Genomic DNA, 277,684 nt, shown 5'->3' with positions numbered 1-277,684 from the left:
AGCCTCATGGCAAAATGTGTAGAATAGCAGGAAATTAGCTCTGGGATTTTGAGGCAATTCTTGTCCATTAGGGAAACTTTAGAATAGATTCATAAATTAGTTTTGTTTGCATTATTTCAGCTTAAAATGTACATTTAGGAGAATTTTATAAGGGAGATATTTGTTTTTTGAATACTTTCAATATGCCTGGAAATGCTTTTGTCCAGAGCAAAGGATGCCAATTTCAAACTCTCCAAAAAAGTGTTTAAATATTTAAAAAATAAACTGGTAATAATGGATATATTCACTCATGCTGCCAAACATACCCTTGTAAAACTGACCATCCTACCGATCCTCGACTTCGGCGATGTCATTTACAAAATAGCCTCCAATACCCTACTCAATAAATTGGATGCAGTCTATCACAGTGCCATCCGTTTTGTCACCAAAGCCCCATATACTACCCACCACTGCGACCTTTACGCTCTCGTTGGCTGGCCCTCGCTTCATACTCGTCGCCAAACCCACTGGCTCCAGGTCATCTACAAGACCCTGCTAGGTAAAGTCCCCCCTTATCTCAGCTCGCTGGTCACCATAGCAGCACCCACCTGTAGCACGCGCTCCAGCAGGTATATCTCTCTGGTCACCCCCAAAACCAATTCTTCCTTTGGCCACCTCTCCTTCCAGTTCTCTGCTGCCAATGACTGGAATGAACTACAAAAATCTCTGAAACTGGAAACACTTATCTCCCTCACTAGCTTTAAGCACCAGCTGTCAGAGCAGCTCACAGATTACTGCACCTGTACGTAGCCCATCTATAATTTAGCCCAAACAACTACCTCTCCCCCTACTGTATTTATTTATTTATTTATTTTGCTCCTTTGCACCCCATTATTTATATCTTTACTTTGCACATTCTTCCACTGCAAATCTACCATTCCAGTGTTTTACTTGGTATATTGTATTTACTTTGCCACCATGGCCTTTTTTGCCTTTACCTCCCTTATCTCACCTCATTTGCTCACATTGTATATACTTATTTTTTTCTACTGTATTATTGACTGTATGTTTGTTTTACTCCATGTGTAACTCTGTGTTGTTGTATGTGTCGAACTGCTTTGCTTTATCTTGGCCAGGTCGCAATTGTAAATGAGAACTTGTTCTCAACTTGCCTACCTGGTTAAATAAAGGTGAAATAAAATAAATAATAAATAAAATATGAACAGAAAAATTATCTTATGTAGTTTCTTGCAATAGCCTTCTGTGACTTTCAATTTTTCATTCAAAACTGATTCCTAAAAAATGTCTGGAGATTTTGGTAAACTCTTTCAGATTTGTCCCCTTATTCATGTCCTCATTACATGTAGTGCAACAAGACCACTCATGATTAAGATAGAATGTACATTTTGTTTCAAACATGTTACATTTAATTAGGCTTTAGAGTCACAAAGCAACTGAAGAAAAACCAAATTGCTACTGTGTATATACCATGTACAAAATAAATGTAAACTCTGTAAAAAACTCCATCAAATTTCTGTCTAACGTCAACTCTGTCAGAGTGCCGAAAGATCTTATAGAATGGTTGTTTTTGTTTGGAATTGTCAATTTAATTATGTGCTATATTTAAAAAAAAATTGTATTCAACATTTATATGTAGAGGTAGTATATGTAAGTATTGAGTATCTGTCAACTCTGTCAGTGGCTTGTCAACTTTGTTGGGGGGGGCTTGCTCGGACCTTGCAGGCAGCCCCGCGAAACTGCACTTCGCCACTGGTTCTTAAGTCATGACACTGATTTATAAATGACATTGCAATTATTATAATTTTTTTGCTGACTTTTTTCATTTATCTCTGCTATAACAATATAACTGACCTATGTTAATTAAATTATCTTCACAATGATGAGGATCATTACATAGGCATGGAGTAGTTTTAGTATATCTAGCTAGGTCTTACTGTTTGTCGGACTGGACAACAGCGTCTGCTAAATGAAAGATGTAATATAGTATTGTACTAGAATTGCACAATATTCACTTAAAAGTAATTTGCCTTTATATGTTTAACCATGGTAATTATAGTATTATTTAGTATTACAGCATTACTAAAAATACTTTTCTTAAATTTGTTGCTTCCTCATACACTGGTAATGTTATTACAATGTTACCTCACTTTTACATATTAGTTTAAATTCAATAAAAAAGACTGCATCTGTCAATGAGCCTTTAACTCTTCAGGATGATTCAATTGATTTAGCCCAGTGGGTCGGGATACAGGCACTAGGCAGATATTTTTTCAGTAGAGAAAGAGGTCATACGTGGTCTTGTCTGTTTGACCGGCTGGGGTCAATAAGTTCAGCCAATGTGGTTAGAAACTGCGGGGTGAAGTTGCCCCTATACAGATCAGGGAAAAGCTTCCCCTCCCCCAATCCTAACCTTGACCATTAGTGTGGAAAATGCAATACTGACCCAAGATCAGAGTCTAAGGGGCAACTTCATCCTACTCCTGGTTGGAAAATTTGCATTATTCGACTATATAGATTTCCATGACAATTTGAAATCTCCTGTATTCTCCCCTGCCCTGTTCATTGTTATAAATTATTTTTAAAGTGCGACTGCACTTCCTGATTTGTCCTCGTTTTAGATTTGGTGAATTAAGAAATGCTAGCAGCCGTGGCTGAATTCAAATTACAGTTGGTTTAGGGGTGTGGTTTGATGTGTGTGTGTGTGTGTGTGTGTGTGTGTGTGTGTGTGTGTGTGTGTTCGTAGGTGGGAAGAGTTAAACAAATTTGTTCGCCAATTAGCTTCAGCCTACTGGTGTGTGACCAAAGCAAAATTGGTTTGACTTTGGATAGCCGGGGCTAGTTAGGGACTGTCAATAAATTACACAATGGAAATGAATTTGGAGCTATTGGAATTTTAACATATTGTCCCAGGTACATTGTGTAATTTACTGATGATCCTTAAATAGCCTCATAGGGATATCCAAAGTGAAACCAAATTTACCCCGGGCATTATGATCAGATCTCATGCAGTTGCACTCTGAATTTATGATTACGTGTGTGCTGCCTGGTGTGGGCAGGATTGAAATAAACCCAACCTTAATTTACGTTGTGACATACTCGGGTACAAAACTCTGTTTTTGGAAAAGACTGACGTTATGACCAAAATTATCCTATTTACATTTTGTAGTACATTTTGACAGTAGAATATATGTTTCCGATTCATATTGATGGCTGTTTTCTAAATTGATAGGCTGTTTTCTAAATGATAAGTTGTTTTTTAGGAGCAGTTGCTGCTCTTTAAATGTCCAAAGTCCACTGGTACTGTAATTATTTTCTTTTTACAGCATGAGCATGTGTGGTCAATTATAAACTTTCAGTACTCCTTGGTCTTTTTGGCTCTTGATTTCAGATCAAGGAACGTGTACTAATATAATTATTCAAACAACTAAAGTACAATGAATCAAAGAAAGACGTATTTCTTCATGTAAGTCTGAGCGATATGCTGTATTGTAGTAGGTTTCCATAGAGCGATAGACCAAGTGCCAAAGAAAGCACAGACATCCACTTGCTCCAACTAACTTTATTTTCGTTCAAGTTATATTTCATACAAGTTCTAGTTGAAGTTATTTTGTGTGGCTGTCTCTCAATCAAATCCAGTGGTCTGCTGCTAGAATTTTGACATTATAGCTATTTCAATGGACGCAACAAATCTTACACTATGTAATCGTATTTTCCCCCATGACAACCCATGACAATTTCCCCCTGCCCATTTCAAAGATACTTTTTCTTTGCGTTGTTTTATTTTGGGCTTGTGAAGCGCTCTATTGTTTGGATATAGTGCTGTCTTTTTATTTTTTGTCCTAGAGCTCATTAGTTCCTGGAAAGGGTCGAATGGAATGCTTTTGTAAAGTACTTCAAAAAGTTGTAGCCTCACTCAGACATCCACTCAGGCATTAAAATCAGACTGACAAAAAAAAGAAATGTAGGCTACTAAATGGTAAATGTTTATCAATGCATTTATTGCACATAGACTATGCTGAGACCTAGATAACATGTGGCACTCTTCCAATTTCCTCTGCCAGCTTTGATAAAAGTAGATGTGGAAGGAATGTGAATAGACTTATCTGGGGTCAGCGTTTGCTGGAGTCAATGCCAGTTAAATCATAATCTCAAGGCTATTTGTAACCCAGACTGGATTCCTTACTGGAACACCCCTGGTGGTATAACCCAAATGTGTGTCAGCAGGTCCCCGATTCAAAACCTCAATAGAGTCAATGTAACTGTTTATGGGCTTTTGGACACAGGAATGACAGGTTTACAATGTATCCAATGATCACCACTGCTAAGTATAGCGGGAAAACATAACTGGAATGTTCTGTCATAGTAACGGATGGATAGGGTGCATTGCTAAAACTTTATAACTCATGAATAATCCATTATAGATGGTTATAAATGTTTACAAATTATCATAAATGTTCTACATGCTAATGAATTGTAATTCTTACAATGTTACAATAACTAGTCATTAAAAAAGCGTAGTTTTCTGATACGTATAAATGTTTATGCATGTTTAAATGTTAAAACATGTTTATAAATAATGAAATACTTATTTATGAATATATTTTTTTATTGTTTTTCATGAATGTGTTACTGGTGCATTTGCGGTAACTGCTGCCAAACTCAAGTAGGTAAGAGATTGTTTAGGACAGGTAAGGCAAGTAATTAGGACAGCTAAAGCAAGGTTCAAAAAGCAGCAACCTGACAACTCACAATGAGTTGACAATATGGGAAGGCAATGTGGGTGACAATTCGGGATGGTGTGTTCTTTTTTACTTTGACAGTAAAGGTCATGCTACAATATAACTCATAGTCACTGGTAGTTGAATAATTTTGCATTTTTCAAACACCTGAAACAGCTTTCTCCTGTAATCTAGAGCCATAATCATTATGCCTAATTCAATGTCAGAAATATGGCATACCTCTTTACCTGGTCAATTGTAATTTAAACCAATTATTTTTATGCATATCTAAGTATACCTATTGAGCTGTCTGTATCCCCCTGACTGGTGTTTTTCTATTTTTAAGAAACTTTTAAGAAAATGCTCCTCTGCTAAAATCTGAGTAAAAGATTGGAAGTAATGTGAGTCTTATTCAGTATATTTACTAATTGATACCTAGTTATTAGGTTGGGAGACTGGGTAACCTATCTAGCTGGCTAGCTAAAGCCAACTTCATAAAATTGCTAGGTGGCTAGTATTACAGAGAAGTAATAAAACATTGTTTTATTTAATCATCAAGAAGGAATCAATAGACTACATAGCTTAAATGAAGTTGAGTAATTAATGAAATTATTGAAGAAGTAAAAAACTGGATGAATCTGAGCGGGCATGTGCCTTTGTGCCCCTTATGGGCATGAAGCCACTGTGACATGCATACTCTTAAGAATTTTCATCCAAAAACAAATTGTTTCAATGGCTAAAGAATTGAACAGTGCACCAGCGGTACTTGCTTCTGTGATTCCTGAAATGCTAAGCCTGTTGGAGTATTTTTTGAATCCACAATTCTACTTTTGTTACATTGTTTGCCAGCTCAGCTGGTTCGCTAGCTCTGTCTTATTGACCAACCAATGTTGCTAACACTAGCTAGCTAGCCAGTTAATATAACTAGTTTTTTTCTAAATGTATATTAGCTAGCTAAGTTAGCCATGTTATGAATAAAATCATCATCTGCTGTCGACATCAGGATACGATTTGAGAGCACTAGTTTTCTCCAAAAGTGGTTAGTAACTTTGGCTGCATGCTCATTGACAGTGGGCAGTGCATTGAGCCATCCAGTGGCTTCCCACACTACAACCTTAATCCTACCAGGTTCCTGTGAAGCAATTGTAATGACAGTCCACCACAATATACCAGAGAGTCTCCTGATTAGCAAGGGTTTGTGTTTAATTTCATTGTGTATTAATTGTGTATTAAAAACATTGTGTATTCATTGTGTATTAAAAAATGGTGTATTAAAAACACAATTTGAGATCACTGTGAGGAGATTTTGCCAGTGGTTTGTATGGGGAAATGTATGGAAGGCCATTCCTGCTACCCCAAAAAATTGGTTCTCGAAATTACGAGATAGGAGAACATACATATATTGTATGTTTCTTATTTGTAGCATTATGTGTGCGATTTCCATCTATCCACTTTGCAGAAATCAGCACAGCCAGCAAACGTGTGGCAAGCTGGCATTTCCATTTGTCCCAACACTTTTGATTTGGTTTAATAAAAAATATTGACAAAAAAAGCATTGAAATAGGGACAGAGCACTGTTGTTTAGACTGATTTGCCTCATGACTTGTGAAGACGTGCACAATTAATCTGTGCTTCAGTCTGATCAACTAGCCTACTGATAACCACAGCTCTAGGTAGCCTAGAGAAGTCTATGTGCTCTCGTCCCTTCTGGCCAGGGGAAACATCATGTATTTATAGCCTAAGAAGCTATGTATTTGTAGCCTAAAATACACCTATTTATTCGTGTGAAGAGAAAATGTGAATGTGATCAAATTTGGTTTATATTCAAACTTCGGGTGGCTAGGCTACCTAGACCTTATCAATCCAAAATGTTTGACTGGAATTAATCAACAATAGTGATGAAATACTGTGTTAGTAACTTTTTCATTACAGATGCAAAGGCCTACACAGTGCAACCCTGCATAAAGCAAGCTCACCCCTGTTAGTTCTATTGTTCAATCACAGTTGGTTAGTTTTTTTTTCAACCATATGACCTGATTAGAAAAAATATGGTCCCATCATAGCCCGTATAAAACAGTTTTACAGCTGATTTTATTAATATGTCATACCCTACAACTAGGGTCCAGAGTTGTACCTGGTTATGTTAGCCCAGTGGTTCTCAAACCTCTCCTCAGGGATCCGCAGACGTTTCACAATTTTGGCCCTGAACTAGTTCACCTGATTCACCTACTCATGGGCTTGATGATTCATTGACAAGCTGAATCAGGTGTGCTAGTTCTGGAATACATCAAATACAATAACCGACTGAGGGTGCCCGAGGAGAGAGTTGAGAACCAAGCAGGTTTGAGGAGTTAGCGAGGTAACTTTGGTCAACTCTGAATGAAATGACTGAGGACCAATGACATCAGATCATCTTGCAAAGATTGTGTCATCATCCCCTTCATTTGAGGAAGACGTCGGATTTAATAGATGACTGATTTCTGTGTGTTAAAACATAGTAATGTTAAAATATATCACATTACACATTATTATGACAGAATGCATTTTAAACGCCATCCAATGTAAAACTTTCGTATGACTTAATAAATTTGATAGGAGTGGGAAAAAGGTGCTTGTCCATTGATAAGCACACCAAAGACTGCATTACGATTACGATAAGTAATAAAATAAAGACGGCACTTCTAAAATCCTATTCACACCATAGCCTGCTGAATTTGCAAGAAAACTTGTGACACTGAATCGCCCATAGATTGATGTTTTAGCATTGTCTCAATGAAGAATTTGATGTTCTGTTAGCCATGTGGGACATGCACACTCAATTACAAGCCTGCTACAGTTAGCGGCAGGCAATATATCACCGTAGTATGGATGAAGCCTGAGCTGGAATGCTGTCATGCCCTGGCCATAGAGAGGCTTTTATTCTCTATTTTGGTTAGGCCAGGGTGTGACTATGGTGGGCATTCTAGTTTCTATATTTCTATGTTTTCTATTTCTTTGTGTTTGGCCGGGTGTGGTTCTCAATCAGAGGCAGCTGTCTATCGTTGTCTCTGATTGAGAATCATACTTAGGTAGCCTTTTTCCCACCTGGGTTTGTGGGTAGTTGTTTTCTGTTTAGTTTAGTTACCTTACAGAACTGTTCGTTTGTCTCTTTGTTATTTTTTGTTCAAGTGTTCTAATTTATTAAAATATTATGAACACGTACCACGCTGCTCTTTGGTCCACTCCTTCGTCAGACGAGCGTGACAAATGCGAAGCTAACTAAAGCTGGTTATCTTGAGAAAAAAAGTAGATCTAACTTGCTTTACAGGATATCCCTCTGGTTGACAAATTCTGTGGCCAAATTCTGTGGCCAAGTAGAATGCCATGATGATGCACACAAAGTTGTATGTAGGCCTAGGTAGGGCTTTGGCAATCATGACATTTTGTCAGCCAGTAACTGTCATGCAAATGACTGAGAAAGTTAGACCCCCACATTTTTTGTAATTATGAGAGGTTAGAATGTCTTGGGGGGTATGACATTTGTGCGTCTGTAACTTTCTCACTCATCATTATTCACAATTCATTCAGGATTATCCGTAATCATGGTATCATTCACATTAAAGTGTTTAGAAACATATTAGATTCTTATTTACAATCAAAGGGACTCCAAAATGACACAATACATTACCATTCATTTCTATTGGGCACAAAATAATCTGAAACTCAACCAAAGCAAACAGCAAATGCATCCAACAAAACTATACTCACAAGCTTAATGTAGTCATTGTGTGCTATGAATATGAGATCAAATACTTAACTTTTTACTACTTGAATAAATATATAAGTGAATTTATCCCAATACTTTCGGTCCCCTAAAATGGGAGGACTATATACAAAAAGTGCTGTCATTTCTAAATGGTTCGATATAGATTAAAATACCCTCAAATTAAAGCTGACAGTCTGCACTTTAACCTCATAGTCATTGTTTGATTTTAAGCCAAAATAAGAAAAAATGCTTCCCTGTCCCAATAATTACAGGGGGCATTGTATTTGGAAACTTCATTTGTGAATGATACAAACCTTAGAATGTCTTAGAAATCAAAACATAAATGGGTTGCGTGATGCAACTATATTGATGATTTGAAAAAGTTGCAAAAAAAGCGTATGCTTTGATCCTTGCCACATGCTGCACATGCTGTTCTCTCATCAAGTTGATAATAGTCTTACCCATCAGACTATTCTCAATGTAGTCTTGTCTTTACTAATATGTGAAATTAGTTTAGATTTAGAATGTACCATTATCAAATGGCTTTCCAAATGAAGCACTGGGTAGCTCCTGGAACAGGGTTGGAGAGCCCATGGCATGCAGAGTTTTGACGGAATATCACCTGTCGCCCAGCGAGAGGCTGCTCCTCAAACAGTGTGTGGAGTGAAATAAGTGTTGTTATGCGCCCAGACATTTCTATATATAATCCCGTATGAAAGCAGCGTTTTGATGGTTGCCACTACTATATTTATCTCTCAGCTGCTACAATTCAGCACATTGCTCCGCTGTAAAACCGGAGTAGCCTACCCAGCATAATTGAAAAACGAACCGTGAAAAGCACAGCCTCCATTCGTTATTCAAGTGCATATGGATGACGTTTTTTCCCCTGCCCCCTCTTCCTGCCCAAGTGAAATCTGTTCGGGAACATCAATACTATCAATTTCACATTAATTCCTAACATTGCATGGAGAAAATCCAACAAATTGCATTTAATAGATCTGATATGGTTTTAGAATGCTTAGCTGGCCAACCAGTGTCAAACTCATTACATGGAGGGACGAGTGTCTGCTGTTTTTCTCTCCTCCCTTGTACTTGATTGATCAATTAAGGCCACTAATTAGTTAGGAAATCCCCTCACCTGGTTGTCTAGGTCTTAATTGGACACAAATTGAAAGGAAATTACAAAAAAACAGAAGACACGGTCCTACATGGAATGATACTGACACCTGTGATTTATGGTATTAAGAATTAACAATCATTCAGGGGAGAGGACCAGACTTGAATGCAACCACAAATTGAAAGGAAATTACAAAAACCAGAAGACACGGTCCTACATGGAATGAGACTGACACCTGTGATTTATGGTATTAAGAATAAACAATCATTCAGGTGAGTGAACCAGACTTGAATGCAACCACTAAAGCCTCTTTGGGCTAGGGGGCAGTATTTTCACGTCCGGATGAAAAGCATGCCCAAAGTAAACTGCCTGTTACTCAGGCCCAGAAGCTAGGATATGCATATGCATGGTAGCATTGGATAGAAAACACTCTAAAGTTTCTAAAACTGTTAAAATAATGTCTGAGTATAACAGAACTGATTTGGCAGGCAAAACCCCGAGCACAATCCATCCAGGGAAAATGTTTTTTTGAGGTCATTGTGTTTTCCAATGCTTTTTTTTTTTTTTTTTTTATCCCCTTTTCTCCCCAATTTTTGTGGTATCCAATCGCTAGTAATTACTATCTTGTCTCATCGCTACAACTCCCGTACGGGCTCGGGAGAGACGAAGGTCAAAAGCCATGCGTCCTCCGAAGCACAACCCAACCAAGCCGCACTGCTTCTTTAACACAGCGCGCCTCCAACCCGGAAGGCAGCCGCACCAATGTGTCGGAGGAAACACCGTGCACCCGCCCCCCTCGGTTAGCGCGCACTGCGCCCGGCCCGCCACAGGAGTCGCTGGAGCGCGATGAGACAAGGATATCCCTACCGGCCAAACCCTCCCTAACCCGGACGACGCTGTGCCAATTGTGCGTCGCCCCACGGACCTCCCGGTCGCGGCCGGCTGCGACAGAGCCTGGGCGCGAACCCAGAGACTCTGGTGGCGCAGTTAGCACTGCGATGCAGTGCCCTAGACCACTGCGCCACCCGGGAGGCCCTTCCAATGCTTTTCTATGGGAAACCTGATTTATTAGGGCCCAGATTGCAGTTCCTATGGCTTCCACTAGATGTCAACAGTCTTTAGAAATTGTTCGATGTTTTCCTTTTGAAAAATGAACAAGTAGTCCTATTCTTTCCATGTGTCACTCAGATGGACTCAAGTCTTTTGGTGCGCGTGAACAGGAGCGCGCTCCTCGTTATTTTTCTCCGGTATTGGAAACATTTTATTCCGTCTTTAAATTTTATCGATTATTTACCTTTTAGGGTACCTGAGGTTGGATTAGAAACGTTTACAGGTAACTTATTAGATACTTTGTAGTCATGTTGGGCAAGTTGGAACCGGTGTATTTCTGAATCAAACGCGCCAAATAAATGGACATTTTGGGGATATAAAGAAGGAATTTATCGAACAAAATTACCATTCATTGTGTCACCGAGACATTTGGGATTGCAAAAAGATGAAGATCTTCAAAGGTAAGGCATTTATTATATCGCTATTTCTGACTTTCGTGTCGCACCTGCCTGATTGAAAAATGGTTTTCATGTTTTTGTATGTGGGGGCTGTCCTCAGATAATTGCATGGTGTGCTTTCCCGGTAAAGCCTTTTTGAAATCTGACACAGCACCTGGATTAACAAGAAGTTAAGCTTTATTTTAATGTATTACACTTGTATTTATATGAATGTTAAATATTTATATTTCTGTAGTTTGAATTTGGCGCTCTGCAATTTCACCGGATGTTGTCAAATCTATCCCGGTAACGGGATTCGAGCGTTAAGGGATCCCTAAGAGGTTTTAACTAGTTGCCTTGAAAACAGCTCTCTAGCTTCTTAACAAGCACCAGCTGCTACTAACTGCCAATCAGCCTCCACTTCTGTTTGCAACACTTTAAATAATTTCCTTGAACACAACTCCTCAACAAGCATCAGCTGCAACTCATTGCTAATCAGCCTACTCACCTGTCCTCACTCTCCTTAATCACCACTGCCACCGTACTTAATAAACCTGACCAAACTAACGTTCCTCGTTTTTTGTTCTGCAGTGCATGTTGCGGTGCATGTTGCGGTGCATGTTGCGGTGCATGACACGGTGCAATACTAGCCTTATCATAGTTTACATCCTTCCTCCACCTTCTTTCTATACTGAACAAAAATATAAACACAGCATGAAAAGTGTTGGTCCCATGTTTCATGAGCTGAAATAAATGATCACAGAAATGTTCCATATGCACAAAAACATTATTTCACTCAAATTTTGTGCGCAAATTTGTTTACATCCCTGTTAGTGAGCATTTGATCCTTTGTCAATATAATCCATCCACCTGACAGGTGTGGCATTTCAAAAAGCTGATTAAACGGCCACTCTAAAATGTGCCGTTTTGTCACGCAACACAATGGCACCGATGTTTTAAGTTTTGAGGGAGCGTGCAATTGGCATACCAGAGCTGTTTTTAGACAATTGTATGTCAATTTCTCTACCATAAGCTGCCTTCAACCTCGTTTTAGAGAATTTGGCAGTATGTCCAACCGGCCTCACAACCGCAGACCATAGCTGTGTTCGAATACTCATATTAACCATACTATTTGTGATTGAGAAATTGAGAATGTAGTATGCTTATTGGTCATAGTATGGATATAGTATGCCAAACGTTCCCGGATGTTGTACTACATACAGTACATTCGCCAAAATATTGAAGTATACAAGCAGTGGACACTATTTCCATGCTTTTAGGGCCCATAATGCAATTCTTCAGAAAAATGGGCGTGGCTTCACAATGTTTTCAGATTTGAAGAAGATGGCGGAAAATATGCAGCCAAAGTCCGATGAGAGTGGATACAAATTCATTGCTTTAACTAATTATGGCAAATATTAAGAAAAATATTGAGCAATGTAATAAAGTAATGACTTTAAGTTAGTTAAGTTACACGTTATGTTGGCTGACAATTTGCTAGCTATGCTCGCCTTATGAACCGCATAGCATATAATTACTGCAGTTGCTTGCATTTTACCAGTATTTTAGCTAGCTACCTAACGTTAGTTGGCTACTAATACATTGAACTTGCCAGTATTTTAACTATATGCTATCTAACTAACTACCCAACGTTTATTGACTTGATTATTCACATGCTTCTTAGCTAAGTGGTATAGTTGTTGTGCGTTTGTAACAGGGTTATATTGGTGATTCCCCTTGCCACTTTATTGTTAAACCAATGGGTTTTTGGTTTTATTTTTGTCTTGCCTTCATCTACTCAACATGGCATCTTATTGGCTGGTTTGCGTAGCTTGCTTACGAGGGAGGATGTTTCAGTTAGAATCGTCCCAGTGAACAAGCACCAAACCAGCGGTAAGTTGTTGGTTCCAAAGCACTGTACGTCAAAAGTGATTTTTATACTCCCAAGTGATGATTTAAATGTACAATTTATATCATAAGATGTAGTGTTTTTTGGTGCATATTTGTTGTGCATTTTGTTGTCGAGAATTCCAGATAATACTAGCTAGCAACTTACTGTGTCTGGTGGGGGGGTTCGTATATTTTGTACAGTGCGTGAGTGCAGAGTTGGATGGTGAGCCGTGCATTGCATGACGTGCTGTTTCTATCAGGTACATTGTTCAAAATATTATATTGTATATTGTAATTGTTGTATTATTTTGGTAACTAGAATCGGCCCAGTGAACAAGCACCAAACCAGCATGCGTGAGTGCAGAGTTGGATGGTGAGCCGTGCATTGCATGACGTGCAATTTTGTGCTGTTTCTATCAGAATAAATCTCCATGACTGGTGCTACAAGTTGGAGTTCGTGTCGATGATTGATTGTACACAACGCATGAAAAGTACTGTTACAGTGGTGCCGTGACCGTTCTTCTGGATTGGATCGTCCTTCGCTGGATTTCCATCTCAGAACTTCGCCGTGGTTGCCGTTGGAGAATCAGATAAGACGTTGCTGGTGCAGTTTATGGCAATATCGCATTTCGCCACAGGAGGGCGCTACTGCAACGTTTTATTTTCGAAATTTGTGATTTCTCTGATTGAGACTTTTTATATTGATTGGGACTTTCTCTTCACGGATAAACGATAACTTTTGTGTTACTTGTTTATTTGCAATTATAATGTATCTGATGTAACTAGGGTGAGTTTTACCAGTGTACTAGATATATGTTAGATTTTGACATGAGGTTAAAATATATATATATATTTTTTTTTTGCTATTTGCATTTTGATTTTAGTGTGTTGATTTCCCATTATTAAGATGGAAGGTTTTGGGAGAGGTAGGGGTTTCCTGACTTTTAATCTGTCACCATCTGTTGGTAGGGGTTCAGCCAACATTTAAGTTGCTTCTACATCTATACCTAAACTGGAGGGTTTTGGGAGTTTTGATGATAGTTTACCCATGGAAACGCCCAAGGATGTGAATGAAAGAGGTTTGCCAAATACAGGGAGTGGGGAGGTTTCCATGGATTTCATAGCAGACATAGTACAGCAGATTGGCCATTCCATTGGGGAGAACATTGCCTCCTGTCTGGAGTCAAAGGCAATTGTTGGACATGTTGGGGACAATGTTATGGGGAATGCATGCAGCTCTAGGGGTATGGATGTGTCAGGCCTGAACCTGGTATTAAAGTCTGATATCAGGGAGCCGGTGTACTTTCGGGGGGATGGCTCTGAAAAGTGCACAATGCATGAGTCGGAGGATATGGTCATGGTTTACATGCGTAAGAGGGGCGTATCTGTGATGGACCAAGCAGATGAGGTTATGGGTAGGCTTATGGGAAGGGCCCGCGATGTTGTTAAAGTGGGCATACACAGCAATCCCGCTGTTGATTTATCTAAAGGCCCAAGTCCCATCTTTGACATACTGAAACAACATTTTAGTGACACTGCTTTTTCAAGCATGCCCCTCGCTGACTTTTATGCCACATTACCTCTGACTGATGAACAACCATTCAACTATTGGCTCAGACTAAACAGGGCTATGGAGGTTGCTGAAGATTGTCTAAAGAGACAGAAAAAAAGTGTTGAAGTCCTCTCTTTCTCTCTCTCTCTTTCTCTCTCTCTCTGTCATGTTCATCAGACATTGCCCTAACGATGAACTGTCGCTTATGTTTAAGTGCAAGCCATTACAGCAGTGGATCGCTGTAGATGTTCATGAGAGGTTGTATGAATATAGGAGGGAGCGAAGGTACTCTCACTTATCTAAGGTGATCCCCAGCCATCGCAACAATGAAGCAGGAAGTTGGTGCTGTCATGCCACTCGCCATGCCAGCTGTGAGGCCCCACATGGAAGTACCTAATGCGTTGCCTTCCCCAGCCCAGACTATTCAGGGCTCAGCTGAGCCGATGGAATGTATCCTTGCAATGCTGGAGCGTGTGCTGGAGCAGAGGCCACAACAGTCTGACCATCAGTTCCATAAAGGGAATAGGAGCAAATTGAAGTCTAATGTGAAATGTGCGGGGAGGCTGGACATGATACTTACTTTCACTGCAGGGCCAATCACCTCTGCTTTCTTTGTCATGTAGCTGGCCACGCACGCTCTCAGTGCCCCAAGGCCGTAGCTCTGAGCACAGCTGGTGGAGTCCCTACAGTAATCACTGCTCAGCTCCCAGAAAACTAGTAGGCCTGCATGTAGAAGGGGAGAGTGTTGGGCCTTTTGTAGAGTCCCCATCAGTGAGAGCTGTTGATTTGGAGTCTGTATATAAAAGTGTTTGTGACAAAATGGAGACTGAGAAGGGTATCATAATGCAGAACACACAGAGACTTTCCCCATATGATGATTTATTCTATACCAAGGTGTTAATAGGAGGAGAAGTGGATGTGAGAGCTATGCTTGACAGTGAGTCCATGGCTTGTACCTTGAGCTCTAGGGTCTTACGTGTTGCATGCAGGAGTGTTGTAAAGTCCATCATTGAGTCCTACAGAGGTAGTCTTGGTTGGTTGTGGTGGGTTGAAGACGAGACCTTTGGGAGTATGTGAGCTGGAGATGGAGGTGTACGGCTGTAGAGTTGCCGTGCCTACACTGGTGGTTGAGGGCCAGAGTGATGACCTAATCTTGGGCAGCAATCTCCTAAAGCACTTAATTCGCCACCTGAAGACTAATGGAGATCTCTGGAAGAGGGGTTTATACTCCTCTGTGTGACGGGGGTGAGGAGAGCAAGCTAATCAACATGATGGCTAATGTGGAGAGATGGAGAGACAGTGGAGTACCTGACAAAGTTGGAACTGTGAGACTTAAAGGGGCTGTGACTCTAGAGCCTATGCAGGAGCACTTAGTTTGAGGCAGACTACGAAACACTTAGAATCTATCAGCGGGTAGTGCTGTTCTCATTGAGCCCAGCAGTTCAAGGTCAACACCAAGGTCAATCCTGGTAGGGAGGACAGTAGCTCTATTGCGGGGGGATGGGTGGCTCCCTGTTAGAGTGATAAACCCTTCTCAGAAGACAGTGACATTGAGACGAAACGCCACTCTAGCCGATGTCTTTCCTTGCATGGCTCTAGAGGACTTTGACTGTTCATGTGTGAATGATGATTCATCAGCATCTTTACAGCAGCAAGTGCAGAGAACGGCTGAGATACTCACTGACTGCCAAGATGACTTGACTCCGACTGATGACGGTTCCAGCCAACTTAATGATACTGACGGACCTGACAGTTCAAGCAGTCCTGGGGTCTTACGTGACTTAGGTGTGACTGATATTGACATCGACTCCTGTCAAGTGTCTCCTGCTGGTAAGAAGAAACTCATCCAGCTCATAGCTGAGTACCAGTCCATTTTTTCCAGGCACAAGTTGGATTGTGGAAAAGCTTCCGGATATCTTCATCGCATTCAACTGAGTGATGAGAAACCCTTTCGGATGCCCTACCGACGCCTTTCACCAAATCATTATGAAATCATTATGCCTTTTTCTCGACAGTGGACCTTACCTTTGGCTACTACAATGTGGAAGTGCATGAGGATGACCGGAGATTCCCAGCTTTTACGTCGCCATTTGGATTGTACGAATACAATCGTATGCCACAGGGGTTATGTAATAGTCCTGCAACCTTTATGAGGATGATGCTAAACATCTTTGGGGATCCGAACTTTCTTAGCCTGCTGTGTTACCTTGATGATGTCTTGGTCTATGCACCCACTGAAGATCTGGCTATACAGCGCCTGGAAATGGTTTTTGAGCGTCTTAAGGCTCACAACCTGAAGTTGGCGCCAAAAAAAGTGTAACTTTCTGCAGAGGTCTGTGAAGTTTCTGGGGCATATCATTAGTGCAGATGGTGTAGCTACAGACCCTGAGAAGGTGAGGGCCCTTACAAGAGTAACAGAAGCTGTTCTGATGGAAGATGGCACTGACATTCCATCTCAGAAGAAATTGAGGTCATTCCTTGGGATGGTGGTGTATTACCAACAGTTCATTGAAGGTTGCTTGACCATCGCAAAGCCTCTCTTTGGATTGACTACTGGACACAAGGCTCCACGCTGGGGAAAAAAGCGACGCTCACCTGTCAGGAAGTTGACAGCTGCCGACTGGACAACAGAATGCAGACAGGCCTTATTCCAGCTAAAGCAAGCCTTACTGGACCAGGTTTTGTTGGCCCACCCCAACTTCGACAAACCCTTTCTACTCTCGGTGGACGCGTCCAGCAACGGCTTAGGTGCTGTGCTGTTCCAGGTGCAGGAACAGGGAGCTACAGGAAGACCTATAGCCTTCACGAGCAAGTCCCTCAGTGACAAGTTCCACCACTGGCTACGGGGACAGCAGTTCACGGAATGGACGGATAATAATCCCTTGACATACATTCTGACCAAAGCAAAGCTTGATGCTTGGTAACAGAGATGGGTCGCCAAGCTGGCACCGTACGAGTTTGACATCAAGTACATCCCTGGAGAAATAAATGTTGTTGCAGATGCTTTGAGCAGAGAGCCCTTCGTACGACCCAGTGCACTCCATCGCCTGACAAGGGTCCCGTACGAGACCTTACTAGCTGAAGCTAACGCTGTGCGCACAGAGTGCAAGATGTGTTTCACTGGTCCAACCACCCCTTTGACAAAGCCTCTGACTCCAACGAAGTGGTCATTAGCTGTCAGACTACTGTTGACCCCCCCATCTGGTGCTTTATCAAGACATGAAGTTGCAGCTGTTCTTCGTTCACACAGGTGCTGGGTGGGTGAAGTGGGCTCACATGCACTGCTGTTGACACAGCTTGCACAGGCTGTTATGCCATCAGAGCAGACCGATGTTGATGTTCTGCCACACGACCTATTGATGAGTAAGCAGCGTGATGACAACGTGATCAGCAGAGTGATCTTCTTTGTGGAGAGGGGGAGAAGACCATCACGGAGAGAGCGTGCCCATGAGAGTGTTGAGGTTTTGTGTCTTCTCAGAAGTTGGGACAAGTTGAACATGAAGATGTGTACTGTATCGGGTTTCGAAGAATATGGTTACAAAGAGGAAAACGTACCTGTATGTGGTTCCAGCCTCTACGAAAGCAATGGCGTTGAAAGGTGTCCATGATGAAGCTGGCCACCAGGGCCAACAGAGAACAGTCTACCTGACAAGACAGGTTCTTCTGGCATGGCCTGGAGAGGGAGGTAAAAGCATATGTGAAGTGCTGCAGGAGATGCGTCGTGAGCAAGACTCCTGATCCGGAAGCAAGAGCTCCTCTTGAGAGCATAATAACAATTGAGCCTCTTGAACTAGCGTGCATAGACTTTTGGTCTGCAGAAGATTGTTCAAACAAGTCCCTGGATGTGCTCGTTGTTACTGACCACGTTACCAAATTGGCTCATGCCTTCTTGTGTCCGAACCAGTCTGCTAAGTCAGTAGCTCATCAGTTGTGGAACAACTATTTCTGTTTCTATGGGATGCGTCACCGTATACACTCAGATCAGGGAGCCAACTTTGAAAGCGCTTTAATAGCCGAACTGTTGAGTGTTGCAGGTGTACAGAAGTCTCACACCACGCCGTACCATCCGATGGGGAACGGGTCCTGCAAAAGGATGAATATGACGTTGGGAAACATGATCCGGGCCCCGTCGACGAGAGCAAAGCACAGATGGCCTCAGGCGCTGAAGTCCCTCACGTTTGCGTACAATTGTACAATCCACGAGACCACAGGCTATGCCCCTTTCCTGCTAATGTTTGGGAGGACGCCAAGACTGCCTGTTGACATAGTCTTTGGCTCTGTCCTAGAGAACCAAGAAGTTGTTGACTATAACTAGTTTGTTCAGTCTTTGAGGAGAGATCTGAAAGAAGCCATGAATACAGCACAGGCATCTGCAGCGAAGCAGTTGAAGAGGCATGCTGACCTGTATGACAGAAGAGTCAGAGGAGCACCAGTGGAGATTGGTGATCGAGTGTTGCTGGCTAACAAGGGGGAGCGCGGAAAGCGGAAGCTCATCTGACGGTTGGGAGGATACTGTCTACCTTGTCACTGGATTGCATGCTGACAGTCACACTTTTAAGATTCAGAACAGCTCCATTGGACAGGAGAAGACAGTACATCGCAACCTGATAATGCCAGTCAACTTTCTTCCTCTTCCCCATGCTGCCGTTGATGATGGAACAGACATGTCTGGATTAACAGAGTCTGAGGACATGAATGACGGCCTTGTGGTCTCAGCTGCCATGGACACTGCAGTGGATGATGATGCTGAGTACAGAACAAGAGCGTGGGTGTCGGAGGGTGCCTGGAGGGTGATGTGCGATCCTTGGATGCTCAGGATATTCCACCTTTGGATTCTGTGGAAGATATACTGTGGCTGGAAGGTCTGCCTCAATCAGAGAGTCTTCAAAAATCTTACCAAGACCGTAACATCTTGCCATCTTGATGTAATTAAATGTATCACTAGCCACTTTAAACAATGCCACTTTATATAATGTTCTCATACCCTACATTACTCATCTCATATGTATATACTGTACTCTATACCATCTACTGCATCTTGCCTATGCCGTTCGGCCATCACTCATTTATATATTTTTATGTACATATTCGTATTCATTCCTTTACACTTGTGTGTATAAGGTAGTTGTTGTGGAATTGTTAGGTTATATTACTTGTTAGATATTACTGCATGGTCGGAACTAGAAGCACAAGCATTTCGCTACACTTGCATTAACATCTGCTAACCATGTGTATGTGACAAATACATTTGATTAGATTTTGATTTGATAACAGTGTAGTGAGTGAGCTAATTGACCAGTCTGCTTACAATATCTATACTGACCTACCAAACTCGGACCATTCCTTACCTGATCAGTTACACACTGACTGTATTGACAGACCCACTATTGCAACAGTACACAACACTGTCACTCCTTACGCAGTTGAAGGTACTCTGGGTCGTATTAGGTCAAGGGCAGGAAGACTATTTAAACCAGTTTCAAGACTGATTGAGATTATGAACCAGCAGAAAGTTAGCTCTTGAAGGTTAATATGTGAATAGAGAGTGTCAATGGTATTGATATTTGTTTTGTTTTTACATCATTGTGACCATGATTAGAGGTTGCAGGATGTTAATGTGACAGATATGATAATGTCTCTAATGGTAGTTTATTTTATTACTTGGATGATTTAAAGTCGCTGAGTGTACTTAACATGTAACAGGCATGTTTACCTATGAGGGCTAAGGGGATTGATCAACCACTTTTCACTCTAATTCTCATGGAGAATAGTCTAATGACTGGAATATTTAGTGACTGTTTTAAAGCAGAGTCTGCATCCTCGATATACACAGCTTTACCTCTGCATCCTCGATATACACGATATACACAGCTTCTTTATTAGGTAGTATAAAAATACACTGCTCAAAAAAATAAAGGGAACACTAAAATAACACATCCTAGATCTGAATGAATGAAACATTCTTATTAAATACTTTTTTCTTTACATAGTTGAATGTGCTGACTACAAAATCACACAAAAATTATCAATGGAAATCAAATTTATCAACCCATGGAGGTCTGGATTTGGAGTCACACTCAAAATTAAAGTGGAAAACCACACTACAGGCTGATCCAACTTTGATGTAATGTCCTTAAAACAAGTCAAAATGAGGCTCAGTAGTGTGTGTGTGGCCACGTGCCTGTACGACCTCCCTACAACGCCTGGGCATGCTCCTGATGAGGTGGCGGATGGTCTCCTGAGGGATCTCCTCCCAGACCTGGACTAAAGCATCCGCCAACTCCTGGACAGTCTGTGGTGCAACGTGGCGTTGGTGGATGGAGCGAGACATGTTGTCCCAGATGTGCTCAATTGGATTCAGGTCTGGGGAACGGGCGGGCCAGTCCATAGCATCAATGCCTTCCTCTTGCAGGAACTGCTGACACACTCCAGCCACATGAGGTCTAGCATTGTCTTGCATTAGAAAGAACCCAGGGCCAACCGCACCAGCATATGGTCTCACAAGGGGTCTGAGGATCTCATCTCGGTACCTAATGGCAGTCAGGCTACCTCTGGCGAGCACATGGAGGGCTGTGCGGCCCCCCAAAGAAATGCCACCCCACACCATGACTGACCCACCGCCAAACCGGTCATGCTGGAGGATGTTGCAGGCAGCAGAACGTTCTCCACGGCGTCTCCAGACTCTGTCACGTCTGTCACATGTGCGTGTGAACCTGCTTTCATCTGTGAAGAGCACAGGGCGCCAGTGGCGAATTTGCCAATCTTGGTGTTCTCTGGCAAATGCCAAACGTCCTGCACGGTGTTGGGCTGTAAGCACAACCCCCACCTGTGGACGTCGGGCCCTCATACCACCCTCATGGAGTCTGTTTCTGACCGTTTGAGCAGACACATGCACATTTGTGGCCTGCTGGAGGTCATTTTGCAGGGCTCTGGCTGTGCTCCTCCTAATCCTCCTTGCACAAAGGCGGAGGTAGCGGTCCTGCTGCTGGGTTGTTGCCCTCCTACGGCCTCCTCCACGTCTCCTGATGTACTGGCCTGTCTCCTGGTAGCGCCTCCATGCTCTGGACACTACGCTGACAGACACAGCAAACCTTCTTGCCACAGCTCGCATTGATGTGCCATCCTGGATGAGCTGCACTACCTGAGCCACTTGTGTGGGTTGTAGACTCCGTCTCATGCTACCACTAGAGTGAGAGCACCGCCAGCATTCAAAAGTGACCAAAACATCAGCCAGGAAGCATAGGAACTGAGAAGCGGTCTGTGGTCACCACCTGCAGAACCACTCCTTTATTGGGGGTGTCTTGCTAATTGCCTATAATTTCCACCTTTTGTCTATTCCATTTGCACAACAGCATGTGAAATGTATTGTCAGTCAGTGTTGCTTCCTAAGTGGACAGTTTGATTTCACAGAAGTGTGATTGACTTGGAGTTACATTGTGTTGTTTAAGTGTTCCTTTTATTTTTTTGAGCAGTGTATATACTTTTTTTCTCTCTGGATTATTCTGTACATATGTTGTGTCTCTGTACCTGGTATGTTTGCACAGTGCAGTTTTGTATTTTTGTTTGCAAGTGGAATTCAGTAGGGGAGAGTGTAACAGCCAACATAACGTGTAACTTAACTAACTTAAAGTCATTACTTTATTACATTGCTCAACATTTTCTTAATATTTGCCATAATTAGTTATAGCAATGAATTTGTATCCACTCTCATCGGACTTTGGCTGCATATTTTCCGGCATCTTCTTCAAATCTGAAAACGTTGTGAAGCCACGCCCATTTTTCTGAAGAATTGCATTATGGGCCCTAAAAGCATGGAAAAGCATGTAAATAGTGTCCACTGCTTGTATACTTCAATATTTTGGCTAATGTACTGTATGTAGTACAACATCCGGGAACTTTTGGCATACTATATCCATACTATGACCAATAAGCATACTATATAGTATGGTAGTATGGTTAATAGGTGGACCTGGCTCCCAAGTGGGTGGGCCTATGCCTATGCCTTGCCAGGCCCACCCATGGCTGCACCCCTGCCCAGTCATGTGAAATCCATAGATTAGGGCCTAGTGAATTCATTTATATTGACTGATTTCCTTATATGAACTTTAACTCAACAAAAATTACTGCATGTTGCGTTTATATTTTTGTTCAGTATAGTATTTCTTAGAAGAACCTAAGGATCGACGTCACCACAGCAGCTTTCCTACTGTCGTGGAAATTCTTACACAGGGACACTCAAAGTCAATCTTAAATTAATCATAGTTTATTTGTCAGCACGCTGGAGAGGTTCGAACCAACTCATTGCACCATAGCCATTTCTGTCAGAAAACTCTGTCGGGGCGGTCCCAACAGTTGTCTTATATACGGCTATACACAGACAAGTTATATTTGCATGATTTAGCACAATTAATTAATCATTACCGGTTTGGTCTATTCATGTGACCGACCAATACTGTTTCATAACATGTGACAGCCCAACACCCCACAAGGCTTCTTTCTAAGCTGAGACCTTGAAACTGAGATATCTTTCATTTGTTCTCAAAACACGGTCATTCGTTCTCAAAACAACGTCTGGGCGTACTGCCAAATTGCAGCTACTGATAGGTGTGATTTGTACAGTCAACCACTTGCATGAACACAGAAATTGGTTTATAGAACAGCACATGAATAGAACACAGAAATTAGTTATAAGAATAGCACAAACATTAAAATGTCCCTTACACTACCACGGCCTGACGATGATGTCTACCTGAGACTCTAAGCCAAACTCTAGAGTCCAACCCCTGGATCCTTCATCTGCAACCCTCTGCTTCTTCCGGTCCATTCTCATTCCCCTCCTGAATCCTCATTTCTTTTCAAATATGTTTCCAAACGGCTACGGTCTATTATCTGGTTCATTACAATTGCTTTGTAGAAAAATACATTCACAGTTCTCATTATCAATAGAAAAATAGCTACATAAATATACATTCTGATACTTTCATATACAATGTTCAGTCTCTAACAGCAGTTGCAGTGCAAGGGCTGCTACTCGCTGTTTATTATCTATGCATAGTCACTTTACCCCTACTACATGTACCAATTACCTTGACTAACCTGTACTCTGACATAGACTCGGTAACCCCTGTATATAGCCTCGTTATTGTTATTTTGTGTTATTTAAAAATAATAATAATAATAATTCTTAACTCTATTTTCGGCGGCAGGTAACCTAGTGGTTAGAGCATTGGGCCAGTAACCGAAAGGTTGCTAGATCGAATCCCTGAGCTGACAAGGAAAAAATCTGTCATTCTGCCCCTGAACAAGGCAGTTAACTCACTGTTCCTAGGCTGTCATTGTAAATAAGAATTTGTTCTAAACTGACTTGCCTAGTTAAATGAAGGTTTTAAAAAAGTGTTAACCAACAATGCAGTTGTAATAATTTTTTTAAGGGCTTTTCACGGTAAGGTCTACCTGATATTTTCTGCGCATGTGACTAATACGATTTGATTTCATGGGTAAGATCACCGGGAAGCCAAGCCAGGGGGAAAAAATGCATATTACAACCTATGTGTTGTGATAATTGCTTTGTTTGCTCTATAACCTGTTAGTTCATATGCCTTGACACCGTGATATATAGGCCTAAGGCCACAACAATTAGAAGACACAGTGGCAGAATACATTCAATTACACCTTTGTTTCATCACAAAACTGGAGAGCAACATCTGTCCTGTGAAGTCCACAAAACATATTGCAGTTACATGATCTACAGCATGTTCAAGAAAGTCAATGTTTTTAACATTTTGGAACTAAACAACTATTGATTTAGAACCACGGAGAGTTACCGCTAGTCGTAAAGAAAACAGGCGCTGCCTCCACTACAGTACCAGTCAAAAGTCTGGACACACCTACTCATTCAAGGGTTTTTCTGTAGAATATTAGTGAAGACATCAAAAGTATGAAATAACACATATGGAATCATGTAGTTACCAAAAAAGTGTAAAACAATTAAAAATATATTTGAGATTTTTCAAAGTAGCCACACTTTGCCTTGATGACAGCTTTGCACACTCTTGTCATTGGTCCCACCTGCCTAGAACCTGCCCTCACCGTAACGTTAACATAACTGCAGGAAAGCAGTGTTCGGGAGGCGGGCACGAAGTACACTGTCTACCGGTGTACTACTGTGCTACCGGTGTCGCCCCCACCTCCATAACATTACCGGAGTACTAGCTAGTACTCAGTGTTGCCAACTCCTCAGTAAGGAAAATAGGTATTGGCTGTCCTAAAAGTCGCTAGAAGTCGCTAAATGACGTCATCGCCTAATTTGCATAATCGGCCATGTGCATGTAATTGTGATGGACGCTGTAGGAGAGAGGAATAACGCCGTGGGAGAGACAAAAAATGAGTAAAACCCTAAATATGTTTAGAACTACAAATGAACAAGCTGCAGAGAGTGGCACACACAGCGAATAAGAACCAGATATTTGAGGCCATACTCCTCCTTCAGCACTTTATGGACACCATTGTTAATCCCTGTCATAAGAGGCATTGTCAGTCCCTGTCCCCAGGGGTTTCTCTTTTTTAAGACAACACTCCTCGAGGAAAGCCACAACAGCACGGGCTATAGATTTGGCATCTCTTCCCTCCAACTCAACAAGCCCCAGAAATGTTGATACAATTGTCTGCTTGGTGTCACTAAAGTACCTTATCACAACCCCCAGGTACTTAGAAACACTTACATCCGTGGACTCATCGAGGAGGAGGCTGAAACGCTGGTCACCCACATCTGCGACCAACTTTTTCAGAAAGTATGGTGCTAGAACACCATTAATCATTTCTGCGCACTTTGTCCTGTGCATTTTGAAGTGGGTAGCAGCAGTAGAGTTTGAGAAAGCAGCTCTACATGCTTCTCCAATGTGATCACATGCCAGCATGGAACAGTGTTCAGCGATAGCTATGGTGGCCTCAGCCTTTTTTGCAGAGTCAATTTTTTAAACCATAAATGGCAGCTTGTTTTGGGTGGAACTGCTATAAGGCTTTGCCTTTTGAGTATGTTTTTGAGTTGTCATGTGTTTTTTTAGATCACTAAGTTTGGCGTAAGAAATCAGCCTTAAAATACAGGCAGCATGCCCGTGTATCATCTCCAATAAACGGCTTCAACCAGCCTTTGAATTCAGAGTTTGATTACCACTCCTTTCTGTATTTTTGAGTGTACAGTTTAGACTGAGACATGATGAGCTAGCCAGCTAGATGTTTAGCTTATGTCACAGAGAGGCACACAGACAGTGGACAAGGTGAGTAAGTGACTGAGGCTGTGTGTGTCAAATGCAGTGATTTATTTTTGTGTAGTGATTTATTTAGACAAAGAACATTTTACATTTACATCCCGACGTTAGTAAGGTGTTTGTGTAATGTCAGTCAGACGTGCAATGATAGGCAACAGCCACACGGTGGTACTGTTGCCTAGGCTTATATATGTCTCTTATCACCCCCCATAGGACACTGCCTAGTCGTGTCTACCAGTGTCCTAGATAGCGGCCCTCGCCGCCCACCTGTGTTATTGGGGCATTACCGCCACCTACTGTGCTGGAGTACTCCCGCCTGTGTACCTGAGTCCTAGCTTAAAAATGTACCAATAGAAGTATAAAGAGCGGTTCCTGCAGATGCAAGAATGCCTACATTTATGTGATTTTTTTAATCCTTTTTTTATCCAGGTTAGTCTCGTTGAGATAAAATATTTTTTTAAAGAGAGACCTGGTTCAACCAAGAAAGCAGCAGGGGAAACAATGTTTCAGTCATAGACACATCATAAACAACATTTAAACGTAGACACGCATACATTACAATTACAGAAACATAGAAGCGTTTTAGAAACTTGTTGACTATATAAAAGTATTTGGAATGATTATGACAAGAAACACTCGCAAACAAACAAAGTGCACAAGACACACAGGGCTCGTTCGACATTGCAGTTGAGTTTAAAGGCAATTCGAAACTGACTGATCTACAAATCACCTTGCATCCTAAAAACTACTCAATATTATTTGTAGGTCAGTCACAATTTACCCATGACTCATCCCGGTGTTGATGCCCTCGAACACAGCCATGGGTTCAGCTACCTTCAATGGTGAGAGTTGCCGCGTTCACGTGCTAGTCAGAACTAGTAAACTCAAACATTTCCGACATGCTAACTGGTTGTAGTTATACACGTGCCGCGTTCAACAAATCAGCAAGTCGGAAATTTCAGAGTTTTCTAGTTCCAACTAGGATGTGAACGCGACAAGTGGCCTCTGTATGGGTGTGAACGCATGCAGGAAGGCATGCGAATTGCGGGCCCCGAATTGTGGGTAGCAATCACACCGTTCTCCATTTGAGACCATTCCATTTGTCCTTGAGGGAAATCTCCATCCACCCTCGGGACCAGACCATTCAAAACAAACTTGCCCAGTTGCTTGCATGATGTTCAGTGCTATCTGTGATCCTTGGGACGTCCATACCCTAACCTCTAGCATTTAAGATGTAAACTTCAATGGGGTAGGGACGTCCCAAGGATCCCAGATAGCGCGGATTGCATCATCAAGGAGAAAGCCTATAGTCATTTCAAGCGTCATCTCCAGTTGACCATGACGAGAGAGGCAAGTTGAAGTGGCCAGAGTCAGAGTTGTGCAGAAAGTGTTGTATGTTGAGGCAGTGAAAAAAGTAGAGGAGGATGGGTCAAGGGTGAGGGATCCTGAGAGAATCTCAGTGAGTAGATTTTTACCAGCACAGAGGGATAGGACAATGAGTGATTTATGTTTGAATAAGGTTGGCTTCTTAGCCTTCGTAGCAATGGTTATCAACTGTACTGCAGAAATGGAATGTAAAATCGCAGAAAATATATGTTGTGGTGGAAGCTGCATAGAAGTATTTGGGTATACGAGATTTGAATTCAGAAGAATTACAGGGTGTGTTGAGGGATCCCGTCATCCCAGTATGTTGACATGGTGCAGGAGCAGATAGGGTCAAAGTAGTGGAATGGGGGAGTGGGTTTTTAATGAGTATAGATGGCAGTTGAAGAGAAGTACCTGGGTATACAAGATTTGAATGCAAAAGAGTTAATGATTTACATTTTTGATGAAATTGTGATATAAAGGTGTAGGGTTAATTGGTGGAATTATTATTTTTATTTAGGAACCGGAATAAGAATTTAATTTAATGTAGGTAGGCCGTGACTGGTCTCACACTTCAGTACAGTAGGTGGCGGTGTATGCACTTTAAAGTTGGATGCGATCCACCAACCCAATCCCAAAGACGAAGAAGAAGGTGACCATGAGTGGCTGGTGAACACAACGCAAATAGGAATTATAAAATTAGTTCATGCTCTTCTTCCATCGCGGGTTACCGTAACATTGCAGCATTTTACACATGTCGGTGAAAGAGTCACATAACGAGAATTTGAGGCATATCTTTAGAGATTGCAGTCGGTTGAACCTGCCTGGGGAAGGAATCGAAGGTTTTCAACAAGGGTAGGCGTTTGATAACTAGCAACGTTTAAGGGATATCAGCGGTAGCCTTGTCTTCATAGCTATCGGTAAGTGGAAACATTGTAGTCAATATTTCAACATTTTCGTTCACCTTATTTGGCCCATTTAACTTTTCTCCGACGTCTTCTAGGCTGTTCCTGATGTGTCTGTTGGTAAATAGCGAATTTGACGTGGTTTCAATGTGCCGGTTGCCGATGGAAACCGTAGACAGGAACCCAGCATTGAAGTAGAAATCTAAATCATTTAAACAAGGCTATCAGTCTAGACATTTTGCGTTGGATTCAGGTTGTGTGTGTGTGTGTGTAACTTTAATCTATCGATAATTAGGCTACAGTCCAGTTAGAAGGGTGCGTCGGCTGCAGTCAGATGGTCCACTACTAGACTACAATCGGGCTGTTTGCGGGTACTGTGCACGTCTCGCGTAGCGCATGGACGGAAATTATTGGCTACAATATAGGACCCATGATTCATTCGAACCTAGCGAGCTAATTTGGCAAGCATTTTCAGCTAGCATGGCGAATATTGACATGTATTCGATTTATGTTAACATGGCACATTATTTATAACCATAGCGCATTGAGTCGTAAGCAGTTATATCATAACCTCATGTGGTGGTCTGGCAGGATTACATCATTTGGTACAGTGAAACAGGCCGGCAGATGGCGGGATTGAGTCGTTTTCATTTTACCGTCCAAAGGGACTCTGTTTATGCAAGGCAAACCCGTTTTTGTGATTTCTGGTATCATCAAAATAAATAAATCACAGCACGTTTTTGGACTCATTCAGCAGTTTTTACCTGAATAAGTACAATTGCATTTGGAATGAATATTGGAAGTTTAATTTATTCCTTTATCTTAAATTGAAAAGGATGTTATCGGTTCTTCCTGTAGACAAGACATTCATGAAGTTTCTATCAAACATGACTTATTAAAGCACCCAAATAATAGCCTGCAGTTACACACGGCATTGTTCTGTGTAATTGCGTGCTATTCTTTGGGTGCTGAAATCAGTCGTTTTTGATCAAATTAAGTTGTCGTCAGAGCTCCAGTCTGCCCACACTAACGTTAGTTGAGTTTAATTAGCGAATTGATAAATAGCTCAATGTAAAAACACAGTTTTAAAGTGTCCAAATCAATAACCAATATGCAGAAACAGTTCATGATATTAAAAACATAAACCAAAAATGTACTATCCACACATACATGTGCAACAATAGTAGTCATATTACTTGTATTTTTTTAAACTAACAACTTATAAACCGCACACGCCCCCAAAAATAATTTGTCTAGTGGCAATATATCATTCATCAATTGGGAGGGGGGTGATATGCACTGTTTAAACTAACACTATTCATGGAAACACAGAATAACCTATACATAGTTGGTTAGATGAGAATTTGTATAAGGCTTCTATCTATTATTTTGCAATGGCCAATGTTGATTTCGGGAGGCTGCCATCACGGGGAAAGAGGAATAATTCACTTTCTGTTAACTTCAGCGATTCACGACCCGCCATAGGATATCAACAGTCACAACGGTTGGCTGCTATTTAAGTGATAGTTTGACTTTCAAATCTGTGTATTGATGTGTTCCCAGCGACTTTTATACAGAGACCACCCTGAATTATATTGAATTCTGTGCCATTTGAGAAAGAAAATGATAGATGCGTTCTAAGATGAAATCAACAGTACAAAACCAATGAGCGTGTATGATGAAATCAACTGTAAAAAAACATATGTTTTAAGCAATTGTTCTTGTCATCATGACTATGAACTTTTATACTAGCATCACCAGTCTGAGGTAAAAAATTAATAAAGTGTAAGTCCCCTCAATTCTGTGGTCTTTAGTTGAGACGTTTACAGGAGAGGTGCAGTTTGACAAATTAAGTTATTAGTTGTACCATTTCAGACAAGTAAGCCTTCGCCCCCAGGATGACCTACCTAGACAAAATATGTAGCTGTAACGACTGCAAATTTATGCAAGCTTTGATCACTGACGTGTCAGTCACAGACAAGTAGAGACTGACACGTACAGAAAGGCAGGCAGATAGAGACAACTGAGGACAATGTAGTTCTTTGGGATGAATACAAGAAAAAAACATTTGAAATGTCAATATGTTGTGGTCTGACAAAATACGGTTTTAACAAGGACATCTTAACCTAGATCTTGGGTGGGCTAATATCTCACTTTAATCCTGTCCAGCTGTTCTATATAAGCCTATAAACAAACAATATGGGTTAAAGTATTTAAATAATATTGCACTGACTGTCACTAGAAAAGGTAAGGAACATCTGCTTGTAACAGTCAAATCTTAGTCAGTCCACATAGTTTCCTTTGCATTGTGAGTCCAGCTCAGCGGGATTGAGATGACATAAAAGCTTCTTGCTGCGCTATCGCTTTAAACTTTCTGCCGAGTCACGCTTACAAGCAAAGTGAGTTGTATAACCACTCTGCTCGCTGTAAGCCTCTGCAAGGATCCAGTAGGGTTCCCAGAGCTTTCTGGTATGACACGTCTCTTCCCCCCCCCCATTACTCACTTCACTACTGTACTACTTCTCCCCTTACATGTTTAAAGCTGTCCTCGCCCCCTTCCTGGCTAAATTAGATCACTATTGGACCCTTCCCAGCCATTTAAGTGCTCTCCCTCAACTATTTGAGTTGTGTTTTAGCTGCAGTTTCCGTTCCACATTTAACTTCTCTTATCTGTACACGTTCACCTTGGCTTGAGGACACGGAGGCTGGTCTCGCCCAGATGGAAGTGTTTTGTTTCTTTTATGTGCAGTTATGGAAACCAACTTGGCAATGGTGTCGGACAGGGATGTGTCATTGGTGGACTGTGGAAATGTACTGAAGTAGAAGACCAGGGCAGGAATTTAAAGGCTAATGGTTAACGTCCCTTTTTTTCTCTCCTTGCAGATAAAAGCATACAGTGGCCATGGACCTGCAAAATAAAGATATCCTTCCCAGAGAGATTCTGCCAGTTGTTGTCATCGGTAAGACTGGGGTTACTGTACACATTCAGCTCTGAAAGACTTGGCTATAAAACCAGATTTGGTTACAAGTTATTTCTACACACAGTAGGGAATTTGGTCAAAGATCTTCTCAGGGACTAGACTATGAAACTGCTACCGGTATTATAGGGAAGGAAGTAACACTTTGCACAACAGTGTTTTTCTTCTGAGGCAATTTCCAAATTGCATACGGTGGGTGAAAGGATGCATTGTCACCAATGTCAAGTGCCCTAGATCCTAGTAGACTCACAAGGCTCGTTCCAAGATATGACACCCACCATCTCAGATTGTTCTAAAATTGTTTCTGTAGTTAGAAACAGTTAAGATTAGTATTTCTACACCATTATTTTTGTTGAAAGATAATTGGATCTCTGAGAAATTAAAATAATTGATTGCAGAACATGGTATTTTCAGGATGTAGAATGGGACATAAAACTAACAACTTCAATTTTATAATTTCTATGAACAGGGAGGGGGGGAAACACCACATTCACTGAGAATACATTGCATAGGATGAAAAACAAAACAGCTACATAAGATTCATAGATAACTGATACTGTATACTCATTGTTGGGTTGGGAATGAGGTGGGTGGCTTTTTACCTTTTCTTTGGATTCCTACTCATAGTTAGAAACATTTGGATGTTAAGTACTATATGTATTGAAAATTATATGAATCCTATAAATTAAAATGGTCAATTTGGATGCAATCAATTACCTTCATATCTCAGAGACAAGATTATATTTCAACAAAATAATGTTGCAGGAATGCTAATGTTATATTTCTTACAACAAACAATGTCGGAACAATCTGAGATGGTGGGTGTCAATCCTCTTTCTTGTGCTTTTTGAGGTGGAACGACCCCATAAGAACCTAGTTTGTTAGAATGATGGCACAATGTGCTCCCCTTATAAGAAGAACACTTATCTCAAATGACTTTTTTAGGCTATTCTTAAGCGAGGCATTCTTAAAAGCCAAGTATATTTTTATACAAATACTTTTTTGACTGCTATTCATGGTTTATTCTCATATCAGATTTTTACATTCCTGATGTGGTGAACATATTACCACCACACCAGAAGTCACGAGCCATTACTACAGTAAACTTTGACATCACGGTAATCTCTTATGCACTCCGGACATGCTTGGTGGTACCCAACTCACTAATGACCATCAGGGTGCAAATGGCCTGGTACTCATGGACCTGTTGTCCCTAACCACACTGACATAAATGCAAATGCAATCGAAAATCGCATCAAACACTTATCAAAACAGTATCATGCTTTTAAAACTCACCTCACTGTGATTGATCAATTTGAAGAAAGAAGTTCAACAACAGGTTTCAAAGCCTAACATAACAAAATGGACATCGCTTTCTAAGGTTGTGAATAATTCAAAACATCCATACGCATATTAGAGATAATACATAGGCCTATAAATGAGCCCAAAAAAAGAAGGGAAAAAACAGAATTAAAATAATGACTGTGCCGTTATACAATGTTGTACAATACATAGCCGATAAATACATACAAATATTTAACGTGTCTTTGGTAAATAATACGTATAGCCTATACTCCAAAATTAAAACAATTATTGTAATCATCTTTGAGTGTGGACTGTGTTATTATGCATACTGGATGGACTGGTTACCTTATGCAACGTGCCAAACTTTCTATTCATTAGTCTGGGAGAGAACGCCTAGGTGATGACGTTGGTTCATTGATTGTTCAGGTTGTCTTACAGAGTTAGCCTACAATTTGTATTTGATTTTGAATAGCCTAGTAATAGGGCATTTTTTAAAACATTTTCGTAATTTATCGACTGACACATTACCTTATAGTTACAGAATCTCACCACCGTGTTTCAATCTCCTCCCCTCTCTCCTTCAATCCTCTCTTGAGTGTGCAGAGAGAGGGGCTGTCAACAGTTTAATGCAATATTTTTAGTTGTGAAAACATGTTACTTTTGATGCTCCCAAACAAATTTCACTTGGTTTCCCAATTTAAGCACTGGCTAGCTGCAGGAACAGGGTTGGAGGGCCCATGGCATACAGCGTTTGGGCGGAATATCACCTGTCCTGCAGCGAGAAGCTGCATGCTCTTCAAACAGTGGTTGATTCATGGAGTGAAATAACCAGAGTAGCCTACCCAGGCTGATTTTGAAAATTGAACCAGCAGGAAAGCGGCCTCCAGCCACTATTTGAGTGCATATGGATGACGCCTTTTTCCCCCTGGCCATTTTATAATGGGCCGTTCTTTAATCAAAATTAATTTGACCTATTAGTAAAGACAAAATTGAGAGTAGTCTGATGGGGAAAATATAATCACTTGATGTTAGGCTGCACAGGCTATTCTGAGGCAAGGAACAGAGCGCAAGCTTTTTTGCTTAAAATGAATAATGGATTTATTGTGATGATGGATATTAAATTGATTTCGACTTTCTTAAATGTAGACGTTCCAAAGACGTGCATCAGTGGCTTGTATGCGTTTAGGCCTGGAGATACTAAACGTGTTTATGTTAATTGACTGTCTATTATCGTGAGACCAGCAGTCTTTTGCCTGGCAATAACCGGCTGACAAAGTTTCATGACAGCCAAAGCCTGTATGAGCCCCTAAATAATGTTAATATATTGCCTTACATAATATTAAGGCACTACATTATTATTATTATAATAATTGTTTTAACCTTTATTTAACTAGGCAAGTCAGTTAAGAACAAATTCTTATTTTCAATGACGGCCTAGGAACAGTGGGTTAACTGCCTTGTTCAGGGGCAGAACGACAGATTTTTACCTTGTCAGCTCGGGGATTCGATCTTGCAACCTTTCGGTTACAAGTCCAACGCTCCAACCACTAGGCTACCTGCCGCCCCAGGTAGCCTAGTAGCCTAGCCTACATAAACAAACATAAGCTGTAGTGGTTAAACTAATTTATTCAACTTGTCTGAACTTGCACCTCTTTCTCTCCTAGGTAACGGCCCCTCGGGCATCTGCCTGTCATATCTGTTGTCAGGTTACACCCCCTACCTGTCTCCAGAGGGCACTCACCCTAACCCCCTACTGCAAGGCAAGCTGGATCAACAGCCTCACCTGTCACTGATGGAGCTGGTAAGAATGACACCTCGTCTGTCTTCACAATGTCTCTGTGACAACTCGCATTTTAAACCTAGCTTGGTGGGTGTTGGTTTACAGTTGCCCGGACTGGTTGTAGGTGCTAGTTAAAATGTTCTGTAAAATGCTGTCTGTTTGTGTTTACCACTAAGATTTATGGTTTGTTGGTAGTTATGCAACTATTACTACCTGGATGTATGCTCAGTAGAAATATTTGTGTGGCTGTAAGTAAGGTCTGTATGTAGGCTACAGGAGGTTTTGTAAATAAAGTTGTGTCCATGTTATAAGCTTAGTAAAAAGCTTTATTAGTGTCCTTGATAAAGGGTGGCATTTTGTTTTTCAATGAGCTAGACCCTAAAACTAATTATATAATAGGTAGGTAGGGCTACATACCACAGTCTTTGTACTAAGTTGTTTACGTGTTTGTTTCTGTGTGCAGGACCTGGAGTACCTGTGTGAGGGACTAGAGGGCCGCTCCTCCAACCCTGTGGCTGTGCTGTTTGACTCCCTGCTCCTGCCCGACAGTGACTTTGGGCTGGACCATGCCTCACCCCTGCTTTGGCGCTATGAACCGGAGCGGGCCACCCCACACCTGGTGCTTGGCAAAGGACCCCCAGGAGGAGCCTGGCATGTAAGTGCCCAGTCCATAATAATTGCCCAATACCATGTTGACCCCCTGGTCCCCACTTTGTTCAGATCTAAAAAGGATTGGTTAGTCCAAGAATTCCAACTTGTCCTTGTGATGTTGCTCACAACAATCCAATCATTTTCAGATACACACAAGGTGCTTTATGGAAGGGGCCAGGTGGTGATTTGCAATTTGGTAAAAAAATTGGGTCATAAACGTATTCTTTGCTAACATTCAGAATTGGTCTGTCACCGCCTTAAATCTCTGAAGTCTGTTTTTGTCAAGTGGAAAATGGCCTTGGGTATTTTGTATTTTATTAAAATCCCCATTAGCTGTTGCTGAAGCAGCAGCTACTCTTCCTGGGGTCTATACAAAACATAAAACATAACATAATACAGAACATCAATAGACAAGAACAGCGAAAGGACTGAACTACACAAATTTAAAATCAGAACAATAGAACCAAAAAAGGTCCTACGGGTTGCACGCATACATAAACTGAGCACACACAAAAAACGTCCTCTCACTGTCAACTGCGTTTATTTTCAGCAAACTTAACACGTGTAAATATTTGTATGAACATAACAAGATTCAACAACTGAGACATAAACTGAACAAGTTCCACAGACATGTGACTAACAGAAATTGAATAATGTGTGCCTGAATAAAGGGGGGTCAAAATCAAAAGTAAGTCAGTACCTGGTGTTGCCACCAGCTGCATTAAGTACTGCAGTGCATCTCCTCATGGACTGCACATCAGCTGTCCGTCCTGTCTCCCTGTAGCGCTGTCTTAGGCGTCTCACAGTACGGACATTGCAATTCATTGCTTTGGCCACATCTGCAGTCCTCATGCCTCCTTAACAGCATGCCTAATGCACGTTCACGCAGATGAGCAGGGACCCTGGGCATCTTTCGTTTTGGTGTTTTTCAGAGTCAGTCGAAATGCCTCTAGTGTCCTAAGTTTTCATAACCGTGACCTTAGTTGCCTACCGTCTCTAAGCTGTTAGTGTCTTAATGACCGTTCCACAGGTGCATGTATATTCATTGTTTATGGTTCGTTGAACAAGCATGGGAAACCGTGTTTAAACCCTTTACAATGAAGATCTGTGAAGTTATTTGGATTTTTACTAATTATCTTTGAAAGACAGGGTCCTGAAAAAGGGACATTGCTTATTGCTTTTTTTTGCAGAGTTTACATTAGTACAGTGGTTCCAAACCTTTTTCGGTTACTGTACCATCAGGTACATTTTGCTTTGCCCAAAGTACCCTTGAAGTACCCCCTCGTGTATTTTCCCTGTAAGCCTATGGTTTTATGAGTCCTCTGAAGTACCCAGTGTGGATAGGAACACAGTACCCCTGGTTGCCTACGAGTTAATTAGGTCAGATTGGGGAGAGACGTTGTGCTGTGAGGTGTTGTTTTATTTGTTAAAGCAAATTGAGTCATTCAAGATGGAAGGGAGAGATGTGATCATGGCTCTATATAATATTGTGATTTGCCTTGAATTCATTCTGGATTTGGGGACTGTGAAGAGACCCCTGGTGGCATATCTGGTGGGTAAGTATGTCTGTCTGTCTAAGTTGATTGTACAGACAATTTTGAATTTTCAACACTAATATTTCTCAGAAAAACAAGAATTGATGCAATAATAATAATAATTCTTGGTCCCTTTCTGAAAATGTGTCTTGCATCTCAAAAAACCGCAGAAAGCATCACCCCAAGTGCATAAATAATACAGCCGACAACACGGTTTACAGATGGATATAGTTTGCAACTCAGTTCGTAAGTTCTGGGGGGGTGCAGTTACTGTATTTATTCAATTGACTTATACTGGTGGAGATGAATGATTTCTTGTAAAGGTGGACTCTGTATAGGCGGCACTCCTGGTTGAGTGGGTGTGTCAGGTCGGTGGCAATTCTCACTTCTGCCCTTGACACTCTCTCCAAGAACAGCACTTCCATTTTCTTGAGATGAACTACACTGATTTTGCTTGACAGCTTTACTATTTTGTGTAATAGTTTTTTTGTTTGAGATGGATAGTTATAGTCAATCTCTTGGTAAATTCCTTACATAGTATCCTTAGTGAAAAATGTTGTTTATATGTCATGGCTAACTAATGGCATGTAGCTAGTAAAACCACCTGTAGTTTGCATACCTGCAGATACATTGGCATGTAAAACAGCAAGGGACAATGGCAGACCGTTGCTTTCTGGGAAAAAGGTGGGTGGGTGAAATATGCATCTGATGACCATTGACCAGAACACATTGGGCCCTGGCCAACAGTAACGCCATTCATAGGAAATAGGATGCCATTTGGGACACGAAAGTTTGCATATGTGGCTTTCAGCCTTGTGGTTAATGGTGCTGGTGTTTGTGTGTTTGTCTCCTTAGGCGATGGAAGGCTCCATGCTCACTCTCAGCCTGGCTAACTGGATGGAACTGCCCGGCCTGAAGCTTAAGGAGTGGATGAGAGAAAAGCGCAGGTGGGTCCTCCTAACAAGCTACAGCACCATTAAGGGAAAAATTGACAAAATTAACTTTTTCTTTTGATATTTTTTTCATTAATCCACAGAATCAAAGATTTACTTGCCACATCATGATGATGATGCGTTTTGTGGCAGGTGACACTCCTTTTTTTTAGTCCAATATCTTGAATGCTGACATGCTAAACATTTTGGGACTGTATTACACTGAACAAAAATCAAACCATTTCAAAGATTTTACTGTGTTACAATTCAAATAAGGAAATCATTTAATTGAAGTGAATTCATTATGCCCTAATCTATGAATTTCACATGACGGATACAGATATATCTGTTGGTCACAGATACCTTAAGGTAGGGGCGTGGATCAGAACCAGTCAGTATCTGGTGTGACCACCATTTGCCTCATGCAGCGTGTCATCTCCTTTCCATAGAGTTGATCAGGCTGTTGATTGTAGCCTGTGAATTGTTGTCCCCACTCTTCTTCAATAGCTGTGCGAAGGAATCTTGTACAGATCCTTGTGCCATGGGGCCGTGCATTATCATGCTGAAACATGAGTTGATGGCAGCGGATGAATAGCACGACAATGGGCCTCAGGATCTTGTCACGGTATCTCTGTGCATTTAAATTGCCATCAATAAAATGCAGTTTTGTTCGTTGTTCGTAGCTTATGCCTGCCCATATCATAACTGCACCGCCACCATGGAGCACTCTGTTCACAACAGCAAACCACTCGTACACACAACGCTATACACGCTGTCTGCCATCTGCCTGGTACAGTTCAAACCGGGATTCATCTGTGAACAGCACACATCTCCAGCGTGCCAGTGGCCATCGAAGGTGAGCATTTGCCCAATGAAGTCGGTTACGACGCAGAACTGCAGTCAGATCAAGACCCTGGTGAGGAGAACGCAGATGAGCTTTCCTGAGACCGTTACTGACAGTTTGTGCAGAAATTCTTAGGTTGTGCAAATCCACAGTTTCATCAGTTATCTGGATGGCTGGTCTCAAGACGATCCCGCAGTGTGAAGAAACCGGATGTGGAGGTCCTGGGCTGGCATGGTTACACATGGTCTGCAGTTGTCAGGCCAGTTGGACGTACTACCAAATTTTCTAAAACGAAGTTGAAGGCAGCTTATGATAGAAATTAACATTCAATTATCTGGCAACAGCTCCGGTGGACATTCCTCCAGTCAGCATTCCAATTGCACGCTCCCTCAACTTGAGACATCTGTGACAAAACTGCACATTTTAGTGGCCTTTTATTGTCCCCAGCACAAGGTGAACCTATGTAATGATCATGATGTTTAATTAGCTTCTTGATATGCCACACCTGTCAGATGGATGGATTGTTTTAGCAAAGGAGAAATGCTCACTAATAGGGATGTGAACAAATTTCTGCACAAAATTTGAGCGAAATTAGCTTTTTGTGCATTTGAAAAATGTCTGGGATCTTTTATTTCGGCTCATGAAACATGGGACCAACACTTTACATGTTGCGTTTTATATTGTTGTTCAGAGTAACAGTGTACTAATAAAAAATAACTTAGTTTTTGGTGTGAATTTTTCCTTTAAGTGGCCACAGTCGAATCAGCCATTCCAGATTGACCTTATCATTCTTACTGAATAGGAGTGTTCACTTAAGGGAAATATTCTTGTTTGCATGTAGTTTTTTCTGTGTTGAGCCGTTTAGGAACTAGGATTAGCTACCAGTATTAATGCCTTAGGTTTAGTGAAAATAGAGGCAAAACAAATGTGGTTTTGTGTCAAAGACAAATGGCTGGTGAATGAGGCTGTTTTTTTGTTTTCATTCAGGTTTTGGCCCCAAGGACCTTTTTTGTGTGTATTTTAAACACCGGTGTCTGACCCTCATACTTAAATCTTTGTTTCAGGAACGTCCGTAACGACAGGGCCACCCCCGCCGAGATCGCCTCCTACTACCAGCACTATGTCAACCAGATGGGCCTGGAGGACAGCTTCGCCTGCGGCACCACCGTCACCTCCATACAGAGGGTGAACTGCGAGGGGGCCAGCGGCCGTCCCTTTTGGAAAGTCCAGGGGACCCAGAAGAGGGAGGCTGACGAGCTGGGGGAAGGAAGTCTGTCAGAGGTCCCCTTTACAGTGTGCGCAGACTACGTGGTTCTGGCCACGGGCACCCATGACATCCCGGCCCGTCTGGGTGTGGAAGGCGAGGGTCTCCCCTTCGTGTGCCACAGCTTCTGGGAGCTGGAGGCAGCAATCTCCAGAGGCCAGCTGGACCACACCTCAGACCCGGTACTGGTGGTGGGAGCCGGGCTGACAGCGGCCGACGCTGTCCTGGCAGCTCACCACCTTAACACGCCTGTGTACCACGCCTTCCGGCGCTCGGTCACCGACCCAGGCCTCATCTTCAACCAGCTTCCCAAGCTCCTCTACCCTGAGTACCACAAGGTGCACCAGATGATGACCCAGCAGCAGCAGCATGGCCAAGACATCCCCAACTCTGGGGGAACGGGCACCCCGGTGGACCAACAGGAAAACAACACCGCCTCCATGTCTACTGGCTCCTACCCAGGCTACGTCAGCCTGCCCAAACACCGGGTGGTGGCCTTCAAGCCTGACAGGAAGTGCGTGCTGGAGGGGGAGGACGGATGTCGCACCGTGCTGCAGGTCTCCATGGCCCTGGTGCTGATTGGCGCCCACCCCAACCTGTCCTTCCTCCCTGAGAACGGACGGCCCCTCGGCCTCAACCCCCAGGAGCCAATCACGTGCCGGCGGAACCCCCTGGAAGTTGACCCCTACACGTACGAGTCGGTGTCAGAGGGGGGGCTGTACGCCATGGGGCCTCTAGTTGGGGAGAACTTTGTCCGCTTCCTCAAGGGGGGTGCTTTAGCCATCGCTAGCGACCTCGCCAAGAAGCAGCGGGCCAAGGAGGAGAATCGCACCACCCTGCGTGTGTCCTAGACTCTTAGGGGTTAAGGGTCGCGACAGGAGTAAACTGCTCCTAAGGCCTGTATTATTATTATGTAGGCTGGGCTGGTCAGCTCAGGCTAAAAGACTGAAGCGCAATCTGTGACAATACGACCTGCACTAGTCCCAATACTCCTCAAAGGATATTGCCACTTTCTCTGGCTCCGCTGAGAGATTAATTAAATATTTTTACCAGGGCAGGAGAGTAGGTCAGGTTGATGTGTAGCTAATCATATGGTGCAAGGGTAGAATCAATGTCCTTATAGAGTACCACAGTATGAGTCATTATACCCATAGAACATGGCGGTCAAACAGGCGAATGGCTCCAATAGTTTGTACACCGTTCATTTATCCCATAGATGGATTTTAGAAATACTTAAAATAAGGGCTGTGTTTCCTGTAGGCTTACCCTGACGTAATGTTTTGATAACCGTGTAAATCTCTCAGACAAGGTGACTTTTATTAACATATTCGCCTATATTTACCAGGCAAACTGAAATGTTAATTAGCTCCTAATGTGGCTATCATAAAGAACTACAAATGCCATTATTATCTGGATGAGACTGCAGACTCGAGGCAAAGGTAAGAATATCTGGATGAACTATCTGTTAGCTAAATGTAGTAATTAAGAAATTGGCCAAATGTATTTAAGTGGACAATTCTGTGAACTGACTTGTAATTTTAAATTGACACAATACCTTTTAGCAAAGGTGTCAGCTAGAGATTTGTAGTTTTGCAGGGATTTGTAGTTTTGCGTGATGTCTGCTTTGATGCGAATTAGCATTTTCGAATCAGTAAATAGGACCTAATATATTGATAAAAGTCACCTTGTCCTAGAGAGATTTACATGGTTATCCAAGCGTCACGCCAGGGAAAGCCTACACGAAACACAGCACTTATTTTAAGTGTTTCTAAAATCCCCTATGGGGAAAAATGTATGGTGGGAAAACAATTGGAGCCATTTCCCTGTTTGACCACTAGATTTTATGGGTATTATAACACCTCCACTGTGGGGCGCTATTTGGTTCCTCATCAAGTATGCTAGCCCTATACTACAAATGTAGTTTGAGTTAGCAAGGTAACTGAGTTCAACTTGGGATACCTTGAAAGTGACTCACCTTGTTGCCAGGTAAATGTTCTAGGACCACGAATCCTTCAGAACTAACCTGCTCCAGGGCAGGTTAACTCGGGTCTAACTACATTTATCCTGAATTAAGTGTCTTAGCCACGAGTTTAGGACCAATAAAATCAGATTCCCTCACTCTCGCCAAGATTGCGTCATCATCCACTTAATTTGAGGAAGACGACTGATTTTAAATATTTATTAATAAATTGTTTTTGTTAAAAAATAGTAATTTTAAAATACCTATCACATTACACATTAAGTAATGACAAATGCATTTGAAACGTCACGTACAGTAAAACCTTTTTTGACTTAATTCAATTATTTTATTGATGGGAGTGTGTAATAAAGGTGCTCGTGCATTGATAACCACAGCAAAGTAATAAAATAAAGACTGCACTCCTAAAAGTCTATTTCACACAACAGCCTGCTGAATTTGCTTATCTTTTCGGCACAAATTAAAATGGCACTGACTTGCCCATGGATTGATGTTTCTGCATTGTCCCAATGAGGAGTTCAGCGTTCAACTAGCCACGAGCGACATGCACTTATAAGCCTGCTAGAGTTCGCGGCAGGCGGAACAGCAATATCCACCGTCGTAGTACGGATGAAGCCTGAGCTGAAATGGGAAAACCCTGTGTAGCTATAGGTTGCTTTGTAGTATAACCCTCTTGTTAATGTTTGAAAACTCAAACGCCAACGTAACTTCTCAGCTAAATCTTTGAGATGAGCTCTTTTGTTGCATTGGTTTTCCATTGTAAATCCTTTTTGAAAGTGTAGAAACACATTACATTTACCATACCATGACGTTTGATGGATTCTCTGAAATGAGAATGGTATTGTGTTAATTTAATTTTTACGGACCTGTATGTTTGCCTTTCTTCAATATCCAATGAAAAATTAAGAATCTGTACGATAATTATCCCTATGTCAGCAACTGTGTCTATATTAGCATCTTTCACAAACAAGATAACTCAAGCTTGCCAAGCTGAGTTTTTTGTTGTATCATTCCTGGTAGTTTTTCAATCTGTTAGACCTTAAATGTAGCTGTTTATTCAATTTTTTTAACCAGATTATAAGTTTAAGGGGGGGGGGGGGGCTATTCCCTTGATTTATTTGCAGTAAAAACTTAAATGTAATATGTTTCAATTAAGAATTACACAGTGTCAGTTTATCCCCATGATCAGGCTCAATTTGAGACTAGGCTAATTAGAAAATCTATGTTTAAGACCCACATGCATTCTCACCAATCTGGGGTGACTTTCCTGAAAGCTTTGTAGCCAATGTTGTATTTTAATTATCTTGACAACCCAGACACCACTCTAAATTCGTTCACATACAGATTGACTACTAAATGTTGCTACTTTCTCACTGATATGGGTCTGGGTGGTGGAGACGGTGTACTGTCAGCTATTAAGCTTCAGGGAAAAACACCTATTTTTATCATCCAGCGAGAATTGTCATTTTGTGCTATCTGTTTTCTCTTGTACATGTTTGTCCAGATGGTGCCTTGGTCAATTGCATACTCTGAGCTTGTGTTACGACCCCAGCAGCATTTGATCTCGAGCCAGTGCCTTAAGACACATTGCCATTACCAAACTGGAAATGTATAAACGTATCATACAACCACTAGGTGGCCACATCAAATATTATATTATTCCACAGGTGTACAAAAAGTGTATTGAAGGCCTATTATGTTCTTGTAAAGTTGTGGGGCCATGTATTAAGACATCCTGAAGAGACAATATTCATATGTCAACCAGAAACAGTTTAAACATGTCTAATTGAATCTAGTTGAGAAACTAGACTTACAAATATTCAAAGCAGCGCACTATTGACACTCTTTAAAAGGCAGCCCTATGAGTGTCACGAAAAAATACAATATAGTTGGTTTCATATGGCTCCTTAGCACTTGCTACACAAGGCAGTAAGACCAATGACCCACTGGTCTTTTCCATGCCAGATGTTTGTGCAATCTTACATTTTAAACCATTACACAATGTTAAGTACTTCTTAAAAATAAATGTAAAATATATATTTTTTTGTCATTCATTCATGATCTCAGACAATCATTTTGAAATCCGCAGAACCCTGACCGATCAATAGAAAAGAGACCAGATGCTATATTTTCAGAGAATCTAATATTGTTTTTGTCCACATTTCCTATAAATTGTTCTTCACCACTGTAACCAAATTCTGAGAGTTGTGGATCATTGGTTATGTTTATTTTTGGAAAATGTCCATTCATAAAGTTTGATAGGTGACTATCATGATTTCACTTGAGTGTTCTTTTCCATGTTGATATACATGCACTACAAATGCAGGATTTTCTATGGATCCTTTGTATTAAATATACTATTTTCAACAAACTTTTTTCCCCTGGTTACTATGCCACTGAATGCATTATTTTTATTGGACAGATATTAAATACTTAAAGTTGCCTCATTCATTGAGTACGACTATGCATACATGCATTGAGGATTAAGAGCACAAAGTCTGCTGAATTATTTTCATGTTCCATGTCCTTGTTATCATGTATGTAGTGAGAATGGACAGCTTGGGCAAGACTGGCTTTGTATTTTGCACTTCAAAGGCACTTCACATTACACTCAGTGTAAGAAATGGCTTTTCCCTCACTTGATCCACCAGATGGCAGGCTATTCTAACCATTCAGTTAGCACTAACCCTATCTGGGTTCATGGGAAGTCCATATCCTAACCATAACCCTTACCACAACCTTTTTAAATGTCTACTTCAATGGGAGGATGTCCCAAGGATTCCATTTATACTTTGCCATTCAGTTAGCAGCAGGTTTGCATACCATGTGGAATGCAGTCCTATTGATGATACTTATGTAATATAATGTGAACTGCTTAGAGGCTATTTTCCTTTTCATACCCCAGAAACCCAGCTGTTGAAGGTAGACTCAGCGATATGACATAGATGCAGAAAGTAAACGGTATAGTGGGTAGTTTTCTGCAACAACTAAGAACGTTGGAGTGCAACGCTCAACTTTGCTGTTGTTTTGGTTCCCTGGCTACCAGCGTGAAGCAAAGTCGTGCACATGCATAGATACTGTGTGAGAGAAAAGTCTTGCATCTCAGTTATCTCTATCTGCGGTGCTGCTTGTTGCAACTTAATTTCGCTGAGTCTACCTTTAAAAGATGCACTACAGGATCTTAAGCACAACAATCTTAAGCACAATGAATTGGATTCGTAACCTATCATACGAATTGCATCAGAAAATATATACAGTGGGCTCCAAAATTACTGGCACCCCTGACTGGCAATGCACAAACAATACCTAAACAAATATAAACAATATAATTATAGAGACAAACTCAAAATACCAACATGTGAAAAATACTGTACTTTATTAATGTTTCAATGGAACCCAACAAAATAATTTATTGATTTAATTAAAAATCAAGGTTTTCCAAATCAAGGTTTCACAATTAATGGCACCCTTAAATATTATTGTAAATAACATCTACCAAAATTAAACCAGGAATTAAGTTCCACTTATTTAAGTTTATCTAAGTGTTAAGGAACTGTTTTGAGCCATTATATCACTTCCTTTTTCACTAGGGTATAAAAATGAGGTAACACGCATGCAATATCCTTTTGTCATCCAACACCATGAAGAAAACAAAAGAACTGGCAGTTCAAAAGAGACAGATGGTCGTATACCATAAATCTGGTAATGGCTACAAGAAGATCCACAAATGATTGAATATACCACTGAGCACTGTCAGGGCAATTATTCAAAAGATATGGAACAGTTGAAAACCTCACGGGTAGAAGACGCAAATGCATTTTGCCCCCCCAGGATAGGGAGGAGGATCGTGACAGAAGCATCAAAAACCCCAGAATCACTGTGAAAGAATTGCAGGCCTTGGTGGCGTCTTGGGGTCACCAGGTTTAAAAAAGCACCATCAGACGCCACCTCTACAACCACAGGCTCTTTGGAAGGGTTGCCAGAAGAATGCCCTTAATGACCCCAAGACACAGACGCAAGCGCTTGGAGTTTGCCAAACGTCATTTAAATTATGATTGGAAGAAGGTGCTCTGGTCAGATGAGACCAAAATGTAACGTTTTGGTCAGATTCGGCATGTTTGGCATCGAAACAGAGATGCATACAAGGAGAGGCACCTCATACTCACGGTGAAATATGGTGGTGGGTCAGTGATGTTTTGGGGCTGTTTTAATTCAAGAGGTCCAGAGGCACTGGTTAAGATTGATGGCATAATGAAGTACACCAAGTACCAGGCAATTTTGGCTGACAATCTGGTTGCCTCTGCCAGAAGGCTGGGACTTGGCCATATGTGGACTTTCCAACAAGACAATGACCCAAAACATACCTCAAGATCCACACAGAAATGGTTCTGTAACAACAAAATCAATGTTCTGCCATGGCCATCTCAGTCGCTGGACCTCAATCCAATCAAAAACCTGTGGGCTGAGTTGAAGAGTGCAGTTGATATACATGCAAACCCAAGAATGTGAAGGATCTGCAAAGAGGAATGGTCCAAAATCCCTCCAAATGTGTTCCTTAACCTTGTCAAACATTACAGGAAAAGACTCCATGCTGTTATCCTTGCCAGAGATGGTTGCACTAAGTACTAAATGAGGAGTGCCAATAATTATGAAACCTTGATTTTGGTGAAATGTATTTTGTATTAAATAATTGTATGATTTTGGTGGGTTCCATTGGAACATAAATAAAGTACAGTATTTCTCACATGTTGGTATTTTGAGTTTATCTCTATAATTATATTGTTTGTGCATTGCCAGTCAGGGGTGCCAGTAATTTTGGAGCCCACTCTATATACAGTACCAGTTAAATGTTTGGACACACCTACTCATTCCTTACACAGCCTGGAGGTGTGTAAGGTGTGTAAAACAAATGATAGTCCCACTAAGCGCAAACCAGATGGAATGGTGTATCGCTGCAGAATGCTGTGGTAGCCATGCTGGTTAAGTGTACCTTGAATTCTAAATAAATCACAGTGTCACCAATTAAGTACCATCACACCTCATCCTCCATGCTTCACGGTGGGAACCACACATATGGAGATCAGCGGTTGGAACCAAAAATCTCAAATTTGGACTCATCAGACCAAAGGACAGATTTCCACCAGTCTAATGTCATTTGCTCGTGTTTCTTGGCCCAAGCAAGTCTCTTCTTCTTATTGGTGTCCTTTAGAAGTAGTACTTTCTTTGCAAAAATTCGACCATCAAGGCCTGATTCACACAGTCTCCTCTGAACAGTTGATGTTGAGATGTGTCTGTTACTTGAACTCTGTGAAGCATTTATTTGGGCTGCAATTTCTGAGACTGGTAACTCTAGTGAACTTATCCTCTGCAGCAGAGGTAACTCTGGGTCTTCCTTTCCTGTGGCGGTCCTCATGAGAGCCAGTTTCATCGTAGCTTTTGATGGTTTTTGCCTCTGCACTTGAAGAAACATTCAAAGTTCTTTAAGTTTTCCGCTTTGACTGACCTTCATGTCTTGAAGTAACGATGTACTGTCGTTTCTCTTTGCGTATTTGAGCTGTTCTTGCCATAATAGGGACTTCGCCAAATACTTTTGCCAAATAGGCCTATCTTCTGTATACCACCCTACCTTGCCACAACACAACCGATTGGCTCAAACGCATTAAGAAGGAAAGAAATTTCACAAATTAACTTTTAATAATGCACACCTGTTAATTGAAATGCATTCCAGGTGACTACCTCATGAAGTTGGTTGAGAGAATGCCAATAGTGTGCAAAGCTGTCATCAAGGCAAAGGGTGGCTACTTGGAAGAATCTCAAATATAAAATATATATACTTTTTTGGTTACTACACGATTCCATATGTGTTATTTCATAGTTTTGATGTCTTCACTATTATTCTACAATGTAGAAAATAGTCAAAATAAAGAAAAACCCTTGAGTAGGTGTCCAAACTTTTGAATGGTACTATACTTTTTTGCAGGACGTAACATATACGAAATGGATGACGTAGTACACAATTTGATGAACTAGTACACAAGAAACAAGGAAAATGTTGGGCTCGTGAGCACCACTTTCAAAACTACTGACTGAAATTATACAAAAGCTTGAGAGTGCATCTTTAACGTTTCTGGGTAGTGCAGTTCAGTTCATCTTTATTCAACACAATGCTAATGTTGCCCAGTGATTCAGCAAGGCGACGCATCAAATACTCACACATTTCCCTCACAACCACTAGGGGACTATATGCTGCCCATGAATTGCATCTGAATTTGCTGTGGTTATTGTTTTTATTTTTTATTTTTACAGTTGCTATGAGACAGCAGATTTGAGGGATCGCTCTTTGATTATCTGTCTTCTTTGAGTATTTACAGAGCCCCCTGCTCTTCTATAGCCTGGGAAGACAATCTCTGCAAGAGTAACCTAAGTATATTTCTGTCTTTCAATAAGTGTTGTTGTTGGTATAGTCTGGCTAGGGCAATTCAAAGTAAGTGCTGCCCCTACCTAGTAGCCTACTTAATCATTGCTTTGAACTGCTGAATGCTCAGCACATTCCTAGCTTCCTTTCCTACTTTCCTTCCCTAGCTTCCTTTCCTATATCAATTTCCTCCTTTCCCAGCTTCCTTTCCTTACTCCCTTTCCTTCCCTAGTTTCCTTTCCTCCTTTCCCAGCTTCCTTTCCTCCTACTACAGTAGTGACTTTGGGCATTCTACACTACTACTACCGCTACTATTACAGTCAATATAACAGTAGCAGCAAATCAGTTGCCCTGTGGTAGTGTCCACCCTGAGATTGGAAGGGTGGGGGTTCGATCCCTGGTTGAGTCTTACCAACCAAAGACTTGACCTGAAGCGTCACTGCTTGGCACCCAGCATTAAGAAGATGGATTGGGGTAAGGTCTTAAAACAGATGGGCGTCCTGTCCAGGATGTGTACTTGTAAATGAAGCTGCCTCACCCTGCAGAATCATTAGATGGGCTCCTGCCCCTATGGGTCGTTCTGGATCAGACAAGGCTTACTTTTCCAAGGCAAACGTTGGTGTCTCCGTGTATCCTACCATTAGTTGGCAAATGGGCCGATGCCATTTTGTCTGGCAGTACAATGTGGGCGATCCAATGGCTTGCCAACCATTTCAAATCTGGCAGCTGTTTGCTATGCTCACACCTCCAATGAATTCACAGCTGATGGGATTTTGGCTTATACAACTACTAATTACCACCATCAACATTTTTATTTAAAGACTTAAAATATACTGTAAATAGCCTATGCAGTCTTCTAAAAGTATAATGGAAGCACAGGGACAGTCTTGAAAACACTTTATTATAACAGTAAGGAAGGAACACTCATCTCTGCCACATTCATATGAAAACAAAGTCATATAAAATATATAAACAAAGCTGTTGGAAACATGTAAAATGTACAAACCATGAATTTTAGGAGAACATAGAATTTGAGTTCAATAGCTGCATAATACCGTTTTTTACAGACTAAAATAAATCAAATCTGCAAATGATAATGCAAAAATGCAAAGATTGTGTGATTGTGCCATGTCTGAAATTATTGTGGTTTTCTCCAAGTCCCACTAATTTATTCCAGCACCTGTCAAATGACAGACAAAATAAAAATATATTTTTTGTGTAAATTGACTTACAGCAGGGGAGGCCAACCCTCCTCCTTAGATCCACTGGGTGGTTCAGGCATTTGTTCTAGCCCTGCTCTAACAGACCTGATCTTACTCATCAACTGAGGTGGCCATCCCTACAGTATGGTGATTATAGTTGTAAAACAACCCCACCCCACACCCCCTACTTTAAAACTTTTCATCTTTGACTATAAAAAGCCATCTGACATTAAAATATTGAAGTGTTACACCCTCTATAGCCATCAGGGTTATTATGTGTTGTTTATAACTCAGTTTTGGGAGGAAAGCTTCAGGCAACACATCTAATCCACAGCAGGAACTTCCATGTATGGCCTTGTTGTCAGTATTGGAAAGCTGCCAGATCAGGAACTCCTTATATGGGCACGGCCTTTTCATATTGGGATGTGGCCCGGAGCAGGAACTCCATACATGGGCACCGGCATTCATATTGTAACGCAGGAACTCCATATATGGTCCCAAACACACATTTTGGAACAAAGCCTATTAGTAAGGAACTCCATAAATAGACATAGAGCTGTGACCATGCCAACTTGCATCCAATCTTCATTAGCCACAAGCCCACCCCACTCACCTGAATCCCCTTTGCCTAATCAACCACCCTCATAGTATGTTAACAGCATATACCTACATGTCTTTGTACTTCTGCTAAACATGCAAGTTGTACTGCAGGTTTGGGGAGCTCTTTTTGACTCAGGGGGATGCGGTTTCTGTCATGTCTGTCCGTCCCAGAAACGATCAGGTCCCTGCCTGCTAGAGAAGCTGCCTTTGCTGGAGCCCCTGCATTGACCCCCACATCTGCTTGGGGCTGATCTCAGCCTGCCATCCATCCTCAGGCTGCTCCCACCTGTGCCCCCACCGGTGCTGCTCCAGGTTGCCACCCCGATGGGAATGCCTGAGCCCACTTCCCGCCATGCCATTCCAAGTTGGCGCCCTCTGGTATCAAGATTGGACCAGGGCCCAAATGTGTGAAGTCCTGACCAGAAGAGGAGTCCGCCATTCCCCTGCAGACTGCAAGTCCTTCACGTTTGACCTGTATTGCTCAGGGCCTACCTCTCAGGGGTCTTTGCCCGCCTGGGAGAAGACCTGGCCTCGGCTGCCTACTCCTCCTCCAACAATGACTCCGCTCACCTTTTCAGCCACTGTCTGAGTACTGAGGCTGCTGCACGCTCCTTCTCTCTAGCAGCCGGCCCAAGCTCCCGCTTCCACCTCACACCCACCCACCTTGTTGTCTGAGCTGCGCCCTTGCTGAGCCCGGACTGGGCCTCCTGCCCTCACTCACATTCTCTCCTGCAGCCGGGATTAAGCTCCCACCTCCACAGTGCCCCCTGCCTGCACGGTGCACCTCCCACTTCCACAGCCCCCCTCCAGCATTCCCTGCGACCTTCCCACATCGAGCCCTGACCCTGCACCCTCTGTTGCTGGTGTTCAGGCCTTTGTAGCTTGATCCTTTTTGGGGGGGGTCCACCTCCCTAACTGCGACCATCCTATGTCACGTATGCCCACAAACACCTCAGTTCCCTATCAGGACATACCCTTAAGCAGCCTCTAATTCACAAACTTGAAAGTTTAATGTCAATGTCATGTGCACAAGTACAGTGAAATGCCTTTCTTGCGTGTTCTAAACCCAACAACGAAGTAATAGTAAAAATAACATAAGGTAGACCCAAAACACACTAATGAAAATAAATAACACGAGAAGTAGTCAGCTATAGTCAGGGTCGGTTCCAATACTATATTTACAATGTGCAGAGATACTGGCGGGATAGCGGTAGTATCTTCAGAAGGTATTCACACGCCTTGACTTTTTCCACATTTTGTGTTACAAAGTGTGATAAAAAATGTTTTTTGTCAATGATCTACACAACACTAATGTAAAAGTAGAACAATTCTAACATTTGAAAAACATTTTATGTAATGAAGATAGAGGGTTGAACAAAAAGTATAAATCCATGTTAGAATCACCTTTGGTAGTGAGTCTGAGTCTCTAAGAGCTTTGCAAACTTGGATTGTACAATATTTCCACATTATTTCAAAAATTATTCTAGCTCTGTCGAGTTGGTTGTTGGTCATTGCTAGATAGCCATTTTCAAGTCTTGTCATAGACAGTGGCGGTTTTAGCATGTAGATCTTGGTGAGGCAAAAAAAAAGAAATTGGAATGCATGCCAGCAAAGCCACAACACTAAACAATACATTAATTGCGCTATAACTGTGCCCACAAACTGTTAGGGCCTACATAAAGCTGTCCCAACATCTTACACCTGGCTATCAGCGGAGCCTTGTCTGGCAGTGAAAAAGTTAATTCAGCCTCATTTACTGCCCTTTAAAAAAAACATTGCTGATATGGCTGACTTGCTTAAAGAAATGCGGTGTAACGGATGTAACGTTAGTCAATAACTATTTGTTTACAACTTTTGAAATGTACAACAGAATTCAGAACATGGGCCGTTCATACAGTGTTCTCCCTGTACACCAAGTCAGAACCGTAGGATAAATAAAGGGGTCATATAAGCAGACAATGAAAGCTCTTACAATATTCAATGATTATATTCTCTAAAACCGGTTATAGGCTACAGTAGAAGAGTCAGTACAGTAGGTGAAATTAAGAGGGGTAAATAGACCAAATTATTAGGGCACATAGGCTACTTACTACACAACATACACTTAGTATTACTTTCTTAGCTACAGTATACATATCTCCCTGGCATATTACATTTATGAAGCAGCATACAATACATTGTTGGACTCGTGCTGTGCCCACTTGAACAGGAAGGTAGCGCGGCGGTCCTCCGAGTTAACATTTTTGAGCGGGGCACATATCATGCTTTGTTGACAGCATGGCCAATGTTGAATGTTCATCATTTGAAACTTGGAAAAGAGTCCCATAATCCCAGATTTGGGACCACACAGCCACTGTCACTAATTCATTCCAAACGACTCGTTAAATTTGCGATTTCCAACTTGTTGTGTAATGTTTATGTCCAATGGCCGATGAGCACCGATACGTTTTATTTATAATTTCGAATTTTTCTTCATATGACAAGGATTAAAAATGATTAGCCAGTAGATTGTCGATTTCATTCATGATGATGATGATGATGATGACTGCTAGCTAAGATTGTGAAAGTATGATGTTGACATGATCAGTCCAGTCAAAGCTACTGTAGATATGTGATTTGACGTAATTTTATCTGTGGCCAATGACCTTGAGCCTTCTTGGATGGGAACTTCTATGGCAGCAGCCGAAGGGCTAAAAATGTCAAGGTCTCCTCTTATACTTGACAGTGACGTAAAGTCCCCATGAGTGACAGAACACTGAGCCAATCACGGTGCAACGCTCCGTATTTTCTACTGGCTTGCCCCACCACCACAGAAAGCACGGAGCTAGGCTGAAAGACCTGCATTTAGGAGCTGCTTTACTCAAAAAAAAACAAAAAAACGACCATGTCCGTATGCGGCTATATAAACTCAATGATATTTTTTACATTGTTTGCAAACTGATATGTGACACGTATTAATGCCCCACCTGTTCTGAATAATGGGTCGCCACTGGCCATAGATATAAGTAGATTTAAGTCAAAATTGTAACTAGGCCACTCAGGAACATTCGTGTATAGTTGGACTTTTTTTTGTTTAGGTTATCATCCTGCTGAAAGGTGAATTTGTCTCCCAGTGTCTGGTGGAAAGCAGAAAAAACAGGTTTTCCTCTAGGATTTTGCCTGTGCTTAGCTCTTTATTTTTATTTTTATCATTTAAAAAATACTCTAGTTCTTGCCGATGACAAGTATACCCATAACATGATGGAGCCACCACCATGCTTAAAAATTTGAAGAGTGGTACTTAGTGATGTGTTGGATTTATCCCAAACATTGCGCTTTGTATTCAGGACAAAGTTAATTTCTTTGCCACATTTCTTGCAGTTTTACTTTAGTGCCTTATTGCAAACAGGGTGCATGTTTTGGAATATTTATATTCTGTACAGGCTTCCTTCTTTTTTATAGGTTAACTACAATGTTGTTGATCCATCCTCAGTTTTCAATCTCAGCCATTAAACTCTGTTTTAAAGTCACCACTGCCCTCATGGTGAAATCCCTGGGCAGTTTTCTTCCTCTCCGGCAACTGAATTAGGAACGACGCCCTCTATCTTTGTAGTGACTGGGTGTAAAGGTTACACCATCCGACATGTAATTAGTAACTCCACTATGCTCAAAGGGATATTCAATGTCTGCTACCAATAGGTGTCATTGTTTGCGAGGCATTGGGAAAACCTCCCTGGTCTGTGTGGATGAATCTGTTTGAAATTCACTGCTCAACTGAGAGACCTTACAATTATCTGTATATGTGGGGTACAGAGCAGGGGTGTATAGTACTTAAGTAAAAATACTTTAAAGTACTACTTAAGAAGTTTTTTGGGGTATCTGTACATTACTACTTATTTTTGACAACTTTTACTTTTACTTCACTACATTCCTAATGAAAATAATGTACGTTTACTCCTTACATTTTCCCCGACTCCAAAAAGTACTAGTTATATTTTAAATTCTGAACAGGAAAATTGTCTAATTCACACACTTATCAAGAGAACATCCCTGGTCATCCCTACTGCCTTTGATTTGGCAGACTCACAAAACACAAATGCTTCGTTTGTAAATTATGTCTGAGTGTTGAAGTGTGCCTCTGGCTATCCATAAATTGAAAAAGCAAGAAAATCGTGCTGTCTGGTTTGCTTAATATAAGGAATGTTAAATGATTTATACTTGTACTTTTGGTAATTAAGTATATTTTAGCGATTACATTTCTTTTGATACTTAAGTACATTTTAAACCAAATACTTTTAGACTTATACTCAAGTAGTACTTTACTGGGTGACTTTTACTTTTACTTTACTAATTTTCTATGAAGGTATCTTTACTTTTAGTCAAATATGACAGAGTAACAGCAGCGAGTGTGGGAGTGTCAGTGTGTAGAGTCCTGTGAGTGTGCATAGATAAAGTCAAAAAATAAAATACAAGGGCCATTATGTTAGCTATTTAGCAGTCTTATGGCTTGGGGATAGAAGCTTTTCAGGAGCCTGTTGGTCAGACTTAATGCACCGGACCCCTTGCCGTGCAGAAGCAGAGAGAACCGTTTATGGCTTGGGTGGCTGGAGTCCAACGATTTTCTGGGCCTTCCTTCACACTGCTTGATATAGAGGTCCTGGATGGCAGGGAGCTCGGCCCCAGTGGTGTACTAGGCTGTCCGCACCACCCTCTGTACCAAGCAGTGATGCAGCCAATCAAGATGCTCTCAATGGTGCAGCTTTAGAACGTTGAAGATTTGAGGGCTCCTGCCTGCCAAACAATTTCAACCTCCGCTTTCTTCACGACTGTGCCGACCATTTTAAGTCTTGAATGATTTGGACTCCGGAGAACTTTAAGCTCTCGACCTGCGCCACTGCAGCCCTGGCGATGTGTTTTCTGTAGTTCACAATCAGCTCCTTGGTCTTACTGATGTCGAGGGAGAGGTTGTTGTCTCGACACCATACTGCCAGATCACTGAACTCCTCCCTGTAGGCTCTCATCTTCGTCGGTGATCAAGACTACCAACATTGTGTCATCAGCAAACATCTTCATCTTCAACATCCCCTCTCTCATCAGCCAATTGACTCCCTCTCCTCCGACATCCACTACCGCGCCCTTCACTCCTTCCCTTACGAGCATTTGTTTATAACAGACAGAGGCCACCCCGTCACCAGAGGGTTCCAGCCATACCTGAAGACCACCTGAAGATCTCCCATGCCGGTTTCCCTGCACACCTCTACTTCTCCCACTCCTTCTGGATCTGAGCTGGCAGCACATAACAACCTCCCCGCTGCCATCTTCAAGCACCTTGGCCACTGGTCATCCGACACCTACAACAACTATCCGCTCAAACCCATGCACGATACACCTAACAAACCCTCGTAGGGCCCCAGGCATAATAACACCGGGATTCCAATACTTTCCCCCCTGACAAAACTAACCTCCATCACCGGGAGACGGATGCACCAGCAATCCAGCCCCCAGACATCTTCCCGGCCTGAAAGGGCCTCATGCCCGCTTTCGTGCTCATTCAACAAGCAGAAGGCTAAAACCCCTACGTACCCCTCCAGTTGGCTGGATGTTCCATTGGGGGGGGGGGGGGGGGGGCGCTCAAACTCGGGCCACTATCGGGGGCTGTCCCTGGCAGCAGGAGGGCCAGCACAACCTTGGCCTACGGCCAGGGGTTTACCCTGCCAGCCTGCTCAGCACAACCACAGTCCAGCTACCAACCCTGATCCATGACCGGGGGCTGACTTCCCTGACCAGCGTCCACGTCAAAACCCTCATACCAAACTCCATAATCTACTACCCCTTCCAACATGTTCATCAGATGGCGAGAAGCTGAACTTGTGAACTGACCATGCTGGTCATCTATGAAAGTTTGAACGTCTTGAAAAACGTTCTGACCTTAATGGCCACATGTACTTTTAAATCTCTACCTGGTGTAACCAGAAGAGAACTGGCCACCCCATTGGAGTGAGGTTCCTCTCTAGGTTTCTGCCTTCTAGGGAGTTTTTCCTAACTACTGCGCTTCTGACTCTGCATTGCTTGCTCTTTGGGGTTTTAGGCTGGGTATCTTTGTCAAGCACTTTGTGACAACTGCTGATGTAAAAAGGGCTTAATGAAGAAGAACAAATAATTGAATACATAAGTGTTAACCTGGGTTGAAGAGGATGATGGCTCGGAGGCAGCTCAGCTCTGTCTTGTCTATCTAGGGCGCCAGGGGGCCTAGTGGTTAGAGCGTTGGGCCAGTAACGGAAAGGTTGCTGGATCGAATCCCCGAGCTGACAAGGTAAAAATCTGTCGTTCTGCCCCTGAACAAGGCAGTTAACCCACTGTTCTTCAGTAGGCCGCCATTGTAAATAAGAATTTGTTCTTAACTGACTTGCCTCATTAAATAAAGGTTAAATAAATACAAATAAATACATATGTCATTCATCTTAGACACCAGCTCGGTCAGCACCATAGAGGCCACAACACAAGAGACAGTGAGGCAGTGTAACAGGAAAAATCAGAGCCCAATTTTACTGCTGTAAATCTGAATTTCTAGTGTAGGTGACATTTTACTGACTACGTCAGTGGAGGCTACTGAGGGGAGGATGGCTCATAGTAATAGCTGGAACGGCGCAAATGGAATGGCATCAAACATATGGAAACCAACGGTTTGATTCCATTCCCCCGATTCCGCTTCAGTCATTACCACGAGGGGCCACCAACCTCCTGTGGACTATATTAACATGCCCATAAAACCTGCCCACTGATTAAGATAACCAGAGTAAGGTGTTTACATGACGAATGGCATACACAGCCTATAGCCATAATCGGTTTAATATTGAATTACTATAGCGTGCATGTTAACATGCTGACTATGTTTCAAAATGTCAAACGGTAATACTTTTCAAATTCTTTATGAATCTTACATAATGTAATCCATCACCAACGTTGACGTCAATTTCATATGTATAGTCGTGGCCAAAAGTTTTGAGAATGACACAAATATTAATTTCCACAAAGTTTGCTGCTTCAGTGTCTTTAGATATTTTTGTCAGATGTTACTATGGAATACTGGAGTATAATTACAAGCATTTCATAAGTGTCAAAGGCTTTTATTGATAATTACATGAAGTTGATGCAAAGAGTCAATATTTGCAGTGTTGACCCTTCTTTTTCAAGACTTCTGCAATCCGTCCTGGCATGCTGTCAATTAACTTCTGGGCCACATCCTGATTGATGGCAGCCCATTCTTGCATAATCAATGCTTGGAGTTTATCAGAATTTGTGGGGTTTTGTTTGTCCACCCGCCTCTTGAGGATTGACCACAAGTTCTCAATGGGATTAAGGTCTGGGGAGTTTCCTGGCCATGGACCCAAAAGATCGATGTTTTGTTCCCCGAGCGACTTAGTTATCACTTTTGCCTTATGGCAAGGTGCTCCATCATGCTGGAAAAGGCATTGTTCGTCACCAAACTGTTCCTGGATGGTTGGGGGAAGTTGCTCTCTGTGTTCTTAGGCAAAATTGTGAGTGAGCCCACTCCCGTGGCTGAGAAGCAACCCCACACATGAATGGTCTCAGGATGCTTTACTGTTGGCATGACACAGGACTGATGGTAGCGCTCACCTTGTCTTCTCCGGACAAGCTTTTTTCTGGATGCCCCAAACAATCGGAAAGGGGATTCATCAGAGAAAATGACTTTACCACAGTCCTCAGCAGTCCGATCCCTGTACCTTTTGCAGAATATCAGTCTGTCCCTGGTGTTTTTCCTGGAGAGAAGTGGCTTCTTTGCTACCCTTCTTGACACCAGGGCATCCTCCAAAAGTCTTCGCCTCACTGTGCGTGCAGATGCACTCACACCTACCTGCTGCCATTCCCGAGCAAGCTCTGACCTGGTGGTGCCCCGATGCCGCAGCTGAATCAACTTTAGGAGACGGTCCTGGCGCTTGCTGGACTTTCTTGGGCGCCTTGAAGCCTTCTTCACAACAATTGAAGTTTGCTCTCCTTGAAGTTCTTGATGATCCGATAAATGGTTTATTTAGGTGCAATCTTACTGGCAGCAATATCCTTGCCTGTGAAGCCCTTTTTGTGCAAAGCAATGATGACGGCACGTGTTTCCTTGCAGGTAACCATGGATGACAGAGGAAGAACAATGATTCCGAGCACCACCCTACTTTTGAAGCTTCCAGTCTGTTATTCGAACTCAATCAGCATGACAGAGTGATCTCCAGCCTTGTCCTCGTCAACACTCACACCTGTATTAACGAGAGAATCACTGACATGATGTCAGCTGGTCCTTTTGTGGCAGGGCTGAAATGCAGTAGAAATATTTTGGGGGGATTCAGTTCATTTGCATGGCAAAGAGAGACTTTGCAATTAATTGCAATTCATCTGATCACTCTTCATAACATTCTGGAGTTTATGCAAATTGCCATCATACAAACTGAGGCAGCAGACTTTGTGAAAATTAATATTCGTGTCATTCTCAAAACTTTTGGCTACGACTGTAGTTTAAGTGGGACCCTGTTTGTATATGGGCTGACCTCTGACCTGTCAAAGATGGAGCCCACTCCAGTGCTGTGGGCACTGCTTTAGCCAGGAGGATCCCACCTTTCATCGTAACACAGAGGGATGAGAGAACGAGGCAATGAGCAGCTCTTTCCAGCCTAACAGAGGGAGATACAGTGAGAGTTTAGCCTGGTTTGAATACTTTGACTACTTAAAAAAATATATTTTTACTGCTCTATGGATATAATTATTGCTCCAATAACCTTAATTACTATTATGTATGGATTTATTTTTCCCTCTATATGTGGTGCACACTGCAAAGAACAACAGAATAATTATCACAGTGAATTATTGTAATGTTTGTTTATGTGTCAATTAATCCCATAAGAGATGGGTTGCAAACTGCCGATTTGACAAGTAACTCAAATGTAATTCATTCATTCACTCTAATTACCTGGTTATCGAGTGTTGTGTACTGTATATGGGGTTACTGTTTGTGTGCATGTGTACTGTATTTATACAAGTGGTATGATGTGTGTGTGAGCATGCATGAGTATGTGTGCCATGGTGTGTGAGATACCTAATCATGGTAGGATGGTTGTCTAGTGGTAGCTCTAAGAAATGGGGGATCCTCTTGGCCCACTTCACCAGGGGGAATAGCTGCTTGTCTGCTGCCTGGCAGATGTTAGTAACCTGACCCCAATGCATGTCAGACATGCTTTTAAGCACTGGCCTTTTACCTATCCCAAAGCCTAGGACCAAGAGGCACTGAGGCAGCCTTTAGTTATTATGTCCCAAGCCTCTGGAATAGCCTGCCAGACAACCTGAGGGGGCCGAAACTGTGGACATACAGTATTTAAAGGAGATCTTAAAACATATTTTTAGCTTTGCTTTTCCTTAGGGTGCTTTTTAGTTGTTCAGTTTGTGTCGTTCTTTTGTTTTTTTCACATTGTGTTTGTTGTGTAGTAAATATTTCAGCTTTTATTTTCATAGTTTTTTTCTGTAAACCACATTGCGTTGCATTCCATGTCTGAAATGTGCTGTATAAATAAAGCTTGATTTGATTTGAACACAGTGACAGTGCAGACACCCCTGTGTCATAGGGGAGTGACAAATAATATCTGCAGGACATATTTCACTGACATTGAAAGTCTGATAAAGAGAATAAAACTGACAGAGACAGATACGGTAGACAAAGACAAACAGAGGTTTGTTGGACATACTAACAGAGTTAGTTGCCTGTGCTTTCTGGCCTCCATGTAGGCGGCTTCAGTATTGGTGTCAACAGCCAGTTCAGCATCTTCTCGGATGATGTCCTCACTAAAACTATCGGTGGACTCCACCTGTTATCATTCTTCACCTGTCCCTGCTGACAATCCTTCTGCACTGCTGCCAAACACAAATACACAGGACCTAGAGGTCACACCCATAGCTACCTACACACACTCAGTAGTATATATTTTTTTACATTTCTGTATTTTTTTTATTTAACCTTTATTTAACCAGGTAGGCCAGTTGAGAACAAGTTCTCATTACAACTGCAACCTGGCCAAGATAAAGCAAAGCAGTGCGACAAAAACAACAACACAGAGTTACACATAAACAAACGTACAGTCAATAACACAAACTAAAAGAACATTTGAAAAATCTGTGTACAGTGTGTGCAAATGTAGAAGAGTAGGGAGGTAGGCAATAAATAGGCCATAGAGGCGAAAATAATTAAAATGTAGCATTAATTCTGGAGTGATAGATGTGCAGATTATGATGTGCAAGTAGAGATACTGGGGTGCGAAAGAGCAAGAGGGTAAGTAATAATATGGGGATGAAGTAGTTGGGTGTGCTATTTACAGATTGGCTGTGTACAGAGATTGGTAAGCTGCTCTGACAGCTGATGCTTAAAGTTAGAGAGGGAGATATAAGACTCCAGCTTCAGAGATTTATGCAATTCGTTCCAGTCATTGGCAGCAGAGTACTGGAAGGAAAGGTGGCCAAAGGAAGTGTTGGCTTTGGGGATGACCAGTGCAATATACCTGCTGGAGCGCGTGCTACGGGTGGGTGTTAAAATGGTTACCAGTGAGCTGAGATAAGGTGGGGCTTTACCTAGCAAAGTCTTATAGATGACCTGGAGCCTGTGAGTTTGGCGACGGATATGTAGTGAAGGCCAGCCAACGAGAGCATACAGGTCATAGTGGTGGGTAGTATATGCTAGTCGGGCGGGAGGGTGTGGGCAGCAATCGGTTGAAGAGCATGCACTTAGTTTTGCTAGCATTTAAAAGCAGTTGGAGGCCACGGAAGGAGTGTTGTATGGCGTAGAAGCTCATTTGGAGTTGTTAGCACAGTGTCCAAAGAAGGGCCAGATGTATACAGAATGGTGTCGTCTGCGTAGAGGTGGATCAGAGAATCACCAGCAGCAAGAGCGACATCATTGATATATATAGAGAAAAGAATCTTGAACCCTGTGGCACCCCCATAGAGACTGCCAGAGGTCCGGACAACAGGCCCTCCGATTTGGCATATGGAAATCTATGAAGTAGTTGGTGAACCAGGCGAGGCAGTCATTTGAGAAGCCAAGGCTATTGAGTCTGCTGATAAGAATGCGGTGATTGATAGAGTCGAAAGTCTTGGCCAGGTCGATGAAGGCGGCTGCACAGTATTGTCTTTTATCGGTGGCGGTTATGATATCGTTTAGGACCTTGAGCGTGGCTGAGGTACACCCATGACCAGCTCTGAAACCAGATTGCATAGTGGAGAAGGTAGGGTGGGATTTGAAATGGTCGGTGTTCTGTTTATTAACTTGGCTTTCGAAGACCTTAGAAAGGCAGGGCATCTATAACAGTTTGGGTCTAGAGTGTCTCCCCCTTTGATGAGGGGGATGACAGCGGCAGCTTTCCAATCTTTGGGTATCTCAGACGATACGAAAGATAGGTTGAATAGGCTAGTAATAGGGGTTGCAACAATTTAAGCAGATCATTTTAGAAAGAGAGGGTCCAGATTGTCTAGCCCAGCTGATTTGTCGGGATCCAGATTTTGCAGCTCTTTCAGAACATCAGCTGTCTGGAGTTGGGTGAAGGAGGATCAGGGAGGGGGTCTGGGCAAGTTGCTGCAGAGGGTGCTGAGATGTTGGCCGGGGTTGGGGTAGCCTGGTGGAAAGCATGGCCAGACGTGGAAAAATGCTTAATGAAATGATCGATTATCGTAGATTTATCGATGGTGACAGTGTTTCCTATCCTCAGTGCAGTGGGCAGCTGGGAGGAGGTGCTCTTATTCTCCATGGACTTTACAGTGTTCCAAAACTTTTTGGAATTAGTGCTACAGGAAGCAAATTTCTGTTTGAAAAAGCTAGCCTTAGCTTTCTTAACTAACTGAGTATATTGGTTCCTGACTTCCCTGAAAAGTTGCATATCGCGGGGGCTATTCGATGCTAATGCAGCACGCCACAGGATGTTTTTGTGCTGGTCAAGGGCAGTCAAGTCTAGGGTGAACCAAGGGCTATATCTGTTCTTAGTTCTACATTTTTTGAATGGGGCATGCTTATTTAAGATGGAGAGGAAAGCACTTTTGAAGAGCAACCAGGCATCCTCTACTGACGGGATGAGCTCAATATCCTTCCAGGATACCCAGCTCAGGTCGATTAGAAAGGAATTGTTTTAGAGAGTGTTTGACAGTGATGAGGGGTGGTGATTTGACCGCGGACCCATTACACACGCAGGCAATGAGGCAGTGATCGCTGAGATCCTGGTTGAAGACAGCAGAGGTGTATTTAAAGGGAAAGTTGGTCAGGATGATATCAAAGAGGGTGCCCATGTTTACGGATTTAGGGTTGTACCTGGTAGGTTCCTTGATAATTTCTGTGAGATTGAGGGCATCTGTCTTAGATTGTAGGACGGCCGGGGTGTTAAGCATGTCCCAGTTTAGGTCACCTAACAGTACGAACTCTGAAGATAGATGGGGGGCGATCAATTCACATATAGTGTCCAGGGCACAGCTGGGGGCTGAAGGGGGTCTATATCAAGCGACAACGGTGAGAGACTTGTTTCTGGGAGGTGGAGTTTTAAATGTAGAAGCTCGAATTGTTTGGGCACAGATCTGGATAGTATGACAGAACTCTGCGGGCTTTCTCTGCAGTAGATTGCAACTCCGCCCCCTTTGGCAGTTCTATCTTGTCGGAAAATGTTATAGTTAGGGATGGAAATTTCAGGATTTTTGGTGGACTTCCCAGGATTCAGACACGGTTAGCCGAATTTGCTAAAGCAGTGAATAAAACAAACTTAGGGAGGAGGCTTCTAATGTTAACATGCGTGAAACCAATGCTTTTACGGTAACAGAAGTCAACTAATGAGAGCACCTGGGGAATGGGTGTGATGCTAGGGGTTACAGGGCCTGGGATAACCTCAACATCACCAGAGGAACAGAGGAGGAGTCGGATAAGAGTACGGCTAAATGCTAAAAGAACTGGTCGTTTGGTGCGTTCGGAACATAGAGTAAAAGGAGCAGGTTTCTGGGCGCAGAAGAATAAATTCAAGGCATAATGTACAGACAAGGGTATGGTAGGATGTGAGTACAGTGGAGGTAAGCCTAGGCATTGAGTGACGATGAGAGAGGTTTTGTCTCTAGAGGCACCATTTAAGCCAGGTGAAAGCACTTTTTTAACCAAAACAGCAATAGACAAGGCATATTGACGTTAGGGAGAGGCATGTGTAGCCGAGTGATCATAGGGTCCAGTGAGTAACTAGGCGTGCAGGAGGACAAGCGATTCAGACAGCTAGTAGGCCGGGGATAGCAGGCTAGCAGATGGGCCTCAGGGGGACGTTGCAATGGGATAGCCTGTTGAAACCCTCTCGGGCGGTTACGTAGACCAGTCGTGATGGATCGGTGGGGCTCCGTGTTGGCAGCGAAGGGTCCAGGCCAATTGGCAAAAGAGGTAATTGAAGCCCAGGAATTGCTTGATGGATCTTTTCGGCTAGCCGGGAGATGGGCCTAGCTCGAGGCTAGCTCCAGGCTAACTGGTGCTTGCTTCAGGACAGAGACGTTAGCCAGGAGTAGCCACCCGGATAGCAGTAGGAATCCGGAGATGGTGGTAAAGAAAAGCAGTCTGATATGCTCTGGGTTGATATTGCGCTGTGCAGGCTGGCCGGGATGAGGCTGGCAAATGGCTGAGTTAATGGTGATGACCGCTAGCAGTGGCTAACTGACTACTAGCTAGTAGCTAGTTAGCCTGCTAGCTCCTGAAGGGGGTTCCGGTTCTAAAGTATAAAACATAGCAGATCCATACCACATTGGGTGAGGTGGGTTGCAGGAGAGTATGTTCAGTCCGTAGATGGAAATAAAGATTAAAAGTATTAAAAATATATACAAAATATATTTGAAGAAAAACGATATATACAAGGGACGGGACAAGACAATCAAAACAGACATCCCACTGCTACGCCATCTTGGAAGTTTTTGTGCGTGAGTGACATTGTAGTGTTTTACTTACCAGGACAGGAGTGACCAAAGATGGGCTTCCTCATAAAGACTTCTTCCAGGTGGAGATCTACACCAAGTCATGCCTCTTGTGAAGATAAAAATGATAATCTCACTATAATAAATTTTAAGCTGTATGTGAACATTTCTATTGTTATTGCTACTATTTGACTATCGTAGCTAGCCTAGCAGCAAACATTATTCATTGTTCTAAAAATTCATACTGAGGAAGTAAAGCTAGCTAGTTATTTGTTGTCAAAGAAAGAAAGCAATTTGTTTGTCAGCCATGTAATGCAAGTCACAAATGCGTAAAATGCAGGTCACAAAAGTAATATGTGGAGTCACAAATGATCACATTCAGAAAAACATTTTTGACCACTGATGTGTTTTTATGTTTTTTAAAAGTGCTATGTTAACCAGAAACATATGTATTTGCTAATCATTTGTTTTTGTCAATGATGACTCCTATGCTTTTAGATGATGACATATGTTTGTGAAACTATATGGCCAAATTTACAGACAGATTTTTATTTAAAAATTGAATTTTAGATTTGCACAACACATATTTTATTTGTGACTCACTACTTAGATTTCTATCAAAATATTTTAAAAAATATATCTCCATACTTGTGATGGGGGAACCCCAGAGATGTGTATAAACCCTGGATGACAGACAGGGGGCACTGTATTGGAACGAATGTGCAGCCATCTTGGTAATCCTCTATCGTAAAAATAGTTTTTGGAAGCTATAGAAATGCATTTATGAATGTCGACATTTGTTTTTGACACCTTTATTCTATTACAGACAACGTAATGCATTATTTAAAATTATATTGTGTGAGATAAACAAAAAATATATATAAAAACATTTTCTTAAAGTATTCTTTTTTTACAGACTACTAATGTTACTGTCCCCACTACAACAACAAAATACTTAAATTATATTTTGTCCTTGAAATATAATAACAGAAATACCATGGTACTCCATTAATTCCTTTGGAGGACTGCGTCTACTGGGGAGTGTCAATATGGCCGACCGGTGGCTTCAAAGCCACTAAACAGCCAATACATAGCATCAGCAATCCAGGGTTTATATACATCATTGGGGAAAACGAAAGAATCCAAATGGTACTCTCTCTCTCTTCTATATTGTGGTAGGCGGTTTTAGCAACATCTGTGCTGGACTGAGGTCGACATGGATGATAGTTCTGATGGTATGGGTGGGGATGATGAAAGTCATGGACCTGGATGGTGAAAAGCAGGGGCGCAACTTCGGTTTTAGAAGTGGGGGGACAGAGTTATTAATGTTTAAAATTTTATCCAGTCAGATAAACACTCCAAACAGCCTACCCGACTTCTCGGAAGCGTCCACATGGTCCTAAAGCACACTATTGCCTAATTTTGTATCACATTCCAATGATAAAACTGGAGGGGACAAAAATGAAATTTCAGACATGTCCCCCCCGGCCCTTGTGGAAGTTGCGCCACTGATGAAAAGTAAAAGTAAAAAGAATGGCCCTGCTATAAGCGCTGTTGGCAGTAGTGGCACTTCCAGTGTTGAGAACGTGAAGACGGTGGAGAAAAACAGGTGATGTGTCGGAGTGGAAAGTTGTAGTCATGTTTGTTGCGACTACAGGGTCTCATCTACACCCTATTCAATTAACCAATGCCTTTAAGAAAGAGATAGGTGAAGTCACATTAGCCTGGTTCATTGGTAATGGTAGACTGTTAATATTCTGTGCTGACCATGTTCAGCAAGGTAAGATTCTGAAAATGAAATCTCTCAATGGGAAGAAAATCACAAGGCATGTCCCTGAAGCTTTGGCTAAGCTGAGGGGGGTCATTTCTGGAGTTCCATTATCTATGTCCATAGATTCTATCAAATAAAATGTAGAGGGGGGCATAGTAGTTAAAGTCAAAAGGCTGTTCAGTAAGAAAGAGGGGCAGAGAAGTGAAAGCCTGTCAATACCACTCATGTTTGAGAAAGTTTTACCTAAGAACGTACAGATGGACTTCCTGGCTTTCACTGTTAGAGAGTTTGTTCCACCTCCATTAAGGTGTTTTAAATGCCAAAGAATCGGACATGTAGTGGCAAAGTGCAAAGGAAAGAAAAGATGTGCCAAATGTGAAGGGGAACATGATTATGGTGAACGTGGGAACAATGTCAAGGTTAACTGTTGTAATTGTGGGGGGGAACACAGTGCAGCATTTGGTGGATGCCAGGTGCAAAAATAGGCTAGAGAGGCCCAAAGATATAAAATCACTCATAATGTCTCTAATGCAGAGGCTGCAGGGCAGATTGGTGGAACTATTGTGCCTTGATCACACCGACTGCATCATTGCGCAAAATGGTACGCAGCATCATCTGGATATGTGTGCAATAAACGTTCAATATTCACCTTCTGCTACCATTTCTGTCAAGCCATCTATGCATACAGTTTGACGCATACGTTCGATAAATCCAACGTATGCACCACACAGAATGCCCTGCAATTGCCTCTGCAACGTAATGCTGCAAGGCAAACGAAGCGTTCCATTGGAAATGAATGTACTTCTGGTGTACCAAAATGCAATGACACTGTCGGTGTGATCGAGGCATCAGGCAGAATGATGGAGATAATAGGGTTACTCCTGGAATAAGTGGACAAACTGTTGGAAATGTTGCTTATGTTGGTCCAGACATCGATACGAGACCTGTTCAGAAATCTTGCTGTCACAAATGTGTTGTGTCAAAGGACACCTTAAAAGTTAATCATATTGACTTTATAGCCTTCATTTAAAAAGTTATCAACCTGACTGTGTTTGTGGAAAGAAGAACTGTCAAGTTGAAAATCATTGTGGAAGCAGCAACAGAGTTTTTGGAGTAACAGATGTTACTGTCGCCATGATTGTTGATATGTTGACTCCTAATATTACTAATGATGGAATGTCTCAGTATGATGATAATTAATTATGGTTTTTGTTATCCTTCAGCGGAATGCCCGAATCCTTATTGCTAATGGTCAGGAGTTTAAGTAATATTGATTTAGAGATCAAACCTGATGTGATATGTGTTCAAGAAACATGGCTTAGACCAGATCTTGATTTTATTATTCCTGGTTATTGCTCAATCAGATCTGATAGATAAATTGGACAGGGTGGTGTGTGTGCTACGTTCATAAGGGAAGGTCTTGTATATCATAATATACCTGTCCCATCTGAATATGAATATGTGATGGTGAAAATCTACAGCGCAAGTAGTAATATTAAGTTACATCATTTTTACAATCCTTGTCCTCAACTATCTGTAGAGATGTTTGATGAAATATCAGGAGAATTGGGCTCTAGAGAGATATGGTGCGGCGACTTTAATGCACATAATTGTTTATGGGGAAGCACACATACAGATTCTTATGGTACTATTGTGGAAGATATGATGGGAACAAGAGCATTAGTATGTCTTAACGATGGATGTGGTACAAGAGTTGATGTTGTTAGAGGAGTTACATCCTGCCTGGACCTCACTAGCTTCTAAAAGCTATTGCATCTTTGTGTGAATGTAATGTAATTAATGATTCTACTGTTGGAAGTGATCATTTCACAATCTCGTGTACCATGAACTTTGATGTTACTATTCTAGAGAGGGTACCATTCAGAAGATTGTGCTTTCATATAGCAGACTGGGAAAAGTTTGGTGATCATTGTTTAAAGTCTGTTGGAGAGTTGTCTTTAGAGAGGCCAGTTGATGAATGTGCTGCTTCTGTAATCTCTCGGGTTTTTGAGTCCTGCGAAGTGGGTGAGAAAAGGAAGGTGGTTCCTTGGTAGACTGAAGAGAAAGAAATAGGGCTTACAGAGTGTTGCGTAGGAATATGACTCCTAAGAATCGACTTGATTTCCAAAGGAAGAGAGCTTTAGTACGTAGGGTCATTGTCACAATTCCAAAAGTGGTGATGGAGTCAGGCGCAGAGAGCAGGGTAGTGAGAAGCAAGTGGATTTAATATTCCAAAAGAATACAGCGAGACGGCTACGCCACACATACAAGGGCGCGTCAAATAACAGTCCAAAACAAACAGGACAAAATCCACTCGGAACAGACACCACAAGAAAATACGACACCACAAACAGAAAAACAAGCCCGCACAAAAGTCGGTGGGCCAACTGGGTTTAAATAGCCCACAATGAACCTAAACACAAAACAGGTGCAACAAATCAGACAAAACTAAATGAAACAGAAAAGGGGATCGGTGGCAGCTAGTAGGCCGGAGACGACGACCGCCGAGCGCCGCCCGAACAGGAAGAGGCACCATCTTCGGCGGGATTCGTAACAGTCATTAAGTCTGTTAAGAGAAATGCATGGAGACAATTCTGCTCTACAATAGGCAAGGTTACTGAGCTGGGGGATGTATGGTCTATGTTGAAGAAGATGACTGGAAAAAGCAAGTCCACTCAAATTCCAGTTTTGGTTGTGGGTCAAAAAAATGGACGTAACTGATAAAGAAAAAGCTCACTTGTTGGGGAAGACATTTGCTAGGGTACATAGTGGGGTTACTTTGGATGAAGTATATAAGCAACGCAGGTGTGAAATTTTAAATGCTCATGTTAATGTGTATAAGAAAAGGGATACTGTTGATTCTTCTTTGGATGCAGTTTTTACTATTCATGAGATGTGTTCAGCCTTAATAGGCTGTGGATATACAGCCCCAGATCATGATCAGTTGTGCTATGTAATGTTTAAGCATCTACCTGATGAGGTCATACATGTTCTCCTGGGATTATTTTACAAGATTTGAATTGAGGGGGGTTATACCTTCTGGTTGAAAACGTGCAGTTATATTACCTTTTGTAAATCCTGGTAAGGACCCTTTATGACACTAATTGGGTTTTGGCCTTATTTAATCGCTCTTTTCGAGTTGAAATAGGATCCATTTTATCTGATGACTATGGAGTTGACAATGGTATTCCTCAAGGCAGTACTATCTGTCCTATTTTGTTCAACATCTGGGGAAGGCTACCAAAAAAATTCTGCAGCATTGAAGGTCCCCAAGAACACAGTGGCATCCGTCATTCTTAAATGGAAGAAGTTTGGAACCACCAAGACTCTTCCTAGAGCTGGTCGTCTGGCCAAACTGAGCAATCGGGGGAGAAGGGCCTTAGTCAGGGAGGTGACCAAGAACCCGATGGTCACTCTGACAGAGCTCCAAAGTTCCTCTGTGGAGATGAGAGAACCTTCCTGAAAGACAACCATCTCTGCAGCACTCCACCAATCAGGCCTTTATGGTAGAGTGGCCAGACAGAAGCCACTCTTCAGTAAAAAGCACACGACAGCCTGCTTGGAGTTTGCCAAAAGGCATCTAAAGGACTCTTAGACCATGAGAAACAAGATTCTCTGGTCTGATGAAACCAAGATTGAACTCTTTGGCCTGAATGCCAAGTGTCACTCACGTCTGGAGGAAACCTGGCACCATCTCTACGGTGAAGCATGGAGGTGGCAGTATCATGCTGTGGGGAGGTTTTTCAGCAGCAGGGACTGGGGGATTAGTCAGGATCGAGGGAAAGATGAATGGAGCAATGTACAGAGAGATCCTTGATGAAAACCTGCTCCAGAGTGCTCAGGACCTCAGACTGGGGCAAAGGTTCACCTTTCAACAGGACAACGACCAAAAGCACATAGCCAAGACAACGCAGGAGTGGCTTCGAGACAAGTCTCTGAATGTCCTTCAGTGGCCAGGCAGAGCCCGGACTTTATCCCAATCTAACAACTCTGGTGAGACCTGAAAATAGCTGTGCAACAACGCTCCCCATCCAACCTGACAGAGCTTGAGAGGATCTGCAGGGAAGAATGGGAGAAACTCCCCAAATACAGGTGTTCCAAGCTTGTAGCGTCATACCTAAGGAGACTTGAGGCTGTAATCGCTGCCAAAGGTGCATTAACAAAGTACTGGATAAAGGGTCTGAATACTTATGTAGTTTTTATATTTCAGCTTCTTATTTTTTATAAATTTGCATTTTTTTTTCTTCGAAAAACCTGTTTTTGCTTTGTTGTTATGAGGTATTGTGTTTAGATTGATGACGGAAAAAAACAATTTCATCCATTTTAGAATATGGCTGTCACGTAACAAAATGTGGAAAAAGTCAAGGGGTATGAATACTTTCTAACTGCACTATATTAGGAAGAGGGGAAGGAATGTGTCTCATGTAATCAAATCTATTCAACAAGCTATAGTAGATGTTGAAAGATGGTAGATTGACTGGGGTTTTAAATTGTCAGTGGCGAAGTCTTGTTGTATGTAAGAAGAAAGTTGCTGACAATATACAGTTGTTTCTGTATGGACAGCCTATGGGGAGGGTTTCTAAGTACAAATATTTGGGTCTGTGGTTCAATGAGCGATATACGTGGAAAGATCATGTCATAAATATTGAAACAAAATGTAAGACGATGCTGAATCTTATGCGCTCGGCCTCTGGTTATGAATGGGGTGCTGACAGACAATCGTTGATGGATATTTATAAAGCTCTGATCAGGACGACAATTGATTACAGGTGTGTAGTTTATGGAACAGCGGTGAAGACTAGGCTTCAGAGGCTGGACAGAATACAGTATATAGCTTTAAGGATATGTATTGGTGATTTAAGTCAACATCTGTATGCGTCTTACTAGTGGAGGCAGGTGAGATGCCTTTGGATACACAGTATAAAACAAATGCCATTAGCTTATTGGTTTAGGTTGAAAGGCTGTGAGGTTGAGCATCCCCTGCTACTGTTCTAGATGACTGTTGGGAATATACCAGTAGACAAGGCAGTGTTTTTGGTTGGACAGTTGGAAAGCTTGCTGATGAGAGGGGTTTGAGGGAGTTGGAGGTTGGCCCTTCTGTTGTGATAGGGGATGTTCCTCCATGGTTACTCCCAGATTCTGTTGTTGATCTAACCTTGGTAGAGAAAAGGAAAGATCGGTCAGAAGTCAGTGATATAGGGAAACTGGTTGACAATTACATTGGTAGAAGTTTTTATGCTTTATTACTGCTTTTCACAGATGGATCCAAGGACCCAGATAGTGGGCGCACAGGAGCAAGCATTTACGTTCCTGAATTTGATGTGCAGATATGACCCCAGGAAGAGTAGCTGCTGCTTTTGCAACAGCTAATGGGGATCCTAAGAAAATACCAAATACCAAACAGATGAACTGTTGGCTATGGTAGTTGCCTTCCAGTGGATGGAGGATGTACAACCTTTTAGAATTATAGTATGGTGAGATTCTCTGTCTGTATTGAATAGCTTATCATCTGGTAAATCTAATAGGAGTGACCTACTATTGGAGGTATTAATGTTATTATGGATAATTGAGAGGCTGGGTGTAGTAGTGTGATTCTGCAGGGTCCCAGCACATTCGGGTGTGGAAGGGAATTAAATCGTAGACCAGTTAGCCAAAAGAGCTTTGAAACGAGATATAATTGATATTAATGTTCCACTGGGTAGAGGTGAGGCCAAATGTAAGATCAGAGCCATTTTGATAGATGAGTGTGAGAAGAGATGGGACTCTGAGCCCAAGGGTCGGCATTTACTGTGTATGCCCTTCAAAGAAAGGTCGGTGGACCAAGATTCAAAGGTCAGATTAGGAAGGAAGAGGTGGTGTTTGTTCAATTGCACTTAGGCCATTGTACATTAAACTCGTCATTACATCTGGTTGGCATGTATGTGAATGGTTTGTGTCTGGAGTGTATGGTCGATGAAACGGTGGAGCATGTGTTGTTATATTGTTGTAAGGATGTTGAAGAGAGCGAAAGATTGAAGTGTATGGTCATTGAGGTTGGACAGGGTTGGGTGGGTTTGGAAGGGAAATTGGGGATGGGGGAGGGTATATTAGAAGTTAGTATGTGTCTTTTTTATTTTCTAAGAAGTACTGAGTTAGGTAGGAGGATTTAGAAATTTTGTAAACCGTAATTGACCACACACTCCAGCACAGTAGGTGGCGGCTTGCACCTTTATTGTTTGTTTGCGGACCGCCATTATATCATAGAAGAAGAAGAAGAAGAGGAAGGGGAAAAAAGACGAAGAAGAAGAGGCCGATCTTGGGAAAGAGGGAATTTGGAGAGAAACTTGGAGAGGGTGGGGGGGATTCAGGTTCCTTGGGTATACTTTGACACTAGACTGACCTGGGCAGAACACATTGAGAGAGGAAAGTGTAAGAAGGTAAATGTGATGCGCTGTCTGACGGGGAAGGAGTGGGGGGCTGGGCGTTCCTCATTGAGGACCATGCATGTTGCATTGATCCTATCTGTAATAGACTATGGCACTACAGTGTATGGTTCGGCATCCCGGACCTCATTGGAAAGGCTAGATGTCATACAGGGGCAAGGACTCAGAATATGTAGTGGGGCGTTTCGGACGTCCCCAGTGGCTGCACTACAGGTGGAGATGGGGGCTATGCCATTGCAGATTTGGAGACAGCATCTGGCAATTCATTATTAGGTTAATTCACAGGGACATGGCATGTCTCATCCAGCGAACGGGATTTCACAGACATGCTGGGAACATGAGCCGAACAAGACAGAACACAAGCTTTAGGTGTGTCATACCCAGTTGAAGGAGATGGGACTGTATGGAAGGGAGTTTAGTCCAATGGTAGCTATTCCTGTAAATCCACCATGGCTACTCCCACCTCCAGTAGTTGATCTAGAGGTGCTGGAGAGACTTCAGGAAGATCGGGAGGGTACTATGTATCAGCATTTTGTGGCCATTTACACTAATGGTTCAAAAGAGCCAAGGACAGGACATACTGGGTCAGCATTAGTAGTGCAGGAATGTGGGGTGGAAGTCAAGAAACGTATTACAGATCATCTGGCTGTATATACGGCGGTGCTGATGGCCATACTGTTGACCTTGCAGCGGGTGGAGGAAGTCAAGCCAGAAGGAGTAGTTATTTGCTCTGATTCATGTGTAGTGTTAATGAGTCTCCAGTCCTTTAGCTCATGTACAGTTGAAGTCGGAAGTTTACATACACCTTAGCCAAATATATTTCAACTCACTATAACTCAATTCCTGACATTTAATCTGAGTACAAATGCCCTGTTTTAGGTCAGTTAGGATCACCACTTTATTTTAAGAATGTGAAATGTCAGAATAATAGTAGAGAGAATGATTTATTTCAGCTTTTATTTATTTCATCACATTCCCAGTGGGTCAGAAGTTTACATGCACTCAATTAGTATTTGGTAGCATTGACTTTAAATTGTTTAACTTGGGTCAAACGTTTCGGGTAGCCTTCCACAAGCTTCCACAATAAGTTGGGTGAATTTTGGCCCATTCCTCCTGACAGAGCTGGTGTAACTGAGTCAGGTTTGTAGGCCTCCTTGCTCACATATGGTTTTCAGTTCTGCCCACACATTTTCTATGGGATTGAGGTCAGGGCTTTGTGATGGCCACTCTAATATCTTGACTTTGTTGTCCTTAAGCCATTTTGCCACAACTTTGGAAGTATGCTTGTGGTCATTGTCCATTTGGAAGACCCATTTGCGACCAAGCTTTAACTTCCTGACTGATGTCTTGAGATGTTGCTTTAATATATCCACATACACATACACACATACATACACTTCCTCATGATGCCATCTATTTTGTGAAGTGCACCAGTCCCTCCTGCAGCAAAGCACCCCCACAACATGATGCTGCCAGCCCCGTGCTTCACGGTTGGGATTGTGTTCTTCGGCTTGCAAGCCTCCCCCCTCATCTCTAGAAGACAGAACGTGTCTCCTTCCTGAGCGGTATGATGTCTGCGTGGTCCCACGGTGTTTATACTTGCTTACTATTGTTTGTACAGATGAACGTGGTACACTCAGGCATTTGGAAATTGCTCCCAAGGATGAACCAGACTTGTGGAGGTCTACAAATTTTTGACTGATTTCTTTAGATTTTTCCATGATGTCAAGCAAAGAGGCACTGAGTTTGAAGGCCTTGAAATACATCCACAGGTTGAAAAACGAGTTTTAATGACTCCAACCTATGTGTATGTAAACTTCCGACTTCAACTGTAGCAGACAAAACCTGCTTTAAGACGTACTACAAATGCATGGCAGGATTAGGCAGATGGGTATACAGTTAACATTTACTTGGGTACTAGCCCATGTGGGGGTGAAGGGGAACGAGGCAGTTGATGTATTGGCTAAACAAGCAATTAGTCGTGGGGATGTTGGTTTTGTAGTTTCAATGAGCAAGGCAGAGGCAAAAAGCCTGATATGGACAGTGATGGTGCAGATATGGCAGGAGCAGTGGAATAGAGAAAATAAGGGAAGGCATTTATTTAAAGTACAGACGAAAGTCGGGGAGGACTGCAGGAAGGGACAGAAGAGAGGAGGCTATTTTTACAAGATTAACGGTGGGACACAGCCAATTGAATAAGATCTTACATGTGATAGGAAAGATTCCGTGTGATTATTGGCAGGAAACCGAGACAGTGGAGCATGTATTGCTACAGTGTGGGCAGTGTCAAAGTTTCATTTAAAAAAATTTTTTTTAAACATTTAATTGAACCTTTATTTAAATAAGCAAGTCAGTTAAGAACAAATTCTTATTTACAATGACGGCCTACACCGGCCAAACCCAGACGACGCTGGGCCAATTGTGCACCGCCCTATGGGACTCCCAATCACGGCCAGTTGTGATACAGCCTGGATTCAAACCAGGGTGTCTGTAGTGATGCCTCACGCGCTGAGATGCAGTGCCTTAGACCGCTGTGCCACTCAGGGGCCCTGAAAGAGAGAGGCTGAGATCTAGCGTGAGGGAGAAGGGAATACAGGAAATTAGTGTAAAGAGTATATTGAGTAGAACGTCATTAGATATAGTTTCAAATATTGTGTTATCTTTTTTTAAGAGCAACGGGGCTGGCAGGTAGGATTTCGTTTCTCCGTCTCTGGCCCACGCTCCAGTACAGTAGGTGGCGGTAATGCACCATAACGGATGCCAACCGCGGACAAACCCCACTGAAGAAGAAGAAGAAGAGGGAATATTGAGCGTACCGTGGTAGCAACACACACAAGGCAAGCCAACTCAAAACGATACGTGGATTCTCATCGAATATTTGGGTGAAGGGCCATGACACACATGTGCAAACAAGCTGAAAACGCATAGGAATAAGAGAAGTCGTTTTCACCGGACCATGGGAAACTGAAATAAGATTTTTAAATAAATATTATTCGCTGACTAGTAAGTAATTTATCAAGAAATTGCCAGTTACCTGCCCGCGCGTTAGCTAGCAGGTCGCTAGTCAGGTATTGCTAGCCAGCCGCATTGCCTATTTGGCTGTGTGGTAGTTATAGGTTTGGACTTTCCATTCGAGCTACCGGGCGTACTCAACCATGCCATGTTTTCTCGGAGGTGTATCAAGTTGGCTGGCTAGTTAGCTAGCTAGCCTACCACACTGAGTCTGACTGGAACAGTATTGCAAAGACAGTTAACAGACAGTATGTGGTATTACTATGTATTGTGCCCCCCGATTTTTGTTTTACTCTCTAAATAACTAGCGTTAGCTAGTTACTTTGAAATATATTTGTCTCGATCGGGCTCTGTTTTTGTCTCAATTACTTGAACTTTGTACGTCGGGGTTTCCCTCAACATATATTTATAAACGCGTTACTATTAACAACGTATATTTATAAACGCATTTCTTTAACCTTAAAAGCTAGCTACTACTGTTAGTATTTTTTCGACTTGGAAAATGGATTCGGGTATTGAAAAGGAATGCAGCGCTCTGGGAGGGCTCTTCCAGATCATCATGAACGACATGAAGGTAAGAGAAGTTCACATTGGTTAAATAACATTCTTAGTACAGTAGATAGAACTCAAATAGATGTTAAAAGGTTATCTGGTGAGACACTTCAAGTAGTAGTAGTAGTAGTAGCTAGCGAACTAAGTTATTTGCACTTTGCCACGTTTTTACGGCTTGCCTCAGTATTCATTTTGCCAACCCAAAGTGTGACTGAGGTAAAATTGGTTTTGTATTGTAATTTCGGTGGACATTCGGTTTTCACTCGTCAATAGCTATTTACTCAGCATGCCATGACTATGAACATGGTATTTTCTGAATCGGGGTGGATGGTAGAACCCCCTCCCCTTCTATCCTCCCCTGGTTCAGAATATATAATTTTCATAGTCATGTCATGCTTTGGTTAAAGCTGCAGTATGTACATTTTTGGGCGATCTGACTAAATTCACATTGAAATGTAAGTTATAGATCTGTCATTCTAATTGAAAGCAAGTCTAAGAAGCGGTAGATCTGTTCTCTTTCTATGCTTCCTGTTAAGTTTAGATTTAGTGTCTTTGTTTTGTACGCCAACTTCAAACCGCTTGAAAATACAATGTTTTTGGGTAAAAATATATTTCACTGCGGTTAAGATGGTACAATGATTATCTACACTATACATTGCTTGTTTTGTCACAAACTGAAAGTAGGTTTTTACTACCCAGGAAATGGCAACACGATTTCTGCATATTGCACCTATTTAAGAGCTATTGAATATTGAGATCCGGAAGAAACCACTAATAATAAAAAAATTGGTGTGGATGGAGATTCTCCATCCAACCCTGATTCTTAATATACAGTTTTCATAGTCATGGCATGCTTGGTTCAGTAGCTATTGATGGGATAACTGAATATCCAATATATAACACATTTTACCTAGCTAAAACAAATGCAACAGGCTAACTAATGTTAGCCAACTTGCTGGTAGACCAACTCTACTTGCTTTGATGTTAGCTGGCTAGCTAACCCAAGCTGGAGTAGATCAACAGGGTCATCCATTTTACCTGTAGCCTCTGGTCAGATGTTCTTCTAACTAGTGAACGTTAGCAAGCTGAATTTTAAAATCTGTGTAAAATGTATTTGTTGAATTTTATCATGACACACTATTGGATGTTTTCCCAGCTTTTCCCAAAAGTCTTTATCATACAAACTCGTCTTTTATCAAGTAATCTATCGCAACTATTTGCAAGTGTGACTTAACACCAATAGCACTCACTCACTTCTGAAATGTTTCCATTCGATTGTGCACAGGTGAGCAGGAAATTGGTCACTCTTGTCTATGGGAACAATACTATTGGGGGGTTACAGTAGACCTAACTTTTCCCGAAATATCTACTCAAGTATAGCAATAGTGTATAAAAGGGAGACTGTCTTAGATAAGAAGAGCCCAAACGCTGTCTTTTTCTTTGGTCATAAATGGTCATAAAGGCCACGAAGTCATCCAATGTCAGTGACTGTTATCCTGATTGGCAACTGACATTGGCAGGGTTGAGTTGCATGTGGCAGCAGCACCCAGCAAATTACCAGCATGGCATCCCCAACATATGGCCATATATTCCCAAAATATTCATATTTAATTTACTTACAAGCAGCTAGGCCTATATCATTTTATGAAACTTATAGACCTCTACCCTTGGGCATGATACTAGGATTGCAACCAATGCCCTTTTTTATTAACTTCTTGAGGGCAGGGGGCAGCTTTTTCACTTTCGGGAAAAATAGCATGCCAAAATTCAACTGCTTGCTACTCATCTCCAGAATATAAGATATGCATATTATTATTAGATTTGGATAGAAAACACTCTGACGTTTCTAAAACTGTTTGAATCATGTCTGTGAGAATAACAGAACTTATGTAGCAGGCAAAACCCTGAGGACAAACCATTCAGAATTTGTATTTTTTTGATGTCACTGTCTTTTCAATGAGTTTAAGAGACACCAGATTTTTAAAGGACTTGCTTGCAGTTCCTACCGCTTCCACTGGATGTCACCAGTCCTTGGAAATCGGTTGAGGTTATTCCTTTGTGTACTGAAGAAGTAGGGCTGTCGTAAATGAGGGTCACATGAAGTAAATGTTTGGAGAGAGTCATGTTATGAAAAATGTTTCGTCAGTTTGGTTTCGTTTTGTATTGAACACAGATCATCCCGTCTTCAAATTGATCGATTATTAACGTTTAAAAATACCTAACGTTGTATGACAAAAGTAGTGATATTTTGTAGTGACTTGGCGAAAGTTGGAAGCTGTGTTTTTCTGGATGAAACGGTCCAAATAAATTGACATTTTGGATATATATCGATGGAATTAATCGAACAAAAGGACCATTTGTGATGTTTATGGGACATATTGGAGTGCCAACAAAAGAATTTCGTCAAAGGTAAGGCATGATTTATATTTTATTTCTGCGTTTTGTGTCGTGCTTGCAGTGTTGAAATATGCTACTCTGTTTGTTTACTGAGGTGCTGTCATCAGATAATAGCATCTTATGCTTTCGCCAAAAAACTTTTTTGAAATCTGACATGTTGGCTGGATTCACAACGGGTGTAGCTTTAATTTGGTATCTTACATGTGTGATTTAATGAAAGTTTGATTTTTATATCATGTTATTTGAATATGGCTCGCTGTATTTTCCCTGGCTATTGGCCGGTGGGACGTTTGCGTCCCACCTGCCCCAGAGAAGTTAAAGGGTTAGATTAGAGGTAAATTGAGTAGGCTATTTCAGGTTGGGCCTAGGCCTATTTGCCCCACAGCTTCCCCATCTACTGTTTGCTCAATGCCAACACTTAAAGTCCATGGAGAATAAGAGCACCTCCTCCCAGCTGCCCACTGCCTTGAGGTTAGGAAACACTGTCACCACCGATAAATCCATGATAATTGAGAATTTCAATAAGCATTTTTCTACGGCTGGACATCCTTTCCACCTGGCTACCTCTACCCTGGCCAACAGCTCTACACCCTCCACGGCAATTGCCAATGCACCCCCCATGCGTCTCCTTCACCCAAATCCTGATGTTCTGAAAGAGCTGCAAAATCTGGACCCCTACAAATCAGCTGGGCTAGACAACCTGGACGCTCTCTTTGTAAAATGATCCATCGCAATTGTTGCAACCCCTATTACTTGCCTGTTCAACCTCTCGTATTGTCTGAGATCCTTAAAGATTGGAAAGCTGCCGTGGTCATCCCCCTCTCCAAAGGGGGAGACACTCTAGACCCAAACTGTTACAGACCTATATCTACCCTGCCTTCCTAAGGTCTTCGAAAGCCATGTTGACAAACAGATCACCGACCATTTCGAATCCCACCGTACCTTCTGCGCTATGCAATCTGGTTTCCGAGCTGGTCATGTGTGCACCTCAGCCAAGCTCAAGGTCCTAAACGATATCATAACCGCCATCGATAAAAGACAGTACTGTGCAGCCGTCTTCATCGACCTGGCCAAGGCTTTCGATTCTGTCAATCACCACATTCTTATCGGCACACTCAACAGCCTTGGTTTCTCAATTTTGGATGAAAAGCATGCCCAAATTAAACTGCCTGCGTCTCGGACCCAGAAGATATGATATGCATATAACTGGTAGATTTGGATAGAAAACACTCTAAAGTTTCCAAAACTGTTAAAATAGTGTCTGTGAGTATAACAGAACTGATTTGGCAGGTGTAAACCTGAGAAATCCATTCAGGAAGTAGTTTTTTTGTTTTTTTTGGTAGTTTTCTATTCAATGCCATTACAGTATCCATTGACTTAGGACTCAAATTCCTTCCACTAGATGTCAACAGTCTTTAGAAATTGTTTCAGGCTTGTATTCTGAAAAATGAGGAAGAGCAGTCTGAATGACTGGACCCAAAAGTGTCAGAGCTTTTTCATGCACGCGACCCGAGAAAGTGCCTTTCTTGTTTACCTTTTATATTGACGCCGTTATTGTCCGGTTGAAATATTATCAACTATTTAAGCTAAAAACAACCTGAGGATTGAATATAAACATCGTTTGACATGTTTCTATGAACTTTACGGATACAATTTGGATTTTTTGTCTGCCTGTTTTGACTGCGTTTGAACCTGTGGATTACTGAAGAAAACGCGTGAACAATCCGGAGGTTTTTGGATATAAAGAGACTTTATCGAACAAATGGAACATTTATTGAGTAAATGAATGTCTGCTGAGTGCAACCATATGAAGATCATCAAAGGTAAGGGATTAATTTAATCTCTATATCTGACTTGTGTAACTCTTCTACTTGGCTGGTTACTGTTTGTAATGATTTGTCTGCTGGGCTAGGTATGCTTTCGCCGTAAAGCATTTTAAAAATCTGACACCGTGGTTGTCAGATCATGGGGCACTCTGTTGACAACTTTGACATGACCAAACTGACATACACATGGTCTGTGGTTGTGGGGCCGGTTGGATGTACTGCCAAATTCTCTAAAATGACATTGGCAAGCAGCTTCTGGTAGATAAATGAACATTACATTCTCTGGCAAACAGCTCTGGGGGACATTCCTGCGTTCGACATGCCAATTGCACGTTCATTCAAAACTTGAGACGTCTGTGGCGTAATGTGACAACTGAACGGATTAACCTGGCTGTCCCCCCCCCCCCCCCCCCCACCCCCCCACCATGACCCCTTACGGGCTCCATAAAAAAGTGAAGCGGAAGGGCAAAAGAAACTTCTGACAATGTACTTTGGCTGCTAGAAGTGTTTAACTTCTTATGGCTAGGGGTTCCGCTAACAACATCCGCTGAAAAGGCAGAGCGCGAAATTCAAAAATATTTCTTAGAAATATTTAACTTTCATACATTCACAAGTGCAATACACCAAATTAAAGCTTAACTTCTTGTTAATCTACCCATCTTGTCCGATTTCAAAAAGGCTTTTCCGCAAAAGCACACCATATGTTTATGTTAAGTCAGAGCCTAGTCACAAAAAACATACAGCCATTTTCCAGCCAAAGAGAGGAGTCACAAAAAGCAGAAATAGAGATCAAATTAATCACTAACCTTTGATGATCTTCATCAGATGACACTCATAGGACATCATGTTACACAATACATGTATGTTTTGTTCGATAATGTGCATATTTATATCCAAAAATCTCAGTTTACATTGGCGCCATGTTCAGAAATGCCTCCAAAAATATCCGTAGAAATTGCATAGCCACATCAAATAACAGAAATACTCATCATAAACTTTGATGAAAGATACATGTTTTACATAGAATTAAAGATACACTTGTTCTTAATGCAACCGCTGTGTCAGATTTAAAAAAAAAAAACTTTACGGAAAAAGCACACCATGCAATAATCTGAGACGGCGTTCAGATATAAACAACATTTCTCCGCCATGTTGGAGTCAACAGAAATACGAAATTACATCATAAATATTCCAGAAGGTTCTCCCGTCTCTGCAGCACTCCACCAATCAGGCGTTTATGGTGGAGTCCACTCCGAATACTACTTCTCCGCTGGCGACGTCTTGGAGCAGCCTCTGGGTTAAGTTCAATTGCCTTGTAAGGTACGAAGAAAGGATCCAATTCAGGAAAGTTGTGTTCCTGGTTGAAATCCTGGTGATTTACCACCTCTCTATCTAAAAGTTATTTCCGGCTGTATGTAATAAATAATGCAAAGAAAGTTGTGGCTAATAACGTGAGAAATTACATAAAAATAAATAGCCCGGAGTTGCCCGAAAGAAGGCAGCCATGTCTATCGGTGCCATCTCATGTCATTATTGCCACAATGTAAGAAATAAGCATTTTGAAGATTATTTCTTCGACAATTGCTCTTTTTGATAGCAATTTCTGAGTATTCAGTATGGATAAATGACTTTTTCATTTACCTGCTGTTAACGGCTGAAATCCCGTTAATGGGATCAACTTGACAACAGCCAGTGAAACTGCAGGCGCCAAATTCAAAACAACAGAAATCTCAATTAAAATTCCTCAAACATACAAGTATTATACACCATTTTAAAGAAACTTGTTGTTAATCACACCACAGTGTCCGATTTCAAAAAGGCTTTACGACGAAAGCACACCATATGGTTATGTTAGGTCAGTGCCTAGTCACAGAAAAACACAGCCATTTTTCCAGCCAAAGAGAGGAGTCACAAAAAGCAGAAATGGAGAAAATGAATCACTAACCTTTGATCTCAGATGGCACTCATAGGACTTCATGTTACACAATACATATTTATATCCAAAAATCTCAGTTTACATTGGCGTGTTATGTTCAGAAATGCATTGTCTCAAACAAACATCTGGTGATTTTGCAGAGTCACATCAAATTACAGAAATACTCATCATAAATATTGATGACAATGCAAGTGTTATGCATGGAATTAAAGATATACTTTTCCTTAATGCAACTGCTGTGTCAGATTTTGAAAAAGCACACCATGCAATAATCTGAGTACAGCGCTCAGGCACCAAAACAAGCCATACAGATACCCGCCATGTTGTGGAGTCAACAGAAGTCAGAATTAGCATTATAAATATTCACTTACCTTTGATCTTCATCGGAATGCACTCCCAGGAATCCCAGTTCCACAATAAATGTTTGTTTTGTTGGATAAAGTCCATAATTTATGTCCAAATACCTCCTTTTGTTCGTGCGTTTGTTTCACAAAAACAAATTCACGAGGCGCAGGCACTTAGTCCAGACGAAAAGTAAAAAAGTTCCATTACAGTTCGTAGAAACATGTCAAACGATGTATAGAATCAATCTTTAGGATGTTTTTATCATAAATCTTCAATAATGTTTCAACCGGACAATTCTTTAGAAATGAAAAGGAACAGAGCTCGCTCTCACGGCCACGCGCCTGACTTAGCTCATGGCATTCTGCCAGACCTCTTAGTCAAACAGCTCTTATTCTCTCCCCCTTCACAGTAGAAGCCTGAAACAACAAGGCTCTAAAGACTGTTGACATCTAGTGGAAGCATTAGGAAGTGCAATCGGACCCCATTTCCACTGTATCTTGGATAGGCAAAGACAAACCTACAAATCTCAGATTTCCCACTTCCTGGTTGGATTTTTTCTCAGGTTTTTGCCTGCCATATGAGTTATGTTATACTCTCAGCATCATTCAAACAGTTTTAGAAACTTCAGAGTGTTTTCTATCCAAATCTACTAATAATATGCTAATCTTAGCCTGGGTATCAGGCAATTTACTCTGGACACGCTTTCCATCCGAATATGAAAATAGCGCCCCCAGCCATAAGAAGTTAAACAGTATATCGGCAGATATATCGGTGAGTTTTGTTCCCCCAAAAATGGGCATCCACCTTGCAGAAGTCTTATTAATGTACATACAACCTCAATTGGCAGACCAACCAGTGCCCCCCGCACATTGGCTAACCGGGCTATTTGCATTGTGTCCTGCCACCCGCCAACCCCTTTTTTACGCTACTGCTAATCTCTGTTTATCATATATGCATAGTCACTTTAACCATATGTACATACTACCTCAATCAGCCCTACGAACCGGTGCCTGTTTGTAGCCTTGCTACTGTATATAGCCTCGCTACTGTTAATTTTTCACTGTCTTTTTACTGTTTATTTCTTTACTTACCTATTGTTCACCTTTTTTACACTAAGTAAGCATCTCACTAAGGTCTCCACGTTATATTCGGCGCGTGTGACAAATACATTTTAATTTGATTCATTTGGGAGCTGATGTTTGTCTGTATCACCACCTTGATAACATCTACGGGATCGGTGTCTCCGCCTCTTACCCCCCCCCCCACACCACCACAGGTTGGTTGCGCTAACGTAGCCTAATGTGATTAGCATGAGGTTGTAAATAAAAATAACGTTACCCAGGACATGGACATGTCTGATATGGGCAGAAAGCTTAAATTCTTGTTAATATAACTGCACTGTCCAATTTACAGCAGCTATTACAGTGAAAGAATACCATGCTGTTGTTTGAGGAGAGTGCACAATTATGAACTTATATGTATTAATAAACCAATTGGGTACATTTGGGCAGTCTTGATACAACATTTTGAACAGAAATGCAATAGTTTATTGAATCAGTCTAAAACTTTGCACATACACTGCCGTAGTGGCCAAAATCTAAATTGCTCCTAACCTGGATTATTACATTTTGGCCTTTCTCTTGCATTTCAAAGATGATGAAACATGCATTTTTGTTTTTGTTTTTTTTCTTTGTATTATCTTTAACCAGATATGGGTTATTATCCTGCGTTTAATTTCACATTTCCACACACTTCAGTGTTTCCTTTCAAATGGTATCAAGAATATGGATATACTTGGTTGATGTCCTGAGCTACAGGCAGTTAGATTTGGGTATGTCATTCTAGACAAAAATTGAAACGAAATGGGGTGAATCCTTAACACTTCTTGTCAATAGGGGGAGCTGTTAGCACTTTTTTCTTGGTGTTCCCAAATTAAACTGCCTCGTACTCAATTCTTGCTCGTACAATATGCATATTATTATTACTATTGGATAGAAAACACTCTCTAGTTTCTAAAACCGTTTGAATTATGTCTGTAAGTGAAACAGAACTGGACTTAGAGCAATTTCCCTATGTGGAGTTGAGAATGCAGATTTTTCCAAACCGGTTCTCAGACCTGTGTATAACTTTGCCTGTCTTCTATTGGTTGAGATGCGCTGCATACGCCTTCCCCTGGGTGTCAGCGAATAGAGGGCCTTGAAATGGAGTCTCTACGCAGTTCAGAAAGTCTATAAATTGATTGGAATCGAGGTGTCCCTTCTTTTGCTTCTTCGCGCTGACGCACTAAGGACATTGGGATGTCGTTTTAGAAGCTCCCGTTTTAGCTTCTAGTTATATCCGGCTCTGTTTTTATTCGATATAGGCTTTAAAGACATCATAATCTTGTTATTTTAAACCGATTTATATCAGTTTGTCAGTATATTGCGATTTTCGGGCATTTCATTTTCTGCTGTTGTATTGAGTTGGGTATCTCTCTCTCGCATGCCATTGTGTACTGCTAATTGCAACGTGGAAGGAAACATTCTCCAACCCAGCAACGATTCTTTTGGCCAAAGGACACCTTTCCCAAGATTCTGATGGGAGTTCAGCTAATAGTAAGAACTATTTATGCTGATAATTCGTTGTTCTGCTGAAAAAGTAAAATGCATAAGACGCCATTATTTGCCGTCTAGCCTTGCGTTATCGCACCCTGTATTGCACCCTGTATTGCACAGTAACGTTAATTTAAAAAATGTAATTCAGCGATTGCATTAAGAACTAATTTGTCTTTCAATTGCTGTCCAACCTGTATTTTTTTTGTCAAGTTTATGAATAGTTTTCGATAAGAATAGGTGTCTTTCCAAGATGGCGCCGGACAGATTGCTTGAGTATTTGGACACTATTTTCATTGTATAAGCACGATTTGTGCCGCTAAATATGCACATTTTCGAACAAACTCTATATGCATTGTGTAATATGATGTTACAGGACTGTCATCTGAAGAATTCTGAGAAGGTTAGTGAAAATTAATATATTTTGGTGGTGAATACGTTATCGCTATGTTTGGCTGGAATCAATGCTGTTGTGTGGTTTGCTACTGTGCTAAGCTAATATAACGCTATATTGTGTTTTCGCTGTAAAACACTTAGAAAATCTGAAATATTGTCTGGATTCACAAGATCTGTGTCTTTCAATTGCTGTACGCTGTGTATTTTTAAGAAATGTTTTATGATGAGTAATTAGGTAATACACGTTGCTCTCTGTAGTTATTCTAGTCGAGTTTGTAATGGTGGCTGCAATGGTAAACTATGATTTATACCTGAAATATGCACATTTTTCTAACAAAACATATGCTATACAATAAATATGTTATCAGACTGTCATCTGATGAATTTGTTTCTTGGTTAGTGGCTATTTATATCTTTATTTGGTCGAATTTGTGATAGCTACTGATGGAGTAAAAAAAATGGTGTCTTTTGCTAACGTGGTTAGCTAATAGATTTACATATTGTGTCTTCCCTGTAAAACATTTTAAAAATCAGAAATGATGGCTTGATTACCAAGATGTGTATCTTTCATCTGGTGTCTTGGACTTGTGATTTAATGATATTTAGATGCTACTATTTACTTGTGACGCTATGCTAGCCTATGCTAGTCAGCTTTTTTACTGGTGGGGGTGCTCCCGGACCCGGGTTTCTGAGGAAGTAGAGGTTAAATTTAAGAAGCAACCTCCGCTGGTTCACTGGGCCCCAGTAGCCGTGTACCCTGGGCAGAGGGCCACTGAGAACAGTGCCTTAGGGCAAAGCCTCTCGGGTTACCCTGTCCTCCAATTCGCCGGTTCTGGAAACAGCTCCTGAAATCTCCAGTCTAGAACACTGACCTGGTCTATGTATTGTGGTTGTAACAGAGCAAGATGCTTTATTTGCAGGTGCAACTGAGTTGGATCACTTCATTTTAGTATCACACTAAGGGGGAATTTAATTTAACAAGCCAATTGTTTTGTCTTGAGCACCACACTGATTTGCTGGTTTAACTGTAGCACAATTAACATTTCGACACTAAATGTGCATTTTCTTCTATCAATAACATGATCCTATGCTGACTATATATTGAGGAAGATGTTGCTGGCTGATTTTAATCTAGTTGTTGTTGGGTCCCAACCTGCAAACATGCCAGTACTATTCTAATGGTTAAGATATCAAGACGTTATACACTAAAAAATGAAAAGGTTCCTGGAGTATCCTTTAGGGGTTCTTCAAATTGAGACTGTGGGGGAAACCCTAAGTCCTTGGAATAACTTTTTAAAAAAAAAAGGGTTCTTCAAAGAACCCCTTTTAATGGACCCTCAAACCTTTATCAAGAACCTTTTGGGGTTAACTACCCCCCCCCCCCCCCCTCCATATCCATAGCCTGAATGGTTTTGCAGTGCTTGGTGATTGAACAGGTTTCCTCTTATATTGATCAGATGTGTAGGGAGGGTCAAGTCTGTGAATAAAATGTTTAATTATACAGATTAAACAACATGCACACGTCAATATTCATACCTTGGATTTTGTGGTAAATGTTAATGAGAAACTGTTTTGAAGAGGTAAGGGAGGAGGATGGTAAATGTGATCTGCGTAACATACCAATACAAATTTACATACCTTGTGTGTGCCTCGTCTGTATACCTGCAGACACAAAAGTGATCAGTTCAGTAATCTGCACCCAATACAGCTAGCCTACATATTTGTACCTTTTTATTGATAGATATCCATTGAATTGTGTCCATTGTCTGTTTTAGAAAGATTTGCGCAAATATGATAGATGGCATCATTATCAAAAAACGTACATTTAGTTCATTCAAGGGACAAACCTTAACTGAAAAATGTGAAGATCTCAATTTGAGGTAAGTGCCTGCACCTGCCGTCCTTTCAAATCCAAATGTTTCAGTTTGGCAGTTCCTGCAAGAACCCCCACCACCTATGGGCTCTTGGAAGAACCATTTCAGTGCCAATAACCTTAAGGTTCTTCAAAGAACTTTGAAGAGCTGAGAAGAACCCTTGTTGAACCCTTCATTTTTTATGTTACAGCAGCCTACTTGTGCAGTCTGCACTCAAAGCTGGTGTTCTGAACATAAAGATAAATGCTATACTGAACAGTGAGAACTTCAGGAGGATGACTAAAGCTTGAGTCATAGTTTCCTGGTAATAGGGTTTGTGCCAGCACTGTCAAAGGTTGTTGCTATCTGATGCGCCCTCTCGCAGGGCTGTTGACATACGATGAAAGAAGTTTAAGTCAGCGTGTTGACAAGCTACTCAACTGTTATCCGTCCACACCCATCCTCAGACTTTCCCTATGGAGGACATCCCGGAATTGAAGGGATTATTTTTTATGGGCAGAGGTAACACTGTGCTTTCACTTTGACAATTGTTGAGTGTGTTCTTATCCAAGCTTGGAATCTGGGAGCGGCCATGCTAGGGGCTGAGCCCGGGTGATAGAGGAAATTTGCATGTGGAGGATGGTGAGGGTGGCTTTCAGGTCTCCGGTGTTTGCTCAGGATCAATGCAGTACTACAGATCACTGGAATTTAACAGCCCATCAACCCCTGAACAGCCCTGTGGGAAACTGGTGTTGTAGCATCCAAACGCACCCACCCTAGACTGTGTGGTCCACAGGTATTCTCAATCAACAAGTGTCCTTTTAGGTTCCATCTGTCTTTATAAGGACAGTGCTTCGTTCTCCATCCAGTGTGAAAATGTATTTGAGATGTGCAAAAAGTATGCTCAACCTCATTGGTGTATGATTTGTTACTGGGCTATCGGGCTCCACTAGTCTCCAAAGGGCCCTTGTTAGTAGCAGTTTAAGTGTAGAGAGGAGCTGGACCGTCATCTTTTTGTATCAATTATTAATCCAATAAGTGGAGCACGGGAGGCAGGCTGGCTCCACTGTTGGTACAGCTCTAGGCATGAATGAATGACAGCTGAGCTACAGCATGAATGAAGCAAAGTCCGCTACTTTACTGTTCAACAGGATCAATGATCAGTTAGGTTCCAGTGGCATACCCTGATGCTGTTTTTGGAGGCATGGAGATGGCGCAAGAACTAGCCAGTAAGAGTGTAGAAGGTGTATGTTAGTCATTTCGTCTTTCCATAGCAACAGCAAATTGTAATAGAGATTCTCTCTGGGAGTCAACTCCGATACAAAGGCTTTCATGGAGTTTAAAGAGAAACTCGAGGGACTAACTTCAGAAGAGCTGTACTCACTAGGGAGAAAAAATAATCAAGGAAGTGAAACCATGAAAGAAACAGGGAGGGCTCTCCTGGGTGGATCACTTCAAGCTTTTTTTCAGACACAGGAAAGCAGCCTCTTTGGTACAAACCATTGGCACTGGTAGGCTACAAGTGGTGCTTAGATGCTATGCACACAGTTTTTTAGACTGCAAGTAGTCTACAGCTATTTTCCCCTTCATAATTTCATGAAGTTGTAAAATTATTTATTTTTTTGAATTCTGCTACTGAAACCAGTTTGAAAGGTGAGAGACAAGCACAAAACTGCAGGCAATAGGCTATACTCCCCATCCCACACTGCCCAGCCCCTTTGATCCAGAGCATCTGCACTGTTCATATACGGTTTTGCTAGTGCATTCAGGCTGCCGTGTGAATGCATTATTTCCTGTGTTTTCATGGTATTTATTTCGAAATTTAAATCAACCAGTGCCTGTCAAACAGCACCTGCGAACAATTAGTCATTGTGACGGCAATTGATTGATCAGTGGGTCATTACACCTCAAAAAGCGCGAGGATTTTGACACCCACCATCTGTTTCTGTTCATTTATGTAGTTAGAAACATAAGATTAGCATTCCTGTAAAATTATTTTGTTGAAATATAATTTGATCTCTGAGAAATTAAGCTAATTGATGGCACCCAAACTGGCAAGTTTTTATCTATAGTATTCCTATGATATCCCATAAATATAGTACCTAACATCTGATTTGGACCAAGTTTTTCTAACAATGAGTTAGACATGAGGAATCCAAAGAAATGGTCAAAAGCCACCCACTCATGTGTCGGGGATAGTCCTACTCTGAGCCGCAGCGCCATACTACTTGTCAGACATAGAGAACTGATACTGTATAATCGTTGTTGGGGTGGGTTTGTGTGGGGCACCGTGGGTGGGTTTTGACCATTTCATTGGATTCCTCATCTCTCTCAAGGTTTGGACCAAATCAATGTTACGTACTACACTACCGTTCAAAACTTTGGGGTCACTTAGAAATGTCCTTGTTTTTGAAAGAAAAACACTATTTTAAAATAACATCAAATTGTTCAGAAAAAACTGTGTAGACATTGTTAATGTTGTAAATGACTATTGGAGCTGGAAACAGCTAATTTATTTTTTAAATGGAATATCTACATAGGTGTACAGAAGCCCATTATCAGCAAACATGACTCCTGTGCTCACAATGTGCCATTGGTTAGCTAGTCCAAGTTTATAATTTTAAAAGGCTAATTGATCATTAGTAAACTATTTTGCAATTATGTTAGCACAGCTAAAAACTGTTGTCCTGATTTTAAAGAAGCAATAAAACTGGATTCTTTAGACTAGTTGAGTATCTGTAGCATCAGCATTTGTGGGTTCGATTACAGGCTCAAAATGGCCAAACAAAGAACTTTCTTCTGAAGCTCGTCAGTCTATTCTTGTTCTGAGAAATGAAGGCTATCCCATGCGAGAAATTGCCAAGAAACTGAAGATCTCGTACAACGCTGTGTACTACTCCATTCACAGAACAGCGCAAACTGGAACTAACCAGAATAGAAAGGAGTGGGAGGCCCCGGTGCACAACTGAGCAAGAGGACAAGTACATTAGTGTCCCACCTCCCGGGTGGCGCAGTGGTCTAGGGCACTGCATCGCAGTGCTAGCTGCGCCACCAGAGTCTCTGGGTTCGCGCCCAGGCTGGGCTGGGTTCGCGCCCAGGCTCTGTCGCAGCCGGCCGCAACCGCGAGGTCCGTGGGGCGACGCACAATTGGCATAGCGTCGTCCGGGGTAGGGAGGGTTTGGCCGGTAGGGATATCCTTGTCTCAGTATGTAAAAATGTAATAAAATGTATGCACTCTACTGTAAGTCGCTCTGGATAAGAGCGTCTGCTAAATGACTAAAATGTAAATGTAAAATGTAGTTTGAGAAACAGATACCTCACAGGTCCTCAACTGGCAGCTTTATTAAATAGTACCTGCAAAACACCAGTCTCAATGTCAACAGTGAAGAGGCGACTCCGGGATGCTGGCCTTGTGGCAGAGTTCCTCTGTCCATTGTCTGTTTTTATTTGCCAGCTTGAGATATGGGTTTTTCTTTGCAACTCTGCCTAGAAGGCCAGCATCCCGGTGTCGCCTCTTCACTGTTGACGTTGAGACTGGTGTTTTTGCGGGTACGATAGTCATTTAAAGCATAAAAATGTCAACATTGTATTTCTGATATATTTTAAATAAACAAAAAAGTGCTTTTCTTTCAAAAACAAGGACATTTCTAAGTGACCCCAAACTTTTGAACGGTAGTGTATATTTTTTGGATTTTATTTTAAACTTTTATAAATTACAATGGCCAATTTGGGTACAATCAATTAGCTTAATTTCTCCAATTTATATTTCAACAAAATAATGTTGCAGGAATGACAATCTTATGTTTCTAACTACATAAATGATTTTATCTGAGATTTAGATTGTTGGTGTCATATCTTGCTGGAACGGCCCCAATAAAACATTGAGTATTTCCCAACCTTACCCAATTCTATGTAGCCTGAAAGGCAAACAAGGATTTCCTAGTATGTTTGTGCTGGGAAACCGGCTTAGAGTTATGTTATTTGTTTCCTCAGAAATCGCACCATAGTGATCACTATCAGTTTATTTTCTTCCTCTCTAGAATACATTACATTATCTCTGCGAAAAAGCACATCTCCTAAAACTGTAGCCCGTAACAGCTGTATTGCTCTGTTGCCAACAGGGGAAAAAAGCTTTTTTTTTCTCACTGGCCTTGGGGCAGCAATAGGCTCATTATCATGTGACTTATCACGTTTACTCACCGGGCCCTGTATGTGAACTTACATAAGGATTGGTTTGTTGAAGCAGGTCAACGGCAACGGAAAGCAAATGGCATGCAGTGAATGCATTTACTGTCACAATTCGAGGAGAAATTAAGTATTTCATTTGTACATGTCATTGCTTGTTCTGTAGGTAATGTCCTTGTTTCGTAGTGACTTCTTCCAGTAGCTTTCTGGATCAATTGCCCCCTCGGCCAAGGACAAAGGTTGATTTGATTTTTAATTGTTAGTGGATAGAGTCACACACCAATTAGCCCCTTTTGGAGACGGAAGGTACAAAACAACCACCGCCTGTTACATCCCTGTGTGCCTTGGTTCATGACCCAAGCGGCACGGTGGACTTCTACATCCAGAGCCAGGTTGCGTCAGTGACTGCCCACTATGCCTTCGCTGGCCCCTTTTCCAATGGTCACTCGAACAGTGCAGGATTAGGGTTGTCAGATTTGTAGGAATAGCAGGTGACTACAGTCATGGCGTTGTCTGAGCAACAAGAGTGTAGTCATTCTATTTTTAGCTTTTTTCCTATGGAGAAGTTGAGTTTAGTAATGGAAGCTCCATGTCCATATAAAGCAAGTTCTATGAAATGTAGTGGGGCTCCTGAGTGGCACAGCGGTCTAAGGCACTGCATCTGTCCTAGAGGTGTCACTACAGACCCTGGTTTGATTCCAGGCTGTATCACAACCGGCCATGATTGGGAGTCCCATAGGGCGGCACACAATTTGGCCGGGGTAGGCCGTCATTGTAAATAAGAATTTGCTCTTAACTGACTAGCCTAGTTAAATAAATGTAAGCAAATTTAGGTTCAAATGTGACAAAGGGAAAAGAAAGTGACTGACTGGCCTCAGTGGTGGTTCATCTCCCGTGGTCTAATATATTTAATTCAGCCGAGGTGCGTGCTTGCAGTGGGAGCGAACAGCTTGGCTTGGACGATAAGAGGCTAAACGTTTGAGACTTATTGTCTAAGCGGCATTATGCACCCAACATTTTATCAACAGCGGCTTGGGTCCGCCATTACCAGGTGACCAAGTTTTGGCTAGGCCTACCTCTGTTTCTATTTTTACATTGCATCATCTCTATAGAATTTGACTTATTTTTATTGTTGGCTCTGTGATGTTTAGGCTTTCATTTCTACTCATGTTCTGTAGCCAGTGCTATGTTTTTGCCTCACTGAAATATTTGGACTTGACAGACAGCCGCTGCCTAATATTTAATTTCACATACAGAAGAACCCCTTAGTAAACTAGCATTTTAACTGCACTATTAGAGCTCGGAACACAAGCAATTCACTACACGCGCAATAACTTCTGCTAAATGTGTGTGTGACCAATAAAATTGGATTTGAACTGCAACTGGTTCAATGCAGCAGCCCTATTGACTGTTCAAGCCTCCCTGACCCACTCCTTTTCCCAGTAACAGGCAATATTCTTCACATCCAATTAAAAATGACAGCAAATATGATTAAGTTAAATCATCTAAGCGATTGCAGTCTCATAGAATGTTTTAGTAGCCGCTGACATGAAATGTTTACGTCCTATAGATTTAATAATTTACTACTGTTTTTAACATCTAATCCCCGTGTTTTTTTCTTTACAGGCTAGTTATCCAGCCTGGGAGGACTTTGTAACCAAAGGAGTGAAGCTGCAATCCCAGCTAAGGTAAGAACTAACCCTTGCCTCTGCAACCCCTCTCAATCAATATCCATTCATTAGCAAAAAGGATCTGTGTTTGCATGTGCCAAAGATGAACAGTGAAGTAATGACTGAAAACCCATCCCCAATTTTAATTTGAACACTATTAACAAGTGTGTAAACACTAATGACATAACAAAATAACAGCCAGTTCCCTGCAGATTTCTTGGCCAGATACGACTCTGTATAGAGATCTCTTATGAAATGGAAGGTCATGTTTGCAGGGTCAGCATATATTCTGGCCACAGCACTGCCTCGCTGCCCTCAGGGAGAAAACTGAAAATTAGGATAATGACTCCCTGCGGTCCACTTGAGTCGATAATAACATCACTGTGTCCGCTTCACTCATGCCCAATTAGCACTGGCGCTAACCTAGCATACTGCCAGGGCAACTGGAGGGCAGGGCACTGCCTTGCTCAACCACCCTAGGAGTAAGCAGACTGACAAACCGTGCCTTCAGAAAGTATTCATACCCGTTGACTTTTTCCAAATTTTGTTACAGCTTGATTTCAAAATTGATTTAATATTTGTTTACCAATCTACACAACACTACATAAGGACATTGAAAACATGTTTTTATACATATTAGCAAATGTATTGAAAATGAAATACAGATATCTCATTTACAAAGAAATTCACACCCCAGAGTCAATACTTTGTAGAAGCACCTTTGGCAGGGATTTTACAGCTGTGAGTCTTTCTAGGTACGTCTCTAAGAGCTTTCCACACCTGGATTGTGCAACATTTGCGTATGTATTGTTTTCAAAGTTCTAAAAGCTCTGTCAAATCGGTTGTTGATCATTGCTGGACAACCATTTTCAGGTCTTGCAGTAGATTTTCAAGAAGATCTAAGTCAAAACTGTAACTCGGCCACTCAGGAACATTCACTATCTTCTTGGTAAGCAACTCCAGTGTAGATTTGGCCTTGTATTTTAGGTTATTGCCCTGCTGAAAGGTGAATTAATCTCAGTGTCTGGTGGAAAGCAGACTGAACCAGGTCTTCCTCTAGGATTTTTCCTGTGCTAAGCTCCATTCCGTTTTATTTTGTATCCTAAAAACCTCCCCAGTCCTTAAAGATTACAAGCATACCCATAACATGATGCAGCCACCACTGTGCTTGAAAATATGAAGAGTGCTACTCAGTAATTTGTTGTATTGGATTTGCCCCAAACATAACACGTCATATTTAGGACAAAAAGTGAATTGCTTTGCCACATTTTTTGCAGAATTACTTTAGTTCCTTGTTGACACAATGCCCGCTTAACCCAGAAGCCAGCCACACCAATGTGTCGGAGGAAACGTGTCAGCGTGCATGCGCAGACATGGTCGCCAGGTTGATTCCATATGTGTTATTTCATAGTTTTGATGTCTTCACTATTATTCTACAATGTAGGAAATAGTAAAAATAAAGAAAAAGCCTTGATCGAATAGGTGTGTCCAAACATTTGACTGGTACTGTATTTCACCATTTACAGTAGTGAGATACACGTTTCAATTCTATTTATCATAGTATATGTTTGTAAACTTACCATAAAGTACCATAATGAATTGTTCTCTGCTATTCCACCCGCTAAAAGGGCCTCCATTTTAAATGCAGGATGTAGCACAACAAAATGTGGAAAGAGTTGAAGGGTGTGAATACTTTCTGAAGCCACTGTCTCTCTTTGGTACTTTAGGCTAGTCACCCACTTTACTCCTGAATGTTAAAAAATACTCCTAGACCAGGACTCTCCAACCCTATTCCTGGAGAGCTACCCTCCTGTAGGTTTTCGCTACAACCCCAGTTGTAACTAAACTGATTCAGTTCATCAACCAGCTAATTATTAGAATCAAGGGGTGCTAGATTAGGGTTGGAGCGAAAATCTACTGGACGGTAGCTCTACAGAAACATGGTTGGAGAGCCCTGTCCTAGACCCAAAACAATTACTCCTGTATACCTAAGGAGGTTACTGATATAGGTTTTTAGCAATATGGAACTTGTTCCACATTGTCTTTCGATGAGCTTGGTTGAATTTTTCACCATATTGCTTGCTTACACCCCATATCTCTACAGTTCCATTTGCTTAGAGTAAGGAGTAAAGGTTTACTTGGGATTCAGCAGTCGTGTGTCTCTCTGTATTTATTTTGGGTCTGTCGTTTAATAGTGATTGAAGGAAGGAGCTTCACAAGGAACAGTGTTGCCATGCTCTGCCTATTGTCGCCCTGTAACAATGGCATCTCTCTGTTCGTCCCGTCAAACAGTTTCCATTGGCCAAGCTTGCTGACGATTGTCAAGTTGTAGTATTTCCACCCACCTATCTTGGGGTTACGAGTGAGAGCCTCTTTCCCCCAGTACCTCTGATGGTCATTCACAGCCGTAACACCTGATACCCTGGTCCTCATCGGTAATACCACCCAGCACTCACAGTACATTACAGGGCCTCCACAATACAGCCATTGCTGCTCTATGTCTGAGCTACTGTGTCCTCCATAACTCCATACGCTGTCTGGAGCAGGTCTGCCTATGCCTTAAAACCTTTTAGTTCTGAAGGATTCGTTGCCATAGAAATGTACCAGGCTGTGAGCCACTTTCGTATGACCGTTTATCCAGAATTTACCAAAGTTACCTCGCTAACTCTTAAAACCTGCTTCATAGGATACCCCTCAGGCCAGTACAAGAGTGCTGTTTGGGAAAAGTCTAGTCCAGACACGAGTGAGTGAAGCTGTGTCACCTCTGTTTGGAAATGCACAATACTCTACCTGACCTAAACTCACTATGGTGAAAATATTGAAAACCAATTGATTCCCACTTTGGAACATTTACAAAATAATCCATACAAATGACAGATTAGCCTATATTTTTAACAGATCAGTAAACAATCCAATATATAAAGCAATGGCATACTCACTAGGGGAACAATGTCTACATTTAATAATGATTTAAAATCCCAGAAACTGCCATCTAAAGGGCAATAAGAAAATAGGTCTAGGACGTGGTTATGTAGGGGTTTTCCTAACCGTGATTTAGGACTGACATTCCTGTGATCAAGAAATCTGGCTTGCCTAATACTTATTTAAACGGCATACTGTGTACTAATCGTACTACATACTATTTAGCACGTACTGCTTAGTAAAAAAACTATGCAGTATGCCACGCCCTAACGTATTACTCTTGGTGCGTTCAAGACAACTGTGAACTCAAACAAAACAAGCTCAGACTGAAAAATGTCTGGTTGGAGCTCTAGGATGTTGCCTCAGTTTCTGACTTGTAATTCTGAGTTGGATGACCGTTATTTTTTTAAATTTTATTTATCACCACGTTGTGAAACGGCATTCAGCCTGAATGGAATGGTAAAAATGTAACAACACTTACTAAATTACTGTAGGAAGGTTGGCTACCTACAGGCAACGGTACTGGGCTAGCTAACAAATATCCAGCAAGTTTGCTAAGTTGGCAAGGGATACTCGCGCTGTCCCTTTTACTGTGATGTTAGGCACATGAGAACAAGAGTTGGATACAGTACATACTATGGTCAAACTTGGCTGCAGTGCATGGACCACAGACTGGGGTGAAGGTTCACCTTCCAACAGGACAACGACCCTAAGCACACAGTCAAGACAATGCAGGAGTGGCGCCGAACAGGTATAGATAGACCTTACCGTGAAATTCATATTTACAAGCCCTTAACCAACAATGCAGTTCAAGAAATAGTTTAAAGTATTTACTAAATAAACTAAAGTAAAAAAGAGAGAAAATAATCTAAGTAACACAATAAATTACATAACGAGGGTCTTCCAGTACCGAGTCAAAGTGCAGGGGGTACAGGTTAGTCGGTAATTTGTAAAGTGACTACGCATAAATAATAAACAAAGGGGGGGTGTCAATGTAAATAGTCCGGGTGGCCATTTGATTAATTGTTCAGCAGTCTTATGGCTTGGGGGTAGAAGCTGTTAAGGAGCCTTTTGGTACTCTGGTACTGCTTGCTATAGAGAACCTTCTATGACTTGGGTGACTGGAGTCTTTGACAATTTTTTGGGCCTTCCTCTGACACTGCCTAGTATGCAGGTCCTGGATGTCAGGATGCTTGGCACGAGTGATTTACTGGGCCATACGCACTACCCTCTGTAGCGCCTTACGGTCAGATGCTGAGCAGTTGCCATTCCAGGTGGTGATGCAAACGGTCAGGATGCTCTCGATGGCGCAGCTGTATAACTTTTTGAGGATCAGGGGACCCATGCAAAATGTTTTCAGTCTCCTGAGGGAGAATAGGTTTTGTCGTGCCCTCTTCACGACTGTCTTGATGTGTTTGGGCCATGATAGTTTGTTGGTGATGTGGACACCAAGGAACTTGAAGCTCTCCACCTGCTCCACTACAGCCCCGTTGATGTTAATGGGGGTGTGCTCTGCCCTCCTTTTCCTGTAGTCCATTATCAGCTCCTTTGTCTTGCTCACATTGAGGGAAAGGTTGTCCTGGCACCACACTGCCAGGTCTCTGACCTCCCTATAAGCTGTCCCATCGTTGCCTGTGATCAGGCCTACCACTGTTGTCATCAGCAAACTTAATGATGTTTTTGGAGTCGTGCTTGCCCATGCAGTCATGGGTGAACTGGGTGTACATGAGGGGACTAAGCACGCACCCCTGAGGGGCCCCATTTCAGAGGTTTAAAAAGGAACGATATAAACGGGTACTTTTTGGGGGATTCAACTGGTGCCAAACTTTATTTTGAACTTTAACAGCAAAGCTTTGTCTCTGAGGCTGCCACATTGGCCACGCTCCCCCCACCCCCTAGGGGAAACTGCGGTCTATAGTATGACAGCATCAGCAGTTGGCTACCAACAAGTAGCAGACATGTTTACATTTGGTTCGTTTTATCAGTGTTATTTAGATGGATCACGTGAGCTAAATGCACTATAACTAGTTAACGTTGAGGTTCAAGCTCTATGTTTACGCCCATAGTAATATAATGCTCGGTCTCTGCTGCTGGCTGTTTTGAGATGCTTTAGAAGCCACATTGATGGTAGGGACAGCATCCACTTTGAGAAGCAACTTCTTGCTAAAGCCCTCCTTCCAGTGTTGATAGCCGTGGAAGTTGTCATGGATAAAATATGCCCCACAGATTGACGAGTAGACTCCCAATTCGCCCGCCACATTCAGTGTTTTTTGTTGATTGTGTGAAGCTGTTATGGGATTGTTTCTGAAGTTAGAGCTGATTTGGAGAACCTCAAACCCAACTTTTAGAACAGCATAATATTATAATAAGTGATTTAAGAGTTTATTTAGATATATTTTCTTGGGGTACTGTAATTTACTTTTATATGTGTTTTTGGCATTGAGAAATAGGGGTTACACTTTTAAGTACCTTACTGTGATTTAAATTAAAATGGTCAAAAATAAACATATGGCTTCTTAGCAAAGAGACATTTCTCATGCATGAATTTTGATAGGACTGTCAGTGGTCTGAGTGGGGAGGGAAAAACAAGCTGTTTTTGGTTATTAGGAGGCTATTAGTCTAACACATTTTAACATTTTTTACCTGAAATTTACACTAAGGGCATTTTCAAAATTTCACCATATTATTCCAACCTCACTAGTGTGTAATTATGTACACCACTCAGTTAACGAAAATGGTTTGCTCCTACAGACAGTGAGTCATGTGGCGATCGCTTGCTTTATAAAGCAGGCAGACGGGCATCAAGGCATTCAGTGTTCGATTTTAATGTTAGTATAGGCAAAATGAGTGGCCTTAGCCACTTTGAGCGTGGTATGATCGTCGGGGCCAGGCATGCCGGTTTCAGTATCTCGGAAACGTCTGGCCTCCTGGGCTTTTCACGCTCTAGTGTCTAGGGTTTACCAAGAACTGTGTGACAAACAAAAAAACATCCAGTCTGCTGCATCTCGTTGATGAGTATTCAAAGAAGAGTGGTAAGAATCGTGCAAGCTAACAGGTGGGCCGCAAATAACGGCGCAGTACAACAGTTGTGTGCAGAACTGCTTCTCCGGACACACAACTTGTCGGTTCTTGTAATGGATGGGCTATTGCAGTAGACGAGAAACACCGGGTTCCACTCCTATCAGCTAAAAACAAGAAGGAAGTGGCTCAAGTGGGCACGCGATCACCGACACTGGACAATTGAGTGGAAAAACATCTCTTGGTCCGTCGAAACCCCGTTTCTGTTGTATCATGTTGATGTTGGTCAGGATTTGGCGAATGCTGCATTAGTCCATGGCCCCATCCAGCCAGGTCTCAACGGTACAGGCTGGTGGTGTAATGTTGTGGGAATGTTTACCTGGCACACATTAGGTCCCTTGATACCAATTGGGATATGTTTCCATGCCCCAAAGAATTCAGGCTGTTCTGGAAGCAAAGGCCGGTCCGACCCGGTACTAGATGGATGTACCTAATAAACTGACCGCTGAGTGTATTTAAAACACAGGAAAATCAAATGTTTCACTGCAATATGCCTTTTTTTAAAGTGGTTTAATTGTAATGTTTATCATTGTATTTGTTTTTATTTTTTAGGACAACTATCGTCGTCACAGGCTCTTTCCTGGATGCCTTTCAGAAGGTGGCAGATATGGCGACTGGAACAAGAGGTAAAGCCAAAGATATGCATCCGTCTCCATCCCTTATTGATGCCACAATAGATAACGTAGACAATTGTAGTTTGTTGAATGGAAGTCAACTGTGCTGGCTGCATGTGTCCTGAATTGCACTTACACTTTGCAAATATGGTGCATGTAGGTCAGTCTATGATTTTGACTTTTTGCTGTGGTGCTTAATTTTTTAAAATATATATATATATTTCACCTTTATTTAACCAGGTAGGCTAGTTGAGAACAAGTTCTCATTTGCAACTGCGACCTGGCCAAGATAAAGCAAAGCAGTTTGACACATACAACAACAGAGTTGCACATGGAATAAACAAACATACAGTCAATAATACAGTAGAAAAAGTCTAATTTACAGTATGTGCAAATGAGGTAGGATAAGGGGGGTAAGGCAATAAATAGGCCATGGTGGCAAAGTAATTAAAATATAGCAATTAAACACTGGAATGGTAGATGTGCAGAAGATGAACGTGCAAGTAGAGATACCGGGGTGCAAAGGAGCAAGATAAATAAATACAGTATGGGGATGAGGTAGTTGGATGGGCTGTTTACAGATGGGCTATGGGCAGTGATCTGTGAGCTGCTCTGACAGCTGGTGCTTAAAGCTAGTGAGGGAGATATGAGTCTCCAGCTTCAGTGATTTTTGCAGTTCGTTCCAGTCATTGGCAGCAGAGAACTGGAAGGCAGCCAAAGGAAGAATTCGCTTTCTGGGTGACCCGTGAGATATACCCGCTGGAGCGCGTGCTACGGGTGGGTGCTGCTATGGTGACCAGTGAGCTGAGATAAGGCAGGGCTTTACCTAGCAGAGACTTGTAGATGACCTGGAACCAGTGGGTTTGGCGACGAGTATGAAGCAAGGGCCAGCCAACGAGAGCGTACAGATCGCAGTGGTGGGTTGTATATGGGGCTTTGATTACAAAACTGATGACACTGTGATAGACTGCATCCAATTTGTTGAGTAGAGTGTTGGAGGCTATTTTGTAAATTACATCGCCGAGGATCGGTAGGATGGTCAGTTTTACGAGGGTATGTTTGGCAGCATGAGTGAAAGATGCTTTGTTGTGAAATAGGAAGCCGATTCAATTTTGGATTGGAGATGCTTAATGTGAGTCTGGAAGGAGAGTTTACAGTCTAGCCAGACACCTAGGTATTTGTAGTTGTCCACTCCACATATTGTAAGTAAGAACCGTCCAGAGTAGTGATGCTGGACGGGCGGGCAGGTGCGGGCAGCGATCGGTTGACGAGCATGCATTTAGGTTTACTTGCATTTAAGAGCAGTTGGAGGCCACGGAAGGAGGCCACCAACTGACCCCATTTCAGTTGACCCCATTTCCACTGTATCTTGGATAAGCAAAGATTTGAAAAACTACAAACCTCAGATTTCCCACTTCCTGGTTGGATTTTCTCAGGTTTTTGCCTGCCATATGAGTTATGTTATACTCACAGACATCATTCAAACAGTTTTAGAAACTTCAGAGTGTTTTCTATCCAAATATACTACTACTATGCATATCCTATCATCTGGGCCTGAGTAGCAGGCAGTTTACTCTGGGCATGCTTTTCATCCGGACGTGAAAATACTGCCCCCTACACCAAGAAGTTAACACCTTTTTGATTACTACATGATTCCATGTGTTATTTCGTAGTTTTGATGTCTTCACTATTATACAATGTAGAAAATAGTAAAAAATTAAGTAAAACCCTTGAATGAGTAGGTGTGTCCAAACTTGACTGGTACACTACATCAAACATAGTGATCATAAATGTTGACAATGTAAATGTGAAGTGCACGTTTGGACTCACGGGTGTTTGGCTTACTTGTATGACATCAGTGTTATTATCCTCCACGTCTAATCTTTCAAAAAACAAAGTCATCTTAATTTACAGTATTTGCCTCAGACTATTAAAAATGTGCATATGTCGCCCAATTACCAGAAGGGATGGGGGAACTTCTTGTCACGCAACTTATGTTAGTCTAAACCTATTCAGAGCTGGGAAAGGCAAAGCCAGAGCTATGATGTCATGTATAATATGTTAATGTACAGCCACTACGTTCCAATTTAGGTACTTATTAGTGCCCAAATCTGCCATTTTCAACCCTTTATAAGGGTACAAGTGTAACTGGTTATTAATAAGCTTCTACTGAAACGGAGTATTTCCATCTGAGGTTCTGTGTATTTCTAAGAAGCAGCAGATAGGGTGAGGGTCTCACAAATACATTTAAAAACAGAACTCCCAAAGGGCAGAAGATCTGAGAATTCGCAGGACAGTTCTTCCGTGTGCGTGCGCACAGGCGCATGTTTTCAGCTCATGTGCTTTCAGTTAACATGGCACTGAAGTACAGTACAAAGTGTCAGTTTCCTCTGTGGTGATACTGTTACTAAACTTCCCCCCCCCCCCCTATCCCTAGAGATCAAGTGACACAATCCAGTATTGGAATTATCACACTGAACCATTTACATTGCTGTTATACAACAGTATCGTGGCCTTTGAATCTTTTAATTGTTTTGAAATATTCATATTTTGTAACAGATTGAAATGTTAAACTGCCAGTTTCTTTCATGCTTGTTTTCTGCTAAGGATTACAGTTGAATCTTACCCATGAAAATCAGCATCATTTTTTAAAAGTGTGCCAGTCTTTATCATTCCATCAGTTGTTTGTGTACTGGGTCAGTGTATTGTCAGATTATCAGCCTAAAACCTGCGACCAACAATTTACGACCTGCTCTTTGCACTCAAGTGGAAAAACTGCAGTAAGAACAGTGGGCGTGCCCTCAGCCAGGCCTCTCATTATCCACCACTTGAACAATGTGAGCTGGTAATGCTAGATCATTATACCTGAGATAGTGTTAGACCCCCCCCCCCCCTGCATCCAGTTTGATGTGACATGAATACAAGACTATCAGTTTTCCCATTGCTCTCTGTAACCAGACCTTCAGCTACTATCGGTGTCACTAGCCCTGACTTGGATGGAGCTGCTGTTTCCCCCCCCCCCCCCCCCCAGAGTGGAAGTACTTGGCACTTTCCCTTGTATTTGGTTCTTTTGTTATAGCACCTCTTAAAAAAGAAAAAAGTTTACTACATGATCTGCTTATGTTCCTGGCCAATATGTTGAAGTTAGACTTTACACAGTAAGGCAGACCCTGCACGTGCATTTCTTGCTGTAATAACACAAAGTATAAAGGTGCTTTGTCAAGCCTTGCGTGCAGCCATGCATACACAGCCCTATCACCGTTTAGAGAAGCTAATGCTTCTGTCACGTGTCCATAAGTTCCCATGGGGAAATGTTTAAGCAATGTCTACGTACTCTGCAAAGCAACTCAGTGGTTGTGTAGGTTTTGTTGAGTGATGCCCTGTTTACATCGTGATGTATTTCATTACGCCGTACATAATATTTTTTTTTACACAAGTGTATTTCTCAATAACTTTTTTATTTTTAATTATTATTTTTTGGCACATTTTTTACATCCATGTTAGTGAGCATTTCTCTTTTGCCAAGATAAGCAATCTACCTGACAGGTGTGGCATATCAAAAAGTTGATTAAACAGCATGATCATTACAGAGGTGCACATTGTGCTGGGGACAATAGAAGGCCACTTTAAAATGTGCAGTTTTGTCACAACACAATGCCGCAAGTTTTGAGGGAGCGTGCAATTGGCATTTCTCTACCATAAGCTGCCTCCAATGTTTTTTTCCGAGAATTTGTCAGTACATCCAACCGGCCTCACAACCAAAAACCACGTGTAACCACTCCAGCTCAGGACCTCCACACCCACCATCTTCACCTGTGGGATTGTCTGAGTGGGGGTGGGGTGCTGAGGTATTTCTGTCTGTATTAAAGCCCTTTTTGTAAGGAAAACTAATTCTGATTGGCTGGGCCTGGCTCCCCCAGTGGATTAAAAAAAAAAAAAAAAAAAAGTAAAATGGCTGCACCCCTGCCCAGTCATGTGAAATCCATAGATTAGGCCCTAATGAATTTATTTAAATTGACTGTTTTCCTTATATGAACTGTGACTCGGTAAAATCTGACATTTTTGCGTTTTAATTTTTATTCAGTATAATTGGCATGACAGCCAATATGTATTATTTAACATTACTATTAAAATAGTACTTGTAGGAATGGGATAATTGTTTACAAGTTGGTAGCAATCCCATAAAGCCATCACGGAAACCATATATTTTCATGTTCTTCTGTGTTTTGATAACTTCCTTTTCTTCCACGGACTATGGCTGAAGAGGACGCAAAGTTTGAATGTTCGTCAGCAGCGGTCGTCTCACAACTGAGAGGGGTTGGGTTAACTTCTCTAGGGTAGGGGGCAGCATTTGGAATTTTGGATGAAAAGCATGCCCAAATTAAACTGCCTGCTTCTCGGGCCCAGAAGATATGATATGCATATAACTGGTAGATTTGGATAGACAACACTCTAAAGTTTCCAAAACTGTTAAAATGGTGTCTGTGAGTATAACAGAACTGATTTGGCAGGTGTAAACCTGAGAAATCCATTAAGGAAGTAGTTTTTTTGTTTTTTTTTGGTAGTTTTCTATTCAATGCCATTACAGTATCCATTGACTTAGGACTCAAATTGCAGTTCCTATGCCTTCCACTAGATGTCAACAGTCTTTAGAAATTGTTTCAGGCTTGTATTCTGAAAAATGAGGAAGTAAGGGCAGTCTGAATGAATGGACCCTAAAGTGTCACAGAGCTTTTTCATGCGCACGACCGAGAGAGTGCCTTTCTTGTTTACCTTTTATATTGACGACGTTATTGTCCGGTTGAAATATTATCGATTATTTAGGCTAAAAACAACCTGAGGATTGAATATAAACATCGTTTGACATGTTTCTATGAACTTTACGGATATGGCATTTAAAAAGGTGTGGCTAGCTACCATTTAACTTTGTTCTTCTAAAGTCACCTTTGTTTGGATATTTATATCCTGCCTGGTCTGTTGTTTTTGGTGCGCAGTGGCACTGGCCATGTTCATATCTTCAGTTAGGCCTAATAGTATCTTGCCATAAACGGGATGTCAATGCAATGGCTGTGATAATATTACTCTTTGCTGACTGACCCTGGACAATTTACTGACACTCACGGGGAACTGAAAGGAGTGATGGAATAAGTATAAATATTAGGGCTGGGAATTGTCAAGGACCTCGCAATATATCACGATACTTGGGTGCCGATATATGTATTGCGATTATCGCGTTTCTCTATGTATTGGGATTTGATACTGTGATTTTATTGCAATACAATATTCCAAACATATTGCTCACCATATGTCTGCTGCAGAGGGATAAGAGAGCCATGAGAAAACAAGTTTTGATCAATCATGGAAATAAGTGCTGAAAAAAGATTGGCTCCCTGTTTCTTATTAAAAGAACATTGAGAGCAAGCTATGAAGGAAAAATACTGAGTTTTTGTGCAGGTACAGCCAACTAGCGCAAAAATAATATTGTGAAATTGTCAAAACGATACGATATCGTCTCAAATAATATCCCGATATGTAACTATGAATCCCCCCCCCCCCCATCACTAATAGATATCAGTCCTTCCAGGATTTCGTAAATTTTTGGTTCGATCTCTGTGGCCAAAAATGCTTGATTTTTGCATCAGTTTTTCTGAAATTCTGCGATTTTTATATTTTGATTTGTTTTTTCCCCACGTTAATTTCATATAAAGCAATTAAAGTCATGTGCTCAGTTTTTGGATGATTTTAAGCAGAATATATATATAATATAAAAACAATTAAACATCTAAAGTGCTCAATTCTGTTTTTATTTTCCTGCACAAACAGCTCTGTCATAATCCACACACACATTCTCACACACACACACACACACACACACACACACACACACCTCTCCAGATGCACCTCCCATTCTCGCTCTCTCACTCTCTCAAAAACATTGATCGGCTTTGAATCTATCGCTTTCAATTTGAGGTTCGATATTTCTAGATTTTTTTTTTTCTTCTGAAAGGGTCGTGTGATGCCTTTTATGGGCTTATTTTGGATTTAAGCTTATCGTATGCCTTCTCGCCTTTGGGACAAAGTCTCCAATTGTTAGGGCGGAGACATGAGCATCTCGTCATTATATACAGACCTCTGGTTGCAGTCAAATTTCTTTACATGGAGGAGGGAGAGCGAGCTTGATGGTCGTCAATTTGAACGTCCCATGTAATGTAAGTGGTAACGATGAGTTGAAATCCACGACTTAGCCTAATTATTACTATCTGACACCAATTATTTTCTTTCGCGTGTTTCACATAGCTTGCCACATCGTGGCTCATAGTAGGGCCTGTGCGTTGATTTGACAACTGAACAGCAAGCATTGACTAGTTTATAAAATGTGTCGAACTGATTGAATAAAGTCAATCTCCTATATCCCTTTGCCGTAAATATATCATGCAGCGGTTATGTTCATGGTATCGCATCGGGAAAAGTAAATCAAAGGATTTCCTAGGTTTCCTTTCCATGGATGCATAGGCTACTGTTAGGTCTATGCTTTCTGGAGATTATCTGCAGATAAATTATGAAAACAATTGGTAGTGGAGAACCTCATTCTGGTGCAAATATGATGATACGGTCCCTCATGGAATCCAGGCATTAACTTAATTCAACAATATTCTAAAATGTATTGACCTTAGTAGAAAATCAACTAAATATTCAATTAATTTGCCCAAGTTTATCATAAGACATGAACAGAATGCATCAGTGATTCGTATTTCCTGCAACTTTCTGAAAAGGCAACGAGAATGCCCCTTTCTGTGGGGGGGGTGTGGTGCACGAGTCTACACTGTCTAGCCATTAGCGATAATGCTAATGAAAACAGTCTTCTGGTAGATGGAAAGGCTTTCCCAAATACCCTTTTTTATGTTAAATGTTAACTACAAAGTAGCAGAATGATATCATGATTATTTTCCTACATCCAGTGGGTATTTGTTTTACAAACTACAAAAACACTGCTAAACAGCCTCTTGCTAGGTGCACACTTTAAATAATAAATAATTACACCCATAAATAAATAAGATTTTTCCCAGACCTCAAAATTGGTCTCCTGGTGTTTAATTATTGTTGTGGACTTAGAATATTCCAACTTTGTTTTTCTATAAAATATATATATATATTTTGAGAGCAAAAACCTGAGAAACTAAACCTTTACATTTATTTAAGATTATGTGGATTATTAATTTTATTTTCTTGCAGAGTGCTTGGACTGTTATATTTTAAATGTCTAAACTGTACTTTCTGGCTGTCTAGGTGCATGACACTAGCCCAGATCTTCTGGGTATCTCAAGAGACGTGTCTGAATAATTCAATTATGTGCACACATTTGTTTACATCCCTGTTAGTGAAAATTTGTCCTTGGCCAATAAAATGCATAAGTTGAAGTACAAGCATCATTGTGGCAATTCATGTCTTGCAGTAAAACTGTAAATAATACTTCAGTCTCGAAGACAGGTTAAAGATTTAATGTTCTCTTACTTAGAAAATAGTCCTGATCATATGGCCCTAGACATAGAGAATATCCAAAACAACTAACAATACACTGAATTCATACATTTTCAGTAATTAAAAAAATTGTAAAGTCATGTCTTCTACACAATACCACAGCAAATGTTTCCAATCTAGGTAGGTAAATGCGATTAAAGTATTCAATAATTTTGCTATCTATTTCAGATGGAATCAAGGTACTAGAATGCAGCAGAGGCCACCAAAATAGAGCTCCTTTGGCAAAACATTTCAAACCCAGCGCCGGGGACGCCTGGCTGGCTACTGTTTCTATTTGGCTGGCTACTGTTTCTATTTGGCTGGCTACTGTTTCTATTTGGCTGGCTACTGTTTCTATTTGGCTGGCTACTGTTTCTATTTGGCTGGCTACTGTTTCTATTTGGCTGGCTACTGTTTCTATTTGGCTGGCTACTCTATGTACTTGTGGAAAACACTGCATTGACCAGTCATCATTATCTCTCCACTTAGAGTGCCCCGCAGGTGTCCTCCTAGGCTCCTTTCCTTTCCAGAACGTCGTAAAGGTGCAATCTGGAATTGCTCCATTTTTGGGGTGTTAAATTAATGATATATATCCATTGATACTTGAAGGTTAGTTCAACTGTTGTACACCATCAGAACCCAAAATATAAGCTTGTTCTACTTCAATGTTTGTAAACAAAGTCAATGTACACTGTCTGTATAGCTTCAAAACAGTGTTAAAACCAGAGTCATATACACTGTGTACAAAACATTAGGAACACCTTTCTAATGTTGAGTTAGCAACTTCTTTAAAACGGCATGCGGAGACATTTAAAAATGGTATCCACGAGTTCATCTGACTCTGCGGATGTAGATAAAGGGCCTATTGCCAAAATCCTGAAGTATCCCTTTAAATTCCCTGCTCTGTTTTGCTTGTTTACCGAGGGTCATTTCATAGGGAATTGTCGGAGGCGCTTTCGTATTGTTACATTGCCTTTATTCGAGAATGAAAGCGCTAACATGGTAGCCATTCTAAAACCTGGCTGGACTTGATATACAATGCCTTCAGAATGTGTTAATTCCCATTGGATAATTTTTTTCTCACCCGTCTACGCACAATACCCCATGATAAAGTGAAAACATGTTTTTATACATTTTAGCAAATGTATTGAAAAATGAAATATCTAATTGTCTTAACTTTTCACACCTCCGAGTCAATACATGTTAGAATCACCTTTGGCTGCGATTTACAGCTGAGTCTTTCTGGGTAAGCGCTTTGCACATTTGGGTTGTACAATATTTGCCCATAGAATTTCAAGCAGATTTAAGTAAAAATTGTAACTCTACCACTCAGGGACATTCACTACTGTCTTGGTAAGCAACTCCAGTGTATATTTGGCCTTGTGTTTTAGCTTATTGCCCTGCTGAAAGGTGAATTAATCTCCCAGTGTCTGGTAGAAAGCAGACTGAACCAGGTCTTCCTTTAGGATTTTGCCTGTGCTTAGCTCCATTCAGTTGATTTCTTTCATTCTGAAAAACTCCCCAGTCCTTAATGATTACAAGCATACTCATAAAATGATGCAGCCACCAGTATGCTTGAAAATATGGAGAGTGGTACACAGTAATGTATAGGATTTGCCCCACGTTGTATTCAGGACAAAAAGTTAATTCCTTTTACACTTTTTTGCAGTACTATTTTAGTGCCTTGTTGTGGAATATTTTATTTCTTTACAAGCTTCCTTTTCAATCTGTCAATTAGGTTAGTATTGTGGAGTAACTACAAGGTTGATCCATCCTCAGTTTTCATAGCACGTTCTTGCGGATGCAATACGGCTTTCCTCAGTACGAAATCCTCGTTGACCCACTGCTGTCACTCAGCATGCTCATGGGACGGACGTCTCTGGTCCAAATGTCAGTCGTGAAGCTAATAGTACCATAGCAAGTAGCTCATGGATGTGAGCTTCAACAATACTGTGTAACTCCGGTAGGGCAACATCTGAAAAATTGCACCTACATGGTAGTGTGTACCGGGGCTCAAGGTGCTCAACCAGTTGGCGAAAGCCAACATCATCCATGACAGAGAACGGTTGATTGTCAAGGACAATGAATTCCATTATCTTGGCGTTAATGGATTTCGCCTTTGAGTTGTCTCGCTGAAATTTTCTTACTCTTTCAAATGACTGCTCGACTTGAACTTGTTTAGTTGTTGGAAGTGTGTGCATAGTTTTTTTCTACTTCACTAAGTAGTCGCTGAACGTCTGGGGGGTGATTCACTTTCAAATTAGTAATTAGGTTTGTGGTATTGAACAATTTCACTTTCTCCCCTTGGGAAATAATAGCAGCACAAATGTTGCATATGTCCTTTTTGTTATCTTCTTTTGAAACTTCAAAATAGATCCACACAGCATACATTGTGGACATACATTTTTGGGTATCTGCCGTTCTCTTACTCCCTAATAATCAGCCTGTGTTCTCCCCTCCTTCAGACATGGTCCATTTCCCCCCAAGTGCAAACGGGACACGAATACCTTAACACCTCCCCCTAACTCCCTTTTCACTGAATTAGCCTGGCCCCTTCCCCCCATTCCTCAACCACTCCCTTATTTTTTTCGGTTCCTCAACACTTACATGATTCAGTGACAAGTCAGCAAATAGATTTTTTTAGTTGCTTCATCCAGTGCAGTGATGGTGACAGTGCAGTGATGGTCTGAGTCCTTGACTGACCAAAACCCCAGTCAAGAGACACATGTTGCACAATTTCCCTCAGATAGCAATGTCTCTCATGTGATTAAACCTTGGTGCAACATTCATCTTCTTGAGAGGACAACTGAATCACTGCGGTCTCGCTCATCAGCATTTTGGAGACAACCTCCGATTGAATAAGCTTTCCAAAGTTAATCACAAGTTATACAACACAAACAATGCCTGTGTGTTGTAATTTGTTGCCTCGAATGAATTGAACTTCTCACTTAGCCGATCTCTGATTTACATCGTTTTCGTTGTAAATTTACGTGACCCAGTTCACTGTTTTTTAAAGGCCCTCCCTGTGGGCAGAACGCCATTACTCCTGTCTGCTACAGAGCATTTCAAACCGTGTGACAATGCTTTGATTCGCCATGGAAATACCTTTATAACACTGGGATGTTCTATGCTGCTCCTATCGCTTTCATGTTTCATGCATAATGGAAGTCAAATGATTCAGGGATAGCATGGTTTAATTTAGTTTGGTATTTACAGTTTGTACAGTACCTTGAGAAAGTATTCAGACCCCTTGACTTTATCCAAATTTTGTTATGTTACAGCCTTATTCTAAAATGTATAAAAAAACAAAAAAATCCTCAGCAATCTACACAATACCCCATAATGACAAAGCAAAAACAGGTAAATGTTTTTGCAAATGTATTAAAAATAAACATACCTTATTTACATAAGTATTCAGACCCTTTGCTATGAGACTCAAAATTTTACCGGTGCATCCTGTTTCCATTGATCATCCTTGAGATGTTTGATTGGACATGATTTGGAAAGGTACACCTGTCTATATAAGGTCCCACTACTGACTGTGCATGTCAGAGGAAAAACCAAGCCATGAGGTCGAAGGAATTGTCCGTAGAGCTCCGAGAGAGGATTGTGTCGAGGCACAGATCTGGGGAAGGGTAGCAAAATATTTCTGCAACATTGAAGGTCCCAAGAACAAAGTGGCTTCCATCATTCTTAAATGGAAGAAGTTTTGAACCACCAAGACTCTTCCTAGAGCTAGCCACCTGAGGGAGGTGACCAAGAACCCTATGGTCTCAGAACTCCAGAGTTCCTCTGTGGAGATGGTTGTCCTTTTGGAAGGTTCTCCCATCTCTGCAGCACTCCACCAATCAGGCCTTTATGGTAGAGTGGCCAGACGGAAGACACTCCTCAGTAAAATGAAAATGACAGCCCGCTTGGAGTTTGCCAAAAGGCACCTAAAGGACTCTGACCATGAGAAACGAGATTCTCTAGTCTGATTAAACCAAGATTTAACTCTGAACTCACATCCCCCTCTTTGCATCCTTCATTAACTCAGCTGTCCAATGATGGAGTGGGGTGGCGCACCACAGATTGGCCTCTGAGTGCCAGCTGTCCCCTCTGCCACCCCTCCATGTCCCACGCCCCCACCGGTCAGCAGGGATCCCTGAACAGCGGACACATTCTAAACTGAGCTTGAGGGATGTGTGTTTTCTACTCACAGAGCCTCACCTTAAGCTCTGACTCACTACCCTCCTCTCCGTCCCCCACTCGACTGACCAAATGCACTGGAGCATGATCCCAAACAGCTGTCCCTGGAGCGACAAACTTTCTGCTATAATAACAAGGCCGTATCTCCCCACCAAATTCACATACTGTATTATAGCCTTGCAAGGCTGTCTTTGTCTGAAATGTTTTCACGTTTTAAATAGTTTTGACAGTGCAATAAGTCTTGCCTCTTGTATAACCCTAACTGTTACTCAGGCCTATACTCCATTACATTTTTTGAGAGGATGATGTGATGTTTCTCTAACCTCACAATAACCTACACAGCATCACATTGTGGCTTGTGCAATAATTAACTAAATATTGGTTTTCATATTCATATTTAAATGTCTGGTCAAAGGCATTACATGATTGACCTAGTATTTACAACAGCAACATGACTTGAGGAATAAGCAATATTTATCACTGCGAACAATTTGACAAAGTGTTTAGAGTTCCTGCGTCTGTTAAATGTTCCTGTGCGACACGTGCTCTCTATAAGCAAACTTGCACTGCCACATATCTATACATTTCCCCTTTTCTAAACAATCTAAACAAAGGGAAGGAGAGAACGGGAGAAAAGTTATGGCTGTGTATTTGAACTGTGGAGGGAGCGCAGCGCTCCAGCTTTCAGTCCCTCTCTAGTGTTATCCATCTTCTTTGAGTGGCGATGACAGCACATGTCCAAATAGTCATTTTTTCTCACCTCACATTTCCCCCCTTTTGGGCTATCTTGAGATCTACTAGGAAATTTATTAGGTTATTATCACTTCCCAACCCCCCAGTTTTCCTTTTCTATGTTGCCAAACTTTGCCCAAGTACTGTTAGGCCTACATCTAGTACCAGTATTTTGACGAAAATACACACGCTGCAATTTAATTCCACTAAATTATGCAAGTTAACCTGTAGACCGATAAGCATGACTGGTCAAGTGTATTTTTGTCTGCTAAGCGATTTAATGGTTAACCGTTTAACATCCCTAGTCTCGACAGTGAGTCTTCTCATCTTACCATTGTGTGATCAGTTGACTAGTGACACAGTATAACAGTATTCCACTGGATGTACGAAAGTGTTTGAGGTCTCAGAATCAATATACACTGCTCAAAAAAATAAAGGGAACACTTAAACAACACAATGTAACTCCAAGTCAATCACACTTCTATGAAATCAAACTGTCCACTTAGGAAGCAACACTGATTGACAATAAATTTCACATGCTGTTGTGCAAATGGAATAGACAAAAGGTGGAAATTATAGGCAATTAGCAAGACACCCCCAAAAAAGGAATGGTTCTGCAGGTGGTGACCACACACCACTTCTCAGTTCCTATGCTTCCTGGCTGATGTTTTGGTCACTTTTGAATGCTGGCGGTGCTTTCACTCTAGTGGTAGCATGAGACGGAGTCTACAACCCACACAAGTGGCTCAGGTAGTGCAGTTCATCCAGGATGGCACATCAATGCGAGCTGTGGCAAAAAGGTTTGCTGTGTCTGTCAGCGTAGTGTCCAGAGCATGGAGGCGCTACCAGGAGACAGGCCAGTACATCAGGAGACGTGGAGGAGGCCGTAGGAGGGCAACAACCCAGCAGCAGGACCGCTACCTCCGCCTTTGTGCAAGGAGGTGCACTGCCAGAGCCCTGCAAAATGACCTCCAGCAGGCCACAAATGTGCATGTGTCTGCTCAAACGGTCAGAAACAGACTCCATGAGGGTGGTATGAGGGCCCGACATCCACAGGTGGGGGTTGTGCTTACAGCCCAGCACCGTGTAGGACGTGCATGTGTCAGCATATGGTCTCACAAGGGGTCTGAGGATCTCATCTCGGTACCTAATGGCAGTCAGGCTACCTCTGGCGAGCACATGGAGGGCTGTGCGGCCCCACAAAGAAATGCCACCCCACACCATGACTGACCCACCGCCAAACCGGTCATGCTGGAGGATGTTGCAGGCAGCAGAACGTTCTCCACGGCGTCTCCAGACTCTGTCACGTCTGTCACATGTGCTCAGTGTGAACCTGCTTTCATCTGTGAAGAGCACAGGGCGCCAGTGGCGAATTTGCCAATCTTGGTGTTCTCTGGCAAATGCCAAACGTCCTACACGGTGCTGGGCTGTAAGCACAACCCCCACCTGTGGATGTCGGGCCCTCATACCACCCTCATGGAGTCTGTTTCTGACCGTTTGAGCAGACACATGCACATTTGTGGCCTGCTGGAGGTCATTTTGCAGGGCTCTGGCAGTGCACCTCCTTGCACAAAGGCGGAGGTAGCGGTCCTGCTGCTGGGTTGTTGCCCTCCTACGGCCTCCTCCACGTCTCCTGATGTACTGGCCTGTCTCCTGGTAGTGCCTCCATGCTCTGGACACTACGCTGACAGACACAACAAACCTTTTTGCCACAGCTCGCATTGATGTGCCATCCTGGATTAACTGCACTACCTGAGCCACTTGTGTGGGTTGTAGACTCCGTCTCATGCTACCACTAGAGTGAAAGCACCGCCAGCATTCAAAAGTGACCAAAACATCAGCCAGGAAGCATAGGAACTGAGAAGTGGTGTGTGGTCACCACCTGCAGAACCATTCCTTTTTTGGGGGTGTCTTACTAATTGCCTATTTCCACCTTTTGTCTATTCCATTTGCACAACAGCATGTGAAATTTATTGTCAATCAGTGTTGCTTCCTAAGTGGACAGTTTGATTTCACAGAAGTGTGATTGACTTGGAGTTACATTGTGTTGTTTAAGTGTTCCCTTTATTTTTTTGAGCAGTGTATATAGTTCCATTTTTTTTTTTTACCTGGACATTTAGAATCATTTGTGAAATCGGTGGATGTAAGAGGCTTTATCTGGCTATTGTCAACAGCATGATCTGACTGTTTTTCTGTTGATCCTCATGACTGGTTACCCTGTTTTTTTTTTTTTTTTACATAATTGGTCTTATACAAGGCAGACTCCTTTTTGTCCAATGCATCAAAGAAAACATCACAAGACTCGCAACAGGGATCCAGAAGCCAAGGGAAGGTCTGTCCTAGTTACCAATATCATACAGAATTAGCGGAAGAATTTAGCGATCTTCCATTTTAGAGACAACACTTGAAGGAGCATGATATGATTGAGGTTACTGAAAGACAAAGCATGGACTGATTGTTCTGAACCTATTTAGAACTGTGTGAGTAGAGTTAATATGTTTTTGGAGTGCTGTCCCCCAGGATATATTCATGTATTCTATTTTTACCTCGGGCGGAATCAAAATTAGTCAAAGTCGAAGCACTCGGGCCTTACCCTGGAGAACTGTCTGGAACACCGCCACAGCAGACCACTGAGAGGGGGTGTCTGGGTAAACTGAGTAGGTATGCGCAGAGCCCAGCTCTCGTGCTGCGAGACACTGAGTGCCTTGTGCTGTGGGGAGATGTGGGCACCAGTTATTCTGGTGTTTGTTTAAGAGCAAGACGGAACATGGTTTGGTGTGCTGGTGAGAATTGGACATTGGTAGGATGATGCTACTAGTGAACAACATGGCTAGAGTCTGGCAGGAAGACGGTTATTGTCAACCTATTGGGTTTAGTTTCGCAATACAGTTTGTGACAATGTCCTCCCACGTTGGCTGTGCCAGTTTATATCCAGAATCAAAGGTGTCTAGCTAGGCAGCTACATATGAACAGATCAAAAGTGAATCACATGTAACACCTCCAGAGATTTATCAAACTGAAGAGGGCTCATGGAGGGTATGAATGAATGAGGCGGGACCTGTCAGGGTTTGAGTCTGTGGTAAAACTCTTTTAATTGGATCCATTTGAAACCACTTTGCGACTGAGCGGTCCAGGAAAAGCTGGGTCATGTTTTCGCAGGCATTAGCCCCATCTGGAGCATGAGGTCACAACTTTTATCTCCTATTGTGGCCTGTGGCTAAACGGCACTGCGTGATGCACGCGAGGAGTCCGTTTGATACAAAACTACACAACCATCCACTATCCGAGGAGGATTTCTTAAGTGGCGTGCCTTTTTTCAGGAGGCGCAGACTAGTCCGGGCAATGGGGTTTTCTCTGGCGTTCCTTGGAGAGTGGCCAATCTGGAGTGAGTTTACTGAGGATGGTTCCACTCTGCGTTTGTTGTAGAGGAAAGCTGTGGGGGTTGGGAAGGAAAGGTGACGCACTCTCCTTTGAAAAGAGACAAACAGGCAGGCCTTTTAGGAAACCAGACTGGAAGTCCATTCTGAGTTCTCCCCATGGGAAGTGTGTGTGTGAGAAAAGTTGTCGTGTGGGACTGTGTATATAACAGCTTTGTGAGGGTGTGTGTAGGAAAGGCCTTTTTGATGGTGCCTCAGGGGCTGGAGCTTACAAGACAGTCTCGTTTGACCGAGGGCCATAAAAAGCCAGCAGGATAAGACGTTTGTCCCCAAGCGGAGTTGGAGAGCATTTCCTGACCGCAGTGGGACAGTGGACATCCCTTCTGCCCCTTCCTCTTTCCACTGAGTGACCCCCATCTATTGCTGCACACTCTGCTGATCAGCCAGACCACATTACCATCCTGCCCTACCCTACTGACAAGCCTCTCAATGTCACAGCAACTGCATGTTAGCAGCCTCTTCAGAGAAATCGCTTAACCAAGAGCCTTGAATGTTTTTCCAGGAACCTTTTTCAGCTATGATATTATACAATCATGGGTCTGCACAATCCAGGTTGATGGTTCATTACACTCCTACAGATTGATTTGGACAGATGGGATGGCGTCACCTGGACATGGGACTGGTTTTATGCTGACGAATCCTTCTGTGGGCTGAATATCTCAGGTCAAACTGAAAGCCGTTGGTGAAGTGCCCTGCCTCTCCTCTCCCCGTCTTTCATTAGGAAATTAAATGAACGGTTGCTGTATACCACGTTTTCATTGAAGGCTCTTATTTCACTATTGGTGTCATATTAAAAATAAACATTTCTCAAAACCCAGAAGATTCCATTTATTCAGTTTGATTATAACTGCTTCATAAAACAGGATTTAGTCCGTGCAATGGATTGCAGGATTTAGTCCATGCAATGTGGAAGGAGTAGGTTGTTCCTAGCAGGAGAAGTAGGGGTGACTAATGGTGAAGTTGCATCAGGGTGTTGCCAGAGGCCTATATTCAGCATGATCTAGATTTGCACACAGCAGGAGCCTCCACAGCCCCTCTAATCTGATGCCAGCGTAGCTAATGTGGTTGCATGGTGCCTTTTCCTCCGTCCAAGCTGTGCGGTGCATATTTACAATAAACCGATAGAGCCAGATTGATAATCCGGTGTGCCACACCCACATGCATTGCAAAAAAATTGATTAGTGATAGGAAGTGGACTTAATAGGTGACTGTCCATTTGGGAGAAAGCTGGTGGTGGATTGTTTTTCTTTTTAAAAAGGGATTTGACAGGTTTTAACCAGCTGTGCAGAGAGCCAGGTGTGGCAGATATCCACTTGCCCGGTGTTTTCTCGCGCAAAGTTGAAAATATGACTTTGCTGGTACCCCACTGTATACTCTCTTTAATTGAAATGTAAGTGCAATTATCAATGGAAACCGGTTTGAAATTACACCCACTCAGCTGTAGTGTGTGTCAGTCAGTCATTCGTGTAGCAGTAGTGTGCTTGTTTTGACAATGGCTAGGTCCAGAATAGGCAGAGGGGCAAGGAGTTTCACTGCAGTAGCTCAGAGATACAGGAAACAAGCCATGTTCCTCTTCCCTACCACTTGACTCGGGATCCACCCATCAAAGCTTCTGCTTTAAAGTGACTCAGTGGCCACTTGCAGTCTCGTAGTTCTGTTTCCATTTAACTTGTGTCCTTTCGAGGAAGTCAACCAGTCAGGTCACTGGATAAGTTCTAGTCATTGCTCAATGTCTATGTTCTGTTGAGGCCAAATTACATTGCCACAGTCATCTATTCCTTTAATTTCTTCAAATATCTTCAGTTATGCTTACTGCTTCATATCTGAAGTCATCATACCCAGCAGCGTTCTGCTTTTATATTGTATTTTCTACATGATAGACATGATTAGACTGCTCTCATTAGCCAAATGAATCAGACATATGTACATCTGCATGAAAACAAGGTCTGAGGTTCTCTCCATCTTAGCCTTGAGGCAGTGTCTCACATCTGTAACGCTGTCCTAGTCAGACACCAATTACCTCTGGCAATGACTGAAAATGGAACCAGAAAAATCATGCATAAAAGCTCAGTCTGCTGAGCTGACATGGATCCATGAAATTATCGACACAGACAAGCGCTCAACAGAGTGTCCCCCAGGAGAGATCATACTGCCCCGCTCATGATAGAGGAGTATTGTTATATCAAAAAAAAAATTACTGAAGAGTGTCTTTGAAAAAGAAAGGAACTGTCTGAGGAAAAACGACGGTTGGAGCTACAGGCTTGCCTACCTCCCCCTTCTGCCGCAGCCCAGTCTTGTAGTTCACTGCTGTCAATGACCACATTATGAATGGGCCCGGACTTGGAAAATGTGGTCGTGAAGCATTGGTTAGGCCAGGGCCGGGCGAATGAAATGCCACATTGAACACTGCCTCAAATGCTCTCTCTGTCTTCGGCAAGATGACGAAGGAAACTGGAAGGAAATTAAATAGCTTAATGTTTTCTTTCCTCAAATATATTATTACATGAGAACATAGACTGTTAATTTGGCCCCTTTCACAATTCATACCTAAGTGGTTGAGTTGGTGCGTTACAGCCAGGAAATGTTGTTCTTCTGAGTCATGTCCTGAAGAAATAGGCCACATGCACTTGATCAAGTGACCATGTCCTTTTTTATTTTGTTTTCCTCTTTAAACTCTCTACATAAAATGCTGTAAGGGATTTCAAATGGAACCTTTTGGCCTAGACAAGAACAAATGTGTACTTTTACATCTTATCTCTCTGTGGAAAAGGCTTTGTTTTTACCTGTTTTTAGTTCTCGGTCTCGCTCATCTCACTACCCGCTCCATCCATCTCCCGCTCTTCTCTCCGCTTTCTAAGGTGTGCACCGTGATATCAGGTAATCTGCAGTCAGCTAGCATCCTGTGGTTCTGTCACACGTCTGACATGAGGTAGAACATAGAAGCTCTGGCAGCATTCCAAATGGCACCATATTCCCTACAGTGTGCCACTAGACCAGGGCCTAGGGCAGGACGGTGTATATTTTTTATTTTTATTTTTTATTTTTTTATACTGTATACTGATATTCATCCACAGACCAGTTTGGATTTTTACTTTACCTTCTATAACATTATTTTAATGTTTGGTTTGTTATATACCCTAATTGAATAATGAAACGCCAAACATTATGGCAATTGTCCGTTTTTAGCGCCAGTAGGAGACATAACAGCTGAAAACTTGCTAGCACAGCCAAAGACACTTTGGCACAGATTTGGAAGCAGGAGAAAAGCCCATAGAAATCGGAACACTAAAGAACTACCATTGAATCCATTGAAAATACGTTGCCACCGAGGAGAATCATTATTTGGATAAAGGAAAGGTGACTTTTTGACGAAATAGAGGCATACAAAGACAAAAGAAATGTGGCACAGTGTGTAAGTGATAACAAATTAGTGAATAACACGAAGAAAATTAAGTAATAGAAGTAAATGCTGGAATTGAAGGGGAAACAACTTTGCAGTTCCAGAGTTTTATTCCTATGAAAAGTTCTACAAATAGGACTTTTTTCAATGTCAGTTTTACCCATCCATATCAGCCCAGTCCTCCATCCCTGCCACAGTTAATACCTCAGGGAACGATTGAGCGAAATTATAAATGGATTACTTGATGTAACATGTCAAGCACAAAAGTGGATAACATCCACTGTTCATTTTTGTCTGTATGGCTCACGTGCTGATGGTTCAAAAACTGATTTACATAATTGTTTAAGCCCACATAAAAGGCTGTTTTTATATAACTACTCTAAAGTACCAGCATTGAGAGCTTCCCAAAAGAGGATTCAACATAAATGACCTGGGGATTATTTTCTTTTACTTAGGCAAAAGTACTTGTTGTAACATATTTGCATTTTACTTTATTTAATTAAATGTTACTTTCCAGTTTTTTTTTTTTTTTTTAGGCCAGTGTTTCCCCAACTCCAGTCCCTGAGTACCCCAACAGTACACATTTTTATTGTAGCCTAGGACAAACACACCTGATTCAACTTGCATTCATCAAGCCTTCTGTGAATTGAAACGGTTTTTTCCGGGGCTACAACAAAAATGTGTGCTGTTGGGGTACTCAGGGACTGGAGTTGGGAAACACGGGGTTAAACATTTGCATTTAATCCCTAGTCACTATGTAGGCTACATTTGTCAGAAAACCGGAGTCATGTCCTGAAAGTAAATGAATGCCCTATAGAGAGGCTTAAAGGGATACTTTGGGATTTTTGCAATTAAGCCTTTTATCTACTTCCTGAGAGTCAGATGGACTCTTGTATACCATGTTTGTCTCTGCATCCAGTATGAGGAAAGTTAGAGGTTGTTTTGTGAGCCAATGCTAATTAGCATTAGCGGAATGACGAAGTCTATGGTATCTACTAGCATGCTAGTTAGCCATTGCACTAACACTAGTTAGCAACTTCCTTCAAACTGCACGCAGACTTAAAAAGGTATCCACAAGTTCATCTGACTGGGGAAGTAAATAAAGGACTTCATTGCCAAAATCCTTAAGTATCCCTTTAAGAATTTCAGTGTATAGAGAGATATTGTTTAACCTTTATTTAATTAGGCAAGTCAATTAAGAACAAATTCTTATTTACAATGACTGCCTACCCTGGACAAACCCTAATCCGGATGATGCTAGGCCAGTTGTGCGCCGCCCTATATAAATGTTAGCGCTATTAGTTTAGACTCATAGAATATGCAGCTGGGAGTGAAATTTTATGATATAGAACCTGGCCCATGACTTCCTATTTGATCACAGTTCACACTGACTGGAAAAAGGGGTCCCTCGCTCAACTTGACTGGCAGATCTGAATAGAATATGATTGATGTAATTGTATAGTTGCAGGACTGATAAATGGTATTGTATAACTACTTGTAGCTCAGTAACTTCATTAACCAGTTTAAAAGACAGTCCAATGTAGCTTTAAATCCTGATCGAAGTTACTTAAACCTTTAACTTTTAACATTGAATGCCAAATGTCATCTCTGGAGGAAACCTGGCACCATCCCTACAGTGAAGCATGGTGGCAGCATCATGCTGTGGGGATGTTTTTCAGCAGCAGGGACTGGGAGATTAGTCAGGGTCGAGGGAAAGATGAACGGAGCAAAGTACAGAGATCCTTGATGAAAACCTGCTCCAGAGTGCTCAGAACGTGCGTCTGGGGCGAAGGTTCACCTTCCAACAGGATAACTACCCTAAGCACACAGCCAAGACAACGCAGGAGTGGCTTCGTGACAATCTCAATGTCCTTGAGTGGCCCAGCCAGAGCCCGGACTTGAACCCGATCGAACATCTCTTGAGTCCTTAAAATATCAGTGCAGCGACAATCCCCATCCAACCTGAGAACGCTTGAGAGGATCTGCAGAGAATGGGAGAAACTCTCCAAATACAGGTGTGCCATACCCAAGGAGACTTGAGGCTGTAATCGCTGCCAAAGGTGCTTCAACAAAGTATTGAGTAAAGGGTCTGAATACGTATGTAAATGTGATATTGCAGTTTTATATATATATATATATACACAATTGAAGTCAAAAGTTTACTTACACCTTAGCCAAATACATTTAAACTCAGTTTTTCACAATTCCTGACATTTAATCCTAGTAAAATTCCCTGTCTTAAGTCAGTTAGGATCACCACTTTATTTTAAGAATGTGAAATGTCAGAATAACAGAAGAGAATTATTTTATTTTAGCTTTTATTTCTTTCATCATATTCCCAGTGGGTCAGAAGCTTACATACACTCAATTAGTATTTGGTAGCATTGCCTTTAAATGGTATAACTTGGGTCAAAAGTTTCGGGTAGCCTTCCACAAGCTTCCCACAATAAGTTGGGTGAATTTCGGCCCATTCCTCCTGACAGAGCTGGTGTAACTGAGTCAGGTTTGTAGGCCTCCTTGCTCACACACGCTTTCTCAGTTCTTCCCACACATTTTCTATAGGATTGAGGTCAGGGCTTTGTGCTGGCCACTCCAATACCTTGACTTTGTTGTCCTTAAGCCATTTTTCTTGGGGTCATTGTCCATTTGGAAGACCCATTTGCGACCAAGCTTTAACTTCCTGACTGATGTCTTGAGATGTTGCTTCAATATATCCACATAATTTTCCTGCCTCATGATGCCATCCATTTTGTGAAGTGCACCAGTCCCTCCTGCAACAAAGCACCACCACAACATGATGCTGCCACCCCCGTGCTTCACGATGGTTTTTTTCAGCTTGCAAGCCTCCCCCTTTTTCCTCCAAACATAAGGATGGTCATTATGGCCAAACAGTTCTATTTTTGTTTCATCAGACCAGAGGACATTTCTCCAAAAAGTACGATCTTTCTCCCCATGTGCATTTGCAAACCGTAGTCTGGCTTTTTTTATGGCTGTTTTGCAGCAGTGGCTTCTTCCTTGCCGAGTGGCCTTTCAGGTTATGTCGATTTATAGGACTCGTTTTACTGTGGATATAGATACTTTTGTACCTGTTTCCTCCAGCATATTCACAAGGTCCTTTGCTGTTGTTCTGGGATTGATTTGCACTTTTCACACCAAAGTACGTTCATCTCTAGGAGACAGAACGCGTCTCCTTCCTGAGCCGTATAATGGCTGCGTGGTCCCACGGTGTTTATACTTGCGTACTATTGTTTGTACAGATGAACGTGATACCTTCAGGTGTTTGGAAATTGCTCCCAAGGATGAGCCAGACTTGTGGAGGTCTACAATTTTTTTTCTGAGGTCTTGGCTGATTTTCTTTTGATTTTTCCCATGATGTCAAGCAAAGAGGCAATGAGTTTGAAGGTAGGCCTTGAAATACATCCACAGGTACACCTCCAATTGACTCAAATGATGTCAATTAGCCTATCAGAAGCTTCTAAAGCAATGACATAATTTTCTGGAATTTTCCAAACTGTTTAAAGGCACAGTCAACTTAGTGTATGTAAAAACTTCTGATCCACTGGAAATGTGATTATTATAAGTGAAATAATCTGCCTGTAAACAATTGTTGAGAAAAATGACTTGTCATGCACAAAGTAGATGACCTAACCGACTTGCCAAAACTATAGTTCGTGAACAAGAAATTTGTGGAGTGGTTGAAAAACAAGTTAATGACTCCAACCTAAATATGTAAACATCCGACTTCAACTGTAAATTTGCAAACATTTCTAAAAACCGTTTTTTGCTTTGTCATGGGGTATTGTGTGTAGATTTGATGAGAAAAACAATTTAATACATGTTAGAATAAGGCTGTAACGTAACACAATGTGGAAAAAATAGAATGGGGTGAATACTTCCCGAACGCACTATATTTATCCTCCACCAACACTCTAAAAGTAGACACAGGACCTGACATGTCTCGGCTGTGCTGCAGGAGCCATTCCCATGTTGCTTTTTATGACTAAGGTGTGTGAGTGGTGTAGCCCAGTGAATCCCAAACTGGAGCTGGCAGGAGGGGCACAGGGCTACACACATCCTGTCTCAGGGCTTGTTTCACAGAAATTTTGACAGATGTCGGTTGGATGAAGTGCCTAGCGTCCCCCTAATAACAAGGCGTGGCCATCCACCTCAAAGTCCAGGTCTTGTGCTAGGACATGTGCAACCTTGAAGGGATGGGTGTTTTTTTTTTTTTTTTTCATCTTGCCTCTCATTGACTTCACACTCTTCATCACCTGTGGCCATGTTGCAGAAAAGCATTATTTTACCAACCTGTTCTGTCCTGCGCTGTTCTTCTACCCCAACAGTTTTAGACACACCCAAACTATGGCTTCCCCTTTTCCAGCGCCAAACCTTTATGGTCTCCACTCAACTCCTCCCCCTCTTGGAACAGGGGACCGGCTCCCATTTTACTCACCCTGTTGTGTTGTGGGGCTATTTGTAAGAAAAACCACCCGTTGGCAAGCTCTGTATCCCATACTTTGGTTTTCCATCTGTTGTGCAGACACAGTCACATTACTTAGAGATCGGTAATGAACATTGCTAATTAGTTGAGTTACTTCAAATGCTTTCATGTAAATTCTGGAGGGCTTTACTTGAAAATGTGCTCATTCCTTTCCCACCACAGCCGCAGAGAAGTGTGTTGTTGACTTGGTGTTTGTGCCGTATTGTCTTTGTCGGCCAACTTGCACTACACGAGTAAGTATGCCACGTGACCAGCCGAATGGATTGATAGCATTCTCCCCCTGGAGGTCATCAGAGACATAGGAATGTTTTGAGAGGTTTTTCAAACAAGGCTTTATGGAGGAAGGGAACAAACAGACAAAGTAACAGGGGAAAATGTGTTGGAGTGTAAGGATGTGAATCATCCATATAAACCTGATGATTAAGAATTCCAAGGTCCACATTTCACATGAGTCATGCATTGAGAATCTGCATTATTAAAATGAACATTTCTGTGTTCAATGTTGAATTAAAGAATGCTGATGGTATTTTTCTTTATTTAACTAGGCAAGTCAATTAAGAACAAATTCTTATTTACAATGACGGCCTACCAAAAGGCATCCTGCGGGGACGGGGTCCTGGGATGAAAATAATTATTTCAAAAATACTATAAATATAGGACAAAACACCCATCACAAGAAGAGACAACACAGCACTACATAAAGAGACCTTAGACAACACAGCATGGTAGCAACACAATATAATAACATGCTAGCAGCACAAAACATGGTACAAAACATGGTACAAACATTATTGGGCACAGTCAACAGCACAAAGGTCAAGAAGGTAGAGACAACAATGCATCACACAAAGCAGCCACAACTGTCAGTAAGTGTGTCCATGATTGAGTCTTTGAATGAAGAGATTGAGAAAACAGTCAAGTTTGAGTGTATTGTTGCCAGAAGGAGAACAGATTGTGTTGTATGGTACCATCTATCGTTACACTCTACAGGCCCATGCGCCACTACACCAGAACTTAACTAGAGGAAGAACGCAGAATATTAAATGCTGGAAATGTCTGATAGCATAAGCCGTGTGCTATGAGACACTGATATTTCTAAAATTCCAAAGATGTCATGGCATAGGGTCCCCATTGATTTTGTTATATGAGTCACTCAGTGCAAGAAGACATAAGCCATGTGTGTAGAATTGCAAGAAATTGTTTAAATCTGCAAATTTCACTTAGCCCCATGCCAAAATGTGTAGAGTTGCTGGAAATTTGCTTTAAAACAGCACGTGTCTGCGACCAAGAGGAGGTCCTCTAAGATTTCTGTGTCTCTGCCAATGGCTTTTTCATTTTTTTTTATTATTTTTTTTACATTAAATGTACTTAGATTAATACATAGCTACTAGCGATGGGTATTATCTTTTAGAGTTTGATCTAGCTCAGATGGTGAATTAGCCCCAAATAAATTAGCTTATGGTATTAGAGCACATACAGATGCAGGCAAATTCATCTGATCACCCAAAATACATGAAAATCACTGGATTAGGTTGCACATAAAAATAAATTAGAAGTCTTGAGTCCGACGTTTTGCGTATCAATTCATAAACCATGTTCCATGGAATTGGTACATCGAAAATCTCTTCCCAACTATTTTGCAGTTTATATGGTGGCAGAGCTGTCTTTTTTGGTTCTTAAATGAAATTGGTAGATGTTTTTATTTATCACAATTTTATTTAATCTTTTATGGTCTTTAATGCAGGGCCGACAGACAAGTTCCTTACCCTTTTCCCCGTTCTACTTGCCTCTTCCTTTTTTGTGGTAATCCCGCATTAGTTGGTTGTAATTGTGGGTAGAGCAGATATTTCCATATGTCTGTGTTAGCTGCATGTGTGACAACTCCACCAGTCCTATTTATGATATAATTTACAGAAATTATACCTTTTTATATACATTTTATCGGAAAAATCTGTTTTAAAAAAACGAATTAGTATATTTGAGTTTAACCACAGTATTTGTTGTATTATTTGTTCTGTCTTTTCAGGTGGATTAAACTGGGGGTTATTATACATAACTTTATCCCATTTTATAAGAGATTCTCCAAAATTGAAATATTCTAGGCATTTATATATAAACTCCAGCCGTATTTTATCAAAAGCCTTTTCTAAAACAGCTATGAAAACCAGGCCTGGTTTCCCCGATATTTCATAGTATTCTATTGTTTCCAGTACTTGTCTTATATTATTTCCAATGAATCGTCCATGAAAAAAACCTTTCTGATTAGGATGAATCATATCTGACAATACCTTTTTAAAATCTTTGCACCCAACATTTAGAATTTTTGCATCACAACACTGAAGTGTAAGATGCCTCCAATTGTTTTAATGGACTGGATCTATATATACACACAGTGGGAAGAACAAGTATTTGATACACTAGTGTTTTAACATGATATTTAAATGACTACCTCATCTCTATACCCCACATATACAATTATCTTTAAGGTCCGTCAGTCGAGCAGGGAATTTCAACCACAAAGACCAGGGAGGTTTTCCATTGCCTCGCGAAGAAGGGAAGATGGCTATTGGTAGATGGGTTAAAGTAAAGAAATTCAATAAAGTCACTACGAAGAGGAAGGATGCCTGAATAACTCAGTAATTTAAAGAATAATAATGTGCAAATATTGTACAATCCAGGTGTGCAAAGCTCTTACGAGACTTACCCAGATAGACTCTGAGCTGTAATTGCTGCCGTATTGACTCAGGGGATTGAATACTTATGTAATCAAGATGGATATATTAGTATTTTATTTCATATACAGCGGGGAGAACAAGTATTTGATACACTGCCAATTTTGGAGGTTTTCCTACTTACAAAGCATGTAGAGGTCTGTAATTTTTTATCATAGGTACACTTCAACTGTGAGAGACGGAATCTATAACAAAAATCCAGAAAATCACATTGTATGATTTTTAAGTAATTAATTTGCATTTTATTGCATAACATAAGTATTTGATACATCAGAAAAGCAGAACTTAATATTTGGTACAGAAACCTTTGTTTGCAATTACAGAGATCATACGTTTCCTGTAGTTCTTGACCAGGTTTGCACACACTGCAGCAGGGATTTTGGCCCACTCCTCCATACAGACCTTCTCCAGATCCTTCAGGTTTCGGGGTTGTCGCTGGGCAATACGGACTTTCAGCTCCCTCCAAAGATTTTCTATTCGGTTCAGGTCTGGAGACTGGCTAGGCCACTCCAGGACCTTGAGATGCTTCTTACGGAGCCACTCCTTAGTTGCCCTGGTTGTGTGTTTCGTGTCGTTGTCATGCTGGAAGACTCAGCCACGACCCATCTTCAATGCTCTTACTGAGGGAAGGGGGTTGTTGGCCAAGATCTCGCGATACATGGCCCCATCCATCCTCCCCTCAATACGGTGCAGTCGTCCTGTCCCCTTTGCAGAAAAGCATCCCCAAAGAATGATGTTTCCACCTCCATGCTTCACGGTTATGATGGTGTTCTTGGGGTTGTACTCATCCTTCTTCCTCCAAACACGGCGAGTGGAGTTTAGACCAAAAAGCTCTATTTCTTACTCATCAGACCACATGACCTTCTCCCATTCCTCCTCTGGATCATCCAGATGGTCATTGGCAAACTTCAGACGGGCCTGGACATGCGCTGGCTTGAGCAGGGGGACCTTGCGTGCGCTGCAGGATTTTAATCCATGACGGCGTAGTGTGTTACTAATGGTTTTCTTTGAGACTGTGGTCCCAGCTCTCTTCAGGTCATTGACCAGGTCCTGCCGTGTAGTTCTGGGCTGATCTCTCACCTTCCTCATGATCATTGATGCCCCACGAGGTGAGATCTTGCATGGAGCCCCAGACCGAGGGTGATTGACCGTCATCTTGAACTTCTTCCATTTTCGAATAATTGCGCCAACAGTTGTTGCCTTCTCACCAAGCTGCTTGCCTATTGTCCTGTAGCCCATCCCAGCCTTGTTCAGGTCTACAATTTTAGCCCTGATGTCCTTACACAGCTCTCTGGTCTTGGCCATTGTGGAGAGGTTGGAGTCTGTTTGAGTGTGTGGACAGGTGTCTTTTATACAGGTAACGAGTTCAAACAGGTGCAGTTAATACAGGTAATGAGTGGAGAACAGGAGGGCTTCTTAAAGAAAAACTAACAGGTCTGTGAGAGCCGGAATTCTTACTGGTTGGTAGGTGATCAAATACTTATGTCATGCAATGAAATGCAAATGAATTACTTAAAAATCATACAATGTGATTTTCTGGATTTTTGTTTTAGATTCCGTCTCTCACAGTTGAAGTGTACCTATGATAAAAGTTACAGACCTCTACATGCTTTGTAAGTAGGAAAACCTGCAAAATCGGCAGTGTATCAAATACTTGTTCTCCCCACTGTATATATATATATATATATATACCACTTGGATCCTGTTTCAGTAATAATGAAATCAGACCACCTTGTTGCATATCCGATAATCCACCATTTATATAGGAGTGGTTAAAACTAGAGATCGACCGATTTAGGATTTTTCAACGCCGATACCGATTATTTGGAGGACCAAATAAAGCCGATGCCGATGTTATGGGAACTTGAAACCGGCCCAAATTAATCAGCCATTCCGATTAATCGGTCGACCTCTAGTTAAAACATGCTAATAAAGGTCCTCTGAGTATATAAAAAAAGTTTGGTATGCTTCCACTGGTATTCCATCCAGCCCTGGAGTGTTCCCGGCCTTAAAGTCTTTAATTGCATCAAGAAGTTTCTCCTCTGTAATTTGGCCTTCACATGAGTCTTTCTGTACAGATGTTAATTTTACATTATTAATAGGGACAAAATTCATACAATTAGCTTCAGTTAGTGGAGATGGAGGAGACTGAAACGAAAACGTATTCTTAAAGTACTTCTATCAAAATATAATTCAGTGAATCATGCGTGACTACATTTGTAACAAGTATCAATATTTTTTTGGGTAGCATTTCTATGTTGAAGATTGAAAAAGAATTTGGTTCATTTTCCACCATATTCCATCCAGTTTGCTTTATTTTTTTATGATATATTACATTTCTTGGATAAGTTCCTCCATTTCTTTTTGTTTTTCCTCTAACTTATTCAGTGCCTCTATGGTACAGTTTTTATTACTATATAACTGTACTGTTAGTCCTTCAATTTCCTTTGTTAATATGGACTCTTGATCTAAATTGCTTTTGTTTTATAGATGAGTACTGAGTTGCATGGCCTCTAAAGGCACATTTAAAGTATCCCATACAATAAGGGGATCTGCTGTACTTATGTTATGTTGGAAAAAGTCAGTTATAAATTCTTCTGTTCTAGTTATAAACAAGTTATCATCCAGTAGGCTTTGATTAAATTTCTAATATCCTCTCCCACGTGGAAATTCTGTAAGAGTAATATATATGCCAATTATGTGATGATCCGACCGCATTCTGTCCACTATCAACACTTTAAAAAAAACTTTGTGCCAGAGTGAATGACTAAGAAAGTAAGAAAGTAATCAGGACGACGAGCTTGATTAAGCATCCGCCATGTGTATCTCACTAGGTCAATGTATTTAACCCTCCATATATCCACGACATTCATGATTTCCTTAAGTGCCTGACGGTGATAGTTTGTTGTGTGATTTTCTTTACGGTCCATAGAGGTATTTTAAAACTGTATTAAAATCCCCCACCATAATAGAGTCTAGTGTTGCTTGTAGAGTTGATAAATTGTTATATTTTCGAAGAAGCTTGGAGCATCATTATTTGGACCGTGTAGGTTAATAAGCCATATCTGTTTGATTATTTTAGATATGTTAATGATAAATAATCTACTTTGATCTGTTTGGGCAAATTGCCCAAACAGATCAAAGTAGATTGATTATTTTAGATATGTTAATGATAAATAAATCTACTTTGATCTGTTTGGGCAATTTGCACATTTGGATCAAAATTACTGTTAATATCATCACCCCTTTTGAATTTCTTTGCCCATGGGAGAAATATTTCCCACCCCCAGTCCTTTTCCCACAAAACTTCATCTAAAATTGTTGAATGAGTTTCTTGTAAACAATAGATATTATATTCCTTCTCTTTTAGCCAGTTAAATACTGATTGGCTTTTCTTATCTGCTAAGCCATTACAATTATAACTGGCTATACTTATTTCACCACTTACCATAATGAGACACAAGTTTCAATTATATTTATCAAAATATGTTTGTAAACATACAATTTAAAAGTGACATGATGATTGAGTCTCTATAGCTCTACCATGATATTTGCATTGCTACTAAGTGAACCTCCAATTGGTCCCCACTATTCCACCCGCTAAAACCCCTCATCCCGAGTTGGGTTGTCATCCCAATGCCCGGCAGACCACCCCCGACCCCCCTCCTAGGAGTCTTAACATGTTCGATGCCAATATATCTCAGTGTTGATGTTGTGACGAGCCTCCATGAAATGCGCAGCCACAGGGTTTCTCTGGTCAAGGGTCCTGATATTACTTCTGTTTTCTGCTGTCCTTGTTTTCAGAGCTTGTTTTGTTTTTCCTACATAGCATAGACCACAAATACACTTTATCAAGTATATCACATTTTTTGTTGAACATGTAATGATGCCTTTAATCTTAATGAACTTGCCCATAGTAGGGTGAGTGAACATTGTGCATTTGTTGGTGAAGGTGCATCCGCCACATCTATAGTTACCATCCGGCACATTGTCTAGAAATGTACTGCGTGGCACTGGTGGAAGATTAGACCTCACCTCTTTTTGACTGATGTTGGGGGTGCGTCTGAGGACTACGTTCTTTAAACGTCTTTTCCAGTTGTGGATCAGTGCTCAAGATGTACCATTTTTGAGAAAAACATTATGATGTGGTGGAGCTGTTTACGAAGTGGGGAGTACTCAAGGAAGCATTGAATGAGTTGGTCAGGAGGGTGGAGAGGTTTGGGCGTGAGGCTGTCATCCTGGGTCATATTTTTATAACATCCCCTTGCGTCATGCAACCATTCCTCTGGGTAACCCCGCTGTCTGAAACGCTCATCCAGGTGGTTGGTTTGTTTGACATAGTCACTCTGTGTACTACAAATCCTCCGTATGTGACTATTGACTAGGGTGGAAGCTGTCGTCGTGTAACAGGGAATTCCTGTACGTCGGCTTCCTGTATAGATCCGTACCAAAAAAAACATCCCTCTGAATCAAAATGTCAAGAACTTATTTCATGCGCATCAAATGTGAGGGTGAATTTCAAATGTTCACTGCTTGTATTGGAGTGGAATCGATGAAGTTCCTCTGCTGTGCCCTGGAATAGAACAAATACGTCTTCAATCAAAGCGTTTCCAGAGTCTAATATGGTGCAAGAATGGATTATTATGGCTGAAAATCATTCTTCTTTCAAAAAAACAAAAACGCATTGGCATAATTCGGTGCCATTTTACTACCCATAGCAGTTCCCTTCTGTTAAATGAACATGCCATTTTGAAAAATGAACAATCTCAGCAAGTTCAACAATACAGTTAGTGCTAGGGAGTGTGCCATGGCTTCTAGGCCTCCCTGGTGGGGGAAATTACTATACAGGGATTCAACATCAAAGCAAGCTATAAGCATCTCCCCATCTGGTATTGTGCATTGTCTTGAGGGTGTTAATCATGTCCATAGCATCACATACATATGCAGGGTGTGACACCACACTGTGTTTTAGAAAGAAATCTACAAAAGCAGAAATATTTTCAGTCAATGAGCCAATGGAGGCCACAATAGGTCTCCCTGGTGGCTTATCCAGTCGTTTGTGAATTTTTGGTAAGGCATGAATGACGCTCCTGATTGGATTGTCCACTTTCATGAACTCATTTTTGCATAATGTCTCCACGTTCCATAAGAGACTTCAGTGAATCTCATCTTTGAACAGTGGTGTTGGGTCACGTGACAATTTCTGATAGAGAGTGGTGTTCAATTGTCCCCGGATCTCATTCACGTAGTCATCACGGTTTAACAACACCACAGCTCCGCCCTTGTCAGCATTACAAAGTGGAATCATTTTTTTAAACGTCCAATGCTTGCCTGTGTTCTTTAGGGAAATTTTTGTTTCTTATTCAAAATCTGAGACATCTTTTTCCACTAATCTGTAATATGTTTCTAGGGAGGGATTTCTGTATCTGGGTGGACAAAAAGTGGATTTAGCTCGAAGGGGTTTTTGTTCTATGGTCAATGTCATTCTCTATTGTGTCACCCATAGTCTGAACACACTTCTTACTCAGTTTACACATCAACATTTGGAGTCTTATCAATTATGGGACAAAATAACTCCCTAAGTCTCAATGTACGAAAACATTTTTGAAACTCTATTGTGGTGTCAAAGTCATTACATGATGTAGTAGGGACGAAAGATAAACCCTTACTCAAGGCCAACTCACATGACGTGGTGATGGGACATGAAGAAAGGTTAAATCACACTCAAGCATTCTGACTGTTTGTCCAATAGCAGCCTTGCTCTTCTGTTCTTCTTGCCACTCAGACACTTCGTCCACGTCCACAGTGCTGCTGACCCCTGTCGGGCCATTGAGGGTATCTTCCCTCTCACTTGTGATTGGAACCATTTCCCTGTTTGACTTCTAGGTTTTATGGTTATTATGATTCATACTGTGGTACTCTATAGGGACAAGTTTTAATATTGTAGTGGACAAAGATAAGAACGTTGGTGTAGCCAAATACATGCTATTGTGCAATTCGCTTTTCAGGTCAAATGCAATTTTGGAACTTTATTTTTTGTATTTCTAATCATTTTTTCAATTATTGTGTATCATTATTATTGTAGGCATATTTATTAATCTGAAACAGTTTTTTCAAAATGCTAATTGTTTGAAAAAAATGTGACAAAGAATAGGCCTATAGATTTAAGTTGTATATTTTTTATTTTTTATCACGCATCAGAATATCAAATAATTATGCCGATTTAGAAATGGATCAGAGGCCAACATTGGAATAATTTTAAAATATAATTTTTATATACATAGTGCCTTCAGAAAGTTCACACCCCTTGACTTTAACCAAGTGTTGTTACAGCCTGAATTTTAAATGTATTAAATTGAGTTTCACTCAATGTCAGTGTTTTATTTTACAAATTAATAAAAAATGAATCGCTGAAACGTTTTGAGTAAATAAGTGTTCAATCCCTTTGTTATGGCAAGCCTAAATAAGTTCAAGAGTAAAAAATTGCTTAAGTCACAAGTTGCATGGACTCACTCCGTGTGCAATAATAGTGTTTTAACATGATATTTAAATGACTACCTCATCTCTATACCCCACATATACAATTATCTTTAAGGTCCCTCAGTCGAGCAGTGAATTTCAACCACAAAGACCAGGGAGGTTTTCCATTGCCTCGCGAAGAAGGGAATATGGCTATTGGTAGATGGGTTAAAAAAACAATTTTAAATACTAAAAAGCTGACTTTGAATATCCCTTTGAGCATGGTAAAGTTATTACACGTTGGATGGTGTATCAATAAAGTCACTACAAAGAGGAAGGATGCCTGAATAACTCAGTAATTAAAAAAATAATAATGGGCAAATATTATACAATCCAGGTGTGCAAAGCTCTTACGAGAATTACCCAGATAGACTCTGAGCTGTAATTGCTGCCGTATTGACTCAGGGGATTGAATACTTATGTAATCAAGATGGATATATTAGTGTTTTATTTCATATATATAAATATATATGTTTTACAAATGTAGGAATTTTTCTTCCACAGCGTATTTTGTGTAGATCGTTGACATTTTAATCCCACTTTGTAATATAACAAAATGTGGAAAAGGTAAAGGGGTTTGAATACTTTCTGAAGGCACTGTAAATAGAAAAAGCCTACATGTCAAAGTAGTTGGCTACAGTAGTGGTCACCAACCTTTTCTGAGTCAAGATCGCTTTGAGTCAACATGCAAGCTGAGATCTACCGCTATGATAAAAAAAAAAAACATGACTTAAACATAAACCCAGGCAACATTAACCAATTAAAAACAGTTCTGTAGCAATGAGGTTTGTGCTGTAGGCTATAGGCCCAATACATTATCACTGCATATTGGCTATGCTTGAATTGCCCTGCCAAAGTTCTTCTCAGACATTTTGAAATTATTTCAACATTTTAGGTATATGATCACACTGGTAATATCCATTGAGGTTTTACTTGAGGCACAGCTGAGTGAGCATAATTATTAGCTTTTTTGTTTTTTTTTATGGACTGATGGCCTGCATCTGATGGTCAGTCTGAGGGGAGAGAGGGAGGGAGGGAGCAGCAATGAGGCTGCCTCTCACCTGACTCGGCGTCCCTCCTCTCACTCCGCTGAGAAAACGGGACACAGTCTTCCAGCTGATGGTGAAACTTAAGTCGCACTGCATTATTTCCACCTCATGCACCAATTTGTGTTGTTACTCCTATGACCAGAGAAAATGAAATATTCCTCAATATAAAAAAGGACAACACAAGCTGCTAATAACAGAAGCTTATCGAAACACTTTGCAGCGAGAGTGTCAGTAGGGAGCATTTCACCTTTCTAGGACACACGTTCCGCTAGCGAACCCCTGACAACATTCCGCTGAAAAGGCACTGTGGGAAATTCAAAAATATTTTTTTGAACTGTCATTTTCACACATTAACAAGTTCATTACAGCAAATGAAAGATAAACATCTTGTTAATCTACCTATCGTGTCCGATTTAAAAAATGTTTTACAGAGAAAACATAACATGATTATGTTAGATCACCGCCAAGTCCAAACAACACACAGCCATTTTCCCAGCCAAAGATAGGAGTCACAAAAAGCAGAAATAGAGATAAAATTAATCCCTAACCTTTGATGATCTTCATCAGATGACACTCATAGGACATCATGTTACACAATACATGTATGTTTTGTTCGATAATGTGCATATTTATATTCAAAAATCTCAGTTTACATTGGCGCCATGTTCAGAAATGCCTCCAAAAATATCCGGAGAAATTGCATAGAGCCACATCAAATAACAGAAATACTCATCAGACACTTTGATGAAAGATGCATGTTTTACATAGAATTAAAGATACACTTCTCCTTAATGCAACCGCTGTGTCAGATTTCAAAAAAACTTTCCGGAAAAAGCACACCATGCAATAATCTGAGAGGGCGCTCAGATATAAACAATATTTCTCCGCCATGTTGGAGTCAACAGAAATACGAAATTACATCATAAATATTCCCTTACCTTTGATGATCTTCATCAGAATGCACTCCCAGGAATCCTAGTTCCACAATAAATTGTTGTTTTGTTCGATAATGTCAGTTATTTATGTCCAAGTAGCTACTTTTGCTAGCGCGTTTAGTACACATGTCCAAACGCTCGCGCAGGTCCAAGCGAACTTGGACGAAAACTTAAAAAAGTTATATTACAGGTCGAATAAACTTGTCAAACTAAGTAGAGAATCAATCTTCAGGATGTTGTTATCATAAATATACAATAACGTTCCAACCGGAGAATTCCTTTGTGTCTATAGAAGTACTGGAACGCAAGTCGATATCATGTGGATGGCGCGTGACCAGGACCTGGCACTCTGCCAGACCACTGACTCAAACAGTTCCCATCTGGCCCCACATCACAGTAGAAGCTTCATGCAATGTTCTACAGACTGTTGACATCTAGTGGAAGGCGTGGGAAGTGCAAACAGATCCATATCTCACTGGGATTTCAATAGGCGATGAGTTGAAAATCAACCAGCCTCAGAATTCTCACTTCCTGTTTGGATTTTTGCTCAGGTTTTTGCCTGCCATATGAGTTCTGTTATACTCACATACATCATTCAAACAGTTTTAGAAACTTCAGAGTGTTTTACATCCAATAGTAATAATACTATGCATATATTAGCATCTGGGACAGAGTAGGAGGCAGTTCACTCTGGGCACGCCATTCATCCAAAGTGAAAATGCTGCCCCCTATCCCTAAAAAGTTAATGGCTTATAAAGGGTTTGAACAAAGTGTTGACATAACTTCAGCATGAACTTACTCAAAACAGCAGCTCTTTGCTGTACTCGTCTCTCTAGTCATGTTTTTTTCTGTGCGGCCGTGGCTTCCTTTAACAATCTATGGCTCGAGGAAACTGTGCAGACACGGTTATCTGAGCCATCTGATTGGCCAGCCGTAGTGCACTTGGTTTTCTCTCTTGGCCTGCCGGGTAGGTGGAGTTCTACCTTCAGACTCATTAAATGATTCAAAATGGGAATACTTTGCCTTCCAGGCGCTAGGACTTCCACTGCCAATAAAAATAATAGGAATGCAAGGCTTTATCGGAGACAGTTCAGTATGAAGATGGGCTAAAACTGGTGACCACTGTTCTAGAGTTTTCCCTGTTAACACTATCAATGTTTCGCGTTCCTGTGGCAATTGTAACAGGCAATATTAGCCACTTTCTATGCAACATAAGAAAACAAACTTTAACAGATTTGGTTGTAGGCAGAATGCATCGGAGTAGGATTCTATTGCATTGACACGCACTACTCATTATGTACTCTACACAGATCAGTGCGGTATAAACAATCAGAGCTGCAGTAGGCCTATATGCAAATAGACCTTTGCCATATATGGATCTGTGCCATTTACTTTGAACTGGACTATGTTTACAGCATTAGCAGTTGAGTAGATGCGCTTGTTTTGAGATCAAAGTGAGAGCTGCATGTAGCCACGTGTGCACATTTTGTTCATATCCTTTGCTAGTTAGTGAGTTATTAGCCCAGTTATAGAACATTTGTAGTCAGCAATAAGGGAGTGATTGCTCCCTACAAGATCACAAACATATACATTTTTAGACATCTTTGAAAAGCGAGTCAGGTAAAGATCTTTTGGTCTTAAAGGGGCCGTGTTGTATTTTGAGACAGGCTTGAATAGTAGCCAGAGGGTAGCATAATTTGTCTGGTTCTCTGTAAAAAATGGTATGGGAATATTAATGCATTTTATTTTGTAAAGTGGACTCTTGCGTCAAACAACCATATTTTCAGTTACCATGTCAGAAGGATAATTGGATAAACAGGTTAGTGTCAAGCCCTGCATGTTTTTTTTTCATTTTTGTCTTTCAAAAGTCTCATGGAATGTAGGCCTACGTTGAACACCACACATTGGATGCTACTGTAGGATAACAGCCATTTCCATGTTAAAATGTTATTGGGTGCATTTTCTCCGTTATTTTTGATGGTAGGCCTACATTATGATGAAATCGCCACAGTAGCCTACATGGCCACTGTTAAAACTAACAAAAAGCTGGTACAGCCTGTTCACAGTAAACGTGCGCTGGAAGTTACACCGAATTTCCACAACGTTCAAGTTTGCGCTCAGCAGACCTGACATTTGCTCAGTGGCCCCCAAAAATTTGAGGGAACGTTAGTCATCGGGTCTAACAGTCGTCTCACGCCGAACTGCGCATGTGCAGGCCGTCAAATCGATATAAAGTTGTTTTTGACAAAAAATAAAAACGTGTCACTTTCACAAGTTTGGAGTAATAACATGTTCAAATACCTAATACATTGGCTCGATTCTAGTTTTTGCCTTTAGATTTCGAGAAAATTAACACCCAAGGAAGATTTTTTATATTCTCTCATTGACTTCTCAAACACTGACCTGGTCTGCTTCACAATCGTTTCCGGAAGTCTCACAATGTTGCGTCTCTGGGATAGAAACTCAGGCTTATCGTTGGGGTTTTGACAGAAATGTTTGGTGATCGACTAGGAATGCCTTGGAGATCGACCAGTTTATCGCGATCGACTGGTTGGTAAACACTGGGCTGCAGTCTCATGTCCAAACCGATATTTGACAAATATAAAGGCTTGATTCTGTTGACACAATGTGGCAAGGACAAACTTTAAAAGACTACAAAGGCAAATCCAGCTGTGCAGTGCCCACCGAAGCCTCCCTCTAAGACGAGGTTAAGGAGACCACCATCGTCCCAGTGCCCAAGAAAAACAAGGTGACATGCCCAAATGACTATTGCGCTCACCTTGGTCATCATGAAGTGCTTTGAGAGGCTGGTCATGGCCCACATTAAGACCATTCCAATATGCTTACCGCTCCAACAGTTCCACAGAAGATGTAATATCCATCGCTATTCACACAGCCGTAATCCATTTGGACATGAGGAACACCTATGTGAGAATGCTGTTCATTAATTACAGTTCAGCTTTCAACAACATTGTTCCCTCCAAGCTCGACACCAAGCTCAGAGCCCTGGGTCTGGACACCACCCTCTGCAACTGGATCCTGGACTTCATGAAGGGCAGACAACAGGCTGTGAGGATTGGCAGCAACACCACCACACTGACTCTTAACACAGGATTCCCCAAGGGGTGTGTCCTCAGTCCTCTGATGTCCTCCCTGTTCAACCACGACTGCGTGGCTTTGCACGTCGTCAGTTTGCTGACGACACCACGATTGTAGGCCTGAAACCCAAAAACAACGAGTCGGCCTATAGGGAGGAGGTAAGTTAGCTGGAGCTGTGGTGTCATTACAACAACGTCAGCAAAACACGAGTTGATTGTTGACTTCCGGAAGCAGAGGGAACATGCCCACATCCACATTGACCAACACCAATGAGGACTTGTCATTGACCAACACCACCACTCTTGTCGAAGACGCAAAAGCGTCTCTACTTCCTAAGGCGGCTGAAGAAATTTGGCATGCCGCCCCGGGTCCTCTCCAAATACTACCACTGCACCATAGAGAGCATCCTAACTGGTTGCATGAGTTGTGATTACCAACAAGCTGACTGTTTCTATCTACAAGCCATCAGACTTCTGAACACTTGAACTCGACTGACCACCTCCTCTCCCCTTAGTGCACATGCACACACCAGCCCATTCATGAAAATGCTGTGCTCCTAAAGACAGTGATTCACGTGGCCTTTGCTTGCTATATAAAGCAGGAAGATGGGCATTGAGGCATTTAGTTATTGTTCAATTGAACGTTAGAATAGGCAAAACGTGTGACTTGTGCGCCTTAATTGGGCAGTGTTGTGTTTTGAGCCGGGCTTGAATATGCAAAGAAGCCTATGGGGAGAATGTAGCTTACATTTTTGTCTGACTCTGGTTAAAAAAAAGAGTGCATTTCATTCTGTAAAGTGATTCCTTGCGTCAAACAATGATGTTACCCTTTTGGGGCAATTGACTTGATTTTGGACAAGTGAGAAAAATCTGTCCTACTTGTCTAAAGGACAAGTGGCTAAAAAAGTGAATGTCAAGCTCTGCCTAATAAAGTCTAAACTTTTGAAGGTGTGTCGATCAGACTATTATACTGCAGGCCTATGATATCTTAATATGAGTCATCACTGCAGTAAAATTCCATGTGACCACTGAATCACGGTAATCTCTTCTTATGTACTCTGGACTTGTGTTGGTAGTACCCAACTAGCTAACGACTCAGGGCTCTATTGTCCCTCTAACCACTCTGACGTCAATGCGAATGCATTTGAAAATCTCATTAAAACAGTATCATGCTTTTAAAACTCGCATCACTGTGAATGATCAATTTGAACAAAGAAGTAAAACTGAGTGAAAAACATTGTTGTATGCACATAGGCCTGTTTTTATATATATATATACACATACAGTTGAAGTCGGGAGTTTACATACACCGTTGCCAAATATATTTCAACTCAGTTTCACAATTCCCAACATTTAATCCTAGTAAAAATTCCCTGTCTTAGGTCAGTTAGGATCACCACTTTTATTTTAAGAATGTGAAATGTCAGAATAATAGAGAATTATTTATTTCAGCTTTTATTTCTTTCATCACATTCCCAGTGGGTCAGAAGTTTACATACACTCAATTAGCATTTGGTAACATTGCATTTAATGGTTTAACTTTAATTGTCAAACGTTTCAGGTAGCCTTCCACAAGCTTCCCACAATAAGGTGAATTTTGGCCCATTCCTCCTGACAGAGCTGGTGTAACTAGACCTCCTTGCTCGCATATGCTTTTTCAGTTCTGCCCACAAATTTTCTATAGGATTGAGATCAGGGCTTTGTGATGGCCACTCCAATACCTTGACTTTGTTGTCCTTAAGCCATTTTGCCACAACTTTGGAAGTATGCTTTGGGTCATTGTCCATTTGGAAGACCCATTTGCGACCAAGCTTTAACTTCCTGACTGATGTCTTGAGATGTTGCTTCAATATATCGACATAATTTCCCTTCCTCATGATGCCATATGTTTTGTGAAGTGCACCAGGCCCTCCTGCAGCAAAGCACAAGCCACAACATGATGCTGCCACCCCCGTGCTTCACGGTTGGGATGGTGTTCTTCGGCTTGCAAGCCTCCCCCTATTTCCTCCAAACATAATGATGGTCATTATGGCCAAACAGTTATATTTTTGTTTCATCAGACCAGAGGACATTTCTCCAAAAAAGTACCATATTTGTCCCCTCTGGCTTTTTAATGGCGGTTTTAGAGCAGTGGCTTCTTCCTTGCTGAGCGGCCTTTCAGGTTATGTCGATATAGGACTCGTTTTACTGTGGATATACAGTCGTGGCCAAAAGTTTTGAGAATGACACATTAATTTTCACACAGTCTGCTGCCTCAGTTTGTATGATGGCAATTTGCATAAACTCCAGAATGTTATGAAGAGTGATCAGATGAATTGCAATTAATTGCAAAGTCCCTCTTTGCAATGCAAAATGTACTGAATCTCCCAAAAAAACATGTCCACTGCATTTCAGCCCTGCCACAAAAGAACCAGCTGACATCATGTCAGTAATTCTCTCGTTAACACAGGTGTGAGTGTTGACGAGGACAAGGCTGGAGATCACTCTGTCATGCTGATTGAGTTTGAATAACAGACTGGAAGCTTCAAAAGGAGGGTGGTGCTCGGAATTGGTTACCTGCAAGGAAACACGTGCCGTCATCATTGCTTTGCACAAAAAGGGCTTCACAGGCAAGGATATTGCTGCCAGTAAGATTGCACCTAAATAAACCATTTATCGGATCATCAAGAACTTCAAGAAGAGCGGTTCAATTGTTGTGAACGCTTCAGGGAGCCCAAGAAAGTCCAGCAAGCGCCAGGACCGTCTCCTAAAGTTGATTCAGCTGCGAGATCGGGGTACCACCAATACAGAGCTTGCTCAGGAATGACAGCAGGCAGTTGTGAGTGCATCTGCACGCACAGTGAGGCGAAGACTTTTGGAGGATGCCCTGGTGTCAAGAAGGGCAGCAAAGAAGCCACTTCTCTCCAGGAAAAACATCAGGGACAGACTGATATTCTGCAAAAGGTACAGGGATTTGGACTGCTGAGGACTGTGGTACAGTCATTTTCTCTGATGAATCCCCTGTCCGATTGTTTGGGGCATCCAGAAATAAGCTTGTCCGGAGAAGACAAGGTGAGCGCTACCATCAGTCCTGTGTCATGCCAACAGTAAAGCATCCTGAGACCATTCATGTGTGGGGTTGCTTGTCTGCCAAGGGAGTGGGCTCACTCACAATTTTGCCTAAGAACACAGCCATGAATAAAGAATGGTACCAACACATCCTCCGAGAGCAACTTCTCCCAACCATCCAGGAACAGTTTGGTGATGAACAATGCCTTTTCCAGCATGATGGAGCACCTTGCCATAAGGCAAAAGTGATAACTAAGTGGCTCGGGGAACAAAACGTCGATCTTTTGGGTCCATGGCCAGGAAACTGCCCAGACCTTAATCCCATTGAGAACTTGTGGTCAATCCTCAAGAGGCGGGTGGACAAACAAAACCCCACAAATTCTAATAAACTCCAAGCATTGATTATGCAAGAATGAGCTGCCATCAGTCAGGATGTGGCCCAGAAGTTAATTGACAGCATGCCAGGGGCGGATTGCAGAGGTCTTGGAAAAAGAAGGGTCAACACTGCAAATATTGCCTCTTTACATCAACTTCATGTAATTGTCAATAAAAGCCTTTGGCACTTATGAAATGCTTGTAATTATACTTCAGTATTCCATAGTAACATCTGACAAAGATATGTAAAGACACTGAAGCAGCAAACTTTGTGGAAATTAATATTTGTGTCATTCTCAACTTTTGGCCACGACTGTAGATACTTTTGTACCTGTTTCCTCCACGATCTTCACAAGGTCCTTTGCTGTCGTTCTGGGATTGATTTGCACTTTTCGCACCATAGTACGTAAATCTCTAGGAGACAGAACGCGTCTCCTTCCTGAGCGGTATGACGGCTGCTCGGTCCCATTGTGTTTATACTTGCGTACTATTGTTTGTACAGATGAACGTGGTACCTTCAGGCATTTGGAAATTGATCCCAAGGATGAACCAGACCTGTGGAGGTCCACCATTTTCTTCCCGAAGTCTAGGCTGATTTCTTTTGATTTTCCCATGATGTCAAGCAAAGAGGCACGGAGTTTGAAGGTAGGCCTTGAAATACATCCACACCACCAATTGATTGAAATGTCAATTAGCCATGTCAACAATTTTTTTTCTGAGGTCTTGGCTGATTTTCTTTTGATTTTTCCCATGATGTCAAGCAAAGAGGCAATGAGTTTGAAGGTAGGCCTTGAAATACATCCACAGGTACACCTCCAATTGACTCAAATGATGTCAATTAGCCTATCAGAAGCTTCTAAAGCCATGACATAATTTTCTTAAATGTTCCAAGCTGTTTAAAGGCACAGTCAATTTAGCGTATGTAAACTTCTGACCCACTGGAATTGTGATTAAGTGAAATAATCTGTCTGTAAACAATGGTTGGAAAAATTACGTGTCATCCATAAAGTAGATGTCCTAACCGACTTGCCAAACTATAGTTTGTTAACAAGACATTTGTGGAGTGGTTGAAAAGCGAGTTAATGACTCCAATGACTCCAACCTAACTGTATGTAAACTGTGTGTGTGTGTGTGTGTATATATATATATATATATATATATATATATATATATATATATATATATATATATATATAAAGCCTGATAAAAAAAAAAAAAAAGATGAGTTTATATAATAGTGCCATTATACAGTAAATAGCCTACCGCCTATTGCTCATGGTTGAAAAATGCAGGGAGAGGGGCTGTGAACAGTTTAATGAAATATGTTTTGTTGTGAAAACGTTACTATCGATGTTCCCGAACAGATTTCACTTGGTTTACCAAATTAAGCACTGGGTAGCAGCAGGAACAGGGTTGGAGAGCTCATGGCAGACAGAGTTTGGGTGGAATATCACCTATTGCTCAGCGGGAGGATGCATGCTCCTCAAACTGGTTGATGGGTGGAGTGAAATAACCACACTAGCCTACTGGGCATGATGGAAAACGAACCCGCGGGAAAGCGGCCTCCATTCGCTATTCGAGTGCATACTGATTACATATTTTTCCCCCTGCCTCTGTTCCTGCCAATTTGATAATGAGCTGCTCTAAATCAAAACATATTTAAAATATTAGTGAAGACTAGATTAAATTGAGAATAGTTTGATGGGTGAAAATATGATCACTTGATTGAGAGAACAGCGTGTGCAGCCTGAGGCAAGGAACAGAGCGCACCTTTTGCATTTGCGCTACTCTATCATACTGTCTGATGTAACAAATATCTCACAAGATCATAGAGTTCATGCATTGCAACCTTAGCAATTGCAACCTTAGCAACGCTCTCCGATCTCCCTTGTTGTGAAAGTTGCCATGGGGAAACTGAGGGTCTGTATGGTCATAATAATCCATACCCCTCTGATACTGGTGGCCAGTGGAGGCTGTGTATAGGGCTACTAGGTTGGCTTACTGAGCCAGCGAGAGGCCCAGGTGATCCAGCATTAGCAGGGATTGGGGTTGGGATAACTGGGACACATTCATACAGCTGATAATCTCAACACTGTTCTCAGCAGGAGACGCACGGTCCAGCCCAGGAGTTAGGGTGGGGAGAAGAGAGGAACATCACTAGGGATTGTGGAGGAACGTTTGCTGGGTCCTTCTTTCCCTCTTGTTTTCCTCTATCACTGAAAGGAGTATTATCTTCCCTTTCAGCACAGCAAACTGGGCCATCTCATACGAAGTGCTCTGTATTCAGTGACAGAATGCTACAATGGCCTATTTATTTATGAGGCTCTGGGCCGGCAGGACGAGGGCTTTGCAGTTTAGGGCTGGGCTGGAGAAGCTACACTGGGCCCTGTGTGATGGGAGTGACTCAGTCTCTCTCTCGCCCTATAGTGTGCATTCGGATTGTATTCAGACACCTTCACTTTTTGTTACGTTACAGCCTTCTAAAATTGATAAAATGTTCCCTCATTCTACACAATACCCCATAATGACAAAGCGAAAACAGTTTTTTTGACATGTTATTTTTTAACCTCATTTACATAAGTATTCAGACCCTTTGCTATGAGACTCAATTTAACTCGGGTGCATCCTGTTTCCATTGATCATCCTTGAGATGTTTCTACAACTTGATTGGAGTCCACCTGTGGTAAATTCAATTGATTGGACATGATTTGGAAAGGCACACACCTGTCCATATAAGGTCACACAGTTGACAGTGCATGTCAGAGCAAAAGGCACATAAAGGACACTCGGATCATGAGAAACAAGTTTCTCTGTTCTGATGAAACCATGATTGAACTCTTTGGCCTTGATGCCAAGCGGCATGTCTGGAGGAAACCAGGCGCCGCTCATTACCTGGCCAGTACCATCCCTACGGTGAAGCGTGGTGGCAGCTTCATGCTGTGGGGTTGTTTTACAGCGACAGGGACTGGGAGACTAGTCAGGATCGAGGGACAGATGAACGGAGTTAAGTACAGAGAGATCATTGATGAATACCTGACCCAGAGCACTCATAACAGCCCCATGCAGCCAGAGTGGAAATGTATCCAGTGCTGCGTTGTTGACATGTTTGATATGCCATATTACCCAATGCATTTTCAAGTACTTCAGTCGCCCCATCGGTGGCACCAATTGTCCTTGCTTCTAATCGAGGGTGAAATCGACTAGGGAGGTTTTCACATCTTGGCTGGCTTCCAGACTTATCTAGCCTGCCACAGTTGGGTTAGCAGGACCAATGTTAGTTGCAGGTTCCATTTGTCTGTTTTCTTCAATGGAAGTCTTAGTTGATAATGTCCAGAAAGTCTGGTAAGCTTGATATGACACAAGCAATAGTAGTGAAAGTCCCACACTCACTAATGTGTCTTGTTTTCTCTGTTGTAGTTTTGGCAAGCCTTAACCAGAGTACTGTGGTTGTCCTAATAAGCTCATATGGTTGATAGAGCTAATATCTGAGGTCTTTAACCTCCTATTGAGTAGTCCAGATGGAGACCTGATGCTGCTTTTGCTGCTCCTGCTGTAATGTACCATCATAAAACTGGACACATCCTAATGATCTTAGGAAAACATATAACATCTGATAAATTTGCAGTGTGACCATTTTTATATCTCTGCAGTGGTTTAAAGGAATATAATTTTCTGTCCCAGAGGGCAATGAGTCACCAAGTGCATCCCAAATGGCACCCTCTTCCCTACTGTATATAGTGTAGTGAATAGTGTGCCATTTGAGGCACAGTCATTGTGGTGGTAATGTTGTAGAATGGAAAGGCCTCCATCTGTCTGGGCTCTCCGTGTCTTCTCCCACATATGTCTGGCTGACTGTGGATTTGTACAGTGTAGACATCACGGTCTCACTGGGCCTGCCTGGGATTGGGCTGGGAATATTAAGTGGATAAATGAGTGCAATCAAAAGCAGATGTTGGTGTCTCGACAATGCCCCCCCCCCGGCGGACGCTGTAGCCCATGGCAACAGCAGGGGTGTGTGGGATTGTGTGTTCAGAACCAGTCGGAGGCTTCAAACCAGCCTCGAAAGCCTACAGCCAGGGGAAGGGGTCGGGGTGGAAGAGTTAGCTGCGCTGGTCTGCTGTCATCTGAATTCAATACAGCAATAAGTAAGTCTGCTGTGTGACAGACCTGCTGTGGAATCCCTATCGACGTGGTGCAACGAACTCACTGGCAGTTAGTGCAAATCTTTCTGAATGAACAAAAACAACCCCATTAAAATATACTGGGCAGGGGCGCCGCCCACCCGCTTGGGAGCCAGGCCCAGCCAATCAGAATGAGTTTTTCCCCCACACAAGGGCTTTATTACAAACACAAATACTCCTCAGCTTCATCAGCTGTCCTGGTGGCTGGTCTCAGACGATCCCGCAGGTGAAGCCGGATGTGGAGGTCCTGCGCTTGAGAAGTTACACACAGTCTGCAGTTGTGATGCTGGTTGGGCGTACTGCAGAATTCTCTAAAACGACATTGTCAACAAAAAAAACTATTTTGCTCAGAACCAATTTTTTTACACTTTTGTCTATGCACATTACTGTATTTATACTTGCAATATTACTTTAACAGGAAAGGATAAAAAACGCTGGAGGTCAACTTTTTTTGGCTTCATCAGGCTTGTAATATGGCATTGTTGTCAAGGTTTGGAAATTGACAGGTTTGTTCTGTGTTGTTCCATTGTTTTCCAGGCGCGACAAAAGAGATTGGCTCGGCCTTGACGAGAATGTGCATGAGGCACAGAAGCATCGAGTCAAAACTGAAGCTCTTCACCACGTAAGTGATAGAACTATAAATCATGGTTTCTGTTAGGTTAGGGCATAATTATTACTGCCGTTTTTAACATTTCAGACTATTACATGAAAACGTGACATGAAGCATTCCGTGACATTGATATATCAGATGGTTGCTGTTTTGATACTCAATGTTTTTCTGTCACACACTGAAAAGTGAGCGATATCGACTCAGACCTGTATTTTCATCCAAGTGATTGGTTTCTGGCATGGCCTTAGTGTTCAGGATTTCCAGCTGTGTGATTTGTATATGTTTTCCTGTGTGCTGAACTCAGTCAGTATCGGACATTCCTCCAAAAACCACAGAGAGCTCTCACCTGCTAGGATGATGACCCTGGCTGACTTGGCAAGTGGATGACGGCCGGCTCGCCTCACGCTGCTCTACAACCCTGAACACAATTCCTGCCTACTTCAGCCCCAGCAAATCCAATCAGGCCCTGCTTAGGGTCCTCTCTGTTGCGCTGTGTGCTAATGAGAGACAAATTAACATTTTGTCCAGCTGTAAAACAGCACAGTGGACCGGTTGTACTACAGCCAGTACTCTCTAAGCCTAGGACACAGCTGTAATGGGACTCCGGTTGTGGATGGATGAGTAGGAGATTGGATTGTTGCTCTTTGGTACCATTTGCACACTACTAAACCAAGCCGGGCCAAGCTGTACTATGCTGTCCTGGTTACACATTAACCATAGTTGCTAGAACCATGTGAAAAGAAAATATCAGAGCCAGTACTGTTCGGGTCGGCATGATAGTGGGAAAAGGGTATAGCCCAGGTTGTACTTTACCTCTCTTCGGTGGAAATCCTGGTAGTCTCTCATTCCTTATTGTCTTATTTCTCCCTCCATTATTTCCATCACTCCTGGCCTCTGACATTGCTGTAGTGTCTTTCTTCAATTGCATTATGCAATGTCAAGTCATTGCCCGCCCAGCTTCAGTTGGAATTAACACTGACCGACACCAAAATCCCAATGATCCCACTGACCCTACTGTACATAGGCCCATCCCAGGGAAGGGCTCAACTCTGAATAGGTCGTTAGACAAAGTAGAGGGAAGGGGAACTAACAGACTCCCGCTAAACCTATAAGCTTCATTAATAAGATCTCTTAACTTTTTCACTTTGGCCTAGTTTTCTCCCAGACGCCGTGTGTGTGGGAAGAGGTTAGGGGAAAGTGGTTCAAAGTGCTATTTTATGTCATCAATTTATAGACACTCATTGTGTGCTAACCTGTCCTGGCTGATCAGCTCTGGCTATGCCGGGTATGTGACGAGAGGAGTTCACAGCATACCTGAGAGTATGCTAAGTTTAATTGCTTTGCTTCCCAAGCTATGGTGTGTAGTTTTGATGACCTGATTTATCTATTGTAGGACCGCCTATCAATTACAATTAATTAGCTATATGGATCAGTCATAGCCCTAAAAAAAATAGCCTCCCCTATTTGTTTCCATTGATAATTCTGAATTTGGTGAAGTTGAATCTTATCAACCATTCTGGTGAAAAGTCCAGGTGAACCACTGGGTGTGTGATTGTAATTTAACAGCTGTTTATTGGGTTCAACTGCAGGGCACTAACAGATACCTTGATCAATCCCCTGGAGCTGAAGATTGAGGAGTGGAAGAAGGTGGCCAGTCAGTTGGACAAGGACCATGCCAAAGGTAGGAAACGGTACATACACACACACACACACACACACCTACATAAACCATATATACAAAAGTATGTGGACACCCCTTCAAATTAGTGGATTCAGCTATTTTAGCCACACCTGTTGCTGACAGGTGTATACAATCGAGCACACAGCCATACAATCTCCATAGACAAACATTGGCGGTAGAATGGTCTACTGAAGAGCTCTTTGGCTTTCAACATGGCACCGTCAGACAATGCCACCTTTCCAGCAAGTAAATTCGTCAAATTTCTGCCATGCTAGAGCTGCCCTGGTCAACTGTGAAGGGGAAACGTCTAGGAGCAACAAAGGCTTAACCGCTCACAGAACGGGACCACCAAGTTCTGAAGCGCGAAGCGCATAAAAATTGTCTGTCCTCGGTTGCAACACTCACTACCGAGTTCCACACTGCCTCGAAGCAATGTCAGCACAATAACTGTTCGTCTGGAGCTTCATGAAATGGGTTTCCATGGCTGAAAAGCTGCATACAAGCCTAATATCACCATGTGCAATGCCAAGCGTTGGCTGAAATCACATAAAGCTCACCGCCATTGGACTCTGGAGCAATGGAAACGCATTCTCTGGAGTTATGAATCACAGGTTTGGCAGATGCCAGGAAAACGCTACCTGCCCAATGCATGGTGCCAACTGTAAAGTTTGGTGGAGGAGGAATAATGGTCTGGGGCTGTTTTTCATGGTTCGGGCTAGGCCCCTTAGTTCCAATGAAGGGAAATCTTATCGCTACAGCATACGGTATTCTAGACGATTCTGTGCTTCCAACTTTGTGGCAACAGTTTGGGGAAGGCCTTTACTTGTTTCAGCATGACAATGCCCACGTGCATAAAGCGAGGTCCATACAGAAATGGTTTTTCGAGTTCGGTGTGGAAGAACTTGACTGGCCTGCACAGAGCCCTGACCTCAACCCCATCGAACACCTTTAGGAGGAATTGGAACGCCGACTGTGAGCCAGGCCTAATCACCCAACATTAGTGCCCGACCTCTAATGCTGTTGTGGCTGAATGGAAGCAGGTCCCTGCAGCAATGTTCCAGCATCTAGTGGAATGCCTTCCCAAAAGAGTGAAGGCTGTTATAACCGCAAAGGAGGGACCAACTCCATGCCCAGGATTTTGGAATGAGATGTTCGAGGAGCAGATGTCCGCATACTTTTAGTCATGTAGTGTACATTCTGAGATGTCTAAATTATTTAACTGGTACTTGATGCATATTCTCATGTCAACCCAATGCAGAATACAAGAAGGCCCGAGCAGACATCAAGAAAAAATCCTCAGACACAATCAAGCTACAGAAGAAAGTTAAGAAAGGTAAGGGCATCTGTTTCTAACTTTCTAAGTTCTGTGTGATGTGACACTCTGCCAAGGGCGTTTCGTATCTAGGCCAATATGTAGGGTTGGGGGAAGGCTTGGACTACACCTGAATGGAGAGTGTGATGCATAGCAACGAGCAAGGAAACAGTCATTACCGAGGGTCAGGTTACCTCACAACAGCTGGTATTGTGAAAGGAGACAATGATGTGGTTTCTCCATGCCTGCGGTTGTTACGGGGCCCCTCCTTCGCCAAACCATCTCACCACACCTACCATTTCCCTCTTCCATAAATGGTATCGTTTCAGCCAGGTTGGGGTTGTGTTTAGCTCTAGCTCAGGACTTTTTTCTTAGTCTCCCTACGAGGATGTAAAGGTGTAGACATTATTCCCAATTAAATTATATGACAATAACAAACAGTCTTACATCATTAGTTAGCCTAAAGATTAAACACGATAGTACACCTGCCCATTATGACATTTAAATGCTAGGCTGGTAATGTCATGACTATCGCGGACCTATGGCTCTGAACTATGAGCTTCAGTCTTCTGAGAATTTAAGTGTTTATTCCTCAAGTTCTGGGTATTGCAACAGCCGAACTATCATATGAAAATATGGGTACCGAAAGTGGGAGAGGGATGACGAACATGTGTCGTTGTGACTTTGCACATTCAATCGCCGATGAAAGGTCTGTCATTATTATGTGGCCTCAACCCACTTCAGAGCTTCAGTGCAGAAACGCCTCCAGTTCGCCCTGTTATGGCTGCGTTGAGGTCAACTATTGACTGGAAACACTCCTCAGAGCTTGACTGCGCGGACTGCTCTCTTATCTGACAGAACGCCCTCTCTATAGCTTATTCACCACTCGCCATCTGGTCCTCAGTAGCGGAGTGTTGTCCTCAGTCGCTCAGTTGGTAGAGCACGGTGCTTGCAACACCAGGGTAGTGGGTTCGATTCCCGCTGGGGTCACCCATACGAAAAATTAATATATGACTAAGTCACTTTAGATAAGTGTCAGCTAAATGGCATTTATTATCATAATATATTACCATCTCCTCAAGGCTTCACAGGCTCTTTGTTTGAGAACCTTAAACCTTGCCTGACAATTCAAACTGAATTCTTCCGCTGGTCTATCGTTTGCTACATGCTTCAGTCTGAGACTGCCATAATTGAAGTTGTTTGTGGTGACATCAAAATGAGGGGTGTTGTACAAAACAATGTCAGCAGTGATTGGATCATCCCTAGCCAATCAGAGTATCAAAGCCAATGACGAATTTTCAAAACACTGCTTTACCCACGTGTGTTCTGTCTCTGGCCCAGACTATCAGTTTCTGGGACCAATCAGATGGTCTATTCTCAAACAGTCCGAGGTACTCCGATCCAGACTCATTCCGGAAAAGAAACAAACGTCCGTGGGCATGGCATAGCGTTTGGCCGGAGCAAGGAGTATGGGTAGCCAAGCAACCATAAACCTACATTACTGGTTAGAACAGTCACAAACAAACAGTTCCTTCGACTGCAGTCTTTCTAAAGGCGCAATAAGGCTTGTCGTTTGAACTAGTCAAGGCACCTAAAGGCAAACACAATATTTCCGTCACCCATAGGCAAAGACGAGGTTTGCGTTCTAAGATTAACTAATATAATTGTCCTCTGATGGTCTGAGGTTGTCATTCCACAGGTGAACATGGCCTGTAAACCTGGCCATTCCTGCTACTTTTACCCAATTTAAGACTTGTTAGATACTTGACTTCACTAGGAATTTCTAGCACCCGTTAGCTATCGTTAGCACCCGCTATGTGAAGAGCCCGTCAGATAGCAGCTCTCTTTCCGGAGAGGGATTTGATCTGACGATCCGTATGATGAGAGGGAGCCCAGCAGTATGTGAGGCGCAGAAGATGTTGAATTGTTAAGCTGAGCTGAGAGGAAAGAGATTAGTATGCTAATGGTATTACTGCGCACTTTGATGGCAGGGAGATGAGCAGAAGCATGAGGGTTTTGAGCTGAAGCTACGCCATTTCCCTCTCAGCTATGCTAAATGTAGGGCAGTAGTTGGCTCGTACTGTACAGGCCTGTTGCTGTGACCTGATTGTTCCCCATAAACAAGGCCTAGGGAGGACAGAGTCTCTAAGGGGGGCGCCTCCTCACACAAGTGTAGGAAACGCCCCCTGTTGAGAGTTGGCCCCACTCAATCAGAAACATTTGTGGATAGCTGCCTGGGTTAGAGGAATTGTTTTTGTCAACAGGGTTGACATGGGATCTCATCTAGCCCCTTGGCAAACACTGTAAACATCGAGGCAATGATGGGGGCAGGGAAAGCTTGAGATGCCCTAAAGAATTTATGTAGTAGTACATTTCCCATGATGTAGCCTAGACCTTAAATGTGGTGACTGTCTGATGGCAGTTTTGATATGACGATACATACATTTGACGGAGTTTTTCAACATTGTTGATTTTAAGAGTGCTGAGTCTTTCTTCATTGTTGGGTAATGTAACCCCATTGTGTGGTAATGTGCAGTTGGAAGGTATCAGGCAGCAACACACCTGGTCGAGGGCGGGGCGGGGGGCTGACGGATAGTGGTGTCAGTAGGATATCGTCATTATCCGTTACACCAATCAAGCACGTGTAAAGTCTAGACAAGAGGCCCCTGCTTTCTTATAGTATGCCACACCTCCACCTATTAAAATGAAGAAGCCTGAACCCACAAACCCTTAAAATGCTGGATTCTAACTCTTCCGCTATCCAAAGGTGCTTTGCAACACAGGCCGATATAAACACCACCACGCCTCAACTGAATGAATACTTTGCCTTCCCTGCTCCTTTCCACTGTTTCTCACGTTTGTTGTCCTCTCTCAGTAGCGTGGTCAGTCTGTTGGTCCCATGATTATTTTTGGCAGTGCATTGCCCTCCCTCCCTGCCTTGCCCTACAAAGGACCCATTGGACAATGTTGAAACAGAGAGCGTATCTGGAAAAGAGGCTAACCGCTGGGCGAGGTTCAGCGAATAATCCCACCAGAATAGTGTAGTAGCAGCAACAGCCAAGACTCATTGTAACTTAACTTGGCTCAGTGCAGCTCAGAGCGAAATAAGTAAAGGTAAGTGTACATTTAGGAAGGCCACATCGTAGATCAAGGCTGTATTTGTCTTTCTAGGATGAGTCCCTGTCGCATGTACTGCTTAGAGAGACACTGACTAGTTAGCTACTGTCCTTTGAAGTTCAAAAAGGAAGTGCAATAAAATCCAGTAATGTGCAGCCTTGACTCGAATTCAGGCAGTCGTTCCTCTTGTGGAAATGGGCCATGTGGCTGAAAAGTCCCGAGGGGGAGGTGTACATCATCTGGGTTAGGGTGCCCTTCGACCCCTCTCTAACCTCTTTGCTCCCTTAACCAAACCCACCTCCTTAGCCAAGGCCTTGGTTTATAACAGGGGCCAACCACGGGCCACATTGACTTGGCTTGAGGGCCGCACTTGGCCCGCAGGCCGTGAGTTTGAAACACTAGGTTAACAAGGACCTCTTATAGCCTGAAGACCAGTGCCATGGGGTTCATCTGGGAGAGGTGATTGAAATCAGGTCATGGTTAAAAGGTGAACTCTGTCTTGGGTGATATAACATTTTGTTGTTGTTATCGCAATATATATATTGTCAGAGGTTAGCATTCCATGATATTTACACAATCTTCTACCTGAACGCACAAGACCAAATGCTGTTTAACAGAACAGGAGCACACTGCTTTTCTTGGTCACGTTCAGTAGGATGTTTTACATAACCATATCATAATCATATCACATGCTAAATTTACATGGTCATCTTTGATATATCGTTATCGTGATAATTGTTTAGATTATCACCATGGATTTTTTTTCTTCATATCACCTAGTGACCCGATTGAATAAATTGAACAATGCCCTTTTAAGTTTCTAATGCACAGGCCACACCCTGAGACTTGAATGGCCTACACATTTCAAATGCATGTAGTGCATGAATGTTAGTTGAAGGCACAGGTGGAGTAGAGTCGGGCTTTGTTAGCTAAATTAACCGCTGAAGGAATGTGGGCAGCTGTCTCTCTACTCCCGGGCTTAGAGATGACTTTTGACCTCTTGGGTCCAAAGACAAGGTCAGGGAGGTCAGATGGGGAGTATTAGTGTGTTGGGAGTCTTGACAAAACCCTCTTATCCCTAGGAAACATGGAACAAATGCTACCCTAGTTCCTAATCAATCAGAGAAAGATTCATTGAATTGAGTATAAACTCTGAGAAAAACAGATGTGGTACACTGGGACTTAGTTAACTTGTTTCAATCTGTGAAAGTGAAGTAGAAATGTGGTGTAACTCCACCGAGAACACAAACAGTTTCTATTTGAGTTCTCGGTGCAGTTAATATGGGTGGTCTTGTATGGCGGTAATTAAGCTAATCTGTAGCTTTATACTAAAGCGAATGTGGCTGTGAGTGGAACATCATGCCTCGGGGGAATGTTGCATGCTGGGGAGGGTCCTCTTATTTGAGATTGGAGTGTGTGTCTAGGTGTGTTTCACATCAAGTGGGCCCTGTTTGCTACCAGAACGGGTTGTGCAGTGTCCTCCGTGCTGACTCACCCCACTGAGCCGCTGTGGGAAGCTGTCCTCCCTGTAGAGCAGCAATCAGAGGGAAGTACAGATTCCTGGGATATCTCTGTGTCTTAGCCCCCACGCTGCCCAGCACCGCTAACGTTGAACTGATCCCACCTGGAGCATTTAACAGCTCTAGATATGAAATACCCCTAACCAATCCGTTACGTTCCCCAGCAAGAAAAACTAATAATGTCGCTCAAACAGAAGGGGGAACAAAAAAAAAAATCTGACCACAACCAAAATGCACCAGGTGGGTGTTAGGAGGGGTTCTGAAACACTGGGGGGGGGGGTGTATGGGGGTGTACGCTGAAAGTTGACTAGCAACAATAACTGGTACCTAAGACTAGAGGTCGACCGATTATGATTTTAACGCCGATACCGATACCGATTATTGGAGGACCAAAAAAAGCCGATACCGATTAATCTGCCAATTTTTATTATATTTTTATTAAATGTTTTATTTGTAATGACAATTACAACAATACTGAATGAACACTTATTTTAACTTAATATAATACAAGTTTAGCCTCAAATAAATAATGCAAAAACAAAGTGTTGGAGAAGAAAGTAAAAGTGCAATATGTGCCATGTAAAAAAGCTAACGTTTAAGTTCCTTGCTCAGAACATGAGAACATATGAAAGCTGGTGGTTCCTTTTAACATGAGTCTTCAATAGTCCATGGTAAGATGTTTTAGGTTGTAGTTATTATAGGAATTATAGGACTATTTCTCTCTATACCATTTGTATTTCATTTACCTTTGACTATTGGATGTTCTTATTAGTATTGCCAGTGTAACAGTATAGCTTCCGTCCCTCTTCTCGCCCCTACCTGGGCTCGAACCAGGAACACATCGGCAACAGCCACCCTCGAAGCATCGTTACCCAAGGGGAACAACTACTCCAAGACTCAGAGCGAGTGACATTTGAAACACTATTAGCGCTCACCCCGCTAACTAGCTAGCCATTTCACATCGGTTACACCAGCCTAATCTCGGGAGTTGATAGGCTTTAAGTCATAAACAGCGCAATGCTTGAAGCACAGCGACAAGCTGCTGGCAAAACGCACGAAAGTGCTGTTTGAATGAATGCTTACGAGCCTGCTGGTGCCTACCATCGCTCAGTCAGACTGCTCTATCAAATCATAGACTTAATTATAACATAATAACACACAGAAATACGAGCCTTAGGTCATTAATATGGTTGAATCCGGAAACTATCATTTCGAAAATAAAACGTTTATTCTTTCAGTGAAATATGGAACCGTTCCGTATTTTATCTAACGGGTGGCATCCATAAGTCTAAATATTCCTGTTACATTGCACAACCTTCAATGTTATTTCATAATTACGTAAAATTCTGGCAAATTAGTTCGCAACGAGCCAGGCGGCCCAAACTGTTGCATATACCTTGACTCTGCGTGCAATGAACGCAAGAGAAGTGACACAATTTCCCTAGTTTAATATTGCCTGCTAACATTAATTTCTTAACTTAATATGCAGGTTTAAAAATATATACTTCTGTGTATTGATTTTAAGAAAGGCATTGATGTATATGGTTAGGTACATTCGTGCAACGATTATGCTTTATTCGCAAATGCGCTTTTGTTAAATCATCCCCCGTTTGGCGAAGTTGGTTAGGAAGAAATGGTCTTCACACAGTTCGCAACGAGCCAGGCGACCCAAACTGATGCATATACCCTGACTCTGCTTGCACAGAACGCAAGAGAAGTGACACAATTTCCCTAGTTAAAATAAATTAATGTTAGCAGGCAATATTAACAAAATTTTCAGGTTTAAAAATATATACTTGTGTATTGATTTTAAGAAAGGCGTTGATGTTTATGGTTAGGTACATATTGGTGCAACGACAGTGCTTTTTTCGCGAATGCGCTAGTTAACTTCTCTAGGGTATGTGGGACGGTAGCGTCCCACCTCGTCAACAGCCAGTGAAAGTGCAGGGCGCCAAATTCAAACAACAGAAATCTCATAACTAAAATTCCTCAAACATACAAGTATTTTACACCATTTTAAAGATACACTTGTTGTAAATCCAGCCAAAGTGTCCGATTTCAAAAAGGTTTTACAACGAAAGCACACCAAACGATTATGTTAGTCACAGAAAAAGTCACAGAAAAAGACAGCCATTTTTCCAGCCAAAGAGAGGAGTAACAAATCAGAAATAGACAAATAGAGAAAATTTATCACTAACCTTTGATGATCTTCATCAGATGACACTCATAGGACTTCATATTACACAATACATATATGTCTTGTTCGATTAAATTCATATTTATATCCAAAAACCTCCGTTTACATTGGCGCCATGTTCAGCATCAAGCATTACAAAAGCACACAGTTCTTTGGCATGCTCGGTTAGAGGGACCTGCCAATATCACTTAAGCAGGTTGAACTTGCTAACGTACTTAGCAGCGCGAACACGGTCCACACAATCGTCGACCTCGGGGAAAGGGTAGGAGTCCTACTTAGTAGAGGCATTGAGTTTCCGAAATTCAGATAAAAACCGCAGAGAGCCATCTGCCTTATATGGCTGCAATCCCGGTAACGGGATCGATATGACAACAGCCAGTGAAAGTGCAGGGCGCCAAATTCAAAAAACAGAAATCTCATAATTAAAATTCCTCAGACATACATGTGTCTTATAGCATTTTAAAGGTAATCCTGTTGTTAATCGCACCAACGTGTCCGATTTCAAATATGCTTTTCAGCGAAAGCACCACAATGTTAGGTCACCACCAACTCAAAGAAAAATTCTGCCATTTTTCCAGCCAAAGAGAGGAGTCACAAAAAGCACAAATAGAGATAAAATTAATCACTAACCTTTGATGATCATCATCAGAGGACACTCATAGGACTTCATATTACACAATACATATATGTCTTGTTCGATTTAAGTTCATATTTATATCCAAAAACCTCCGTTTACATTGGCGCCATGTTCAGAAATGCCTCCATAATATCCGGAGAAATTGCAGAGAGCCACGTCAAATAACAGAAATACTCATCATAACTTTGATGAAAGATACATGTTTTGCATAGAATTAAAGATACACTTGTTCTTAATGCAACCGCTGTGTCAGATTTCAAAAAGCATTACGGCTAAACACAATATTCAATAATCTGAAAACAGCGTTCAGCCACAAAAGCAAGCCATACAGTTACCCGCCCAAATTGTGTAGTCAAAAAAAAAGGGAAAAAAACCATTATAAATCTTCCCTTGCCTTTGCTGATCTTCGTCGGAATGCACTCCCAGGACTCCCACTTCCACAATAAATTTTTGTGTATTTTTTTTTTGTAATGTCCATCATTTATGTCCAAATAGCTATTTTTGTTGCGTGTTTGGTATACAAATCCAACGTCAGGGAAGCGCGTTCACTAAAACCTGACGAAATGTCCAAAAGTTCCGTAACAGTCCGTAGAAACATGTCAAATGATGTATTGAATCAATCTTTAGAATGTTTTTAACATAAATCTTGAATAACGTTCTAACCGGAGAATTACATTGACTTCAGATGAGCAATGGAACGGAGCTCCCTCATGTGAACGCGCATGGTCAAAGAATGGTCACCTCATGGCAGACCTGACTAATTCTCCTCTCATCCGGCCCCCCTTCGTAGTAGAGTCATTAGACAAAGTTCTACAGACTGTTGACGTCTAGTGGAAGCCGTAGGAAGTGAAAACTCATCCATATCTCGCTGTGATTTCAATGGGAGCTTGGTTGAAAATCCACCAGCCTCAGGATTCCCACTTTCTGTTATACTCACAGACATAATTCAAACAGTTTTAGAAACTTCAGAGGGTTTTCTATCCAATACTAATAATAATATGCATATATTGGCAACTATGACTGAGGAGCAGGCCGTTTCCTCTGGGCACCTCTGTGCACCTTTCATCCAAGCTACTCAATACTGCCCCTGCAGCCATAAGAAGTTAAGTATTAAAATACAGGGCTAACTCCACAGACTGCCATGTTGCGCAATGCGGTGCTCAAGCATGAACTCCACCTCACTGCAAAGCTTCTGTCTTTTCAGGGTTCAGTCGATAGGCATGTTTGATTGGGGCATAGTCCCAGAGTTTTTTAAATAAAAATGATCAACTTAATTGAGCAAACTACAGTATAGCCTATCTCATTGGCACCAGTGGAGAGCATCAGCAATATCTCTGGTGAGTATTCACTATTTATTTAGCCAGGTTGTAAAGCGGATTGGTGTGCTTCATTTTAAGAATTGAGCAATAAATATAGCAGCACGAGAAAGCTGGGATCCTCTTTTAAACTCTGTTTTCACGTGCGATTGCGCAATGACTGGGCTTGTAAGAACACATTTCACTAGGCTCTGTAGGCTATGTGCTCTCTAACTGTGTTCCTGGGGTTCCAAGGCCTATAGGCTACATTTGGAGCTTGGCCACTAGTTGTGATACAAACTTATCAAAACATATAGGCCTATGAGCTAGGTTACATGATGTGAGTGGCTATGATTTGAAGTGATAATACATTGTTCACAAGTGATATTGTCACCCATCAAACTATTCTTAATTTAATCTTGTCATTACATATACTAAACAATATACAGTATGTGTGAAATTAGTTTTGATTTAGAATGGACCATTATCGTGCACCTGTCGAAACATGGGCAGGGGAAAAAAATACATAGCGCATGGAGGATGCTTTTCCCGTGGTTCATTTTCACGCCAGCAAGGTAGGCTATACTCCAATTGTAAAGCGAAGCAATGTGCTTAATATTTGGGAAGTTAAGAAAAATATATAGTGGGCCTAGCCTATAGAAAGCTGATGGGATCCTCTTTTTAATAGAGGCCATCAAAACAGTTTTCTCACAGCCTATAAAATTGTTGCGCAACATGAGCTCGTGGGCTCTCATGAAGTGATTGATTTGATTTCCGATTGCATTGATGTCAGAGTGATTAGAGGGACAATAGATCGCTGAGTACCATGCCATTAGCGACTGGCAGATGGCAAGTTTGGTAGGCTACTCAGCGGTATCAGAGTGCAGTTTTGGAGAAGCCTAGTTACCGTGACTAAATGGTCATGTGGAATTTGACGGCGGTCTTGACTTGTTACAGCCGGTGTGGCAGCACTAGTTGAGACTTTCTTGATGTTCCCAGACTTCCCTATCCCACACTTCAAGCAAGTATAACATGCTGACTAGACGGGGCATGCGCGTGCGCCTTTGTCCATCCACACCAGACGTTATCAGGACACAGGTTGAAATATCAAAACGAACTCTGAACCAACTATATTAATTTGGGGACAGGTTGAAACGCATGAAACATTCACGGCAATTTAGCTAGCTAGCTTGCTATTGCTAGCTAATTTGTCCTTAGATATAAACACTGGGTTGTTATTTTACCTGCACAAGGTCCTCTACTCCGACAATTAATCCACAGATGAGAAATTTATTTGGTGTACTGTTTTGTCATCTCTCCTCCTTCCTCAGGCTTCTTTTTTACTTCTTTGGACTTTATATGGCAGTTGGCAACCGACTTTACGGTGCAATACTACAACCGACTGGTGTGTGGACGTCAGTTCATCTTTCAATCACCCACGTGGGTATATGCTCCTAAACACCAATGAGGAGATGGGAGAGGCCGGACTTGCAGCACGTTGAGCATCACAAATATAACCTATTTCAATTTTAGTGCCTGGCCACGCAGAAGTTCGCTGAGTCGCGCGAGCAGTGTGGATGCAATGATTGATTAACATGTGTAAATTTATTTTGCGCCACGAGCGGTGTGGTCAGTATGTAACACTAAGATCGTATTTTAGAACTTAGCTAGCCATGGCAATAGAACAAGCTTTCAAATAATGCCCACCTGACCCCGATTGCAATTTATAAAATGGGCCGTTTTTGGATTGTGCAAACAGTAATTGTATAATGGCGGTGATGCAGTGTAATGTTCCAAACAAAAAACAACTACAAGTGTACTAGCTCTAGTTCCTTAACGACACAGCTAGGAGTGCTCAAAATAGCACCTTATTGTTGAAGACTACTTTGAATCATAAAAGTGTATTGAAATGACTTAGGAACTGCGGACTTTGGAGAGGTGTGTGGCCACTTGGAGACACCAATTAGTCCTCACTCAAACCCTTGTCATTGTTTTGTATTATGTTGCACCTTTAATGTCTGGATTTAGTCTTGAGTCAGGTGAACTGTTATGGGAAGATGATTAGACCAAAGTTGAGGACACAGTCTCCAAACTGTTCCCTTTGAATTGCTGCCATGCTTATGCATTTCATATTTATTCTGTAAGAAACTTTTCAATTTAGCCCTATCCATATAGGCCAATTCCCACAAGTGTAAAGGGTTAAAGCATATATGCATTTTTACATGCTTTTGTAACTATACTAAACAAAAATGCAACATGCAACATTTCTGATTGTACTGAGTTTCAGCTCATATAAGGAAATCAGTTGATTGAAATAAATTCATTAGGCCCAAATCTATGGATTTCACATGACTGGGAATATGCATCTGTTGGTCACACATACACTACATGACCAAAAGTATGCGGACACTTGAACATCTCCCAAATCATGGGCATTAATATGGAGTTGGTCCCACCTTTTGCTGCTATAACTGCCTCAAAAAGGATTTCCACTATATGTTGGAAAATTGCTGCAGGGACTTGCTTCCATTCAGCCACAAGAGAATTAGTGAGGCTGGGCACTGATGTTGTGTGATTAGGCCTGGCTCGCTGTCGGCGTTCCAATTCATCCCAAAGGTGTTCGATGGGCTTGAGGTCAGGACTCTGTGCAGGCCAGTCAAGTTCTTCCACACTGAACTCGACAAACCATTTCTGTATGGACCTCGCTTTATGCACGGGGGAATTGTCATGCTGAAACAAGTAAGGGCCTTCCCCTTTTGCCACAACGTTGGAATCACAGAATCGTCTAGAATGTCATTGTATGCTGTCGTCTTAAGATTTCCCTTCACTGGAACTAAGGGGCCTAAATCATGAAAAACAGCCCCAGAACATTATATCTCCTCCACTAAACTTTACAGTTGCCACTATGCATTTCGGGCAGGTAGCTTTCTCCTGGCATCCACCAAACCCAGATTAGTCCGTCGGACTGCCAGATGGTGAAGCGTGATTCATCACTCCAGAGAATGCGTTTCCACTGCTCCAGAGTCCAGTGGCGGCGAACTTAACACCACTCCAGTCGACGCTTGGCATTGCGCATGGTGATCTTAGTCTTGTGTGCGGTTGCTTGGCAATGGAAACCCATTTCATGAAGCTCCTGACTAGCAGTTATTGTGCTGACGTTGCTTGCTGACACAGTTTGGAACTCGGTAGAGAGTGTTGCAACCGAGGACATACGATTTTTACACGCTACATCACTTGGCGGTCCTGTTCTGTGAGCTTGTGTGGTCTACCACTTCACAGCTGAGCCGCTGTTGCGCCATGATGTTTACACTTCACAATAACAGCACTTAGTTGACCAGGGCAGCTCTAGCAAGGCAGAAATTTGACGAACTGACTTGTTGGAAAGGTGTCATCCTATGACGGTGCCACGTTGAAAGTATCTGAGCTCTTCAGTCGGGCCATTCTACTGTCAATGTTTGTCTATGGAGATTGCATGGCTGTGTGCTCAATTGTATTCACCTGTCAGCAACGGGTGTGGCTGAAATAGCAGAATCCACAAAATTGTATAAAGTGTGATATATATATATATATATAGTGTACCTTAAAAAGAAAATAGGGGTGTGGATCAGAAAACCAGTCAGTATCTGGTGCCTCATGGTGGTAACATTTGCCTCATTGATTTTGGCCTGTGGAATGTTGTCCCACTCTTCAATGTCTGTGCGAAGTGGCTGGATATTGGCGGGAACAGGAACATGCTGTCCCACACTTCGATCCAAAGCATCCCATACATGCTCAATGGGTGACATGTCTGGTGAGTATGCAGGCAATGGAAGAACTGGGACATTTTCCGCTTTCAAGAATTGTGCACAGATTCTTGCGACGTGGGGCCGTGCATTATCATGCTGAAACATGAGGTGATGGCGACGAATGAATGGCACAACAAGTGGGCCTCAGGATCTCATCCCGGTATCTCTGTGCATTCAAATTGCCATCGATAAAATGCAATTGTGTTCGTTGTCCGTAGTTTATGCCTGCCCATACCATAACCCCACCGCCACTATGGGGCACTCTTAACAACGTTGACATCAGTAAACCCACATGACGCCACACACGTAGTTTGTGGTTGTGAGGCTGGTTGGACGTACTGCCAAATTCTCTAAAACAACGTCTCTGGCGTTGCGTGAGAGGGTGGAAGAATGACATCATGGGGACGAGCAGAGGCATACTGCTGTGGTTTTACAGTACAGGTCCTGCCCTTGATGGTTGAACCTGTTTCGCCATTTGAAATCTGATAAGCTACTTCTGGGCCATTCATGACAACTTCCCCATGTTGAGTGAGTGAGTCACAGCCATATTAACCCGGGTTGTGTTCAGTAGGCACGAAACAGAATAACAAGGTTTAAAACGGGGAGATACTATGTGAAATTAAGCACACCAATCCGCTTTACAACCTGGTATACATAGGCTTCGCGTAAGTTTCAAGTTTGGGGAAGCAAACTTTTACCATAAAGATGCATCTTTATAATAAAGCATTCCATGCATCATCGCATTTGCAGACGCATGTAAGATAGCCTACTATTCGTAATATGATGAGTAGATTGTATAAGAAACGCACTTCTTTATCTGCTGCAAACAGTTTTGCCAGCTGATATATATTTTAAAGGTGCCAGGGATCAGTTGACCTAGTAAGCCCTGCAGCCTGACTGGCAGTGGGCAGAGGTCTGGTTCAGATCTACAGCTGGTGCCCTGTGACAGGAACTGGTTCTGGGGCAGGAATTCATGCGCAAGTGTTGCAAAATAAAATGTACACATGCATGTTATTCACTAATTTCATCCAAACTGCTCGCGAGCGTCTACGTAGCCAGGTGCTAAAATAGAACGGTTCTATTTTTGACGCGCTGCAAGTCCCGCCTCTTCCAACTCCTCATTAGTTTTTAGGAGGATATACCCAAGTGGGTGATTTGAAAGATTAACTCAAGTCCACACTCCAGTCCAGTTGGTGGTGGTGGTGGTAATGCACCTTAAAGTTGGTTGCCAACCGTCATATAAAGTCCAAAGCAGACGACTGAAGGAGGAGAGATTACTAGAAACAAACTCGGTTTTCCCTTTTATCTGTGAATTAATTGTCGGAATAGAGGACCTTGTGCATTTCAGGTAAAATAACGCGAGGGTCCGGTTTGGTCAGCATGTTAGGCTTTCATGTGGCAATTCAGAGAAACGGATCGTTATTTTGATGCGCATAGAATGGAGTTGTGAGTGCATTCGGGTGGGAGTTCTGCTGCAAATTTTCTTGATAATTGAAAAACGTAGGCTATTTCTGTTAACAACCCAGGGTATGACATGTCATCTTGTGATCATGAACATTGACACTGTATATGGCAATAGTTTTATGATCTGGAAATGTGAAGTGCACATTTGGGGTGTTTGGATTGGTTGTATGAGATCAAAGCTGTATTCATTAAATTCCTCAATGTCTACATTGAGTCCTCTTAATTTAAAGCATTTCCCTCAATCAGACAACAAAACATTTGCAAAAGTTCCCCAATTAGCTGGAGGGATGGGGGCAACTTCTTGCTCAAGTTCGGAACGGCTGTCAGTCAAAACCCATACAGCTCTGTGAAGAGAAGATGAGCTCTGACGTTATTTATAGCATGTTGTTGTACAGCCACTGCGTTCCAATTTAGGCACTTACCTGTGTTCAAATCTGCTATTATCAAACAGTATACAGTACGAGTGTAAAGGGTTTTTAGAAGCGTGTTGGTTTAATAGAAGCGTGTTAACGTAACATTTGTTCCAGTTAACTTTGGAGACCCATCACAAACATACTCTTGAAAGTCCCCATGAGAATACAATCACACTCCAGCTGTCAATATGGCACTCAACTATTTATTTTAAAAAAGCCTATGTTTTCATTGGACATTATTCACTGAAACATCATGCAAGAGTAAATATTGTCAACTTCCATCACGGCTGAAGAGCTGGATCGAAAATCTGAATACGCACCCAAGGTCTTACAAAGACCAAGCATTTTGGGAACAACCGGGAAATAGGTTTCTGATCAGGTACACTGTCTGAGCACCACTCTCTGGGACTTACATATACTCTCTCTTTTTCATCTCTCTCCATTTCCACCATTTGCTCTCTGTCTCTCTCTCTTCCTTTCCCTGTTTAAAATCCCTCACATCCCCAACACAAGACCCAGCCGTAAATAAACATGGGCAGCTGACTGTATCTCTCCTCTGGAGAGTGCAATCCATCCCAGCGCCTTAACCCTGATTTACCTTCATGGCTCTCAGATAAAGTGTCCCCCCCAAATGACACCCTATTCCATTACGATTGTGTAGCAGCACAACATGGATTAGCATCCAGTACAGTTTTCTGTATTGGCTATACATTCTTCCAGCCAGCATGGCACAGCAAAAGGCTCTTCTCAATGGGAGATCCCAAATGGCACACTATTCCCTATGTAGTACAGTACTTTTGACCAGGACCCATAGGGCTCTGGTCAAAAATAGTGCACTTCTGTATATAGGGAATAGGGTGCCATTTTTAAACACAGACCAGGTCTCCAGCCGAACGCTTTCTTATTTGAACTAAAGAGAAACGGGAAATATTCAGAAGACCAGTTTTGGATGGCATGGCTAGAAAGCGGTCTGAAGCGGTCTGTCATGTGATGGCATATACTCTCTTCACATGGCAACTGGTTGGGCCGAAGGGGCTTTAGGTTGCTAAACAAGTTCTTAAATAATATCAGAACCTGGTTTCTTCTAGGGCTGGGAATTGCCAGGGACCTCACGATACAATATTATCACAACTTAGGTGTCGATATGTATTGCGACTCACGATTCTATATGTATTGCGATTTGATATTGTGATTTTTTTTTTTTTTACGTTTTTTTGGTGATTTGATGTTACAAACATATTGCTCATGGTTTCTGCTGCAGGGAAATGAGAGAGATCATGAGATAGCAAGCTTTGGTCAGTCAGGGAAATAGAATTGCTGAAAACATGTTGGCTCGCTATTTAAACAGATGGAGAACAAGCTATAGGTTGAAAAATACCTGAGTTTTCGCAGTTGGTAGGAGGTTCTTACTGTGGAATGCAGGGTTTGGTTTTTACCAGGCATAATGGGACCCATGCCGTCCAAAAAGTTATACTTTTGACTCAACTGTCCATAGAACATTCTTCCAAGAGTCTTGATGATTATCCATGTGCTTCCAGGTGTTTTTTGGCAAACTTGTGTCAACTTTTTGGACGAGATGGTTCCCAATATGTGACTTTTTACATTGGATAAAAGTATAGACAGAGCTACAAAATGGTATATCATACACCACATTTTTGAGGAACAATGGAAAAGTAATTCTGCTTTGAAAGTTGAACTTGTAAACTTGTGAGAATATGGCCTTTGAATGTTTTGGTATCTAGTGAAGAGCTCTTCTTTGTCTACACCCATTCAGCATTGTTCACACCCTCTTAAGCTTTAGCCCCACCCATCTCATTTTGCTCTCGGAGTGTTCAGAGCGCACATTTGATGCTCTGGCCGATGATTTGTTTACCTCTGGATAACATGAAAACAGCCTAACCAGCTCGGCTGGCAACAATTTCATTATGCTTTTTTGCCAACGTTTACTGACACCGGCCAAATTCAACGGTGTTGTACACTTTAGTTTAAGACGTAGCTGGCTAGGTAAACAATGAACCTAGCTAGGTAAACATGTAAGATCACACGTGATGTTAGCTAATGAGCCAGCCAGCTAACATTAGCTATTTAAACAACAATGAACATGGTGCCAAATCATGTTGTTACTACCCTGCATGAATCTGCTGGGAGCTGACCAACCAGATTCAATGTTAGCTAGCTAACATTAGGCTCTAACTAGCAAAGCAAACGGTTCTGGGATACAAATAATGTCAGACATGTAACGTTAGCTAGGGAGGTAAAGCACCTTTGGCAGCGATTACAGCCTCGAATGTTATTGGGTATGACGCTACAAGCTTGGAACACCTATTTGGGGAGTGTCTTCCATTCTTCTCTGCAGATGCTCTCAAGCTCTGTCAGGTTGGATGGGTAGCGTTGCTGCACAGCTATTTTCAGGTCTCTGCAGAGATGTTTGATCCGGTTCAAGTCCGGGCTCTGACTGGGCCACTCAAGGACATTCAGAGACTTGTCCAGAAGCCACTCCTGCTTTGTCTTTGCTGTGTGCTTAATTAATGTTGTTGCCCTGTTTCAAAGTTGAACCTTCGCCCCAGTCTGAGGTCCTGAGCGCTCTGGAGCAGGTTTTCATTAAGAATCTCTCTGTACTTTGCTCCGTTCATCTTTCCCTCGATCCCGACTAGTCTCCCAGTCCCTGCCGCTGAAAAACATCCTACCGCATGATGCTGCCACCACCGTGCTCCACCGTAGGTATGGTGTCAGGTTTCCTCCAGACTTTGGCCTGAATGCCAAGCATCAAGAGTTGGTTCCATCAGACCAGAGAATCTTGTTTCTTTTGGCAAACTCCAAGCGGGCTGTCATGGGACTTTTACTGAGGTGTGACTTCAGTCTGGCCACTCTACCATAAAGGCCTGATGGGTGGAGTGCTGCTGAGGTGGTTGTCCTTCAGGAAGTTTCTCCCATCTCCACAGAGGAACAAAGGAGGTCTGTCAGAGTGACCATTGGGTTCTTGGTCACCTCCCTGATGGCCAGCTCTTGGATGAGTCTTGGTAGTTCAAAACTTCTTCCATTTAATAATGATGGAGGCCACTGTGTTCTTGGGGACCTTCAATGCTGCAGAAATGTTTTGGAACGCTTTCCCAGATCTGTGCCTCGACACAATCCTGTCTCTGAGCTCTACGGACAATTCCTTCGACATGCACTATCAACCTTATATAGACAGGTGTGTGCCTTTACAAATCATGTCCAATCAATTGAATTTACCACAGGTGGACTCCAATCAAATTGTAGAAACATCTCAATGATCAATGAAAACGGGATGCACCTGAGCTCAATTTCGGGTCTCATAGCAAAGGGTCTGAATACTTATGTAAAAAAGATATATATGTATGTGTATATGTATGTATATATTTTTTATAAAAATAAAACAATTGTAATACATTTGCAAACCTTTCTAAAAAGCTGTTTCCGCTTTGTCATTATGGGATATTGTGTGTAGATCGAGGGGGGAAAATTTCATCAATTTTAGAATAAGGCTGTAACCTAACAAAATGTTAAATGTTTAGGGGTCCGAATACTTTCCGAATGCATCCTGAAAATCGGTTTTCTCACAAAATCGTCTGCAGTGTCTGAACAGTTTGGCCTACAAAACTATTATGAAAGATAAGTTACCTTGTCCGAAAGACATTTACATGGTTATCAAAGTGTCACACCAGGGTTAGCCTACACGAAACACAGCCCTTATTTGAAGTGTTTAAAAAATAAAATAAAAAAATGAAACATGATTGAAACCATTTCCTTTTTTGACTGCTAGGTTGTATGGGTATTATGACACATCTACTGGGCTCTATAGAGCTAGTTAACGCTACCTACAGTAGATAAACATTTCCCCTATCACTAGTTTCTACTAAGTTTGACTAATAAATGCTATCCTGCATCCCATTACCAGGGTCGTGTTCATTAGTTTCCAACAATTAACCTTTATTTAATTAGGAAAGTCAGTTAACTTCTTGCCACTAGGGGGGTGCCATTTCGACATAGCACAAAAGCGTACCCAATTTAAACGGCCTCGTACTCAATTCTTGCTCGTACAATATGCATATTATTCTTACTATTGGATAGAAAACACTCTCTAGTTTCTAAAACCGTTCGAATTATGTCTGTGGGTGAAACAGAACTCTTTCTACAGCGAAATCCATGACAGGAACTGCGAAGGTCTGAAAACTAGGCTCTGCTCTCAGATCAGTTTAAAGCTCTGTTTGTATCCTATGGGTCGACATGAACTGCACCCGCCTTCCCCTGGATGTCAGTAACCAATGAGAAGTGGAATGGACTTTCTACGTAGTACTCAGAGGTTATAAAAGGCCAAGGAGCGAGGGGTCCTCTCTTTTCAACGCTCGCCATTACGCAAAGCAAGACCTCAGGATGGCGTTTTGAAACGCTCAGTTATCGACCTTAGATATATCCGTCTGTAATTTAATTCGTTATAGGTGTTAGAAACATCATAACGAAGTTATTTTAAACCGAGTTATATCAGTTTATGCGAGTATATTGCTATTTTCGGAATTTCCTTAGTATTGAGTTTGAAGATTTGGGCATGCTGTGGCCTCATAGCTACTTGTTAGCTGCTATTTCCGAAGTTGAACACGACGTTTTACAACCAAGCAACAATTCTTTTGGACAAAGGACCACTTCGCCAAGATTCTGATGGAAGCTCGTCCAAAAGTAAGAGCTATTTATGATGTTATTCCGTATTTATGTGGAAAAATGTAAACGTATTTGTCCGCCATTAGTCTGGCTGTAACGCACACTGTATGTCTATTAACGTTAATTTTAAAAATCTAACTCAGCGATTGCATTAAGAACTAATTTGTCTTTCAATTGCTGTCCAACCTGTATTTTTTTAGTCAAGTTTATGAATAGCTTTCGATAAGAATAGGTGCCTTTCCAAGATGGCGCAGGACAGATTGCTTGATTTTTTTGCCCACAAATCACGTTGTGTAACCACGAATTGTGCGGCTAAATATGCACATTTTCGAACCAACTCTATATGAATTGTGTAATATGATGTTACAGGACTGTCATCTGAAGAATTCTGAGAAGGTTAGTGAAAAAATTAATAGCGTTTGGTGGTTTATAACGTTATTGCTATTTTTGCCTTGAATCAATGCTGCTGTGTGACTGACTATTGTAGTAAGCTAAGATAACGCTATATTGTGTTTTCGCTGTAAAACACTTAGAAAATCTGAAATATTGGCTATATTCACAAGATCTGTGTCTTTCATCTGCTGTACGCTGTGTATTTTTAAGAAATGTTTTATGATGAGTAATTAGCTAATACACGATGGTCTCTGTAGTTATTCTAGTCGCTTTGGGGAGAGTTGTGATGGGGGCTGCAATTGTAAACTATGATTTATACCTGAAATATGCACATTTTTCTAACAAAACCTATGCTATACAATAAATATGTTATCAGACTGTCATCTGATGAGGTTGTTTCTTGGTTAGTGGCTATTTATATCTTTATTTGGTCGAATTTGTGATAGCTACTGATGCAGTAAGAAAATGGTGGAGTAAGAAAAGTGTTGTCTTTTGCTAACGTGGTTAGCTAATAGATTTACATATTGTGTCTTCCCTGTAAAACATTTTAAAAATCAGAGATGATGGCTTGAATCACAAGATCTGTATCTTTCATTTGGTGTCTTGGACTTGTGATTTCATGAACATTTTATTTTATGATATCCCTGTAACTTTAGGCTAGGCTATGCTAGTCAGCTTTTGTGATGGGGGGGATCCCGGATCCGGGTTTGGGAGGTGTTAGAGGTTAAGAACAAGTTTTTATTTACAATGACGGCCTAGGAACAGTAGGTTAACTGCCTTGTTCAGGGGCAGAACGACAGATTTTTACCTTGTCAGCTCGGAGATTTGATCTAGCAGCCTTTCGGTTACTGGCCCAACGCTCTAACCACTAGGCTACTTACTGCATTTGAACTGATTCCAGAAGCCGACCCAAAAGCTGGCTATATATAAGTATAAAATATATGGATGAGCAGTGAGAGTGTCAAAGATAGGAAAGAATAGATAGTGAAGTATACAGTATATATATATGAGGTGAGCAATGTGAGATACGTAAACATTAAAGTGACTAGTGTTCCATTTATTAAAGTTGCCAATGATATCAAGTCTGTAGGTAGGCAGCCACCTCTGTGCTATTGCTGGTTGTTTAACAATCTGCTGGCCTTGAGATTGAAAAACAGCTTGTATCTCTGTCCCAGCTTTGATGCACCTGTACGGACCTCGCCATCTGGATGGAAGCGGGGCGAACAGGCAGTGACTCGGGTGGTTATTGTCCTTGATTTTTTTTGACCTTCTGTGACATCGGGTGCTATAGGTGTCCTGGAGGGCAGGTAGTTTTCCCCCAGTGATACGTTGTGCAGACCACACCACCCTCTGGAGAGCCCTGTGGTTGTGGGCGGTGCAGTTGCCGTGCCAGGCGGTGATACAGCCCAACAGATGCTCTCAATTGTGCACCTGTAAAAGTTAGTGAGGGTTTTCGGTGACGAGCTACATTTTTTTCAGCCTCCTGAGGTTGAAGAGGCACTGTTGCGCCTTCTTCACCACACTGTCTGTGTGCGTGGACCATTTCAGATTGTTTGTGATATGTACACCGAGGAACTTAACACCTTCTCCACTGCTGTCCCATCGATGTGGATAGGGGGGTGCTCCCTTTGCTGTTCCCTGAAGTCCACGATCATCTTGTTTTGTTGACGTTGAGTGAGGTTTTTTTCCTGACACCACACTCCGAGTGCCCTCACCTCCTCCCTGTAGGCTGTCTCGTCGTTGTTGATAATCAAGCCTACCACTGTAGTGTCGTCTGCAAACTTGATGATTGAGTTGGAGGCGTGCATGGCCACGCAGTCATGGGTAAACTGGGAGTACAGAAGTGGGCTGAGAACGCACCCTTGTGGGGCCCCAATGTTGAGGATCAGCGAAGTGGAGATGTTGTTTCGTACCTTCACAACCTGGGGGCGGCCCGTCAGGAACTCCAGGACCCAATTGCACAGGGTGGGGTTGAGACGCAGGGCCTCAAGCTTAATGATGAGCTTGGAGGGTACTATGGTGTTGAATACTGAGCTGTAGTCAATGAACAGAATTCTTACATAGGTATTCCTCTTTTCCAGGTGGGATAGGGCAGTGTGATGGCAATTGCATCGTCTGTGGACCTATTGGGGTGGTATAGGCAAATTGCAGTGGCTCTAGGGTGACCGGAAAGGTGGAGGTGATATGATCCTTGACTAGTCTCTCAAAGCACTTCATGATGACAGAAGTGAGTGATACGGGCGATAGTCGTTCAGTTACCTTTGCCTCCTTGGGTACAGGAACAATGGTGGCCATCTTGAAGCATGTGGGGACAGCAGTGGCGACGTTGTTTTGGGGCAGCGTCTCAAAACTGTTCGAATGCCTTGGGTGGTTCGAACAACTTTTTTGGGAAAGTTGTATTCCTGGTCGTAGTGCCGGTTGTGCTGGTAAGTTGACGTCTCTCTGATATCCAATAGTTTTTCCCGGCTGTATGTAATAACACTTAAGGTTTTCTGTGCAAACAATGTAAGAAATGATGCATAAAACAATACAATATAGTTTCCTAAGGACTAGTAGTGAGGTGACCCTCTTTGTCGGTGTCTTCTTGCTAAGTGAATAGGGCTGTGATGGTCATGGAATTTTGGATGACGGCCAGCCCAAATGACAGCGGTCTCCATAATAAGTTGCTGCCATAGAAATAGATTGAATAGAAGGTGCCATCCCCATTCAAATCAATGGTGGCATAATGGTTGAACTGGTGGCCATTGTGAGTGTACCCATAGGAACAAAGCAGAAGGTAAAAGCAGGAAGTGTACCCATCAATATGTGCTGTGATTTGATGATTCACCTCAACTGACATTACAAAAAATGCTTTCCATTGCATGAGCCACATCGGTTAACATAATTTGAATGAACATTCTACATTATCATCGAAATTATTGCATCACAATACCAGGAATCCATTGCAAGTGTACCCATGAGTTTACCAGTCAAATTGGCAAGGTACCAAACCTGTTCTATTCATTCTATTTCTGTCTTGTGCTGCTGCTGCATTGTGGGGGGTGAATGCAACAAGTGTAGACCTTAACCTTTCTGGCGCAGGCATTCCGCTAGCGACCCACCTCGACAACATCCGTTGAAATTGCAGAGCGCGAAATTCAAAATACAGAAATAGAAATATTTAACATTCATGAAAATACAAGTGTCATACATCAAAATAAAGCTTAACTTCTTGTTAACCTCTCTGGGATATGTGGAACGCTTGTGTATAAGATACCAAATTAAAGCTACACTCGTTGTGAATCCAGCCAACATGTCAGATTTCAAAAAGACTTTTCGGGGAAAGCATAAGATGCTATTATCTGATGATAGCACAACAGTAAACAAAGAGAGTGTCGCATATTTCAACCCTGCAGGCACAACACAAAACGCAGAAATAAAATATAAATCATGCCTTACCTTTGACGAATTTCTTTTGTTGGCACTCCAATATGTCCCATGAACATCACAAATGGTCCTTTTGTTCGATTAATTCCGTCCATATATGTCCATTTATTTGGCGCGGTTGATCCAGAAAAAAACAGCTTCCAATTTGCGCAACGTCACTACAAAATATCTCAATTACCTCTAAACTTTGCCAAAACATTTCAAACTACTTTTGTAATACAACTTAAGGTATTTGTAAACGTTAATAATCGATCAAATTGAAGACGGGTCTATCTGTTTTCAATACAGGATGACAACAAACTAACGATACTTTTCTAGTCTTGCGCAACTCTCAAACAGTACACATAACGTTACACTGATTCCAGATGGCCGTTCTTCTTCATTGCAGAAAGGAATAACCTCAACCTATTTCCAAAGACTGGTGACATCCAGTGGAAGCGGTAGGAACTGCAAACAGGTTGATTAGAAATCTGGTATCCCAATGAAAACTCATTAAACAGAAAGTGACCTCAAAAAAAAAAAAAAAAAATCTGAATGGCTAGTCCTCTGGGTTTTGCCTGCTACATAAGTTCTGTGATACTCACAGACATGATTCAAACAGTTTTAGAAACTTCAGAGTGTTTTCTATCCAAATCTACTAATAATATGCATATCTTATATTCTGGGGATGAGTAGAAGGAAGTTGAAATTGGGCACGTTATTTATCCAAAAGTGAAAATGCTGCCCCCTATCCTAGAGAAGTTAATCCAGCCACTGTGTCAGATTTCAAAAAGGCTTTACGGCGAAAGCACACCATGCGATTATCTTAGGACTGCGCCCCGCCTCCAAATGCATGAAAAACATTTTTCAACCAGGCAGGTGCGCCACGAAAGTCAGAAATAGCGATATAATAAATGCCTTACCTTTGAAGATCTTCTTCTGTTGGCATTCCAAAAGGTCCCAGCTACATCAAAAATGGTCCTTTTGTTCGATAATGTCCTTTATATCCCCAAAAACTCAGTTTAGCTGGTGCGCTTCATTCAATAATCCACTGGTTTCCCTCCTTCAAAATGCATACAAAATGAATCCCAAACGTTACCAATAAACTTCTCCAAACAATTTAAATAATGTTTAGAATCAAAACTCAGGTACCCTAATACGTAAATAAAATTAAAAATGTTGATTAGTTATTGTCTTTACCGGAGATAAACAACAAAGAACGTGCTCTCATCCACGCGCATGAAAACACTACAGCCAAAATGGCCTCTGTAGCGCCGAGCAGTTGCCATACCGGGCGGTGATGCAACCTGTCAGGATACTCTCGATGGTACGAGGAATATAGATGAAACTCTCTTGGTAGATAGTGTGGTCTATAGCTTATCATAAGACGCTCTACCTCAGGCGAGAAATACCTTGAGACTTAAATATTAGACATCGCGCACCAGCTGTTATTGACAAAGACACACGCCCCCACCCCTCGTCTTACCAGACGTAGCTTCTCTGTTCTGCCGGTGTATTGAAAATCCCTCCAGCTCTATATCATCTGTGTCGTCGTTCAGCCACGACTCGGTGAAACATAAGATATTACAGTTCTTAATGTCCCGATGGTAGGATAATCATAGTCGTAGGCCATCCATTTTATTTTCCACTGATTGCATGTTTGCAAGTAGAATTGATGGCAGTGGGAGTTTCCTCGCTCGCCTGCGGATATTCAAAAGGCAGCCCGATCTGCGTCCTCTTTTCCTCCTTCTTTTCTTCAGGCAAATGATGGGGATCTTGGCCTGTTCCCAGGAGAGCAGTATATCTTTCTCGTCCGACTCGTTAAAGGAAAAAGCTTCTTCCAAGTTCGTGTTGAGTAATCCCAGTTCTGATGTCCAGAAGTTATTTTCGGTCATAAGAGATGGTAGCAACCACATTATGTACAAAATAAGTTACAAACAACGCAGAACAACGAACAAAATAGCACAATGGTTACGGGCATGTAAAACGTCAGCCATCCTCTTCGGTTGCCTAGATAACCAAAGACTTGTTTGCTACAACACCTTTTAATTTTTCAGCAAGGAACAACAAACTTATGAAAGCCTCCCATCTTCTTCAAAATGCTTTTATTGAGGGCTCTGATGGTCCCTCTTTCCAACAGCTTTGAAATCTCCTTCTGAAATCTGTAAGTGGATTCAGTTAGCGTATTGTGTGTGAGTGTGTGTTATACTGTGTAGATGCGTGTTATGTAATTGGTAAGTGCATGCGTGTGTGTTTGTTAGGCATTACAGGTGTGTGTTTGAGGTATTAAGGTGTGTGTGTGTGTGTGTGTGTGTGTGTGTGTGTGTGTGTGTGTGTGTGTGTGTGTGTGTGTGTGTGTCAGCCAACTGTATGTGGAACCTCTTTCCATGGCAGCTGAACTAAGATGAGTAGGCAGGCACACACCCCCTCTTGTCTCTTTAAAGACCCCTGCATACCACACACAGCATTATTCAACACACACACAGCCTTCATGCTGTACGCTGTTGGCCTTCACTCTGGCCCAGTGAACCCAAATACCAGTGTCCACCACCTCTTGACAGGCCTGCAGCATGCGTCTCCCCAGAGAGCACGCTGACATAACAGCTGAGGAGGAGAGGAGGCTGTAACGACGCTGGTCTGGTAACCTCTTTATTTAGACGCTCTACACCCGCTGGGAAATAGCAATGTTATACTTCCATCTGGTGGGTAAAGTATGTTATGGCAGCCACTCTACTATATGGCTCGCCTCTTTTTACAGTTCCTCAATCGTGGTCTGAATTTTACTTCAAGGGTTTGGGGGGAAATTAGACTGCAATTAGAAAGGGAAGGAAAGTTGGTCTCAAAATATTTGTATATTATTCAATAAGTTGTGAGGACAGATTGGCCCCCCTCCCAAACAAATGTGTTTCGGGCATGGGGCATCGTTTTCTATCCTGGGTTTGTTGACTTGCTATAGCAGCCCACTGGCTTTGTGTGCCTGTTTTGTAGCCCTCTGCTTTGCCTGACATCTTTGGTTCCCCCCCATGCTTCCCCAGGGAAGGACGAGGTGCGCGGGCAGTTGGACAGCGCCCTGCAGGATGTGAACGTGCGCTATGCTGTGCTGGAGGAGACTGAGAAGAGGGCCGCGTGCCGTGCGCTCATCGAGGAGAGGGGCCGCTACTGCTCCTTTGTCAGCATGCTCAAACCCATGCTGGTGAGTAGCATCACACTGTTCTTCTACCTAAATTCCCTTTCCCCTCTGTGCCTCGCTCACTCAATTGTGTTCGGACCGCTCCCTCTACACACGCGTGCTGAGTGCGCACACAAGCTCCCGTTAGGCCTACAGAAATAAATGTCTATAAAAACGTATCTGATGGGATACACAAGCTAAATTCCTTGCCAAAAGACACCAGTTTTATCACAGTTCAAAGTTTACTGAAGTAGAGAAATGCAGTATGTGTTCCAACTAGAGGTCGACCGATTATGATTTTTCAATGCCGATACCGATTATTGGAGGACAAAAAAAGCCGATGCCGATTTATTTATTTTTTTAAAAACATTTTTTTATATATATATAATATATATATATATATCATACACACACACACATTTTTGTAATAATGACAATTGCAACAATACTGAATGAACAATTAACACTTTTATTTTAACTTAATATAATACATAAATACACACACACACGCACACAGCTCTGAAGTGACAATGATACTGAAGAGTCTGCTTAGGAGACAAATACTCTCAACTGTTTGAATAAAACTAGAGTTTAAGTTACCTGTGAATGTTGAAAACATAAACTTTAATTTCTATATGCAGGAAATCCTATTTTAATAATGGGCATGGTAAGAATTGACAACCAAAGTGCGAGTCATAATTCCCATGACACATTCTAGCAAAATCTGAAAAGCGGTTTATTTTTTAGATTCACTTAAAATAAGGTCTGTGTTTCGTGTAGGCTTACATCACCGTGCCAATTTTATAACTGTGTAGATATCCATAGGACAAGGTAACTCTGATCAATATTGGCTAAATATAAGCGAAGATAAAAAAAATTGTAGAGTGGATTTATGAAAATATGTTGACAAACGTTACCTTATCCTAGTGAGATTTACACGGGTATCAAAACGTCGAGGCGGTTTAAGCCTGCACGAAACACAGACCTTATTTGAAGTAGATCAAGACATTCTCTATGGAAGACATGAACGGTAAAATAACGAAGGAACCCCTTTCAAATTCAGCCGCAAGTTATTACAGGAATTATAACGCGTCGACTATTTCTCTCTAAACCATATACCTTTGACTAATCCGGAAACTATCACCTCGAAAACAAAACGTTTATTCCGTTCCGTATTTTATCTAATGGGTGGCATCCATGAGTCTAAATATTCCTGTTACATTGCACAACCTTCAATGTTGTCATAATTACGTAAAATTCTGGCAAATTAGTTCGCAAAGAGCCAGGCGGCCCAAACTGTTGCATATACCCTGACTCTGCGTGCAATGAACGCAAGAGAAATGACACAATTTCACCTGGTTAATATTGCCTGCTAACCTGGATTTCTTTTAGCTAAATATGCAGGTTTAAAAATATATACTTGTGTATTGATTTTAAGAAAGGCATTGATGTTTATGGTTAAGTACACATTGGAGCAATGACAGTCATTGATTGATTGTTTTTTATAAGATAAGTTTAATGCTAGCTAGCAACTTACCTTAGTTTACTGCATTCGCTAACAGGCAGGCTCCTCGTGGAGTGCAATGTAATCAGGTGTTAGAGCATTGGACTAGTTAACTGTAAGGTTGTAAGATTGGATACCCCGAGCTGACAAGGTTAAAAATCTGTCGTTCTGCCTCGTTCTAGGCCGTCATTGAAAATAAGAATGTGTTCTTAACTGACTTGCCTAGTTAAATAAAGATTAAATAAAGGTGTATAAAAAAAAATATATTTTTTTTAAACGGCAAATCGGCGCCCAAAAATACCGATTTCCGATTGTTATGAAAACTTGAAATCGGCCCCGATTAATCGGCCATTACGATTAATCGGTCGACCTCTAGTTCCAACAACGAGCTGCAGTTTTGGAATAATTGTGCCATCTATATTCCGCTTAGGCTACTTTGCGGTTGTCACTAGTTACCACTGCCACAAAGTCAAAATTGATGATATAAAAAATGAATGCTCTTTTAAGGTTAGGCATAAGGTTAGCATTGTGGTTAAGGGTTAGTTTTAAAATCAAATTTTAAGAAAAATAGGTGGGGTTTATGACTGTGGCTGTGGTAACTTGTGACAACCCTACTTTGCAATCTGCTAGTGCCATTTAGAATTGTATAGCCAGTAGCTCGCAGCCCACCTATGAGTAGCTTGCCAAACAATTCTGAAAGTACATACAATTTTCACATTTTCCAACACAAAACTGTCATGGACAAATCTCACAAGTATCAGACACCACAAGCTCCCAGCTACTATTTAATCAACTCAACATTGACATTATCAAAACCCTGTTAAGTTTGGCTTTTTAAGCATAACACAATATCTGCTAACACAATATCTGCCAATTATCTGCAATATTGCTGCTGTCTGTGTGGTGTGCACACTTTTCCATCACTCCGTGTGTAGCCAGTTGATTTGTTAAGTGTTTTGGGTTGACAGAAATACTTACCCCAAAACCTAATTTAAATGTTAATTGCAAAGATGGCTTACCTGGCAGAAGTATATCATTAATAATTAATTGGCAAACTTTGCCATGAAATGAGCAGCAGCAGTATAAAACCATCACTAGACCGGCCCAGTTACTCACTAGATGCATAATTAAAGCTGCAATATGTAACTTTTTGGGCAACCCCACAACATTTATATACACATGAGTTAGTATAGATCTATCATTCTCATTGAAAGCAAGTTTAAGAAGCAGTAGATCTGTTCTGTAAACTCTATTTCTATGCTTCCGATTTTTAAGTTTAGATTTTGCATGTAAACTCAGCAATAAAAGAAACCCTTTTTCAGGACCCTGTCTTTCAATGATAATTTGTAAAAATACAAATAACTTCACAGTTCTTCATTGTAAAGGGTTTTAACACCGTTTCCCATGCTTGTTCAATGAACTACACTGCTCAAAAAAATAAAGGGAACACTTAAACAACACAATGTAACTCCAAGTCAATCACACTTCTGTGAAATCAAACTGTCCACTTAGGAAGCAACACTGATTGACAATAAATTTCACATGCTGTTGTGCAAATGGAATAGACAAAAGGTGGAAATTATAGGCAATTAGCAAGACACCCCCAAAAAAGGAGTGATTCTGCAGGTGGTGACCACAGACCACTTCTCAGTTCCTATGCTTCCTGGCTGATGTTTTGGTCACTTTTGAATGCTGGCGGTGCTCTCACTCTAGTGGTAGCATGAGACGGAGTCTACAACCCACACAAGTGGCTCAGGTAGTGCAGTTCATCCAGGATGGCACATCAATGCGAGCTGTGGCAAAAAGGTTTGCTGTGTCTGTCAGCGTAGTGTCCAGAGCATGGAGGCGCTACCAGGAGACAGGCCAGTACATCAGGAGACGTGGAGGAGGCCGTAGGAGGGCAACAACCCAGCAGCAGGACCGCTACCTCCGCCTTTGTGCAAGGAGGTGCACTGCCAGCGCCCTGCAAAATGACCTCCAGCAGGCCACAAATGTGCATGTGTCTGCTCAAACGGTCAGAAACAGACTCCATGAGGGTGGTATGAGGGCCCGACGTCCACAGGTGGGGGTTGTGCTTACAGCCCAACACCGTGCAGGACGTTTGGCATTTGCCAGAGAACACCAAGATTGGCAAATTCGCCACTGGCGCCCTGTGCTCTTCACAGATGAAAGCAGTTTCACACTGAGCACATGTGACAGACGTGACAGAGTCTGGAGACGCCGTGGAGAACGTTCTGCTGCCTGCAACATCCTCCAGCATGACCGGTTTGGTGATGGGTCAGTCATGGTGTGGGGTGGCATTTCTTTGTGGGGCCGCACAGCCCTCCATGTGCTCGCCAGAGGTAGCCTGACTGCCAATAGGTACCGAGATGAGATCCTCAGACCCCTTGTGAGACCATATGCTGACACATGCACATTTGTGGCCTGCTGGAGGTCATTTTGCAGGGCTCTGGCAGTGCACCTCCTTGCACAAAGGCGGAGGTAGCGGTCCTGCTGCTGGGTTGTTGCCCTCCTACGGCCTCCTCCACGTCTCCTGATGTACTGGCCTGTCTCCTGGTAGCGCCTCCATGCTCTGGACACTACGCTGACAGACACAGCAAACCTTTTTGCCACAGCTCGCATTGATGTGCCATCCTGGATGAACTGCACTACCTGAGCCACTTGTGTGGGTTGTAGACTCCGTCTCATGCTACCACTAGAGTGAGAGCACCGCCAGCATTCAAAAGTGACCAAAACATCAGCCAGGAAGCATAGGAACTGAGAAGTGGTCTGTGGTCACCACCTGCAGAATCACTCCTTTTTTGGGGGTGTCTTGCTAATTGCCTATAATTTCCACCTTTTGTCTATTCCATTTGCACAACAGCATGTGAAATTTATTGTCAATCAGTGTTGCTTCCTAAGTGGACAGTTTGATTTCACAGAAGTGTGATTGACTTGGAGTTACATTGTGTTGTTTAAGTGTTCCCTTTATTTTTTTGAGCAGTGTATAAACAATTAATGAACATGCACCTGTGGAACGGTCGTTAAGCTTACAGACAGTAGGCAATTAAGGTCACAGTTATGAAAACCTAGGACACTAAAGAGGCCTTTCTACTGATTCTGAAAACACCAAAAGAAAGATACCCAGGGTCCCTGCTCATCTGTGTGAACGTGCCTTAGGCATGCTACAATGATGCATGAGGACGGCAGATGTGGCCAGGGCAATAAATTGCAATGTCCATACTGTGAGATGCCTAAGACAGTGCTCCAGGGAGACAGGACGGACAGCTGATTGTCCTCGCAGTGGCAGACCACATGTAACAACACCTGCACAGGATCGGTACATCCGAACATCACACCTGCGGGACAGGTACAGGATGGCAACAACAACTGCCCGAGTTACACAAGGAATGCACAATCCCTCAAGCAGTGCTCAGACTGTCCGCAATAGGCTGAGAGAGGCTGGACTGAGGGCTTGTAGGCCTGTTGTGACGCAGGTCCTCACTAGACATCACCGGCAACATCGTCGCCTATGGGCACAAACCCACCGTCGCTGGACCAGACAGGACTGGCAAAAAGTGCTCTTCACTGACGAGTCGTGGTTTTGTCTCACCAGGGGTGATGGTCGGTTCCGCGTTTATCGTCGACGGAATGAGCATTACACCGAGGCCTGTACTCTGGAGCGAGATCGATTTGGAGGTGGAGGGTCTGTCATGGTCTGGGGTGGTGTGTCACAGCATCATCAGACTGAGCTTGTTGTCATTGCAGGCAATAGCAACGCTGTGCGTTACAGGGAAGACATCCTCCTCCCTTCCTGCAGGCTCATCCTGACATGACCCTCCAGTATGACAATGCCACCAGCCATACTGCTCGTTCTGTGCGTGATTTCCTGCAAGACAGGAATGTCAGTGTTCTGCCATGGCCAGCGAAGAGCCCGGATCTCAATCCCATTGAGCACGTCTGGGACATGTTGGATTGGAGGGTGAGGGCTAGGGCCATTCCCCCCAGAAATGTCCGGGAACTTTCAGGTGCCTTGGTGGAAGAGTGGGGTAACATCTCACAGCAAGGACTGGCAAATCTGGTGCAGACCATGAGATGAGGAGGCGGTGCACTGAAGTACTTATGTTGGCCACACCAGATACTGACTGTTACTTTTGATTTTGACCCCCCCCCCCCTTTGTTCAGGGACACATTATTACATTTCTGTTAGTCACATGTCTGTGGAACTTGTTCAGTTTATGTCTGTTGAGTCTTATGTTCATACAAATATTTACACATGTTAAGTTTGCTGAAAATAAACGCAGTTGACAGTGAGGGCTTTTCTTTTTATGCTGAGTTTATAACTTTCAGTTTTGTACACCAGCTTCAAACAGATGATAATACAATATGTTTGGTTATGGAAAATATATTTCACAGTGGTTTAAATGGTACAATGATTCTCTACACTATACTTGTTTTGTCACAAAAACTGAAAATAGGCAGACTATTAGAAATTTAGCAACCAGGAAATGGCGGAGCGATTTCTGCATGGTCCATCTTTAAATTGCCATATGCACAATTAAAGGAGAATTACACAAAACATCTTGACATCTTCAAATGCATTGACATGGACTGAAAACATCAATTTTTGTTGTTTCTCTATGAACAAGTATCATTTTGAGTGGAAAAACAAAACAATTTGAAAACCAGGAAAAATAAAACGGAGAAAACATACACTACCGTTCAAAAGTTGGGGGTCACTTAGAATTTTCCTTGTTTTTGAAAGAAAAGCAAAAATAAATGTCCTTTAAAATAACATCAAATTGATCAGAAATACAGTGTAGACATTGTTAATGTTGTAAATGACTGTTGTAGCTGGAAATGGCTGTTTTTTAATAGAATATCTACATAGGTGTACAGAGGCCCATTATCCGCAACCATCACTCCTGTGTTCCAATGGCACGTTGTTAGCTAATCCAAGTTTATCATTTTAAAAGGCTAATTGATCATTAGAAAACCCTTTTACAATTATGTTCGATTCGATTACAGGCTCAAAATGGCCAGAAACAAAGCACTTTCTTCTGAAACCCATCAGTATATTCTTGTTCTGAGAAATGAAGGCTATTCCATGCGAGAAGTTGCCAAGAAACTGAAGAGCTCGTTCTCCGGGATGCTTGCCTTCTAAGCAGAGTTCCTCTGTACAGTTTCTGTGTTATTTTGCCCATCTTAATCGTTTCTTTTTATTGGCCAGTCTGAGATGTGGCTTTTTCATTGCAACTCTGCCTAGAAGGCCAGCATCCTGGAGTCGTCTCTTCACTGTTGACGTTGAGACTGGTGTTTTGCGGGTACAATTTAATGAAGCTGCCAGTTGAGGACTTGTGAGGCGTCTGTTTCTCAAACTAGACACTAATGTACTTGTCATCTTGCTCAATTTGGCACCGGGGTCTCCCTCTGATCTTTCTATTCTGGTTAGAGACAGTTTGCGCTGTTCGGTGAAGGGAGTAGTATACAGCGTTGTACGAGATCTTCAGTCAAGTTTGGACACATCTAGTCATTAAAGTTTTTGGGGTTTTTTTGTTCTTCAATTTTCTATATTGTAGAATAATAGTGAAGACATCAAAACTAGGAAATTACACAAATGGAATCATGTAGTTAACAAAGAATTTTAATTAAATAATCATAGATTTTAGATTCTTCAAGGTAGCCACCCTTTGCCTTGATGACAGCTTTGCACACTCTTGGCATTCTCTCAACCATCTTCACCTGTAATGCTTTTCCAACAGTCTTGAAGGACTTCCCACATATGCTGAGCACTGCTTTTACTTCACTCTGCGGTCCAACTCTTCCCAAACCATCTCAAATGGGTTGAGGTCGGGGGATTGTGGAGGCCATGTCATCTGATGCAGCTCTCCATCACACACCTTCTTGGTCAAATAGCTCTGACACAACCTGGAGGTGTGGTGGTTCATTGTCCTGTTGAAAAACAAATGATAGTCCCGCTAAGCGCATTCCAAATGGGATGGCGTATCGCTGCAGAATGCTGTGGTAGCCATGCTGGTTAAGTGTGCCTGGAATTCTAAATAAATCACTGACTGTATCACCAGCTACGCACCCCCACATCATCACACCTTCTCCATGCTTCACGGTGGGAACCACGCATGCAGAGATCATCTGTTCACCTACTCTGCGTCTCACAAAGACACGGCAGTTGGAACCAAAAATGTTGGACTCATCAGACCAAAGGACAGATTTTCACTGGTCTAATGTCCATTGATTGTGTTTCTTGGCCCAAGCAAGTCTCTTCTTCTTACTGGTGTCCTTTAGTAGTGGTTTCTTTGCAGCAATTCTACCATGAAGCCATGATTCACACAGTCTCCTCTGAACAGTTGATGATGTGAGGTGTCTGTTTCTTGAATTTCTCAGGCTTGTAACTCTAATGAACGTATCTTCTGCAGCAGAGGTAACTCTGGGTCTTGCTTTCCTGTGGTGGTCCTCATGAAATCTAGTTTCATCATAGCGCTTGATGGTTTTTGCAACTGCACTTGAAATTTTACTGATTGACTGACCTTCATGTCTTAAAGTAATCATGGACTGTCGTTTCTCTTTGCTTATTTGAGCTGTTCTTGGTATTTTACCAAATAGGGCAATCTTCAGTATACCCACCCCTACCTTGTCACAACATAACTGATTGGCCCAAATGCATTACGAAGGAAAGAAATTCCACAAATGAACTTTTAATAACGCACACCTGTTAATTGAAATGCATTCCAGTTGACTACCTCATGAAGCTGGTTGAAATAATGCCAAGTGTGCAAATTTGTCCTCAAGGCAAAAGGTGGCTACTTTGAAGAAATATAAAATATATTTTGATTTGTTTAACACTTTTTTGGTTACTACATAATTCCATATGTGTTATTTCATAGTTTTGATGTCTTCACTATTCTACAATGTAGAAAATAGTAAAAATGAATAACCCTTGAATGAGTAGGTGTCAACTTTTGCCTGGTTCTGTATGAGGCAATTAGGATTCGTTATCTGTAATGGTTATGATAAATTAGGTAATGTTACGCACTGTTGGCATATACAGTGCATTCGGAAAGTATTCAGACCCCTTGACTTTTTCCACATTTTGTGATGTTAGAATTGATTTAGACATTTTTGCAAATGTATATTAAAAAAATAACTGAAATCACATTCACATACAGTTGAAGTCGTAAGTTTACATACACCTAGGTTGGAGTCATAAACTCATTTTTCAACCTCTCTGCAAATTTCTTGTTAAAACTTCTTAGGGATAGGGGGCAGTATTTTCACGTCTGGATGAAAAGCGTACCCAAAGTAAGCTGCCTGTTACTCAGGCCCAGAAGCTAGGATATGCATATAATTAGTAGATTTGGATAGAAAACACTCTGAAGTTTCTAAAACTGTTAGAATATTGTCTGTGAATATAACAAAACTGATTTGGCAGGCGAAACCCCGAGCACAATCCATCCAGGGAAAAAATGTTTTGAGGTCATTGTGTTTTCTAATGTTTTTCTATGGGAACCCTGATTTATTAGGGCCCAGATTGCAGTTCCTATGGCTTCCACTAGATGTCAACAGTTTTTAGAAATTGGTCGATGTGTTTCTTTTGAGAAATGAAGAAGTAGTGCTGTTCTTTGTACGTGTCACTCTGAAGGTCTAGTATTTTGTTGTGTGTGAACAGGAGCGCGCTCTGGGTTATTTCTCTTCGGTATTGGAAACTGTTTATCCAGTCTTAAATTTGATCGATTATTTACATTTTAGGGTACCTGAGGTTGGATTAGGAATGTTGTTTGAAATGTTTGGACCAAGTTTACAGGTAATTTATTAGATACTTTATAGTCATGTTGGGCGAGTTGGAACCGGTGTATTTCTGAATCAAATGCACCAAATAAATTGACATTTTGGGGATATAAAGAAGGAATTTATCGAACAAAACGACCATTCATTGTGTCACTGAGACATTTGGGATTGCAAAAAGATCTTCAAAGGTAAGGCATTTATTAGGTGCGACTTTTGTGTCGCACCTGCCTGGTTGAAAAATGATTTTCATGTGTTTTGAATGCGGGGCGCTGTCCTCAGATAATCACATGGTGTGCTTTCGCCGTAAAGCCTTTATGAAATCTGACACAGCGGCTGGATTAACAAGAAGTTAAGCTTTATTTTGATGTATTACACTTATATTTTCGTGAATGTTGAATATTTCTGTAGTTTGAATTTGGCGATCTGCAATTTCACCGGATGTTGTCAAATCTATCCCGCTAACGGGATTGGCGCGTTAAGGGATCACTAAGAGGTTTTAACAAACTATAGTTTTGTCAAGTCGGTTAGGACATCTACTTTGTACATGACACAAGTCATTTTTCCATAAATTGTTTACCGACAGATTATTTCACTTATAATTCACTGTATCACAATTCCAGTGGGTCAGAAGTTTACATACACTAAGTTGACTGTGCCTTTAAACAGCTTGGAAAATTCCAGAAAACAATGTCATGGCTTTAGAAGCTTCTGATAGGCTATTTTTTTTTATATACACTGCTCAAAAAAATAAAGGGAACACTTAAACAACACAATGTTACTCCAAGTCAATCACACTTCTGTGAAATCAAACTGTCCACTTAGGAAGCAACACTGATTGACAATACATTTCACATGCTGTTGTGCAAATGGAATAGACAAAAGGTGGAAATTATAGGCAATTAGCAAGACACCCCCAAAAAAGGAGTGATTCTGCAGGTGGTGACCACAGACCACTTCTCAGTTCCTATGCTTCCTGGCTGATGTTTTGGTCACTTTTGAATGCTGGTGGTGCTCTCACTCTAGTGGTAGCATGAGACGGAGTCTACAACCCACACAAGTGGCTCAGGTAGTGCAGTTCATCCAGGATGGCACATCAATGCGAGCTGTGGCAAAAAGGTTTGCTGTGTCTGTCAGCGTAGTGTCCAGAGCATGGAGGCGCTACCAGGAGACAGGCCAGTACATCAGGAGACGTGGAGGAGGCCGTAGGAGGGCAACAACCCAGCAGCAGGACCGCTACCTCCGCCTTTGTGCAAGGAGGTGCACTGCCAGCACCCTGCAAAATGACCTCCAGCAGGCCACAAATGTGGATGTGTCAGCATATGGTCTCACAAGGGGTCTGAGGATCTCATCTCGGTACCTAATGGCAGTCAGGCTACCTCTGGCGAGCACATGGAGGGCTGTGCGGCCCCACAAAGAAATGCCACCCCACACCATGACTGACCCATCGCCAAACCGGTCATGCTGGAGGATGTTACAGGCAGCAGAACGTTCTCCACGGCGTCTCCAGACTCTGTCACGTCTGTCACATGTGCTCATGTGCTCAGTGTGAACCTGCTTTCATCTGTGAAGAGCACAGGGCGCCAGTGGCGAATTTGCCAATCTTGGTGTTCTCTGGCAAATGCCAAACGTCCTGCACGGTGTTGGGCTGTAAGCACAACCCCCACATGTGGACGTCGGGCCCTCATACCACCCTCATGGAGTCTGTTTCTGACCGTTTGAGCAGACACATGCACATTTGTGGCCAGCTGGAGGTCATTTTGCAGGGCGCTGGCAGTGCACCTCCTTGCACAAAGGCGGAGGTAGCGGTCCTGCTGCTGGGTTGTTGCCCTCCTACGGCCTCCTCCACGTCTCCTGATGTACTGGCCTGTCTCCTGGTAGCGCCTCCATGCTCTGGACACTACGCTGACAGACACAGCAAACCTTTTTGCCACAGCTCGCATTGATGTGCCATCCTGGATGAACTGCACTACCTGAGCCACTTGTGTGGGTTGTAGACTCCGTCTCATGCTACCACTAGAGTGAGAGCACCGCCAGCATTCAAAAGTGACCAAAACATCAGCCAGGAAGCATAGGAACTGAGAAGTGGTCTGTGGTCACCACCTGCAGAATCACTCCTTTTTTGGGGGTGTCTTGCTAATTGCCTATAATTTCCACCTTTTGTCTATTCCATTTGCACAACAGCATGTGAAATGTATTGTCAATCAGTGTTGCTTCCTAAGGGGACAGTTTGATTTCACAGAAGTGTGATTGACTTGGAGTTACATTGTGTTGTTTAAGTGTTCCCTTTATTTTTTTGAGCAGTGTATATATATATATATATATATATATATATATATATATATATATATATATATATATATATATATATATATATATTTTTTTTTATCTGTTATTTTACCAGGTAAGTTGACTGAGAACACGTTCTCATTTACAGCAACGACCTGGGGATGAATGAGCCAATTGTAAACTGGGGATTATTAGGTGACCGCGATGGTTTGAGGGCCAGATTGGAGATTTTAGCCAGGACACCGGGGTTAATTTCTTATGGCTGCAATCCCGGTAACGGGATGATATGACAACAGCCAGTGAAAGTGCAGGGCGCCAAATTCAAAACAACAGAAATCTCATAATTAAAATTCCTCAGACATACATGTGTTTTATACCATTTTAAAGGTAATCTTGTTGTTAATCCCACCAAAGTGTCCGATTTCAAATATGCTTTTCAGCGAAAGCACTACAAACGATTATGTTAGGTCACCACCAAGTCACAGAATAAGCACAGCCATTTTTCCAGCCAAAGATAGCAGTCACAAAAAGCACAAATAGAGAGAAAATTAATCACTAACCTTTGATGATCTTCATCAGATGACACTCATAGGAATTCATGTTACACAATACATGTATGTTTTGTTTGATAAAGTTCATTTTTATATAAAATAAATCTGAGTTTACATTGGCGTGTTACATTCACTAGTTCCAAAAACATCCAGTGATAGTGCATAGCCACATCTATTCAACAGAAATAATCATCATAAATGTTGATGATAATACAAGTTAACACATGGAATTATAGATATACCTCTCCTTAATGCAACCGCTGTGTCAGATTTCAAAAAAACTTTACGGAAAAAGCAAACCATGCAATAATCTGAGACGGCGCTCAGAACTATAGTCAAATTTGCCGCCATGTTGGAGTCAACAGAAACCAGAAATTACATGATAAATATTCCCTTTGATGATCTTCATCAGAATGCACTCCTAGGAATCCCAGGTCCACAAAAAATGCTTGATTTGTTCAATAATGTCCGTTATTTATGTCCAATTAGCTACTTTGGTTAGCGCGTTTGGTAAACAATTCCAAAGTCACAAAGCGCGTTCACTAAAACGTGACGAAATGTCCAAAAGTTCCGTAACAGTCAGTAGAAACATGTTAAAGGATGTATTGAATCAATCTTTAGAATGTTGTTAACATAAATCTTGAATAACGTTCCAACCGGAAAATTACATTGACTTTAGATGAGCGATGGAACGGAGCTCCCTCTTATGTGAACGCGAATGGTGAAAGCATGGTCACCTCATGGCAGTGGTGACTAATTCTCCTCTCATCCGGCCCCCCATCACAGTAGAGTCATCAGACAAAGTTCTACAGACTGTTGGCATCTAGTGGAAGCCGTAGGAAGTGAAAACTCATCCATATCTCGCTGGGATTTCAATGGGAGCTTGTTTGAAAATCCACCAGCCTCAGAATTTCCACTTCCTGTTTGGATTTTTTCTCAGGTTTTTTACCTGCCATATGAGTTCTGTTATACTCACAGACATAATTCAAACAGTTTTAGAAACTTCAGAGTGTTTTCTATCCAATACTAATAATACTATGCATATATTAGCAACTATGACTGAGGAGCAGGCCGTTTACTCTGGGCACCTCTGTGCACCTTTCATCCAAGCTACTCAATACTGCCCCTGCAGCCATAAGAAGTTAACACCCCTACTCTTACGATAAGTGCCATGGGATCTTTAATGACCTCAGAGAGTCAGGACACCCGTTTAATGTCCCATCTGAAAGACGGCACCCTACACAGGGCAGTGTCCCCAATCACTGCCCTGGGGCTTTGGGATATTTTTTAGACCAGAGGAAAGAGTGCCTCCTACTGGCCCTCCAACACCACTTCCAGCAGCATCTGGTCTCCCATCCAGGGACTGACCAGGACCAACCCTGCTTAGCTTCAGAAGCAAGCCAGCAGGGGTATGACATCATTTGAGTCAATTGGAAGTGTACCTGTGGATGTATTTCAAGGCCTACCTGCAAATTCAGTGCCTCTTTGCTTGACATCATGGGGAAATCAAAAGAAATCAGCCTCAAAAACACTTCAGAAAAAATGTTGTGGACTTCCACAAGCCTGGTTCATCCTTGGGAGCAATTTCCAAATGCCTGAAGGTACAATGTTCATCTGTACAAACAATAGTACGCAAGAATAAACACCAAACGACCACGCAGCCGTCATACCGCTAAGGAAGGAGACGTGTTCTGTCTCCTAGAAATGAACGTACTTTGGTGCGAAATGTGCAAATCAATCCCAGAACAGCAAAGGACATTGTGAAGATGTTGGAGGAAACGGGTACAAAAGTATCTATCCACAGTAAAATGAGTCCTATATCGACATAACCTGAAAGGCCGCTCAACAAGGACGAAGCCACTGCTCCAAAACTGTCATAAAAAATCCAGACTATGGTTTGCAACTGCACATGGGGACAAAGATCGTACTTTTTGGAGAAATGTCTTCTGGTTTGATGAAACAAAAATATAACTGTTTGGCCATAATGACCATCTGTTTGTTTGGAGGAAAAAGGGGGAGGTTTGCAAGCTGAAGAACACCATCCCAACCGTGAAGTACGGTTGGAAGCATCATGTTGTGGTGGTGCTTTGCTGCAGGAGGGACTGGTGCACTTCACAAAATAGATGGCATCTTGAGGCAGGGAAATAATGTGGATATATTTAAGCAACTTCTCAAGACATCAGTCAGGAAGTTAATGCTTGGTCGCAAATGTATCTTCCAAATGGACAATGACCCAAAGCATACTTCCAAAGTTTTGGAAAAATGGCTCAAGGACAACAAAGTCAATGTATTGGAGTGGCCATCACAAAGCCCTGACCTCAATCCTATAGAACATTTGTGGGCAGAACTGAAAAAGCGTGTGCGAGCAATGGAGACCTACACCAGCTCTGTCAGGAGGAATGGGCCAAAATTCACCCAACTTATTGTGGGAAGCTTGTGGAAGGCTAGGTTTGACCCAAGTTAAACAATTTAAAGGCAATGCTACCAAATACTAATTGAGTGTATGTAAACTTCTGACCCTCTGAGAATGAGATGAAAGAAATAAATCATTCTCTGTTATTATTCTGACATTTCACATTCTTAAAATAAAGTGGTGATCCTAACAGACCTAAGACAGGGAATTCTTACCAGGATTAAATGTCAGGAATTGTGAACGACTGAGTTTAAATGTATTTGGCTAAGGTGTATGTAAACTTCCGACTTCAACTGTAATTGCCCATGATTTTGGAATGAGATGTTCAACGAGCAGGTGTCCACATAATTTTGGTCATGAATTGTATTACCATCCCCTAAGGATTGAGGAAATTGGGTAAACTGACTTGGAATATATGGTTAGGGGTGATTTCTACCTGCTGGTCGTGTGTCTGTGAACTGATTTTGGATCTGTGGATAGGGGTGACTGGTTTGGTGATTGGTTGTGTGTCTGTGATCTGATCTGGGTTCTGTGGTTGTTTGTGTGCAGGATCATGAGATTAGCATGCTCGGAGAGGTGACCCACCTGCAGACCATTCTGGAAGACCTGAGCACCCTGACGGCCGAGCCCAGCAAACTACCCCTGTCCAGCGAACAGGTTCGATGGATGATTCTTACACACAGCCAAACACTTGACACAGACATCTATATTTTTACAAAAAAAGACATGGACACACACACACTTGTTCGTGCCACACACACACTGGCATCAATATACCTTCACAAATGCACTTAATCACATACTCGCACACGGTGTTAGAAACTCCCACTTATCCATATTCTCATTCTCCCACATTGAAACTCTTTTTCTCCCTACTTCTGAACAGGTGATCCTGGATCTGAAGGGATCAGACTACAGCTACAGTTACCAGACGCCCCCTGCCTCCCCCAGCAACACACTGTCCCGCAAGAGCAGCATCAGCGGGTAGCTAAACCCACACACATGCATGCATAAACATGCGCACACACACACTCTACACAAAGTACTCAGGTAGACATATTGGCACACACATACACACGCACACACACACTGCTTCACACCAAATGTGCTGCCTTTGACACTGCATGGGGGCCATCTTGACATTTTAGAGAGCTCACCAAAGAGGGTGAAGTGTGCAGGAAGCAAAACTGTATCAAATGGATAGTAGCAGCAGCAGCAGCTAAGTGAAGTTCAGTGTGTCTGTGCTTTTGCAGACTGGAGCCAGCTAAGGAAGTGTGCTCCCGTAACAGGGTTCAATGGGTTGCCATTTGGGATGCAGCCTTGGAGAGGGATGGAGGGAGGGGTGATGAAGAGAGCAGACGACTGAGTAAAGTTCAGTGTTGACAAGTGAAGTTGAGCCAAGGGAACTGAAGGAAAACATGCGTGGTGTCCTGTCAGAACACATGCAATCTCGCAAAGACACGCACGCACACATACACACATGTTCCTGGCTGCATCTCACTGTATGTGTGAGAGGAATGTGTGTGAAGGGAATAAGCGTCAGTATCCCATTGCCTATGTGTGTTTGGTGTGTGTGTTGAGTCTACTGGTCGTCCAGGCCACAGCAAAAACACACTCCCCCCCAGGTGGTGATTGGGGTAGAGGGATGACGTCCTCCATCATACACACATGCTAGAAGGATTAGCAGACCAGTGGGAAAATGACTAGGCCTAGACCTCAAGTCTTCATAAGGTGCGCTCAAATTAAATGAGCCAAGGCAGATCAAATCCCCAAGTGCACCATAGCCGAACCCCCCTCTAAAGCACAAAACTGTCTATCAGTGTATTTGAATGTGTTGTTATGTATTCTATTGTAATTGATGTAGCTTATTACATTCATTACATTATTTGCTTGGCCGAAAGTGACATGACTTCTATAATGTACATCAAACAACGGTTTAAACATTTGCCACAGAGCAACAGTAGCGAGCAAGCCGTATGGTATAGTCATTTAGAACGGTCATTTCCAGTACAGTGTGTTCTCTGGACCAAGCTCAATTTCCACTTAAGCACCTACTACTGCGGTCAAAACCTGTGGTGTGTTAATATAGCAGAGCATTTATGCATTCAAACCATGAAAGAGGACAGGCTTTCTATTTTAACGATTAGCATGGACACCAACATCCATGAGTGCATTCACACATTTAGTGTCCCAAGTGGCACCCTATTACCTACATAGTGCACTACTTTTGACCAGTGGGCAAAAGTAGTACACTATATATGGCAGGTCTCTCCAAACCTGTTCATGGAAAGCTACTGTCCTTGTCAGATTTCGATCCAACCTCAAATGTAACTAACCTGATTCAGCTAATCAACCAGCTAATTATTAGAATCGGGTGTGCTAGATAAGGAATGGAACCTAAACCTACAGGACGGTAGCTCTCCAGCAACAGGGTTGGAGAGCCCTGATATAGGGAATAGGGTGCCATTTGGGATGTAGCCTTACTATAGTACTCGTTCAAGATAGTTGTAGTGGCTTGGGGCACACCCCCAGTTGAGTTGGCTAAGTGACTTATGTCTGCTGTGATTTTCTTTGTGGATTTTGTGTTCTAGGCTATGTTATGTCTGAGCGTGAATAGGGCAGGACATAGTGCACCAAAACAGATTCAAATGATCAGAAGTTTACCTCACTCACTCACTGTCGTTTGGCTCAGTTTCAGAAGAAATGGCGCAGGTTTTTCATGCCTGGTTGTTTCTCCCTTTTTTCTTTTTCTTTTTTCTCTCTTTTGTTTCCTGCTCTTTTTCATTCATTTGTGCTCTCTCCCACACACACACACACTTTTTCCCCGCTCGCTCTCTCTTGCTCTCTCTCGCTCTCTCTCAGTAACTACAACTCTGTGAGGCACGTCCCCTCTCTGGACTCCATCACCTCCTCTTTGGATGGCATTCGCCCGCCCTCCATGGAATCAGCACAGGTAACCCACACAGCTGTCTACACTTTCACAGCTCCATTCTGAAGTGCTCCATGTCATCTCAATGCAGAAGCGTGACAGACCCAATATTATTTTGTCAGCTGAATTTTTCCAAACGCATCGATCATCGTCCCATTGCTGCACTTTTTCCCAGGGGGCTCAATTGGAAGTAATTTGGAAAATTATGGCAGAGAGTGATGCGGGCGCTGGAAGATGTGAGCATGTGCGTCTGGGCAGGTGTGATGTAGTTGATGTTTCTGTGATGTTGTCGTTTGTATGTTTTGTGTTTAAAAAATAAAATATTACAATTTGTTCAGTCCACTGCATCATAGGTTCAGTCTATTGCCCTTTCCTAACTTGGCTACTGTTGTATATAAACTTTAAACTTATTTGAAAACCCCAGTGAACAGTTTAAAAGAAAGACCTTGCTCTGCCTGGCCCCCTTCCTCTACCTGAGTTACTCATGTTAGACAGTACTCTCTACAACTCCCGTTTCTTCAAACACATCATTCTCTATATCCCTTCCCGTTCCCTTTCCGTGGGTAGTGGCGCTCACCCAGTCCGTTGGCCTGCTTTGAGGGCTGGGAGGGCACCGCACACTCTCTCAGCGAGGGCAGCTTGCCCACCACCTCCATCCACTCTGTGTGCCCACTGCACCCATGCCCGTTCTGCCAGCCACGCCAGCCGCGGACACCACCGTGGGAAAACTCAAGCCTTAATGGCCCCCTGTAATACCCCCCATGGCGTAAACCCCCCAAGTATGGCCCCCACATAACTGTGTGTAGTCTTGTGTTTTTTCGTTTGGTGCATGTATGTGTATGTTTTAACACTAGAAAGACCTGACCTCGTTGGACCCCTTCGTGCCAATGACACGTCTTTTGGACGTCAATGTTCTAACAGTCTAATAAGTTGATGTAATATATGCTATTGGAACAATTATAATTTTTCAGGTCTTATGTAACATTAGAATACACATTTTTGGGGATAACATTTTCATTCGTTTATGTTACTGTAGGCTATATGTAAAAATGAAAAACCACTAAAGACACAGATTTTCAAGTGTAAAATAAATGTTGTTCGTGGAGTGTAATGAAACAAAAAGCATGTACGTTGGAACACAGTAACCGCTTCTTTTTATAACGACAAAACAAATAAAAATACCCAAACCACCAAGACTTGCGGTCAAATTAAGAAAATATTAGTAGGGTTAACATCAGTATAAGCGACAAGTGTGCTTGTGAATAGTGAAAATCAGCACAAAAGCAATAATGGCATTCTAATTAATGTGTCGAGACAGCAGTCAATTATTGTCAGTTATTGGATACATTATTTGTGGTCTTGCTCGTGCTTACAGTATGTTGTCCGTCTTAACGCAATGGCATCAGTTGAATCTCATTTAGCTGTTATCTCTTGTCCAAACAGTTGACACAAATTTTTGTCAATTTCACTTGCAACACTTCCCACAAACAAGTGGCTTGCAGCTGAAACAGGTATTGGGGGTTCTGTTCCAAGGGCATCTGCCCACCTGGCAGTTTCTCCTCGGCGGGAATTTCTGCAGCCTTGGACGTCATATATCTCTAACGTACATAGCATGTGTGCCAGACTCATGATGAAGTCTCTCCTGCTCATGGTGTTGTTCATGCACTGCTTGAACAACACGTGTGTGTTGCTAGCAGTCGAGTTAAACATGTTGTAGACCCCTGCAACAGGCCAGCAGGGAGTTCCTCCTTTCACCGAGTACAGCTGTTCCATCTGAGGTTAAACATCCACACCGACCTATAGAGTAGAAAAGGTTTATTTTCCCAATGGTGACATTTCTCTCCTTGCCAACGTAAGGTTCAACAAGCATCTTGCCCGATATGAATACTTTCCCAAATATGGAAAGCTGTTCAGCATTTACTTGGTGTCAACGTCAGCGGCTAACCAAAACTTGGGCTGATATAGGGTACTGTTTTGAGATTATAATTATAATCGATTAATACAATAGAATATCCATGCATTATTTGCTTCCCCTCGCTCATCAACTCACCCATTCTCCCCCATCATACTATGCTTCTTTTATTTAATCTGTTATATGTGTGAAATTAGTTTCGGTATAGTTTAGATTCAGTTTTGAGGCAATAATCTGGGTGATTATCAACTGGGCGTGGCACCTTCAACTGTCTGGAGAAGTTGAGGAGAGGTTGTAACACCAGTTCTGTTTGTGATATTGAGATTCTAACAATGACAGTGTGTTATATAGATTTATTAAGGAAAATGGCAGTAATTACATTGTTTATTAGTTTTGAGTCATTATGACGCTCTCTGCCTTTCTAGTGTTAAGTACCCTATGTCCCTGTAATGGTGGGGTGTGTGTGAGACGTCTTTTTTGTGTAAAATGAATGCATCCAGTGTCTGTAAGTGTGTGGTTATGTATGTGTGTGTGAGGGAGAAAAACAGCTTTCGCTAATTTACTTTCAGCCCATAACTTGACCTGCTTCCCACTGGAAATGTAAAATTTGCAACTTGAAGTTATATATAACCCAACTAGCCCCCTCTGATGGCCCAAAAACTCCTTAAAAACCCATTGCTCTCAATAACACTTTAACCCGTATAATAGAGCGGTGCTAATTATAGTAATTATATATAGCTTTTTTTTGTAATATAGGGTTCTAACATGTAGTTTTGTTACTGTGCCTCTAACTCCCTCCCGTCCTTATCAGTGATCGGCTCGCTGACATTCACAGTACCCATCCTTGTGTCAACATCCCGTTCTTCAGTGTTTGTTTCCTCTGCCCTGCCCAGCCCAGCCTTACCCTGATACATTAACCTCTGATACATATTGTCATGTGGACTTTTGTTTCTCTGTCACATCAAACAGGCCACTGCTTGTTTTGTTTTTGCATGAGGTATAGGCATACAGTGCATTCGGAAAGTTTTCAGACCCATTCCCTTTTTCCACATTTTATGTTACAGCCTTATTCTAAAATGAATTAAATGAATACAAATCTTCATCAATCTACACAATACCCCATAATGACGAACCGAAAACAGATTTTTTGAATCTTTTGCAACTTTGTAAAATACTAAAAAACTGATACCTTATTTAAGTGTTCAGAACCTTTGCTATGAGACTCAAAATTTAGCTTAGGTGCATCCTGTTTTCATTGATCATCCTTGATGTTTCTACAACTTGATTGGACATGATTTGGAAAGGCACATACCTGTCTATAAGGTCCCACAGTTGACAGTGCATGTCCGAGCAAAAACCAAGCCATGAGGTCAAAGGAATTGTCCGTAGAGCTCCGAGACAAGATTGTCGATGCACAGATCTGGGGAAGGGTACTGAAACATGTCTGCAGCATTGAAGGTCCCCAAGAACACAGGGACCTCCATCATTCTTAAATGGAAGAAGTTTGGAACCACCAAGACTTCTTAGAGCTGGCTGCCCGGCAAAACTGAGCAATCAGGGGAGAAGGGCCTTGGTCAGGGAGGTGACCAAGAACCCAATGGTCGCTCTGACAGAGCTCCAGAATTCCTCTCACCTTTACATAAGGCACCTTAGGTAAATGTGATGGGAGAACCTTCCAGAAGGACAACCATCTCTGCAGCACTCAACCAATCAGTCATTTATGGTAGTAGCCAGGTGGAAGCCACTCCTTAGTAAAAAGGCACATGACAGCCCGCTTGGAGTTTGCCAAAAGGCACCTAAAGGACTAAACAAGATTCTCTGGTCTGAACCAAGATTTAACTCTTTGGCCTGAATGCCAAGTGTCACGTCTGGAGGAAACCTGTCACCATCTCTACGGTGAAGCATGGTGGTGGCAGCATCATGCTGTGGGGATGTTTTTCAGTGGCAGGGACTGGGGAACTCGAGGGAAAGATGAACTGAGCAAAGTACAGAGATCCTTGATGAAAACTTGTTCCAGAGCGGTCAGGACCTCAGACTGGGGCGAAGGTTCACCTTCCAACAGAACAACGACCCTAAGCACACAGCCAAGACAACGCAGGAGTGGCTTCGGGACAAGTCTCTCAATGTCCTTGTGTGGCCCAGCCAGAGCCCGGACTTGAACCAGATCGAACATCTCTGGATTGAGCTGAAAGTAGATGTACAGTGATGCTCCCCATCCCACCTGACAGAGCTTGAGAGGATCTGCAGAGAAGAATGGGAGAAACTCTGCAAATACAGGTGTGCAAAGCTTGTAGCTTCATACCCATTAAGACTTGAGGCTGTAATCGCTGCCGAAGGTGCTGCAACAAAGTACTGAGTAAAGGGTCTGAATACTTATGTCAATGTGATATTGAAGTTCATTTCTAAAAAACTGTTTTCGCTTTATCATTAAAGGGTTTTGTGTGTAGATTGATGGGGAGAAAAACTATTTCATAATAAGGCTGAAAGGTAACAAAATGTGAAAAAGGTCTAGGGGTCTGAATACTTTCCGAATGCACTGTATATATTATAATGGAATGTGATAGAATGTATGACGTTATTTAGTTATCCATCTGTAATAATAGAATGTCTGTATTTAATGGTGTATATCTGTTTATAGAGTATAGAATATATCATATCTGTGTATAAAACGTCTATCTGTATCTATTGGTACATTGAGGTGGCAGTGGCACAATCTGATGTTGTTGGTGTTCATTTCAGGAGGTGAGTGGGTCGTGGTCGGGACATACCGGGTCGGGCACAGAGAACGGCACGGCCATGCCTCCTCCTCACAACTCCTACACACAGCACGGAGAGAGGGCCCGCGCCATGTCCACACCCGGAAAGGTAGCAAACACACACACACACACACAGAGACTCGCACGCACGCACACACACAAGCTGAAACATGCGCACGCGCACACACACCCACACAGAGACTTGCACACACACACCCACACAGAAACTTGCACACACACACAAGCTGAGACACACATACAGACACACACACTCGCACCTCCATAGAATGCTTATCAGTTTGTACTTTGATATGTGGTCAATGATTAAAGCAAATCAGCACCGGTGCAGTGCGTTCCGACTTTTGGGAATCCATTTATACTTAATTGATTGTAGGATAACTTAAGACGTATTTCCACAAGGAAGTGATGGCAACACCTTGCATTACCTAGGCATTATTCCAGGGTAAATAATAGCTGTAACTAATTGTCGTCTAACAAGCATGTAAGTGTAATCAGTAACAGTTATTACCGTTGTTCATTTTGTTTTTCAAAAAAACACAGGTGAGAGCTTAAGTCAGGGCTGCCCAACCCTCTTTCTGGAGGTTTTCAGTCCAACCCTAATTTAGCATATCTGATTCAGTCTTGTTGAGCAGCTAATTAGTAGAATCAGGTGTGTTAAATTAGGGTTTGACTGAAAACCCACAGAATGGTAGATCTCCAGGAAGAGAGTTGGGAAGCCCAGCCCCATGCATGATTGCATGTACCACTATTTACTAGGGTGTAATTCTTAGTGTTCAGCTGACGGTGGCAACAGAGGCCAAGAAGTTGAGGGATTTTCTTCCATTGTACATTCCCTTTTTTTCCCTTTTTTTAACAATGATCTTCCTTCCTCTATCCTTTCTCCCTCTCATAGCCCCAGAGTGCCCGGGAGCAGCTGGCCCTGGCCCTCGGCGGAGGGCTCAACTCGGAGGCCCCCCGCACCAGCCACGACTCCCTCCACTGCTCCAGCGGCTACAGCACGCAGACCACCACGCCCTCCTGCTCCGAGGACACCATCCCCTCCCACGGTTAGTAGTGACCACTGCTCACCATCACCACCAAAACCCCTCACCATCACCACCAAAACCCCTGCCACACACCACTCCTGGGATACGTCCCAAATGGCACCCTATGGTCTACCTAGTGCGCTACTTTTGACAAGAACCTACTATCCCCCTGTGGTCACACGGGGATAGTAGGTTCTCTGTCTGCATGTCCCTCTGTCTGCTTGTCTGCCTATATGTACAGTACCAGTCAAGTTTGTACACACCTACTCATTCAAGGGTTTTTCTTTATTTTTACTATGTTCTTCATTGTAGAATAATATTTAAGACATAAAAACTATTAAATAACACATATGGAATCATGTAGTAACCAAAAACGTGTTAAACAAATCTAAATATATTTTATTCTTCAAAGTTGCCACCCTTTGTCTTGATGACAGCTTTGCACACTTTCACCTGGAATGCATTTCAATTAACAGGTGTACCTTATTTGTGGAATTTCTTTCCTTAATGCATTTGAGCCAATCAGTTGTGTTGTGACAAGGTAGGGGTGATATACAGAAGATAGCCCTATTTGGCAAGAAAAGCTCAAGTAAGCAAAGAGAAACGACAGTCCATCATTACTTTAAGACATGAAGGTCAGTCAATACGGGACATTTCAAAAACTTTGAAAGTTTCTTCATGTGCAGTCACAAAAACTATCAAGAGCTATGATGAAACTGGCTCTCATGAGGACCGCCACAGGAAAGGAAGACCCAGAGTTACCTCTGCTGCAGAGGTTTAGAGTTAACTGCACCTCAGAAATTGGAGCCCAAATAAATGCTTCACAGAGTTCAAGTAACATCTCAACATCAACTGTTCAGAGGGGACTGCGTGAATCAAGCCTTCATGGTCGAATTACTGCAAAGAAACCACTACTAAAGGACACCAATATGAAGAAGAGACTTGCTTGGGCCAAGAAACACGAGCAATGGACATTAGACGAGTGGAAATCTGTCCTTTGGTCTGATTAACCAATTTAGATTTTTGGTTCTAACTGCTCTGTCTTTGTGAGACCCAGAGTAGGTGAACAGATCTCCGCATGTGTGATTCCCACCGTGAAGCATGGAGGAGGTGGTGTGATGTTGTGGGGGTGCTTTGCTGGTGACACTGGCTGTGTTCGAATACCCATACTAACAAGATAAAGTTAATATGCCAAAGTTCCCGGATGTCGTACTACATTTACCAAAATACGAAGTATACACGCAGTGGATTCTATTTCTGTACTTTTAGGGCCCATACTGCAATTCTTCGGGAAATGGGCGTGGCTTCACAACATTTTCAGATTTTCAGAAAATATGCAGCCGAAGTCCAAGAGCGGATACAAATTAATTGCTTTACTAAATATGACAAATGTTAACATGTTGAGCATTGTAATAAAGTAATGACTTTTCAAATGATTTACGCTACACGTTATGTTGGCTGACTGTGTTGGCTACGCTATCCTTATGAACCGCATAGAATATCATTACAACATAGGTACTACCGGTATGTTAGCTAGCTACCTCGTTAGTTGGCTACTAATACATTGAACTTGGCAGTATATTAACTATACTCTATCTAACTACCCAATGTTTATTGACTTGATTATTCACGTCATTCATAGCTAAGTGGTATAGTTGTTCTCAATGGACATAAATTCGCTCTGGCTATATACTCCGATTTCAGAGCACTCTCGTCTGAGTGTGCCAGAGCGCAGAATAACTGAGGAATTTACAAACGCTCAACACCTGTTTTTAATTTGGCCGGTGTCATGAAAACAGCCTAATCAGCTCTGCTATGGCGAGTACAATGGTCAGTGAGGTGTTTTCTCATTTGTGTCTGGAAGTAGCTAGCCAGTTAGCTTGTGTGCTTGACTGCATTTCCGTTGTGATGGTCAGAACCACCGTTGTGATGGTCAGAACGCGCGGATCAACCCTACACCTCGGCCAGTGTGCACTCTGAACGCTCCGAGAGGGGAAACGTTCAGAATTTACAAATGGACAATCTGACAACGCTCAATTTAAGAACGCCCAGAGCACACTCTGGCACTCCAGATTGAACTTACAAACACAAAAATGTTTAGCTAGTAATTTGTTGTGCTAACAAGCTAGCAAGAGGTTGCATAGCAACATAATCAACTTCCGGTAGACAGGCGTAGCGCTAGTATGCTCAACTGAAAGGACACCGTTCGTTTACAGTATACTAAAATTAACTAACAGTATGTAGTGTATATACTCATTACGTATGTAGTATACAGTACGTTAGTATGGGTATTCGAACACAGCTACTGTCTGTGATTTATTTAGAATTCAAGGCACACTTAACCAGCATGGCCACCACAGAATTCTGCAGCGATACGCCATCCTACCTGGTTTGTGCTTAGTCCCACTATCATTTGTTTTTCTACAGGACAGTTACCCAAAACACACCTCCAGGCTATGTAAGGGCTATTTTACCTAGAAGGATAGAGTGCTGCATCAGATGACCTGGCCTCCACAATCACCCGATCGCAACCCAATTGAGATGGTTTGGGATGAGTTGGACCGCAGAGTGATGGAAAAGCAGTCAACAAGTGCTCAGCATATGTGGGAACTTCAAGACTGCTGAAAAAGCATTCCTCATGAAGCTCGTTGAGGGAATTCCTCAAATAGATTTGGATTTGGATTTGTTTAACACTTTTTGGGTTACTACATGATTCCATATGTGTAATCTCATAGTTTTGATGTCTTTATTCTACAATGTAGAAAATAATACAAATAAAAACCCTTGAATGATTAGGTGTGTCCAAACTTTGACTGGTACTGTATGTCTGTCTGTCTGTCTCTCTGGCTCAGCCAGCTCTGTTTTTCAGTCGGTTTCTGTCTGGGATCTTATAATGCATTCTTGTCGTATTGTTTGTCTGTCTGTACGTGTCATGATTGAAGTATTGTCTCTATTTGTACTCTTCGGTCTGTTTGCCTACCTGCCTTATCTGTGTGTCTGTCTGCACATGTGATTGTTTTGCAGTCTGTCGCATGCATCCGCCTGTCATTTCACAACCAAAACAGAATCGCGTCTTCACTTTTATCTAATCCATGTGCCTGTTTCAACAGCATTATTACAGCATCAGCCTGTGCAAGTAGCCTCTGGTAGTATTATGCGCGTTTGTCTGCAGTGCTACCTAGTGATGGGAGAAAATATTGATAGTTATATATCGCAATATTATTTTTGGATGATATTATATTATGTTTTATATTTGTTCGCTAGGTAGCGTTAGCTAGCGCTAGTCGGCTAGACCTGCTCCAAAACTCTGGTATTTTTCATCCTGTAGCTTGGCCTCAGTATTATTTTTTAAATAATGAGCCAATGTGTTTTCAACCCTTTTATTTTCATGACTGATCAAAACAAATTGTCTCATGCTCTCTCTCCTCTCTCTGCAGCAGACAGTGTGCAATATGTTTAGAACTTAACAGTGCCGTATTGGATCGCAATAGATATAGAATTGTGAGAATAGTAATTGATATTGTAACGGCACCTACACTGCATTCGGAACATATTCAGACCCCTTGACTTAACTTTTTGTTACGTTATTGTGTGTAGATGTATTTAATCCATTTTCAAATAAGGCTGTAACATAACAAAATGTGGAAAAAGTCATAGGGTCTGAATACTTTCCGAATGCACCGTAAGTACTGTGATAATATTGTCTCGTGCGGTATCATGTTTGTCGTATCAAAAGCCTGCATGCCGAGATGTAAAGCCATACGTAGCTTATCAGGGCCAATGCCTGCAACCCGAGAATATTATTTTACTCCAGTTTGATCCCTCTCAAAGCATCATGGTGCTAGACTGTCACTTTGACGCATCCCCCCCATTCAACATATCATGTTACTTTTGATAATATAAAATGAGCTCACTAAGTTTTTCTTTTTTGTATATAAGTTCAACGCAATTCTATATTCTTTTTCAGCTGTAAAGAAAGAGCTGCCTCTTTATGGTAGGTTTCTTGTCCATTACTGTTTAGATTTGTCCCTCTCTGTTCCTTACAAGTAAAATGACAAGATCATCCACAGTGATTTAGTGTGACATTGTGCTGTGAGTTCTCATCACATCAAATGGCCTTTTGCTAGTGAAAGAAGAGCATTAGCGTAGAACATTTGGTGTGTGTGACATGTGAAGAAGAGACAAAACCTTTGCGTAAGAGGATGAGCGGAGTTCTTATGTGAGTGATTGGGCATATGCACATGTTTGCGTATGTGGTACTGCCCGGAAATTGTGTTCGTGTCTTTACCATCATCGCCTGGTAACAGGTCATCGCTCTGTGGTGACTCACCCTTTATCATATATACACCCCCTCCGCCCCCTAATTTCTTCCTCATCAGATACGACTGTTTTTTTCCTTCATTTTTTAAAAACTTCCGGTCACAAACTGGCCAGTGATTCAGAGCCCTATGTCAGAAGGTGATCACTAGATAGAGAATAGTGTGCAGTTTGGGATGCAGACATCATTCGGTTATAATGTTTGGGGCAAATCTGGACTCATTGAGTTTCTGTGGTTCTCTAACACATTTTACATGTCTGACTCCACTGAATATTTCTAGTCTTCAATGCAGTCTCACGTACTTTAGTGTAGAAGAGCTTTGTGCAACAAAGTTCTTGGTTTATAACGGAATGCATCAGGTCAGATTTTCCACCCCAGTCCAAAGCGTCTGCTTTCTTTCCATGTTATTTTCCAGTTAGGAAATAAATGCATTGTGTGTTCCTCCACTCTAAGTAACCACAGGCTTACTCTTGTTCCTCCTCCTCCTCACCCCTCCTTTATCCATCTGTCCCTCATCCCTTTCTCCCTCCTTCTCCACCCACCAGACTACGACTACATCTGCCTGCACCGGGGCGAGGAGGAGCACCACGGCCCGCCTGACTTTGACAAGTCCTCCACCATCCCGCGCAACAGCGACCTCAGCCTGCAGTACCGCAAGATGTTCCAGAGCAAGCGACCCGCCTCCACAGTCAGCTTGCTGGCCGAGCCCGAGCTGCTAGGCTTGTGCCAATCGCACACTGCCACCATCCGCCGCAAGCCCTCCTCCAAGCCTGCCTACCGCCGCGGCACCATCAGCGGCGGCGTGCCTATCCCCATCTCCACCCCCCAAGTGCCCCTCAAAGCCCTGGGCGTAGGAGGGGGAGGCAACTGCGGCGGAGGGGGGAACAGCGGGAGCAATGAGAACATGGGGCCACCAGAGGGCGGGATGAGCTGGACGGTGGACCACACCAAGCACAGCCTGTACACGTCGACCCAGAGCCTGAGCGCCATGCCCTTGCACCAGTCTTCGTCCACATCACCGTACTACTCGCTGATCCCGGGCCAGGCGCCAGTTCCCATGGGTAGCTCGGAGCAGCTGTACCAGCTCAGCAAGCAGCAGCAGTACGCCCTGCACCAGCAGCAGCAAAAGCAGTACCAGCAGCAGCACCTGCAGTACAACCAGCAGCAGCAGTATCAACAGCAGCCCCAGACACATCAGGTGCAACCAACAGCCCAGACACAACAACAGCAGCAAACGTTTCAATTACAGCAACGTTTCCAGCAACAACAGCTACAGCAGCAACAACAACTGTACCAACAGCAGCTCCAGCAGCAGCAGCAACAGAAGCTCCAACATCAAAAGCAGCTTCAGCAACAGCAGCTCATACAACAACAGCAGCAACCGATTCAGCAGCAGTCTCATCTCCAACAACAGCACAATACTTCTGGCGCTGCCAACCAGCTGGTGGAGAGCAGCCACTGCCTGCCCCCCCAGCAGCACCCTGCCGCCCAGGAGCAGGATGCGGAGGAGCCCTCGGGGGCCGGAGGTCACATGGCCACGATGATCCGGGGAGTGAAACTGCGTCGGACCCTGACCAACGACCGCTCTGCCCCCTTCATCCCCCCGCCCAGCCATTTCAAATGAGTCCCTACCAGTGTAGGTTGTCATCGTTTTGTTTTACGGTTCTTGCTTTTCTTTTAGCTTTTCTTGCTTCTTTTTTTTGGGGGGGGGGGGGGGGGGGGGTTGCATTTTTGGACATTTCGTCTGGTGTAATCAAATGTCCAGCAGCACTGTGTTTTAAAATGATTATTATAATTTTCCTCAGATGGACTCGTAGGTGAATATGCCCTCTTTATCGCTCTGTAATTAAGATGTTTATACATACGAGGATGCGTGTTGGCTATATAAAAGCATTTGAGGTCATAGATCAGGGGTGTTCAAACTCTTACACTACGATGTCCGTAACCTGCTGGTTTTCTGTTGTACCTGATAATTAATTACACCCATGTGGTGTCCCAGGTTTAAATCAGTTCATTAGAGGGGAACAAATCAAAAAAGCAGTGGAACTGGATTCAAGGACACAGGACTAGACCTATATAGCTTTCTCGTCTGTATCTCGTTCAAGATGATCAAGTGAGCTCAATCACTCATGTACTGTTAGGTCCACAGTGAAATGCTTTGAGCTGGCTTTTCTATTTATTCAGCTGACTTTTTTCTCTCTCAACACACACACACACACACTTCACCTTCTGTGTGGCGGAGGCAATGGGCCCCTTGTGATGGAGGTTGACTGTTTAAGCCAATCAGAGGCTTTGACTGCAGGGCAGAGAGGGGTCACGGGTTCAGCAAAGGGCTTTGTGGGGCTTTTGATAGCAGGGGTCAGGACTTAATGTGTACCGTAAGATCGTTGGGCTGGAAGGTAAAGCCACCATTGTGTGGGTTGAGGAGGACTGCAACTCAATATTAGGAAGGTGTCATTGTTTTGTAAACTCGGTGTATCTTGAGACATTCTTCACATTGCAAAGCACATTGATTTAGTGATGTAGGTGGTGTAGTTTCTGATGGCCCGGTTCCCCGTAAGTGTAGCATCTCTGATAGATATCTTCCCTTAATCAAGTCTACCTGAGGTTGGAGTTCTGGTTAATAAAACAATTATAATAGCATTCTTTTAGGGTAATCAGTCTCTTTTATGAGGAACATATGGTGCTATTGTGACATACCAATCCCAGCCTAGATGAACTCCCCTGACTCCTCTCCTGACACATGATGCACTCACTGGCCAAATTAATTTTGGAAATATACATTTTTATAATGATATGAAAACCAATGTTGCTGACCAAGCAAGCTGTCGAAACTACTTACAGACCATAGAAGTCATGTGAGGAGACTCGCTGTTTGTGGAGTGACAACAGTTTGTCCTGCTCTGGGTTAGTGGTTTTGGGCTGTTCCTAGAATGTGAGCCCCACCCAACTGTTAATCACAGCGTGGGGGAGGAGGTTGTGAAATCGTTTGATTAAAGGCAAATAAGTGATGTGGCATTGCATTTAGAATTTGTTTACCATTGTGTTCTTCTTAACTGAACTACTTTAAATGTGTGGGGGTTTGGGCCTTTACACATAGCTACTCTTCCCTCAAAAATCCTGAGTGAGGGGGAGGTATAATACAATACCGAGTCCTCCGCTAAGTGCATATCCCTCTCCCCCAACATTAAAGGAGACTAGCACCCGGCTGGGTTATTCTTTCCTCTGTCTCACATTCCCCCCCATCCCTCCTTTTTTTTCTTTTGAACCTCCCGGTTTGTGTAGGAGGCCCAATTACCTGACACCAGTCGCTGCCTTACACCTGTCACCGGGTGCATGGAATGGCACGATTGGCCGGTTTAGCGATTGTGCGCCCTCCCATCTTGCCTCTGGCCTCTTCATGTTGCCGGGAGAAACGCCCGTTTCCCAGAGGAACTACAATGGCCTCTGTAGTAGAGGCCTTTGTGACAGGAGGTGCGTTGTTGTATAATCCTGACTCAAGCAGCTTTAAAGCAATATCGGGCTGCATTTGATCCACAGCTTTAAGTTTAAGTTCTAGGCGGCGAATGGTAATTACAGTGCGCATATCTCCCTAACCCCAAATTATGAAGCGGCATTGCCCTAGTGGAATGAGCAAGGGTCGTGGATAGTCAAATTATGGGGCAGCTGAGCTGGGACATTCTCTCTCTCTCTGCTGGGTTAATTGTATGTTATCCGATAAGATTTGTGTTTTACTGAGAAGTTTTTCAGTTTGAGTGAAAAAAGTCAAAATTCAGTTGTATAGACTAAGGAGATGAAATGATAAGAAGTTTTGTATGAATGTAAACATGTTATTTTGAATTATCCTTTTCAGGCCCAGCCAGCCTATACTTTCCCATCTCAAACACTGCTACAGTCCCACTCCCACCCCACCAATCAGCATAACTGAAGAGCCAAACCCTGTTCTAAAAGCCATGTTCCAGTTATTTACCTTAACCTGGCCCATGGGTTCTGGTCAAAAGTAGTGCAGTATATAGGGAATAGGGTGCCATTTGGACACAGGCTCTCTAGTCTGTTACCAATGCCACTCACCGGCAGTGTGTGAGAGGCTGAGACTTTGAGTTTTGACAATAAATTTAGAAAATATCAAATAGACTCTAACCCTTTCCTGCCATTCTTGACCCCAAAGCTGCCCCATAGAGCGCCAACTGACCAACCCTCCTCCTGTTGATCCAGTTCTGTAAATAGTTTCTCTCATTGTAAAAGCGTTCAATTGCTATGTGTCACAAATGCACCTGTGTAGTGAAGCTGAAGCCTTAAATGAAAAGGAATGTGGGTTTTAAAATATAAATGCGTTCAAAAAGTTGCTCCTTGTCTTGTTTTTTGTCTCAAAAGGTCGAACACGCATTTTTATATTGTAACCTGTTTTGTTTACATCTAGTCTAGTAACAAAGCTTTGTGAGGACTTTCTTAATCTGTATATGTTTGAAGGGCTACTTTGGGATTTTGGCAATAAGGCCATTTATCTACGTCCCCAGAGTCAGATGAACTCGTGGATACCATTTTTATGTCTGTGTACAGAGATACCCATAGACATCCAGTCATTGCGCTAACGCTAATTAGCATTGGCTCGCAAAAACTACCTCTAACTTCCTTCATACTGTACACAGACCAAAAAAAATGGTAATGACTCGTCTCACACACTGACACACACACTAGATAATGGGTGCGTGCCACGTCATCGACTGTCATTGACTGATAAATTGCTATAACATGTGGTTAGCTGATACTTCAAATACCTATCCATGTGTTGTAAGATCTGTCAGGCGTCAGCAACTTCTAAACTTAGGAACGTGCCAAATAATAGCAGATGCATCATGACTAAGCAGACAGTGCTGCACAGTAACTGGCATGTAATAAGAGTGGGATGATCTCATGTAGGGCGGGATTGCACAGCTATTGCTCTGCTGCGTGACCATGTGACATGTGTTCTCACTCTGGGCCACTGGAAGGCATCACACACCACCATTGGCATAATTTATTTATTTAACCTTTATTTAACTAGGCAAGTCGGTTAAGAACAAATTCTTATTTACAATGACTACCAAAAGGCAAAAGGCCTATATGCGGGGACGGGCTAGGATGAAAAAAATGATGACAAAACACACATCACGACAAGAGACAACACAACACTACATAAAGAGAGACCTAAGACGACAACATAGCAAGGCAGCAACGCATGACAACACAGCATGGTAGCAACACATGGCAGCAGCACAACACAGCATGGTAGAAACAACATGGTACAAAATTATTGGGCACAGACAACAGCACAAAGGGAAAGAAGGTAGAGACAATACATTGCGCAAAGCAGCCCCAACTGTCAGTAAGTGTCCAGGATTGAGTCTTTGAATGAAGAGATTGAGATAAAACTGTCCAGTTTGAGTGTTTGTTGCATGTACTCATTACAAATCGAGTCTCAAGGTAGAAATTGCACCCATCCTACTTCAGATCTAGCATCAGATTACCCTACCCCAAATACTAACCTTAAAGAGATTCTCCCGTACTTTTGTATACTTTTTAGACATTACTTCTGAAAGTAGCACTCACAAGCCAAAAGTGGGCCCCCGAAAATTGCTGTCTCCACTGAGCCTTTGGGGCCGCCCTGCAACCACATTGGATAATGCTTGGTAGGCCTCTTGCTAGCTGTCACTCAAATGTGAGGGGCTGGAGCTCATTGTCTAGAACTCAAATTGTTAGGGGGCTGGACCACGTGGGGGGAAATGTAGGGAAAATGACACTGCACAGCTTCAAGAAAACAGTCACTTTCAAACTAGGGATTTCGTGGCTAATTGAAGTTAATTAAACAGTAAATCTGCTCATAGATTATGCATGTGCAGTGCCTTCGGAAAATATTTACATCCCTTCACTTTTTCCAAATGTTATGTTACAGCCTTATTAAAAAATATGTATATATATCCTCAGCAATCTACACACAATACGAAAGTGAAACATTTTTGGGGAGTTTTACCAAATGTATTACAAATAGAAATACCTTATTTACAGATGTATTCAGATTCTTTGCTATGAGACTTGAAATTGAGCTCGGTGCATCCTGTTTCCATTGATCATCCTTGATGTTTCTACAACTTGATTGGAGTCCACCTGTGGTAAATGCAATTTATCGGACATGGAAAGTCACACACCTGTCTATAAAAGGTCCCACAGTTGACTGTACAAAAAAAATAAACCAAGCCATGAGGTACAAGGAATTGTCCGTAGAGCTCCGAGACAGGATTAAGTCAAGGCACAGATCTGAGGAAGGGTACCAAAAAAACTATGCAGCATTGTAGGTCCCCAAGAACACACTGGCCTCCATCATTCTTAAATGGAAAAAGTTTGGCACCACCAAAACTTCTTAGAGTTGGCCCCGGCCAAACTGAACAATCGGGGGAGAAGAGCTCTGGTCAGGGAGGTGACCGAGAACTGGATGGTTACTCTGAAAGCGCTCCAGAGTTCCTCTGTGGAGATGGGAGAACTTTCCAGAAGGACAACCATCTCTGCAGCACTCCACCAAACAGGCCTTATTGTAGAGTGGCTAGATGGAAGCCACTCTTCAGTAAAAGGCACATGACAGTCTGCTTTGAGTTTGCCAAAAGACACCTAAAGACTCTCAGACCATGAGAAACAAGATTCTCTGGTCTGAAAAAAACAAGATTTAACTCTGGCCTGAATGCCAAGCGTCAAGTCTGGAGGAAACCTGGCACCATCCCTACGGTGAAGCATGGTGGTGGCATTATGCTGTGGGGATGTTTTTCAGCGGCAGGGACTGGGAGACCAGTCAGGATCGAGGCAAAAATGAACGGAGCAAAGTACAGAGAGATCCTTGATTAAAAAAACGTTTCCAGAGCGCTCAAGACCTCAGACTGGGGCGACGGTTCACCTTCCAACAGGACAACGGCACACAGGCAAGACAACGCGGTTTTTACTACAGGACAAGTATCTGACTGTCCTTGAGTGGCCCAGCCAGAGCCTGGACTTGAACCTGATCTTACATCTCTGGAGAGACCTGAAAATAGCTGTGCAGCAATACTCCCCATCCCACCTGACAGCTTGAGAGGATCTGCAGAGAAGAATGAAAGAAACTCCCCAAATACAGGTGTGCCAAGCTTGTAGCGTCATACCCAAGAAGACTCGAGGCTGTAGGTGCTGCCAAGGGTGCTTCAACAAAGTATGGGTCTGAATACTTATGTAAATGTGATATTTCTGGGTTTTTGCTTTGCCATTATGGGGTAGTGTGTGTCGATTGATTGTTTTCAATTTTAGAATAAGGCTGTAACATAACAAAATGTGGAAAAAGTCAAGTGGTCTGAATACTTTCCGAAGGCACTGTACACATTGACACATCCATCCCAAAGCGTGAGGTTTAAAAAAAAAAAAATCTTAGTCGACAAAGTACTGGAGCATGTCTGTAATCCGTTACAGGATAAGATTTTTGAATCCCTCTGTCAGTGGTTAGTGACAACTTCTACCTACTCCAGTCGACCAACGACAAGATGCATACCAGCCATTCCCTGATGTCTGATTCAAACAAATCTGGGCTGGTCAATCTGACAATTTTTTCTCAATGACGGTTTTGTGTAAATTTGTCAAATCTGAGTGAAATTACTGCAGATCTTTCCCTTCCTCTCAACTCCAATCAGAAGTCCATTTCTGTTTGATGATAACTGATAGCTCACCAGGCACATTCCCCTTTCCTTGCAGCATAAGTGGGGGTTAAGTGCTCTCTCGCTGCCTGCTACTCCTGGAGCTGCTGTATAACGGAGGTGACTCAGTGTGTGGTCATTCCCTTGATGTGGGCCTGTTTATGTCAACAACGAGTGAGTCAACTCAATTCTGCTTTCAGCTCTGTGCGTTCTCCCCAGTCCCTCTGCTGTTCTAACCACAGGCACACAGAGAAAGATTCAAGCTTGAACTTTCCTCCAGATCCCCAGCCGAACCGGGAACTGTCTCTCTCACCCTCCCCACCCCATTTGTGTAACTCCAACAGCACTAATCCTTTGGGAATGTTTAGCTCGACTCGTGATTCAGCACTCTCGGAGCACCTGTCAATGGAACCTATTGTGATTCCTTCACCAGTATTATGCTATGATTAAAAAAGTGGGTGTGCGTGTCATTGCTCGTGCCTTGTGTTGGCACCATATTGAGTTTCTTGTGGCCAGTGCATCCATTTGTCTATTGTGGCTGATGTCTCGGATATCCTCACAGTAGCTAACTTACTTAACCAACGTTATTGTACATTTCCCATCATCCAATCAAGTATTTTTTTATAGCATCAGTGGAAATGATATCATATGAAACTGGCTATTCTTCCTTTGTTCATTCAATGGAGATGCATTCATTAAAATGGCACAGCTTCACTTATCGACACGGCTTGAATAGGACAACCATCTTCGCTCAGCAGCGGACAACCGTGCTGAGAACAACAACACTACGAAGAACAACACCACCATACTGAGTCCTCTTGCTACTGTACAGTGCCTTAGGAAAATATTCAGTCCGCTGGCCTTTTTCCACATTTTGTAAGGTTACAACCTTATTTCAATTGATTCAATTGCTAAAAAAAATTCTCATCAATCTGCACACAATACCCCATAATGACAAAGCAAAAACAGGATTTTAGAAATGTTTGCTAATTTATTAAAAATATAAAACTGAAATATCACATTTACATTTATTCAGACCCTTGACTCAGTACTTTCTTGAAGCACCTTTGGCAGCGATTACAGCCTAGAGTCTTCTTGGGTATGACGCTACAAGCTTATTTGAGTGGTTAATCCCATTCTTCTCTGCAGATCCTCTCAAGCTCTGTCAGATTGGATGGGGAACATTGCTGCACAGCTATTTTCAGGTCTCTCGAGATGTTCGATCGGGTTCAAGTCCAGTCTCTGGCTGGGCCACTCAAGGACATTCAGAGACTTGTCCCAAAGCCACTCCTGCGTTGTCACATCCCCACAGCGTGATGCTGCCACCACCATGCTTCACCGTATGGATGGTGCCAGGTTTCCTCCAGACGTGACGCTTGGGATTCAGGCCAAAGAGTTCAATCTTGGTTTCATTAGACCAGAGAATCTTGTTTCTCATGGTCAGAGTCTTTTGAGTGCCTTTTGGCCAACTCCAAGCGGGCTGTCATGTGCCTTTTACTGAGGAGTGGCTTCCGTTTGGCCACTCTACCATAAAGGCCTGATTGGTGGAGTGCTGCTGAGATGGTTGTCCTTCTGGAAGGTTCTCCCATCTCCACAGAGGAACTCAAGACTCTGTCAGGATGACCATCGGGTTCTTGGTCACCTCCCTGACCAAGGCCGTTCTCCACTGATAGCTCAGTTTTGCCGGGCGGCCAGCTCTAGGAAGAGTCTTGGTGGTTCCAACCCTTTTCTATTTAAGAATTATGGAGGCCACTGTGTTCTTAGGGATCTTAATGCTGCAGCAATTTTTTGGAACCCTTCCCCAGATCTGTGCTTCGACACAATTCTGTTTTGGAGCTCTACGGACAATTCCTTCGACCTCATGGCTTGGTTTTTGCTCTGACATGCGCTGTCAACTGTGGGACCTTTTATATAGACAGGTGTGTGCCTTTCCAAACCATGTCTAATCAATTGCATTTACCACAGGTGGACTCCAATCAAGTTGTAGAAACATCTCAAGGATGATCAATGGAAACAGGATGCACCTGAGCTCAATTTCGGGTCTCATAGCAAAAGGTCTGAATACTTATGTAAATACGGTATTCCTATTTTTTTTCATTTTTATTACATTTGCGAACATTTCTAAGAACCTCTTTTCACTTTGTCGTTATGGGGTATAGTGTGTAGATTGCTGAGTAAAAAAAAAAAATTTTAGAATAAGGCTGTAACGTAACAAAATGTGGAAAAAGTCAATGGGTCTGAATACTTTCCGAAGGCACTGTACCTGAGGAGTTAAAATCCTTTAAAATCCTTTTTTTTTTTTTATCCTCAGTGCGGGCCTCCAGAGTGGTGCAGCTGTCAAAGGCTCTGCACTGCAGTGCTAGAGGCGTCACTACAGATCGGGGTTCAATCCCGGGCTGTGTCACAGCCTGCCGCGACCTGGAGACCAATGAGGCGGCACACAATTGACCCAGCGTCGTCTGGGTTAGGGGAGGGTTTAGCCGGCCGGGATGTCCTTGACCTATTGCGCTCTAGCGACTCATGGGCTGGGCGCATGCACGCTGACATGGTCGCAAGTTGGACAATGTTCCCTTCAACATATTGGTGTTGCTGGATTCCAGGTTGAGCGAGCAGTGTGTCAAGAAGCAGTGCGGCAGACCTTCTCTTTGTCCGCAGCGATGGGACAAGACTGTAACTACAATTGGATATCACGAAATTGGGGAGAAAATATACATATACAGCACCAGTCAAAAGTTTGGACACACCTACTCATTCAAGGGTTTTCTTTTTTTTTCTACACTGTAGAATAATAGTGAAGACATCAAAACTAGGAAATAACACATGGAATGATGTAGTAACCAAAAAAGTGTTAAACAAATTAAAATGTTTTATATTTGAGGTTCTTCAAAGTAGCCTTGATGACAGCTTTGCACGCTCTTGGCATTCTCTCAACCAGCTTCATGAGGTAGTCACCTGGAATGCATTTCAATTAGCAGGTGTGCCTTGTTAAAAGTTCATTTGTGGAATTTCTTTCCTTAATGTGTTTGAGCATCAGATGTGTTGTGACAAGGTAGGGGTGGTATACAGAAGATAGCTCTATTTGGCAAAAGACCAAGTCCATATTATGTCAAGAAAAGCTCAAATACTGTAAGCAAAGAGAAATGACAGTCCATCATTACTTTAAGACATGAAGGTCAGTCAATACAGAACATTTCAAGAACTTTGAAAGTTTCTTCAAGTGCAATCACAAAACCATCAAGCGCTATGATGAAACTGGCTCTCATGAGGACCACCACAGGAAAGGAAGCCTCTGCTGCAGAGGATAAATTAATTATTGCTACTAGTCTCAGAAATTGCAGCCCAAATAAATGCTTCACAGAGTTCAAGTAACAGACACATCTCAACATCAACTGTTCAGAGGAGACTGCGTGAATCAGACCTTGATGGTCGAATTGCTGCAAAGAATGCACTACTACTAAAGGACACCAATAATAAGAAGAGACTTGCTTGGGCCAAGAAACACGAACAAATTACATTAGACTGGTGGAAATCTGTTCTTTGATCTGATGAGTCCAAATTTGAGATTTTTGGTTCCAACCACCGTGTCTTTGTGAGACGAGTAGGTGAACGGATGTTCTCTGCATGTGTGGTTTCCACCGTGAAGCATAGAGGTGTGAGGGTGCTTTGCTGGTGACACTGTCAGTGATTTATTTACAATTTTAGATACACTTAACCCTCATGGCTACCACAGCATTCTGCAGCGATACGCCATCCCATCTGGATTGCGCTTAGTGGGACTATCATTTGTTTTTCAACAGGACAATGATCCAACACACCCCCAGGCTGTGTAAGGGCTATTTTACCAAGAAGGAGAGTGATGGAGTGCTGCATCAGATGACCTGGCCTCCACAATCACCCGACCTCAACCCAATTAAGACCAATTAAGATCACCCGACCTCAACCCAATTATGAGTTGGACCGCAGAGTGAAGGAAAAGCAGCCAACAAGTGCACATCATATGTGGGATACCCTTTAAGACTGTTGGAATAGCATTCCAGGTGAAGCTGGTTGAGAATGCCAAGAGTACGCAAAGCTGTCATATATTTTGATTTGTTTTTAACACTTTTATGTTACAACATGATTCCATATGTATTTCATAGTTTTGATATCTTCACTATTATTCTACAATATGTAAAATAGTACAAATGAAGAAAACTCTTGAATGACTAGGTGTGTCCAAACTTTTGACTGGTACTGTATATATAAATACTTTTTCCTCAGTTACCAAAGATGTATTTTGAGCTTTTACATTTGAAACCATCTAAAGGGGTGCAGCACAATGAGAAAATGTATAGATTACAGTCATAGTGATAAACTTGATTGCCGAATGACAATATGAGCGTGTAATCTTAGGTCAACGATTTAATATCATAATTTCTGTCACAGATTAACATAATGAAGTTAACAATGGAGGCATCTGTCTCAGCTGGGGTATTCCCACCTAACAGCCTTTGTAAAGGAAACAATATAGTGTCATGAAATGTGATCTTTCTTTTAGCGCTTTGGATGTCAATTTAAAAAATTGACACTGTTTTCAAAATGGCAATTTGATCTTGAGCGAGACTTTCAAAGGACCATATATGATCTGACCGTTAATCCTTAATTTCCTGCTTTATTGTTGCTGTATGAATCATCTGACCGTTAATCCATCATTTCCTGCTTTATTGTTGCTGTATGAATCATCTGACCTGTTAGTCTTTATCACAACAACAAGTCCTCTGGAGGTGAAACGCCACTCTCACTCACTCTCGCTGTCACTCTTTGTCTCTGTCTCTATTGCTGTATGTGTGTACTCTTTCTCGCTTTCTATGATGATATTGAGTCAGACAGAAAGGCTAAACTACCCCTTCTCCCTACCTGCTTGAAAACTACACTGGTCAAATGCTTCTATTGTGACTGTTTATTGTCCAATATGAACACACCCATGCTTATTACTCTGTGTAGACCTGTTTGTGATATGTGCTGTACACACATTTTATTGCGAGTTAGATTGTCAAGTCAATGTTTATTTTTGAATGAACTCATCTGAATTTAATTGGGACGGGGCAGGAAACGAGAGTATTTTTGCTTCTGTTGTCATCATTGTCTTTGTCATGGTGCGGTCACTAGCAACCTCCGATCGGATGGAACCGATGAGCAAGCTGACCCTCTTACTGGAAGAAGCCTTGGCAGTGGTACGCACTGTGACACATAATTGATGACAGAGTGACTGTGTCCCAGATTGGATCAGTTAAGATTTTGGGAAAGGAAGGGCAAGAGGTGTCGGAGAGAGCCCAGTCCACATGAAAGAATACTATAGTACTTACTGTAATATACTGTAGTGTCTTTGTGGCCATTACTGTCATGTTTACTGTATTGTTTTTCTTTTATTGACTTTGACATAGCAATGGGGGCTTTCTCCTTGAGGAAACCTCTATACTTGGCATGTAGGTTTCTCTTGGGATACGGGGAATGGGCAGGGTATACAATATGCAAGTTAAATATTAGCATATCAATATAGTATGTAGTATAATATTCTAAAGTATACTACAATTTAATACAGTGCACTGCATAACTATAAAGTAAGTACTGTAGTATCCTAAAGTAAACGTAGGTATTGTTTTCATGTAGGTATGAGGGTGTTAACCAGGATTATTTTCATCTTATTCATGGTATGATTTCCAGCTTTCCACCGTGCATGATATGTCAGATCTTTTAATGGCTAAATATTTACAGTACAACATATAAATTGTGTTTGTGATTGTCATTGCACAGTAGAGTAATGTGGATAAATAATTGCCATTATTTGCAAAGTTGTCATGGTACACATGCATTTATTTGTAGGCCACATTATATACTATAGTACACTATGGTAGAATTTTTTATGGGACAGTCTATTGTAATGTAGTTCAACATTTTCAATACCGACTCCACAAGACACCGAAATCTGTGGACATCCAAAACAGTAAATGTAATTTCAAAATGTAGTTGCTTTCTCAAAACATAAATACATTAATTTATACTGTCAAAATTGCAAATACATTCAACAAAAGAACACGACTGCCTGCAAAAAGATGAAGACAACCATGTTTATCTCTTGAGTCCAAGCAGACAAAAGAAAATCCCAGTAGATCAATGCATTTTCTTTGACATAATTTACTCATGATGATCGAAATGGAAAGTACAACTATCCAAAGGTGCAGAGTTATGTGCTATTACCCTCTTTTCATGCATATTTCGCCAAACATCAAATTCAATATTCCTGATAATGAAAAATACAAAAATACAAATAAGCAGGATTCATTCATCAGTATCAAAATCGAATTCCATGTATTGAATACAAAGGATGGTTTGCTCAGAATTTTTGGGACTTTCCATTGGTGCACAGGAACACATTCAAGAAAATAAATAAGGAAAGGTGAATAGAATGGAGGAACACAACTGATAGTAATGTATAGGCCTAAATCCACACCAAAGCAAAGCTCTTTACAGTTTTTCTCAATTGCGTACAAACATTTCTTGGAGCAATGTTTTTACGTTCTCAAGATACAGAACTCTGTAGCCTTTTGTGAAACAATAAATGCATTTTCTAAATGTAGTTGCCTTCTCAAAACAAATACATTCATTGAAACTAAACTCCCCACAAAGGGCTTTATTACAGACAAAAATACTCAGTTTCATCAGTTGTCCAGGTGGCTGGTCTCAGACGATCCCGCAGGTGAAGATGCCGATGCAGAGGTCCTGGGCTGGCGTGGTTACACATGGTCTGTGGTTGTGAGACCGGTTGGACATACTGCCAAATTCTCTAAAACGACATTATGGTAGAGAAATTACCATAAAATTATCTAGCAACAGCTCTGGTGGACATTCCTGCAGTCAGCATACCAATTACACGATCCCTCAAAACTTGAATCATCTCTGGCATTGTGTTGTGACAAAACTGCACATTTTAGAGTGGCCTTTTATTGTCCCCAGCACAAGGTGCACCTGTGTAATGATCATGATGTTTAATCAGCTTCAGCTCTGGGTGCCAGCCGGTTACCGCGATGCATATTACTGCCTAAACCGAGTGAGGCTCATTGTGACAGAAGTACCCCCAAGGGGTGCATAAACATGGTGGTGTTAACCCAAAGTTCTGGTGTCAAAATTGTTGCGTCTCCCACAGGTGGGTTCAATTAAGTGTCCCTTCTCCAGTGTTACACACATGTGTTACAGTGCCTTTGGAAAGTATTCTGACCCCTTGACTTTTTCCACATTTTGTTACGTTACAGCCTTATTCTAAAGTTTATTATTATTTTATTTTTTCTCGACAATCTACACAAAATAACCCATATTGTGTGTACATTAATCGGGTTCAAGTCCAGGCTCTGGTTGGGCCACTCAAAGACATTCAGAGACTTGTCCCGAAGCCACTCCTGCGTTGTCTTGGCTGTGTGCTTAGGGTCGTTGTCTTGTTGGAAGGATAACCTTCGACCCAGTCTGAACTCCTGAGCACTCTGGAGCAGATTTTCATCAAATATCTCTGTACTTTGCTAGGTACATTTTTTCCTCGATCCTGACTAGTCTTGCAGTCCCTGCCGCTGAAAAACATCTCCACAGCATGATACTGCCACCACCATTCTTCACAGTAGAGATGGTGACAGGTTTCCTCCAGACGTGACACTTGGCATTCAGGCCAAAGAGTTAAATCTTGGTTTCATCAGACCAGAGAATCTTGTTTCTCATGGTCTGAGAGTCTTTTGGGTGCCTTTTGGCAAACTCCAAGTGGGCTGTCAGGTGGCATTTACAGAGTGGCTTCCGTCTGGCCACTCTACCATAAAGGCCTGATTGGTGGAGTGCTGCTTTGATTGTTATACTTCTCGATGGTTCTCGCATCTCCACAGAAGAACTCTAGAGCTCTATCAGAGTGACCATCGTGTTCTTGGTCTCCTCCCTGACCAAGGCCCTTCTCCCCCGATTGCTCAGTTTTGCCGGGCGGTCAGCTCTAGGAAGAGTCTTGGTGGTTCCAAACTTCTTCCATTTAAGAATGATGGAGGCCACTGTGTTTTTGGGGACCTTCAATGCTGCAGAAATGTTATTGGTTCCCTTCCCCAGATCTGTGCCTCGACACAATCCTGTCTCTGAGCTCTACGGACAATTCCTTCGACCTCATGGCTTGGTTTTTGCTCTGACATACACTGTCAACTGTGTGCTTTTCTAAATCATGTCCAATCAATTGATTTTACCACAGGTGGACTCCAATCAAGTTGTAGAAACATCTCAAGGATGATCAATCGAAACAGGATGCACCTGAGCTCATTTTTGAGTCTCATAGCAAAGGGTCTGAATACATACAGTTGAAGTCGGATGTTTACATACACTTAGGTTGGATTCATTAAAACTCGCTTTTCAACCACCCCACAAATTTCTTGTTAACAAACTATAGTTTTGGCAAGTCAGTTAGGACATCTACTTTGTGCATGACGCAAGTGATTTTTCCAACAATTGTTTACAGACAGATTATTTCACTTATAATTCACTGTATCGCAATTCCAGTGGGTCAGAAGTTTACATACGCTAAGTTGACTGTGCCTTTAAACAGCTTGGAAAATTCCAGAAAATTATGTCATGGCTTTAGAAGTTTCTGATAGGCTAATTGACATCATTTGAGTCAATTAGAGGTGTGTACCTGTGGATGTAATTCAAGGCCTGCCTTCAAACTCAGTGCCTCTTTGCTTGACATCATGGGAAAATCAAAAGAAATCAGCCAAGACCTCAGAAAAAAAAACTCCATAAGTCTGGTTCATCCTTGGAAGCAATTTCCAAATGCTTGAAGGTACCACGTTCAACTGTACAAACAATAGTACGCAAGTATAAACACGATGGGACCACGCAGCCGTCATACCGCTCAGGAAGGAGACGTGTTCTGTCTCCTAGAGATGAACGTACTTTGGTGCGAAAAGTGCAAATCAATCCCAGAACAACAGCAAAGGACCTTGTGAAGATCCTGGAGGAAACAGGTACAAAAGTATCTATATCCACAGTAAAATGAGTCCTATATCGACATAACCTGAAAGGCCGCTCAGCAAGGAAGAAGCCACTGCTTTAAAAAGCTAGACTACGGTTTGCACCCGACTTTATTTTAAGAATGTGAAATGTCAGAATATTAGTAGAGAGAATGATTTCTTTCAGCTTTCCATGTCTTTCATCACATTCCCAGTGTGTCAGACGTTTACATACACTCAATTAGTATTTGGTAGCATTGCCTTTAAATTGTTTAACTTGGGTCAAATTTTCTAGGGGATTGAGGTCAGGGCTTTATGATGGCCACTCCAATACCGTGACTTTCTTTTCCTTAAGCCATATTGCCACAACTTTGGAAGTATGCTTGGGGTCATTGTCCATTTGGAAGACCCATTTGCGGCCAAGCTTTAATCCCAGTAGATCTATAGATTTTCTTTGCAGTCACTAAATCACGATGATCAAAATTGGAAATACAACTATCAAAAGGTATCAGCACAATGCAACTCAATGTATTCAATGTCAAGGCTGGTCTGCTCAGAGACTTTCCATCGGCAAGCAGAAACACAATCCCCAATAGAAATAAGAAAAGGTGAATACCAGTGGAGGAACAGGACTCATATGAATGTAATGTAGACCTCAATCCGCACTAAAGCAAAGGTCTGTAATGGAAAGTCACAATGTTGGAGAGGAAGTCATTCAACTTCATTCTCTGCATCTCTGCATATCCGCAATGTTATAAAAAAAAACATTAAAATGACACAGTCCCCATTGCCTGGCTCTTTCCTTATATTATAACTGATAAAGCCATTTTCAATTTTGTGCTGTATTATTTACTGATTTCGGTAAACAGTGAACACATTTGCAACCCTTTCTCTTCTGGTGAAAACAACGCGTTAATATTCCGTGAACAAAACACTTTACAGTGAATTTTGTTTGTACAATTGTATTTAACGTTTTGCAAAAGTGGGTTTAAGATATGCAATCGAGGTACAAAGGCAAGAACATGATCAGACATTCTACAAATGTATTTAAGCATTTGATCATTGTTGTTCTGCTGTAGATACGTTCAACCACAGTTCCAAAGAATGCTTGTACGCGATTGAGAAAAACTGTAATAGAAAGTCACAATGTTGGAGATGACTTAGGAGTAACCCAAAGTTACGTAAAAGTAACCCAACTTCCTTCTCTGCATGTCTGGAATACTGTAAAAAAAATCATAACAATTAGACAGTCCCCATTGCCTAGATCATTCCATATATTGTACGTGATATGACACTGATGGGATGATTTATAATTTCGAGCCAGGTACTAAGGCAATAACATTATTATTTTGATCAGTATGATATCAGTATGATATTTGTGCATCTGTAATCTCACTCGTCGTTATTGACAATTCATTGAGGACTATACGTAATAATGGTAGCATCAAAATTCATGTGGAAGTGTTTAGAAACATATGCTATTCTTATTTACAATAAAACGGACTCCAAAATGACACAATACATTATTTACCATTCATTTCTATTGGACACAAAATGATCTGAAACACAACCAAAACAAACAGCAAATGCAGCCAAGAAGTTTATAGAGTCACAAGCTTGATGTAATTATTGCGTGCTAGGAATATGGGACCAAATGCTAAACGTTTGACTACTTTAATACACATTATGAATTTGTCTCAATACTTTTGATCCCTATCCATATGATATGGATGAAAATACCCTCAAATTGAAGTTGACAGTCTGCACTTTAACCTCATAGTCATTGTATCATTTCAAAGCCAAAGTGCTGATGTACAGAGCCAAAATAAGAAAAGATTATTCACTGTCCCAATATTTACGGAGGGCTCTCTGTAAGTTGTTCCCTGCTGGTTTTTTTCTGACTTAAAATGTTTTGTTGTTCTGATATGATATGTGAGTCAGGCTGGATATGTTTGACTAATAGGGAGTTAACTATCAGTTTGAAAAACGAGATACATCCTCTGTCTTGGACTTTATCCAGTGTGACAAATGAGAAGGTCATGAACTTTTCTCAGTCAATTTATTTCTCTGTAAGATTGCGTAGGCACGCCAGATGAAACATTTTCATGAGTGCTGTGATAATACTTGAGGCTTAATAAACGTGATTTACGTTATCAAATCATTGAGGTGGCCACGTCTCCTCAACCAGATAAAACGGCTTTATGTTCAGTGGACTGTACAAATCAGGACGGAAACCGTTCCGGCTTCCTCCAGTCCAGACACAAAGTCAACAGAAGCAGCACTTTGTGGCAGTACTTCCCGCCAAATCTCTGCCTGCCCCGTGCTTTTCTGTCCACCCTCACCATGGTAACCGGCCACCTTGTGTTGCTCCGAGCCACGTGAGGGGCCTTCCTTTTGAAACGAAGCTGAAAACTCGCTACTTATCCTGAGGCAATTGATTCTGGCATGTCCCCCGCATAGAGAGCTCCATTGTGTGCCCATTTGAAATGGCTGTTTTCTTTGACTTTAGGGAGACTCTAAAAAGAGTGCACAAAGCACAGTTAAAGTCTGTTTATAAGGGATTGTGGTTTTGGTGTCATGTCTTGGTTTAGCCGCTAGATGCCCTCATAATGTTAGTCTGGAGGTGTTTTGTAGCTGTCAGCTTAGCACTGTCAATGACCTGGCCGTGGCACGTATAGCCCTATGACGTTTATTAATGTGGACCAAAAAGCAATGAGACACGTCAGACAGGATTCGTTAAAAGCAATCAATCGGCCATTGAAAGGACCATATTATCACAGATAGAACTATGAGACAGATATTTCACCGGATGCACAAATGTGAAGCATCCACTTGCCGTGTCCACTCACTACCAAATACGGTAGTGAGAGAAAGCCCACTGGCCGGCAGTGGGAGAAGATGGAAAGATGCATTTTGGCCGACATTCTGCCAATTTTCTCAGTGATGAAACATTGGATTTCAATACAGTTTTTTGTTCCCAAAACTAAAATATGTTATGAACAGAGTGGACTACGTATTGCAGACTTCAACCTTTCCAAAACCTTAAAAAAAATTATATTTAGAAGAAGTGCAAAGGCGAATTGAGTTATTGCACAAGCGCACTACACAGAGCAGGCGTTCCCTAACAGAAATATGGAGATGTATGCTAGAATGCCCACCTCCTTGCTTGTTCTGCCCGCTATGACTCATTTCTTCCCATTGGAAACAACAGGCTGTGGTCTATCTTGGTTTAGTTGTAAAAAATTGTTGATATTATTCTGCCAGCCTTTTTGGTTCAATTCCAGACCCGGTATCTCTTTGTTTTTCTTTGTTTCTGTCCCAGTGCTCGTGTTATCTTGCAAGGGTTTTCAAATGTAAGATTGAGGAGGGTTGTGTTCGGTCACGCCCCATGGCCTCAATGACCTTTTGTACTTTAATGTGCTGGTTTATGGTAGGAGAAAGCCCGCGAAGCTGTAGCCAATAGGAGGCCAGCACTGGGGGAACTAGCAGCTGGGCGAGAATTCCTGGCTGCTGTACAGTTCTGACAAAGGGAGGAACTGTTTCCCGCCAGCTCTATGCAAATCCCCGGAGTTCTGCCAGGGACACATTCTTCCGAGCGCGCCCTCTTCCTCCGAACCGGGAGGGGGAAGGAAAGAGACAGATCAGGAACCCCAAAGTCGGAGTAGAGCAATTTTGTAACTCCTGCCTCCTCAGACGTTTCCGGTTTCCTGGCGTTATTTGGTCTGTTTAAATTTTATGAATGGCCGAATTACTGTGCAGAGCATCTGATAATGGACTTATTATTCACTGTTACATTTTAGTCATTAATCCGACTTGTATTATAGTGGATTGTAATCACTGACGTTATATTAACGGTTTTCCACATTGTTCTGTATCATTGCTGAATTAACACGGCTATTATAGTTTGTGGTTGCATGCTTAGACCCTTCTCCCCAAATCTGTCATTCTGCCCCTGAACAAGGCAGTTAACCCACCGTTCCTAGGCCGTCATCGAAAATAAGAATTTGTTCTTAACTGACTTGCCTAGTTAAAAAAAGGTGAAATAAAATAGAAACTGCCTAGACATCGAAATGGAGCGTTTACTTGCTTTTTGTCATTTAGCCACAGTTTCCCTCAGTTTTCTACACTCCAAAACAGAATGTGCACAAAAACAAAGAAGCACTGACTCTATGACATGAAGAAAACAAAGCTCAACCAGCCCCAAGATAGTCAGTCATAGTTTGTTGTGAAAAGCACATGTGCAGCCCAAGTCACACCTCCCTGAATGACAACCTGATCACTATCTGTCCTCCTCTGCAAGTTGCACTGCCTTTCCCTCCCGCTCCTCCCACCCCCTCCTCCTCATTCTCTCTTTCTCTCGCTCCCTCCTCCTTATCATTGAGCTGTCTGTCAACACTCCCACCACTTTCCCACCAGTTGAGCAGCACGTGAGCGCTCCCAGGTGTGGCCTCCACACACACGGATAAGGTCGGCCCCTCAGAGGCCCCTCTCTCTTCCCTCATGCTGTTGCCTTCAGGGCTCAACAAGAGAGACAGTGCTTAACATAAACCACCCCCCCCACCCCTCTAACCCCAAGGGCCTTTTCAGTGAATCAAGGATTTACAAATGCTAAAACCACTCTTCCCTTCCACCTCCCTACACAGCCATGTCTAAGACAGAATGTGGTCAAATGACAGTGCTGTTGGGTCATTTTGAATGACAGTCATCATCGGTGAAGCTGGAGTGGCTCCACTGATATACAGTGCCTTCAGAAAGTATTCACACCCCGTTACTTTTTCCATATTTTGTTGTGGGAAAAGTGGATTAAATTGAGATTTTGTGTCAGTGCTCTACACACAATATCCCATAATGTCAAAGTGGAATTATATTTTTAGAAATGTTTACACATGAATTAAAAATGAAAATCTGAAATGTCTTGAGTCAACCCTTTTGTTAGGGCAAGTCTAAATAAGTTCAGGTGTAAAAATCTGTTTAAAAGTCACTTTAGTTGCATGGACTAATAATAGTGTTTAACATGATTTTTTTAATGACTACCCCATCTCTGTACCCCACACATACAATTAATTATCTGTAAGGTCCCTAAGTCGAGCAGTGAATTTCAAGCACAGATTCAATCACAAAGACCAGAGTTTTTCCTATGGCTCACAAAGTAGGGCATCTATTGGTAGATGGGTATTAAAAAGCATACATTGAATATCCCCTTTGAGCATGGTCAGTTTTTCATTAGGTTGGTGTAGAATAAAAAATGTAAGTAAAACTTCAAAAAATTTGGCAAAAAATGTACTTTATGTCCTGAATACATAGCGTTATGTTTGGTGCAAATCCAACACAACACATCACTGAGAACCACTCTTCATATTTTCAAGAATGGTGGTGGCTGCATCATGTTCTTTTTTAAATATTTTTTATTTAACTATGCTTGAGAGTTTATTAGGATACAAATAAATGGAATAGAGCTAAGCACAGGCAAAAAATCATAGAGGGAAACTTGGTTCAGTCTGCTTTCCAATAGACACTGGGAGACAAATTCACCTTTCAGCAGAACAATAACCTAAAATATGCCCTGGAGTTGCTTACCAAGATGACATTGAATGTTCCTGAGTGGCCTAGTTACAGTTTTGACTTCAATTGCCTTTAAAATCTATGGCAAGACTTGAAAATGTCTGTCAAGCAATAATCAACAACCAACTTGACAGCACTTGAGATTTCTTTTTTTACAATAATGTGCAAATATTGTACAATCCAGGTGTACAAATATCTTCGAGACTTGCCCAGAAAGACTCACAGCTGTAATCGCTGCCAAAGGTGCTTCTACAAAGTATTGACATAGGTGTGAATACTTATGTAAATTAGATATTTCTGTATTTCATTTTCAAGAAATGTGCAAACATGAAGAAAAAAAACATGTTTTCACTTTGTAATTATGGGGTATTGTGTGTGGGCCGGTGACACAACATTTAATCAAATTTAAATTCAGACTGTAAGACATTTTTTTTTGAAAAAGTCAAGGGGTGTGAATACTTTCTGAAGACACTGTATGTGATTTTCTGTTCTAAGAAAGATTATGACACAATGATTGCCTGATGATCTTCCTTCTGCTTTCCTGAATTTTCCAATACCTCTATAATGCATTTCAATCACTTGAAAGCGTACTTAATTCATACTTAAATTTGGCGTGACCTGATTTGACGTATCTTTGTGTGATTTTTAAGGTCAGATTCAAAAGTGTGTGTTGTGTGTGAGAGAGAGAGAGAGAGAGAGAGAGAGAATAAGAGTGTGAGGGTTGAAGGGAAATTATGAAACACGGAGAGACACGAAATTTACATTATTTCATGAGTGTTTTTCTTTCTTTATTGTTAACATTTTAGGCTCATCCATGAGTACATTCCACTGTGTAGGCCTAATGACAATTGCCGAATATCATTTTATGGTGTTTGTAACAGATGTCTCTTTCCATTCATCAAATGGTGGGTGTCCTGTTTTGATGCTGGAATTATGGAGTGGATGAAGGTCCACAGGCAGCCTACTTTTGAAGTGATTTTTTTTAACAATAAGATGTAATACATTTGTACTGTTAAATGACATGTCTACTATTAGGCCCATAAAGTTTTTGCATGCACGTGCAAGTGCGTGCACCCAATAGAGGCTTTGGGCTAAGACCCAAATATCATCAAATCCTTGCAACGCCCCTGGATCTAGCTATATGCTACAATCCAAAATGAATGGTAAAGATAAGTACCATATCCTTTCCAGATTTTCTGTGTTTATCTTCTCCATTCATTTAGGGTTGAGGTAAAAAAAATATAAAAAGTTTTATTGTCACATACACCAGATAGGTGCAGTGAAATGTATTGTTTTACAGAGTACTATGGCACCCTTGTCGGCTCAGATATTTGAACCAGCAACCTTTCGGTTACTGGTCCAATGCTCTAACCACTAGGATACCTGCTGCGCTAGAATAGCATAACAGCTCACAAGGTCTTTGGACTCATCTTGACTTAATACTACTTTGGATATCTGAAAACATCTGACGATCGTTTGATTGTGGTATGTAATGTCCCTTTAACCCTCCCAGACGAGGTGGAAAGAAGCTGGAAGTGACACTGTACTCCAGAGACACAGTAAACTCCATATGGCAGCTCTCCTCCCCTCCCCTTCTGCTCTGTCTCCCCATTGCTACATGGCTTCTGTAATGTTCTTGTTTCTGTTGAGGGTTAAGAAGACACTACAGCTGCATGGCTAGGTTGCTACATCCAAAGCAGCAGCAGCAGCCAGGGCGCGGGGGGCTGTGAGCAGGGCGGCCCTTTACCAGAAACGGAGCTTAGTCATAAACCTCAGACGCCCTCCAGGACTGCGCTGGCGGTCTTCCGAGTGGAGGAGGAGGAGGAGGGAGCCAGGCAGAACGGCCCTGTCATTACAGAACATATTGACATATGAAGAGACACCTACACATACTGTACATGCAGTATGTACACACACACCCACACACACGAGTATAAATAGAACCGGTGCAGTGCAGGCAAAAGCAGGGCTCTAAAGTGAGACTAAATATTTTGCTGTGTGACCAGGAGCTTTACTTTGAGAGCACTGTGGAAAACTATGAAAACATCTCCCATATAATAATTGTTGTAATGATAAGGTTTTGCTGTACCGTTGTTTCCAAGTGCCCTAGAGAAACAAGCGAGTGATTCGTTAGCATCATGGTTACTCCATTACTACATGGAAAACGGCTTGCTTCTATTTTCTGGTGCTCCTAAATTTCATGTGGTACTCCTAAATTGGGAGTACCAGTGCTACCAAGATTTCATTTTCCTTTTCTTTCAACTCAGACTGGCACTGTATTTGAACCATCTGTCATAATGCCAACATAAGGCTGTCAAGAGATTAACATTACACATGTCATTAGGAGTCACAACAGACTTTAATTGTATTATTGGAGAGAAATAATCATATCTAGCAATGTTTGTTTGGGCAGGTCATTTTGATGTCTAATCTAATTCCTCAGAACTCATTTGATCCTCTTCACTGAGCTCAAACCCCAATCCAGTGCAGAGTCACATTATGGCTATGTCAAACATGACCTCGCAATGGATCAGAGAGAGCAAACAGAATGACTGACTTACTGACTGTTCTCTCTCTGATGTCGCCCGTGTGTCTCTGGCCGCTTGGCGCCTGGTCTGCTAGCTCTGGACCTGGGAACCCCAGGGAAAGTGAACAGACGGTGTTTGTTCACCCCCATGATGCCAGCTAACGGGGCACTCTAATCTCTATTTCCAACCACTGGCATTCTCCCGTTTCCGTAGAACCAAAGAAGCCGAGCGCGTTTGAAGTGGGATACGGCAGAGTTAAACAAGGGGTTAATCATTAACGCTTCTTCAGAAGACCGCATGTCCAACAGGTCCAAACCACTGAGGTTGGTGGACCCACTCGACCCCCCCCCCCCCCCCCCCCCCCTCCCCTCATTCCGCTTAGCCTTGGAGTAGCTTCTTGATCCAACTGCACATTTCGTCCGTTGGTGAATCCGAGTTGTGCCTGTATGTTTTTACTAACCTGGTCAACCAGACTGACCGCTGTGCTCATCTTTATGTCACTTCAAGTCTTTGTCTGGTTCACAAGCTTTTACAGGTTTTCATCAGCTTTTTAAAATGATTTTAAAAACCATTATCTGCTCTTATCAACACTGAATCTCGGTTGGGTGTGCAGGGGCCAGTTGGTGAGTAAGGTGTGGAATAAAATTTAACAATTGGAATGGGGGATTTGAAATAGAAAATCATAAAGTTCTCTGGCACTTAGTGGATCCATTTTTTATTATGTAGTTCAAACAGTTAAGTTTTAACAGCACGTTTATGGCACAACCCGTTGCATTGCAACACTAAGTGCAATAATGTAGTAGCGAGATGGCTTGGTTCCAAATAGAAGTGTCATTTCTGCCCCTGAATGTTCTGTAATTATGTCCAAAATATCAAACGGATTCTGATGAATATCTGCCATCTAAATAAGTTTGAGCGACTGTAATAATCACTCAGACCAATGGAAAACTACCAGATAACCATCACTACATTTTCAAACTCGTGTCTGTGAGCGTTCTGGAAATGTTCTGCACGCCAGATGTCCTAAAAGGCGACCTCCACAGACGCTAATTAGCATGTATCTAAGAAAGAATGCTAATAAAGTGTCAGGGGGTAGGATGTTGTGCTGTAGTCTAGTACACAAGAGCTATAAAGCTTGCAGGGTCAGGGAGTTCAATCATTTCATGTTTGTTCCACTGCTGCCTGGTCACCCTGCCGTGTTGTTATGTGTGTCCGAAGGGCACCAAGAGAGTCATGGCACTGTTCCCTGTCAGCAGCCAGCCAACTGATATCAGATGTCAAGAGGACAGCCATCAATGGATGATGAAACACAACTCCACTCCTATCAGGCCCCCTGACAACAGTCACTCCAGGCAGGCTCACCACACCTCGTATCTCCACTGACATGACATGCTTGTTGCATAATCATTTTCCATAGAATAGATTAGAGTGTCGTTGTGCAACACCTATACCGGCTGCATCGAGGTCCTGGTCTCAGATCAGTTTGTGCTGTATAATCAACTCCTATGGATACAGAGCAAACAGATCTGGTGAGACCTTTGATCATAGAACTGTCACAAATTAACAATGTTTATAATGCACTCGTAATTATGTGCAGTTAATGTCTTGTAGTGACTGTAGGTTGTATTCTGTATAATGTGTAACTACATGCACGATAGACATTGCTGGGTATACATTGATAACACATCTAACTTGCCCTTGCACATGTGTGTAGGTGCAGATTTTCTCACTGTAGGGATTAGACTGGAATGAAGATGTATAGTATAGGCCAATGGAGGCTCCTCAGAGGAGGAAGGGGAGGACCATCCTACTCAGTAAATTTCATAAAAATAAAAATGTTAAAAACAGGAACATTTATATTTTGGGGGATAAAACTATGCTGAAAATAATCACGTCACCAAACAATTGATTAAAACACTATTTTGCAGTGAAGGTCAAACGTAGCCTCAACAGCACTTTGTAGGGTAGCACCATTTTGTAGGGTAGCTGAAGAACAGCTAGCTTCCGTCCTCCTCTGGGTACATTGACTTCAATACAATGACCTAGGAGGCTCATGGTTCTCACCCCCTTCCATAGACTTACACAGTAATTATGACAACTTCCGGAGGACATCCTCCAAGCTATCATAGCTCTTGCAGCATGAACTGATATGTTATCCACCCAATCAAAGGGTAAGATAATTAATCTAGTACTGAAAGCATAAGCTACAGCTAGCTAGCACTGCAGTGCATAAAATGCAGTGAGTAGTTGAAAAAATTAAGGAGAAGCAAGTGTCATTTTTTTCACTTTCAGTTTCACTTACTTAGCTAGCAAATACAGCTAGCTAGTTTAGCCTACTCAACATCCTGTTCAAACAGAGATATGCTGTGTTAGTTAGCTGGCTATGTCTATCCAACAAAATACTGGAACTCTTCCAAGTCAAGGTAAGCTTTTGGTTTTAATAATTTATTGCCACCAGGGCCTGCCGGTGTAAGTGCTAAACTGCTTACTGACTATACACTGTAACATTACTGCATGATTGTAGCGGTTTACTAAGGCGTTAGTTCTATTAGCTATGTTGACTATGACGTTACTTTAGCTAATATGGTGACAACGATGTAGGCCGTGTAGAGGTTATGATATGATTTGGCTTGGAAAGGTTTTTTCGAGAGGAGGAGAGCGCATAGATGTGAGAAGGAATACAATGCGAGAAGGCTGCTATGAAAGTCAACTGTGTTAACACGTGATCAGTGGTGTATTCATTCCGCCGATTCTGTTGAAAAACATTTCTTAAACGGAAGCAAACAAAACAGGGATAAACATACCTGAATTTGTCCAATAGAAACTCTAATTTGCAACTGTTGGACTAATGATTACACCCTACATCAGCTAGATGCAGGCAAGAGTGTGCAATGCAGTATTGAATGTGTCACTGTCTGTCCCTGTGTCACTGTCTGTCACCTCAAATGGTTCTCTTGACCTGTGTGCACCTATGGTGTATACTTTCATTCATAGGCTAGGTTGTAGCACACCTCATGATGGGTATAGGGACAATTTGAGTATCATGTAGTAGCCTAAACCTATCACTGTTACGTTGAACTGGGTGAATGGAATATGAATGACAGTCATCCAATATGCTGTAATAGAAATAAGGCCATGCTCATTAAAAAAAAGTGTCCTCCCACATCTTAAACAGCACTGACCATCACTGGTATAAGCCTACTCATGATACATAACCTATAGCCAGGTAACATAAATAATGAATGAATGATGACGTGTAACTAACTGCACGTGTGATATGGTGTTTGAGTCTTAAGTCGGCAGGTCCACACTGGGCTAACACATCCAACACTTGTGTGCGTTCATGTTTTTTCACCATGAATGGACTGACTCTTCTGGGCCAGGTCAGTGAGATAAGGTGGGCCTCTACGGTACTATATCACAGTTCAAAGGCCAGGCCTGCGTGGCTCTACAACTTAACAGTACTTATCCATCACAGTTCAATGGGTTGTCACTTCCGGAGGTCACCGTCACCTTATGTGGGTCAGAAAGGGAGATGGAAGGGCCTCCCGGGTGGCGCAGTGGTCTAAGGCACTGCATTGCAGTGCTAGCTGTGCCACCAGAGACTCTGGGTTCGAGCCCAGGCTCTGTTGCAGCCGGCCGCGACCGGGAGGCCCATGGGGCGGCGCACAATTGGCCTAGCGTCGTCCGGGTTAGAGAAGGTTTGGCCAGCAGGGATATCCTTGTCTCATCGCGCACTAGTGACTCCTGTGGCGGGCCGGGCGCAGTGCACGCTGACCAGGTCGCTAGGTGTACGGTGTTTCCTCCGACACATTGGTGCGGCTGGCTTCCGGGTTGTATGCTTGGTTGGGTTGTGTTTCGGAGGACGCATGGCTCTCGACCTTTGCCTCTCCCGAATCCGTGCGGGAGTTGTAGCGATGAGACAAGACAGTAACGACTAACAATTGGATACCACGAAATTGGGGAGAAAAAGGGGGTAAAAAAAGAAAAGAAAGGGGGGGGGGGAACCCCGACAGAGGCTGGTTCTGAAATTGGGCAGGGCAGTGTCGATTTGTATTTTTCAACCACCTTGTCTGTATTTTTTACACAATGGAACCAATGAAATAGTCCTACAAGTGCAACCCTTGCCCATCTAGATCAGGCTCGACCTGGCAGGTTCAATCAAACACTCAAATATTTGAAAGAATACAAATAGTATTTGAACCCTTGGCCGTGTTTGAATACGGTTAGAATGCCTCCTTCCTTTTTTCCACTAATTGGAGCAATCACAGATCAAACATGATTGGAATTGTGAAAGCAAGGGTCTCTCGGTTTTATTTAACCAATGCGGACATGTCACATCTGTGATTACTTTAAGGAAGGAAGGATGCATTTTTAAACTATTCCAACACGGCCCAGGTCAGGTGCTGAAGTGTATTTCTCCTCCGGTCTATCCATATATCCATTGACCAGAGGGCTTTCTGTATACCTGTCCTGTGCAGGTGTATAAGTACTTATCTCCTTATGCAAACACTGGCAGCTGAGTTTACCAGACTACTTGCAAATGGAAAACCCTTAAGCCGGTGAGTGACTCACCCTATCAAACAAAACGTTATCACACATATACCTACAAAAGATAGCACTATGTTTCTCCTAGGCCACATAATATCACACAGTAAAACTTTGGGTAAACACTTGACCAGCCTCTTATGGGAATAGGACCATATGTAATACACTACCGTTCAAAAGTTTGGGGTCACTTAGAAATGTCCTTGTTTTTGAAAGAAAAGCATAATTTTTGTCCATTAAAATGACTATTGTAGCTGGAAACGGCTGATTTTTTTATGGAATATCTACATAGGCGTACAGAGGCCCATTATCAGCAACCATCACTCCTGTGTTCCAATGGCATGTTGTGTGAGCTAATCCAAGTTTATCATTTTAAAAGGCTAATTGATCATTAGAAAACCCTTTTGCAATTATGTTAGCACAGGTGAAAACATTTGTCCTGATTAAAGAAGCAATAAAACTGTCCTTCTTTAGACTAGTTGAGTATCTGGAGCATCAGCATTTGTGGGTTCGATTACAGGCTCAAAATGGCCAGAAACAAATAGCTTTCTTCTGAAACCCGTCAGTCTATTCTTGTTCTGAGAAATAAAGGCTATTCAATGCGAGAAATTGCCAAGAAACTGAAGATCTCGTACAACGCTGTGTACTACTCCATTCACAGAACAGCGCAAACTGGCTCTAACCAGAATAGAAAGATGAGCGGGAGGCCCCGGTGCACAACTGTGCAAGAGGTAGAAGTACATTTGAGTGTCTAGTTTGAGAAACAGATGCCTCACAGGTCCTAAACTGGCAGCTTCATTAAATAGTACCCGCAAAACACCAGTCTCAACGTCAACAGTGAAGAGGCGACTCTGGGATGCTGGTCTTTTGCCCATCTTAATCTTACATTTTTATTGGCCAGTCTGAGAGATGGCTTTTTCTTTTCAACTCTGCCTAGAAGGCCAGCATCCCGGAGTCGCCTCTTCACTGTTGATGTTGAGACTGGTGTTTGCGGGTACTATTAAATGAAGCTGCCAGCAGTTTCCAGCTACAGTAGTCATTTACAACATTAACAATGTCTACACTGAATTTCTGATCAATTTGATGTTATTTCAATGGACAAAAAACAAGGACATTTCTAAGTGCCCCCAAACTTTTGAACAGTAGTGTATATTGCTGGTGTTTTTAATAGATGTCTTTGGGCTACATGTTATATGGTTAGTCATAAGTTACAGTTAGTCATAACTTATGACTAACCAACCTGATGAGTATGAATTACATATTGTTTCAGGATAATTAGCTGATTAATAGCATATTGATTTATGTTTCTGATCATGATCTAGGCCCCATATGTATCAAGCTTCTCAGAGTAATGTTGATCTATGATCAGGTCCCCTCTGTCCATGTAATCTCATTCATTATGAGATGTTGTTATTGTCCTCCACAATGAAATATGGGGGGGACAACTATGGATCTGTCTCTGTACATATGAACGTTAGTATGTACATTAGTCACATGCAATATCTCAGACACCACTGGCCCGATTTTGACTAAACTTCGCGAATGATGCATAAATGATGCGTCTTTGTCACGATCGTTGTTAGGTGAAAGAGTGGACCAAGGCGCAGCGTGATATAGATACATCTTCTCTTTTTAATGAAGAAGAAACAAACACGAACACAAACTAAACAAAAAAAACAACAAAACGACCGTGAAGCTATAAACGAAAGTGCAGACACAAGCTACTGACGTCAAACATAGACATAGACAATTACCCACAACCTACCTAATGCCTATGGCTGCCTTAAATATGGCTCCCAATCAGAAACAACGATAGACAGCTGTCTCTGATTGAGAACCATTCCAGGCAACCATAGACTTACCTAAACACCTACACTGAACACAACCCCAAGAACTCTACAAAAACTCCCTAGACAATACAACCACCCAAGACGAGACAAACACACACAAACATCCCCCATGTCACACCCTGACCTAACTAAAATAATACAGAAAACAAAGATAACTAAGGCCAGGGCGTGACAGTAAAGGGGGGGAGGGTCCGGGTGGGCCTTCTTACGGCGGCGGCTCGGGTGCGGGACGTGGCCCCCACTTCACCCTAGTCACTACCCGCTTTGGTGGCGCATCTGGAGCGGCGACCCTTTCAGCGAGTCCTGGACTGAATACCATCCTAGAGGGCGCCACTGGACTGAGGGGCAGCTCCGGACTGAGGGGTAGCTCCGGACTGAGGGGCAGCTCATGACTGGCGGACGGCTCTGGCAGATCCTGGCTGGCGGGCGGCTCTGGCAGATCCTGGCTGGCGGGCGGCTCTGGCAGATCCTGGCTGGCGGGCGGCTCTGGCAGATCCTGGCTGGCGGGCGGCTCTGGCAGATCCTGGATGGCGGGCGGCTCTGGCTGCTCCTGGATGGCGGGCGGCTCTGGCTGCTCCTGGCTGGCGGGCGGCTCTGGCTGCTCCTGGCTGGCGGGCGGCTCTGGCTGCTCCTGGCTGGCGGGCCGCTCTGGCAGATCCTGGATGGCGGGCGGCTCTGGCAGATCCTGGCTGGCGGGCGGCTCTGGCTGCTCCTGGCTGGCGGGCGGCTCTGGCTGCTCCTGGCTGGCGGGCTGCTCTGGCTGCTCCTGGCTGGCGGGCGGCTCTGGCTGCTCCTGGCTGGCGGGCGGCTCTGGCTGCTCCTGGCTGGCGGGCGGCTCTGGCTGCTCCTGGCTGGCGGGCGGCTCCTGGCTGGCGGGCGGCTCCTGACTGGCGGGCGGCTCCTGACTGGCGGGCGGCTCCTGGCTGGCGGGCGGCTCTGGCTGCTCCTGACTGGCGGGCGGCTCTGGCTGCTCCTGACTGGCGGGCGGCTCTGGCTGCTCCTGACTGGCGGGCGGCTCTGGCTGCTCCTGACTGGCGGGCGGCTCTGGCTGCTCCTGACTGGCGGGCGGCTCTGGCTGCTCCTGACTGGCGGGCGGCTCTGGCTGCTCCTGACTGGCGGGCGGCTCTGGCTGCTCCTGACTGGCGGGCGGCTCTGGCTGCTCCTGACTGGCGGCTTTGAAGGCTCAGGACAGACGGGCGGCTTTGAAGGCTCAGGACAGACGGGCGGCTTTGAAGGTTCAGGACAGACGGGCGGCTCAGACGGCGCTTGGCAGACGGACAGCTCAGACGGGTTTGGGCAGACGGGCAGTGCAGGCAACGCTGGGCAGACGGACAGCGCAGACGGCGCTGGGCAGACGGCAGACTCTGGCTGGCTGAGGCGCACAGTAGGCCTGGTGCATGGTGCCGGAACTGGTGGTACCGGGCTAAGGACACGCACCTCAAGGCTAGTGCGGGGAGCAGCAACAGGGCGCACAGGACTCTGGAGACGCACAGGAGGCTTGGTGCGTGGTGCCGGAACTGTTGTTACTGGGCTGGAGACACGCACCACTGGGCGAGTGCGTGGAGGAGGAACAGGGCTCTGGAGACACACTGGAAGCCTGGTGCGTGGTGTTGGCACTGGTGGTACTGGGCTGGGGCGGGGAGGTGGCGCCGGATATACCGGACCGTGCAGGTGTACTGGCTCCCTTGAGCACCGAGCCTGCCCAACCTTACCTGGTTGAATGCTCCCTGTAGCCCGACCAGTGCGGGGAGGTGGAATAACCCGCACTGGGCTGTGTTGGCAAACCGGGGACACCATGCGTAAGGCTGGTGCCATGTATGCCGGCCCGAGGAGACGCAATGGAGACCAGACGCGTTGAGCCGGCTTCATGGCACCTGGCTCAATGCCCAATCTAGCCCGGCAGATACGTGGAGCTGGAATGTACCGCACCGGGCTGAGCACACGTACAGGAGACACCGTGCGCTCTACCGCATAACACGGTGTCTGCCCGCACTCTCGCTTCCCACGGTAAGCACGGGGAGTTGGCGCAGGTCTCCTACCTGACTTCGCCACACTCCCTTGTAGCCCCCCCCCAAGAAATTTTTGGGTTTGACTCTCCGGCTTCCAGCCTCGCTTCCGTGCTGCCTCCTCATATCGCCTCCTCTCGGCTTTAGCTGCCTCCAGCTCTTCACGAGGGAGGCGATATTCTCCCGGTTGTGCCCAAGGTCCCTTACCGTCCAGTATTTCTTCCCAAGTCCAAGAATCCTGTGTGCGCTGCTCCTGCTGCTGCTTATCACGCTGCTTGGTCCTGGTATGGTGGGTAATTCTGTCACGATCGTTGTTAGGTGAAAGAGTGGACCAAGGCGCAGCGTGATATAGATACATCTTCTCTTTTTAATGAAGAAGAAACAAACACGAACACAAACTAAACAAAAAAAACAACAAAACGACCGTGAAGCTATAAACGAAAGTGCAGACACAAGCTACTGACGTCAAACATAGACATAGACAATTACCCACAACCTACCTAATGCCTATGGCTGCCTTAAATATGGCTCCCAATCAGAAACAACGATAGACAGCTGTCTCTGATTGAGAACCATTCCAGGCAACCATAGACTTACCTAAACACCTACACTGAACACAACCCCAAGAACTCTACAAAAACCCCTAGACAATACAACCACCCAAGACGAGACAAACACACACAAACATCCCCCATGTCACACCCTGACCTAACTAAAATAATACAGAAAACAAAGATAACTAAGGCCAGGGCGTGACAGTCTTGCCATAGAGCTATGGCTTTTACAAAAGGATTACGCCAAGGTGGGCGCTATAGTCATCAACTGATATAAAACATTTGGAACAAGTATATCTCCTGTTCCGTTTGAGCTACAGTCAGGACATGTTGTACATATATGCATCTCCTCAGCAACAAATGTCCCATAAGGACCTATAAGCTCAGCCCATTACAGTTTTAAATCAATGCATCTTCCTATCAACCAGTGGAATCCGTTCTCTGACATCCCGTCCATTGTGAGCTATCAAGTTTTGAGTTTCAGGAGGGAGAAAATACTTGATTTAATTTTGTACTTATTTGAGAAGAAATGGGGAATTATTTAAGAAAAGTGAAAAGGTGCCAATAAATGGCACAACTTCTGTTGTGCCATTTAACAAAGCACTTAACCCCTAACCTTCTCTGCAGTTGACTCGGTGTAATGTATTTGCGTACGTTTATTCCGGCCTTAGGGAGGAGGTCAGTGATGTTGGTTGTGAGAGACTTGCGTCTGCATTGTGCTGGTACTGACTGAAGGGCTGTTCCTTTCTCTGATGCTGAAGGCATGAATCAGCCTGCTAACTGCGTAGGTCTTCAGGCACCCAGCCCACTAGCTGCCTGCTCCCACGGGATCTCACCAATTACTGCTAACCACACTCTGGCCTGTGGCTCTCTCAATCGAGTCTGTCAGCTAACTATATAATTTAGATGAGCGTGCTTACACAGGAGGTTGGTGGCACCTTAATTGGGGAGAACGGGCTCGTGGTAATGACTGGAGCGGGTTCAGTGGAACGGTATCAAATACATGAAACACATGGTTGCTCCATTCCGGACATTATTATGAGCTGTTCTCCCCTCAGCAGAGTGCCCACATTAACCCTGGCACTGCCCGACACAGATGGTAACGAGTATTGAGTGTGCCCACAATGAGAGGGAGCATCCTGACATGTAGAACGATTGAGCACAGGGGAGTTCAAGCGTGACAGCTCTGGCAGGTTTGAATAGAGATTTAAGGACTTCTAAAAAGCCACGCCCTGAAATTCTTGAGTCACAATTTACACAGCAGTAGCCTATCCTGTAGGGTTTTCTCACTCGGTGTTGAGAAACGTGGCGGCTCCAATGGCGTTGCGCAATCCCTCTTTCTCCCACTCCTGTGGGAAAATATCTAAGGATTTCAAAAGGCTCAAACGGGTGCTATCTACTTAAACCCTACACGGCATCCATTAGATAATGTGTAAATAAAATAAAATAATTTCCTCAAAGAGTTATTCAGTGGCTGACCTAGTTTCAACTGTTCTGTCTGCGGCTAAGGAACCCTGATCTGTTCACTGGACATGCTACCTTGTACTGGACCTGCTATTTTTTACTCTCTCTCTCTTTCTACCGCACTGGCTGTCTCGACCTCTGAATGCTCGGCTATTTAAAAGCCAACTGACATTTACTCCTGAGAAACTGACCTGTTGCACCCTCTACAACCACTGTGATTATTATTTGACCCTGCTGGTCATCTATGAACGTTTGAACATCTTGAAGTTATAATCTCCACCCGGCACAGCCAGACGAGGACTGGCCACCCCTCCGAGCCCGGTTCCTCTCTAGGTTTCTTCCTAGGTTCCTGCCTTTCTAGGGAATTTTTACTAGCATCGTTCTACATCTGCATTGCTTGCTGTTTGGGGTTTCAGGCTCGGTTTCTGTATAGCACTGACATCTGCTGATGTAAAAAGGGCTTTATAAATACATTTGATTGATTGATTGACTGGGAGTCATTCACAACTTGTACAGCCTTGCTAAATACACACAGCCAACCCTCTACTAGTGAATGACTTTCTATGGCTTCGGATGGGGTCAGGTTTGAGTTGCAGTGTGTTTACTGCAGTTTGGCAACCTTGTTCTATTTCCCCTTATGTGAGAGATAAACAAGTGATTCAAGTCTGCAGATAGGGAAGCACTAGTAATGTTTTAATAAACCACATTATAATTATGTTGCTCCAAAATCATATTTCTAGTTTGGCAGATCAAAAGTCAACAAGTATGTCGAGCAAAGTTGCACCTCAATGCACTTCAAATAGCAGTTTATGTGAAACAAAATGAAATTCTCCTTGAAAGAACAAAGGACGATGAAAGAGGTGCTTGTGTTCCTCTTGCAGGATGTGGTCACAACTATTTCGGAGACTTGTGAAGACGTTGTCGAAGGAGCCAGCTGTCTTGGCGATCTCTACTTCAACATAGAACAGACAAACGTGTGACAGAACATTTTCTCTTGAATCACCATTATGAGCAATGCCAATATATCAGATGTTATACCCCTCCGAAAAAGAACCCCCTTTAGCTGAGCATATTTCTCTCCAAACACTCTAAGTGTAGAAGATTAATGGTATTGAGCTGAAAGTCTTAAATTGAGCACAGTGACTTATGGGGATTGTTCTCCCATACAGCTTGACTCATGGAATCATACCTGTGGGCAAAGAGAGGGCTGTAGTGTTTTTAGTGCTAAATGTCACAAAACTACAGGACTGAGTCACTCACTGTGAAAGTATTTCAAGGGGACTGACTCACAGAAAGGTATCTGTTTGGATATGCGGTGCCGGCCTTGGTTCCAGAACCTGTAAGGAATTGAGTTAAGCTGTTGTAACCTTGGCTTTTTTTAGCAGGAACATAAATGCATAAAATGCACATTAATTTGCATATAAGTATGTCAATACAAGGACAAACTGGTAGTGTTGGTTAATATTTAATTAAAACCCTTATTTAAATCACAACTTGCCTTTCAACAACATGTCTTCTGTAGCGGCAAAAAATGTGCTCTCTACGAGAACAAAAAGTCACCCCGAGACATTGTCTTCAAGCCTTCTCATCCTACCGAATTACAGTGGGGGAAAATGTGTCATGCTGTGTAGGCAAATAACTGTGTCCGTCAAACGACGCCAGGGAGATATTAATGTTGGCACATGAGAGAGCCTGCTAGGAAGGGGTCTGTCACAAAGTGCACAGAAGCATGGGACGGATGCGTGGATCCTACACAGTTCAGCCAAGGCCTATATGGTTTTCTAAGACATACTGTCTGTGTTACTCCGCCTGTGGTGTGTTCTTTTTTGGTCTGGCCATCCTGCTGCATCCGTCTGTTCTCATATGAATGAGAGAGAGGGAGGAAGGGAGGGGGGGTGATCTACAGGTAGCTTACCTCATACGTTGGGGCAGTACCTCAGGACACAGATGCTCTGTTACCTTCAATACCTTAAATACTCCAAGTGACTCATATCTTTGCAACTGTGGCCTAAGCAGGACATAACGTATCAGTGGTACAGTCGTAGATATAGTGAGAGTTGCTATTTATCTTATGGAGTCAGATCATTTGTTTAATAGGCTAATTGCTTACATGTTGATGAACTGAGGTCCACACTCCAGACCAGTTGATGGTGGTAGTGCACCTTAAAGTTGGTTGCCAACTGCCATATAAAGTCCAAAGAAGAAGACTGAAGGAGGAGCGATACTAGAAGCTAACTTGGTTACCCTTTTATCTGTGGATTCATTGTTGGAGTAGAGGACTAGCTAGCTAAATTGCCATGAATGTTTAACACTTTTTGACCTGTCCCCAAATGAATATAGTTGGGTCAGAGTTCGTTTTCATATTTCAGCCTTCCTTTCCTGATTGCGTCTGGTGTGGATGGATAAAATCAACATGCGCGCGATGGCTACCCAGACGCAAGCATGCGCCCAGTCTAGTCAGCATGTTGTTAGTCTTATTACGAGTCGCATGGGAGGTATATATAATATACCTTATATACACATAAAATATTACCGTCCACTACATCCCTGGGTTGGGGAGTAACTGATTACATATGATCTGTAATCTGATTATAAAAAAACTGTAACTACATTTTAGTCACTATGCAGATGCTCTTATCCAGAGCAAATAGGGATACATGCCTTATTTAAGGGCACATTGACAGATTTTTCACCTAGTCAGCTCAGGGATTTGAACCAGTGACCTTTCATTTACTGGCACAATGTTCTTAACCGCTAGGCTGTCTGCCACCCAATGTAATCAGTTGCATTACAAGGAAAAATATTGTAATCAGATTACAGATTACTTTTAATTCAGAAAGGATGTTTGCGGGGAAACAAATACATTGACACCTTTTCTCAATGACAATCAATTCAGCATTTAAAAAAGGCACAAATTAAAGTTTGTTCCACCTGAGCAAGTCTGACCACAAGTCAGAGACCACTATGATGACACACCAAATGCATTTGATGGATCCGTTTAGTCTTCTTCCAATGCCTCTTAAGGGGAAAGTAACTGACAGTAATCAGATTATGTTACTGAGTTTGGGTAATTCTAAAATTACATTACTGATTAGAATGTTGGACAGATAACTATTAACTGTAACGGATTACATTTCAAAAGTAACCTACCTAATCCTGATGGTCATACAGCTCTCTCGCTCTCTATCACTCTCTCTTGTTCTCTCTCGCTCTCTATCACTCTCTCTTTTTCTCTCTCTCTCAGCATGAATGACAAAGCTAAAGCGAAGTGAGATAATTAACAATAACAGAAATTTTTTATGATTGTAATAGTGATTAGAGAAAGGGAGAAACAAATACAGTGCCTTCAGAAAGTATTCACACCCTTTGACTTTTTCCACATTTTGTTGTGTTACAGCCTGATTTTAAAATTGATTAAATGTAGATTTTGTGTCACTGATCTACACATAATGCCCCATAATGTCAAAGTGCAATTATGTTTATAGAAATGTTTCCAAATTAATAAAAAATTAAAAGCTGAAATATCTTGAGTCAATCAATATTCAACCCTTTTGTTATGGCTAGCGTAAATAAGTTCAGGAGTACAAATGTGCTGGATTTTGTTTTGTTGCACCTGTGTGCAACAATAGTGTTACATATGATTTTTTGATTACTACCCCATCTCTGTACACCACACATACAGTTAGTTGTAAGGTCCCTCAGTCAAGCAGTGAATTTCAAACACAGATTCAACCACAAAGACAATGGAGGTATTTCTATGATTTGCAAAGGGCACATATTAGTATATAGGTAAAAAAAAGCAGACATTAAATATCCCTTTGAGTACACCCAGTCACTACAAAGATACAGGCCTCCTTCCTAACTCAGTTGCCAGAGAGGAAGGAAACCGTTCAGGGATTTCACCATGAGGCCAATGTTTGGGAGAAATCCAACACAACACCATCACTGAGTACCACTCTTCATATTTTCAAGCACGGTGGTGGCTGCATAAATGTTTTTGGCAATGTTCCCTCTAATTATTTTCATCACTGAGCAAATTTCAGGTCTGCTGAGTGCAAACTTGAATGTTGTGAAAATTCTGTGCAAATTCCGGCGCACGTTTACTGTGAACACTGAGGCTGTACCTGTTTTAAGTTAGTTTTAACAGTGGTCAAGTAGTCTACTGTGGCTATTTGATCATAATGTAAGCCTAACAGAGTGGCCTACTGTCACGGCCATCGAAAGAAGTGGACCAAAGTGCAGCGTGGTGAGCGTACATTTTCTTTTCTTTTAATAAATGTTGCCAACAAAACAAGAAACGAAGAAACAACCGTGAAGCGTACAGGGCTATAGTGCCACTAACAAAGATAACTACCCACAATCCTAAAAGGAAAAAAGGCTGCCTAAGTATGATTCCCAATCAGAGACAACGACAGACAGCTGTCCCTGATTGAGAACCATACCTGGCCAAACATAGAAATATAAATCATAGAAATAAAGAACATAGAATGCCCACCCAAATCACATTAACCTGTTTATCCACTTGTGCTTCAGACCAGGAGGTGACTGAAAATGTTGTTATGTTTGATGCAAGAAACCACTTTACAAAATAAAATGCATAATTATTCCCATACCATTATTACAGAGAATCAGACAAATTATGCTACCCTCTGCCGATTGGCTACTTAGCTTATTCAAGCCTGTCTCAAAATGTGTTTCAAATATGTCTAGAAATGCACACGTTTTGTTCTCATGTAGGTGGCAATCACTCCATTGCTGTCTACAAATGATCAATAACTGGGCTAATAACTTACTAACTAGCAAAGGATGTGTACAAATGTGCACAAGTCACTACATGTAGCTCTCGCTTTGTAGAGCATCTACTCACAACTGCTGATGCTGTAAAAACAGTCCAGTTCGATGTGAATGGCACAGATCCATATGGCAATGGTATATTTAAGCAATAAAGCACAAGGAGGTGTGGTATATGGCCAATATACCATGGGTAATGGCTGTTCTTAGCACAACGCAACGTGGAGTGCCTGGATACAGCCCTTGGCCGTGGTATATTGGCTATATACCACAAACCTCCGAGGTGCCTTATTGCTATTATAAACTGGTTACCAACGTAATTAGAGCAGTAAAAACAAATGTTTTGTCATACCCGTGGTATATGGTCTGATATACCACGGCTGTCAGCCAATCAGCATTCAGTGCTCGAACCACCCAGTTTATAATTGCATATAGGCCTACTGCAGCTGATTGGTTATGGCGCACCCGTCTGTGTAGAATATGTGCCTAAGTTGTGCCTGTCAATGCAATGAAATCCTACTCTGATGCATTCTGCCTACAACAAAATATCTTGTATAGTTAGTTTTGCATACTAAAAGTGTTGCATAGTTTGTTTTGTTTCGGTATGTTGCATTGAAAATGGATAATATTGCGTTGATTCGATCCCAATTCCCACAGTAAAGGGACACGTTGATAGTGGTAACAGGGAAACTCTAGAAAGTTGAGTGAAGTTCAATCTCGTGCTTCTCTGCGTGCTGATATTTCTTCTGCGTGGCAGTCGTGGGAAGCTGCACGCCCGCACACACGTGCAGCTTAGAGGGAACATTGGGTATGGGTATGCTTGTCATCGGCAAGGACTAGGGAGTTTTTGAGGATAAAAAGAAACGGAATAGAGCTAAGGATAGGCCAAATTATAGAGAAAAACTTGGTCCAGTCTGCCTTTCAATAGACACTGGGAGACAAATTCACCTTTCAGGACAATTAACTAAAACACATGGCCAAATATACACTGGAGTTGCTTATCAAGACGACATTGAATATTCCTGAGTGGCCAAGTGTTGACTTAAATTGGCTTGAAAATCTATGGCAAGACTTGAAATGGCTGTCTAGCGATGATCAATAACCAACTTGACAGAGCTTGAAGAATTTTTTTAAGAATGGCCAAAATTTGTACAGTCCAGGTGTGCAAAGCTCTTACCCAGAAATACTCACAGCTGTTATCGCTGCTAAAGGTGATTCTAACATGTATTGACTCAGGGGGTTGAATACTTATCTAATCAAGATATATTAGTGTTTTATTTTCCATACATTTTTCAAAAATGTTTGAATTTTTCTTCCACTTTGACATTACAGAGTAGTTTGTGTAGATCAATGACAAACAATAACAAATAAATCAATTTTAATCTCAGTTTGTAAGACAACAAAATGTGGAAAAAGTCAAGGGGTGTGATTACTTTCTCAAGGCACTGTATATATACACTGAACAAAAATATAAATGCAACATGTAAAGTGTTGGTCACATGTTTCATGTGCTGAAATAAAAAATCCCATACATTTTCCATACGCACAAAAAGTGTATTTCTCTCAAATTTTGGGCACAAATTTGCTTACATCCCTGTTACTGAGTATTTCTACTTTGCCAATATAATCCATCCACCTGACAGGTGTGGCATATCAAGAAGCTGATTAAACAGCATGATCATTACACAGGTGCACCTTGTGCTGAGGACAGTAAAATGCCACTCTAAAATGTGCAGTTTGTCACACAATACAGTATATATTTTTGTTCAGGATAAATTACGCTCACGTGTCAACTTACTCTCACACAGGAATAATCATATAAAGCACCACTGCTGCACTGTTGCAGAATTATTTTGTTGTGGAGATTGTAAAAATGTAAATGCAATATTTCCCAAAACCTTTACGTCAAATATGTATATTTGAGTGTTTTTATTTTAGCACAAAAGCATGCTGACAATCAAGAAATCCTGCCAAAAGAACAAATGATGCAATTAACAAGTACATATCATTAATTATTTTACTGTCATGTGAAAATGCATTTCTTTCTGTACTGTCTGAATGTAATGTATGTGTGAGTGGTACAGTATGTGTGCATTTATTGTGTGTGTGTGCGATTTTATGTGTGTGCGTGTGTGTGCACGTGTGTGTTTGTTTGCATGTATGTGAAAGCACAGGAAGCTTTAGCAGTGAAATGCGATCGCAGGGTTACTCACTGAGTAACAGGAGGAACATGACTGTGCCAGTGTGGGTACGGGATGGAAATGGCGTTCCCAAGTGGGTTGTGGGACGTGTTGACACTGGCGGGAAGCTCCCTCCCACGCCAAAGCCTTTAAAGTGATACCTCTCTCCCTGTGGAGTTAACACAATCCAGATCCGTGTCATACTCCCTCCAAATCACTCCCCACACACACACACGCAGACACGGACAGAAACACTGCTAAGACCCGGGGAGTCGAAACCGTGATTCATGCCAAAACATTTTTCACATGAGGGACAAAGAAAGAAAAGAGCAGTGAGAAAAGGTTGAGAGATTTGGCAACATGTAGAGACTCATAGACTTGGCTGGGGTCCCCCAGTTTTCAGAAATCTGAGGCTGTTAGAAAGTACATGGTACGGACTTGCTCTGTAACTGACATCACCACCGATTTTATGCCTCAGAGATAAAGCTTGGGAAATCCCATAACAGTGTAGGAGTAATAATTTATGTATAAACTGTTTATACTGATCTGTTCTGCATTCTCTCCAGAAGTCAATATATACACACAACACCCCCTGTTACAAATGTGTGCCATCTCACACCTGTGTCCTGGCAATGAACTGTCAAATTGGTAACTATCACACATTGCACCGGGAGAGGTGGCAACATGGCCCCCTTTTTCAGTGCAACTCCTCTGTGTTGTTTACAGTCACAAAGAGTCATAAAAAAGTGGGCCAAGCGCACTCATGTGTCCTTTGTATCACCTTACAGTCATTTACAAGCCTGCAAGGTGTTTGGAGGACACTGACCTACAGAATATGAGTGAATGGGGAAGAGAGGAAGAGATCCCTATGGGAATTCCAAGAGACTATCATTAGTTTAGACTCGGCTACCTACAGTCACAGTGCCATCTGGCCAAGTGGCACTACCAGAGAGAAGAGGTGAAATCGACACGTGAATCAAAACACAGACACTTTCTGGGGATGGTAATCACCCTGCGTAAGGGTTGGATTAGATATCCTCCTCGCTCGGCTCTGGGACAAGAAGCTTATCCTCCTCCACTGCCAACATGCTCAACTGAAACTCAATTCCCAGAATACAGAGAGGGGCTTTGAAGACGAGTAATGGCATTAGAAAGGAAATGGGACCACCTTTTAGTTGAACCACCATCCTCAACAACATTCCTCATCTGCCTTTTCAAAATCTCCTCAGTGAACTGCACGTCACCTGTCAAGGATCTAATCTAGATTCAGAACCAAAAATATGATATGTTTTCGTCTGATAACAGCCTGGTCTTGTGTACAATACAATCAAGCAAGTCAAAAGCTAACCTCCATTTCCCATGGGATGTTTCTTCTCTCCTTAATCAGGTCATTTGCTGGAGCTCTGTTTAACAACAAGTGAATTGAGTCGGGTAGACCGGTGCTGGTTGTCACACTTTTTACTTGTGTGTGTTTCTCAACACCAGCATATTTTACAAGACTCTTTTCAATCTTAGGAGAAATACCAAGGTCTTGGGTTGAAATGGGGGCCCTTTTTATCCTCATATTGTCCTTTTTCCAACATTAAGTTATAAGCCATCAAACACAATCTGTTCACTTGTGACATCCAGCCTCAATATGGGGTTGGTTGTCACAATGTTTGCTAGTAGCTTATTACTGTTAACAGGAAATGAAGCAATATACATAAAATACAGAGTCTTAGAAATAGCCAAGCCTTTCGTTGATCAAACAATATTCCTAACAAAATTCAGCATTTTATGCCTTGATAATAACATATGACATGTGGGTGTGTGACAGAACAAATATGTGTGTGAGAGGGAGGGAGGCAATGAAGGGAGCTTGGGATTTATTGTATACTGGCAGTTTCAATGTCCCTGAACAATATGTTTACAATGGGTTGGATTGTGAAAAGGGAATTTCCATGTACAAATTTGGTGGCAAATGAAAGCTAAGAGTTTAGTGTGTACTACAGTAGCTAGCTAGTCTGTACTCGCTAGCTAGCCTAGCTAGTGTGTAATAGCTAACTGCACAAGCAACAGTAGCTAGCATAACGCCCTGTACCAGAGCTAGTGCGCCGACTGGTATGTGTGTTGCAAACTGACGCCTTGGAACAAAGCTACTGCAATAGACGCAACCAACAAACGTCTACAGGTTGCGCGCACACATAGCATTTGAGACACAAAAATTCCATCTGAGATGCACGTGCATAAACTTTGAGGTTAGCAGACCAGGCGGCGTCAGTGTGCATAATCTGCAGCTGAGTTCTTCTCTATATTTTGTTTTAAATTAAGGCATTTACAGTGCCTTCAGAAAGTATTGATACCTCTTGAATTATTCCACATTTTGTTTTACAGCCTGAATTCAAAATGTATTCAATTGCTTTTTTAATGTTTTTTTCTCACCCATCTACACACAATAAGACCCCATAATTGTGAAACCATGTTTTTAGACATTTTTGCAAATTTATTGAAAATGAAACAAAAAAAATCTGATTTACCTAAGTATTCACACCCCTGAGTCAATACATGTTAAATCCCCTTTGGCAGCAATTACAGCTGTGAGTCTTTCCGGGTAAGTCTCTAAGAGCTTTGCACACCTGGATTGTACAATATTTGCACATTATTCTTTGTTAATCATTACTAGACAGCCATTTTCAAGTCTTGCCATAGATTTTCAAGTCGATGTAAGTGAAAACTAGATATGCCACTCAGGAACATTCAATGTCATCACGGTAAGCAATTCGTGAGTATATTTGGCCTTGCGTTTAAGGTTATTGTCCTGTAGAAAGGTGAATTTGTCTCCCAGTGTCTGTTGGAAAGTAGACTGAACCAGGTTTGCCTCTAGGATTTTGCCTGTGGTTAGATTTATTCCGTTTCTTTTTATTTAAAAAATATACTCCCTAGTCCTTGCCAATGACAAGCATACCCAAAACATGATGCAGCTACCAACATGCTTGAAAATATGAAGAGTGGTACTCAGTGATGTGTTCTGTTCGATTTGCCCCAAATGTAACAGTACTCTTCTTGTGTTGTGTACAATCAATCATCGACACGAACTCCAACTTGTAACACCAGTCATGGAGATTTATTCTGATAGAAACAGTACAAAATTGCACGTCATGCAATGCACGGCTCACCATCCAACTGCACTCACGCACGCTGGTTTGGTGCTTGTTCACTGGAACGATTACCAAAATAATACAGCAATTACAATATAATATTTTGAACAACGTACCTGATAGAAACAGCACAAAATTGCACGTCATGCAATGTACGGCTCACCATCCAACTCTGCACTCACGCACTGTACAAAATATACGAACCCCCCCACCCGACACAGTAAGTTGCTAGCTAGTATTAGCTGGAATTCTCTACAACAAAATGCACAACAAATATTCACCAAAAAACGCTACATCTTATGTGTGGTGTTCTAATAACATTTACAAACAAATTGATATAAATTGTACATTTAAATCATCACTTGGGAGTATAAAAATCACTTTTGACGTACAGTGGTTTGCAACCAACAACTTACCGCTGGTTTGGTGCTTGTTCACTGGGATGATTCTAACTGAAACATCCTCCCCCGTAAGCAAGCTACGCAAACCAGCCAATAAGATGCCATGTTGAGTAGGTGAAGGCAAGACAAAAATAAAACCAAAAACCCATTGACTTAACAATAAAGTGGCAAGGGGAATCACCAATATAACCCTGTTACACAAACATAATGCTTTGTATTTAGGACACAGTTTATTTCTTTGCCACAGTTTTTTGCAGTTTTACTTTAGTGCCTTATTGCAAACAGGATGCATGTTTTGGAATATTTGTATTATGTACAGGCTTCCTTATTTAGACTCTGTCATTTAGGTTAGTATTGTGGAGTAACTACAATGTTGTTGATCCATCCTCAACTCTGTAATTGTTTTAAAGTCACCATTGGTGAGTGGTTTCCTTCCTCTCTGGCAACTGAATTAGGAAGGATGCCTGCATCTTTGTAGTGTAATTAATGTAATTAATAACTTCACCATGCTCAAAAGGATATTCAATGTCTGTAAAAAAAAAAAAAAAAAACATAATTCCACTTTGACATTATGGGGTATTGTGTGTAGGCCAGTAACACAAAATATAAATTTAATCCATTTTAAATTCAGGCTGTGACTCAACAAAATGTGGGAAAAGCGAAGGGGTGTGAACTTTGACGGCTCTGTGTACATTATTCAACCGTACAGTTCAGTACAATACAGTACAGTACATGAGAGTTTAGTACAGTAAAGTACAGTACAATTCAGAAATAGGTTTGAAATGTAGCTCTTCCTTTCCTCTTTTCAACAAACATAATTGTTCATGGATAATCCCAAAAGTCTATAAATTACAAAGAAATTTCAAAGATTTTTTTTTTATTACACCTATGAAAAACACAACTTCCCCTCACGTCAACATTTTGTCATGCTGACATGAATTGACTAGGTGAATAAGTTATTTCAAAGAATTAATACATTTTAACCTTAAAATTATTACACAGCACCATTTAGATTAGCAGGTTAGCATTTTTCATGAATCTTATTCTGGAGGCATCTCTGCCCTGAAGGCAGAAATTATGTGATCGATTGACTCAATGATTAGGGCGGAGCTTACATTTCAAACGTGAAAACATGTGATTGGTTGCCTCAATGGTGAGGGCAAAGTTAACATTTCAAAAGGGCTGCATAATCTGAGAGGATATTTGACCAGTCTGCTATAGTGAGCAAACATTTTTTTTTTTTTGCTTTAATGCATGATTCTGTTTTTGTAGATAACTATATTTGTCATTTGAAAGTTGTTTCTATGCTAATCTCACAAATAAAGTTTTTAATATGTTGTTCACTAAATAACCTGCTAGCAAGCTACCTGGTGGTGGTAAGATAGCTAGCTAAATTCTTTTCAATAGCCTTGTTATCTGCTATTAGCGAAAATAATTGTTGCTGTATTCTGATTCATCAATCTATAAGCTCTCCTAGTAAGTGTTAGCTAAACTGTTTTAGCCATTGCATTTAGCAACTGTTTTGCTAACGTAGCCAAATAATTAGCCAGCAGCACAGGCCAAATCGGGAATCCACATTTAACAAAGCTCTGTTTAGCAAGAAAAGGGGAACTATATTTGTTTTTTTATCTGTAAATTGTAAATTAAATCAGACTATTAATTGCATTGTATAGCTAGCATGAGCTGATGGCCCAAGATTTATTTCTGACATAGTATGTTCTCTGGAAGTCAACACAGTTCTCTGCATAACTTCCCTCGGGATAACAAGAACATTGCTTACTCACTTCAACCTTATCATGTCTGAGGCAGAAAAGCCAACAGTATCATTCTTTCTGCCATAGATTACTCCGAGGCAGATTTTTTTTTTTATTACTCCAATAAATCTTCCTCTGAGGCAACAAAAATCCAAAGTATATTCTATTCTATAACATTTCCTTCCTCAGAGGCAGCAGCGTTTTCAAGATAGCTATAATACCATAGTAACCTCCCCTGAGGAAGCAGTAACCTTACTAGATTAAAATTTCTGTCATGTATCTTCCCTGGAGACAGGACAGTAGCAAGTACAATGCTTACTCACTTCAACCTTACCCCCTCTGAGGGGTAGACAGGTGTGGGGCAGGCAGCAGGGCAGGGCTCTCCAACCCTGTTCCTAGAGACCTACCTTCCTGTAGGTTTTCATTCCAACCTTAATCTAGCACATCTGATTTGAATAATTAGCTGGTTGAAAGTTGAATCAGGTTAGTTACAACTAGGGTTGGTGCAAAAACCTACAGGAGGGTGGCTCTCCAGGAACAGGGTTGGAGAGCCTTGTTTTAGGGACATGCACACATATATGGTGCTGTGACACAGGAATGAAGCCAGTGTAATGTGTGTGAGGATCAGCATAGCAATCCTTGACCCTTGACACACAGCAACTAAGCAGCTCCAAGGGCGCATTGCTGCTCCCTGTGGTCATTCCCCGGGTCCTGGAGGTCAGCCAGTGCCAGCACGTAATATCTGTACCTCCTGGCAATGCACAAAACTCTGTTTTCCAGGACGTACAGGACAAAATTGTAGCAGCAAAATTATGTTCGGTGCCCTAGCCACAGCATTTCCTTTCAATATCAGTGGGCATGTCCATACAACAACCCCCATATTCACCACAGAGGTATACAGCAACTGCAACTGCTGCCTGCCCCACGCCTGGCCAAACCTGTTGCATCCACAGCAGATCAGGTCCTGGCCTCACTGCTGCTCAGGACCCTCAGCATGCTGTACACCAAAGTGGTGTGTATTCATAGAGCCAAGGGAAGCCAGGCTTCCCCAAAAAATGACCAAGAAAGAAAGAAAAAATCTACTAAATAATGTATCTTTTGTCTCTCTATGTTTCATAAATGTCCTTCAATTCGCAAGAAGCTGAATGTATCTCACCGCAGAAAGCATCCAAGTGATTGAAACAGCACCCCTCTGTCTCTGTATGTGTAGTCCATCTATGCTGTCTGGTCAAAAAGAGTATGCCATTGTTGCCGCCAGCGAGCATTTGGCCTCCCTTGATAAAAAAAATTATAAAATAATAGCCAATCAACGTTGAGCTAAACTGAGTGAGCTCAGCTGTGAATGGTCCTGGGGCACCAAAAAATAAGTGTCAAGGGAAGCCAGTTTGAATTTGGCTTCACAACAATCACATCACATTACAAGCTGTCATTATCAGAAAACTTGAATTGTTGCATCTCGTTGTGTCATTGTCCTCCGGTGGCTAGCTAGCTAGCTAAAATCGTCACTTTCCTAAATTAGCCATGGATGGTGATAGGGATTTGGACTTCTGGTTTTACTTAATTCTCCGTACTGGCCAATGATTATAACGGTGATTCTGATTCAACCATGAATTCATACATTGTGCCCCTGGCCTGAGAGGATGGAAGTTCAACATGTAATGTAGTAATGTTAGGCTAAGGGACAGATCCACATTTACTGGGGGGATGGTCCAAAATAGGGGAGGGTTGTCAAACGTATATTTTTGCTTTGGGGAGGGTTGTGTGGTTTTTGGGATGGCACAGGGGAGGGTAGTGCCTGTTTTACATTTGCTCTTCAGCTCGTATTTTCCCGATAAACAATGGCTTGACTTACTCTTGATATTACCCTAACAAAGTTTAGAAACGTTGTGAAGGTTTGGTATGGTGTGGCTATTATTAAGCTTTAGCTACCGCATGCCTGTGATATGAAGGAAGTACACTCCAACTGACTCTGACAGTTGAACTTGAGATGAGGAAGACCGTTTCAGGCCTACCAAGTTACTCCTATAATCTAACAATATAATGCATTTCTTTATACAAAATATTTGGATTGAAAATGAACAAATTACCCTCCTTCTGATCTTCTATATAACAGACGCAGTAGTCATCTGTATAAAGAAATGCATGTTGGTGTCATAGCATGCCACCAGTATATCTCTATCTCTCTGGGGTTAAGCCTAAATATATATATATATACTGTATATATACACTGCTCAAAAAAATAAAGGTAACACTTAAACAACACAATGTAACTCCAAGTCAATCACACTTCTGTGAAATCAAACTGTCCACTTAGGAAGCAACACTGATTGACAATAAATTTCACATGCTGTTGTGCAAATGGAATAGACAACAGGTGGAAATTATAGGCAATTAGCAAGACACCCCCAATAAAGGAGTGGTTCTGCAGGTAGTGACCACAGACCACTTCTCAGTTCCTATGCTTCCTGGCTGATGTTTTGGTCACTTTTGAATGCTGGCGGTGCTTTCACTCTAGTGGTAGCATGAGACGGAGTCTACAACCCACACAAGTGGCTCAGGTAGTGCAGCTCATCCAGGATGGCACATCAATGCGAGCTGTGGCGAGAAGGTTTGCTGTGTCTGTCAGCGTAGTGTCCAGAGCATGGAGGCGCTACCAGGAGACAGGCCAGTACATCAGGAGACGTGGAGGAGGCCGTAGGAGGGCAACAACCCAGCAGCAGGACCGCTACCTCCGCCTTTGTGCAAGGAGGAGCACTGCCAGAGCCCTGCAAAATGACCTCCAGCAGGCCACAAATGTGCATGTGTCTGCTCAAACGGTCAGAAACAGACTCCATGAGGGTGGTATGAGGGCCCGACGTCCACAGGTGGGGGTTGTGCTTACAGCCCAACACCGTGCAGGACGTTTGGCATTTGCCAGAGAACACCAAGATTGGCAAATTCGCCACTGGCGCCCTGTGCTCTTCACAGATGAAAGCAGGTTCACACTGAGCACATGTGACAGACGTGACAGAGTCTGGAGACGCCGTGGAGAACGTTCTGCTGCCTGCAACATCCTCCAGCATGACCGGTTTGGCGGTGGGTCAGTCATGCTGTGGGGTGGCATTTCTTTGGGGGGCCGCACAGCCCTCCATGTGCTCGCCAGAGGTAGCCTGACTGCCATTAGGTACCGAGATGAGATCCTCAGACCCCTTGTGAGACCATATGCTGGTGCGGTTGGCCCTGGGTTCCTCCTAATGCAAGACAATGCTAGACCTCATGTGGCTGGAGTGTGTCAGCAGTTCCTGCAAGAGGAAGGCATTGATGCTATGGACTGGCCCGCCCGTTCCCCAGACCTGAATCCAATTGAGCACATCTGGGACATCATGTCTCGCTCCATCCACCAACGCCACGTTGCACCACAGACTGTCCAGGAGTTGGCGGATGCTTTAGTCCAGGTCTGGGAGGAGATCCATCAGGAGACCATCCCCCACCTCATCAGGAGCATGCCCAGGCGTTGTAGGGAGGTCATACAGGCACGTGGAGGCCACACACACTACTGAGCCTCATTTTGACTTGTTTTAAGGACATTACATCAAAGTTGGATCAGCCTGTAGTGTGGTTTTCCACTTTAATTCTGAGTGTGACTCCAAATCCAGACCTCCATGGGTTGATACATTTGATTTCCATTGATAATTTTTGTGTGATTTTATTGTCAGCACATTCAACTATGTAAATTAAAAAGTATTTAATAAGAATATTTCATTCATTCAGATCTAGGATGTGTTATTTTAGTGTTCCCTTTATTTTTTTGAGCAGTGTATATAGAACCAGTCAAAAGTTTGGACACACCTACTCATTCCAGGATTTTACTTATTTTTACTGTTTTCTACATTGTAGAATAATAGTGAAGACATCAAAACTATGAAATAACCAAAGAAGTGTTAAACAAACAAAAAACAACATTTGAGATTCTTCAAGGTAGCCACCCTTTGCCTTGATGACAGCATTGCACACTCTTTGCATTCTCTCAACCAGCTTCATGAGGTAGTCACCTGGAATGCATTTCAATTAACAGGTGTGCCTTGTTAAAAGTTAATTTATGGAATTTATTTCCTTCTTAATTAATTTGTTGTTGCATCTGGCATCTGGCAGCACCTCCAGGTAAGATAAGGTTAAAGTTATGTTCTAAAATGACTGCTGTCTCAGGAGACGTTACCAGGGCAGAAAAGCTACCTTTAAAACACTGCTGCCTCTGAGGAAGGCAATGTTGTAGAATGGAATAAACTATTTGTTTTTGTTGCCTTAGAGGAAGATTAATTAGGAGAGGAGTAATACAAGGTTGAAGTGAGTAAAAGCAATGTTCTTGCTAGCCTGAGGGCAGGGGTGCAGAGAAGCTATGATGGGAACTGTGCCACCTCTAGGAAAGGCATCCTGTGCCTTTTTATTGTTCTTCCTCCAGGAAGGATAATAAGGTTGAAGTCATTTAGTACAGTTACTGCTGCCTCGGGGGAGGTTAAATCAAACAAAATCAATGTTTATTTATTGCGTATACAGTTATCAGGTGTTATAGAGGGTGCAGCGAAATGCTTATGTTTCTAGCTCCTAAAAATGCAGTAAAATGACAAACAATTAACATGGAAGGGGGAAAGATGACAAAAAATACAATAAATATGTATGTACACCAGGATAATTTACACAAGATCAGCTAAGAATTGTCACACCCTGATCTGTTTCACCTGTCTTGTGCTGGTCTCCACCCCCCACCAGGTGTCTCCCATTTTCCCCATTATCCCCTGCGAATTTCTACCTGCGTTTTCTGTTTGTCTGTTGCCAGTTCGTCTTGTCCCGTCAAGTCTTGCCAGTGTTTTTCCCCGTGTGTTTTCCTCTTTCTGGTTTTTGTTCCAGTCTTCCCAGTTACGTCCTTTTGCCTGTCCTGACCCTGAGCCTGCCTGCCGTCTACGTCTGCCAACTATTTACCAGGGTTATGAACCCATGCCTGTCCTCGACCTGCCTTTGGCCTGCCCCTGTGTATTCAATACATCTCTGAGACATGAACCATCTGCCTCATGTGCCTGCATCTGGGTCTCACCCTGAGTCATGATAGTACGAACTGGCCATGACTGACCCAGCAGACTCGGACCAGCTCTGCAACACTGTCTCCTCACAAGGAGCCACCGTTGGAAGACACAAGGAGTTACTACATAACCTTATGGAAGGATTACACACCTTGGCGGAACACCATGGCCATTCTGTCAGTGCATTGTTGGAACAAGTCTGCGGGCTATCTATTAGGCAGCAAGCCACAACGGAAACCTCCCAGACTCTTAGTAACCCGCTACCAGCGGTGCTTGTCCCCAGCCTACCCCGGCTTCCCGAGAACCCCACTTACCTCCTCCAGAGCGCTACGCTGGGGATCCCGGAACCTGCCGGGCGTTTCTCTCCCAGTGCTCACTCATTTTCAAGCTGCAGCCCTCTTCATTTCCGTCGGACCGTTCAAAGATAGAGTATCTTATAACGCTGATGTCCAGGAAGGCACTCACCTGGGCTACAGCGGTGTGGGAGCAACAATCAACCATTTGCCTTAGTCTGGAGGATTTCGTGGCGTAAGGAAGGTGTTCGACTCTCCATTGTCTGGGAGAGAGGCGGCTTAGAAGCTACTTCAACTGTGTCAAGACTCCCGTAGTGTGGCAGACTACGCGGTCGACTTTAGCACTTTAGCCGCCGAGAGTGCCTGGAACCCGGAATCCCTGTTTGACACGTTTCTTCATGGATTATCAGAGGGAATTAAGGACGAGCTTGCAGCCCGGGAGCTGCCATTGGACCTCGACTCTCTCATAGCCTTGACCATAATAGGCGACTACAGGAACACAGTAGGGAGAGGAGGCCTGTTCCTAGGCAGACATGCCTGTCCACGGTTTTCCCCTCACCTCCGAAGATCCCTGGAAATCTCTGACGCCTGCACTCCCAAGAGAATCCGATGTCACCTGAGTTCCCTTAGAAATCATCGAGGACTATCGCCTCCTCCAGCACCCATGCACCTGGGCAGGGCTAGATTGTCCCCTGAGGATTGTTTACGCAGACTCCCTTTAAGAGTGTGCTCCTAATCTCAGCTCGTTACCTGTATAAAAGACACCTGGGAGTCAGAAATCTTTCTGATTGAGAGGGGGTCAAATACTTATTTCCCTCATTAAAATGCAAATCAATTTATAACATGTCTTTTTCTGGATTTTTTTGTTGTTATTCTGTCTCTCACTGTTCAAATAAACCTACCATTAAAATTATAGACTGATAATTTCTTTGTCAGTGAGCAAACGTACAAAATCAGCAGGGGATCAAATACTTTTTTCCCTCACTGTATATCCACCTGTCCAGTAAAAATCCCAGGCTCATCAGTAGGTACGAGTATGCTGGTGGGCCATACAGGGAGTATCCCATCTCACATTACTTGTACTCCTCTCCATGCTATCCTGTTGTGGGGGCAACCGGTGTAAATCTTTCCGGGTACTCCTAGACTCTGGGGTCGATGGATACTACCCTGGTGTCGGAGCTGGGTATCTCCATACAGCTCCTCTCCGTTCCCATGGACTCCAGAGCATTGGACGGACACTCTATTGGCAGGGTCACTCACAGTACGATTCCTATCAACCTGCGAGTGTCAGGGAATCACAGTGAGTTCACGCAGTTTCTACTCATTGAATCTCCTCATGCACCCGTGGTTTTGGGGTTGTCATGGCTCCAGAGGCACAACCCCTGATCGACTGGGCTACGGGTTCAATCATGTGTTGGAGCCCGTTCTGCCACACGCATTGCCTCAAGGCAGCGCAGCCCGCCCCTGGACATCTTCATGTGGGCTTGGGTAAAGCCATTCCCGTGGAGTATCCGGACCTCTGGGAGGTTTTCAATGAGGCCACGCCACATCTCTTCCTCCGCATCGACCCCATGACTGCGCCATTGACCTCCTCCCTGGCACTACACCGCCTCAGGGGCAGCTTTATTCCCTGTCTGGCTTTATTCCCTGTCTGGTACAGACCATCGAAGGGTACATTGAGGACTCTCTGGGGCCAGGGATCATTCGTCCTTCTTCCTCCCCTACCAGCGCAGGGTTCTTTGTGGAGAAGGACAAAACCCTGCACCCATGTATCAACTACCGGGCCTTAATGACATCACGGTTAAGAACCGTTACCCGCTACCACTTTTCTCCTCGGCTATCGAGCCTTTCAACGGGACAACTGTATTCTCTAAGTTTGACCTTTGGACCGCCTACCATCTGGTTCGGATACGGGAAGGAGACAAATGGAAGACAGCCTTTAACAAAGCTAGAGGCCACTGCGAGTATCTGGTTATGCCATTCGGACTGACCAACGCGCCCGCAGTATAACCGATTGTTCTTCACGGATTCTGCCTGGTTCCCAGTCCTAGAATGGGTTCCCTCTTCTAATCTAACCTGCCATCCCGGCTCCCACCGGGCCCTGGCCTTCCTCCGACAACGTTTTTGGTGGCCCACTTTGGTTTCTGATGTCTCCGCATTCGTCACTGCATGCACGGTATGTGCTCAGAACAGCCTGTCCTCCGGGTTTCATCCTCAATCTAACGGCCAGTCGGAGCGTGCCAATCAGGACCCGGAGACGACTCTTCGGTGCCTTGTCTCGGCCAACCCCACCACCTGGAGCCAGCAACTCGTGTGGGTGGAGTACGCCTTCCCTGCTCGGCCGCTGGTCTCTCGCCTTTTGAATCCTCTGTGGGTTATCAGCCCTCACTCTTCCCTGAGCAAGAAGAAGAGGTCAACATACCCTCAGCCCAGATGTTCGTCCGCCGCTGTCGGCGTACCTGCCCCTGTGTACTCAATAAATCTCTGAGACTTGAACCATCTGCCTCACGTGTCTGTATCTGGGTCTCACCCTGAGTCATGATAAGAATTATATGTACAGCAGTAGTTATTATAGTAAGCTATATCAAGAAGCCAGTGTATAAATAAATATGAGGTGTGTATAAACAGTGTAAAAAAAATACAATGTAGAATAGTAGAAATATTATGATGAGGTAGGTCAGGGAAACAGTATTTAAATGCACAGTGTGAAAGGGGAAGTGAGTAATATAATATGATTTTCAGCCTTGTAGAAAGCTATAGCAAAAGGAGTGATACTGTTGGCTTTGCTGCCTCAGAGGGGGTGAGATGGAGGTGAGAAAGCAATGTTCTTGCTACCCCGAGGACAGAAGGTATGAATTGTGCTGCCTCCAGGGAAGATACTATCACATAAAAGCATTAGCTTATGCTAGCTATACAATGCAATCAATAGTCTGGCTTAATTTACAATTTACAGATAAAAAACATAGTTACCCTTTTCTTGCTAAACAGAGCTTTGTTAAATGTGGATTCCCGATTAGGCTAGTGCTGCTAACTAGCTAAGCTAATGATTTTGCTTTGGATTTAGTATAGAAACTGCTTTCAAATGAGAAATACAGTTATCTACAAACAAAAAAAAAACAATCAGAAGGAAATGCTCACTCACTCTAATAGCAGTCTAGTGAAATGGCCTCTCAGAGCATGCAGCCTGTTTGAAATGTAAGCTCCACCCTAGAGTCAAACAATCACATAATTTCTGCCTTTGGGGCAGAGCAGCCTCCAGAACAAGATTTTTGACAAAAAACACTAATCTGATCTAGGCAGGGAGTAATTAGCATCGTGACAACCAACCCCCGATGCCCCTTTTACATTGTGACAAATTCATGCAATCTTGTTCTGCTACTGGACGGAGAGCATAGGATAGGGTTTCACAAAGCAAGACAAGATGGAAGAGATCCTAGTCTCTCGTCAGAGATCACATTTATTTTGGGAGATTGCAAAATATGACCTTTTCATTCAAGACAAGAGAAACATTGTTTCAGTCGTTAATAAAACATGTTTAGTTACTTTTTTCTATAACCTTCTACAGTAGCAAGTCAAGCTATCTTACAGAGCAGCTAGCTAGTTAAAAGCTAGGCTATGCCTATACTGTAGCTAACGACCTCCCCCTAATAATTAACAAAAAAACTAAAGTCATTACCATAACAATAAACTAAAACAGGAGGCAACAGTCATAAAGGATAATTAGCTTATCAGCCAATGTGTATTATTTTTAACACACTATTAAAATAATACTCACTTATAGGAATGGGTAATTGTTTATAAGTTGCTAGCTATCCCTGTAAACCCATCGTCAAAAACACATTTTTTCATATTTTATGTGGTTTGGTAACTTCCTGTTCTTCGACGGACTCTGTCCGGACTGACGAAGGTTCCGTCTCGCAACTGAACCTTCAACCATAAGGGGGCATTGCGATTCCTCTCCATTGTGAACGGTCCCCATTCAAACGAATTACATTTGGCTCAACGTAACGGAATGCTTATGGTTAATGTGAATGAGGCATGAGACAACCAACCCTGGTCTCCCCTACAAGAGCATATCCGCAATGACTCAAAGAGTAAATACCATTGATTCAGTATGTTCTAATGTAAATACGCCGACTATGCCTTATTTGCCCAATTAGGAGTGTTGTTACATAATAGGATAAATGGTATTGACTGGCATTGTAGCAAATAACTGGAGAAGTCGTCAGTTGTTTTTGGGCAGTTTACTGTGAAGACCCAAAGTGACAAGACACTTTGAAGTTGTTTTTCGCAAGTTTTTCAGCTATTGTCTTGACAACCATGCTGGAAACTGCCGACAGGTTAAACAGGCCTACTCTGTGTGTTTGACTACACTTACATTGACGTTCATGTTCAGGGTGGGAGTAGTAAGGTCGGGTCGGGTGGACCACGTGCCACAACAGGGAGGTCAGGTTTCCATGGCTGCTGTCACTCCGTATGTTTGGACAACAAGCAGCAAGCATGTCTGCACTTTTCCCCTGTCTACCATCTATCATGCTCCAATAAACTCTACCTAAACTCTAAGTTCAAGGAAGTTCAGAATATGACAGATGAACTGCACCCAAACTTTGAAAAGTGGTTTAAAGATGAAAGGATTAGACTGTGAAGGTGTGTGAGAAATAGCTGGTGGAGGAATTCCATTCAGTCGATTCTGGAAATCCATAGGGATTCTTAGAAAATCTGCCCCACGGCCGGTGTCCTCTGTAAGGTCCATGGGGCCCAAAAGGGGGAAAGGATTTTGCACCCCAACCCACCAAGCTATGCAAAAATCATAACAATGTTTTATTGTTACATACACTGGATAGGTGCAGTGAAATGTGCTGTTGAACAGGGTCACTCATAGTAGTATGGCCCCCCGGAGCAAATTAGGGTTAATTGCCTTGCTCAAGGGTACATTGACAGATTTCTCATCTTGGGTATTTGAACCAGCAAGCTTTTGGTTACTGGCCTAACACTCTAACCGCTCAAAGGTGTTTTTGCTCTGCGGTCTAGTATTTTTGAGAGAGAGAGAGCGAGAGAGAGAGAGAGAGAGAGATGTCATGAAGGTGAGATCACCTTATAATTCATGTGAAGTATAAATCAAATGCCTCATAAATAACAGGAAGTAGAGCAGGAAGCAGTGTTCATCATCAACACGCCTCAGAACACCACAACACCGCTATGTCAGACTATTTAAACATTTTGATTATCTGTCTTAGTTGCTCATTAAATGTCCACGTGACCTTTTAAAGTTAAATACATTGGATGAACAATTGAACCCCGTGAAAATGTAGACAATACACATAAAAGATGTGTTGAAGATGCATAAACTATTAATATGATGTTGCAGGGTAGTTTAGTCACATTTTCATCATGTCTGTACACCGTTTGCATGTTCATTGCAAATATTGTACATTGAAATATACTGAAATAATGTTCTTAACATATTAGAATGGCCGATATTAAACTTTAAAGCTACAATATGTAACTTTTTGGGCGACCCAACCAAATTCACATAGAAATGTGAGTGTTAAATCTTTCATTCTCATTGAAAGCAAGACTAAGAAGCGGTAGATCTGTTCTATGTGCGCTATTTCTATGCTTCCCGTTTAATTTTTGCGTCTTTTACTTTCGGTTTTGAACACCAGCTTCAAATAGCTGAAAATAAAAACAAATTGGTTATGCAAAATATATTTCACAGTGGTTTAGGTGGTACAATGATTCTCTACACAATGTCTGCTTGTTTTGTCACACAAACTGAAATTGTTGTAACTAGGAAATGGCGGAGCGATTTCTGTATAGTCCACCTTTAAATTGTGAAATTTTGAGCGATCTTGTTTTCTTGAATAACCACTTTGTGCAAACTTTTACCAAATGTATTACAGTTTGCCTGATGACTCAAACTGAATTCTTCTGCTGCTCTGTTTGCTACATACTTCAGTCTGAGACTGCCATCGATTAAGTTGTTTGTTGTGATGTCAAAATGAGCGGTGTTGTACAAAACAAAGTCATCAGCGATTGGATCATCTCTAACCAATCAGAGTGTCAAAGCCAATTCCGAATTTTCAAAACGCTGCTTTACCCACGATTGTTTTGGCGCTGGCTCAACCCATAGGTTTCTGGGACCAATCAGAACGGTTAGAATGTGTTTGCGTTCTAGAAATCAGATTCAGACTCATTGCGGAGGAGAATCTAACGTCCATGGGCGTGGTGTATTGTATGGTCGAAGCAAGGAGCTGCCAGGAAATATTACAGTAGGTTTGGACAATGGTTCTGCTGGCTTCCTGTCACTGCAGTAATTTCAAATTCCAATATCACAGATGATTGTATTTCCAATAACAGTCTGGTTACTTAAATTATTGTTGTGAACATGAGCTCACACATGCCTCACAAATCAGTGCAGATAGGGATACATAAAACTGCCCTCTTCCCCTTACCCCCCTCCTCCACATTAATTGGTGCTCATCCTATCACAAAGTTTAGCAGTGTGTCCTCTAGAATTCCTATCATAGCTTAGGCCTGCATGGGCTACACTGAACATTGATGACCACTGGGCACAGACCCACTGGAGTTCTTTAGTTAGTTATTCATCTTTCCTTAGTGTAGGTGTTGGAATTCAGTGGTTTGAAATGAGTCATTTCCTGTTTTTCACTGTTGATGGCATAATCAGTATATTACAGGCTTCATGTGTGGGATCTCAGTAAAAAAAAACGGTGCCCCTTTTTTCAGAAAAAGGAACTTTTACTATCACAGTTATTGGTCGGGTCAGCGCTCATTACAACCTAGATAAGAGACAGGCTGGCAGGCAGGCAAGCAAGCAGACAGATGGATGGACAGATAAGCGGACAGACATGTTTACTTTAATACCTTTTATTGCATGACAAAAAACTTTCACTGCTATCTAAAATAAAATACCTCAATCTATCTCCTGTTCTCCATTGGCAGAGTTAAATCCTATGTGAGTACCAGTCTTCTCTGGAAACCGTTTGTTAAACAATTAGTAATGTGCAAACTACCCAAACCTATTTCCATATGAGAAATCACATTTACTTGGCCATGCAATACAACTGTTTATGAATCACACAAAGTTTCAAAGCACTTTTTTCAATTTCAGCTTAATCAAAAAATGCATCCATGTAAAAGGATGGTTACAGTAACACATGTCCGCTCATGTGCAAACACAAAGACATACGCATGTACGCACACACACACACACATGCACACACACATGTTGTAGGGCCTGAAGGGCTTTTGAGGTAGTTATTTTGGCCTTTTTAAAGAGATTTTATGTTCCCTTCTCCTCAGCTCTCCTCAGCTGCCCCCTGTCACTCTCCTGCACATTTCACGGTGTGTTCCCTATGTCAAGTTTCCCCCACTCCTACCTCACATGTGGTAACCCAGTCACCACATACCAGAAACAAATAAAACTCACATTATATGGACCAAATGGCTTGGAGGGCTATGGGCTGCTGGACTGAGTCAGAAATGATGAAGACTGAGTATCAAGCAACTCACGAGTCAACTTTTATTACTACAACCAAAGTCATTTTCTGATCCAATTTCATTCTCGTTTGTTTACCAGTCGTAGACTGTGGTGACATCATCTACATTAACTCTTGAAATTCCTTCTGTCACTACAGATTTAGGTAAAACAGCTTTTAGTATCTTCGCACCTTACTTACAGTATGTAACAATCTTCAGAATACCCTACAGTTGGATACATTAGTACCTTTTGGACAATTCAGATTGTTGGTTGAGGATTTTTATGATTGTGTTTTGTATTCTTTTTGATATTTTTTGTGTATTTCAGGGCTCCTTTGTAAAAGAGACCTTGGTCTCAATGGGACTCCACCCTGCTTAAATAAAGGTTAGATAAAAATAAATAGTTTGACCATTCTTATGCCCGCTGGGATATTGACCAATATTTCTGAGTACTGCATGGCTTAAATACAGACATGAAACCAAAATGATACGGTCCCCTTCAACCTTCACAACAGGCCCATACAGCTACAACTGCATCTTTGTATGGGCCTGTAAACCTGGTACTAAGGCTACTTCCCAAATTGCACCCTATTCCCTTTATAGTGTTGTTTACTCAGAATCGTCTCGGGCTGTGTGGACACACTGCCACTGCCAGGACTGATACTGTAGGATAGAGTGACACTGTCCAGCTCCAATGACACACATGCTGCTTCTGCACACTTCACTCCTCATTCCTTTCCCTGGAAACCTCAGTCAGAGGGTCAGCTGGCATCACAGTGTCCACAGTTATGTCATGCGGCAGGCCAGTGTACAAGAGACAAACAAACCATGGCTACACGCTACGCTACTCCTGGTAAAAATAAAGCCCAGGCTTTCCTGGAATAAGAAGACAAATATAGGGACTGCTTAGATATATTTTAGTCTTTTATTTGGGGAGTTGTTATGGGCAATATGGTCACATGTAATGTAAAGCTAACATGTATATAACATGTATACTGCTTTTTACTTCTAAGCATGTATGAGCCTTTATGTCTTATTATTGAAGTAATAATATAAGATGGCTATTATTTGGTCAGGATCATTATAAGATTGTAAGAGAACATAAGAGGGTCATGCATATTTATGATAATGCATTATGGCTGTTGTCTATAAGTAAAGTATTTTCATTTGAACACCTCAATGTTTTCAGAAGAATTTCAATAGAAACATCAAATTTCAATTCAAAACATTTAATCTCCCAAAAATGTATTTCTGTTCCCCTAGGAACTGTGATTCTTAAGGGTTGTGTAATAGTTTACTCTCGTTGTAAAATATTTGAATTGTATTTGCATGTGTGAATAGCCTGCAGCATTCCCAGTTGTGTAAAACCTCACATTCTTTGAAATGAACATCTTATCTTTCCAGGAGATAAGCTCCAACGTTCACATGAGGTGATGACTTAAGTGTGAGACCCTGGTCTAGCATGTTCCTAACAGATCTTCCTAACACATCTTCCTAACTATGCAGGTCTGTAGGCAAACAGCTCCCAGGCAACATTATATTTGGCTGTTAAGAAAGATCCAAAGGAAGATCCTTCAACTGCCATTGTCCCTTGTGAAACCAGCTTGCTTTCGCTATTAGTGTTGTTTTCCTAATCCTCAGCCATTCTGAAGGATTTATTGTTGTATGTTGTCTTTGTCATTTCAGCAGTTAGTCACAATGATACTCAAAGAATAGTCTTTGTGATTCAGGACATTTCAGCCAGCTGACAGTAACCCTTCGCGTACGCTAGCACGTGGTGCCGCTGTCACGTTCATCATAAGGAATGGACTAAGGCGAAACGTGACGTTCTGGACTACTCACAGGCAGCTACACAAACACAAGATCACACAATGCACAAAGGGGAAATGGCTGCCTAAATATGATCCCCAATCAGAGACAACGATAAACAACTGCCTCTGATTGGGAACAATAACAGGCCAACATCGACAAATAAACGGCCTAGATGACCCACCCTAAATCCCACCCCGACCTAACCAACATAGAGAATAAAAGCTCTCTATGGTCAGGGCGTGACAGTACCCCCCCCCCCCCCCCCCCCAAAAAAACCTGACTCAATAGGGGAGGGTCCGGGTGGGCATCTACCGTCGGGGTCGGCTCCGGTGCGGGGCGAAGTACCCACTCCGCTCGTGGACACGTCATCGGAGGAATCGGACCGTGGCTCGTCGCCAGAAGAACCGGACCGTGGGTCGTCGCCAGAGGAACCGGACCGCGAATCGTCGCCAAGAGGTTCCGGACCGCGGACCGTCGTAGGAGGTTCCGGACCGCGGACCGTCGTAGGAGTGAAATAGGGAATAGGGTGCACAGACTGTGAAACTGTTGCCGGAAGCGCTGGACTGGGACCTGTCGCCGGAAGCTCTGGACTGGGACCTGTCGCCGGAAGCTCTGGACTGGGACCTGTCGCCGGAAGCTCTGGACTGGGACCTGTCGCCGGAAGCTCTGGACTGGGACCTGTCGCCGGAAGCGCTGGACTGGGACCTGTCGCCGGAAGCGCTGGACTGGGACCTGTCGCCGGAAGCGCTGGACTGGGACCTGTCGCCGGAAGCGCTGGACTGGGACCTGTCGCCGGAAGCGCTGGACTGGGACCTGTCGCCGGAAGCTCTGGACTGGGAACTGTCGCCGGAAGCTCTGGACTGGGAACTGTCGCCGGAAGCTCTGGACTGTGGAGGCACACTGGAGGCCTGATGCATGGGACCGGTACAGGTGGCACTGGGCTGATGACACGCACCTCAGGGCGAGTGCGGGGAGGAGGCACAGGACGCACTGGACTGTGGAGGCGCACTGGAGGTCTAGAGCGCAGAACTGGCACAACCCGTCCTGGCTGGATGCTCACTCGAGCCCGGCAAGTGCGGGAAGCTGGCACAGAACGCACTGGGCTGTGAAGACGCACTGGGGATACAGCGCGTAGAGCCGGCGCAGGATATTCTGGTCCGAGGAGGCGTACTGGAGACCAGGAGCGCTGAGCCGGCACAACCCGTCCTGGCTGGATGCTCATTTTCGCAAGGCAAGTGCGGAGAGCTGACACCGAGCGCACCGGGCTGTGAATGCCCCCTGGAGACACAGTGCGTATCATCGCATAACATGGTGCCTGAACGGTCACACGCTCCTTAAAGCGAGTGCGGGGAGTTGGCTCTGGTCTGAAAACTGGTTCCGCCAACCACCCCTTGTGCCCCCCCCCCAAAAAAAAAAAATTGGGGGGCTGCCTCTCGTGCTTGCGTCTTGGTTGCGAACCCCGGAGTCGTCGTCGTTGATCCTCCTTCGCTGCCTCCGTCTGCTTCCCCGGTAGGCGTTCATATCTCTCCAATACCTCCTCCCAAGTCCAGGCTATTCTCTAAATATGATCCCCAATCAGAGACAACGATAAACAGCTGCCTCTGATTGGGAACCATAACAGGCCAACATTGACATATAAACGCCTAGATGACCCACCCTAAATCACACCCCGACGTAACCAACATAGAGAATAAAAGCTCTCTATGGTCAGGGCGTGACAGCCGCGTAATTTGTGTTGTTTTAATGTTTTAGGGACTCCTGAGAAAACCAGCAAACCAGTCTGTCGTCTTGTGAAACAGTGGATGTAAATATTCTAGCTAGCTAAAGCATTTACTGCAAATTGAATGTACAATTTTGTAAGCTTGCCTTGTTGATATTTGCCATGCAATGCATCTGAAGTAACGTATCTAGCTAACTATTTTCTTGCTTATTGTGTAATGGAGGATAAAAATACCTGTACGCCTATGGATGTTTAGCTAGCTATGTAGCCGATCTGTGTTTGGACCTAAAATGTTTGGTATAAATATTAATTCAGAACCTAGCTATGAACCTCAGCCATCAAAGCCAGTTGTGTTGACTTCAAAACAGTCTGAATGGCATTAATTAAGCCTATGAATTGAGTAGAATATAAAATAAATGTATTGTGCCAAGGATGCAAGTCGTATATACATGTAGTTATTACGAAGCACGAGATCCCCACATTGTAGCCTGTACATTGAATATACTCACTGATTATGTACTCTACCTTGGCAAATAAAGGTGCAGTTCAGGTATGAATGTCTGTGAGATATTATTTTTCAGTCATATTCAATATCAGGAGTATCAAACTCCAGTCTTTGATTGATGCTGTTTCTGCGTGTATGTACTACAATTATACACTTCAAGTGTTTACCAATCCTGGTCCTGGGACATCAATGGTCACACATTGTAACTATGCAATAGACTAGAAACATGATTTAACTAGTTAATGGCTGATTTGTAATTAATATATACAGAAACAGAATCTAAAAAACAGTACACAACACTTCCTGTGCATCATGTAAATACTCTAAAACCAGTTCATCTCAATATCTAATTTCCTTCATCTGTACTGATAGGAGTATAGGTGTAGTATTTCATCAAATGAGAGACTTAATTTCAACCAGTAGAGAATGTGAAACACTTTATTGAAAGAAGTTCATTATCCAAGTGTTATAAATACATAATACACGCATTATAAAATATTATAATATTATATTACAAATAAAAGTTCAATCTGTACTTCAATGCACAGTTGGTGTGCATTATAAAAACAGAGGAAGAAAGAGGTGGGGAGAGAGGTGTGAGTGTAAAAGACAGAAAGGGAACGTGGTAAGAACAGAGGAGCAGGGAAGACAGCATATGACTAATGAATTACAGTGCTACTCAACTTAATATTCTCTCAGTTCATCACAATTACATAATAGTGTCTCTAGCGGTGTCTCCTAACCAGCCTTGGGCCCCAAGGTTATCTTAAGAGCGGGTGAGGTGGTGAAGGGGTTGACATCCTCTCGCACATCAAAACATGCCTGCAGACGAGAGAAACCATGCTTAAGCCTTGTGTTTTTTTTATTCAAACACTCTCAGTCATCATAATCATCAGGTGAAATGCAAAACTGACCTTGGATCATTCACTCTGGGACTACTACATATCTATCTGTATTTCAATGTAAAGCATGTCTTTAATAATACTTCCTGTTGACCCGACCAAGTGACCTCTCACATCTGATCATGCTGTGCCTTCTATGTAGCCAGTTCAGATGCGAGAGGGGTTCACGGACACAGCTAATATAACCTAGAAGATTTAGGGAGAAGGATGAAGTGAAGGAGAGAGACTGTTACAGTATATAGAAAATAAGGTAGTTAAAGCAACAGTGTTCAACAGGAATCTGTGTGTGTGGCCTCACCTGGTGTCCACACTAAGTGGCTGCAGAGAACTTTATACTGGAAAAACATGCACATACACACAAGGACAAACAATATAGCGTAGTTATATAGATAATGAAGTGTCTTACTATTCTCCATGGTTGGTCCACTTGCCAATTTGTTGAAGGTGGAAGGAGCCTGAGCCTGCTTACTGCACAACACAATCTATCAATCAGATTTATACACGAGTGTGTAAGTGGGGGTTATAGGGTGTCTAATTGTTCTACTCTTATAGGGTGTCTAATTGTGACTCTTAAAAGAGCCTGTCTTGTTTTTGTACAGACATCACCCTCACCTAAGAAGTGGAAATCAAAGGGAGAGAAACTGGTAATTTAATAAGTGCAGTTGACATAGCTAAGTAAATGGAAGAATACTCTAATTTCAATACTCTTACCCACCACTGCAACCTGTATGCTCTCGTTGGCTGGCCCTCGCTTCATATTTGTCGCCAAACCCACTGGTTCCAGGTCATCTATAAGTCTTTGCTAGGTAAAGCCCCGCCTTAGCTTACCATAGCAGCACCCACCCGTAGTACGCGCTCCAGCAGGTATATTTCCCCAAAGCCAATTCCTCGTTTGGCCGCCTTTCCTTCCAGTTCTCTGCTGCCAATGACTGGAACGAATTGCATAAATCACTGAAGCTGGACTCATATCTCCCTCTCCAACTTTAAGTACCAGCTGTCAGAGCAGCTCACAGATCACTGCACATAGCCCATCTGTAAATAGCCCATCCAACTACCTCATCCCCATACTGTTATTTTTTTTTTTGCTCCTTTGCACCCCAGTATCTCTACTTGCACATTCATCTTCTGCACATCTATCACTCCAGTGTTTAATTGCTAAATTGTAATTATTTCGCCACTATGGCCTATTTATTGCCTTACCTCACCTCATTTGCACACACTGTATATAGACTTCTCTATTGTGTTATTGACTGTATGTTTGTTTATTCCATGTGTAACTCTGTGTTGTTGTTTGTGTCACACTGCTTTGCTTTATCTTGGCCAGGTCGCAGTTGTAAATGAGAACTTGTTCTCAACTGGCCTACCTGGTTAAATAAAGATGAAAAATAAAAAATGTGGATGGCTCTTAAAAGAGCCTTAGGTTGTGCATAGCGTAGTCTATGGTGTTGCCAGCACCCTCTTCGAAAAAGTAGGAGGGGAAGAGCTTTTTTTAAATTTTCACCTAAAATGACATACCCAAATCTAACTGCCTGTAACTCAGGCCCTGAAGCAAGGATATGCATATTTTTGGTACCATTTGAAAGGAAATACTTTGAAGTTTGTGGGAATGTGGGAGAATATAACACAATAGATCTGGTAAAAGATAATACAAAGATAAACCAATCATTATTTTGTACGAAAGACCATAATGTATTATTCCAGCCCAGCTGCAATTTAGATTTTGGCCACTAGATGGCAGCAGTGTATGTGCTAAGTTTTTGAATGATCCAATGAACCATTGCATTTCTGTTCAAAATGTTGTATCAAGACCGCCCAAATGTGCCTAATTTGTTTTTTAATAACTTTTCATGTTCGAAACTGTGCACTCTCCTCAAACAATAGCATGGTATTCTTTCACTGTAAATTGGACAGCACAGTTAGATTAACAAGAATTTAAGCTTTCTGCCAATATCAGATATGGCTATGTCCTGGGAAATGTTATTGTTACTTACAACCTCATGCTAATCGCATTAGCCTACGTTTGCTCAACCGTCCCATGGAAGGGACACCAATCCCAAAGATAGTCTACTCTTTCACTTTGACAGTTGTGGTTGCTATCCTTTCACTCTCCTGCATAGATGTTAGCTAGCTACCTACAAATGCATTTGGAGTTTGTTTTGTACAATGATAAATACATCAAGATAGGTAGCTGGGGATATTTTATTAACTTAGCTGGCTATACAGTATGTAAAGTTGGCTAGATACTTAGCTAGCTACGTTAGCAGCTCATTTGAGTTAGCCTGCACTGTGTTAGCTAATAATACATCGTTTTTTTTACTTACTTTAATAGGTTCTCCCACCCATGTGGACTATTGGAAACAGGGCAGCAAAGTCTGTCACCAGAGCGGTTTAGAGTGTATTACTATTTACCTGTGAAAAAATTCATGAAATGGAGTGGATTAAACTATTTACCCATTTAATAACCAGACCTTCATACAAACTTACTATGCTGAATTATTGACGCACAATCGAACGTGCTGCTATATGCTGTCAGCACACCCACAAACAAGCTATTCTGGGCGGCTGGAGGAGCATGCAGCAATTTACCGCATACTAATGTACATGTACGGTAAGGGGTCCAAGACAATAGTCTTTTAGGGAAGAGCAAAAGAGGAAAAGGAGACTTTGGTTGTACGGTAACTATGCCTACTACTGACAGTGGTGTGTGGGTATGCCAACTTAGTACAAAAGAGTGAAAAAAGGATTCTCGAACCCTTTGTGGGTTCTTGAACCCAGGTGTCTTTACTAGTTATAGAACTTTATGGGTATAAAGTTAATTATTTTTATTTATTTATTAAATTACACAAATAAAAAAAATCTGACAAAGTCAAGAAGCAAGCAAATAAACACTTTAGTCACTGCATCCCCCACCATAACACAGGTGGCGTTAGCCGTGCATCTTTGTTTCCTGTTTTGCAGCTCGCCTCCTCTGTGGAGATGCTAGTATGCCTCCATCTTACTCATATTGACCTCCCTGAAACTTTCCCCTTTCCACTATGCCTCTCGCACCTCTCCCTTCCACATACATGAAACCGTGACACCCATCTGGGGGTCTGAAGATGAGACAGACGCCTTTCCAGGTCAAAGCCACCATTTTGAGAAAACAAAAATGAGTCACATTGGGTGCGAGAAGGTGCATCAAGGGGAAATCCTTAGCTAACCCCACAGTGGAGAGAATCAGTGGAGCGTGGTGGCTGTGTCGCATAGAGAAACCAACCACACTCAGAGCAGTGAGGTACTGTACAGAGCCATTGGTAGGAGGAGAGGCTGTGTCTGTGGGATTTCCATCATGGCTCCTTTAGGTCCACCAAATGCTGTGGAGGAGAAGAGTGGTTGCATACAGTAATAATACCTACCTGCGAAATGTCTGGGTCTCATGATGTTTTTGGAAGTTTGATTTTGGAAGTCATGATTGTGACAAGTTATAGTGCTTGTTATAGTGCTCACAATCAGTTTCGAGTATTTTAATGATATTCCCAGTGTTCTCTGAACCAATCCTGGCAGATTATCAATCAAATATAGATGCAAGGAAAAACTAGCAGACTAGCAATGTCACAACCAAACGGGCAAAAAAAGCAATCCCACTTATTTAGTATTGCTCTTGCACAGTGCTAGCTACAATGTTCTTTCAGAATTTATGAAACATAACAAGCCCATTGTAGTTGTGAGTGTATCTGAGTAAGAATACCCATCATATAATGTTGGTTCTTCAGAACAAATAATTACTGGATGAAATGTTGGTGTACTCTTGTGGCCAGTCTAAAAACAAAAAATATGTATTCATTGATATAAAAGTATACAAATCAAAAGTTTAATATTTTTTTTTGACACATAGGGATCAGTGCACCAAGACATTCTTTAATTTCAAAAGCAAGAGATTTACAAGGGCTCAGTCTCTTTTTTTTTATATATGTATATTGTTTGAGAGGAAATTCTAAAAGGTGAAATCTATGCCGGTGCTTAGATCAGAATTTCCTGTCTAGCTTCACAGCAGCAGGCAGCATCATCTCATGACATCACTCTCCTTTACAATATTTCCACCAGATGTACATTTTGCCCAACCTTTGTATCAGGGATAACCCCTACGTTGTTTTTAGCTCGCTCTGACGGAAAAGTGTGAAGTGGACTATACTGTATGAAAAGGAAGAATTACAATTTGAAGTGATGCTGGAGGATTGCGGGGAGGGGAAGCTGATCCTAGATCTGTACCTAGGGGAAACTTCAGCTACATATCTCTTAGATGTAGACTTTCAAGGACAAGGTTGAGTAGTAAAATTGACAATTGTCATTAATTATCCCCTCAAATTTAGTATCTTATCAATCAATTTCTCATTGAACATCTCCTCTTACTCTAATGTCTCTGTCATGGGTTCGTTGCTGAAGAGGAACTGTAAAAAGGGAAAAGGCACCGTTAGAGTTGTAAACCAAAGGCCAGTTTCTGTATGACTTGACGTCTATAAATACTGTCTGCATAGATAGTGAATGAATGGTCTCAGGGTAGCCAAGTGCAGTTACAAGATACTAGAGGTGGTAAAATGAAACCACAATGTGTAAGTGACACCTCTACTTGTATGAATCACATCCGGTATGATTTACCAGAACTGCTAGAACTGAGAATAAGTTGTTTCAGTTCATAAAACATTTCACTTATAAATTGTTTTAATGGTGAGATTAATTCTACTGCTATTCATGGCTTTACAGAAAAATTGCCATGCATGCATCCAATCTATTTAGTCAGGTTATGTCAACATTCTCACATATTTTAGAATTTAATATAAAGTTGAATATCAATGCATTAGCAAGGCCTAAAAAAAGTATTTTTATTAAAGCGCTAATGACCTACACTACCGTTCAAAAGTTTGGGGTAATTTAGAAATGTCCTTGTTTTTGAAAGAAAATCACTTTTTTGTCCATTAAAATATCAAATTGACCAGAAATACAGTGTAGACATTATTAATGTTGTAAATGACTATTGTAGCTGGAAACGGCAGATTTTTAATAGAATATCTACATAGGCATACAGAGCCCCATTATCAGCAACCATCACTCAGTGTGCCAATGGCAGCTTCATTAAATAGTACCCGCAAAACACCAGTCTCAACATCAACAGTGAAGAGGTGACTCCGGGATGCTGGCCTCTGTCCAGTGTCTGTGTTCTTTCGCCCATCTTAATCTTTTCTTTTCATTGGCTAGTCTGAGATATGGCTTTTTCTTTGCAACTCTGCCTAGAAGGCCAGCATCCCGGAGTCGCCTCTTCACTGTTGATGTTGAGACTGGTGTTTTGCAGCGCATGTGACTAATAAAATGTGATATTCCATAAATAAAACAATCTGCCGTTTCCAGCTACAATAGTCATTTACAACATTAGCAATGTCTACACTGTATTTACGATCAATTTGATGTTACTTTAATGACAAAAAAATGTTTTTCTTTCAAAAACAAGAACATATCTAAGTGGCCCCAAACTTTTGAAAGCTAGTGTACTTTTTAAACACTTCTGCATGCTGAAAAACATCCCCACAGCATGATGCTGCCACCACCATGCTTCAACGTAGGGGTGGTGCCAGGTTTCCTCCAGATGTGACGCTTGGCATTTAGGCCAAAAAGTTCAATCTTGGTTTCATCAGACCAGAGAATCTTGTTCCTCATGGTCTGAGAGTCTTTAGGGGCCTTTTGGCAAACTCCAAAAAGGCAAACTGTCATGTGTCATGTGCCTATGTTGTTGTATAGGTGGAGTTATGAGTCAATATGCATATATTCACATGTGGAACCGCATTAAAATTATTTTAAACCATTTTTTAAATGTTCATTGTCATGTCACACGTTGGCCCCATTATTTATAGAAAGACCCATTTATTGTTGTATTGGCTGATGCAATAAAATTTCCCTTTTGGAGGATTTATATCGTATCTTATCTTTTCAACTAATGCCATAACACAATTGTAGTGAATTGCACTTCAAATGACATAAAAAGTAAATAGTCCTTTGGCTCGATTCAATCAGTATCGCCAAAGTTCAGCGCTTAAGCGCGCTTGAAATTTAAACAAATGCGGGAACATTGCCTTTAAATTTCAATCGGGTCATAGTGCTGAACTTCGGGATTACAGATTGAATCGAGCCCCTGATCTGTATCTACCAAAGATAGGATGCAAACAAGCATCAAATCAATCAATCGTTGACTGCATAACGCAGCTTCTGGGGTTTGTCAACACGTTTAACACATTCGATATAGCGCCGTAAACATCTAGTAACACAGTATTGTGGCACGAAGACGACCAGTTTAAACCCAGTCTGTCACACAATGATAAAATTCTGGCAACTCTTTCATTGCAGGTCTGACAAACATTGGTGCTTGCAATGTATCCTTTGGAAAATAGACTTCTGGAGAATGGGCAATTATAAGGTAGCGACCTTGTCAATAGGTTTGAATCTCTTGGTGTAACAGCTAAGGTGTTAGGTTGACAGTCGCTATAGACTAAACTGAATTTATTATTGATGATTGTTACGTTCCCCAGTTTCTGTGTTGTAGTTTGTATTTGAGTATGTGTTTCAGGAGATGGCTTCCTGAAATTCTCCCCAAGCAGCTGATTGGTCGGCCCAAATTGATGATTGGAGAGCTGACCCCGCCCCCTCGTCAAGACGCAGCTGTCTCCAATTACCAATGCCTTCTGAAGCTATAAAAGCCAGTGTTCTGTTGTTCAGAGAGAGAGATCATAGGCAGGCTGAGGAGATTGCAGAAAGATTGATTGCAGAAAGATTGATTGCAGAAAGATTGATTGCAGAAAGATTGATTGCAGAAAGATTGATTGCAGAAAGATTGATTGCAGAAAGATTGATTGCAGAAAGATTGATTGCAGAAAGATTGATTGCAGAGAGAGAATGGAGAGAGAATTTGATTGTGATATAGAGAATTAAATTGCTGAAAACTGTGTTGGTTGTTTTTCAGGGAGCTGAGGGTGATATAGTGTTGGTTGTTTATCAGAAAGCGATTTGGTATGTACTGTGTTAGTTTGTTGCATTATCAGATAGAGCTTATTTGAGGTCCTTGGTTTCTTAGTTTGAGTAATTGTTTGTTATCCTGTTTCATTTGTTCCCAGGGGGGAAGGGGAAGGCATCTAGGGAGTGCTTAGGCAAGAGGCCCGCGGGCATACATATACCCGTAGTATATTCACTGTCTAGGCACACTAGGTAAGACCTGGGCGGACCACCCCCTGTATTTTGGTTAGCGCACCAGGTGGTGCTAAATTAGGTAAGTAGTGGGTAGGCAGGTTTGATAGAGGGGGGCTTTGACATTTACTTTCTTTGCTTTGGTTCCGTCCAGCCCCTTTTCCCCATTTTATCGTGTAAAGGAATAAAATCCTAGTAAACGGTCAATTCTGCCTTTTGTCGTCCTTTCTCACACCTACAGTCCCATACCTCTTTCACTTCACGTTGAGTTGTAGCAGGGTGTTGCATTCCCTCTTCATAGAGGCGTGCGTAACAATGATTGTGAAAGCTTGTTCTGATACATTTTCTGAGAAATATCAAGTTCTCTTCTGAGACTACAGTAATTAATCATATAGATTTTCATGATGTGCTGTCACATAACAGAACGGTAGCTAGGGACAACCCGTGGTCTGCACTGGGGAGAAAAAAACAAGTTATACAGAATGAGTCGGTATGTGCAGTAAATGTCTTTGGCTAAGGTGTATGTAAACTTCCGACTTCAACTGTACATAGGGCGGCTGTACATAAACATGGAATCATTGGTTACTTTAGTAATGGAACACTAGTCACTTTAATAATGTTTACATACTGCTTTACTCACTTCATATGTATATACTGTATTCTACTGTATTTTAGTCAATACCACTCGTCCTAATATTTATATATTTCTTAATTCTTTTACTTTTAGATTTGTGTGTATTGTTGTGAATTGTTAGATACTACTGCACTGTTGTAGCTAGTAACACAAGCATTTCACAACACCCGCAATAACATCTGCTATGTGACCAATACAATTTGATTTGATTTAATGCAGAACCAAAATTCAATGTACTGATAACAGTTCTGTCCCAAATGACACCCTATTCCCTATATAGTGCACTACTTTTGGCCAGGGCCCATAGGAAATAGTGTGCCATTTGGGATGTACCCTTAGAAACATTACTGTCTGGTTGCATTTCATAACTTGCCTTTTTAAATAACCTTATAAAGTAATATGACTGGTAGCGTAAAAGACAAATGACCTCGCTCTGTCTTTTAAAAAGATTCCTTTCCAAGTATCCAGTGGTTACTTTTTCTGAGAAAGTACTGTATGTGAAGTTGAGGCTGTTGTGGATAAGTTTTAGACACACACACACTCCTCTGCTTCTTTGTCCTTGTTAGTGCCTTAATTAAATGTGGTGGTTCAGATGGACCCAAAGGCATCAATTTAACGAAGGAATGTCCTAACAAGCACCCTGGGCCCAGGTAATAAATGAGTGGAGCACGGGGGATGGTCTAGGTAATTTAGAATATCTTGTCAGGAGTGTCAGTGAAAGCGGTTTCACTATTTTATAACAACTCCCTGGCATGGAAGTATACATCACAATGTACATAAACAAGTTGGTTATGGAGGTCCTCGTGTGTAGTGTACACAAAGCATAAACACATCTGGAAGATGGAGAACTGAATATCCATAGAAGGAGAGTGACTGTATTTGCTTGCTGTTGGTCAATGTTCTGGAGTCCTTACCTGTTTCATACAGATATTGTTCTGATTTGCAGTTTAAACTGTATTCTGTGTGAACACAAAACAACACTGACAACTGTAGCAATCTAGACTACTCTTTGCTTAAATTGCTAGCTATGAGTAGGGGAGAGTTGGAGGCTCTTAGCAGTGCTACTTAGTTTTTTCTGTTTTGCAGTACTATGCTGTGAACACAACAGACCCCAATTCCACGTGTCAACTCGGTACTGTTGGCTGTCGGAGTGTTAGCCCACCCCCTTTCTCTCTCTCTCACTCACACACACACACACACACACTACTGATTGACTGCAAGGCTAAGTTCCGAATGGCACCTTATATTGTGCACTACTTTTTTGCCAGGGCCCGTAGGGCTGCAGTCATCAGTTTGTTTGGAACCAGGTCCCTGGAATTGTATGTGGCTCTGTTGTTCTTCTACTGTGTTAATTCTTCTGTTTGTCGCAGAGGCGGCAAAGGGATGTCATGCTGAACTAGTTATGGGCTTCAGCTTAACCCTTTACACTCGTGGGAATTGGCCTATATGGATAGGGCTAAATTGAAATGTTTCTTACAGAAGAAATCGGAAAATGCATAATAATTGTAGCAATTAAAAGGGAACAGTTTGGAGATAATGGGAAATTATTAGACCAAAGGTGAGTACATAACACAAGAACAAATCCAAACATTACACTGTTGATTTTATGTGCATTTTACATTTACTGTACTTTTCGCTATATTGTTAATAACGAGATCTGAAAATACAAGGGAGTGAACTAACTGGTGTGTCCAGTGCAGCTGAGCTAGCTGGCTACTGATGCTGTAGGGGTACGAGTGGAAACCTTTCTAAATGTCAAGCGCCACAAGCTCTACTGTACATTGGTACAGTGTTAGGCTTTCAAAAAGCAATTCAGAGAAACAGATCGTAATTTTGGTGCGCATAGATAGGAGTCATGTGTGCATTCAGGTGCGTGTACCACGAAAGATTTACTTCACAATAAACAAACATCTGTTCCGAACAACCCAGTGTATGACGACATGTCATCTTGTAACTGTACATCGAACCTAGTGATCATAAATTCAACATTGTATATGACATGAGTTTTATGATTTGGAAATGTAAAGTGCACGTTTGGACTCCCAGGTGATTGCCTTGCTTGTATCACATCAAAGCGATATTTATTATAATCCTCAACGTCTCGTCTTTCTAAATACATCGAGTCATCTTAAATTTACAGCATTTCCCTCACTCAGACAACAAAACATTTGCAAAAGTTGCCTAATTACCAGGAGGGATGGGGGCAACTTCTTGTCACACTTGGTGCTCAAGTTCAGAACGGCTGTCTGACGTCATGTATAGCATGTACAGCCACTACGTTCCAATTTAGGTGCTTATTAGTTCCCAATCTACCATTTTCAACCCGTATACGGGTACGCTTCCCATATACACACACTCCCTTCCTAAACTTAAAGCATTCGTATAGACTTTATGATTGATGCTTCTAAATCGCTTCCCTTTACATTGCTTCTGAATGGAGCCAGACAGAAATGTCCTTTGTAACAATGAGGAGGTCATTAATGCTTTCTTGTCTAACTGTTAGCTGGTTTTTAAATGATCAAAAGCCTCTTCTCATTTGAACAATATGTTGGCAGCCAGAAAATCAGGGATACTACTGAAGTCTTGCATGGTTGAATTACTGTCTTTTCAGTCATTTCATGATTATTATCCAGATGATTATTATCTATGACATCCAATTACTGTATTAGT

The 277,684-nt window shown here is 42.2% G+C and overlaps 2 protein-coding genes across 5 annotated transcripts; both read left to right on the top strand.

Annotated features, from left to right (window-relative positions):
• The first annotated feature begins 27,786 nt into the window (after positions 1–27,786).
• On the top strand, positions 27,787–41,059 carry osgn1 (oxidative stress induced growth inhibitor 1). 2 transcript variants are annotated; one of them, XM_039015186.1, is made up of 6 exons: positions 27,787–28,061; positions 30,930–31,006; positions 33,994–34,130; positions 34,573–34,764; positions 37,151–37,242; positions 39,136–41,059. In XM_039015186.1, exons 2-6 carry the CDS (start codon positions 30,949–30,951, stop codon positions 40,184–40,186), a joined length of 1,530 nt encoding a protein of 509 aa, XP_038871114.1. In that variant the 5' UTR covers positions 27,787–28,061; positions 30,930–30,948; the 3' UTR covers positions 40,187–41,059. The 2 variants fall into 2 exon arrangements, with proteins under 2 accessions (XP_038871114.1, XP_038871123.1); XM_039015195.1 differs by lacking the exon at positions 27,787–28,061 and having other exon boundaries at positions 30,540–31,006.
• A 33,434-nt stretch (positions 41,060–74,493) lies between these two features.
• Positions 74,494–206,272, top strand: mtss1 (MTSS I-BAR domain containing 1). Of its 3 annotated transcripts, XM_039015159.1 has the most exons (14): positions 74,494–75,250; positions 92,384–92,445; positions 98,980–99,053; positions 145,292–145,376; positions 146,954–147,045; positions 148,304–148,378; positions 174,296–174,453; positions 189,515–189,622; positions 189,852–189,949; positions 191,828–191,918; positions 196,546–196,671; positions 197,476–197,629; positions 201,576–201,602; positions 202,472–206,272. In XM_039015159.1, the coding sequence occupies exons 1-14, from the start codon at positions 75,179–75,181 to the stop codon at positions 203,548–203,550; spliced, it is 2,301 nt and encodes a 766-aa protein (XP_038871087.1). In that variant the 5' UTR covers positions 74,494–75,178; the 3' UTR covers positions 203,551–206,272. The 3 variants fall into 3 exon arrangements, with proteins under 3 accessions (XP_038871087.1, XP_038871102.1, XP_038871095.1); XM_039015174.1 differs by lacking the exon at positions 148,304–148,378; XM_039015167.1 differs by lacking the exon at positions 201,576–201,602.
• Positions 206,273–277,684: the final 71,412 nt, after the last annotated feature.

The sequence above is a fragment of the Salvelinus namaycush genome, chromosome 2, assembly GCF_016432855.1.
Source record: "Salvelinus namaycush isolate Seneca chromosome 2, SaNama_1.0, whole genome shotgun sequence".
NCBI classification, from domain to species: Eukaryota; Metazoa; Chordata; class Actinopteri; order Salmoniformes; family Salmonidae; genus Salvelinus; species Salvelinus namaycush.
This window is presented reverse-complemented; position numbering and strand designations above follow the sequence as displayed.

Coding starts and splice junctions, on each gene's coding strand:
- osgn1 (XM_039015186.1), top strand. CDS start 30,949: ATGGACCTGCAAAATAAAGATATCCTTCCCAGAGAGATTCTGCCAGTT. Junction 31,007..33,993: donor TCTGCCAGTTGTTGTCATCG/GTAAGACTGGGG, acceptor TTTCTCTCCTAG/GTAACGGCCCCTCGGGCATC. Junction 34,765..37,150: donor CCCCAGGAGGAGCCTGGCAT/GTAAGTGCCCAG, acceptor TTGTCTCCTTAG/GCGATGGAAGGCTCCATGCT.
- mtss1 (XM_039015159.1), top strand. CDS start 75,179: ATGGATTCGGGTATTGAAAAGGAATGCAGCGCTCTGGGAGGGCTCTTC. Junction 189,623..189,851: donor TACCCCTGTCCAGCGAACAG/GTTCGATGGATG, acceptor ACTTCTGAACAG/GTGATCCTGGATCTGAAGGG. Junction 191,919..196,545: donor CCTCCATGGAATCAGCACAG/GTAACCCACACA, acceptor TGTTCATTTCAG/GAGGTGAGTGGGTCGTGGTC.